Source organism: Dermacentor variabilis, chromosome 6, assembly GCF_050947875.1.
Source record: "Dermacentor variabilis isolate Ectoservices chromosome 6, ASM5094787v1, whole genome shotgun sequence".
In the NCBI taxonomy this organism is placed as follows: Eukaryota; Metazoa; Arthropoda; class Arachnida; order Ixodida; family Ixodidae; genus Dermacentor; species Dermacentor variabilis.
In genome coordinates this window covers 147,546,512-147,834,869 of record NC_134573.1, presented here as the reverse complement: position 1 = coordinate 147,834,869, position 288,358 = coordinate 147,546,512, and the positions used below count along the sequence as shown (strand labels likewise).

General features: G+C 45.7%; 9 protein-coding genes and 2 non-coding genes across 18 annotated transcripts in view; 4 read left to right on the top strand and 7 right to left on the bottom strand.

Moving 5' to 3' along the window:
* LOC142585439 (uncharacterized) overlaps positions 1 to 57,125 on the top strand; it is a 163,280-nt gene extending 106,155 nt beyond the window's left edge. The window contains exons 3-5 of the mRNA XM_075696209.1: positions 47,095 to 47,507; positions 48,353 to 48,870; positions 52,169 to 57,125. Coding sequence (XP_075552324.1) covers positions 47,095 to 47,507; positions 48,353 to 48,870; positions 52,169 to 52,574 — 1,337 coding nt within the window. The 3' untranslated portion in view covers positions 52,575 to 57,125. The remainder of the gene's footprint in view (positions 1 to 47,094; positions 47,508 to 48,352; positions 48,871 to 52,168) is intronic.
* Positions 57,126 to 75,219: 18,094 nt separating this feature from the next.
* On the bottom strand, positions 75,220 to 75,378 carry LOC142586476 (U1 spliceosomal RNA). Its single transcript, XR_012829239.1, has one exon. It is a non-coding gene; the product is annotated as a U1 spliceosomal RNA (small nuclear RNA).
* Positions 75,379 to 99,344: 23,966 nt separating this feature from the next.
* Positions 99,345 to 133,309, bottom strand: LOC142585438 (uncharacterized). 5 transcript variants are annotated; one of them, XM_075696207.1, is made up of 15 exons: positions 130,751 to 130,842; positions 130,178 to 130,236; positions 128,316 to 129,437; positions 127,897 to 127,951; positions 122,947 to 123,174; positions 122,801 to 122,821; positions 119,237 to 119,357; positions 115,030 to 115,144; positions 112,178 to 112,254; positions 110,219 to 110,321; positions 108,155 to 108,282; positions 103,270 to 103,361; positions 103,060 to 103,145; positions 101,937 to 102,117; positions 99,345 to 99,730 (listed from the first exon to the last, which is right to left on the bottom strand). In XM_075696207.1, the coding sequence occupies exons 2-15, from the start codon at positions 130,187 to 130,189 to the stop codon at positions 99,528 to 99,530; spliced, it is 2,544 nt and encodes an 847-aa protein (XP_075552322.1). In that variant the 5' UTR covers positions 130,190 to 130,236; positions 130,751 to 130,842; the 3' UTR covers positions 99,345 to 99,527. The 5 variants fall into 5 exon arrangements, with proteins under 5 accessions (XP_075552322.1, XP_075552323.1, XP_075552319.1 ...); XM_075696208.1 differs by having other exon boundaries at positions 130,178 to 130,272; positions 130,751 to 130,820; XM_075696204.1 differs by lacking the exons at positions 130,178 to 130,236; positions 130,751 to 130,842 and adding an exon at positions 133,163 to 133,309.
* Positions 133,310 to 135,663: 2,354 nt separating this feature from the next.
* Positions 135,664 to 137,793, bottom strand: LOC142585435 (3-oxoacyl-[acyl-carrier-protein] synthase, mitochondrial). Its single transcript, XM_075696198.1, has 2 exons — positions 137,642 to 137,793; positions 135,664 to 137,114 (listed from the first exon to the last, which is right to left on the bottom strand). Exons 1-2 carry the CDS (start codon positions 137,657 to 137,659, stop codon positions 135,771 to 135,773), a joined length of 1,362 nt encoding a protein of 453 aa, XP_075552313.1. The 5' UTR covers positions 137,660 to 137,793; the 3' UTR covers positions 135,664 to 135,770.
* A 705-nt stretch (positions 137,794 to 138,498) lies between these two features.
* LOC142585437 (transmembrane protein 14C) lies at positions 138,499 to 142,498 on the top strand. The gene is made up of 4 exons (XM_075696203.1): positions 138,499 to 138,719; positions 138,790 to 138,891; positions 140,440 to 140,527; positions 142,327 to 142,498. Exons 1-4 carry the CDS (start codon positions 138,644 to 138,646, stop codon positions 142,403 to 142,405), a joined length of 345 nt encoding a protein of 114 aa, XP_075552318.1. The 5' UTR covers positions 138,499 to 138,643; the 3' UTR covers positions 142,406 to 142,498.
* A 4,058-nt stretch (positions 142,499 to 146,556) lies between these two features.
* Papst2 (adenosine 3'-phospho 5'-phosphosulfate transporter 2) lies at positions 146,557 to 165,414 on the bottom strand. 3 transcript variants are annotated; one of them, XM_075696199.1, is made up of 8 exons: positions 164,683 to 165,405; positions 164,502 to 164,623; positions 164,263 to 164,417; positions 162,847 to 162,954; positions 158,301 to 158,398; positions 156,074 to 156,166; positions 149,902 to 150,083; positions 146,557 to 147,102 (listed from the first exon to the last, which is right to left on the bottom strand). In XM_075696199.1, the coding sequence occupies exons 1-8, from the start codon at positions 164,833 to 164,835 to the stop codon at positions 146,898 to 146,900; spliced, it is 1,116 nt and encodes a 371-aa protein (XP_075552314.1). In that variant the 5' UTR covers positions 164,836 to 165,405; the 3' UTR covers positions 146,557 to 146,897. The 3 variants fall into 3 exon arrangements, with proteins under 3 accessions (XP_075552314.1, XP_075552317.1, XP_075552315.1); XM_075696200.1 differs by lacking the exon at positions 146,557 to 147,102 and adding an exon at positions 147,270 to 147,616 and having other exon boundaries at positions 164,683 to 165,385; XM_075696202.1 differs by lacking the exon at positions 156,074 to 156,166 and having other exon boundaries at positions 164,683 to 165,414.
* A 1,714-nt stretch (positions 165,415 to 167,128) lies between these two features.
* On the bottom strand, positions 167,129 to 229,908 carry LOC142585433 (uncharacterized). Of its 2 annotated transcripts, none has more exons than XM_075696196.1 (16): positions 229,725 to 229,908; positions 229,248 to 229,358; positions 228,997 to 229,170; positions 227,593 to 227,696; positions 220,597 to 220,681; positions 218,619 to 218,908; positions 212,925 to 213,605; positions 204,837 to 205,039; positions 203,623 to 203,728; positions 199,773 to 199,943; positions 195,132 to 195,222; positions 185,909 to 186,944; positions 184,366 to 184,769; positions 179,031 to 179,542; positions 167,542 to 167,574; positions 167,129 to 167,458 (listed from the first exon to the last, which is right to left on the bottom strand). In XM_075696196.1, exons 2-16 carry the CDS (start codon positions 229,288 to 229,290, stop codon positions 167,402 to 167,404), a joined length of 3,990 nt encoding a protein of 1,329 aa, XP_075552311.1. In that variant the 5' UTR covers positions 229,291 to 229,358; positions 229,725 to 229,908; the 3' UTR covers positions 167,129 to 167,401. The 2 variants fall into 2 exon arrangements, with proteins under 2 accessions (XP_075552311.1, XP_075552312.1); XM_075696197.1 differs by having other exon boundaries at positions 220,597 to 220,645.
* Positions 168,263 to 168,337, top strand: TRNAL-CAG (transfer RNA leucine (anticodon CAG)). The gene has a single exon. It is a non-coding gene; the product is annotated as a tRNA-Leu (tRNA).
* A 70-nt stretch (positions 229,909 to 229,978) lies between the features above and the next one.
* Positions 229,979 to 238,946, top strand: LOC142585432 (uncharacterized). The gene is made up of 10 exons (XM_075696195.1): positions 229,979 to 230,434; positions 230,513 to 230,688; positions 230,770 to 230,805; positions 230,895 to 230,972; positions 231,054 to 231,162; positions 235,356 to 235,462; positions 236,761 to 236,874; positions 237,146 to 237,201; positions 237,550 to 237,649; positions 238,856 to 238,946. The coding sequence occupies exons 1-10, from the start codon at positions 230,320 to 230,322 to the stop codon at positions 238,922 to 238,924; spliced, it is 960 nt and encodes a 319-aa protein (XP_075552310.1). The 5' UTR covers positions 229,979 to 230,319; the 3' UTR covers positions 238,925 to 238,946.
* LOC142585431 (organic cation transporter protein-like) lies at positions 238,759 to 270,189 on the bottom strand. Its single transcript, XM_075696194.1, has 11 exons — positions 269,528 to 270,189; positions 262,879 to 263,101; positions 262,124 to 262,227; positions 261,471 to 261,625; positions 252,700 to 252,868; positions 251,726 to 251,837; positions 250,756 to 250,901; positions 244,190 to 244,404; positions 240,904 to 241,088; positions 240,123 to 240,259; positions 238,759 to 239,278 (listed from the first exon to the last, which is right to left on the bottom strand). Exons 1-11 carry the CDS (start codon positions 269,707 to 269,709, stop codon positions 239,215 to 239,217), a joined length of 1,692 nt encoding a protein of 563 aa, XP_075552309.1. The 5' UTR covers positions 269,710 to 270,189; the 3' UTR covers positions 238,759 to 239,214.
* A 6,333-nt stretch (positions 270,190 to 276,522) lies between these two features.
* Positions 276,523 to 283,709, bottom strand: LOC142585430 (putative U3 small nucleolar RNA-associated protein 11). The gene is made up of 8 exons (XM_075696193.1): positions 283,545 to 283,709; positions 283,401 to 283,462; positions 283,202 to 283,304; positions 283,014 to 283,127; positions 282,817 to 282,910; positions 282,233 to 282,360; positions 278,233 to 278,343; positions 276,523 to 276,793 (listed from the first exon to the last, which is right to left on the bottom strand). The coding sequence occupies exons 1-8, from the start codon at positions 283,602 to 283,604 to the stop codon at positions 276,704 to 276,706; spliced, it is 762 nt and encodes a 253-aa protein (XP_075552308.1). The 5' UTR covers positions 283,605 to 283,709; the 3' UTR covers positions 276,523 to 276,703.
* Between the last annotated feature and the right edge of the window lie 4,649 nt (positions 283,710 to 288,358).

Here is a 288,358-nt window from a genome sequence, read left to right as displayed (position 1 = left end):
ATTGACCACTTTCACCACTTGCGGTACCTTATTGTGCGCCCGTGAGCACGGTACGCGAGCAGTCCAACCTTGCATATACAGCAGCAGAACGCCATATCTGTAAGGGTGTTGTTGCGTTTCGCCTGCGACACGTGGTTTTGCCGGCGCGACTGCGGCGGGGCGGCAGACATTTTGGCCCGATCGTCGTCGCCGCAACACTCATCGCCAGGTGTTTCCAGGCGCGACTGCGGCGATGCGACCGCCTAGGGATCCTCCTCGCATTCCAGTCATTGTGCCCGAAACAGGCGATGCCAAAGCAGGGATCTCATTCCAGTTATTGGGCCCGAAACAGGCGATGCCAAAGCAGGGATCTCATTCCAGTTATTGGGCCCGAAACAGGCGATGCCAAAGCAGGGATCTCGTTCCAGTCATTGTGCCCGAAACAGGCGATGCCAAAGCAGGGACCATCCTCTCATTACAGTCATTGTGTCCGACCGGCAGCGCCACGACAGGGTGCTACGAGATCGTGCTCGACATGGTGCTACGGCATCGCTACGACAGTGTGCGTCACCATTAGCCCATTGTACATTCACGTGCTCGTCTTTTGAGGGGTTCCTTCTTGCCCTCAACTGCGAGAGTATAAAAACAGCTGCCCCCGGACGCCAAAAGGGAGGGCTCCGATTTCTTCTGTTGAGTGAAGTGCTCTCCCGTCTCTCTACTACGGTCAAACCTGACCGCCAACTCTTTGCGATGTTAAAATAAACAAGTTGTTTCGTTGTTACCAGTCGACTCATGCTTTGCCGGGACCTTCGGATGCTTCCAGTTGTACCCCAGGCCGCCAGGCCAACGCTACCCTTGGGGCTTGCGACCCAGGTACAACCACGGGCGTCAGCGCCGAGTTCCCAACAGATCGTACCAGCGGTCCGATCCAAACAGTGTGCGAATAGTAGTTTTTCAGATCGAATCGAACACGAATCGAATAGTGCCAAAAGTAAATCGAATCGAATATCAAATACCTTTCGGATAAATTTTGAACAATGAACGAGTGTTTTCACCGTTGTCACAAAACAATGGTCGCGTTACTACTAATAACGTTAGAAAATAACGCTATAGTCCATCCGCTCACCATCCGTCAGTGTCAACGGCTTGAGCGTGCGGTATGTGGACAGCCGCGAAAGACGATGCGGTCACTTTGTCTCCCATGGGAGTGATCTACGCTCACGTGTAGCCTACAGCAGTGGAATCGAGCGCAGAAGGAGCACTGGGCAGGCCAGCTGTACGCGAGGAAACGCGGTTGGATGCGTTTCCGGGGCTGACGTATGCGGCGCGGATGGTCGCAAGAGGCGGTCGGTTGCGTACTATAGCTCTGCGTGTATATATATACCTGCGGTGCCTGTGTATGCGCGTGTACTTGTGCACCCGGGCGCCGAAACCGCACCCTGTCGGTAGGAGGCGGCGTGCGGTGAAGCGCCCTGAAAGGGGGGCTTGGCCTTTCGGGCCTAATTAATTTGGCCCGCGCGCGCTGCTGCTGCTGAACGGAAAAACGAGGCGGCTCGATCGCCTGCATTTGTCTGCCTGCCGCTCTTACACGCTCTCTGCGCGCGTACGCACACAGCCGCGCCCGCTGGGAGATGAGTGGCTTGCGAAGCCGAGAAAAGTAACTACGAGGCCGGGCGATGTACGCGCCCCTGTTCCACCGTGGCGCGCGCCCACGTAACGGCTCTCGGCCCCTTTTTTTTTTTTTTGTGCACAAATGCTTGTAGTGGGCGCAGCGCTACGTAGGAGCCACCAAACGACGGCCGCTGTGATAACGAAGGGCGGCTTAGTGTTACGTCGGCACAAAAGCTCGCGTAATGAACCTAAACACTCGCTGATCTTTGTGGGAAATAAAAAAAAAAAGCGTTAGCCTTATAGACCCGACTCAAACGGGGTACTCCCGATCTCGATCGAGCCCGATCGAAATTCTCGATCGCGATTGGCTCCCTTTTGCAGCTTGCGCAATGGAGCCAACCGGGATTGAGAAATTCGATCGCTACGCTGTGAACCGATTTACACTCTTAAGGGTCATTAACGTGGTGCGAATAGCTCTATAACTTACACCCTTACACCCGTAAAGACGTTAAGGTGTAAGTTACAGACAGAAAACACTCGTAATGGTGTAAACCGGTTTACAGTGTATAGGGCTCGATCGCGATCGAAAGTGCCGGCCCATTGACTATTAAAGGATTTCTCCCTTGTAAAAGTGGAGTCCGAGACACTGGCCCAGGCAGTCTTTAGCATAGGGGGCCCTAAACGTACTGTTTCGCATTTTGAGGACCGTATGGACTAAATTATAAACTTCAAGAGTTGTCGCGCGCCTGCTTCGCGTTATCGGTACGAGTTTCTTTCCTCCCCCCCCCCCCCCACCCGCCCTTTTTCCTCGTCTCTCCTCCATCACTGCCTTTCCCCAGCACAGGTGTCCGTGCACTTGTTAACCTCTCTACCTTTCCCTGTCTTTTTCCTGTTTCCTCGGAACACACCCACACACACACACGCACACAAAAGTAACAGCCATTATGAGATGAAGTTTTAGCGAGTGCTTCTATAACCAATTTCTTCATTATAAAAGCAGGCTTCGTGATCGCAGCAATTGTGCCGTTCGCCTCATTTTCTGCGCCGTTGCAACACCGCTGGCTCAGCTATCTACCGCGCCCATCCGCAGCTCGCAGATGCGTTGAAAGGGCGCTCGGAAACAGCCTCTTCACCCGCGAGCCTCCTTCCGGTCTCCTGCACACTTGCGACGTGCCAACGGAGTCGCATTTCCCCCTCCTTTTCAGCCCAGATACTGCGGCTCGTTACGCTTTGTTGCAATCGAGGAAGGCTTGCAACATTCGCCACTTCGAATCGCTAGCTGCAGGTGCAAATGCGGGTGCAGGTGCTTCGAACTACTGCCCTATATCCCGTGTGGTGGCTCGCGTTTGTACAGCGGGGAAACTCGGTGAAAGTAACAGCACAGACAGCTACGAGTTTCGACGTGCACGGTTACAGAAAGGAAGCTGGACATGGTGTACGTGCGCGCGCACATACAGACAACCATTCGCGTCGTCGCTATATAGAAGCTAAGCGAAGGCTCCCCCGCACACCACGGATGCTGTGCAGAGAGTTGCGCAATCTGCGCCCGCAGCTGCGCACAAGCGGCACTTTTTTTTTTTTTTTTACTTCTCGCTTCCACGGCCGCTTTGTTGGCGCCAAGCCGAGTTTGAACAAGTTACGCAAAGGAACGGCCGTAACTTCCATAACGACCATATTAAGCATAACATCTCAAGAGTAAAGTTTAGCATAAGTAGCGCTAAACTTTTGCAGTCACACTTTGATAACCTCGTCGATGTTTAAGCTGCAAAATATTATCGAGAGCTCTTCGTGATAACTGATTAAATTCGGTCAGGTCAGTGTCGTCCTATAGAGCTTATACCATGCGACTTCACGGCGTTAGTGAACGCCGAAGTGAGGAGCTTCTGCGTTGTTGTCATGTTTTGCTCATTGGATAATTTATTATTTGCGGAGACGTCGACGGGGACACAACAGCGGCCAACATCTCTAACCTCATCAGAAGTCACTCACTCGCCGATATATTAATCATCTTCTTTATTTTAACCGGTTGTTCTAGAAGCTTCAGAGTGATTTGAAGTGCATGTTCGACGGTATTTCGAAGAATACAAACACTTAATTGAAACCCGCGCTATAGCACCGGGGCCAGTATTAACGAATATATTGGATCAAATTGCCACGCGTACGTCGAAATTACGTTTTCAGTGCCAGGCTACACAGACGCACACGTGCAGCGTGAAATTTTTCTCACTAACAAAAGCAGCCGAAACGAGTTCAACATTTTGTGACGGTGTCCAAAGAAAAAAGGATAGGCCAATTTCAGAGATTTTCGCTCGTAAGAGCTACCTCTCGTTGTCCCATTCACTTTCGCTAATCATATATTCGCCATCACCATTGGCTGGCACTTTGTTCTTGCGAACCGTTCTAACTAACGAACTGCTCTGTGAATAGGTGCTCTGATGGGGCAATCAAATGAATATAATATCTCTGCTTCACCCCTCCCCATACCGTAATAATGTAAGCTCCAGAAACGAAAGGTCCTTGATATGATGAGGAACTGGTGCTCTTACTGAAAGAATCTGCTCACAGCAGGTGGGTGGGTACCTTATTTCTCTAGCACATCTTGGGTGAACTCGGCTGACTAACATTTTTCCAGGTGATTTTTCAGCATCCACGACGTCCACGCACGGCATAGATGCCAAGCACTTCGCGTTTGGTCTGCAAGCTACGCATGCAGTGTCCGGAATCTTTAATAACGGCACGGCGGTTACACACATTGCAAAATAATTTGCCACGTTAAAAGTGATTAACGTGTAAATCGCTCTGTAAACGCACACCCTTACACCAAGAAGGGTTCAAATTATTTTGCGGTGCAGGCATACTCTGTACACCGTGTCTGAGCACAGTGGACACCGAACCTTCGCTTCCGTCTCGCAGCTTATACACATACATACGACGGTTCGCCAGCTCTTACGAATAAAGGGAGCGAAGACCCACCTGCTGTTGTGGACGTGTATTCGCTGCCTGCCGTCGTCCGTTCTCTATACTTTTTAACCACTCTCCAAGAGTAACTCACCAACGAGCTCGCGCGCTACGGTTTCCGCGAGGCAATGCGATTGCGGCGTCTCCGAAACACTTAATGCGGACGTGCGGCCAGTACTGAACAAGCAGATGGTGCGCGAACGGGCACGCGTCGTGCCAGGCGTGCGAACGTGTGCTGTTCAAAGCATTTTGCCACGTGGCGGCAGGACGCTAAACGTGTATACAACACGTGCTCCTTTCGAGAACAACACTTTTCTAGCTTCCATAGTCCGGCGGAGCTCTCGAAATGCCACCAGCCGTTGTGGTTTATGCAAGTGGGAGCCCAGTCGGTCGCGAAAGCATCAAAATGAGAGCGTTGCCCTTCTTGGAAGCTGCGGTTTGCAAAACAAAGTGCCTTGCGCTTCAGTTTGGCGGGTCGCCTTCGCATAAAGAAGCGGAGGCGCCGAAAGGAAAACACGCGTGTGTAGAAGATGAGACGAACACACAGAGTGCGCATGCGTACACGCTGTCACGTGGGAATCTTTAGTATTGCAGTAAAACACAGTGGGGTTAGTTGGTGCATAGCTTTCAAAATATGAAGCGCCAACAGTGACGGCACACTAAGAAGGAACAAAGACAGGACAAGGCGCTTCCTGTCTCAGCGCCGTGTCCAGTCTTTGTTCCTTCTTAGTGTGCTGTCACTGTTGGCGCTTCGTCTTTTGAAAGCAGCTTTAGTAACTGAGGAAAACAAGATGAAAAATGGGTTTAAGGGGGCTGGTACTCTCACCTGTAGTGACGAGGCGAACGTGAGCATCCTACATACGCGGCTTCGTGGCTTTGAGCGGTATCGCGGTTTTCAGGCCCTCCTGGAAACAAACAAAATAAGTCGTTCCTATTCGCCTGCATTCATGACTGTTGCAAGCATGAAAACTCTCGACCGTATACGAGCGACGCGTTTACGCGACTGGACGGCGCCCTGTAGCACCGGGCTGCGCTCTGATCGCTTTTGAACAAAACAATGCTCATATAACAGACTTAGACGCTCAACAAAGATGGTTGCAGTCATGAACGACCCCGAACGAAGCACAAAGAAGTTATACTTCATAGTAAAACAGAATACCAGAACGGCTTACAGACGATGTACTTTACCGGCAAGAACTACAGAGGAAAGTGCGCGGGGGGAGGGGTGTCACCCAGAATACACGCAAGATGCAAAAGTGATGTATATTCGTTTCTGTACGTATTGTTGTCTTAGTGCTTTCAAAAAATTCGTGCCCAGCTTCGACGTCTTCTTTTTTGTTCATTCGTGCTCTCTGAACGTGGCACTATAACTTGCTTCATTATCTGTTGGCTTCATGTGGTTGTCGGGCCCCTCGGTTTCCCTTCTTGTCGTTATATAAATTAGAGGGAGTACGCTACCAGCGAACACGACAGCCTTTTCAGTCGATAACCACCGAACAGTGACGTCATCGGCGTACTATACCCGCGTTTTCTGTCCACAGTAAAAAAAATAAGAGCACATGAACAGTTATGTTCTCTTCATTTAAGGCCGTGGCATTCGGTCGTAGCAGCACACCCGGACTGAGTAACTCCTGAAAGACTCCAAGTTGCACGCTATACCACCGACCGTGTACTTAGGTCTGACTCCCTCCTACAGAACCTCCCCCTCCCACTTTACTCCTATGACGACCTCGACGCAATGACAATGATCGCAACGACCCACTAATCGCACTTCCACGTATACACCATGCGGGCGTACTCCCTAATTAGCAGCGAAGGACCTAGCGCCGCGCGGTCTCATCCGGACGACGAAGAGAGTGAGCATGGTCAGGGGGGGAGAGGGGGGAAGATGTAGAGCAGCAAGGCCGCCGGCGCCACGAGCGAGTGTACGAAGCTTCAAAGGGAAGGCGACCCTCTCACATTGCGACGGGGCAAAAGGAAATATTAAAAAAAGAAAAACAGAGTGAAGAGGAGACGACGACTGGGGGGCTGCCGCTTGTCGCGTGCTGCTGCTGCCGTTGAAAAGGACCGCCCAACGAGCGTCGGAATCCGACTGCGGCGCACGGCTGTTAGGCAATGAGAGAAGGAGAAATGAAAGAGAGAGAGAAAGCGACAGTGGAGCGCGCCACAGCGGCCATCCATCACGGGCGGCCGCATGCCGCTCTATTAAAGTCGTTTCTCGTTAAAAGGAGCAGCGGCGGTTAGGGGGGCGCAGCGTCTGTGGCCGCCCCCACCACCGCCGCCGCCACACGTACTGTAACAGCGGGCCGCGCATTGTTTGTGCCCAATGTGTCTCGCCGACGACGTGTGCGCGAGCTGCCGCTTTTGCCTCCACGGCGATGCTCGGCGTGACGGCCCCGCGGTGCCCGGTATGCTCGTTGTCTGGCTGCCGCGGGGCGAAAAAGGGGTGCGCGAGGAGGCGTTGGGGAGGGGAGGACGAAGGGTTAAAGGCAAAGGACCAAAGGCGAAAGCTGAGAGCTAATTGGCGCCACGCGAATGGAGAGGCATCAGAGCGCGCAGCCTGTGCAGTACGGAAATCCCGTGACCGCGCATCAAAATTGGGCTACACACATTGTTAGGAGAAAAACGTACATTGACAGATATTTTTTTTCTTTTCTTTGGAAATTATAGAAGATTACACTAAGCGAAAAGCAAAATGCCGTCTAAGTTCACACGCGACTTATTTTTCACTGTACAAACCACTACAATGTCTTCGTATTCAACCACGTGACAATATGGTCGGTTTTACTGTCGCACTGAAAGGAATAGCTATACAGAAGTATTTGCTTTCGCACATAGCAGTGTGCAAACTTGTATAGTGTCTTTCTGAAGCATCCTCTGTCGTTTACCAGCTGGGAGCTTTAACAATTAATCACTCAATACGTCGCTTTCTTTAAATATTTCTTTTTCTTGTTGTCTCTACAGGCGGAAAAACGAAATCGACACTCAAGTCGACGCGTCAGGTACGAGTAGCGTTTTTTGCCGTAAAACGACAACGTCGACTTCTCCTTGACGCTCACACAACAGGCACTGTTTCTCCGAAGTGGCTCTGGCTATTAAAAATGGCGCCGAAAAGGACGATAGCCAAGACAAAGATTCTCGAAGTAACTATACCGCTCGACGACAAACCGAGACAGCGAACGCGATGATAACGAAGACAAACAATCAACAAACGAACGAAATCCTACGCGAACAGCCACCGTTCTTAGGCCGTTACATGAATGCGGTATAGGGCCTTCGTGCGAGCTTACGTGACGTGGCATTGAAACGTCAGCGAATTTACGCAGCCATTTTGCCGAATGAACGCGTGCGACCTTTGATAAAACAGCGCTTAACGCGACGGTTAGAAAAAAAAAGCAATATAAAAGAGGCTCACACGGGGGGCCTGTCCGAGACCGCCACCGATACGTTTAGCGGGCCACGAGAGCAGAAAGATACGACGCCGGAGCGCGTTCATACAGTACATATAGAGCGGGTCATCAATACAACCGCCGGGAGCGTGGCGGTCCTGTCGGCATAATTACAAGCTCGTGGCGAGAATTCGCTCGCGCCGACATATTTATAGTCGCGCCCCTCTCCTACAACCCCCCCCCCCCCCCCTTGCTCTGTCGCTGACAAACCTTTATAAATGACCGACCGCCGGCAAGGGGGTGGGGGGAGGCGCCTTACGCGGTTTATAAGCTCGGTATTAGAGACCAGGCACCGTTCAACTTCCGAAAGATCGCGGACCGCCGCGCCGCTACTTTAATTGCCATCCGCACTGCCTCCGCCGAGCTCACCCGCCATACAGAGCTCGAGCGTGATCCTCCGCTTAATCCAGCGCCGTGCAAGAAAAGCCAACAGGGAAACAAAAAAAAGAACAAAGAAGGGCAACCGGCGACCACGCCTTTGTTAGCACAGGCGCTGCGCTTCAGTTGATTCAATTTGAGGCAAACTGCCTTCTTTCGGATCTTTCTTCATCTCGTTTTCTTTCTCTCTTTTTCCGCCTTAAAATTATTCTTCGCAACGTTCGCCGCGGCCAGTTGGCAATTGGAGAGACCGTTTTATTGTGAAAGTGGAGACTGCTTCATTACGAGAGTAGATGCTTTTGTTGTAGAAGTTTGGACGTATAATATACATCTGCTTCCCCGATAGTTGTGTACGTATATAGCTGGGCGGCAGGGGAAAATTATAAGCAATATACTTCACGCCGACTTTTTTTGGCGAGCGTGCTTTCGGAGGACCGAAACACTCAACAAGACAAAAGGAACAATAAAGCACGCCGCTAGAATACAGCGGCGTGTGCGAATGTTTGTTTTTCAATGCATCCCGCTCACGTCTCACCATCGCCTCGTGTACGTAGGGAGCTATAAAATAAATGTCCGGCGCACTCTCTTTTCGGCTTACACAACCTCAGCGCTCATCCTTGAACAAAGAGACCTTGAACAGTAAAAGGGAAAGTTTCAGTTCGTGATTCTGACTTAGAAGTAACTCGGATCTTCTGAGGAAACTCGGCTGTTTGCCTCGTGATTGTATGCCTGCGCACAACGATTTAACATGACTTTCGGGAGCGGGCCACGAAGTGATCAGCGAAGCGTAATTCGTGTACCATATACTTACACAAATGCCGGCTTGACGGATCCTCTCCTGCTTGCATTCGTGATCGACGTGCCTTATGAATGCAATTAAGCTTGCAGCGATAGTGTAGATCTATTGATGCTCAAAAGATCTCAGACCATGCACCGTAGACCGAAAGTTAGACCACACCGCCCGCGAACACGTTGACTTCGAGTCCTGTTCTATTCTATTCTATAGATATAAGCTCCAAAGTTTTCACGATGGAAAGGGACACTGTTTCTCTATCCCCATCCGCAGCTTCCGAGTGTCAAAATTACTTCAGGATCCCTCTCCGCCCGTCCGAAAGTCAACGTGTTTGCGAACTCTGTCGCCAGTGAACTTTTGACCATGACTGTATATTATGATGCGATCTGTCTAGCCTATGGATGTTGGTGATGCCCACACATCCCGTAGGCCTCACCGTACTTGTTTCCCCATTCGCCAGGACATTCCGGCTAGCGCAAGTGGGACTGTATGAGAAACTCACTCGCTCGACTGACGTTTCTGCACTTTCAACGCACACGCCATACCGAGCACAAATCGGACCCTTGCGTATACGGCGCGAACACTATAAAGAATTTCGTCTTATAGCGGTCGCATGAACATTCAGAGAACACCTTCTCGATACGCATTCGCACCTGAAGCGAAGCTTCCTGCTCCTTCCTTATACCATTCAGTATATACGCGTACCTATACAGTACGCCCTTAATGGCGCGCCGCCGTCGTCGATCGAAGGGCCGTAAATCAAACAACTCAGCGCCGCATGGCTCCGGCGTGTAGCGCGCTCCTTAGCGCGCGCGAACGCAGACACCAAATAGAAATGAGGTGGCTGCAGCCTTGACCGATACAAAGCGCAAAGAGCCTTTACTTGCGGGTCAGGTAAGGCACGAGAGACGAAAGAGCGAAGGAAGACCTCGCTAAGAGACCACACCGAGCGAGCGAGCGAAGAGTTCGAGCGTTAGTTCGTACACATAAGAAAGGCTGCCCTTCCGAAGGCAAAGCGCGTACGAAAGCAGCAAACACAGTCTGGCACCGGCGAAGTACACACACAGAGTCTGCGGGCGCGCGTGTATACACGTAGCGCAGGTACGTACGGCCTCGCGCCCTGCAAGCGTCGAAGCTGTCGCGATCTCGACGCGGCACCACGGCGGCGCCTGCCGACCATTGACGCGCTGAATGCGATGGGAGTGGCCCCTGGGGGCTGCCGCTACGCGAGAGCGAGTCACCTCGGCGCCGAACGACCAACCAGTCTCGCTCGCAGATGCCGCGTTCCGCCGGACACGGGTAAAGCCCCTCCATACATACATGCAGGGGCTTTAGACACGGGCACCGCGGGCGCTTCGAAAGATGGGCGAAGCTGGCGTAGGAAGGCAAGCAAGCAAGCAGGCAGGAAGGCCTGTCCGTGGTGCTGGAAGGTACCTGCACTGCGAGCTTCGAATGCTCTCTGTTCAGGCTGCACATGTGGGGCACGCTTCGTTCGTGGACAAACATGACACGGAGGAAAGTAGGGGGTTGGAAGGGGAGTGAGTGAATAAGAGCTCACGAAATAGGTTCCGGACGCGTCGAAGACGCGCTCCGTTCGGAGCGCCCCTCCCGCATTCACCTCTACTGCACAGACTGTACGAGTGGGCGTAAATGTCCACACCGCGGGATGACGTGACAGACGCGCGTGCGTTTGAACTCTATATTCTGCTGCGAAAGCCCTGTATACGTGGAACGGAAACGCATGCGCACATTGCCTCTTTGTGAGTGCAATGCAGCTTTTGCAATGCAGCTTCAATTAAGCTTTTATTGTAGGTGGGTTGGGGTGGTGCCCCTCCCTGGGAGCGATGCCGTCCCGTTGCAAGATACACGTTCTGCTCCAGAGAGGCTGTTAAAGCGCACTACCGCGACAACTAACGTGCCAACAGAATATAGGCATACATGCCCTGTCGGGTTAAAGCAACCACTGCTGACTGCGTCGTAACTGTCACGCGCAACTGCATCGTGTCTCGACTCCCATCGCTTCTCATAAACGAGTGCGCTATGCAGAAGCCACGAAGGGCTTAAACGGGAGCGGTTATTCTCGCACGCGAAGCTCGTATACTATTTTTTTTTCAGCAGTGAATGAAGCTGCTCTGCAATTGAATGAAAACGTGTGCCGTAAGTTCAGAACGAAAAGACACGACAAGGCAGCATAGCAGCCGGCGGTGCACCGTGTACGCGAGTGGAAAACTACAAGGCACAATAGCTGCTCGCATCTGGCTCCACATGCGATTACTTGCACCCACGCCGCCATGCATCGACGCGGCAACACACAGCTGGTCCCGTGTAACGTTGTGCGCATTCTTCATCTGGCGCATGATTCATGTATGCCGTGGCATACATGTCGGGTTTCCTGCTGCACATGGCTTGTTCGCTTTTGGCATAGCTGGTTCGTCTGGACGCCTTACTCGGTGCCAGAACAGAGCGAGTCGAAATAAACGTTAAGTCTTTGCCAAGAGCATGCGAACTACGCTGTCTGCGACTTCCATGCTGACTACAGGCTGTTTAAAGAAGTTTTTTGTGGCATCCCAAAAGCTTTTAACGCCTTGGGGAATAAAAACATCTCTCGTGCTCGCCAACATGAGGTCTGGAGTGTCAGAAACGTGACGGGAACGTACCGCAGCACACAGCCGAACGACCCGAACGACATATATATGCTTTTAACCAAAAATTAAAAAGATAATTAAATTCTGCGGTTTTACTTGCCAAAACCACGATATGATTATGAGGCATGTCGTAGAAGGGGACTACAGATTAATTTGGACCGCCCGGAGTTCTTTAACGCGCACCCAATGTACGGTGCACGATCGTTATTGCATTTCGCCACCGTCGAAATGCGGCTGCCATAGCCGGGATTTGATCCTGCGACCTCGTGCTTAGCAGTGCAACGTCGAAACCACTTAGCAACCACTGCGGGTATGCCTTGGGCAAAGGCTGTACAAAGGCATTGGCAAAGGCTAGAGGCTAACAGCTTCGCTGTTAGCCTCTAGTTGGTCGGGATTTTTTCTTGTCCGCACGCGCAGTGCTCACACAAAAATTTGGGCCTATCCAGGAGACACTGAAGAAGCGGGAACCACACAGTGTGCTGCTTCTCCAAGAATCGTCCCAGGACGTTGTCAGGTGACACAATCACTTGACGATGACGTCATGACGTGATGTCACGCGTGACAGGACGGCGTCACCACACGACGTCATAAGGCATGATATCGTGACGTGACGATGCCGAACGTAACGTTTGAGGTTATGATGTCATCACGCGTTCTTTGGTGTGATGACGTCATCACGCGACGTTTGAGGTGATGGGTTAATGACGTTTGTCGTCATTTCAAACGTGACGTCACCACTCGGTCACCTGTGTTTTGGTACCATGGGATGTTAACGCCGGATTTTTCGCTTCATGGGCCATATAGTGATTTCGTATTTATAAAGAATGCCCTCCCCACAGCAGTTGAAGAGGCGGTTTTCCACATCCACTATCGCAGGGGCGGGATGGCGAGTCATATTATATTTTTTTCTTTGTTACTTCGCTTTTATTTTTTGCGGACGTTACGTTGAAGTCTCCTGACACAAAGAGAGAGGCCAAAGTGATCCTAAACATCATCTCTTTCTTTTTGTCTTCTTCGTCATTGTCACCCGCCGCAGTGATTCTGTGGCTGTGAAGTTCTGCTGCACTAGGACGCAGGTTGGAATACCTGCCGCGGTGGCCGCATTTCCATGAGGGCAAAATATGAGAACACTCAATCAATCAATCAATCAATCAATCAATCAATCAATCAATCAATCAATCAATCAATCAATCAATCAATCAATCAATCAATCAATCAATCAATCAATCAATCAATCAATCAATCGTCTTCCTTACCACCACCATGTCCTCCCTGTTCATATATAAGTACAGCGGCCAGCACTACCACCACCAACGATAATGACGACGGCAGGAGCTGTTCCCGACAGATATCCCGGCAGGATTCCGCATCTTAAACGTTGTTCAGTTACAAAACATAAAGGGCCGATAAGAGCGGAAATGCATTTTATTCTGCGTTTTCTTCGGGAGGCAGCCTTTCTGCAGTTTATGCGAGCCACTCCGGCGAATAATGGCACTTAACAAAAACGCCCCAGCACGAGTCGATTGTATATTCATCTAGCAGAGTTTCCATCCGTGTACATGCGCCCTTGGAAAAGGGTCTGGCGTGCGAGTCGATAACAAAAACAGTGGGAAAAAAAATCGTAGCTGCACGATTTACTCGAACATAACCTTGGGCGTATTCGGAGAGTTTAAATGAACTGCATTGTGCGCTCAAGGGCACGCAGCACCGGATGAAAACAACCTAAAGAGACCACAGGTTGCTTAACGGAAGTGCTTCATGCGAAGTCGGCAAAGCTTTGCACCTTCGTAGCGCAACACTGGCCAGAGACGATGCCTTCGGGAGTGTGAGCAACCGTATAATGCTGGCCATGGACGTGAACAATGGCGGTTCGTGGAACAGCGGGCGAGGGATATTTATGTCGTCGAATGGAAGGAACGAAAGTACAAAAATCAAAGGCACTAGAAGAAAAGAAAAGTAAAACTACAAGTACGGAAAGATGACACTTTTTGCGTCTATTTATTCTGTTTTTCTTTCCTTCCTTTTTCTTCCTATTATGTAGGGGAAAAATATGGAATCCTTCTGAAGTAAGGGGTGACGCACATGATGACATTTAGCGTATCTAACCCGCACCTGCTGTTGCCTTATCATCTGCACTCGGGAATGAATGAATGAGCGCGTGAGTGGGTGGACCAGTAAAAAAGAAAGATTTCGGTTATAATATATATGCCGAAAGCCCGCAAATTGTTACGAGCAAAATAGAAAACACACAAATGACCCGGAGACATGCGCGGAAAGTGACAGAACAAAGTATGCGTTCACAATAAACTGACAAGTCCAACGTCACTGTTGCCTCTTCCGTTTCTTCCCCGTTTATTCATTTATTTAGTTGTTTGTTTATTTGGTTATTTATTTTATTCTCTGCGCGATCTTACATTTTATAACACGACGCGACAACACGCCAAGCAACACACTCTACTGAAGAAACTTCAGCAGGAATTCGTCCGAGTACTGAGCCAGAAGGGAAAAAAATAGTAATGACCAAGCACCGTTGCATCTATGAAGTTCTAGAGGCGATGAGCGTATAAGAGTGTTACATGACGTCATTGTTACCACATTCACATCACTTCCTCTTCTCCTACCCTGGATGCGACGCCTTGAAACTTGTCCGACAGCTAGCGCCACCTATCTAACGGCTCGTGAATCGGTGCAGCCTGAATAAAATACGCAGTTCCACTTTTGCCCGCGACTCGGGTGGTCCTGCGTCCGACTGGATCCAGCAACAACACAGCACAATAGTCGTCAGATCAAGACCATAACTATATACGAGAGCGTGCAGTCACATGTAATGTTGACCCAGTAAACGATTTCCCGGTTTAGGTGCCGCATTATTCCCAATCATAGCGTTTCCCAGCACCAGCCCTGAAAGATGGTTCTAATGGCTCCCTATATACGCTTCTCGCGGCGCTTTAAACGTGTGGGAGAAAGGGAAGGAAGTCGGAGACTGCGGACGGAAACGTGCAGTAATTCAAGTAAGACGACAACGACAACAACAAAAAACAATGAAAAAGCAAAGGAGAAAGGAAAGTTCCGAATATCGTTGGAGCTATAAATATGGCGCAGTTATGGCACCCGCCGCGTTCCCGCGGGCGCGCCACACTTTGACAGCCAAGAGACAACCCTACGCGCATGACTGTGGTTTACTATACCGCGCTGCGACGCAAAATTTTTCCCGCCGCATCGACTGCGACTACTGACAGCACGCAATAAATTCGACAGTTGTTTGCTTTGCCCAGCAAGAGCTAACAAAAACAAAGAAACGCACAAAAAACGGGGCACCACAGCACGCTTACTAAATTGCGCAAGAAACGAAAAAGAAAAAAAAAAAGGGAGCGCAATGAACGGGCCACAGCTGCTCGAGGATGAGAATGCGCGGCTTGTAAAAAAAAAAAAAAAAACGACGGCGAGAGACGGCACACAATTTCCAATTACCCGCGACTAAGAGGCACCGAAAGCCATTGAGGAAGCCATAATAAAGAACGTGTCGCCCATATGCCATGCATGCGGTATACACGGTATACATACCCTTGAAGGCGAAGGAAAACGCGTTCGTCGGCGGGCAATGGCGCGTTTGGACGAACGCCAGGAAGGAGAGCGAATCCAGCTACCGCCGCCCGCCTGCCAGCGCGCATCGTCGACCCATTAGAGGATAGAGCCGTCTCTCTAGCTGCCGGCTTTCTTTTTTTCCCGCATATATAGATGGATGCCGTAAATGGCCCGGCAACAGTCGTCATTCGGGTGGCGAATGTGAGGAATGTCGGAGAGAAACACCAGCTTATATATATATATATATATATATATATATATATATATATATATATATATATATATATATATATATATATATATATATATATATATATATATATATATATATATATATATATATACACGCACACACAGATTGGGAGACATCGAGTTTAGCTGAATTGTGAGATAGCATATACGCTTCTGGAATCCAAGGCAGGTCAGTCCGTCCGTAGTTGGAGGCACGGTAATCTACAAAATATTCGGTTGCGATTTAGCGACAAATGCGTTGGAATTACGTCACATCTATTTGAGGACCCGTATCCATGATTTCAACCGCGTTCGACACATTGCAAAGTGTTGTTCGGGAGCTCATTCGACTCGCGTCCTGCCTCTTCAAGGAGCCCAGTGCAACTGGCGGTGGCGTGCACATATATATCCTCTTTCAGGCTCTCCCATCCCCTCCTTGACACTATCACGTGACCAGTTTGCCACACTGCCCACACAATTTTTCTCCTTCTTTGACACTCCTAATGCTTATAACGCATTAAAAAGGACGCCAGAACGGCAGGACTTGTGACGCCGCTACAGCTCAATTCGTGCACCGAACTTCTCGTGACGTCATGAATTTTCAGCGTCTCCTCGGCGCTAGATAAATTCCTGTTAATGAAGAAATGTTATATCGCTTTGAAAAATAAGCAATTACGAAACTAAGCGGCTTTCGAGAACTTTTCCCGCATTAAAAAAAAAAAGAAGAAGAAAGGAACGGTTCTAGCAGACCTAAATGCAGTGAAAGTCAATACGTCACGCTAACGTCACGTTCACGTCGTTTGAGCGCCACCGCGCTTTGGTAGCGAAATTTATAAAAAAGAAGTGAAGTTAGGTCTCTATTTATACTCCCCCAATTATACTTCTTTCCGCAGAGTAAATACAATAGGCTTTTTAATGAATGTTCTACCAGTATAAAAAAATATTTTGTGTTTCCCTTCAGTATCTTTTCAAATACTGAGAGCGCGGTGCTTACTGCATACCAAACAGTCTTTATTTGCATTCCACACAAGAATATCACGAACAAATGCGACCCAGCAGCACGCATATTCACTGGGTATAGTTAATGTGTTGACCACCAAAGTTTGGGTCTGAGGCTTGAGGTTAAAGAAAAGGATTTCTTTAGCTTCTGGTTGAAAGTCATTTAATTGTTTGTTTTGTAATTTCTTTCTCAATTCTTGGACTTCATTGCTATTTCACCAACACTTCTGTGTCAACCATGTAATTAGGGTTCATATGGGTTGCTTTTTATTTTTACATTATAAAATTTGTATTGGGTGCACGTTCAAGAACTCCCGGTGGTAAAAATGAATCGGGATGTCCCCCACTACGGGTTGCCTCATACTCAGGTCGTGATGTTCGCACGTGAATCTGCGGAATGTAATTTCTTTTTTTTACGTTGCAAAACTCCTGTAATGCCTGTTAATGAAAGTAATTTATCTACTTTCTGTAATGGTATGTCTCTTATATCATGCAGTTACGCAAATTAGTTTATTTATTCTTTAAAGTTTGTGCGCCATATTTATTTATTTATTTATTTATTTATTTATTTATTTATTTATTTATTTATCTGCTGTCCGCTATGGGCGGCAATAACCTAGCCAAGCTGCTGTGAGCGGGATACCTCCTCGTATCTCAATGAAAAATTAATTTGATCCGATTTGATTTCGGCACATCAACTGCAACACAGCGCTTCGCGGACGATTCCCCAACCGCACGTGCGGTCATGCCTGCCTCGAATACCAGCATTTTTTTTTTTTTTTCACTTTTACTCGCGGTGAGATTAATTTCGCCCGCCTTAGAAGCCACGGCGGCGACATTCCAAAGCTTTCTCGAAATTACGGAGACATACAGCGCAGAAACACGCCGATGTTGCCCGGAATATGATTCGCTGGCTCGACAGCGAATTCAGACATCGACCGGTGCGCGTCGGTGTTCAGCGTATGTGCCATGTTGATCTCTACGTGCGCCCAACACGACGGAGTCGTGCGCCGATCGACAATGGAGTTGCCGTCCTTGGTGAGCTGGCGTGGTGACCCAGCAGCGCGAGCATGGAGCCAATCGCGCGTTATACACAAACGAGTGTATAGATGCTACATACGTGAAAGCAAGATAAGCCAGATGGGCGTAAAACTGTCTAAGACGCACGCGGAGTGATGACACGACCGACGACTATCTATAGAAGGAGCGCGGTTCCTGTATAGGTAAACATTTTTACTCGAGATGATCAAGGTCCTCCTTAAGATTGCGTTTGCGTGCGGTGACTATTTCTAGGTGGAGCGCTAGTTCTCGGCTTTGCTGGCTTGAGATTATAGGTCCCTCAAAGTGGTGTATACGGATGCAGCGACTCGCGTGATTATGTGTTTACGACTACACAAGCGCCGGGCTCGCCTTAGCGATGCCTTTGGCAAGCTCTGCTCGTATTTGCTCCGAAGAGATTTGGAAACTTTATTGCCCGACTTATACGTCCGGCAACAGGCAGCCATGTTTTGGACGTCCTCGGCGCTATTCGCGAATTACCCTGAGAGAAACTCTAAACAGAAATCTTATTTCTTATTTATTTTTTAATGCGGAACCCTGCGAATGCTTCAGAGCTCCCTCGCGCAGCGATCGCTGTCGCGCTTAAAACATCCGTGACACTGCATGCCTGCATTTCAGGCAAGTGCTATCTATGCGGCAGTTGGTGTTGTATATACCATGGTTTTCCTAAAGCGGGTGCCTCATTTTCTTTCACACTTGACGGTGACATAGCTAGGCTTATTTCGTGCTTAGAAGGCATATTTAGTACAGCCCGCTGCACCGTTACGAGGGCAGGTGAACAAACATGCCCCTGCACATTAGCACATCCCGCATTGCATGAAGGAATGCAAAACTGATTCTATATCCAGCCTTGAGATCGTTACGGGCGAGACACATAGTGCGCTCATTGTCTACGATGTTCAGAAAACATTTATCGCCACAGTGGCATATGGTGTAGAATTTCCCATAAAAATCCCTGGTGGTATATCCCTGGCGCTGTGATCGATCAGCTTCCGCGGGAATGATGCTTAGTTCGTGGATTTGCCTGATCTTCGTGCTTGTGGCTTCATACGTTCCTGTGTTGCCATTTATTACGTTTTATCACTTCCAAATTTCCAAGCAGTCGTATGCACAGGAAGGCAATAGGCGGTGTCCAGATTCACGCCCCGGCGACGGTTGCCTCTGATTAAGAGAAACGCATCTCGAAAGCTGTGCTTTTGCAACCTGCATGCGCCAGAAGTTATTGAGCGAGCTGAAAACACGCATGGCCGCCGTGTTAACGCGAAAGCGTTAAGGGGCCCGTGTCACAGAAAATCCGGCGACGGCGTCCCTCGTCTGTGTCGTCCGTAGTTTCGGCAAAATGTCATTTTGAACGACGTATACCCAACCAGGCAGGCCCTCCATGTGGCGCAAGGAAATTACTGAACTAATTGAATTTCTCAATGTAAAATACGTCAGAAAAATCGTAAAGTGCTACTTACACGCAACCTACAGACATGATAGCGTCATATTGTAATTTGAATATACGAGAAAACATACTTCTGTTACGCGGAAACTCAAAACACAAACCCCTTCTCCGGCGTTTCTACCATTCATAGAGCGGCCATGACCACCGAGACTTGCGCGCGCCGGCGCAAGTAAATCTCAAAGATCATAAAGCGGAGCGACCCGTTCCTTGCAACACATCCAGATGGCGCTCGCCTCCACCGCATCGCGGCCCACGCATGAGGCCAGGTTCCTACCAGAAAGCTCGCTTTCGTGCATAGCATTCGCCACCACCGTCTCCCGATGAATATTATGGTCACATAAGCTGCAGTTGCCGGGAAGGCTGAGAAGCAGTCGGGGATCATTGAATGTTATCGCGTTACATTCTTAAAGGCGAAGCTCAAGCACCCTCCAATCTCTACGCACATGTATAACTCTCTCTCTCTCTCTCTCTCTCTTATTAAAAATTGTTTCACTTATAACGCAACTGACTATGATTATTTTCAAAGTCAGAAAGCTGTTTGAAGCTAGAAGAACGAAGTTTGCGCAAATCCATGTAGTGCACATCGTTTCCATGCAGGCTGCGGACCGCCATACTTGCTGTTTCCTTAGACAATAGCGCCAGAGTTCAGTTTAGTCATTTTCATAGAAAACCCTGTGGCGCATATTCAGCGTCGCACAGGCAGCATAAAACATGGGGAAAGTGGAAATTGCGTGCGATGTTTAAAATACAAACCCGCCACGACGGACCCCAGGCGTCTGTAGGCGCTCGGTACACATATGCACCTCTCCAACAGAGTCTCAAAGGCGTATCTCGAGATAACGGTGTTATGATGTTACCGGCCTTTCCTTATTTTACGAGGTGCCCCCAGCCTGCTAGTAAAGCTTCTCTCTCTCTCTCTCTCTCTCTCTCTCTCTCTCTCTCTCTCTCTCTCTCTCTCTCTCTCTCTCTCTCTCTCTCTCAGGACGGCCTTTCTATATCAAAATCAACAAATTCCTCTGGGTGCAATGACACCGAGGTACACCTACTGGCCACGCGCTACTGGGTTGTACCTACCATACCCAAATGTCAACCTAAAACCTCCTAAACAAGCGCCCCTGTGATTCCAATACATAAGGCGAAAGAGCAGCGGCGAGTACATGAGCCTGCAGTCGTCGGACCCTGTCGAGAAGTGGCCCATCGCCGGCACAAGGCGCTGATGCATACGCGAAACACCTGGCTCTCTTCGAGCACGCGTATATGCGCAATCAACAAAGGAAGATGATCGAGGCAACAGCAGCAGCGAAGGCAGCAACAACAAGAATAACAAGGCGAAGCCCGCCTACCGGCAGTGATCTTTGTTCTATCCAATGGAAATGCAAACTACACCATTCAACATCGAGGCCGCCGCTGCCGCCGCTGCCGCCGCGGTGTTTGCGCGCGGACGGAATGAAGGATGAGCAGCCGCTGCGCACGGCACCTGCTCCTGCCGCATATGCGGTTCCGGTCATCCGGAAACGCATGGCCGCAGTGGAGTGGGGGTTGCTTAAGCAGTGCGTTATCGTTGGCGCGAAGGTTAAAACGCACGCAACTTTGTTGCAGCGGTCATAAGAAACCCAATCACGAACCAAGCAAGTGGTTGCAACGTCCTTTTCTTCAACCCGTCCGTATGCACATACACGTTGGCCTAAAGCTCGCGGAACCGATGTGTTCAGTTTGAAAAGAAGTAGAAAGGCGCGCCAGATCCTCTTTACCTGTTGCCACGTACGCGTTGAAAGTTTCTCCTGGTCTCAAGACGTGTACAGAGCCGATTTTTCACTGACCGATTGCGAAACGACGACACATCGAGCGAAGCGCGAGTTTGCCACGTCGACCACGGCTGTGCTGCGGAAGTTCACTTTCACAGCGCCATTGTCTCACCATGCGCGTGAAACGATACTAACTTAGACGATTTCCGCGCTTTCTTCAGCTGTCCAATACGTGCTCAAACGCGAGGACCCTTTTTTACGCGATTAGTCGACCAACGCATACACCGCATAATATGAAAAGTATAATCATTTTAGGAAAAGTCCGCACGTGAAGAGTTTCCCTCTGAACCTGGTTGGACTTTGCCTGTCTTGTACATGGCTGCTCGGCGAAGTAGTGGGGCCTGCACGAAAAAAAACCGAACAAAAGAATCGCTAGGAAGTGCAAGGAGCAGCGCTAAGTAAACTATACGCGAAAGACGATAGGTCTGGGCACAGGACGCAAAATCAAAAGGGTTAGGCTTCGTTCCTAGCCGTGACGTCATTCGTTAATTATTTTCGTATTTAGAACGACCTTGACCATCGCCATGGAGCTGTTACGGGTTGCGGACAAACAAACAGTTTTAGTAAATATTTTCGTACAATATATAAAACAAGAAAGATGACACGGAAGTCGGCTTCTCATTACAAAGCCTCTTGTAGTGGAGAAACCAGCTTTAACGTACACATCTTGAGGCGTCACGCACGCACGCGCGGACGGGATGAGTGATACTGTGTACCACATCTGAGCTATCACTCGTGTAGCGTCACACTGTGCGTTGACCTCGCGGCTTGACTGACGGCACGGGTCGGAGATGCCAGATGCGACGAAAGAGGAAGCGCCGCACATACGGGCACTAAGCATGAGCGGCGTTTGACGCGCGTCACAGATGTCACATACAGGCTGGCTGTCGCCTGTGAAATGACTTAAACGTTGTTCATGCTATATCAGTAATCGCTCCTCATATGCTGCAACGCAGGCATGCCAAAACGCTTAAAAATTAAGTGGCTTAGCGTATACCGATCAAGTGAGATGCTATAGCTTAGCCAATGCCTCCAAGCTAACGCAGAATCTGTCCACTCGGTGCCATCACGTCACACTATAGTTGGAGGAACGTGCCAGCCCACGAGACGAAAGCGACGGTTACCGCGTTCATATCATCGTCACGCCATGCTCTGCATTCAAAACTTCGGCCCAAGATGGCGTCGCAGAGCCGAATACACGAACGCTGTGTCGCATATTTTCGATTGTCAAAAGACGCTGGCTATGAATATTTTGATTGGCGTAGGGACACTAGTGGTAGAACCATCGCTGTAACTGCGCCCCAGTAATCTCTAATGTAAAACAGCCCGTGTAGCGAAGCAGTGATAGAAAGGCGTGCTTGCGTCCGCTCTTTACACCTCCTTTGATATTTTACTGTTGCAGAAAATCTCGCCTTTCCTTCTCCTAACCCTCCCCCTAACCCTCCCCCTCCCCTCCCGATATCGAGATATTCATAGTCTAAGTCCTGCTTTCCAGTCCAGTCCACAATGTGAGTGTTATCATGCAAGCTACGGCTGTTTTCACGGCATGCCGTCGTGCGTGCTGGGAAGCAAAGCGCGCAATCAAAGCTTCATTTGAAAGGTTTTAAAAAACGGGAAATAAACAAAATGGCGTGGTTGTAGAATTCATTTCAGGGAACAGAACTGCCCGCACGCTGGAGGCAAGCAGTTTTCACGCATCTCTAGTGAGCGAAAACGGAAAGCCGCTCTTTACAGCTGGAAAACCATTATTCGTGTTCGGGCGCTCCGTATAGATTCACTCGAAATAAATGCAGCGCTGATCAAGAAGGAAAAAGTAAAGCGTCGTCTGCGTTCACTATTCTGCGCAAATCCAGCGAACTAACTTTCCACTAATCCATAACGAATCAGTGCGACAGTGTAGAAGTGCCGCCTTTCTGACTCGTCGTTTCCTTCCATATACGCCAGCATATGTGTGTGACTCGTATGCACAGGGAAGGCAGCACACCACGTTCTTGTTGGTGCGGGGCTGCCGTCTCGACCAAAACCGAAAAACAAGCTCTAAGGAAGCGAGGGAAACGGGAGAGGGTGAGCGAAAGAGAAGAAGAAGCTTGCAGCGGCTGCAGATAAGTACGCCGGAGCACTTAATTTATCGTGTCGGCGGTTTACGAGGTATTTATGTGCCCCGGTCCACTGGGATGCCTTTCGCGTCACCCTCCTTCGTGGCCTGAAGCTATTTTTTTTAAAGCGCTTGCTCACTTCTTATTCACCACCCCACAACTTCACGGTTACTCGCATAGCCTCTTAAATTCATCACAGGCCGCTCGCTCGCTCAGCTGGCCCGGCCACGCGTGTGCTTTTTGAAAGTGAAGGACAGTGCTGAAATGAGGAGAAAAAACAGCTAGCCATACGAAGACGTCAGCATCTCGTCACTGCATGTAATAACGGTGGGACGTGTTCCAAGATGGGCACGCGAGTTGTGGCTCTGGGATCCTGCCACGTCTCGGAATTCGTTGCTCTTCCCGATACAGCCCGCGATACGTGTTGGGTGTGCGTGCGCAGGCATGACAAATGACCTGGTCGGGCCAACGTCGCGGTAAGTGCGTACTATAAATCCTCACACATAACGGCAGCAAACAAAACGTCCGCCGATACGCTCGCACTGGTCTTTTCGACCGACAAAACTCAAGAGCAACAGCTAACAGCCGCGCACCAGAAAGAGAAAGCGTGCTTAAATCGCAACCACGTGGGGGCCTCCATGTCAAGCTAAATGGGACACTCATAACATCCATCCGTCCGTCCGTCCGTCCGTCCGTCCGTCCATCAGCTGTGTTCGAGGTTGAAAACACTTTCGCTGGGTACGAGGCTTGTTCCTCCAGTATTTCGCTGTGTGCGTGATACCCAGAAGAGCGCGCGCGCGATTGAGTGAGAGAAAGAGAGAAAGCTATCTCTAAGCAGACGCTCACGTGTCAGTGCTTCGTGCTGATTGCCCTCCATCATACCAGACCGCTACCTTTACCTACGGCTCCCGACTACCACGGTAGGAACCAATCGGAGCTCTCACTAAGTCCTACACCTCTGCTCTCTTCTTCGTGGCTTGCTCCGTGGGCTACAGTTTTACGACCTCACAAAGGCGAATGCCGGATCGCCACTGCCATCGCTGTCTCGGCAGCCGAGCCGGCACGCGAGATCGTCGCCGGTCGTTGGCGATTGTCGCTGTCCAGCTTGGCGCCGACCACACAGGCTCCGCGGCAGCCTCTCCCCTCCCCTCATCCCCATTGCTCTATCCACCGCCTCATTTTTATTTTTTATGTACAGCGTCGTGCTCCAGTGAAGAAGGAACCGAAGGATGCGACATTGCAGAGGTCTGGATATTGTATAGCTATTTATACGACACAAGCCACAAGACGAAGAGAAGGATAGCAGGAGGGGGGGGCGCAGGGGGGGGGATACGAAGCTACGAACCGAACGGCGACGTGGCGTCGGATGCGCGAGGGGTGGCCGTAATCGAATGGCCGCTATAAAAGCGAGCGTTTCGATTCGGTGCCAATACACAAACCATCGGCGGCGGCGGTCGCATCGGTGGCAGGTTTCCAGGGGGGTCGTCGCCGTCGACGCGGTGGGCTGTCTTCGCCCCAACGCGCCCTATCTCCAATCGCCACCGGGTCGGCAACTGCCAGTCTGTCGCGCAATGGCTGTACAGCCAGTTCCCCCGCCGACTTTCCCCCCTTCAACCTCCTCCCCCTCCCTTCCACGTCCATATACAGAAACACCGCATTCACGGAGCTGCCACTTCGCGTGTGCTTCCATCAGAAGAGTCGTCCTGCGGCCACCACCACGCGCATAAGCTTATCGCTTCTTTCCCGTGCCTGCTTCCATTTCTCCTATACATTGCCCCCCCCCCTTCTCTCTTTCTCTCTTTCGCTTTTTGGGATCCTTCCGTATAGCTTTGCAGTCGTCGCCGCCGTAGAGTTCGCCGCCGCATACGTAATCACACGTTCCGGAATGCCGTATGTTTAAATGCGCAATTAAGACGCATTTCAGTGCTGCCGCCGTCGCTATACAGCGGCGCGCGGAGTTGAGATGGAGAGGGAGCGCGCGCGCTGTGTTTCGTTCGAGGGAGAAAAAATAAAGAACAGATCGAGGCAGCGGCGAGTGCGAGACCCGTGTTTGCGCATGCTGCGCGACGAGCCGTGCATACAGTATTATACGCGTGCGCGCCTGGCGGTGCGTTTATGAGAGGGGCCCGAAGAGATGGGCATCTCGGTTCGCGGCGCGCGAGGCCAGCCGGGCACGCCGCCACTACCAACAGTCTCTTTCTCATTTGCCCCCCCCCCACCCTATCCTTTTATCCCTGTTATCATTTCTTTCTTTCTTTTTATTTCTCTTGAGAGAGAACGTTTTACCGCTGCTCTTAACCCTTTTATTCTCGTTCTTCTTGTGCCGCGATCTCTTCGATCGTTTTTCTTCCGATGCAAAGAATCCGAAAAAAAAAAAAAAGTGAAAAAAAAAGCGTTGTACTGGAATGTATGTCTGGTAGTCTCGAAACGCGTTTCCCGACTTGGGAGGAATGTGAAGAAGCTCGAGCTCTTCGATAGTGCACGCTTCCTTTCCGTACTTATACGCGTATTTCGTGTGGTTACCGGTTCCTTCTGCACTTATAGACGGTACTTTCGGCATTGGCTTTGTTCTTTCTTATTATTATTATTCTCGCCGGCTTGTGTGTAAGCGATAGAACGGAATTTCCAAGCATCATGGTTCAATCGAGCTTCATTCATCGATCCCGTCCAGTCGGACACACTTCGAAGTGCTTGAGGCAAGCACGCCTCTATAACGAACAAACGGGCTCTCAGCCAATCGAAACGTTCAAGGAAGCGCTTGGCGAATGAACAGACCCAGCACGTGGGCACTTTATCTAGGTGCAATAAAGCAGCGCCCGCTGACATTCTTATTAGAGAAACGTCTTTAATGGAGGGACGGTGTTACGAGAAAGCGCCCTGCACTTCGGCTAATGCATAAATTAAGAAACCTTCCACGTTTTATGGACATGAATGTCTCGCGTACATGGGTGAGTCAGGCTTCCAGAAGCACGAGACATGTCTGTTTCCCTGACATTCGCTGAAACTGTTATTGTTATTGCGTCCCTATTATCGTTAGTTGGCCATTGCCGCTCACAGGTAACGCTTGTCGATGTGAAGGTAATCCTACACGAACGACTTGTAGATAAATTGGCGTTTTACTTTCCTCATGTCATGGGTGTCTTATCCATAAATAGCGGAAGGAAACGCCTTCAACAGCGTAATGGTAACGATTATATGTTTGTTCATCGACAAAATTTTCCTTCCTTATTCAGGCATATATACGCTTACGACAACTGCTATACTCGACTGCCATCGATGAAGGGCACGGGGCAGCTATAGGGCTAAGGTATGTCATTCGGGCTCATATGTGCTTCAGCTCCTCCTTCGCATTAATTTTTTTATAGTCACTATAACAGAGTGCTCAGGGGTAAGCATCGACGTTTGCTCTCTCAATGGCACAAGGCATAGTATGCTTCAGTAAGCTGAAGCGCACGCTCGTTACCGGAATTGTTCGAAGGTTTGCCGCTGTCAACTCAGAATCACTTCAGGGTATTCCAGAGCTATTAGCTCTGTGGATCCTTCATATACCGGACAACCTATAGATGCGACTCGCGGCTGTAGCTCAGTGACTATGGCGTTCTGTAGTACCGCGAACGAAGTCGCGTGCTCATTTACCTGACGCCGACGATGGCAGAAGGTAAAAAAAGGCTCGTGCGCCGTGCCTTGTGTGCATGCTACTCAAGATGGTCGTCAAACCTAATCCGGAGCTCTTCGCTTCGGCGTCTGTCATATAGCCAGGTTTACAAATCATGAGTGTGCGCTGTCTTCTGTATCTCTCTCTCACTTTCTCCTTTCGCCTTTGAGTTCACAATAGACAGTCTACGTTTTAAGCGATTCTCGCAACGCAACCTCCTGTAACGTATACGTATCGCATAGAAGAAGATAACGAACTGCTTTTGTGCGAATGGTTAGCGTACTCGAACAATAAGATGATGCTCGGAGAGATCTCGCGCCTTCTGCTTTTGGTTCGGCATCACTGTGGACGTTCGTTCGGACGTTCCGTGACAAAACATTATCTGTCCCTAAAATAAACGGTGCAGATAGATTGACTACGAGCCTATACCTGTCTAAACCTGCCGGTTGGAAGCTTACAGATCGGCCTGCATGCAGCATTACTACTCATCCTCCCTCACCCCCGTCCTACCTCTGAACGCAGGTAAATTAACTATATTCAGTGTGACCAAGAATTCGACTAAACAACGCCTACGGGCAGGTAAAAGCAACATTACTAAAACAGGTCACTGACTTTTTCTAAGCACAAACTGACGTCTCGGGATTTGTACACTTGCGCAGGTGAAGAAGAAGCCTGTACATGTCTCGATATGTCAATTTGTATTCTTGTAATCGATGAGTGGCCTGCTTTGTTATGAAACTATTTAGCTACGTAACTTCTCTCAACCGCAAGAAAATTGGAACTTTCCATGACTGCGCGATAACTTTACGCTGATAGCAGACATTTGACACGTTACAAACGGACGTGACTTACGAAGGAAGTCCTTGTGATAATTTCAGCAAAACAGCTTCACAAGATCTACATTCGGAAATACCCACTAAAATTCACTTACAGGACGCCATTACGCAATTTCCACGTAGCCGAGACTCGATTACGCAGCCCCCCCCCCCCCCCAACTCAGGACCACTTCTACATATACGTATGCACATATATGCTGATAGACAGACTCGGTTAACGCCCGAAGCTAAATGTAGAGTCAAAATTACGTGTAAGCGCGTGAAGTAACACATAATTGAGCTTCTGACCCGTAACGTTGCTACATTCCTGGCAAAGGAACACCTGTCCACTGCTATAGTTGTGCTGTGCGGATACTGGCATGCAGGTCGATCAGAAAAGCGCGCTTCTTGGTGCCGACACATACTCAAATTGAAGTCGGCAGCAGGTTGTGAATACAGCAGCCACCTTTGTCCATTATTCCTCTCGTCCTGTCATGCCCTTGCCGAATGGCTGTTCGCGGCCTTTTCCATCATCTTTAAAGTCTTTTCCTTAATTACCGCCTCGTCTCTAGCTGCCACAAACCACGTGGAGGAAGATAAAAATAGAAGGGGTGGGGTTGGGGAGACTTCGAACGCGCTCCAAAGCAGCTGCTTCCGCCTAGTTGACTTGCAAGGGTTCAAGGTACAACCGTGGTTTCGAAGTGCAACCTGCAATTTTTCAGAGTCAGTCGCAAACGGGGCGGCTTTGAGCAGAAAGCGGCGCAGCTACCGGCCGTATTATATGCGCCTCAGCTAGAGCAGTGCGCGACTCGTCGTAACTGCCCGAGAAAAGTGCACGCATCCCGTCTCGTTTTCAAAGCAGCAATCATGTGGACGCCACGGGCTTCTGTCTCGAAGCTTGCATATAATCACTCGGTCGGCACCGTTCCAGCCTCCCGTTTTTCTAAAAAAAAAAAGAAACTGAGATGCTCAGTCAGAGAACGGGAGGGAAGAGACCGATGACCCACTACTTTCACAAGTGATGGTTATCTTGCTAGAGACAAAAACAACAATAACAACAAAAGTGGTTCTGCGCCGTGGCTTCAGTTTGGTTCAGGTTCTCGGCGCTGCACAATTCATTCGGACAAGCTCGATTAATAAGAATTGCAACGTTTGTTGCCAGTCATCACGTTGACGAAAAATTCATTCATCTCTGGCAAAAATTATGCGTGATTATTCGTTTGCATTCCGACCTAAAGTTTATAACGAAAGGCGGCAAAAGTCAACAGAAAGATAACATAATTTTTGTAATGAGCGTCACACGAGGAGCCACCCCCGTAGCTCAGTAATGTGCGAATTCTCCGAGATCAATTTCACTGCTGCAAATTGAGAGGTAAAAGGAACAGCAGACAGCAGGGGAGCTAATAGATTGTGTCGCGGTGGTAAACAATGTATTCTTATAGATGGTGCTTGACCGATCAATGCTAGGAGGTATCGAACAACCAGCGCCGTAACCAAAATTCGTACCGCGTGACAGGCACAACTCGTCACGACGAATGCAAAAGTATGCATTTCGGCTGGCAGGGACTGAGCATTACGTTTCAGAGAAGCCGTTGCACCCTCTCCTGCACGCCTGGGGCGAGGCTTAAACTTGAACCCCCGGTGAAACCCTATCTCCGGTCAAGATACCTGCGTGCAAGCACAGAACGAATGGGAGCAGATAAGCTGTCATGCGGCTTCCGTGTCACTCGATTCTCAAATGAGCCAGAGAAAGAGAGAGAGAGAGAAAAAAAAAAGAAAACGTCAGACATTAGTATTCCTTTTGGGTCGCTGCTGCAGAAGGAGCTGTAATTTCGTTCGACGAAGCGCGCACCCCGGGAACAAAACAAAACGCAACAAGAAGAGAGACGGACAACGCTGCGCAACGTCGTTTTTCCTCCGGGTCCTGCGCGCGGATCGGTTTCCCCGCTGCCTAATTTAAGATTTCTATCGAGTTCACTCGTGTGGTGCCCGCAGTGCAACCGCTGTGTCGACGACGTCTGGGAAGGACGCGAGAAGAAACACTGCACAGCGGCGAGCACGCGTACACACAGTGTGCGGGACCGGCTCATAAACTTGCCGCAGCGGCGCGCACTGCAGTGGCTACGCCAGAGGTCGCCGATACGAATTCCCTTTCGGCGCCACGGATTCCCCCCTCCTCCCGCGACTGCTCATTACAGAAACACGCAACGCGGGTTCAGCCGCGCAAATTGCGAGCCTTTTAAGTATCCAAATTAAATGGCGCCGCTTAGAGCGTTCGGCTGTCTGGCCCGAGAAAAGCCGACAGATCCAAGGCCGCTCTCTCCTGAGCCGTCGACTCTTCTTCCCACATATATTTTTTCTTCTTCTTCTTCTACCTCGCGCGAGCAGCCCGGCTTCCAAAAGTGAAAACACAGATGGTTTCTATATACCATCGCGTTTCGCTGCATGGTCCCAAGTTTCAAAACAAGAGCGCTTGGTGCGGAGATCTGTATGTGAGCTAGCGAAGGGAAGTGGGGAGGGGGGGGGGGGCGGGTGAGGTTGTATAGCCCCAGAAATTACTCCGGCGGCCGAAAACGCTGCATCACGCAGTGACAAATGGTTGTCCCGGCAATTCAGCAAACCGCGCGCCACTCAGACTCGTGCGTGTCTCTGTGCGTGTGCTGGCTTATTCGGAAAACGAAGTGGGGGAGGGGGCCTGCTTGGGCTGCGGCGAGTGCGAACAGAAGTGAGAGAGCTCCTCCACGCAGACAGCAGCGAAAAAACGCAAGCCCGAAAGAAAAAAAAAACGAAAAGCATCTTGCGGTGTCATTGCCGAAGGAAGAGTCCGCCATGCACTCCCTCTGCAGAGAGGCGAGCGCGCTCCGATCTCCCTGGAATGCTTCAGCGGCCGTTGCCGAACTGCGGGCTTCGAGTGAAATATGGGCAGAACCTTCCTCCTTTGCTGTTCAATTCCCCTCTCTTCCTCTCTCACATATCCTGCACGTCCGTTCTACGCAACTTCATCTCCCGGTTGGCGTAGTTGTGCAGTAACGCGAAGGCACACACACTACTGGTATACATATATGTCTCTACCGCGTACGAAAAGGACGGCGAAAGGGAGAGTAGGTTAAAGAAAAGAAGGGGAAAAAAAAACGCCAAGAGGGAACAAGGCTGCAGGTGCCGTAATCGGCCGCGATTAGCTGCGGCGGTCGCGCGTTGGCGCTGCTGTGTACACAATTAGGGGTCATCAGCAAATGATCGCCACCACGGCCTGCTGCGGCCGCCACCCTCTCTTCCCCTCACCCTATCGCGGCCTGTCCCTCTCGGGAGAGAACGCGCGTTCGAAGGTAAAAAGGGGGGCGACCGCGGGCGTGAAAAGAAAAGTGAGAGAGAGGGGAATGAAGGAAGGAGCGCGCGATGGCAGCGCGAAAAGGAGAAAAATCTCGCGGCCAGATCTCTCTGCACGCTACGAGCCACGGGCGGTATGCCGTTAAAGCATGCGTGCACACGCGCAAGGACAGCAGTGGCAGCGGTGCAGGCTCGAGCGTACTGCGCATGCGCGAACGCGCACACTACAGTGAAAGCTGGGTTGGGCATGTATTAAGGTACCCGTATGAACTTACCCAAGGTGGAGACGAATGTGCAGACACCGGCCGGCGAAGGAGAACCGCTGCGGAAAATCGGTCCAACTAAGTAATAGACTGTCATTAGTGGCTCAATTCTGGCTTTGAAAAATAGCGCAGTGGTGCCTCACCCCGTGGCAAACGGAACCGACCGACGGCGCAGGGCAACTGAATGTGCTCTGGCACAACAGGCGGGCCTCCGTGGAAGCTATAGATCGGTGTGCCTTAGGGGCCCACCAGCTGCGGAATGTATGCTGCTGCAGGATTCCGGAACTGGCCTTTCGCATCTACTTGTCGAGTCTCCCGCGAATTTTCGCAGAATGCGGGACTCGCCGCGGGACGTATGTGGAGCGTGTTGCTCGTCCCAGAGCTGAGCCGAACCACGCATGCGTACTGCATGTCCCGGCTTCGCCGCCTTGGTCGTCTTTATTTTTCTTTTTTTTTTCTTTGCGGCAGCGTGCCGATCTAAAAAAAAAAAAAACGGGGCCCGTAAAGTGAGGCACCCTTGCGTCGGTCTTTTTCTATAAATCCTTTGCTTGACGTAATCCACAATTGAGCAAACATTGGTTGCGTCCGGGGGTCGTCACTCCGATCATCCGATGCCTGCTCGCCGCATGTCGAGAAGGCCGAAACCGCCGGTGGAAAAGTTTGAATGACGCAATGACCCGTGTTATCTTCATTAGAGACAGTGTGGATAGCTTCGCTGACCTTTTTCAAGGTGTGTGCACTGCGCTCTATATATAGACGCAAAGAGAGAACGATTTTCCATATGTTCTTCCTCCAGCTGTATATCTGCTGGCAAATATTGATACAGACGAAAGGAGCCCTCTTGCCGAAAGTGAAGTGGGAAGCAGCGTCAAGTAAATTGCAGTGACAAGAAACTGCAATTCACTCCGCTGCGCAAGCTGCAGTCTCGGTTGACTAATGCGGACGCGCCACCTGGATAAAGCTTTGCTCGAAGTAGTTACTTTTGACGTTAACGTCCGCAGTAGTTGCGCCAGCGTTCTGCATAATTCGGCGGGCCCTCTGGAAAGCCTATACGCTGGAAGCGAACCCCAATGTATACAGCAGGCGCCTCCTCGATATTCAAAGATACGTAGTTGTTATGCTTCTACGTGGGAGCTAAATGACGATTACATGTATAGTCTCTATATAAGAACTACACAGGCACAATTAAAACAGAATAATAAACGCAGAGACCACATAATCTACAAACTTCGTTGACGTGCATGACAGCACGATTGTATTCAGTGGCAACGTGAAAAGACAATGTGCCTGTGAACATGTTCCCTGTGCCTGACAATGCTTGCGTCACATTTCTTTTTCTATATTTTCTTAGATGTTTTCTTACCAAGGTAGCACATACATAGCCGAAGCTAGTATGCACTAACACAGTGGCTCCTTCACAGTGTGTCACACAAAACCACGGATGTCGAGGCTCATTGAACCGACAGACAGACTCACCGACGTATCCACAAACGAACCTAGGCTAGGAAGTTCTTCGTCGATTTCACTGAGTGGAGCTCCACGCCGCCCCTCGGATGAAGCAGACACTGTGCTTCAGGAGTTGCTTAAGAAACGAACATTCGCTCTAGTTAGTACGTTTGCATTAGATGCTGAGAGTTCCTGATGACAAAGATTTTCGCTCAGGAATCGCGCTTGAGAGTCGCTGAAGCGCAGTGACCACTTCACTCGAAGATCGGCGCTTGCATCCACTTTCTCGGTGAAGCTTCACATCCGAGGAGTTTTACAGAAAGGGCAAGTAAAAAAAAAAGTCTGGAAAGAAAATTTGTACGTTAACGCAAAGCACAGTGTTTAACTTCTTGGGGATAGAGCTGGCTTCCTGCGAGGACAGAAACGTACAGGAGCATGAGGCATGCATGGGGTACAGATAATGGGGTACATTGTAATGGGTCATTGGGGTACATTGAGCCTTATGGGGTACATCGTAATGAGAGTCAAGCTATTCGCCCAGCCAGAACTACACTTTCCAGAAGTGCTATAGGTTCTGAGCTGATGGGAGCGTTAAGTGGTCAGCGGTCGAGATAAGCAAGAGACGCTTAGATTGTTGGCCTAAACAAAACCTGGAATCAAGATATGGGTCAGGGGTCTTACCGGCGTAGCTAACACTACAGGATAAAGCTCAGACAAGAAAAAATTATAGAGTAGAATATAGATAGAGGAAATTTTGAGCAGCCAGGTAGGTGTTGGTGACGATTTGTCGTCACCCCTTTTCGAAGAGACAGCCATTGCATTATCATCATCATATAGTGAAGCTGGAGCGTCGAGCACTTACAAAGGTCGCTATAAATATATATTGCCTTTCCGTTGACTCCCTGTTGTCTTCAATAGACAGTTTGTTGAAACGCTGCAGAAAAACACGCATGACTTCTGCAAGGTAGTGGACGAGCGTCCTATAGTTTGGTTGTCAGTCATCTCTCCTTGAGCGAAGCGGGGGGGGGGGGGGGAGAAATAATGAAAGCGCGAAATAAAACACACGCCGTCTGGATAATACCGTCGTTTCTCACTCATCAGCGGTATTATCTTCGACGCCGAGTCTAGAAAACTACAGATGCTGAACAACACACGAAACGACATCTGTATGTAATCGCCACGCGGCTGCGACCACGAGCCAAGAGTACAGTAAGTATACTACGATCGTCACAGGGGGGGGGGGGGGGGGGCAAATGAAAATATACACAGCCGAAGGGAGCGCTGCAGGCGACTTGCCGGTATACAAAGTGGGTTGCGCGTGCGTCTCACATTTGCGAGTGTGCCTACATCGCGAGAGTAGCTCCATTCGAGTTAGTGAATAATAAATGAAGTTCGAAAAGAAAGAGACAAAGTTCCACACGAACGCCGTTGCGGAAACCGTGCGGCGGGCGGCATGTCACAAGCTCACAAGGATGCGCCGCCAGCGTGCGGGAATGCCTTTGCGGTATACCGGACATAAGGGCTGTCCCGCCAGTGATATAGACACGAAGACGAGCTACAACGTATAAGTGAGATGTACGCAGACGTGAGTCGCCCGCGAGGTGTCTGTGAATGCGACTGCCGGGCGGCGACATACATTTCTTCGGTTTTTCTTTTTCCTCGCGGAAAGGAGACGGAAATGAAAACAGCAATAAACACGGCAATGTATATGCACAAGAAGCTGAGCCTCTGAATCAGTATTGCGGCTTCCTGTCTGAACTGACGTGGATGGACGAATTCGAGGCGCGACCGAATACCCTCCGGGGTGTGCGAGGCGACAGCTTTTTGCGACAGATCTGACGTGCCGTATCTTGTGCCTGTGCACTAAATGGCGCGACCACATGAGGCGCGTTCCCGACGTGAGGGCCACGCGCGTTCCCCGTTGGATGACGCGTCCGTTGTGCGGGCCGCGTGAGAACCGGCCGCCTGTGATCACCGCCGAAATGCGTTCCGTGCAAGCTCCCCCCAATTGAAGAGAACTGCGTAGAACGAATTTTGACCACGTATGGAGGCATTAATGTAAGGTCACCTTATATTAAACACAAAATAAACGAGTAAAAAGAAAGAAACGTGGCTTGGATTCTGGCCTCACGTCGATGTTTACAATCTTCAAGAGGCCACTTAAAACAAATAATTAAGTTCAGTACAAGATTGTGAAATCCGCGCACCCGACAATAACAGATATGTCGATTTTACGCGAACTCACACGTGGTGAATCCATGATCAAATGCTGAGCCCGGACGTGAAAAGAGTCGCGTGTAAAGTTCCGTTTAAGGGGGATCGCGCTCACTTCAGACTGCGCTGTCAATCTGAAATGACTTTGCGTATCCGTACCCTTTTCTTTTATGCGTTTCTCAGGCCGCAAGCGTGGAGTCGTAAAGCTGCCTCGAGTACCTTCGACCAAGCCGTAATGAAACTCACAACGAGTCTATAGATCTACCTTCACATCTACACTGGCAAATTACAGGAAGCCGGCGCAGCGAAGCCTTTATGCCCAAAATTCTCACAGCACCGACTCTACTCCCGCGACCCCCACTTCTCTTTGTACACATATACGCTTTCTTTTTCTCTTTCCTTTCCTCTGCCACTAAGGAGCAGTTCCCTGACAGCGACACAGACCTGGCAGAATCGTCGTTTTCCCAGAGTCCTTGCTTTCTTTTTTCTTGATGTTGTTAACACGTTTACCGCAAGTGGCGATAAGAAATGCGCGCCCGAAAGGGTGAGTGAAGTATATGTTACATTAGCGCGAACAGCGCTATATCGTTGATATATATACTGATCCCCGTCAGAAAAAAAAAAAAAACAAGAACGGGAGAAAATACGCAACAGACGGTGTAGCGCGGTCAGTCTAGCTCGCGCAAGTTTCGCAATAACAATAATAAAAGAAACATGAAAAAAAGAAGACACAACGCTGCAGTCCGCAAAGGAATTAAAGGGTCTGCTCGAGTGGGCCCACTTCCTGAATACAGAACTCGCTGCCGGCAAGCCCGACGGTTGTCACAGCACCTTCACCGCCGCCGGCGTCGGCGCTACAGCCGAGCAGCGAGAACGGAGGATATATCGTAAAAATGTGATGCGAAGCGGGGGGCCTTCTTCCTTTTGGTGGCTACCGCACAGGTGCATGGACGGCCATTCATCGGCTCCCGGATAATTACCGCAGGACGCGCCGCCGCGAGCCGAGAAAGGAGCCAAACGAAGCCAGGAAAGGAGCGGGGCGGGAGAAAGAAAGGGAGAGTGACATAACCGGCCCGAAACCGCGACTGAAGCGCTGTCTAACCACAGTAACCAAAAAAGAAGAGGAAGAAGAAAAAAGAAAACAGGGCGGACAACCGAGAGGAAAAAGAATAAATAAGAGAACGAAGAGAAGAAGAAACGGCGCCGCCGCCGCCGACGCCGTTCACTTTTCAATGCCCGCATGCTCGCATTCAAAGCGTGCACGAGCAGACCCCCGAAGCAGCAAGGGGCGGCGGCTTTTCCTTTGCCAGGGGCGCGGAGAAGCCGACCGCAGTTTGGGACACGCGCCACACACTGTCGGCCCCAACGCGGGCGCAAGCTCGTTGCGCGTGATCCTCCTCTTATTCTTCTGCGCGCCTGTGTGGTAACTTCAACGTTCGGTCCTTTTTTTTTTTTATTTATTTTCTTTTTCTCTTTAACGTTGCTCACCGCGGTCTGTTTGTCGGACTTCGTTTCGCGTCGCTTCACCGATCGCTCACTTTTATTTATTTACTTTTCTTTTTTTTTTAAATGCTGTCCCCCGGAGCTTGTGAGCCGCGCCGCGCGCGCGGACATCATAGGCGTCGGCTGCAGTCTGTGAGCGCTTCCTCTTGGTGTGACTGTCGTCCATGCCGAAGCCTAAACATGGACACCGTTGCCACCGCCTCGGTGAGTGAGATGCGTCGGTGTACAACCAGCTCGACGCCACGCTGTTTCGTCCATCTGCGTGTTGGCCAGGCGATGTGCAATATAGGCTCTAATGATAGGCACGGGTTCAGCGTGTGCTGGTTTCTTCGATCTGTCCGCAGACCTCACTTGAGTTGTAGAGATAACGAGAAAGAGAGAGAGAGAGACACACGGGGTCGGAAAGGCAAGGAGGTTAATCTATACTTTCTCGGAAGCCTTCTACACACCGGGGCATGCCCAAACCCCCTACTTCTTCACAGGATTTACCCCGAAATTCAGACAACAAATGCATGTGCACTATGCAATGACTCAGCGAATTTAGATCACATGCTCTGCCGGTGTCCCGCGTTACGCGGCGATGAAAGCAACACTTCTTCACGCTGGTATGCAGTTCTACGCAGCCCCAACCTCGGAGAACAGTTATGGGCTGTCTAACGGGCCCACGACGCGGTGGAGAGGCTCGGCCTCTCTGTCTCGACGTGGGAGCGGCCCACTGCGCGCTAACGCGCGCCCTAGAGGACCACAACAAAGTTCAACCATCCATCCATTCAGATATGTGCCGTTGGAGAATCTTTCCCTTCGTACTTTCCTACGAAAGAAAACACACTCGACAGTCTTGAGCTCAACTCGGATGTTCCCTTTCACGTCGGTCGTGATGTATGCATAGCAGGATGGGCTTTCTGGCTCGTGGAATAAGTCCTCAAACACAACTGCGGCAAAAGAAAAACGTTAGCTGAAGCTCGTGGCGATGAGTGTGGCTGCGTTAACTTTTGGTGGAACTGTCAGCTTGTCCTCCGCAGTAATGAACGATGACCCCCTGCTGGAAACGAGAACTACAAATTTTAATGTTTCGGAAGAGAACGCACGTAGACGTCTCTTTCCCTTCACCTCCAAGCCCTCCCCCCCACTCCCCGCGAAAAATGCGGGGAGGGGGGGTGAGAACAAAAAGAAAGAAAAACCGTAAATCAATTCCGGACACTGCATCGTGCTCAAGTGCTATCGCATATATACGCAGAGATGTTATACGTACTATTAGCATTTGGCCCTTCAGCGGTATAGGCACTCAGTTCACTCATTGTAAAATCTCATCATCACTCTTTGTCCTCCTCTACACCTTTCACTGCCTACGCCACTTCTTTAACTACAATGTAGTGTTGCTAAAGAGGTGAGATGTGCTCTAGCCCAACTAACCTCCCTTTCTCAGCATTGCTGATTCATTTCATGAAGGAAATAAAAGCCCCGCGCCCTTTATAAACGTTATAGCACGTAAAGCAATGGACAGTGCTAGAGCTGTCCATTACTTTCTGTTCTATAGGGTGGCCAAGCTAACGTTAGCCAAGCTGGTCAACGAAAATAAAGAAAGATTAGGAAAACATGGTGCAAGATAGACTGTACACCATAGGTCGTTATTTGTATCTTGCACCGTGTCTTCCTAATCCTTTATTTTTCTTTCGTCTAGCAACTTCGTTTACTTTAGCACGGGCAAAAGGTACAGAAGGGCGGTATAGTTCAGGAACATGATGTATGTTTCGCTTTGGAAAAATATGTTCTTGTGCACGCTGCTAGCCACCCTCCACCCCCCATGCGCAATGACTCCGAAGAATCACAACGTTGCACTCTATCCTCCCTAATAGAGCAAAAAAAAAAAAAAAAGACAGAACGAGAAGGAGGAGGAAAGAAAGTCGTATATGAGAATGTCAAAAGCTACCACTAATACCTGAACCAATAAAAAAGGTGGATTGTCCGTTATATACAGCGTCAAAACCTTGCCGCAAGCGGTGAAAACATTTCTTCGCATGGACCTTCATCTGTAATTCTTTTTACTTTAGGCTGTGCTTAAGTGTGTTAGGATACTTTCGCCCTGTGTATCTAAATTTCCTGAAGAGAACATCATTTCATGTTCGTTTTTACGCGCTTTCAAATTTCTTGAATTATCATGTAGGAAACCTTGAGAACTCTACCAAAACCGAGGGTAAGCTCCCGGTTTAATTGAGCAAAGTGTACGTGTGCGTACTGTACTATGAAACTATATATATATATATATATATATATATATATAGATATATAGATATACACACACGTCATTTTTGTTTCCGTTCGTCGCTATTCGTAGTCTCCTAGTCTAATTATGTTTATCACTGCTAAGTGGGTGCGTGTTAAACGGGCTAAAGGGCAGCGTTGATTTTTTAATTGTGTCTCATGCCGCCTGTATTCCCATTTCAGTTACTGAAACAACAAGCTGTTCGGACCGCAGTCCCAGGAAATAACCGAGTAAAGCGCTGAACTTGGTCAGATATATCGGGGGAGGGGGTGAGGGGGGGCACGAAGGTCTCGTACGCATACTAAGAGCACGCGTTGCCCCGATTTACGCGACACACTTTAATGTAACGTTAGTTAAAGCGCACTGGGCCAATGTGCGCTGCACTGTTTATAGCGGGGTGCGTAGTGCAGCGCATACTGTGACCTTTTTCTTTGTGTGTCGTATCTTTCTTCTTTTTTTACGTCCTCGGTGTTCCATTGCTCACTATTTATTTTCACTATGCGCGGCATGCATGAGTGGCAATGAGTGGAATTCCTTCATTTACACTTTCAGTGGTTTGTTCAGTATCGTTCGCGCTTAATTTTAAAGCGAACCTTTTTCTGCGCCTCTTCCACACCTCTTCGTGGGTGCTCACTGCTCGTGTCTTACCGATTATACAACAACTTGGGCCACTGGTTAAGTGAAAATGGACACCTGCCACTCGGTGTGTGTGCCCGAATCCGGGCAGACGAGTAAGTGCCACTGCGCATATGTGCCCGAATAAACGTCTTGGACCATTGGTCATTTGCAAATGGGCAGATATCTGCCGCTGGGTACGTGTCCGGATGTACACCCGCGAGAATAAGTATACGGACCGCAGTGTTGCCGGAAAAACTGAATTTCTTCGTAATTACCACGCATAAACTGAAATTGATGAGTACACTGGAAATTTCGCAATGCCAAGCTTGGACTGCAGTTCTCTATTTCAAATTGCATTCGCAGGCGAAGGAAAAAAATTGGTTTTATCGCGCAATGCGTGGTCCGTATACTTTTGCTCACGGGTGTACAACCTCGGCTACTGGGTACGTGGCCACTGGGCGTATGCCGCTGGATTTTAGCCCGAATAGACGACCTGAGAGTAGGCAACTTGGGTCATTGGGTATGTGCAGCCAGGCATATGTCCTGCTGGGTACGTACCAGAATGGACAACTTGGGTCACTGGATGGTGGGGAGCGGGCGTGTCTTGCCGCGTCGCTACGCATGGCTCAGTGTTCGAAATAGGTGGCGTGCAGTTTGATGCAGGCAAAATAGTTAGTTCACGTGAACGACTTTCGTCAGTACATGATTGTTCCATGTAGAGCGTAACTCGACGTCTGTTACATGGCGCGACGTCCCTTAACACGTGGAAGTCCAAGGTTCGATCCGAGGCATTCCGAGACGGAACGGACTCGAAATGTATTTCCCACAAAAATTACAAGAGGGAACTGTGGCGCTAGTGTCCACGTGAGTTTCGAGTATGGTGGTCCGGCCAGCTTGCGAGGGCAGTACATCCATATGCCTAAACTTCGCACTTTTGGCTATAGGCTTGTCACCTTGCAAATGGATCGCTTTCAACCAAATGCGGCACTATAGATAGAATAATTCACAGTTATTATGCACGCGTGCAGAGTCTATCTGTTCCATTTATGCTTTATCTTAAGCAAACAAAGCAAAATAATTAGAGCCACAAGAACGTTTGAAGCCACCAGCGCAATGATCAGACAAACCCATGTACTACCCATCCTACCCATGGTATACCTGAACGACCGTGGCGCCAGATTTTCCTCTGGTGGCTTTTTGCAGGAAACTCTGCGTCCGCAGCCACCGCCGACCGTTGATCAACAGACGAGACTGGGCGCGCGAGCAGGCTGCCCCCCCCCCCCCCCCCCCGCACGATAGCAACGTCAATGCCGGCATCGAACGAAATGGCGAAGTCGTTGCGACGCCTCTCTTCGCGTCTTCGCACAAAAGGAAGCGTTCCGGAGAGCGGCCGTGGACACTGGCCGTTCCTTTGTCGACTCCTCGAGTGCGGATTAGCTCCGGTCTCGCTCACGCGCGCCGCACACACTCGGCCTGGAGGCGAGCGAAGGAAGGGGACGAGCGAGATTACAACCGCGTTTACACGCACTTGGAGCTGACACACCAGGAAAGAAGGAAGACGTGAAAAGAAGAGGGGAGGGTAGGCGACTGGAAAAGGCGCGCGCAAGCATACATACACGAACCAGCGTACGGTCCTCCAACGCGGGACCTGAGGGACACGCGCGCGGAGCCGGTCTAAATCTGGGCAGCGTGCAGGAGCTCCTCGCCGCTGCAGCGCACACACACCGAGCAACTCAACGCGCGCACGCGCTCAGACACGGGCCATCTGGGTTTGCTTTCATCGGTCGGCCGCTTCGCTAGCTCGCTTTTTAATCCCCTCGCGGGACTCGACACGGTCGGAGGCGTTAATTTGCCTTCGGCCTGTGCCCCCAGTGGCGGCGAGAAAAGATCTGCCGAGAGGCTGCTGCAGCGTAAGCTCTCCCTGCTCTGCATCAAGGGGGGAGGTATGGCGGCGGCAGCCGCCAGGACAGGGCCGAGAGAGAGTTTGTTGAGCGGATTCTCCACGCTGTAGCCGCTCCAACGTCGGCGGTGGTGCGGGGGTGCGCACGCCGCCGCCGTCGAAAGAAGCCGACGGACGCGCGAACGTCATCGCCCCTGGCTGCTGCTGCTGCCGCCGCTGAGCGTTGCGATGACTCCGCTGACGCCGCTGACAGCAGCGCCGGTGCTCCCTCCTTGACAGGTCGAGTGCCGTGGGTTGGGCTTCCAGGCAGACGGCCGGGCGCCCGCCGCAGTTTGCTGTTAGCCTTGACTCTTCTTTCACGTGTGCTGCTGTCGACCTGCAACGCGCTTCTGGCGTCCGAGACTCTCCCGTGCACTTACACTTCTGCGTGTGCGCGCATGGAGTGGAGTGGACGCGTGTGTCTGCACTGACACGCCCCTGTTCGCGGGCAAGGCGCCGAGTCGTAGAGCGGCGTCAGGTCGAGGATCCAGCTCATAGACGCGCCTCTGTGCCAGGCAGTGACGGGCGAAAACCACCTTTGGATCAGAGTTGAGCGAGGAAGACTGCAGACTATCGCAGGAGGGTACCATATCACTTTCGTGCTCCGTCCTGGTTGGTATTCTTTGCGAGAGCAATTAGTAACAACCAGATCCTGAAAGCTGCTACCTTTCTTTCTTAACTTCCATAATCAGCTGCTCTTATTTGAAGTACCAGCTGCATATCAACACGGTTAGTACTCATCAGTACTAAACATGGTTAGTACGCACTGTGGTTGATGAATCAATTAGGGTGCATGATTGCATCCTGGTTACAGCGCAATTTATTGCCAGTGGTATCGTTCCAAGTTGTCACATGGCTGGTACACGGTTGTATGAATTATACAGTATGCTATCATCGTGCTGCTGCTCGATGAAAACACTTGCACCTTTCTGTCGAGCCAGCGTGGTCGTAGCATAGCACTGTTCGGAGTACTGTTCAAAATGCAGTGATGAGCTTAGGCTCTGCTAGAATGTTCCCGATTCCTTGCGTGCTGTCAGACAATTTCTTTTTTAAACGATCTTGCAGAGATCTTGCGAAAACCTTACCCTGCAGCTCGTGTCCAAGGGCATGAGACTCGTGCAATGAGCGCCATAAGTTTATTCCGTACTTACAACATATAGTCACAAACAAAATTCAAGTTCACTCACTCATTACCATGCAGAACGAAAAGTGCCAGCCCTGCTAAGCCTCATTTATGGTATTACGCAGATACCGTAGGTGTTTCGCTCAAGGTGGACACCTTTAACAAAGTGATGTAGCTGCTACTGCCACGATGCAGAAGGGGAAGTCATTAGCATTCCGCGATGCTCGGTATTCCGCCTCTGTCTCGAGAAGTCATAGAGAGCAATGATTCTCACATTCTGTCATTTAATGAGAACCAGCGTATTCAACAACATTGCCGATGTTCAGTGGGCACCAGCGAAATTCACGCCGCCCTCTAATAAGCCGCGTAACACCATCGATGCCACAGCAACTGCGCCATTGGCTCTCAGTGGTCGCTCATGGTCACGTGCGCTGCGGCCTTCAAACTTGAGATGGACGGTGTAATTCCTTTGTGCACGGGGCGAGTGGAGTGTACAACAAAGAGAAAACGAAGGCCCATTGTCTCGTCTTCTCGGGACATCTTGCGTACAACGCACCGACAGCATCACTCTGGACCAAGATCACTTCTCCGCCGTCGCCTCCGTTAAGTCTTTCTATCCGTTCGCGCAAGTGTGCCCCTGCCTCGTCTCTCACTGTTTTCTCCGGCGATTTTGGTTAAGCTTCGAGCATACAGCGTGGACCGCGCACGCAGGAGTGGCGGGCGAAGGCAGCCCTGTTTGCTGGCGGGAACGGCCACCGCGGTGCACCTTCCGTGCCGGCTGCAGACGAGACGAGAACGGCCCGGGCTACAAATCCAATCGGCAAACAGTGGTCGCCCCCCCCCCCCCTTCGCTTCACCCCCTCCCTGCCCTTCTGCTAACCCTGCACAAGCTCACTGATTTACGCTTTCGAAACGGCCAAGAGAACAAGAGGCCGCGAGGAGAGAAGGGAATACGTGCTTCTGGCGGTAGTTTCCGCCCGCGCAAAAGCGGGAGAAGAGGCCCCCGTCAGCGCGCTCCGCGGAAGCAGCGTTGTTTATTGGGTATACATTAAAAACCGTGCGTCCTACGCTCTGTTTCTCCGCGACGGAGCTAGAGGGAAGTAAAGAAGATAACTGCTGGACGCACGCTCGCTATAGCTCTCCGACGCCACGCACCTCTTCCTTTCTTTCTTTCTTACTTTCTTTCTTTCTTTCCATACGCAGCCGTAGCGTCAGCGCTCCTTGCTTCATTCAAGGAGGAGGCCACGCGCTCCAGGTAGGAGATCTGACCGCCACCAACGTTGAAAAGACCCCGAGCGAAGCCTTTTGCGGGGCGTCCGTGGCGTACAACGTATAGCACGAGCTTTTATATACGTCAGCACGACGTTTTTGATGTGTTTGCCGGGCCTCCCTCGTAGAGTGCGTAAAAAAAGAAGGCTCGGGCAAACGTATACGGGACAGCCGCCGCGCGTGCAGGCGTGCGGCTTGAGAAGGGAGGACATCGTTACGTTCTGGGGCGGGCCATCAATATTTCCTTACTCCGCGGCTCCTTGTCGGGGCAGTACAGTGTGTGAGAGCGGACGATGGCCCTGACGCGGGTGCAAAAAATACGCGCGCCTCCGTAAACATGCGCGCATTGACTTCCGTGACAGGCACGTTAGCGGGCAGAGCGTGGTGGTGGTCTTGACCGGTCTGCGTTTGCGCGCAGACGTAAATACGTCGTCGTTGACCGAGGAGGCGGAACGCGCGCGTAACTTCATTTCGGAAGAAACAACGGTCGGAATAACGATAAGTAACAGACGATCGTGGGCATGTCACATTGCCGGTAACAACCGTGACGTCAGCTCAGAGCGCAACGAACTGGTTACGTGCGGTACGGAAACCTCGTCTCCGGAAAGGGACAGCAAATGTTCTCTTCGTTGCCTTAACTCAGGCCGTACGGCTCGCTCGTGAATATCGGTTTGAAACTACGTAGCAACGAAATAGAGCGGCGTATACGTGAAGGATTCTGTAAGGCAATGCGCTCATTAATTTTTCACGCCTTTTTGTATGTGTATAGACAAGGGAAGCAGTTTTGTTCTTCTTGGTTCGACGAGCTGTTATTTATTACAAAATATATTGAGAGGGAGACAGAATGGAGGACACGCACAAGTGCTTTGTGTGTCTACTGCTTTCTGTCCCTGTCTAAAAATTTATTGCGCAAAACGCTACCTATAAGCATTCTTAAGCGGGGAAGAATGTGGAGTCGTTGGAAGCAGTCTGGGTGACTCTCCGCCATTCTATACCTCAAGTACAGATGAAAACAGAAATACAACACGTAGCAGTTTGCATTCGTGCGCAAGAAGTGGGAAGTAACCGAATTGAGGCGATAAATGGGTAAAATCAACGGAAAAAAAATTAAGGATTCACGGTAATGTCATCGCGAAGCCACCCAGCGTATCTTCTTCTGCTCATATATTAGCACGTCAAAAGTGGGTTTGTGTGACTTGCATTTTTTTGTAATTTCCCGCCAATAGACTCCGCGCGGGGGGGGGGGGGGGAGGTGTAGTCTGCGCGGTGCAGTCCTAGAAGTTACTTTTACCCCACGTGTCGTACAACTCTCAATGTGCCCACGTCCAAGTTGCAACTATACGGTCACAACTCACTCCACCACGAAACTATTTCCGTCCGCGATAAATGCAGTGCATAAGTATAGATGCGGCGCGAACGCTTCAAAGCCTTCCATTCTTTCCGCGCTGACGTCACTTTGATGCCGCGCGCACAAGTACCTTAAAATAAACGAGACCGACGAAAACGATACAAAGAAATAGGCGGGGGGGGGGGGGGGGAGGCAGCCGCTCTAACGCGTGATTTGAAACGGCGCCTGCGAACACGCAGGCTATGCAAGGTGGCTACCGCTCGTGGCTCCGCCGCGAGTGCGTGCGTTATACGCGTGCGGGAACGACACGCGCACGAACGAGCTCATAGAAATAATAATGAACGCACACGCGTACGCGCAGCGACGTACGCGAACGTACACGCACAAGCATACGCGGGCAGGCACACAACGCAGTGGCGTATGTCACCGGCGCTCCAGAGACGAGAGCGAGGCCACAGCTGCCAGGCGCTGTCGCGCAGGCAGCGTCGTCGTGTGCGACGGCTTTGCTGTTTTCTTTTTTTCGTTGCGGCACAAAAACAAATCGTGACTTGTCTCTCTACTGCCCCGGTTTCCGGCGGCACCTTCCAAATGAACACTGCCCTAATGAGGCCACGCCGACGCGCGTATTCGGCTCCCGCGACATGCACCCTTTGCCACGGTGGGGAAGACGAACGCAAATGCGGGGAGAAAAAAAGAGGGGAAGGATGGTGACGCTGAAGAGGATACATCCGTAAATGTCGGCCACGAAGCCGCCCTCGCCGCGTTTATCTTTACGAGCGCCGAGGCAACGGTGGTAAAGCGCGAACAGGGAGCGTGCGTGTTACGACGGAGTTAATTTGCACACTTGCTCGTCGCAGCGCGGGCGACGCGCGCATTGTGTATTTCATATAATTCTTTTTTTCTTTGTTTGCCCGCTCGTACCTGTGTTGTCGCGCTCTGTGCGTGCGACCTAACTGCCGATGTAAAAAAGTGCGTTAACGGAGGAGACATCGCCCTAAGTAAGGGACAGCGTTCCTATAAATTCACGCACAAGAAACTGTCCTTTCTTCGTCAGGACGCGGTATCTATCGATATAAAGTGTAGCGGTTTGGGCAAGTTGGTACATCTTTCTTTCGTATACTTAGCGAACAATAAACAGGGACACAGAGAGAGAGAGAGAGAGAAAGAGAGAGAGAGACGCGCAGAGCGTGCATGTCCCCGTCTGCCTCTTTTCTTTTTTTTTCTCTCTCCTCGTTTATCGCGCACTGCGTGTGTGAAGTTTATTGTTATATAAATACAGTGCACAGAACACGCAATCTCTATCTGATAAGAAGGCACCATACCGAAACAAGAAATACTTGACTGTACATTGTTTTAGAGGCCTGGTCGGGAGGTAAATTATGTGAGCAACTTATAGCGGTGAGCTTTTGGTTACGTTCGCCCAACTGTTGGGCCCATCAAGTTAACGAGCGTGGGTGTTGTTGCATTTCTCCTTAACGACAAAAGGGAAGTTCTTCAGCGCGGTTTCATCTCATGCATTCAGTAGCTGCCGAGGTCGCTCGACGCACACACTAGATCCACAAGCAAGCTGTGTCGAAATGTGTTTAGTGCACACTTACAGCGGGCCTGTAAGTTTGCGCCACGCCTCGCTAGGCCTGCTGAGACATCATGGTACGAGTTCATCTGCTGATAGGTGGCCCGTTCTCCTTTTGCGTCTATTGTAAAAAAAGCAGATGAAGTGTTAGTAGTGGAATCAGCGTCGCGACCTCGTATGACGTTTGGGCCGAGGTGTCTTCGTCACAACACACAAAGTGCCGCAGTGAAGCAAGCTTTACAGACAAAGACAAGCATCGGAAGGAGCACAATTTGTCAACGTTCCAGCACTGTTCCAACAAAAACGTCCGCGAGTGAGGACGCCAATGTGCGTAAAAAAGTGTACTACTAGGGTGGGGGGGAGGGAAATATTTTACAATAGTTCGTTATTATCTTCATAATAAGGAACTATTGTGAAGATTGCGCATACTACTTTGCAATTTGTGTTTCGTACTTTACGAATTTGATGTCTCTAGTGCTTATTCGATGACTACGTATTTGTAAATTGTGTGATTGTTAGCAACTTTATGCACATTTTATATAAGGAAAAAGCTGTTGCGCTGCATTAAAGTGCCTCCAGGCGCACTCAAGCTCTTTTCTATAGCATTTTGCCTGGAGCACCGCGAACTGTTGTAGGAAAAAGAAAGATGTTCTGTTCTAACAGCAACGACCTCCCCGCTTTCCTTCTCTCCCCCTCTGCGCAGACGTAGCCCACTCGACGACCAACAGCAGCAGCGGTGGTCCCCTTCACGCGCAGCCGCAGTGCCTGCCGGCCGACCTGAGCCTGCCGTCCAAGTCGCGAGCCGTGGCCCCCTCGCCCGCGGCGTTCCTCGGCTTCCGAAAGACCGCGCCGCATCACTCGACTTCGGCCATGGCCCCGGCTGCCGCCGCGGCAGCAGCCGCAGCCGCCGCCGCCGGTGGACCCTTCTGCGCCGGCGGCCCGTTCCCGCTGGGCGGTCCGCTGCCCCTGCTGCCCGGCTTCGCCATGGCGCCGTTTGCGCCCTACCCCCTGCTCTTCCTGGCCGGTGCCAGCGCTGCGGCCCACAAGGAGGCCGCCAGCTCGCAGCTGTCGCCCGCTGCGCCCACCGTGCGCGGCGCCTCGTCGGCCACGAGCACGGTACGCCTGCGCGTTGTGTGTGTGTATGCGGCGAGAAAAAAAATATTAATAGAGCCGATTTGGTATGCACCTGTACCGCTTTGCCGCTTCGGCAACCTGCCAATTATTTTTTTTTTTTAAGCGAAGCTTGCTTTGCGAACCTTCTTAGACTTTTCTGGCTGGCCGAGTGCTGGATGCACCGTGGCTGCAGGTGCTGCTGCTATCTTCCCGAGTGGCTCAAAAAAAGGGGAATTGAATTACGTGCCCGATGGTGAGCTCGAAAATTGGTCTCCGAGCACAGCATCCGCTGCTCTAACCATATTAGGCCACAATCGCACGTATATTTTTGCCGTGCCAACGCCAACTGTAGCTCTTTGAGATGACTGCCGCGTGTGTGACTTTGCGCTAGCACGGGTGCCCGAGAGAACATATATGCGCGCTCCAGTTTACCTTGCGCCAATGACGCGGGAACGAAGTGGTGCAAACTTGTAGCGTTTTATTAACCGCTTCACGAAAGCTTCGCTTCACATCAATTCCAAAGTGTGCGCTGAATGTATCTTCGCTTGACCCGTATAGTTATTGGCAGGGAATGGTTTAGTGGATGAACTTTCCTGTCTTAATGAGACTGTATGAGTACGTTGAGTATAAGTGTGCGTGTCTGTGGATGTATGTGTTGTTTGTGCTTTCGTTTGATCACCTGTGCGTGTTGTTTATTTCACCCAACACCTTGAGTAGCATGCTGGGAATCCAGCGCGGCAGGCGTCTGTGCATGCGCGCGTGTGCGTAATCTCTTCGTTGAGCTCTCGACGAAGTCTGCAGAGAGCGGAGCGATTAAAGTTCCAATTCCCACCTCTCGCCCCGCGCAGCGCACGGCGTCGTCCTCGACGTCCAACCACTCCCGACCGCGGGGCAAGTTCGACTTCTCGCGGCTCGCCGAGTCGGCCACCTCGCGCGACGGCGACGCGGACCGGTCCTCGCTCGCCGCCGACGGTCACGATCGGACGGCGCCCCGGCTCAGTCCGCACCAGCCGCCCTCGATGCCGCCCCAGCACCACCCGTCGGCCACCACGCAGCGTGGGCTCCTGGGTCCGCCGCCGTCGGCGGGCAGGCCTCCGCCGCCGGCGTTCCCGCTGCTGCCGTCCTACTACTCCCTACAGGGCGCCGTCGGACCCCTGGCGGGAGAACTGTTCGAGCGCAAGCCCGTGCGCGGCCGCGGCGGCTCGTCGAGGCCCAAGAAGGAGTTCATCTGCAAGTTCTGCCAGCGCCGCTTCACCAAGTCCTACAACCTGCTCATCCACGAGCGCACGCACACCGACGAGCGGCCGTACACGTGCGACATCTGCCACAAGGCGTTTCGCCGCCAGGACCACCTCAGGGACCACAGGTGGGTGCTTCCTGCGTTCTCTGGTTTCGCAGCTCATTTGCCTCCTAACGAAGAAAAAAATACGCGGTTTTTTCTTTTTCTTTTTGTCTGCGGAAACTAGCTAGCCAGAACTGTAATCTTGCTAAGCTGTTCTTTCTCTGAAAAATAACGGAGAGTCATAACAGACGCGGAGAAACCGGTACCACAATAACCACGCCGCCCTGTACGCATTCGGTGCCTAAAAGCGCACATACTAGAATTCTGACTGCGCATGTTGAATATAAGGCCTATACCTCATGACGGCAGCTGAACAGCGTCTTTCTGCATTGAATTTATTTCCATGCCAGTGACTTCGTGGGCGAATATGCATACACTGCCCAGACAGTGCATAACCTGCTGACCTGGCATCTCGACAGCGTCTCCTTTATCCTTCCCAATTGTGCACGTAGTTTTGACTCAAATGTTTTAGCCATCGCTACCCCAGTGGGGCGTTATGCGTGGGGCAAGTGTTATACTCAATATAGGTACATACTCAATTTGCGAGGTTTCAACAGACACGTTTCACCTTTCCAACACTATAATACGCGGCGTGCAGAACGAAAATAAACCTCTCTGCCTCTGAAGCGTTCGTTTCACAAGCAAGAAGGCAGCAGCCAAGCCAGAGACTCTAGGCAAATCTGGCGCCGTGATCGTTCAGCTACGATGTGAAAGAGAATATACATATTGATTTGCCTGACATTCGTTGTTGTGGATTCAGATGTTTCTGTGACGTTGGTTATTACGCTTTATTTTTCTAAATTTCCGAGTCACCGTATAGTTCCTTCTTTCTTAACGAGCAAAGCTATGCGTTTCTCCGCATACGCATACGAGTATAGTAATCGTTAGTTGCATTTAATACGCAATATTTATTACGCATTGATGAAGTTGGAAAGTCAAAAGGGCTTTTGAAGTCAGAAGGAGAAGGTCTGGGAAACCTATGTATACCACCGCCCATTCCACGAGTGGGGTAAACTTTTTTTCTTGCGGGTGGAGGGGGGAGGGCGCACCCGTTTCACCGGAGAGGACGAGGGGAGGAAGGGGGTAGGTGAGCTTGGAAGGCCGCATACTAAAAGAGAATTTTCGGGGGGTGGAGGTGAGGGAGGAATGAGGGGGAGCGGCGACAGAATACCGGTGTACCACCACCTGGCTACGCCACTGATTCCTACGCTAGCTGAACCGTCGCAGTTCCTGTAGATGCTAGCGCGAGTTTTCCGTCTATGAACTTTCTTATGAAACTTTATACTCAAAACCACAGAGCCTGCGACATGCGTGGTGATACGGAAGACGCTCCTTTAGACCAATCCGTTCCGCGCGGCTTTTGTATACATACGAACACTGCACGGCTGAACCTGAACCACCGATGCGCCAATATTTCGCGCGGATAGCGGCGTTCGTGCAGCTTCAACATCCACAAATCTCTCGGCTCCCGGCCGCAAAGCACGCGGACGCGTGCACGCGAAGACGGCGTCGCACGCGCGCGTAAACGGGCGTACGTGCATACATAATGCGCACGCGTTCAGCACATCATCGTTAACCTCCTTCGAGACACCTCGCGAGACGCATCGCCGCGAGGCTCGTGGGCAGACGTTATTAGAGGGGCGAGCAGATTGAATTTCAATTATCCCCCACATGGAACGCTTCGACGACGCGACACTATGCGCGCCCACCGCCGTTCACGGGACTCGTGTTATAAACAACCTGACGAGGCGTCTGCCTTTGTGGGCGGCGCTGTGTGTCTACGCGAAGCGTGTAGCTAAACTGCTTGTCTGCGCGCGCGCGTGTGTATACACAACAGCTCGCGCAAGTATACACGTCCCCGGCCATCATCGCAGTCGTTTGCGGAGGCGTGCCACATATATATTTCTTCGCTGCGTGGCAGTGCATACGCGTATATGTTATACAAAATGCTGCAGCACAGAGGCCCGCATTCTCGAGGCGTTCGTTTAAATTTCATTTTTCACGCGCGAACACCAAAGGCGCGCGTGGTCGTTTCTGCCCCTGTCCGGAGTCCACGTTTTAGAATATGCGCGATCGCTTTACACTGAAGTCAAAACACATTTTCTTTTTCTTTCTCTCTATCTCGAAACAAGCGCGCAAAGCGTTGGCGTTCGTGGCGTAGCCTAGCGGCCTCGTTGCGGCGTTATCAGGCAAAGAGTTTAAAAGGCTGCGCTGAAAGAGAAAATTACCCGAACAAGGAACGCAGCAGAGGAAAAGTTAAGCGTGCTTTGTTAAACTGCGACGCCTTTTTTCGTGTCATGACTATTAATTGTTAAGGTTCCTTAGTTAACTAACTGAGAGGCAAACCGGAAGTTGTCAGGTTGTTACTTCGTTAAGGTGTAAAGCCGGGTTGGCGTTCCAACAAGATGGTATACTTCGTGTTGAATGCAGATGTTTCCTTGGTATTTTCGATGTATACCAAGCAGCAAGCCGAGTATTACGTAATCAAACATGCTTGCATTATATGGATTCGAATACGCAATTCTGCGGCCACTTTTTTAATGGTGCCAGAAACTGCTCTGCTATTTGTTAAGCTTTATGCATCCCGTTTCTCCATGAATGCCTTACTTCCAATCTAGACATGCACGCAGTTACATAGATACTGCGCCACAATTTTGAACAAAAAGAAAAAGAATACCCGTCTTCCGAATCGTTTTATGCTTGTCACAATGACGTGGAACAGCAATTAGCTGTCATATATATAGTGCAGGACCGAAACTCCGACAGGGGCACTTCATACACGGACACAAGAATGCAGCAACCTTGCTTGTGAATTTCATGCAGCACGTCATTAGTTTTCTCCTACAGAGAACTATGTGAAGTGTGTAGATGTCCAAAATAATTAGAGTATAGTACTAATACGCGTTTATCCCTCTTCCTCAAGAATAACCTTTCGATTTTTGTGTTCTGATTAGAATTTTCCCCTTCTGCATGGTTTTGTTTGTGCACAACAGGACGCCTAAAACCGCGAAATCGTTCGTGCCCGTTGGTCGACGTGTCGGTCGCTAGCAAATCGTCATCGGCAACTTCAAAATTTTCACGATGCTTTAATAGAGTGTGTTCGTTCTTTCTACTTGTTCGTTACCACGCAGGTATCTGCTCTATACTCGTTCTTATATACCCTTTCCCTTTTAAACTATCCACTCCACTCCTCTTTCTGGGCCAGAGTACGGCCTGCAGCATATTGAAATAAATAAATGGTACGCAAGCAGGGCTCCAGCTGCCAACGATCCTCACAGTAACTCATTCTCCGCACCTTTCTCTCTCTCTCCCTTTGACTCAGGTACATCCACTCGAAGGAGAAGCCGTTCAAGTGCGGAGAGTGCGGCAAGGGCTTCTGCCAGTCGCGCACCCTGGCCGTGCACCGCATCCTGCACCTGGACGACTCGCCGCACAAGTGCCCCACGTGCGGCCGCAGCTTCAACCAGCGCTCGAACCTCAAGACGCACCTGCTCACGCACACGGACATCAAGCCGTACCACTGCCCCGCCTGCGGCAAGGTGTTCCGCCGAAACTGCGACCTGCGCCGCCACGCGCTCACACACACGCTGGGCATACCGGAGGACCCGGACCTGGAGAACTCTTGCAACGAGCCGGGCAGCTCTTCGAGCGCCATCGACATCATCGACGATGACGATGACGATGACAGCGACCACCAGCCCGCGGACATACTCGACGTAGAGAACTGATACGAGATACGCACTCGGTCGGGGAACTGTCACGTCCTGCCGGGACGTGCATGTGCTGTGAGCGCAAAAGGTTGGGAAGGGGCGAGGACGCCGTGTGTGCATTGTGACGCGGTGGATTTACCGTCAAGTGATGTGTGCTGCCCGCGTGTTCTACAACACGTGCCTGTGGTGTCGCCAGGAAGGTCGGTCGGTGTGCAAGCGAGGAGGTTAGCTTCGTTGGTTGCATTTCGTCAGAGACGCCGATCGCACAGAATTATTGCAGTTGGTATGGCTGTCCTGAAGGAGCTATAGTGTGTAGCAGAAAATTTGAGGCAGCGGTGAAAACACCGCGAATATGTAGGTTAGCCGGTGCTTGGATTTTCTTTGATCAAACCGTCTCATTTCTCCGAACGACAGTCACTGTTGCGATTATCAATTGAGCACGAATTTTTATCACAAGTTCCGCGAACTATGCCCTGCTCGAAGTTTTCTAGGAGCGTCACTACGATCAACTTCTCCAGCGACAAGATTGATCACTCGATTATGTGCTCTTCGTATTCCTGCGGTATCCACCTTCCGCAAGCACTGTGGCTTGTGCGCACCTATTCGTGACCGGCGTAGGGAAAAAAAGAAAAAAAAAGAAAAGATCACAACCCTTTCTCAACGAACGAGCCACCACTCTCTCAAATACACGGCGCCTGTCTGTGTATGACGTGGAACGATTGGCCTTTGAACGGCTCTCTCAGAAACCTCTTAAATATGTGACCGGCTTGGGTTGCTAGCCACTGATGTCACTCATCGTACAATGACCAGTCACGCTATACAGAAGTCATATTCATTAATGATATGTACCTTCGTCAATGACGAAGAGTGCGTGTTGAGAAATTCGCGATCATCCCCACCTGAATGAATCACCTGGACTTCGACGTCTGCGGACTCCTTCCGACACGTATACCACCGCTTTCCGGCCGTCCCAGCCTGCCCAATATATGTGGCTTGTGTTTCTTTTTGGAACGTTCGTGCAAGAGTGAGTGTGGGCGAAAACTTGGTGAAACACAGTGAAGTGCTGCGATACGTGCTCCATGTTGATTGGACTCATTGCGCAAGGCAGTCACCGACATCCCGATTGTGAAAAAATAGGACCCGTGAGTGGTGAACAAGTGGCTTCGGACGCTTGTCGTCCGCATTATCTGAATGATTCGCAATGTGTTATTGTATGTATTTCCCATTGCACCAATGTTTCCAAGTGGAAATAGTCTTCGAGGGAAACGTAGACCCTGTGTTTGACAATTCAGGGCTCCGTTTTCGTTGTTTGTTTTCTTAAGCTTTCCTTTATTTCCTTGCTTTGCTACGAACATACATGTGGGACTAGCCAGCGAGTCGTCAGCGACAGTGGCGTTAAGTTATTGGTTACCGTATTTATAACCTGAATCTTCCAGGCTGAATTAGTTCCCAGTGATCGCGCGGTGCTGACAGTGCAATATACCTGCGAGCGTACTGCAGGAAATTAATTGGTTACGACGTTGCCGGCTCATACGGTTACACGTTATAATACTTCGCGGTTAATGCCGTGCTGTGTGTGTTATGTGCGTTCGCTATAGGTTGCAACGGGCCGCTGAAAGTGTTGCTGGCAAATGCTATGGATGCGGAACTCTTCTCTGTACATGCCAAAGATTTCGTAGAACGAACGGTAAAAGAGAATTTCGCGGCGAAAACCCAGACTGTGATTAATCGCCCGAAATTTGCACCTGAGTAGGTATCGTATTATCTCGAACGCATGACACAATGAGGCAAGCCGGCGTAATAATGTATAGTAAACGCAGAGCGTAAAACTCTCTGGTGTGTGTGTGTGTGTGTGTGTGTGTGTGTGTGTGTGTGTGTGTGTGTGTGTGTGTGTGTGTGTGTGTGTGTGTGTGTGTGTGTGTGTGTGTGCGTGTGCGTGTGCGCGTGTGTGCGTGTTTCGAACCGTGTGTGCTGAGTAAGCCGGAGTGGGGATCCAATCTACTTAACCACCGAGTGAAGTTATGGTGCCCATTCGACGAACATAAGACACGTAAATAAAGTAAGGAATTCAGCACCAAAGCTTTTTCACTGCGTACAGATGGATCCTTCTCAAACTGTGAACAACCACCGAGGGTCAAATGTACCCCTGCCATCGCCACGTGTTCCGAATACGCGGTGAGGTATTCGGCAGCGCCTTCAGGTGAACCCAGATGTCAAAGTTCTGTGTGACCCAGATAAAAAAAAAGTCGAGCAAGCGAAATCCGCCTACGGTTACATCGGCCGCACGTGCTACGTCGATCTTTAAGCTGACGACCACATTATGCCGTCTGAGCACCCAACGGAGGTATACCAGAAAATGCACAATTGCGCACCTGAAGCAACGGAAGCTGTGACACTCGCTCATGCTTTATAAGTAGCTCAGGCGAATCACGTGACAAGCCAGTGGAAAGCAAGCAGACGCCGTCAGCTTGCTGCTCCACGTACGTGCCCCGTAGTTGTTGAAGCAAACTCGAACAATCCCTTGCAACGAGTAAAGCGACATAATATAACACTGTTTTATCATCTACACCTTCTCCGTGACTGAAATGTGGACCATCTCAAAGTAGCTTCTTTTTTTTTTTTCAATATTTTGGGAAGGTTAGTCGCGTTTGAGAGCAATTACAGCTTGCATCCTCGAGTTGTCGTGCAATTCGCGAAGTCTCATCGAAAAACATCAGGCACTCAGCGTGCATCGTTCGCCTAAGCAGGCTGACGAAAAACGCAACTCGGAAAAGAGCCGGGAGGAATGATGGTCACTTTCAACTAGTGTCAATCAGCCAGCGCATGCTTACGGCAAAAGCACCAGGAGTAAGTGTATGTGCGCGTGTGTGTGTGTGTGTGTGTGTGTGTGTGCGTGTGTGTGTGAGAGAGAGAGACATAGTGAACTGAGAAGCAGATGAAGTGTAAAGGAACATGTATTTGTCTTTCCCTTCATTTCGGAAGGTGTACCTACAGCCTCACGCAAAGGAAAAAAAAATGCAATCATGATTTGAGAAATGAGAAAAGAGGAAGTCACAATTGTGCGGGCACATTTTTTTTTTTCCTTTTTGACGACTTTCGCTTGTTTGCTTTCGCTGTTGTTAGGAAGGAGCGAACGTAAGGATGACAGCTAGCAAACCGGTAATCCTCGCGCGGGCGCTTTCTCCGCTCACCAGGCGGCGCACCTGCGCGGCGTTATAAGGTGCAAACGTCAGAGAAGCACAGCGGGGGCGGTTTTTCTCGCTCGTTGTGTACACCAAGCATAATGCATACTCGCTGCGACGACGTGGAGCACGTCGAGCCGTACGAGACGAGAAATAAGCAGAGGTGATGAGCTGGGGGAGAGAGAGACGAGCAAGACAGAACCCCACTCAGAACGCTAGTCACTTTCCATTTTCGCCGCCGTTTCTGTGATGCCTCGAGGTTGAGGAGGAGGCAGACACGGCGTTCCGCCGCGGTACCCCGAGGAGGCACCTCGGGGGATCGCGTCTCCGGGACAACCGCAAAGAGAGATTTTGTGCATAGGTCTTCGCTTCGTATTGCAATTGGAAAGAACATACCCTACGCGGCGTGACTGTCTTGTCATCACGTGTGTGTGTGTGCTGTTTTTTTCTCCCTCTTCAACCTTCTTCAGCGTGCGCGTAAGCTATAGGAGTATTCGAAGTGGCGAACGTTTCCGAATACCCTATGTGGGATACTGCCGCTGGCAACGAGGTTACGGGTTCGGTTGCCGGCGACGACGGCCGCACCTCATGTGACAGGCGTGTGCTGAGCCCCGGATGCACGTTCAAGCATACCGCACGAGTTCTCCAAACTGACTCTTGTCTACGACACGGCTATAAAGCCTCGTCCGTGGACCCTGCCAAGCCTTGGCACGTTAAAACCCGCCGAGCAGGCGTTTCAACTACTAGGCAGATTAGCTGCGTGTTTGTTAGGACAGGAACGTGGCGAGAGGTGTCGCGAACTCAAGAAAAAAAAAAAACAGTAACTTCGCTCTTCAACGATAATCTCTGACAACATCCGAAATTTTGCTCCGCCCGAGTATGGTACTTTGTCTTTCAAGAAAATTCGGGTCGCTGAAAGTTGTCCAAAATTATTCTCTTCGGTACGGAAACCGTTTCACGCTAAAGAAGTTTTGTTATTGATATAGGAGCGAATCAGTCTTGCACGAGGCGTAAGCTGTAAGGTTAGCAGGGGACTTGCAATTCGGAGAAAGGTCAATCTATTTGGAAGACGACGCTCGCGCACCTCCAAACGCCATGGCCCACAAACGTACCGATAACAGACAGACAAGGCGAGCCGAAGCGAAGTCAATGCACGATCTCTTGAGCTTGATTCTCTTATTATATTATTGCCTGTGCTCTATTATTATTATTATCATTATTATTATTTTCTTTCTCGCGCCTGTACATGTGTGCTGTTGTTCATGCCCTCATCTTCGGGTGTTTCTGTTTGTCAGCAATGACTTGTGTAAATACACGCGACTACGTTGTCTGCACATCACCTAACTTATAAGGCCAAATGTTACGCATTAAAGTGAGAACGTTACAAGCAAAACTTCTTTGTTTTGTCCAGTTGATTTGTCTTTCTTTTTCGACGTTGCCGTTGAAGTAAGAGCTCTCAAGCTATCACCAGGACGACACAGCAAGTGCAACTCGGTGATGGCTAGTCACTACAAGTCACTACAGGCTCACACGCACAAAGCGTGTGAGCGCCTGGAGTCAGCAAGTCTGCACGAGCGAAAATAATTATCAAAATTTGTAATTCGAAAGAAAACAATCGTTCCTGTTCCACATACACATAAAACAACTGCATGATGAAGGACACTTCGTGGTTTATAGTCGGCACAGAGATCCAAACGAGCATTTTACACTTAGTTTGGGGGCCGAAATGGAGTGGTGGAAAATAACTCCATGTGGATTCATCGCATTAATATTGCGGCATCACTCCAGAACTTTCTAAAGGAGAAAAATCGTCGAAACCTGGCTAAGTGCGTGTCTGGTGCACCGCTATCTACTGCCAGTATAGCCGTGCAATGCGTTAGCCTGTATGTGCCCAGTGCTCACTTTATCCCACAATTCCTCTTTTCATGCATTCACCCTTACACCCCATGTAGAGTAGCGAACCAGACAATCACATGGCTGAACACCTTTCCATTCAAACAATTTATTTTATTTTATTATATTGCTTTCTTTCTGTCTCCCTGTTTCTGTATACTCGTTTCCCTCACGTTCCCTCACAAGGGCACATTTATAGTGTCCTTTTTTGTGTATAGTGTCCCTCCCACACGCACACAGTGCTTACTCTCTCCCTTTTTCCTATTTCCCCCACCCCCAGTGTAGGGTAGCAAACCGGATGCTCTTCTGGTTGACCTCCCTGCCTTTCCTATCCTTGTTCTCTCTCTCTCTCTCTCTCTCTCTCTCTCTCTCTCTCTCTCTCTCTCTCTCTCTCTCTCTCTCTCTCTCTCTCTCTCTCTCCCTCACGCCCGTGACTTTCGGGGAAGTATGATTTTTTTTCCTGTCACAGTTGTGTATTAATAGAAGACAGAGTACAGGCGCACGCAAAGACGAAATTTATACGAAATTTACATACCGCGTCGCTTCAGCCACGTGTGCTTGCTATCCCGCAGTTCATGCATGCGCATCACCCTTTCGACGGCGGTTTATTCTCCACGTGGAGGCCCTCGCGCAAAGCGATCGGCGCAAGCGCTTCCCGCACTAAGGGGCCGATTCCACACCCAAGCCGAGCTGATCGCACGTCGTCTCGCAGACCCTCCACCGCGTGCCACGGCCGCCTGCCGCTGCGGATCAAGTGCAATGATGTCGGAGCCAGATATATTCGCGCGTGCGCATCACACAGCCGACGATACGCAGCGAGAGGTGGCGGGAGGGGAAAGGGGGGGGGGGTTGCAGGCGATGGGGTGTGGGGGGGGGGTGTTGCCCCCACAGAGCGGCGGCCGTGCACAGTCGCGCGCCCGTCACGTGCGGCGCGGCTGGGCCAGAAGGGGCAGCACGCCGCCGCACGCCTTTTTCGGCAAACCGGTGGCACGTGCGGCTAGGTCCGGCTGCAGGCTAGACGCGCCCCGGCCGACCACCGGACGCTGTGCGGGGCAGACCGACGCTTGCACGCTCGGTACGAGGGGTCCGGCGGCGGCGGCGGGAGAGGTCAACGCGCGTGCGTGCGCCTAGCACGCGAGCAAGTTGCGCGCGAGTGCTTGCATGCCGCTCAACCGAGCTCGAGGGACGGACGCGCTCACCATTCAACCAGTGCCCTTGCCCACCTCCTTCAGCACTTTCGTAGTTGTGTGCCGCGAGCGCGAGTTATAGCAACCGGAACCGGTGTGCAGAAGCCGCCGCTCTTGAACGGAGGAACGCGGCGCTGCCCGTGGCCTCCGAGAGCGTGGCACGTGCCTCGCGCCGACGGTCACGGAGGCGTTGTAATGTTCTCGCGCGCGTGCAGCACTTTCCGCGCGGCAAGGCGCGGGGTGCGCGCCTGCAAGCAGTGTAGAAAAAGCATCGTGCGCAATGAGTCGGTCTGTCAGGATGAACTAGGCGTCTGTTCGGATCTTCAAGACCTTTCGCAACGGCTTTCTCTGAGTTCATCGCCGCTTTTCGGCGCTCAACGGCTTCTCCGTACACATAGGAGACGAATGCACTTCAACTAACGACAACTGGAGGTGACGGCGCGGCAATTGATAAACACGCGTCGCATAACTGAGATTGATTAATTAGCAGGCGGAAGCAAACATTCGTATTTTTCTTGCGCCTCTTTCGGCCAAGAAAACATGATGACAACAAACACACTGACGATTCTTGCGACGGACACCATAAGGTTAAGTAAAGTACTTTTAACATATATAAGTGGTCGACAGTGGTCTAACAGAGGTTGCCTCAGCGGACTTGTCCTCGTCAGAGCGAGAACTGCGTTTCTTGACAGCGGACATTAACACCCACAGCTCCGTACACATTTGTTTCATTTTATTTTTCATTTTCTTACCTGCCGAACAGAACCAAACATAAACAGTCTGAGTGTTGGAAGCTGCAGATGCCCCACGCCGTTCGTGTATATAGGCGCCAACGATATGCCGCATCTGGATCAGGATGACATTTAAGAAAGCATACCCGTTCCGCATTGGAATGGGTGATACATATATAATGCGACTACTTGTGTGACCGAGGAGACCTTAGAACATTTCTTGTTAATTTTTTTCCCTTTACAACGTCTACCGCCATTCTCTCCGGTATGCAAGGATTAAACCGGCATGGATTCGAGACTGTTTTCAGAAGCGAAGATACTTGGCCCATAGAGGTGCGCGTCATCGGCGCGAAAAGCAACGAATTCGTTGCTACAGTATCTCAAGTCGACGGGTTTATGCGACTGCTTTTACTGTTAATCTTGTTCCATCTACGTTCCCGCTATAGGCGGCACACATTTTTGCAAACATATTCCACTTGCTTAGATGCAACAGCGTCCCCCATAATATCGCAAAAACGGCGCTCCATATACTTGAGCTTCTACTACTTTATATTAACATAATTCTACATCGGTAACGATGTTCCAGTGAAATATCCACTGTTATCCGGAACAGTATTTCCCACGCCAGTACCTACTACCTGGAGCGTTGTTTCATACTAAGTGGAGTGCAAGCTGGGACCTAAGTAGAAACGAGATTAGGAGTGTGTAGGCTTGGTGCGCACCTTCCCGTTCTTCCTCTGAATTTGCTACCCCCCCCTCCCCCAGCGCAGGGTAGCAAACCGGACGTGCGTCTGGTTAACCTCCCTGCCCTTTGCCTCGCTTCTCCCTCTTTGCTACAGCATTAACCAAGTGGTGTGGTCTTCCGAGACGCGGCACGCGAACCGAGGGCTGCAAGTCGGCGAGGGCCACTCCGGTGCATCCGTTCGCACAACCCGGATCTGGCGGGCTAAAAGCGGCGGCGGCGGTGGGGGGGGAGGCGGCCGCAAGACGCATAGCGCACACACGCCAGCGGGCGGAGCCGCCGGCGCCGCGTGAGCGCGGCGAGTAATCACACGTAGCCGGCGCATAAAAATGAGCGCCGCCGCCGCCAGCTCGCGCGCGCGCGCAATCAAAAGCAAGCAAGCGGCGGCCCGATCCCCGGCGCGGGGGTGAACTTCGGACACGGCACTGGACGATGCGCGCGCACTCGCCATTTTGTGTCCGCCGCTCTGCTCCGAAGCCTCTCCGAATGATGACTCATGGACAGGATTAAATGGAGCAAGAGGTACGAGACATACAGGCGAAGAAAAAAAGATCCGTAAAACGACATATAGAGAGCTCCGTATCGCTTCATTGTTTGCTTCTTGTCTTTTCGAGATACTCTGTAATTTCTATAGCCATAGAATAATACGGGCCCCGTCTGAGGACACAGTCAATCGTTTGCAGAGCTGGCTTGCAATCGCAGAATATCGTCCATGCGTGAGGAGGCTCCTCGGAGAGAAATCGAAGTGCTTCCCGGATAGCAACAAGTTCTGCGGCAGTTGATGTTGAGCTATGGTCTAGTTTAAACCGGCGAGCGATGATCATATGTGGAATGACGAAGGCTGCAGTGGAGCCATATGGTGTGACAGAGACATCGGTATACACATGTACAGTATCTCCGTACTCTGTAGAAATGTGCAACAGGGTGAGTTGCCTGAGGCCAATAGATGCAACGAAAGACTTTTTAGTAATTCCAGGGATCTGCAATGTAACGACAGGTTTAGGCAGAACCCACGGGAGTGTTCTCGGAATACAGTCGGGAGAGAATCTCGACGGCAAAACACTCTGATGCCGCGATATAGAAATGGCCACAATGTCACCTTTCAGTGGATACCATCACACTGTGGCGTGATAGGGAACGAACAGGCAGACGCTGAAGCGAAAACTCCTTTAGATAATGCTTGTGAAGTACGCATTCCGTTCTCACGAACAGACACAAACGCCCTACTTCGTCGCGTAAACCGCAACTCTACGTTGGAACACTGGGCCCAACCAGATCGACGACACAAGCGATTACACAAATGGGACCAAGAAATGAGATTTCGTATGCCTCACAAGTTCAATAGAAACCACACGAGCATGGTGCACCGGATTCGCCTTGGTGTCGCATTCACCAACCGTTATAGAAATATGATAGGAGCCAGTGATACTAGCCCAAACTGTGAATGCTGTGAGGTGCCAGAAACACTTGAACATATATTTTGCGTGTGTCCCGCGTACACGCAAGAACGACAGCAACTTGTCTCTTCCATAGCAAACATCCATGATAGACCGCTATCGGACGAGTTTCTTTTAGTTCCTTGGCCTAATGCAACCAGCGCAGCCCTGGTAACAAGAGCCGCTGTAGCTTTTCTCCAAGCCACTGGGCTGGACGCACGCCTTTAGAGATACCACAACTCTGTGAATTTGTATATACGAATCTCTTCCTTATACCATCATCATTCATCAGCCCTTTCCCTCCCCGTCCCTTTTCCCCAGAGTAGAGTAGCAGGCCAAAGCAAGTTATAGCTCAGGCCGACCTCTCTGCCTTTCTGTAAATAAATTTCTCTCTCTCTTGTCTTTTCTGCCTCATCTCGACTGATCGACTCGTGGTGACGCGGGATTATGTCTGAGGCGGAACAATGGCTCGCCTAGTCTGCCAAGCTAACCTCTCGTCGTAACAGCATAATCATCACCACCACGACCAACGTTTTTGTTTTTTTTTTTGTCAACAAGCACAAGTAGCCATACAGAACGCTTGGCCACGTGTGCGTGCGCGCGCGCGCGTGTGCGCGTGCGCGTGCGCGTGCGTGTGCGTGTGCGCGTGTGTGTGTGTGTGTGTGTGTGTGTGTGTGTGTGTGTGTGTGTGTGCGTGTGCGTGTGCGTGTGCGTGTGCGTGTGCGTGTGTGTGTGTGTGTGTGTGTGTGTGTGTGTGTGTGTGTGTGTGTGTGTGTGTGTGTGCGCGCGCGCCAGTGCGCTGGCGCGGATTGAATTTGGCCTTGGCACAACCTCAGGAATGACCAGGCCACCACATTTCCCAGCCGTGCCGTATGCACTGCGTTTCATTGCAGAATGCAACGCCTCACTGATTGCGTCGAAGCGCGCTGTGACGAAATTTGAACCGACTCGCGCAATCGCACTAGTCTGGTTCGAAAGCTGACGCCTCCACAGTGTATAAAACCATTCGTGCGAGACTGTCTGACATGGCAGGGAGTTAAGGAACCGCGGAGCTTCGTCCATATGGCTGCATGCTGTATGGAATATACGTATAACTGTACAGCGCCTGCCTAACGTGGTTTACCGTGAAAATGGCTATTTATTAGGCTAAAGTAAGTCCGTTAAACAAAACGGCTTTTCTGCGCGTATGTAGAAGTACTTCTGCGAGGGAGCAAAACGAAATGTGAGAAAATGTGTTGTACGAAAGGCAAACAATGATAACGAATCTACAGATAGTCACACTGCAGAAAATAGGGCACCTTGTATTATGACTATAGATGACATGCAAGTCACATTGCACAAATCAGTGGGCCTCATTCTTAAGTATAACGTGCGCCATTCGAACTTTTACGAAGCGCTGTGGCAGATACGGCACTAACAGAGTGTTATTTGCAGAATTCTGCAGGCATGTACTTGGGCGTGGACAGGAACTAAGTGTAGATAGAGACTGAGCTTGAGTGACGATGAGGGGCTGTACTGAGTACAGTGCACAGCAAAAGTGGTGTGAGAATGAAACGTCTTCTATTCTTTTGCCGTCTGTCCTACAACCTAGCTGAGCTGAAACGTTAGCAATCAACTGTGCCACATTTCCTTAAGTCTTCACGAATGTAAGGCTTGCAAAATGCGTTCCTCTGCATCAATTTTGCCCCAATTTTCGTACTACAGTGTACTATAGGAACCAAGTGATGTAATCGATACATACCACCCGATATCCTTTCCTTCTTTTTTATTTCAAGGCACTTTTTTTAAAGGCCACGTGTGAACGATGGACCCATTCCGCCTCTACAGGTGACTACTTGAAAAGGCGACCGTTACTTTCACGATAAATTGCAACGTTCGTTTATATAATTAACGAAATTTTACTCATTCTTAATAGTTCATTTTAGGCCATAAGTTGCAAATGTAGCAGTAAAGTCTGGAAGTAATACGCTTGTTTATGAGAAATTGTATTATTGCACAAATATCGATAAAAGCGTCCCCAAAATGCGCCACGGTGTATACGATAGCGTCCCCACTTAGTTTTACCCTGCCGAAGCTAGCTAGCTAGCTAGCTAGCTAGCTCACTCACTCACTCACTCACTCACTCACTCACTCACTCACTCACTCACTCACTCACTCACTCACTCACTCACTCACTCACTCACTCACTCACTCACTCACTCACTCACTCACGTCTTGCCAGTGAGCCTGTCCATCAGTAGAAGTGGCTTCACCGCAGTACTTGGGGCCAGTTTGTGAAGCACGCGCAAATATGAGCGCGGATTTCCGGCGGGACCTCCAGGCTGCGCTCCGCTTCAGCCCGCTCCGCGTGAATCGGAGGGTCCCGGCGGAGTGAACCGCCATTGCTGGGACAGGACCGCTCGTTTTCACGCGCGGGAGGAGTATGACCACGCAAATCCGGCACCTGACGCGCGCGCTGCTCGCGTCCACGGTGTGCGCGGGCACTCCCCCCTCCCGCGGCAACGACGTGCGTGATTGATGGGGAGTTAAATGTTGTGCGTCCTCGTACGCTCGGTAGGTGCGCCTGTGCGGCAAGTGCGTTCCGTGCGCGTGACGAGTGGAAGGATATCGCACAAAGGCCGAGCGAGGCCCCTTCGCGGGCGGACCCCTCTTCGACCTCGCAAGCGCACTGGAGTGAATAACACCCTGGTGCGAGCGTTGAGCGTTTCAATGGGTCTGAAAAAAGTTTTGCCCCGTAGTACGCAAGTCCGGAACGAATAAATGCTGGCGCACAAATGAAACAAAAAAAAAGGGAAAGAAAACGCCGAAACTGTTGCACGCTCTTTTGTGTTTTGCCTTTCGTATTTCGAGAAGAAGTGGCTCGGGTCCTTTAGTTAACGCCCTTTGTACGTTGAACAATGCAAATGCGAAGGTGGTGTTCAATAATTACGCTTCACCTTACAAACTCCGAGCACTGCACCGAAATCTATGGGTCGCGTCAGTCAAGAAGCAAACAGAATCAGACATGGAAGGATTAGTAGAGCACAATGGGTGATCCGTCCTCCCTTTCTTTTTAATGCGTTTATCATAGGAGTTTCAAGATAGAGATAAAAGGAAGGCAGGGATGTTAACGAGTCAAGAGTCCGGTTGGCTAACCTGCACTCGGGGAAGGGAGAGAAATAGAGAAAGAGAGGGGAGGGGGGGCGGAGAGACGTGCACGACTCGCACAAGCCATACGTTCTCAGAAAGCACAAAAAGTGCCTTCACTGCCTTCTGAGCCGACGACCTAGGAGTGTGAAGGAGGAGGAGGAAATAAAGAGAGAATGCAGGGATGTTAACTAAGTAGGAAAAAAAAGTATGTTTTTGAAGTGCGGAAAGCTGATCGCGTGGTAGACGTAGAGAAGGGGATGGGAGAGCTTAGAAGAGCGCGTATATATATATATATATATATATATATATATATATATATATATATATATATATATATATATATATATATATATATATATATATATTATGTATATGTATAGTGCAACTACCGGTGGTCTGCTCCGGACCACTGTCAGTTGCACCACATTGCACTTCGCTTTGCAATGTGGTGAACACGGTTTAAATTATAGATACGAGAGCTCAAAGAGGTGCTCCGTAATGTTAACGCATTTCTCTCGCATTTACGGCTAAATCGCCATTAACTTTTTATTTTAAATTGCGATAGCAATTATACTGGTTCCATACGGTCTCCGCCTTATGGAACCCGCACCAAACATATCGCATAAACGATTTTGAGTCAGTGCAATATCGCGCCACCCGATTCATTCACTCTCTATACTCATACGACATCAGCGTTTCCTCCTTAAAAGCCCAATCCGGGTTATCACCGCTCTCTGTTCGCCGTCGTATCGCCACCCTTTCCCTCTTGCATAACATTTTTCATTCTTTACTCAATGTAGCGCCTTACATCGTCCCCCCGACATACACACCGCACCGGCCATCCGCTTCAAGTATCCCGTTTTCGCACCAGAATTGTCACTTTTCCGCCTCTTTCTTTTTCCCCGTGCAGCCAAAGATTGGAAAGACCTTCCCAGCTCTATTGTTTCCATCACCTGCGCATCAACTTTCATTGGCAACTTAACAAATTACCTTTGTTGTTAAAACGAATGCGTCCAAATGTATCTTTATGCACAAACCACCCCTTATGTAATACACCCCCCCCCCCCCAATTGGGGTCCTTAAGGAAATAAAAATTAAATGAAATATGGACACTCCAGGAGCATTTCTGTCGTTGGCATCCCCGTGATGTTCCACATAAGGTCCAAGGGCGGTAGCATCGTCGCCGCGCGCCGTAGGCTGTATGTGTGAGTGAAGGTATGCGAGGGAGAGCCGACCATCGCGCCTCAATATCGCGCGCGCAAGGGAGGAAAGCGGCGAGGAAGCACTCCGTCTTGCGTCGCGCGCAAGGCATGGGGGGCGGGGGGGGGGGGTTTCTACACCGGCGGCTCCTGCGTATGGTACGGCCCGCGCGACCGTCCAGGCCCTATCTTGAAAACGATCTGCTATAGGTACAGAGTCTAGGTGTGCCGAGGGCTCATAGCTTTGTGTGCGCTGTGTTTTCGTCGCTTAGTTGGTGTTGAAGCGAGAGGCAGCACGAAAGTCAATTCGCTCGCTGCTGCTGCCACCCTTCCTTACTCCAGCGTTTGGACAGCGAGTTTCTGCGGTCATCGAGTGAGATGTGTTCATGTTTGCTTGTGCACGCGTGACACCATGCTTGTTAATTTAGGTAGTAAGCGAATGTTTACAAGTTTATACGGCCGATAAACTACTATCCTTACTTCGTATAGCTAAGTTTATTAAGTATGGGGTTTTACGTGCCAAAACCACTTTCTGATTATGAGGCACGCCGTAGTGGAGGACTCCGGAAATTTCGATCATCTGGGGTTCTTTAACGTGCATCTAAATCTAAGTACACGGGTGTTTTCGCCTTTCGCCCCCACCGAAATGCGGCCGCCGTGGCCGGAATTCGATCCCGCGACCTCGTGCTCAGCAGCCTAACACCACAGCCACTGAGCAATCACGGCGGGTTTCGTATAGCTGTCTACTAATTTGATATTTTAATCGATGCTTCGCCTTTCGAGCGAAACTGCTCTCCCTCTTCTTTTTTTTTTTTTTTTTTTGAACATGAAGCCGACTCTCGTAAATAACAACACGTTCTATTTCCACAGTGAACACGCTATCGCGATGCAGCGACGTCTCCTTCAATTGCCACTATATGCGCGCACTAGACACACGTCGCAGCGACTCCTATCACTCGTGACAGCGCTATCCCAATAGCCAGGTTCGGACGCCAGATTGCTTTCAAATGCAGCATGTTCGACAGTGCACTGTTAAAAAAAAAATATGTTTGCGATTCGCGTTCAGTGATTGTAAACGCAATACGTTGCGAATAAAGAAGACCAGTAAGAGTTGTATATTCTCCATTTAGTTTCTAGCTTTACTCGCTTACTAATACACAAGCATCGGCGATCCTACGGCCACTTACTTTCTCTATGTCGAATTCGCCAAGCCGTACGAAATTGTGAAAAACGTCAACCTATAGCCCTTCCGCACGAGGTTCACCCTGCAGAGAAGATACAGACGGGCAGTCAGTTCGACTGCTTTATGCCGAGTCTTTTATCAGCCGACAATTTCTAACATTTGTCACTCGTCTCGACAGATGCTCAATGGGATTTCAAACAGCGTTCGCATACAAATGTCTATGTACTCTTCAAACAGCCCACTGTAGGCGGCAGTGTAAATTCATAAGCAGACGCTGGCGGCTTCTATGCCTGCCCTTTTTTTTTTTTTTCCATTCATTTCGTTGATATGCGCACGACTGTATGTGTCGTTACAGCACCGAACATTAGACAGATATACTAACACCAGTTTAATGCATGCAGTTGTGTGCGCGGAATACAGGAAAGAGCATAGAGAGAGCCAGTTGCTATCAGTTCTGTATATGTATGGAAACAAATCGTCACACGAAACTGCATTGCGGTAGCGAGGCCGCAGGAAGCTATATCTGACTTTTCAACTTCAAAGGACCCGACCACTTGCCTGTAATGCTTCCTTCTCGCTCAATATGCCTTCTGCGTGGAAGTCCCTACACCCTACATGCGCTAATCGAAACGGCCGCTGCCACGGGCGCGCTAAAAACGACACCTTAGCAGCGCACAGCCTTTATGGTGCACCTTCGGCGGAGCCGTTTTAGCCTTGAACGATTAGTGAAAGGTGGTTTTTTTTTCTTTTTTTTTTCGAACGAACGTACACGGCAGCCCAGTCGAGTTTGAGAGAGTAATGTCTACCTGCAAAGGAAAAAGAAGGAAGGAACTACAAAACACGTACGAATACGAAAAAAAAAAGGGGGGGGGGTGAAGAGAAAAAAAAAAAAACGACGAACGACACTATAGCAGAGTGTGTGGGGCCGACCCTCCGGGGCACACATCTCTTTAAGCACGTTTGACCGAGTGCTTTGGGGCTCGCTGTGACACCTCGGCATGCGCCGGGCGAAGGTGCGATAAGCTCGGCGGCCCGAAGCTATCTGGAACATCGGACGTGCATTACCGGCGCTCGGGCGCGTCGGGAGACGCGCAAGATGCGTCACGTCGCAGTCAGATAGGAGAGGCGCGCGTCGGGAACGCATACAGCGTACAATACAGAAACCGAACCGAACGATCTTCCACTTAAGTGAAACGCATCGTTTTCTCTATTTCGTTCCACGAACGAGTCTCCACTGCAGGTTCGATGAGGTGGATACCTCGTTTGGCGAAAGAAAAAGAGGACGTGGAATCATTTTTTTCCCTTTTATTATTATTATTAGTATTCTAAAATGCGCTCAACGTGTCAAATGCCGTGCACCACAGACATTAACGGGCGACGCAGCTCGCTCGAGAATACGTTTTAATTGTTTTATGCCGTTCGGGAATCGTTAAGGTTCACGTAAATCTGGATTGTAGTGATGGTTGAATTTTGAGTGAGAATGGCAGGCTGGTGGGCGCTACGTGTTGCACTGACTCAGAGTTTCTCGTGTTAGTTGCGACCCATCTGTGGCCCATCCCGTGTCCCCTTCGGACAACGAAACTGGATAAGAAACGCCGCATTCCGAGCACGACAACAAAGTAAGCCAAATAAGCGGCATTTTCAATCATCACGCTGTTTTTGGTCCATACTAGCCATTTCAACACTAATTTTAGCAGGTGATGGGAGACGGCGAAGTTCAGCTCGTTGCTCACTGCCCTATCACTCACTGTCAGTCAATTGGCGCGTCAACAAACCAGTTGTACAAGCAATCGCTTGCGTCATCGTAATTGCTCAATTAATTTTTTGTTTCAAGCCGTCAGGAATGCTGAAATTCTTTACATTTTTGACGAAGTCATTGTAATTGTAATCAGCTATCTTTTTCTTTTAACGTGTACGTGGCTGTGCTAAACCTAAAAACTGCGCTGTGTTCGTCTCCAAGTCAACAGCACATATTCATCACGCCTATGAAGTACGCTGCAAGAAGGAAGTGGTTCATATAGGTGCAGACATTTATCCCCGAACTCGATAGCGGAGTACACATGGACATAGCCTCTCAAGCACTGCCCATGTGCCCTTCAGCAACCGCTCTCGAAAAAACAAAGCGGTCCCAATCGCGGAGGCCCAACAGCTAACGCAACACGAAAGACTGACAGAAACACGAGCTGGCTGGAACATATTACACACGTAAGGGTGTAGAACTGAATAGACCAAGAAGCCCAATAGAGACTGAAATGGAATTAAGGAATGAAGTTAGGAATAAGATCAGAACCAACCCTCTCCCCAGAAACATGCATCCAGAAGATAATATCGAAAGGAGAAACGCAAGAGCTGAAGCACTCTTGCCGGAAATAGAGCAGCAGAACCAAATGGCAGCTATAGTTGATGCTGCCTGGGTGAGAAGTAAAGAAGCATATACGGCCATTGTATCAAATTATCAAGGGAAGGTGCAAGACGCTATCACTATTTTTACTAAGGACCTCATGGTGGCGGAACAAGTGGCAATTTCTCTAGCAATCAGGAGCAATAAGTCGGCCTGCATATACAGTGATTCGAAATCCACTATAAAGTGTTTTGATAAAGGCTACGTAGCTGGAGTTGCAGCTAAGCTTTTTGAAAACATCATGATTATGAGAACTGAAATTCGATGGTTTCCTGCGCATATGGGGAAAGTGGACGAAACTCGGGTAAACCTCGATGAGGTTGCTCATGGCTTGGCACGAGGGCTTGCTAACCGTCACAGTCACAACCGAGCCGTTCACCAGCAAGCCAGGGAATCTAGAGATCATTTAATAACTTACAATGACATTACCAAACATTACTATTTAGGACGCAGGCAATTCCCATTGCCACATTCAAAACTGAACAGGGCTCAGGCACTCTCACTGCGCTTACTGCAAACAGGTACATATCCCACGCCGTACCACATTAATAAAATATATCCAGAGAGGGAGATCAAGATGGACTGCAACGACCGTAATGGCATCATTGGAATCACACATGTGCTGGCGGAGTGTCCCGCGATTCTCCCCAACCTCGTTGAAGAATGGATACAGTGAGAAAAAGAGGATTCAAAGCCCATTGTTTCAAGACCAACTAAGGGCCGTCCAGAGGTCCCATGATGTCGCTAAAGGGCTTGGCCTGACTGCCAACGTGGGAGCGGCCCGCCTTGGCTTAAAAGTCGAGCCTCCGGACCTCATTTCAATAAGAGTTTTCACCCACACACCCTGCAAGAAGGAAGCGGTTCATGTAAGTGCAGACATTTGTCCCCGCAACTCGATAGCGAAGGACACATGGGCATAGCCTCTCAAGTACTGCTCATGTGCCTTTCAGCGACAGCTCTCGAAAAAGCAAAGCGGTCGAACGGAGCATCTCTTGTTAGCAGGAACTGTACATGCGGTGTTCGTCACACCATCCAGAGCGTTTACCTTACACTCAAGGAGTGATTGCGCGCTTACTTTGAATGAAGTGTGTTTATTCCTGTATAAAGCTGACAAGGCGTGCAGCTGTGCTCACGAAGATTGCGGCAAACAACGAGGCAGATCCGCGACGTATAGAAAGCGGTATGCTTTTTTTTTATCCGGCAAGAGACATGACGTAAAGAAGCATATTTCTTATCTTCGGCAATGGGCTTTCACGCCGAAGAACTGACGACAAGACCCTTGAAGTGCACTGACGTCTCGTGGTGAGCTCGTCGGGTGAAGAAAGAGATACATGTAGATGTTTGCGCGCACGACAAACTATGATAGGCGCGACCGCTACAAGAACTCGTGTGGATGATGCCAGCTCGCGAATTTCAAATGTGTCTCATGCATGCAAGACATGCAACAATTGAGCGTGCTTACGTCAGAGGGTGCTGCGCGAGGCAATTTCTCTGTGTAGGTTTCGTCCGGTCACGAAAGTTCAGGAAGCGCAAATCAGCCTTTCTGCTTCGGGTACTTCGTTTTTTAATCGCAAAACGAAAGTGAAAAACACCAACGCCGTCTCACTTGTACTGCGCTACGAGCATTTTTTGTTAACGTGCCCGTAATACAAAGTGTACAGTGTGTATCTGTGGGTGTAGACGTATGCACAGTAACACAGCACGCCCTCTTGTACAACTGCATACTTACGTTTTCAAAGAAAAAAAATTATTTAGCCATAGAAACGCCATATTAACGCACCTAATCGTTTTGTCCTACACATCGTCCCGCTCTCATATTTATTTATTCGTCCACTTTTGTGGTGAGCTTGAATGGCTCTAATATTTATCTCTAGCATGCGTGATGTCATTGCAAGCTTTTAATGTGAACACTCTCTTTAGCAGACGCAATCACATTGCTTGAATTTGTGTTACAGCCTCTGCAAGGTGCACTTTTCCTGATGTGTCATTCAGCCATATCGGAAGGCAGCGAAGAAATGTCTCACTGGTACCCGTTACTGGGATGGTGGCCTCAACGAGAGGCGACATTGCAATCAAGATCAAGCATTCCTGTGAAGAGGAATTAGTTTCATTTTTCCAGGCTTGTGTATATTCGTGCGGAGCTAGACATCTAAATAAGCAATGCTTTTTTTTAATGATGTGGCTTTTATGGTAGGTGTCACATAAATATTTTGTTTTTTCAACTGTTCGTACACTATAATGAGCGACAGGTCAACAGCCTGATCTGTTTATACTTCAAAGCGCAAGAGCCGAGAAGCATTCCGCAAGTTTTAAAAGCTAGTCCCTTGTTTATATTCAGATGAATCATTTGCTTTTGTTCCGTCCTTCATGCTAGTTGGTGCACGATGTGAATTTATTCGCAGATGTGGGGCACGTTTCAGATATTCCGATTGCTCCTATTGTGTTTTCTGTTTAGAGCGTCGTCCAATGAAATTCGGCAAAGAAAAGCTAGGCCAACACTTATCACCCCTAACTTTCTAAGTTACGTGCATGAAATAGTTAATAATGTGATGATTGCGACGTACCGACAGCTTCGCGCCGCGTGAGTCCACGAGGGTTGCAATGTGGGCTTGTTGGTAATGCGTCTTCAAGGGGAGTACGGTAGCGCGATTCAAAGACGGAACAAAAGAAGACATAAAGGGACACACACCTTTGTGTGTGTGTGTGTGTGTCCCTTTGTGCCTTCTTTTGTCCCGTCTTTGAATCGCGCTACCGTACTCCCCTTGAAGCGTGCGTCCGAGCTTGCACACACTCATTTGTCAAAGTGACGTTTCTGGAAGTTCTCTTACACACTTGCGATTTCGCGCGCTGCGACGTGCCCGTGTAAGCTCAACACGCCTCGAGTTTTCTATTAGATACCTACAAAGTGGGTGAACTACGCCTATAGCACTAGAAAAAAAAAATAATGCGCGACCGATGGTGGGATCGAACCTTTGTCTTCCAGCACGCCAGCCCAATGTCGTTATATATGCCCCGATCTCACGCATGTTTTTCTCGTGCCATTGTTGCCCTTTGAAACAGCGGCTGCGAGCGTCACGTGACAGTTTTCTCTTCGACACGCTGTGTTGGACTGCCATGCTTTCGGTATTAACCCGTATTTTTTTTCGTCAGATGGGTATATCTACAAAATTGGTTGAGCTCCGCCTACAATGCTGCCGCAGTAAACAACTATAGTGACTTATACGTTACAATGATTTGTCTAAGAAGCGCTCGAATATTGAAGGGCCGGTTTAACACGCTATAAACGCGTGAGTGAGCTATATAATTAATTATGTATATGCGTGATTCATTTTCTTAAGAAAGTGAGAAACGCACGGATAACAAGTCGGGCCTCGCCACACTCAGCTTCTCTACATGGAACTAAACGATGCCGGTTGCGGAGCAGGGTTTACAAACAAGTGTCCGAAATGTCAGCACAAGCTAAACGTAGCTTTTGCGTGTCTACGAAACTTTCTTTGGACACTCCCGCGACAGCTTAGTGGCTATGGCGTTGCGCTGCTAAACTCGAGGTTGCGGGTTCGATCCTGGCCGCGGCGGCCGCATTTCCATGGGAGCCAAAAGCAAAAAAAAACGTTTGTGTACGTTCGATTTAGGTGCACGTTAAAGAACCTGAAGTGGTCAAAATTAATCCGTAGTGCAACACTACGGCGCGCTCCATAATCGGATCGTAGTTTTTACACTTAAAACACCGGAACGTATTATTGCATATATTTTAAATGCGAAGCATTTCTTTGTGAACATTTGCCACTTTGACAGTGTCTGTCTGCCTGTCTGTCTCGCCTACATCTTGGTTCTCACATGGTCGTTTCGTTAACTTGGTATGTGCCAAAATTGGCATAGTATGACAGAAGTGTATGATGAACATAAATGATAGGCCATGACATGAATGTAACGGCATGCGGGTCATGTAGGTCAAGAAACAGCCACCTACGTCTTGGCGTTTCGTTAACGTTAACTGGAATTGACATCTTTGTTGCAACCAGATAAATTTGTTCGCCTGAGTGTATATACCTTGTGTGGCGATATCGCGCAGCCAGCCTTGGTGCTTGGCGATTCGTGCGGCCGTTGCGCGCCACGCAGACTCTGAAAGTAACGTCGTCTGGGCATTAATTTCCGAGGCCACACCAAGCAATACTTTGTAGCACATGATGTTGTGAGCATTACAAAGTTCTCTCTCTCTCTCTCTCTCTCTCTCTCTCTCTCTCTCTCTCTCTCTCTAGTTTTTATAGTATATACATATTTCTTTGGTTCTTAGGAGCGTTTTCCTGGTCAGGTGCTGTGTCTCGCAGTTTGGAGCAAAGACGCCAACGCAGAGACAGCACACGCTTGCGTTGCCACGCGGTTTCGCCGCCGACCGCCACATGTCAATGGGCGTGAGACGGTGTCTCGTCGTCGTCGTCATCGTCGTCGTCGTCGTAATCATCATCATCATCATCATCATCATCATCATCATCATCATCATCCAATTGTTATGTCCACATCAGGACGAAGTCCTCTCCCAGCGATCGACATAAGTGACGTTAAAAGAACGCGTATACAAGCCGGAAACACGAAAAAAAAAAAAAAGAAACAATCAAGACGACCACGGGCGGCCCTTCCAACTGCTTTATTTCAGGCACCGAACCCAATAATAAACATGCACGCGAAAAGAAGAGGAAAAAGAAACTGCAATGCGAAATACGACCAGCGGCGGCGTGCTGCCAAAATTACAATTATTCCTATTACTGCCCTTACTCTCAATTACCATTATTAACATTACTCAAAAGCAATAAAGGAGTCAATTTCTTTTTTTTTGCATGCAAATGAATCTGATGATCGTGTAAAGCAAGGCCACACGAAAAATATCGTTGAGGTCAACTTTACTAGGAAAAAAGAATTCTTCACACTAACGATACTGGGCTTCACCGCGCACAAGTTATTGCATGCTCCCAACGTCAAGTACAAACGATCGTTACGATCATGCAAAGCAAGACCATGCAAAAAAAAAAAAGCCGGAATATCCCACGTACTCTGGGAATCGATGTTATGCGAAGCAGTGTGCGGGGTTCCTACCAAGTCAACGAAACGACCACGAGGACACCAAGACGTAGGCGGCTGTTTATGACCTACATGACACGCATGTCATGACGTTCGTGTCATGACCTATCATTTATGTTCGTCATACACTCTTGTCATACTAGATACCAATTGTGGTACATACCAGGTTGACGAAACGACCACGAGAGCACCAAGACGTAGGCGGCTGTTTCATGACCTACAAGACACACATGTCACGATATTCATGTCATGACCTACAATTTATGTTAGTCATACACTCTTGACAAACTATGCCAATTTTGGTACATACGAAGTTAACAAAACGATCATGAGGGCACCAAACGTACGTGGCTAGATAGATATATAATGTAAATGTTCGTCAAAAAATGCATTTTAATATGTATTTCGGAAATGTGAAGGTTACTACGAAAAAAAAAAAATGCAGAGCCACTCCACTCTGTGATGGTGAATGAGCAGCGGACAATATTTTTCGATTTTCATAAAGAGGGCTGGCGCGCACGCCTAGCCCTACTACCAAAAATTGCATGCTCCAACTACCCCGACTTGTGGAAGTGGCAAGCTTCAGGCGCAGTGCGATGGAAGAGGCCTCTGCACGAGGCCGCGGCCTCGGTGATCACCGCGGACCCAGCACCAGGTAAGCATGCAAGGACTTGAGTCGGAAAACTGCGCCATGTCTTTAACGATGCCATGTGGTACAGGTAGACAGGCCAATCGCAAGTTAAACTGGGAAAGCGACCAAGTCGCGAAAGTTCTTTAATTAAGGTGATATTTTTTTTTTACAGAATTGCTTCGCGTTCACAAACCTCTAAATTAATTTTGAATAATTTTTTTGCAGTTTGAAGTGCAGGTAAGAATATATGCGAGCAAACGTCAGAAAATGAGTGCGCGGGATTTATCTGCCATGCTAACCGTTTAGTGGCTATCGCGATGCGCTGCTAAGCTCGTGGTCCCGGCAGTTGCTGCTCTGTGCATTGAAGCACAAAAGTAACTGGAACACCAATGCACTTCAACGAACATTTTGAAGACTAGTGCCGTCCATGGCACTAGTCATATGTGGCGTAAAGCAATTAATTGAGAAGTTAATTCGCATAATTACGTTAATCATTCGATTGAACATTTTGATTTCTCGTAGCAATAATGGCCGCCTCATCGAGCAATTTAGATCAAGGGTTAGAATTGTGATATCTGACAAAGGCAATCTTCGAAAAAAAGTTTGGTGCAGCTAGAAAAAAAAAAAAGACACCCTGTGTGTGAGATATATACGTATAAGTAACTGATGGTGGCATGCTCCGGACCACGGTCAGTTACACTTCGCTCCTCAAAGAGGCAGCACGGGAGTCGAATAAGCTCCGGAACAACACTTTGCCGTCTAGTGAACGCGGTATGTACAACGTATTGTTTGGCGAGTATTCTAGCAATATCAGTCCGTCTCGTGAGGCCTTACATCTGGAAAAAAAAGTTGACAGTCACTTTAGCATACGCTAAAGAGGATGAAGGCGAAGGCCTGCGCGCTCACCAAACACTCATTAAATTACTTTGAGATTCTCATTCGAACGCGTTGCTTCCTAACACTACGTTTCTCTTTACTTGTTTTTCTCTTTACTTATGATCTTTTTCGGTCACCTAGACATCGCCACTGGCTCTGTGTGGTTAATGGTACGTTATAACGGTCGTGGTACACCATTAAGACACATACGCAAGTTTACTGATTGAATCTTGTTTTTATTTTAGCGCTTTAATCGACGAGGGTAGCTACATAGGCTTGTATATATTCTACTTTCTTGTAGCGCAGAAAGAATGAGGGACACGGGAAGGCAAATTAAACAAACACACAGAGCTAACTTTCAGCAGAAGATATGCCTGGCCACCTACGCGACTTCATGTGGCGTCTAGGGTGGCAAGTGCTTCGAACTTGTGACAGGCTAGATCGGCGGGGCGTAGTCCCATCTTCATTGTGCCCCATTTGCCCCCTTTCGAGAATCCAATAGACATGTGCTGCTGCAATGCGTTGTTGCCAGGGTATTTTGAAAGGCCGTGCATACTGGTTTCCGTGGCCTTGGAGCTAACCACTTTATTGCATCTGGTCGCTGCTCACGTGGCCGCTTTGCGCGACCTTTAATTGCTGCAGGGGCCTTACGTCTTTTTTCGTAACCGGTGCGAGGTAGTTGCCGCGGGACAGTATCGCCGCACTCTGTTTCCACTTCTGGGGAGGCTCTCCTCGGAGCTACTGTCGTTTCTGTCAGAGGAGTTGTTCTTCCTTGGGGAAGAAGAGTTCCTTCGACAGTGGTCATGCGCCGTTTCCTGTCGGTTGCTGATGGACGCATACAGCTTAATTTTCTACCAGCCTGGTTCTTGTAGCCGCGGGCCGTCAGGAGTGTTTATTGAATGTGCATAGAATGTAGGTGCCCGCGATTTCTGTGTGTGTGTGCTCTCGTATACATGATCATTCTTGTATATACACTTCTCATAGCATTACTTCAAAATTATGTAGTGTCCCTGTCACATCATCGCTGTGCAATAGCCATTGTGTACACTGTATATTTTGAACATCACTTTATATATGTGGCAGGTAGTTCATGTGTAACTGTGCCTTTCCGTGGGTCTAAGTGGTTGTATGTTAGTGAGTGAGGACTCGGACAGTATACTTTGAAAACGTGCCGTGTGCACAATGCTTCGTTTTTTTTTCTTTTTTTCTTTTTTTGGTATATGTTACCGTCCTGGTGGAATTGTGCCGCGATTGTGGCTCAGTGTTCTATCGTTTCTTGCTGAAATAAACTTTTTTGCCAAACACATTTATTTCCAGTTCTCGCAGGCGTGCTCATACTCCTCAAAACATCATAAGACACGTGACATTGCTCGACAAAGAACAAAACCGCGGGAAAACCACACGCAGACACTTTTGCGGTCACGATTATTTAGAAAGGTGTCTTTACAATGCAAACAAAGATAATCGAGTTTTTTTTTTTATTCATAAAGAAATACTGGCGCATGCGCTTGAATTTTGATGCCATAACGCCGGACGGTCAATTTTTCGAACCATGAGCCATCTAAAAATAATAGATAAATGTATAATTGGTCAAGTTAACACATGTAATCGTTACAATAGTGGGATAGTAGATTATTGGTAGCATTGGAAATGATACTTCTGACCGGGATTCGAACTACGTACCCCAGCGTGGCAAGCAGATGTATGTGTGAGCCACATTGATCGGTAGTGTTCGAAAAAAAAATAAAAAATCGTAAGCCATTCCACTCTGTAAAGGTGGATGACCAGTGAAGCTGTTCACACACGGAATTCTGTGTCACCTCTGTGCACGACACAGAGGTGACGCAGAATTTTGAACAAAGGTACGAACATATTTATTCTCCTGGTCTGGGGTCATCGTGACAATATATAGGTATACCCACACACATTTGCGTGTGACCTCTGTTATATTAACTGCGTCGTCACGTAAGACAATGAATGGCTCATACCCCCTTAAGCAGTGGCTCGATGCCACCGCAAACGCGGCCTCCCCATTACGACGACAGAAATTCTGCGCTGGAATGACTAGCGGCAACGGAGTCAGCTCTGGAAGATGACGACGAACGCCCGAGCAGTGGCACGAGAGCGTTCGAGAGGTTGCGCTGAGGGGCGCCAACTAAGACGACGCTCAAGCCACTGCTGATTATGATAATTTCTGCTTGCAGACGCCACGAGAGAGAGAGAGAGAGAGAGAGAGAGAGAGAGAGAGAGCATCTTTATTGAAAGGTCCCTGCTGGGTTCAAAAGGGGAACGGAAAGGCTGGGAGGCTATCCCCGTAAAGCTGTCGTTTCCGTCAGACGCAGAACAGGCCCTTAGCCGTAGCGGCGTCCTCCGCCAGCCGGACAGCCCAGAGCTGGTCTTCTGGGCATCTGAGCAGTACATCCTCCCACTGTTCAGGTTTCTTTTTTTTTTTAACGCGATAGCGTTAAGGAGCTCGTGTCGCAGAAAAGCCGGTGTCGTCGGCGTCGGCGTCCGCGGCGTTGGCCGTGAGCGATAAATCACGGCAGGCACTTCATAAATAAAAAGCAACTTCCAAGATGGGCTGGGTGGGAATCGAACCAGGGTCTCCGGAGTGTGAGACGGAGACGTTATTTTTTCTTTAAGCATTGTGGTTGATGCTGCGTCTGATATTGCTTGGAGCGGATCGGCATGCCACGAAACGGAGCCCTGGCTCTGAGCCGCATACAGCCTCGCTGTGAAATGAACTCGCGCACCTGCTTGTGCACTGCAAGGACTGCAAGTGTGGATCGCGGTTGTGTGTTACTATAAAGATTCTTAGCAGGAGCAACGATCAGACGGCTCGCGAACAAGCGCATTGCGCATAAAATATTAGGCGGCACATGTGTGAGTGATACGCCAATTAAGCTTTAGGGAGCTCCGAGATTTAGAGTGTTTGAGAGCTAGCTGGTTGTCCCGTCAGGTGTGAAACGTCTATGTTTATTCTTGGAGTTCGAGCGTGAAAGAAATCAGCCGGAGGCGTGAGGTGTCTCCGTGATTGTTCGTATTTCGTGTCTGTGGTACGTGTGCATCTCCCAATAATTTCTCCTTTATCGCGGTACTCTTTGAGACGCACACGCTGTCTATCTATATATACTATACGGCTAGAGATGTGCTGGTTAACGGCGCTGTTCCCTATACGAAATCACGCGATAAAAGAACAAACCTACCTAAATATCCGCACTGCAATAAATACATGTCGTCGAGTGCACCACTCCTTTAATAAGGTCAATAACTTTCTTGAAGCGTTCGGTTGTTCACTCACGTTGACAATCGTCTTCAACGGCTTCTTCACGAATATTTTTTTTTATCACCTGCGTTGCCGCAATTCCTTCTGACATCTCAGCCGGCGGTCATTTAAAAAGAATGCGATTTTATGCCCTTCTTTTCTCAGCAGAGCCTGTATTAGGGTAAGTACATACACTGCCGTAAAATTAGCCCGAGATTATAATTTGGTGTTCCCCGTGGTAAAAATATACCGAAAAAGAAACTGAAATAAAATACACGTGGATGACCTGGGCGATTACGGCAGCTGCATATAGGACGAGTAGTAGCTGGCGTCGCCTCAAATAGTTCGCCTCCAAGAGATGCGGCAGCTTCTAGGCATTCGGCGTGTGGCACGTCGCAAAGCGCCCATTCGGCGTCCGCGTTTTGTTCCCGAGGTCAACGCGAATGTGGCCGTTTCGAGCAACTAAACGAGCAACTGGTCTTTACCGTCACCATGCGCACGCGTGTTGTGGCGTCGGCGCTGCTGAGCCGATGCCCGAACCGCAACGGGCTGCTGCCCGGCACCACAGGAAATTCAATTATGGTGTGGTGTCCTTTAATGAACAGATTGCAGCGCACGGGGAAGAAGCCTTCCTCGGAAGGTGGCATGCTCACTTTTTCGAGAAGGACCCGGTAGAATTTCCGATGTTGCCATTTAATAGCGCTCCTCTCACAGTAGGAAGAGAAGAAATTCGTGGGGATAAGCTGAGGAAGTATACGGTCAGAATATTAAGGCGGCATCACGTGCGTACGCTACGCGTATAAGTATACAGGCAGTAAATTGGACAACTTTCTTGTGTTTTACACGTGTGATTGTATTTCGTATCCCCCCCCCCCGTTATTTACTTTCTGTTGAGTGTCCCAAACTTTAATGGGAACGATTGCTTGTTTCACTTATAAGCATTAGTGCGCAAGGTTTTCCCAGTTAGTCACCAGTGCTGTTTATAGTTATTATAGTATACATCAACAAACTTCCCTTAGTAGCTTCCGACACTTACGGTACTGACGCATATCTTCTTTTCGTAATGCCCAGTTGACCTGTCCAAGAGTTAACGTGCTCAACAATACATTTGTTGACACAACAGCTACCTTATCGCTCCCATTAGTTACATGCGCTCGCTCTAATCGTAGGAAGTGCTAACGGCACCTTTCCTTGCTGGTCGACTCGGATAGTTTCATGTGGCACCTCGGGTGGACGGTGTGACCCCCACTATCGACCGCCCAGGAGCGATGGGAAATGGTCCAGTCTCCAGCGTATCCGAAGTGTCCCCTTCGGGAAATTATAATCAGCATATTCTGGGGGAAATGTGCCTATTCTGGGTTGAGTGTCCCTTTATACTGTATCGTATGTAGCAATCGTCGATGTTCTTCGCTGCACTGTAATTAATGTTACACTTTATGATGCTTATGTTTTACGTAGTAAACTTTTGCAACCGATCTTCACCTACTGTGTTCCTTTTTTTTTTTTCTGCCGACATGAATATTTTTCTCCATGCTGTAGCGCTGCGTGATATGTTTTTTTTTTTAATCGCCCACCCCCAGCCCTCCCTCCCTATGTAATGCGCCCCTTGGCGCTTGGGGCCCTTAGGGCACTTAAATAAAATAAATGTGTCCTGTCTCGCTTCTTCTGGAGGGCCGTGCATGCCGGACTTCGCGGCTTTAGAATAGATGGTTTCATTTCGTCTGGCCATTGTTCGCGGCGCAGCTTCGCGTGGCTTCTCGTTGTTACAGGTGCATTCAGCCTATACCACAAACCCTGACAATTACCGCAACCAATGGCAACTGACTCGCATACGAGTCACTTTCCCACAGGCCGTCGTCGTCGTGCTTTTATGATTTTTTTTTCTTCCAATCTTAGAACGGCTGCGCTCCGAGCTTCTACCTGTTTTGTCGGAGGAGCTCTCCCCTTCCTCGGAGAAGTGTAAATACATTGAATGCACGTATTCGCGCCTCACTTTTGTGTTTTCCGTTAGGGCATGTAATGTACGCATGTGTACCTGTTTGTCGCATGTACATTTGTGTATACGTGTGCATATCTGCGAAACATCGTTTGCACATGTTCATAATCTGTCATTGCCTGTGTAAGTATATGTGTATACCTGTAAATCAAGCTTGGAACGTTACAGGATCGTAATCGTCTGTGACACAATAACCTTTCTTTTTCTTTCTTTTTTTTTCTAGACACAGCATTTCCTGCAATAAAGTTGTTTTCTTGTAGCCGATCAGGTATATCGTGGAAGATCTTTACGGCTTGGCTTGGCTTTACGATTGGCTTGGCACGACGGGCTCCATTATTGGTACTGCAATTATTGCGACAGCTCCGGGCCGTTAGTTTATCAAATGGCCATGGGCACCGGACGTATACATAGGGTGACCTCCCCCCCCTCCTTTTATATTTACTTTTTGGCTGTCCCACATACTTAACAATTGTCTGTGGCAAATAGCACAATTCTAATCCTTGAGCTAAATTACTTGACGAGGCGGTCATTACTTCTACTCGAAATCAAAATGTTTATCTGAATAATTATCATAATTCCACTAGTTCTCTTGTAACTAATTACTTTACGGCATATATATCAATCTACGAATCGTACCTAGTGAGCTTGCCAGGCATATCGACTTGGAAAGAATTCGGAGGATGACGCCGGTTTCGATATATGCGCCGTAAAACTTGCGGTAAAAATGCACTCTTGTTCACTTAGTTGTTTTTTTTTTCATAAAACGCTGTTTTGTGCATCAAATCACAACAGTAACTGGAACCAGTAATGGAACCTGTAAAGTAACAGTAAAGTTATCTTTAGCGATTCGCAAGCCGCTCTCACATTACTTCAGAACAATAAGAAAAATTCTTTGAACACTTTGCTATTGTATGAGACGCTCAAAGAACTTACAAAAGCAAGCGCAATGAACCACGTAATTGCATTGCAGTGGATGCCTGGACACTGCAATATTCCTGGTAATACTGCAGCGGACGCAGCTGCGAGTGGGGCGCACAATAACCCAAAGACAACCAATCTTCCCCTATTGCATAGTGAAGTCCGCCTGATCCTGAGACAGATTTCCTGTCGCCTCAGCAAAACTACCTGGTTTGATCAGCAAACTAAAAACTCGCGAGTTATACTTTATAGACCCATGTCTAAACTTATCAAAAAATTTGCAACATTGGTACACCGCCTGCGTCTTGGTACTGCATTTACGAAACACTTCTTGTACAGGATAAAACGTGTATCTAGTCCGCAGTGTTCTTGTGGCCATCCAGACGAAGATGTGCATCTTCTTCTACTCGAGTGCACGAAATACGATCCACAAAGAAGCAAATGTGTTGATATTAGACAGAAGACCATTCACTCTAAAAAAGATACTTGGCCCGCGGCCATCTGCCTTCAGAAAAGAGCACTTCTTGCTCTGAAAAAGTTTTTAGAGGACACCAACATTCTGGGAAAATATTAAGTTTCAGATGATCCGAATACGCTAAACGAGTAACATAAATGTTGTTAGTGGCTCACCATAACTGGTTTATGTGGTGATCGCAACTTTTACGCAATATGTATAATTCTGCTCTGTACTTGCAGTGTATTACATGTGTTGTGTGTTTTGGCAGTTCGAAATATCTGACTTTGTAATGCGTACGTGTACTGAACTCATGCACAAAACTTTGCGATTCATGTACTGTTGGACTGTATATTTTTTATTGATCCGGTGTTCTACTGAGGGTCATATTTTGTGTCGCTACTCTCCATTTTTATGCGAATTTGTTTCCTTTGCCGAGTGACAAGGAGTGGCCGGTGCCACCATAAAGGCGTCAACCTCTCCTAATATTCATTTCAATAAAAAAAGTAACTGGAACGCCAATGAATTTCGTCGGGCACTATGACAATCATTATCTCCAAACTGGTGTAGTCCTGATAATTCGTTCCAAGCGCGGCCGCCTTGCGAACTCGCCGTGTGCAATTCGTAGACTGAAATATGAGCCGCAAAGTAACTATTTAAAAAGCTAGTGAATGTGATCACATTAATTATTCAATTAAGCATTTTGATTTCTCGTAGAAGTAATGGCCACCCCATTGAGTAATTTAGCTCAAGGTCTATACAATTGTGCCATCTGCCACGGGCAATTTTTAAATATTTGGTGCAGCTAGAAAAGAAAAGAAAACACCTGGCATATCGCTGAGCTCATTCTTTTCCTTGGATCAATCATAGCCTCCTATACACTTTACATAGGAGGCTATGGAGCGATCGATCGGCCAATCAATCCGCTAAGCACAATAGGCGCGAACTATTCCGAAACTTCAGATTCGTCCAAAAAAACGCGACCAGCTCGCGTATAAAACGTCGTTCACAGAGCAGTAGTGATTGGTTTATCTTAAAGAAAGCAAGTCGGGGAATTACTGCAGACGGTGCTGCTATTGTCCAGCTACATCTGCTGCCACGTAAAAAGCCAAACACGCACAGCGTTCGCCATCTCAGGCCTTGGCCGGCTGCACCGACGCTCAACGGGCGCTTGCAAATCAATCAGCAGCGACGCGCAACAAGTCCCCGCGAGCACGGTTGATAAAACAGCGCGTTCCATTCCAATTGTGTTCATTATCTGCTGCTTCACATATATATCGTTCGCTCTCAGCCCGGTGGCACGCCAGCTCAACCACTAGTTGGGCGTGTCCGTTCGCTCTCTGTATTTTTTTTTAACTGTCCCTGTATTCTTCCTCCTCCCCGGTATATAGCCCGCACCGTGCGAACATTCGCAGCCAAGGTCCTGTCTCCGACAAGGCGTCGAACTGGCGGGCTCGTTCGTGACCTTTCCGGCCCGAGAAACGGGGGGAGCCAAGAGAGAGAGAGAGAGAGAATGAACTTTATTAATGCCCAGAGAGGCAGGCGTGAATGTCTATACGCACACGCACGCGACCACCTGTTCACGGTGCCCGCAAGCCACCGCTGCCGCAATACGCGCTCGAGCGACGGCCGCGCCGTTGACGGAATGAGCCGGTGATGCATGTGCGGCCACTATACACTGAGACTTAATGCGTTCGAGGGGGGGTCTACGCCAACGCTGAGCCACGTCAGGCTGCGTGCATTCGGGCCTGCGCAAGGGCATGAGGGCGTGGCAAGTCGCCGCGGTACAGCGCACGCGCATTCACGCGCAGGTCTGCCAGGAATCGTACACGTTGAAAATGCCGAATCGGAGCCGCGTTGCAGTTTCGGCTGTTCATTCAAGAACACGCCGAAGCATGCGGTGACCTCATCCGCACGCTCGTTTTCAGTGGCCATTAAAACCAACGGTCATTGACATCCGCGAGACCCATCGGCTCCCTTTGGTTTCAATGGTCACAGATGGCGAGCGTGTGTGACTGCCGTATCGCATAAACTGGCGCATATAAGGTTAATGTTTACTGTGTGCATCGTCATCATCATGATCATCAGCCTATGTTCATGTCCACTGCCAGGGCGAAGGCCCCTCCCAGAGATCTCCAATTACCCCTGTCTTGCACTAGCTGAATCCAGTTTGCGCCTGCGAATTTCCTAATTTCATCATACCACCTAATTTTCTGCCGTCCACGACTGCACTTCCCTTCCTTTGGCACCCATTATATTACTAATGACCTGCTATAGTTATCTGCCCTACGCATTGCAATGACCTGCCCAGGTGAATTTTTTATATTAATGTCAACTAGAATAACGGCTATTCCCTAACGCATAGTAACGGCACTGCTCTCTTCTCCTTTCTTAAAGGGGCCCTGAACCACTTTTTATCCAAGTGGAGAAAGACATTTGAAGTGAAGATAGGCTATTTCAGAACAACTTTGCCGCAAAAAGTACTTCAATGCGTCCAGCAGAAGCGGAGTTATCGGCAATCAAAAACGGCCTCAGCTGTGCTCCCCTTCCTCCTCCAATGCCTTGCACCGCGAAGGCTACGGCGGAGACGTCAACGTGACGCGCAGTTCAAATTTCCGATTTGACGCCAATGCCGCGCTAAACGTAAGCCAAACGCGGCTGTCCTCAGAGAGCCGCAGTGCGCTTAGCCACTGGACTCGTGGCGGCACCTCGCGGCGGCCGCGGTGTAGCTGAGCGCAGCGACCAATAGCAACCGCGTATTGGAGTGTGCTTTATGACGAAATAAAGCACACGGAAAAGAGCTAGGATCATGGGGTTTTTGAAACGAGAGCGTTTGAGAAAAAGGTGACTTCGCGCTCCGCTTGCGAGCTCCACGGGCCGCGTACGACAGCAGAACTTGGCTGATATATTCACAACAGCGTATGCTACCCGCGGACTGTGTTATTTCCCTAAGCCCGAGGGGTGGTTCAGGGTCCCTTTGACGTTACGCCAAACATTTCTCGTTCTATCGCTCTTTGCGCGGTCTTTAAATGGTTTTCGAGTGTCTTTCTTGACCTCGACGTTTCTGCCCCATATGTTAGCACCTCTAGAATTGGGACTCTGTGCGTAAGCGGTCTTGAAAGGTGACAATTTTCGTTACTGTAGGTCCTCTTGCTGTAGTAATATATATATGTATATGTATTTAATGCTGTCTGAAGCGACCAATACTGCCAAACCACTCGGAAACGACCAGCCGAATATTGTCGACGTCGCTTGTTGCAGCAGTGACGATAAACTAATAGGAATGTTCTTAGTGAAGTGCCGAACTACAGTTAGTTCGAGCGCTTCGCTGTCTTCACACTGGCCCTGTTCAGTCACAGACTACTCAGTCATAAAATGCCCATGGCCTCACTCACGCAGCATCCTCCCCAACCTCTCCCACAACACACGCACGCACCACTCCTCGGCATTTAAAATGTTCTATACTCTACGCGTCGTCCCAACTAAATGTTCATGTGACACGAAAATTTTGCGTATATCTGTCTCACAGGGAAACTAAAACACACGAAAACGCTTTTTAGAGCCCTTGCGTTTATAGCCATTCTTCACTACTGCAAACCATGACTGTCGTGCAGCGAAGCTTGGTAGTAATGGGTGGCATTCAGTGTTTGCGCACTAGATGGCTCATGCCATTTCCTTGCTAGGCTGCTTCCCACTTCAAAAAACCTCCTTCTTTTTCTCCCTTCCCTTTCCCCTGCCAGCATTCACAGTGCATCTGGCAGGCAATCTGAGTACACTGAACACGTATGTGTCGTTGCCGGCACTTCATCACCGGGAGGTTGGCAGCGAAGATATCGCTTGGAATGTGCAGACTCAGATTTTTCAAGGCCTTGACCTGAAAAGGCAGCGTTATCCTAACCAATAAGCTACAGCTAGTAAATACAGTCAGTGTTTATAAGTACTCCTTGACAGCTGCCCACCTGGACTTGATTTTCTGTTTGGCTATTTTCTGTGTATTGCTTTCATTTCTTAATGATATCAATGACCTACATTTGAAATAGCAACATATGCATGTAACAGGGATGTCACTTCCGACTTTCATTAAAGGTTCTCGCCCTTGCTCTCTCTTCCTCAACAAGAGGAAACGCAAGGAAAATAGAAATTTTAGTTCGTAATATTCGGCACGAGGTTTACACGAGATGAGAGACCCTCCTCACAACCGTTGGCTTCCTCGCATAGCTGTATGTGCGAAATATCGGCAATGATCATCACTGAACTCAAGCGGTAAATGCGTGTTCCTTGACGCGTATCAAGCAGTATCGTGCACTCCACATACATATTACACGAAGAAAATGACACGAACGGCTACACACGCCCCATGAACACAATGTTGATCGCCACAGTGTTGGACAAGAAGCCATACGGGAAAGTTCCCTTGCAGTTTGCGGAGTGGGTTTATCGTTAGATCACGCAGTTTATTCTTCACAGTCAAAAGAAATTTCCATTCGACTCGGCGTAGTTCGTTAATAACGCCAATAACACGAACGGCTATACACGCCACATGAACACAATGTTGATCGCCACAGTGTTGGACAAGAAGCCATACGGGAAAGTTCCCTTGCCGTTTGCGGAGTGGGTTTATCGTTAGATGACGCAGTTCATTCTTCACAGTCAAAAGAAATTTCCATTCGACTCGGCGTAGTTCGTGCTAAAACAGGACGGTGGCCAGAGCGGGGGACGCTTCAAGTCAGAGCGCTCAAATTCGCGTTCCTACAGTATATTTCGCGTTGCCAAATACGTTTGACATGAGTGCGTTTATTTTTTTTTATGCATTTAACAAGTTCCAAGTGGGAGAAATTGCGTATAGACGTCTCCGCGAATCCACGACTCCGCGTAAAAGCCAAGAAATATTTTGCCGCTGATCCGCAGAAAGTTGAGCTGTCCTGTTCAAGAAAGGGGAAAAAAGAAAACAGACAGGAAGCCCGCATTTTTCCACAGCACTCTGATACGCCACCAACAGCTCGTGTCTACGCACCCCATTTTTTATTATTTTTTTTTTCCGCGACGATGGCCAGGCTGCCACAGACTTTGTATCAGCGTGTTGGGCCGACAGCGCAGGCGCGAGCAGTATAACGCGCCAAGGCGCTTGGCCGCACAAAGAAGCAGGCCGCCCTGAGTTCAACAGTTCGCCTACTCATAACTCAACACGATAGTGCCACATAATACCCAGCGCTGCGGCTTCCTCGGCGCCCTCTCTTATACTTCGTTGCGTGCAAATGCAACAATAACAAGCACGCTCGCAGCTTCCGTTGAATAAGAGCGATGTATATTAAGAAAGTAACATTAATCACCTCGAGCCAAGACGAGACGCAAAAAATAAGAGGGGGGGGGGGGGGGTGCGACGAGCTAGAGAAGAAAGGGACAGGCCGATATCTCGCTTCGCGTTCAAAGGCGAGCAAGTTCACAGCCACGGATGCAAAATAAAGCACAAAGGCGCTTAGAAAGCCCGGGTATACACGCGTACACCCTCCCTCCCCCCCTCCCCCCCCCCAAAAAAAAAAGTGCCAAATGGCTGCGATATGCCAGCTACGCCAGACGCGTCGCTCGCCACTGGCGGTTCGCGGAAAGTAACTCGCGACCGTGTAAATAAACTTATACACTCTTCCGCCCTGTATTTTGTTTCTTCTCGCGTTCATCAGGTCCGGCGCACTGCCCCGGCGTGGATGCAGGAATGATTTAGCGCCCTGGGCGCGTACGACGCGTACACGCGTACAGCCCAGACGACAGAGGGCCGAAGTTCGGAGAGTTCGCGGCGCCGCTCAGTTCCCCCTGCCTCTTCAGTTGCGTGCAGTGTGTGCTTCAATAGATTTCAAAACTCGCACGACGATCGTGCGAGTTTTGAATGGCTGTCTTCGCGCAAACCATTATAGCTCGTTCATGAAGTTTGAGATTTTCACGTCCAAAGGTGAAAGTCGTGTTTGTCCTTTGGGAGCAAAACTTACAGTGAGACATTACAGAAGCGGCGTCAGTTTTCGTGTCATGTCGTACGTAAAGACGATGCACACGCCGCTGCGATACTTGCCCAGCAGTCGATGTTTATTTGAACCGCCTAAAATCGCCAAGACATCAAAAGACCGCAGCACGGGTGTTGCCATTAGTTAACGTAGGTCGATTATGCATTTATAGGTTACACATTCATGTATATTTGCACGTGCATTCAAACGCGAGAAGGATGCTATTGTCTGAAAAAAGTATAGCTTGGACTTCGCAGTTAAAGACGAAGGAAATTATACGTTCGGACATGAAAGTTCATGTATCCGAGGCCGGATTTCTTTTGTTGTCATAAAAGTTATACGGACATCCCCGGCAATCTTTCGCCTTCATTAATCTAATCAACTCTAATTTAATTTAATCTAACATAATCAATACTAACCACCCGGCGAAGTTGCTCAGAACAGGTCTTTTAATGACTGAATTGTTCCTCAGAATTTTCACAGCTGCAGAGTTCAAACCGTTTTCACTCACAGCGTACGCCTTTCATCTTAAATCTTCTAACGTCTAAAAAGTGCGAAACAGTATTAGTGGTCATATTTTGACCATGACGCACCGTCACTGGCGCTTCTGCGGTGCCATCACAGCCCTAGACGGCGTGTCAGAGGTTATAAGGGAGCCAGAAGTTTTCGCATGTCCTCGTATAGCTAAAACACAGACAGAAAAGTTCAAGCACAACGCTGAACATTGCTATCGCTGTCAATGCTTCGCCTCTCGTGCCGAAACTACCTTTTTTTTTTTTTTTTAGTAACATTTTATCACGACGCGACACTCGAGATATAGACAGGTTACTTTTCCCTTACGTTTCCTTTCGCGTAGTCAGAACAACTTGCAGCCAATTTGGTACGTTCTGGGTCACACGTACGGGCCCCTTTCGCCGCCAGATCCCCGCAGTGCTGCACGGAACTACCGGGAGCACCAAGCGCAAAGAGAAAGAACGCAGAAGCCTCGTTCGAGCGAAGGGGGGCCCTGCACCCGTTTAGGAGGCGAAAGAAAGAGTCGCCTACCCTTGTTCCAACGCCTACACGGTGCCAGCCGTCGCAGGAGAGGAGAGATGTTGCGTGACGAACGAGCCGCTCTTTCACGGAACGTCACGTCCGTGACAAGTGGCCCGCTCACCGAGTGGGCCGGGGCGTCGCCGAGTGCCTCCTTTGTTCTTCGTTTGCCTCCCCTTCTGTGTTGTACGCCACTGACCCTTGCGGCCGAGCGCAGCGGACGTATTGCGCACACTCCCGTCCGTTTTAGAAGCATTCGTATCAGCGTGCGTCCAGCGCGATCGAGCTGGAAACAAGAAAAGTTTCGCCCGAAGCGTCGACAGCGATAGCAAGACATTACGAGACATCAGAATATTACAAGAAGTAAAACTCGTAGCTTTGAAGGCAGTATAAATTGCAGCAAAATATTCGCTTAGTACTAAACACGCGTTGTGTCACGTGCCCAAAGAAACACACGAACAGAGTTTACCCGATTGCCGCGGTCAAGACGCTGTAGTATGGTGGCTGCAGTGCGACACTACAATGCTGCGTGAAGAGCACCGGCAGAGGGAAGCGCGCCTGCTTGTCCCTAAAGCGAACGGGATGCCTTGATGCGCGTGTTTTCCGGAAAACAAACGTTGCATGCTGCCGCTCTCTTTACCACGAGGGTCTCGTTACACAACGTTCGAGAAAGGCCGGCTCTTCGCATGCTCCGCCCAGTCATGTACTTCCCATAGCCTCCAAATGGATATGTTCAACAACAAAAATGGCAGTAACAGCATGTCCTTATTCATTGATCCGCGTCTGCTAAAGCGGCATCTCACACTTCTTTCTGCGCGCGCAAATCGAGCTACTAGAACGAGCCCACAGACTCCTCTGCCAGACCGCGATGGAAGTGTAAACGACATGTCATCTAGTATACTCTGGCGGCGCCTCCAAGACACCACAGGAGCAACGGGGAAAACCAAATTGGAGCCCGAACTGGTCCATGGGTTGGGGCAGGCTGGGCCGGAGATTGCCGTATCTCGTGTGCGAACACCCCTCGGCATGCACGCTGCGATCTCGCCGGCCACAACCCAAGGACCACTCGATCTGTGCCACCTTTGATACGCTCGCTGCCTTTCGGGTGCCTTGGAGATACTGCGCCGCCCGCTTTATTATATCACAAGGTGCTCTTCTGAGGCCCTCGTTTACAGGTATTTGTATTTTCGTGTGCTAAGTGATCTCAAGGGACAAAATCACACATTAAACGCAAACTCCTTTCAGCAGAGACGCGCGCAGAGAGAAAGAGGCGCGCCCCTCTAGAACGTAAGGAGCCGAACTATTGTGAATAGGAACCGAACTGTACCTCGCCTCCAAAACGCATGTAGGCCACGCGACTTCCAGCACTGTGCACGAGACGGTCGTTTGAGGGATCGCCAGCCGGCCATTTGTGCGCAGGCGCGAGGAAGAGCGGGCGCGAGAGAAATTGCGGGGGCTTTTGCTTCTTGAATATATATGGCTCTGCCTAGGAACTACGGAGGAGGTTTCCTAGCGCGTGTTGTATGCGTTTGGTTTGTCCCCTAGACATGCCGGCATTACGCAGTGGGGTAGAGTTTGTTGAGGCTCCCATGCTGGCTTCCCGCGCGGTGAGGCAGTGGGCACGGACGCCCCATTGTTGCGTACTCCAGGGTAGCGTACCGTACTGCTGCCGAGAAGTAGCGGCGCCTGCCTGTCGAAGCTCGACCGACATCACTTATTGGGTAGCGTAGCGTTGTCGGCGGGCTGCAGGCATCCGGTAGATCATGGCGACCAAGCAAGGGCGAGACGATTTGCTAGTGCGAAACTTACACTGTTTATTCAAAGGTAGTTGAAATAAAATAAGAAGAGCTTGAAGTATGAAGTATCAAGTATGAAGTCTCTCAAAGTACATTTCGGAGCCCCTTAAATAGGCTCTCTACAAGTTGTGGGCGGGATCTTGCTTCCGTCGAATGACACGTGACAGGCACGGAGAGAGGGCCCCCGTGGGCTCCGGCTCAGGCGGGGGGTGAAGGGGATGAGGTAAGCACACACGATGCCACGACCATGAGAGGAGGGGAAGAGGTCGCCCGTGGGCTCCGGCTCAGGCGTTAGGGTGAGTGACCTCTCCGGCGCCCGTGGGCTCCGGCTCAGGTGTAGGGTGAATGACCTCTCGCCACGTGGTGTCAGACGCCAACCCTAACACCATTTGGTGATCGATGTGCCTGAAGGTACGTCGGACAGACATTCTCACGCCTGCGGCGCTGGTTCTGAGTCAATCATGCCGGATCAAACATTCTTGCCCCTTACGGCGCTCTACCTTAAAAGAAAAAATATTTTTGGGAGGTGCAGTAGGGGCCGTAGTAGATGCTCGGGCTGCTCTTCTGGTGCAGTATCTTCGCTCTTGGCAGGCTTTTCGCATGCTGCTGACCACGACTTTTCAGGAGCATTTTGGAGAGGTCCCTTTTGAGTGAAATAAACGCACAACGCCTTAGTAACCGCGTTTGAACGCTACAACCAATGTCACGCCGTGAGGATTATTGGCTTTGTGTCTCGCCCACGTTAGGTTTAGGTCACCTTAGGGTAGGTTAGCGTAGAAGGCGTTAGCGTGGCGCGGCGTTTTCTCACAGCGGTTACGCCGTGAGGATTATTGTCTTTTCGTCTCGTCCACGTTTGGTTAGGTTAACGTTATGTTCGGTTAGCGTAAGAGGCGTCAGGGTACCGGGACGTGTTCTCATAGCGGTTGCAGAGGCGTCGAGCGTCACCGGCGGCCTTTCAGCCACTCAATTCAACCGCGGTTGCCTAAGAGCGCTCCGACGTCTAGATTTTCAATATATGAGGCCCGGCCTCTACTACGGTCCATACTGCTCCCACGGAAACATCTGTGTTGTTATTTTCAAGGTACATCACCGTAAGGCGCGAGAAAGCTATGAACCGGCACGACTAGCTTAGCACTAGCACCGCAGGTGCGAGACAGTCTGTCCTACACAGCGGTCGCCAAATGGTGCGTCAGTGCCCGCTGCCTCGTCTATTTCACCGCGCCGGCAGCCAGTGTCCGAGCGTAAACAAACTCGAATGCCGGCACGCCTAGGGACAAACGGATACAACACGCACTAAGGAACCTCCTCCGTGGTGCCTAGGCGCATATATTCGAGGAGCAAAAGCCCACAGATTTTCTTTCGCGCCCGCTCTTACTCACGCCTGCGCACAAACGTCGCGCGATCCTCAAATGACCGTCTCGTGCACTTACTTCTCGGCTCGTCCTGGAAACCAACGTTACTATAAGATTACTAGTAACGTTGCTCGAAACCGCAGCAGATCACGTGACGTCCAAAAACAATAAACCGATCAGTCCGGTTATCTGATTTTCAAATTCGAATAACCGGTGAATCGAATAACCGGATTCCCCGCAAAACCGGTTTGATGTTGCTGCATAATACACATGAAAAGAAACGCCGCGCACATGCACATTCAGCACCGCGGCGTCCAAGCACAAACGGAAAGGGCGCGAACGCGGTAGAACGCGGCGATTGAATAAAACTTTATTCGAAACGGCTCTTCGGCGATTCTGCGCTCCATCGGCAGTCGCCTTCCTGACTCCACCTATGTAAAGGGCCATGTTTGGCCTGCAAACTCTCAATTCGTTGAATAAACGTTTTTCATCCTCCTTTGGCGCTCGCTTTCCTCGCAGCTTCAAACATAATCTCGCCCATTTCACACACGGGGAATCTACGCTTACGCGTAAAAAAGACAACGGGTGTGACAACGTGCGGCTGCCGAACTCACACGTCGCGAGGAAGAGGATAAATGTATACGTTGCAATAAACGACCGAAGTTGTACGATCCCATCGGGAGAAAAGGTGCAGTGCGGTTGGCAAAGAACCGCAGCCCACCGGAACTACCGAAACAAGTGCGCGTAAATTAAAGCTTACCGGAAGGCAAGTGCACTGGGTCGAGTCCGCCGAGCAGGTTCACGTGTTGGTTCTTCAGCACGATATTGCAGCGCGAACGGACGGGACAAAAAATGAACACGAAAGCGATGTAGCCAGGCGCAGTTGCACCGACTTGTCTGATTTCGTTTTTTTTTTAACCGAAGCTCTAGATGGGCTAGGATCTGGCGGATCGCGTCCGCGCGTAGACCAACAATCTTACAGCAAGTGGGTCGATCCCGAAGACAGTGCAATACTGGGGCAACCCGCGGCGGAGGTGGTCTACTCAAAAATTAAAGTGGATGGAGGAGAATTGAGGTGGATTAAGGATGATTAGGGTGCATTAAGGTATACTATAGATGGAGGTAAACGGAGGATTAATGTGTATTAAGAAGGATGAGGGTTGATTAAGGTCTTTGTCTTGATGCTTTAATTGCTTATATAGTCATACACATATATAACTTCATCATTTTAGAAAAACAAAACAGCTTCGTTGGTCGTCCTTCTTCACAGAGTGGAAGGGCACCAAGCTTTTTTTTGAGTGAGCTAGGCAACGGGAGGGCCTTATGACGAGTTGGTTTGCGAAGGCTGGCTGCGTAACGTAACACTCCATGTCGATTTCCACGTTTCATGGTTACAGGACCTCAAATGGCATTGCCTGTTTTATCGTGACTCAAGTCATGCCGTCACGATTGGCTCTCGCCACGCGCTTTCCGCTATGCTCTGTCCCATACCCTCCAAGTGCCCGGCGGCTAAAAATTACATAGCCTATCACCCATGGTGAGGGTCTATTTCCCATAAGCGTTACATCTAAATTTATGACTAGGCTTCAAGATTGTCACGTGACGGAGCTTTTTCCCCCCTCGCTCCACGCACAGTTCGGACGCTGCGCATGCGCCATCGTACCCGGAACAGCACGGCGGCAGCGCCAACGGCAACACAATGAGCTTGTGCTAGTTGGTGGGTGATGCCCAAGCTCCCGGCTTTGTTTCTAATCCAGTAGGCCTTTTCAAGTGATCTCGTCAACGCCTGTGTGTATTGCCAAGGCTGGCGTTTGGCACCTCGTGCAGAAAGGACTTTCTCCCACCATGCCTCGTCAAAATGAAGCGCGACTTCTTTTGTTACGGTTGGCACCTCGTGCAGAAAGGACTTTCACCCACCATTCCTCGTCAAAATGAAGCGCGACTTTTGTTACGGTTGGCACCTCGTGCAGAAAGGACTTTCACCCACCATGCCTCGTCAAAATTGGAGGACGCTTAAGCTTCGCCTTCAAGAGTGGAACGCGACAGCGTTCCCGTCGACCCGCCAAGGGGTGTAAGACAATGGGCTACGGCGCAGCGACTACGCGCCCCGCATCGGACGCGGTGAGCGTCGAGCAACGCAGCGGTCGGCGCGACAACGAAATGTGCGCCTGAGCAAGCGACGCACGCCTGAGCCTTAGAAACAGCTCGTTTCTAAGGCAACACCGCGTTCACTAGAGGCGCTTTTGTACCGCTTTGAAGCAGCGAACTCGTGGCTCAGTGGTCAATAAAAAAAAAACTCGTGGCTCAGTGGTAATGTCTCCGTCTCACACTCCGGAGACCCTGGTTCGATACCCACGCAGCCCATCTTGCAAGTTGTTTTTTATTCATGAAGTGCCTGCTGGGATTTATCACTCACGGCCAACGCCGCCGACACCGGCTTTTCTGCGACACGAACTCCTTAACGCTGTCGCGTTAAAATGGAGCAACTTCTGTTACGGTTGGCACCTCGGGCAGAAAGGACTTTAACCCACCATGCCTCGTCGAAATGAAGCGTCACTTCCTGATTCACCATGGTCATCTCGAGTGTCTGCCGGTCTGGCGGAAGCCCCGCAGTATTTTCAGGCCTCTTTTGTGTGTGTGTGTACGACTTTAGAGGGACCCTTTCCTCGAACTGTCAAGCTCTACAGGGGAACTTCCGCGAATCAGCAACGCCCAAAAGAGGACAAGCGCCTGCAATTCCCGGACATGAGGCTTGGTATAACCGGAGTCGGGACGCCCTCCTCTTTGCAACAGGCTCGGTATAACCAGAGGAGGGGCCCTCTTTCCGCAAATCAGACTCTGTGCCGGTCACGTGATGTCGACGGAAGCAAGATCCCTCCCACGATTGTAGAGAGCCTATTTAAGGGGCTCCGAAATGTACTTTTTAAGATCACTTCATTCTCTTATCATATTTCATCAACCTTTGAATAAACCGTGGAAGTTTCGCACTAGAAATCGTCTCGTCCTTGCCCGGTCGCCATGGTCTACCGGATGCCTGCAGCCCGCCGACAACGCCACGCTACCCAATAATATAGTAACGTCGGTCAAGCTTCGATAGGCAGGCGTCGCTACAACTCGGCAGCAGTACGATACGCTACCCTGGAGTACGCAACAGTATGTCCACGCATCTTTCATTTTATCGTTGTTTCTTAGGCTGATCCAACGGCTCTAATCTTACTGCCATCATGCCTTCATATAAAAATAACACTAAATATGGTATTCTTAGCAATGCAATCACAGTTTACACAAATGTTTGGTTGTATGAAGTCTGCTAAAATTTCACGTAAGCCGTAAACTATGCCCGAAGTCTTAGTAAAAATTTGGAGGACGCTTGAGCTTCGCCTTTAAGAGTGGAACGCGATAGCACTAAAGGATCCCCGACTGCTTCCCGGCAACTGCAGATTATGTAAACGTAATGTTTACGGGGAACGTTGGCGGCGAACGCTATGCACGGAGAGCTTTCTGGTAGAAATGCAGCCTCTTGCATGCGCTGCGATGTGGCGGAGGCGAGCGCCATCTGGAGGTGCTGCAAGGAAGCGTGTGCGCCGCTCCATGGCCTCAGAGCGCGCAAATTTCGGACGCCGTGGCCGATCTGTGAATGGTAGGAACGCTGGAAAAGGGGATGTGTTTGTTTCCACATAACACAATTGTTTTCTTGTATATTCAAACTACAATCCGACATCATGTCTGTAAGTTGGGTGAAAGTCATACTTCATGCTTTTTCTGACGTATTTTACTTTGAGAAATTCAATTAGTTCAGTAACTTCTTTGCGCCACACGGTGGGCCTGCGTGGTTGAGCATGCATAGTTCGGTATGATTTCGCCGAAACTGTCAACGCTGTATGCGGGGCGCCAACGCCAGATTTCCTGCGACACTGGGCCCTTAACACAATCGCGTTAATACACAATTCAAGCAATGGCTACTAAAGCTATCCCGCAAGGCAGAAACTTGGTTGCTAACAAAAAAAAACTAAGCTGAAAGCACAATGGGCAATAAAAAGTAAAGCCAGTTCCACGCAGGGAAAGCTGTCAAAACAGCAAAGCTGGTGGTTGTTTTCTCAAGTTTGAACTCGTGTTTAGTGCAATTTTCATGAAAGTCTAATGTCTCGTCGTTTTGCTAGATTCGAGCTTCGGTTCCAGATTGCGCATACCCTTCAGTTGCGTCAGATTAGGATGAAACCACAGTCTATCACACACCTTGCAGCTGTGGCCGCACTCATGATAGAGGAATTATCTCTTAAACCATCCATAGGTGCCCTCCATGGGAGGAATCTCTCTGCGTCGTCTCTGCTCAGCCTCCTACCCTCAAAGATGGGCGTTAGCTTACCTCTTCTAGCGCGTGGGTTGCCTTCTTTTGAAAGTGGGGGTTGGCTTGCCTCCACCGGCGCTTGGCTCGCGCTTTCCTCCGCTGGCACTTTGCTTGTGCTTCTTGCTCTCGGAACTTGTGATTTGCGCGACGTCGGCTCTGCCGCTCATGTGCAAGCTCCCGCTGCCGCTCGCGCCGAGCGGAATCACTGTGGCGAAAGGGCGCGCGCCAGCGAAACACCTGCTCCTATACCCCTCTCCTCTCCCCTCTTTCCGGTGCACCCTCTGATTGGTCCCCTCCCACCTCGGCAAGGCCTTGCTCCTTAAAGCCCCTTATATTTCGTAAAGTAGCGACACTCTCCTCCTCCGTCTTCACTTCTCTCTCACGCTCCCTCCCACACCGTGCCTCACTGCTGGAGCGTAGCAACGGCGCCAACATGCGCTCCTCGCGACTCCGTAGACGCTTCTCGAGCAAAAATGGCGCGAATGCACGGCGCGAGGGCCCACGTGATGCTATTAGGCCAATAGCAACGCGGCGTCGGCCTCGGCCAGTGCGGGCGAGGAGGAGGCGGCATTCTTCAAAGTGTGGCACTACTTTACGAAGTTTAAGGGGCTTTATTGCTCCTACCCTCAGCGCGCCCTCTGGCGCTGAGCTCCGAAACCTGCCCCTCTGCGTGACACCGGACGGCGAAGGCTCGCCTTAGAACAGCTCTGCTGTTAAAACGATAACCACATCCAATTAGGAATCAAATGCACGTAGACCTTCCAAATCAGACTTAAGGTAAAGTGAAGTTGGACAATGATCATGCGATTCACAGAACAAATTAAATGAATAGAGAAGAGAAAAGTTTAATGCAATAACATTAGAATGGCTAAATATTAGATAGTATGCATGCAAGTACAGGGTGTGTTCAGATTGAGCAGAATAAAGATGACTGGAGATTTGTGGGAAAGATCTTTGCCTTGCAAGTGTCATTATTAAAAAAAGAAAAAAGTGCAATGATGAGGCTGCTGCTGATGATGACAACCACTAATTCTTAAAAGGCACTACAAGAACATTAAGCTGGATATCTAGAATCTCAAGATTGCCGTAAAATGACAAAGAGCTAAAATTAGCCAAGCAAGTTGCAGGAAGTCTCACACAGTAGAGGCAAGGAATCAAAATTTATGGCTCTTCACAGCGGACTGTTCCTGTGCTAAGGTTTCTGTGACATGTATTGCACGAAACAATTTTACTGCACATAATAGTGCAACGACAATTACATATAGAATTTTTCACTTTGGTTTACAAGAGTTTTCAATTCAACTTCATTGAATACTCTTTAAAAGTAACATACAAGAATTATTAAATACAGTGCAAGCTTTGACCATGTCTGCAATGCAATTCGAGTATACACACACATAATGCAATGCGTTGCTGCTCATTCAAAAGGGAATGAAAGATCAGTCAAGCTGTTCTACATTCGCTTTATGCCTCACACCATTGTGTCCTATGGAACATGGAGTAAATTTCCACAAAAGCATGACACATTTCACTGGTCTGAAAGAGAATGCACAAATCACCCAATCTATTTGAATAAGACATCAGCACATTGTGAATGCTGTTTTGCAAGCAACCGCATATGCTCTACTCAAGTACCCTCATATTACTTCACGGTATCACATAGCATACCTATATTTATTACTTTTCTTGCCCTGCATGAAAGAGAAGATGCTTATAATAGATTGTATCAGCAGCAGCAGGCACTCATTAAACTTCTGTTCATCATAATTACATAACCGTTTCCTTTTCAAGTGCTCTAAACGTTCTTGGAGTCAGGACCTATCCTAGCTATTGACTACAGCTTCACTTCTTTCATCTCTCTCCAGAGTACAAGACCACAAAACCACCTTTAGCACTTTTCACAAACAGGAATAGACACATATTGAAGGCAATTTACACCACCGAAAACAAGGTAGCCTCGCAAACCAGTCACTGTCATGTATTATATTTTATTACAAAGAAAGAAAGCGTTTCCTAACGCCACAATTAAGGAGTCCTCCCATTGCAAAAGTCAGACTGCTGCAAAGCTCCAAGTTAGCGCAAGTGAAATCCACAAGGTGTTTTATGTTTTCAACATCGCAGTGTCCCAAAACAGATTACCCTAAAGCAGTTCTACTGGTAGACAGCATTTCGCATTCGTAACACAACAGGCACTGAGGTGCAGGGAAGTATGCCTTTTTCGGTGATTACCATGTCCACAAACTGCGGTGCCGTAACGTCATACATGAGGTTAAGAAAGCTCAGTGACGGCAAGTCTTTTAGGCCATCAGTCTTAACGTTTGGTGGCAGACTCGACACAAGCTGAGAAGTTGGCCCTGCAATGAGAGAAGCAATATCACAGAGTTATACCAGCCTCACCTTCCTATAGCAGCAGCAGTTGTACTTTTTTCACTGGTTTATTAACTATTTGCAATCACGTGCTGCGCCTTCTATGACACAAAAAAAAGATCCCCTCCGGTCAGCTGTCAGGAGGCACCTGATAATGCACACCATTCTTTTGTTGTTTTTGTGGCACCACCTTTCAAGAACTTTTAAAGACAATGTCTTCCATGGCAAGTTACCACCACTTTTTAGTATGGATATGTCTGTCTCTAATGTTCGTTTCTAACCTTCTTCGCGGTCCAATCCTGCATATACTGCAGTCTAGAAATGTGATAGAACTGATGATGATGAGTGATGATAATGATGATGGTTATGATGACATCGATAATTATTGCGTTGACAATTATTATTATTATGATGATGATAATTGACAACAAAACGGAAGACTATCCAACCTTTAGTAGACGTCAATTAAATGTTGTCGCTCCAGCATGGCTCTCACAATAACGTTCACACATTTGGTTCTCACCCCCCAACTCCCCCAGGAAGACAGTCTTTCATAGACTTCAACAACCGGTTGAATCGCCTCACAACTTTTTTTCAACTATTGACATTTGCACTTCGCACTTTGTAGCGCCTGCATACAAGGCTATCACTTTCTTTAGTGCTCACTTGAAGGAGTAGGCACACGCTTTTCATCACAGAAAGCACTGAAAGAATGGCTAGGCTTTTTCCATGCGACACATTACAGAAAGAACTGACTTGAGTTTAGTAAATCTGATAATGATTTCAGTGCAGAGGGTACATAAATTAAAATTAATTTATGAATTTATTGTCTCACAGCTGCACAGTCGGCTATGAGCAATGCCATTGAGAAGGGCTATGGATTGATTTTGACCCCCTGAGGTTCCTTCACGTGTACCCAAAAAACATGGTACATGGGGGTTTTGCATTCTTCTGGTACCAGAATGCTGTCGTTGGGGCCAGGCATCAAACCCGCGACCCCGTCCTCAGCAGCAGAATGCCACTGCCACTGAGCCCCTAAAGTGGGTCCAAGGATAAATACATTCTGAGATCAGATGACCAGCAATTACGAGAGCACTCAAGAAAGCTATGATAAGGACCTTGGAGAAAATGGTTCATTGTGTTGTGGTGACCTCCCGCAACACAATAGTGGATGGATGCTACACAGTGCAAGAGCCTCAGGAATAAAGAAAATTTTCTGAAGTAAATCACTTACGATGCACTTGACCACATGAGTTTATCGTGTAGGTGGACTCGAAGTAAGTGAACCCTCATGATTGCAAAGAGTTAAATCTTGCGTACGGTGAGTATCAGCTTGTTCGCCATGTTTGCTCTAGGATGCGGATTCATTTCCATCCATTTGGCTAGCAACAACGAAACTTTCCCGTTAGAGGAATTCAAGTTCTCAGAATCAACAAGTGATCTCAAAAACAGCTATAATTTACGGTTCAAGTGGTAGCTTGCATCATCATTTGTTGTTTCGAGACATTACAGGCTGCTTAGAAATCTAGCCAAAGTAGGTGTAAGGCAAGAGCCATTGCTTTTGTGGGTAATGGCCATGTTGACGCAAATCATTTGGGCTTAGTTTGGGCAGGCCCACTATATCTGAATATGAAATGCCTGATGCAAATGCCAAACAATATTTTCGTCTTGCCCACGTGCACTGGACAGTTAATATTCTCAGGCTCCCAAAACATTTGCGTCCCCTATTCTTAAACTCTAAAATGACATCCAACTAAAAGCACCGTCCCTGCTGGAAAAATCATGCTTCCAAGTAATAATAGAAAAACATAGGTGATTGATCTACTATAGGTCAAATAATAACTCAAAAGAAAGATTCCCATTAAAGAAATGCACTGCTTCCCCTAAAGTAATATCCTGTTTGCGCATGGATGATCTCTGAGTAGTAAATGAGTCAAGCTGGTCAAAACCCTTTGTTCACTCTCAATGGGAGGAGCAACTCACTTTACACTGCAAAACAGTATGCAAAGCCAGAAATGTTAGGCCGTTTCCCTAAAAAAGTGAACACCTGCACATCTCCCAGGCATCTAATGCTGCATGTAGTAGTGTTTTGGCCTTGACCAAAACACTGCTATAAAGCAGTAACGCTAACGGTCCAACAGACCGCACAAGAAAAATTTGAATTAGTATTTTGGCGTAATTTTGCTTACTCACCCAGTTCATTGAGCGCAAAGGAGTCTGTGATAACCCTATCAGAAAACTTGTACGTTTCACAGCATACCAACACTGGTACATTCCTTGATCTTGCAACCAGTGCTATTTGAGAGGTACCAATGTGGCTCATGACATAGCCATTGGCCAAGAGGGTACTGGCCCCAAGCACCACTTTGGTCACCTGCAAGAATGTGAAAAACATGGTTAAAGACTGTTCTGGCTTTCCCAATTCCACTGCAGGCCACAAATGCTCATGACTGGTGATACTAAGGTACTAAAACACCACAAGGTGACAGGTCAGAAGCCTTATGACTAGTGCCAAGTCACTAAATCACTGCAAGGGTGCATGTCAAAAACCTTATCACTAAATCACTGAGACACCACAAGGTCACGCATTAAAGGCCTTATGACTAGTGCCAAGATATAAAAACACCACAAGGTCACATGACAAAAGCCTTATGACTAGTGCCAAGTCATAGAAATGCCATGAGGTAACAGGTCAAAAGCCTTATGACAAGCCACTAAAATATCCCAAAATTGTAGTCAAAAAAGTATTCCCATTAGTCAGTTTCAGTAAGACACAGGTGGTAAGTGGCAAGTGATATGCAGTGAGAACAGCAGCTAACAAAAATGTGCAACAGCGGCGCTGGATGCAAATACTATCTTTCCATATTGGCTTGAAAGCAAGGCAGCACATATGTTCTAGACCAATCAGTTCTGCAGCTATCCCTTTCTCTGGTTGCACTAAAACAGTGCAACAAGGGCGAAATAAAGGAATTGAGATGACACTAGATGGTGGCAGTCAACGAACAGTTTATTTGCACATGAACAACAAATTAGTAGTCTGCAGATTGATAGCCGTGACACTGAGACACCAGTATAAAGTTTTCACAGCATATTAATGGCTATGTCCAGAAATATTTCCCAATAAATTAGCACTTCGTACAAAGCTCAGTAGTTCATTCTTGAAATAATTGTGTATTTGGCCTGCATATTAGAAGAGTCAAGGCCAGAATTAGAGTGAAGGAGCTCCAGAAACACCTTATGCTGAAAGTATGCATTGAAACTGTCTACGCCGTTGACATCCTTTTGCAAACAATAAACCAGCAAAAATCAGACCTACCTCTTTCATTATGTAGGACACGGCAGTTATAAGGACATAAGTACAGCTGATCCCAACATTTGACAAGTACTCCAACATTTCTCGACCTACAGGAAAGGGAACTGTATTAGACACCGCTTCCCTAGACCCGGTACCGGAAACAACAACGTAATGGATGCAAATGCAAGAAATAAGCAATGCAACAGTTCGAAGATGATGTGGCACACTAACCTCGAAACTGCGGCCGGCTGTCAACAACGATCACTCTGAAGTTTTTCCCAGACTCGTGCGCCACCTTGAGCACACTCTTGACCAGAGATGAGCTGCAATAAAAATGTTGGCAAAAATTATAAATTCGGAAAATGTAAAGCAGCAGCGACTACATACAGCTATTACTTGCAGAATAGCCGCCGATTTACAGTGCTTGGCGATTGAAATGCGATACTCAGAGCGTGTGGCTGCGGGAACTTTTGGCAACACCAGTGGGCGCTGGGGGCATCAACCTGGTGCATTTCTGTGTTACATGAAAACGAGAGCCCTCGTGATGCATTGCGACTACATCTGGTCCCTCAGCAGTCACCCAGCCCTCACCGGTGGCACAAAAAGCACCAGCCACCACACAGTCCCAGTATCACGTTTCAATTGCTGAGCACTGCATAGCAGACTTGCCTAAATAAGAAAAGCAATGAAAATATACAACACTGCCAATATAGCCAACAAATATTACCGTACCTGCACAAGTACAACATGAGTTCTATCTTTCTTTTTTTCCCAGAATTAAAATGCCTGAGGAAACAGCTCAAACTATATTTGGGCCTTGAATATCCAACATTTATTTCCAATCTTTAGGTTCAAAATGTGGCAAGCTCAACTGTCAGGTCTCTAAGCTTTGTGGGAAAGCCAACCTCTAGCCGGCATGAGGTGCCGCTTGGTGAATTGCAAAAGAACTCAAAGCAGCCAAAAAAAAATTGAAGAAATTACATCAAAGGCTCCAACAACTACAACACCAATACTGAGTACTCAGGTGTGATGGCTCGATCCTCCATAGCAATGCTTGTCCACAGAGCCTTTGGCGCACTAACACAGCTGTGCCAGTGCAAGCACATGCAGCTGCTTGGGACAGTGCACGTGTTACTCTTAGAATGTTTTTAAGCACCATGGAATGGTCCCACGTACAATGCTGGGAACTCTATACCACATTAAATGTGACACACTGCCCATTGTGCTACATTGGAAAGGCCTGCTTTGTGTCCGCAAACATAGCCTCTACTGTGCATCATCAATTTACACTATAACGATATTATTATCTTGCCTTTGCACTCATCAAAAGCCTCTCCTTATGTTTACAGTCGATCCCATATATATCAAACTCGAATATATTGAATTATTGTTTTTATCAAACAGTTGTTAAATCCCCTTGGAAATCCCTCGCACAAGCATAGCGATGAGCTACACAAACACTGAACTCCCGTTCACCACTACATTCAGTATATTGTGCCCACCACATTGTGCCCCACCAAGCCCCTGCAAGTGCAATCACTTCTTGTGTCGATGGAAATATTTAATGCTGATAAATTTAGAACGGCACTATTTTGACAGAGGCTGTCAAACAAGGGATTGAATCTGAAGAGCAGTACAGTCGCTGACCGATAAATCAGACACCAATAATTCGGACATGGTCGGCAATTTGGACAGCCCTGCGACGCTGCCAGTGGCCCCATAGACTTAATGTGCAAAGACAACCGATATTTCGGACAGCCGACAACTCTACATTCGATTATCCAGACTCTGTCCGTGGCTGTAGCTTACGCCGACTGTGCCGGCATTATCTCCTCTGGAAACCTCGAGAAGACATCAAGTATGGCCTCAGAGATAACATGTTAGATGGTAATCTCTGAGGCGTGCCTTGGTCGCAGCACTATGCCTCAGAGATTTAACTTCAAATGCAAATCTTGGAGGTTTTGCCTGAATTGTAGGTCGCATCAACATCGCGATCATCCTATCCTATTCTGGCAACCCCGCACATGGCCTGCTCTCGCCCTTCTGTTTGTTGAGTTTGCCTTTCAGACATCGTTCCGCTATTCTGTGGTTGTTTGTTTAGTTTGCATTCCAAACAGCGCTCTGTTGGCTTCAAGAAGTCTTTCTTGTAAACTTATTGACAGTCTGTGCCAAACGGCACCAACGGTGCCCTCGCAGTCCGACTTGGAACGTGTCTCAAGTCGCAGTCCAAATGACTCCACAACTGAAGAGCCTGAACCGGCCACCTACCATAATGTGCTCAAATGCGGACGTCATTGATGACCTGCTAAGCAGCAGTGTGCTGATTTCTGCTGCCGTTACATTTGAAAACTTTGCAGACGACGACAGTGCAGTGTTGTCGTGTGCCGAACTGAATGACGACGAAATAATTGAACAAGTTCTCCCACCGTCAAACAGCAACTCTAACTCAGATGATGATGATGTGCTGTGTTCTCCAGAGCCTTCACATGCAGACTCAAGCCCTTGCAGTCCTTGCATTGGTGTACAGCGACAGCACATGCAGCAACGGATCGACCGCTTATTCCTTGCACATGGGCCTTAAAATGTAAATAAAATGACATTTTTTTGGATGCATTCATTTTTTCAGACATTCGATAGTTTGGACTTATTTAGACTCCTCGTGGAGTCCAAATTATCGGCCGTTGATTGTACATTCCATGGAGGAAAAATGAGCAAGGTGCTCTTAGTTTTGCTTGTTGATGATATGGATGGCTCATACAAACGGAGGCGGCTCTTTTTTTGGCAAGACCAGATCGCCACTCTGCTTTGAGAACATGAAATGCATCCTGGTCTGATAAATGTTCAACAAAGAAGCATGGATCACACTCAATCTTTTCACTGAGTGGCATTGGGTATGGGATGCCGAATTGGGGGTGCTATGTCACCAGGTCTGTCTTGCAGTTAAAGCTCCCTTTAAAAAGCATATGCACAAAGAGGTAGAAAAAAACACGCATGTGCACGCATAGAAACATGGTGCGGAAGCCCTCGACGATATGATTATCAATGTAAGACAAGGGCTTTCTGAGAACAGCATTCTAGGTTTTCCACGAGTGACCAAGACAAATCTGCCAAGACCCAACCTCTGCTTGAACAAATCTTTAACATTACAGGTTGAACTGAACAAAGCCACCGCACGCCACATCCGCACTTTGCGGAAAGACCATTGCGGGCAGCAATGCACGACTCATTGCTGTGTGATTCACGGGTCCACACTGAACGCGTTTCGTTCGTGCTCGCACGGTTACACGAGTGGGAATGGACTCTGATGTTCTGCAAGATGAAAGCCCCTTTCGAAACTGACAGCACGCGCATAATGTCGGCACAGTCACGGCAGTCGGAGTAGTGAGAGGCATGCAAGAAGACAAGCGCAAACTGTTTAGGGTGGTCAAGAAGCGTGGACTGGTTCCAACAGAAAATCGGTTCTGAAACCCGACAAAGCAGTCTGCCTGGTTTGTTGCCCACGCATGATGATTTGCCATTTAAAAGGCATATTGATGGTATTGTAACAGACATGCAACTGGGCCCGTTCCCACACAATTCGCAGAACAAGTGAGCCGATGGCGGCATGGCGCATATTTGCATACAGGCTAGTTTGCTTCTGCAGTGCATCTATTTCTACCTTATCTTGTATAAAAACGCACAAGCACTTCCACGCATGCGAAGTGCACCGCGGTGTCACACCGGGAAACGCAGGCTTTAAGGGTTAGCGTTGCAACATTCATGAACAAAAAAATAAGTCAACTTTTGTGCGTTCAACACAACCTGGGAGAAGCAAATCGATAAGCTACCGCTTCTCGCGATCTCTGGAAAATGTTCAAGCCGTGTGGAGACTTCAGGTAAGCTTCAGATAGGCATATTTTATACTTCGAATTATCTATATATTGAACTATTTTGCAACCCCCTTCAAGTCCAACATATCCAGGATTGACAGTATTTACGGCTTCATTATATTCCTAACACGTGTTGCACTTCACGAGGCAGACAGGAAACATCAGAATGCCAGAAAGAGGAATAACTTTTTGACCCTACCACCTTAGTGGGTAGAAAAGTGGGTACAAAATGTTTCAATACTCCAATGTTTTAATTTCAAGGGTGCACCTTAAATCAATTAACACTTTGAGTCCCAAAATTACCTGCACATTAAAACTAGATTGGAAACTGCATTTGCAGTGCTGGTAACAGCCATTAGACTAGCCTCTTTCCACTGCCACCACAAGGTGGCAACAGAACAAGTTATTACACATGTTAGTCACATGGCTAAATGCACTGCTTTCATCACAAAGCGCTCATTCAAAGTTATGTTACGTGCTAAGATAGTGTCAATGATTGCCGCATCACATTTTCAGCGTTCTGGAGATTTCCATGCATTGCAGGACTAAGCGGTTAATTTACGTGTGGGCCGTAACCTCCATCGTGAGTGCTGCAGTCATCCAAGAAATGTGGAATATCAAATGCAACGGACCACGTGGAGGTCGACAGGTTGTGATCGACAGACAGTGAAAGAAAGCTGTGCAAGAGCATTGGCGATGGAGATTACGTGTGAGCAAATCTACATTGTGTGAAGGTAAATTCTGTACGTCACTTTATTCCTCATTATTAAAATCAGGGGCATGCTACTTCTCTTGTCATAAATTCGAGTGTGCATTAGGTTTCGGTGCACATTAGTATAACAGAATCTATAAAAAGTAGATGAGCATTAGCAAACAATGTTGAGCTAGTTGGTGCTGAATGGTTTGATGATGCTGAAGATGGTGCATTTAGATGTGTGGGCACTTTAGAATCAAGTAATACGGTATACAGGAGACTGGTAAAATTTAACATTAAATTAACAGCATAGAATTAATGACACAGAAAGGTCAGCTACTTAATTCTGCAAAAGGAATGCACAGCTTGCAAGTTCATAACCACAACTAGCAGAGTACTGCCTTCAAAAAAAAATTTACCAGCTGTAAAACCTACACCCGTAAGAAATAACAATTACTTCAGCACAGAATGGCACTTATTTAAAAATCCTATCCTCAGAATAAACATGAATACGAAGGTTTCAGGAAGTGATGAAAAAGAAGACGGTGTTTACCAGCAATATGTCAAAATCACATCCTCATCCATGATCTTTTGCTGGGCCTCTACTGTGATCTGCCGCTTCGCCAGACATACTTCCTCGTACACAAACTTCCTAATCCATTCCACGAGACTCTCTTTCACCTGAAAAAACAACAACAAATGAACAAAAAGCTATAGAATATGAACGAACATCCCACATATTCACACACAAAACTTATTATTTAAGTGTCTTCTCTGCTTTGCTACGTTTTCACAGGAAACCTGAAGTCTAAACGGATTCACAGGAGATAAAGAAGCTTTCTTTTAAAGCAGCCTTCAGTTGCCTTCTTATACATTAAATTAAAATTAATTAAAAATGCATTTTAAATGTATGCATTGTGAAATGTAAAGTCAAAATTCGCCCTAAAAATTATTTAAACATCATATGCGCATGAGTACTTCCTAAATGGACTCCTTCCTGAGTAAGTGTAAACATTTGAAGCCTTTTAACAGCAGAGCTGTTCTAAGTCAAGCCTTCGCCGTCCGGCGACGTGTCACACAGGGGGGCAGGGAGCAGAGTGCGTACCAGGGGAGGGTGGGAGGATAGACAATGCCCAAGAGATGCTACAAAAGTACAGAACTGATAGCAACGTGCATTAAATTTGCAAATGCCACTCACAGTACACAATACTCTGGGATGACAATTCTCTGGGATGACAATACTCTGGGATGTGTAGTATTCAGTGTCAGAAACACAGTTTTTATCTCGGCTACTCCGCAAGAACTACAGTGGTTCTCTTGAATTTAAGAACAAGCAAGCACTTCTTTTTTAGAGCATTAACCTTGTTCGAAAAGACTCTGATGCATATAATCTTAAATTTACAAGACAGAAAGAAAGTTTGCACTTGGTTCAAATTCAGATGAGATTCAAGTCTGGCACATTCATTTCTTGACAATGTACACACAGGCTCTTTTGTATTGACTGACTCATATATACTACTGTTTATGCAAACTAAAGGACAGAACACGAGAGAGAGAAATTCGTTTGACATAAATTGTATACGATGTATTTTTGATGCACGGGAACCTTCAAATCATGACAGAATGCAATATATATAAAAAAAAGAGAACATTTACTATAAATGCCAACATGACTGCAAATTACAAGTTGAGTAAGATATGCATCTATTATCTAAACAAAAGAAAACACACTTTGTTTTTACCCGCTGTGGTTAATTACTGGCTAAGGTGTTGGGCTGCTAAGCTCGAGGTCACGGGATCAAATCCCGGCCACCGCAGCTGCATTTTGATGGGGGCGAAATGCGAAAACATGCGTGTACTTAGACTTAAGTTCACATTAAAGAACCCCAGGTGGTCCAAATTTCCGGAGTCCCCCACTAAGGCGTGCCTCATAGTCGGATCGTGGTTTTGTCATGTAAAATCTCACAATCTAATTTTAATACATTTTGCTTTCTTGAAGTCGCTAAACGCGAATGCTGAAAGTGCATGGGAATGACTCCTAAACCACTAATTTCAGTGATACAAACTCAGTAATGTCATAATTGTTTAGATATACACTTCCATCATTTTCCCATTTGATTCACTGCAGTTGAGCCTACAGCAAATTCTAACTCAGTTAAGTGAACTTGCTGAACACATTAATATTAAAGAGCACTCTGCAGCCATGTGCCAAAAGAACTTTTTGTACAGCTGCTTATGCATGACAGTGACATGAATTGATTTGTGTTCAAGCAACCTATAACATGCATATCTAGAATGAATACTCAGTGCCCTATTTTGCTCCTCAATTCACTGGAAACTGACTAATGTTTTCTTTTTTAATTTTTCAAAGCTCAGTCGCCGTGATGGAAACAATGTGTTCCCATATTATGTCTTGCTCGTTCACGCAATATACTTATTGTTCACATATCTTGTATTCCTGCAGTCCCATGAAAAAAATTTATCACCAGGGTTTTACTGGCACCAGACTGGTAGACTATTTAGGACTATCTAATAAAAGAATTTGCCATGTGTGCTTTGTTATGACAACACAAACTTGCAATTTTTTATACAGTGGTGAGAAAGCTGACCTTCTTACCTCTGCCACAGGCTCCGTATCTTGAATTTCGGAGATGCGGGCCTTCAGAAATGTCACTGCATTCAGCATACTCATGCTCAAAGGCCTGGATTTATTTAGAAACCTGCATAAAATTATTTTTGAAATATAGCTATAATACAGTATATGGTAAAACTGCAATACTGAACTGCCTTACACCTTAATAAATGAAAATACAGCCCTGAAAAAAAATAAATAAAAGGAAATTATGTGTTAATATGGCAGTGTGAACTTGGTAGAAGTTTCTGAAACTTGTCAAGTGCAGTCCTTGGCTCCATTAAAACGCAATGACGTACATTTTTCATGACAAAAGTTCCACAAGTCCAAACAGACGTTATCAAAATCTATGAGGCCACGGCAAGCTGGTGTAGCAAACTCAAGGTGGTATCACCTCGTGTTATAGCCTTTTTGCATCTTTTCTGGGTTATTAAGCATCTTCTCAAGGTAAAAGTGGCTTTTTAGTGTCGTTGGATGGTAATTTACTAATACAGGTAAATAATTTTCCTCTCTAGTGTAACTTTACAAGTGTGGCTGTTTGCTTTATCGAATTTATCCCATTTGCACTTATTTACCATCACACAAAGTCAGACATTTAGTGTTACAGACCAGTGAAACAGAACATCATTTTTTTTTTAATTGCTGTGTTATATTTATGTATATGCAATACATTTCACACTCAGCATATATCAATTGCAGAACTCACACAAAAAATTCACGCATAATGTAAAGGCCTCATACTTGACGAGCTCCAAACCAACAGCCAGTGTCAGCATGACAGCAGGTACATCGCAAAGTGATCCTTAATGTTTAAGCCCTGAAAGCATACATGACTGACAAAATAACAGCGAAATACTAAGCATACCATAAGTAAATGAACCGGGTGCCAATGTCCAACTGCACTGTTGAGTGGTACTGTGAAACTTTAATCCTTGAAGCAGAATGTTTTAGCACACAAAGCAACCATTTCATAAATACCTTTCAATCTAGAGTTGCTCTCTTTCCGTGTCATCAGTCCACACTACAACCTATATAAAAGCACATTACTGTATAAAGCAGTCCGTCGATAGCCATGCCCCGACAGATATGGCAAAAAAAATTTCTTTGCCAGCCTGACAACAGCCCAAATCCTCTTGTGTGTCTGAGTGATTTTGAAATTAGGAATGCTTATCCAGAGCACACGGAACTGTTCCGAGAAAGTGAAAGAACTGTGTTGCAGGGTTTCGTGAAGTGTTCAGGAAATCGCTCCAGCATGGTGGTCACACAAGTTCACTACCATGAATCTCCCTAGTTCCTGTCAAAAACGCTCGTTTTTCTCATTCAATGGCATTTTTGTACTCTTTGTTATCTTCCCCACTCTGGCAAGAGTTTAGAGCAGTGTTCAAGCTCCAACATTAGGATATATCACGGCACAAAGGTACATCACACGCTCTTATTCCACTGCACTGTGTACGAACTGACAAAGGATACAAGTGTACAAAGCACTTGCCAAAAACTACAACTGTAGAGGCAGTGAATGAGAGCGAGGGGAACCAAGGGGCTAAATCTGTGCTGTTCACAAGTGTATGAAACCAAGGAAAGCACAACGGAAATTACCTGTGTTTTAACTAAACACAGAAATAATTAGGAGAAAAGGAAATGAAAATGGACAAAAAGACAACATGCCGCTAGTAGGAGCCAAACCCAGATTCTCGGCATTATGTATGTAATGCTCTACAAACTGAGCTGTCGTGGTGGCCTCATCCATTTTCTTGAGTATTTGTGCGTGTGCGTGTACTAGATCTGAACATGGGAGTGATAGCACAGTGGATGTGACAGATCCTTTTAACCGCAGGCATAATGCAGTATGTGAACCTGGCCTGACCAGTTGGCAAAATATGCAAAAATCATGCTCCATGTGTAGAAAGAAATAGCACGGGAGATAACGGAAAATTGTCTATTTACTCAATATTTTTGTCCAGTCTCTCCCTAATGTCCTGGGACACTCTCTTGCTGGTGTCACAAGTGTAGTCCTCTATCAGCTGCAAAGAAATATGAAATTATGAGATAAACTATAGCATAAGATTCATCACACTTAAATAATCTTTAAGTCGATAGCCATAATGACTGACTGCTGCAAAAAGAAATTCCAGGAGACATCACTTGAATGGCCTACTGTATAACAGAAAACAAATTGAGCTACAGTTGACTTTTGTTAATTTGACCCTGACGAGACTGAACAAACTTGTTGAATTATATGGAGGGTCAAATTACACAGAAGGCAAAAAAAAAAAGACAAAAGACACTGCTGATCCATCGGCAATACTTGCCCTGATTTTAAAACACCCCCAAATTGAATGCGCGCCCATTTTTAACCGGTTCAAAGTAGAAAACTGATGTAGAAATGGCATTAAAGCTCCTAAACAAAGTAGAAATTGAATGTGCACCTAATATACTATTAGCAAAAAAACATACCATGCCTCCAATTCTGGCAATGAAAAAAAGACAACATCAGCGAACTTTCACTTTACAGAATGGAAATTGATGTACCTAATGTTTATCGTTGTGGCTTTTGGACAGCACTTTACTTACTTTACTATCAATCCCTTAACCCCTTCACTGTCGTGACCAATTCTAAAAAAAACTTTTAGAAGTGCATGAAAAATAGCCGAAAGTAATTGTGTATTATTTTCTTGTCAACGTTGCAAAGAAACTGAACCCATACACATGTGCAAAAATTGCCAAAAACTCCCAATGAGTTAACTCGTCATCGGCACCAGAGGACGCTTGTTGCGAAAGGTATCTCATCATCGGCAGTTAAGGGGTCAACTGACATAACAAAAGTGCAACATTCTTTTAGACCTGCATATTTTGCGCCAACTCTTTCTGAAAAATATGATACCAGAAATGCCCACTTTTACAGTTCTTTTTGAAAAAAATATAGCAAAAGTCAGCGTGTATCATTTATTTGTCAAAAATTACGAGAAACTGCACATCTACATATCTGCAAAAATTGCTGAAAGTCTGACGAGTTAACTTGTCATCGAGTTAAAGTCATGGCATGTCGTCCTTCATATGGTCTATAGTGCATTTGAGGGTCTGCATTTATCAAGCAACTCATGAACAATCGCAAATGAGATTATGGCCCACGCCTAGAGTAACCACTTTACTAGTTCGTCCTGCAACATCTATAACTCCCCAGAACACCAAGAACATGTGATGCAATTTGTTGCCGATAGCTGACTATGTAAAATAACTTGTGTGAGTGTGCTTTCGTAATCGAATATGAAAGCAGCGCGTTGTCGTCATGCAATGTGGGAAAACTCATTTTGTCGCCCTCCGTGATCGCCATCTTGTAATGCCAATGCTGACGACGCTGGCTAGGCTGGCTTTGATGGCTGAACGCTGCGAACACAGTTTTGCTTTCACATCAGATTGCACTGCCCAAGCAATTTACAGATAAATTTTCTTGGAAGATAAAGGCATGCTTTAGAATGGGGTAAATAATGCAATAATCCTTTGTTAGCTATCGTTTTCGCTTGAAAATATTCCTTCGGTTAGCCCAGAATAGTTGTTTTTGATAGGAGTTGACATGTGTACGACGCATTCCCTGTACCCTAAGTGCCACCAAGATAGACGCTGCCGCTAGAGGATTTGCCAAATGCGGTCACTACAGGGGTCAGGCATGCACGTGATGACCAGCCAAGTCCGAATTATCTGGCAAAGGCTAATTTCAGGATCAAAATAACGAACGTTTGGTCCCACAGGAACACATGGGCATGAGCCAGCACCTTCGGTTGGGATCAAATTAACAGAAAAATTAAATTACCCGAGGACGAATTTTAACAGAAGTCTACTGCACTAAAGTTTTGAACATGCTCCACTGCGCTGTTCGCAACACTCAGCTTCAGAGCTAAAAAAAAAATCATCAGTGTCGTGAACGCAAACTTCTTGCTACACTTATGACTTCCATGATGGTTCCACATGAGCATCACTGCATGCTCAACCCAAGCTTTTTCTAACCTTCTGAAAAAGGTGCAACGCTATTTGTAATATTATCAGACACCAACAGGGTAGGGGTATATGCAGTTCAGTGCTAAGGACAAAGAGGAAAAATAAGAGCTCCTTGCTTGCAATTTCCGTCCACTTCAGCCACACTGAGCAATACCATTTTGCCCGGACTAGTACACATAGCTGGACACTATAGACACTATGCTTGCTCACTCATAAAAACAAAACCTTTTTTTTTCTTTTTTTTCAGTGCCTCAGAAAACAGCGAAGCCTTTCTGAGCATGTTCCTCCTTTCTGAAAGCTACAGATGAGTGCATTTTCTTTTTCTCTTGCGCATGTCATTGGACAATTTGGACTTACCTGTGCCCACTCAGAATTAACGGGAGAAGGAGGGGAACTGAGGAGCTAGGTTTTGTTAATCATGACCACATAAAGCCAACAGACAATGACAGCAGACAAGATGTGGGTTTGGCTCCCATCTTTTCGTCCACTTTCATTTCCCTTACCCCCCCCCTCACTATTTTCTACATTTCAATTTCAACTACACCTAATTTCCCCAATGCTTTTTTTTTTTTTGCTTCATTGTCTGTTGGGGGGGGGGGGGGATTTCTGTGCCCACTTTGTAGCACAGACAAAACAGCAAGTTTTAAGCTAACTGAGCCAACGTGAAGCCATCATCACAATAGCCCTGCATGAAGGAGAAAGGTACAATTAAACAATCTTCGCACATAAAATACACCCCTGTCTTTCCTTTAACTTGAAACTGTACTACAGCACAGTGTGCAAAATGAAAATTGCTAGCTTACTGTTTTGAATGCTGCCAGCATGGCCACACAGCGAGCATTCGAGCCAGTGACAATGCCTTCTGCAATTTGGAGGCCCGTCCGAAACACAGCCGGGTGTACAGAGGAACCAGATAACCTGCGAACATGAGAAAGCGTGATTCGCTGACATTTTCTGTGCTAGAGGTGCGCGCAGGCTAGGCTTCATACTTGTGGGAATTCTAGTGTCCTGTGACGGTCACGTGCGCGGCAAACATCGCATCGGGCACAAGCAGGTTTGGGGAGAAGAGGAAGCCTTCTTTTCATGGGCGGCGCACCAGAATCGCAAGCGCTATCAGTGCCACCTGGCATGTCACGTGAAACTGCACCAACATGGCCCGAGCCTCTCTAGTACCCAGCAGGCGGTGAGTGCGGCCGCCACCACTTTCGTTTGCCTGCACATGGTTAGTCAACCACGCTTCTGCCATGGCAGTCGCTGCAGCCTCCCGTACCTCAGCTGATAAGTCAGAAGCCCCTCTTTACCTAGCAAATTATTCTCTTCGAGGGAACCCTCAGTGATGTAAACTGTAGCTAACTGGCCTGCTCGAAGTGTTTGTTGCAATCATAATACATGCTTTCTGAGCATAGACGTGGTTGTCGTCCATTGTTTCCTCAAGCTTGTGTCGGACTGAAATTGATGGGCAGGCGAGTGCCAACTGCAGCGAATGGTATGCCAAGGCCCAGGGCTGTCGGCCGCCCCCCTTACTCCTGCACACTTAATTAGTATCCTGCATCTGAGCACAGAAAACCTGCAATGTACAATTCTTTACCTGTGTGTTTGCAAAAACGCTTTATTTTCTGTCACCCAAGAAACACTCTCGCATTCAGCGACATGGTGAAAGAAGGTGTAACGACAGAACGAAAATGAGGCTGTACAAGTCAAACAGAAAAGGACAACAAGGTACATTACTGTGGCCTTCTAACCTTTAAAGGCCAAGTGCAACAAAATTTTTAACCATATAAAAAGACTAGTTTCATATATTGAAGGTATAGAGCAGCCTCTATGTAAAATTTTACGCTTGGAATACGCAAGAATGCAGTATCACAAAAAGATTGCAGAGAAGGCAATTTTGATGCCAAAACTAAAACCTTAAAGCAGACAGACGGCTGGGCTAGTTGGAATATTGAGATTTCGTGCATTTTCAGCACTTTAACGAAATAAAAAAAAAATTAAGCGAAAAGGAAAGATGAAAGGACAGGTAGCATCCTATGTGCCCTTTTGTCTCCTCTTCTCTTAATTTTTTCTATTTCTTTAAAGCACTGGAAATGCATGAAATGTTAAAAAAATATCGCCATTACTGATCACCAAAAATGAAGAAGAACAGGCTGGCAATGTCCATACTCAGGCAAAGATCAAGCAGCGCCTGCAGTGACAGATCAAACTTTGAGGCCACATTTTGGGACCTGTGTCGTATCAACTTGTCACCACGTGCCCATGTCGTCTGCTTAGGTGCTATTTAAAGGATGTTAGTAAAGTAACCAGACAACTGCCAGCCATGCACCTTTGCCAAGGTTGTTTCAATGGCATATAGTGCTACTCATTTGTACAACCAGTTTAGCCAAGGGAAAGTTTTGTTGCAATTGGCCTTTCCCTCTGGATTTTTAGGCATGCACTGTTTGCAACTGCAGAATGAGAAGTGTATATGTTTCGCCTTGCAGTTTGAAAGGGAGCACAAGTCATGCCAATGTAGTTTTTAATGCGATTGTCAATGAAAAAAGGTGCAGTTTCATCCACAAGATGGAGCATTGATTGTGATAGCAAATTATTAGACAGCTGTATACAATTAAGATTAGTAGTTTTATCAGTTGTAAAGCTGTTTTAACCATTCGATTACTAAATAAATTAGCAAGCATGGTGTCACGCACGCGCAGGCAAATATGAACATATCTCACTCAATAACCGCAGACACTCGCTGTGAGAATGCTGGCGCGACGAAGAGCGACAGCAGTGGCGAGCAAATCCCCTTTCATGCAGCCTCTCAGTTCAACGCACATTAGGCCTGTGAGAACACAGCGCACATGAAGCCATCAGCTATCTCAGGTCAGTTAGCCTTCGAATGCACCGACGATTACCTCCAAGATAGATGGGCACAGCTGCAGCTTTACCCTGCACCCCCCCTCCTCTTAGTACGCACATATCACCACTCCTCCCTACCTTTGCGTAAGCAAAATGTCGGCGTGCACCCTCCCCACCTTCCTCCCTTCACACGCATCCAAGCCATCATCCTTCTCGGCTCACCCTCGCACGCTTTTACTCACACCTACAGCATACAACACGCGTCTGCAATGTTTTTACACTTGAAGTTTATACAGACCACCACCACCACGACAGATATTTGCCTGGAGTGTCCATACAGTTGCTATTGCACTTAAATTCATCAATTTAAGGGTTAATACTGTTGTATGTGGACGTACGAGAAGAGCTGTGGTCCACTAACACCACCACCACCGCTCTGCCAGTCACTATCCATAATGGGACAGCTACACTTTAGCCCTGCTGAGGTTTAGTGTGCTGATCGCAAATGACATTGTTTGTACTTGTGTCGATGTACCGATTTTTTTTCTGGAGGTGACATTTTTTTATGTTGTGCTACTATCAGCATAAAATGAAACGTGAACAGCAGAAAGCATAGCTGAAGGTACAGTGGCGCTCTATCGAGTCATCACCATTAACAGACGTGCAGATCTAGTTTGACTGCACAGCAAGATTATGCTCTCCCTTTTTAGTTGCACGAACATCAAGTGACACCCTTGTTTCTTGCGCAGCACTTCCAGTTCACCTCCTAACTCGACCACGGATGAAATTCAAAATAAATCAGAATAGAAAAAAATAGCACAGTACAAAATTAATGTGTTTTATTGTAGATATCACATCAGAGTATAAGTTTAGTTACAAGTTAAACTACTGATGTGTCTGGAATAATTCGAATTAGAAATCACTGATTATCGCACACCAAAGCACAGAAACAGCCTTTAAAGACCCGCTACATGAGCACAACTTTGTCGAAATTTCTGGAAACCTGGACGTAGAAAGTGGAAGTAATGACGTCACTAATGATGTCACATACAAGAAGGTGATACGATATTTAACCGGCTAATTAATGGAAAACAGCTGCCTGGCATAGATTGAACATCTGCCTAGCAGAGCGGATGTGACATCACTCGCTCCTCTCTCGCTTCTCCTCTCCCAGCGTTCACCTGCTCACTTGCTTGCTCGCAACAGTTGCGCACGCGCACCCGTTACATGCTTTGACATCAGCATCGGAGAAGGTGCGTAAGGTACACTTCATGTGCCACTTGTTAGAGGGCTATACCCTGCCAGGTGGCGCGTCCTGTGCTTCCTCCTCGCCTTTTCTTGCATATTGTGCCAAGTCATCCGCTCGCTTAACCTAAAGAACACCAATACCAAGGTGCGAGTGCCACTAAGAGACACCCAAGTCGAAGGTCAGGGTCACCTACCAGTTTTTTGTTTCTGTTCTGGTTCTCATTTGAAAGTGAGAAAAGAAAAATCAAAGAAAACAGAAGCTAAAATATCATTATACAGAGCGAGTATTATTGCCCAGTGCAGCGAGACTGTGTCTGCTATCAGCGTGAAATGAAATGCAAACAGTGGTGTGTGTGGAACAGTTTGAGTAGTCATCATTACTGTACCGTTGTCTTTTCTCGCTTTCAAATGAACAAGACCAGACAGAAACAAAAATATCACAGTATTGGGGAGCATGATTACGCAGTGCAGTCATACCGGATGCGCACGCCTGCCAATGGTGATGACTTGACGGTAGGCACTATAGCTTCAGTTGTGCGCTCCGTTGTTCACTTTCCATTTGACTCCGATAGTATACTCCTAGTGTTAACTTAAGCTCACGGTTTCTTAATAAAGCTTCATTTGTAAGCATAGTGATCATGTGCATCTCCCTCTTGTGCTCCATCTTTTGCGCTACAGTTTAATACGGTCAACAGGACAGCTAGACATGAGTTTGGAACGACCAGCTTAGATTGTAGCCTTGTGAAGACTAGCAGGCACTCAGACCTGAATAGATATCTGTCCTATTACCCACGCAGTTCTTTCCTCTCCCACGGTTACACAACAAAAACCAGAGTCTCAACAGGAATGTGCAAAATGAAAGGTCTACCTGCTAACAACTGGGAATTTTAGTTGTCTACTTTAACATGAAAAGGAAGGGCCGCGTACCCATAAGGCTTCAGGTGGTCTACAGTTCCAGGGTTTGGATGCAGGTGAGAGAACAGCCGCAAAACTTCATGTTGTTTGCCTTCAGGTGCCGACTTTCGGACAGCCTTCTTTGTTGGAGTTTCTGCGTGATAAACACCACATTATGCGGAGTCATTCTAATGCGACGTCATAACTTAGTAAGATATTGGCTTGGCCTAGTTACTTATCATCCATACTGTGAAACAAGAGAAAGACAAGGATGAGGCAGATTACGCAAGTGCTACATAAATATATTGCGTAACACAAGAAAGCAGACAAATGCTCCAATGTCCTAGTCTTTCATGCTGTTCACAGTATGGAACACTATGACAATTCTGTGACTGCAAACCATGACTACAATATTTACCGAGATTCAGACAGATGTAAATATGTCAATGTGTCAAATGCTAAAGTACAGTCAGCCCTCCAGATTCAAATACCGGGTTCTTTCACAATATTCATGCACCTACCACTATCCAATGGCTGCAGTGTAAAAGCATTCACCACAGCAACTCGTAGAGGTCGTGTGACCAAGTTGGTCACAAATGATTGCAAATGGTTGCTTTGGTCGAATAGCAACTGTCTCAGTTCAGTTGCTCGCTGCTTGATTTTTCAGTTGCAAACCTACTAAACAAATTAGCGGCACAAAAGCCGGGCATCAGTATACACTGACACTTGTTTTACATTGCGATGGCGATGCAAGCAGGATGAGCGACATATGTATCACGACACATTTTGGGTGTGGCGACAGGCAGGTCGCATTTGCCAGTGTAAACATCAGTCGGCCCAATTCACTCCTTGGTCTGGTCGCTAGTTGCAGCTGGTCAAGCGACCTCTACCGGCAGCCGGTGTGAATGATCCCTAAACAACCTATGACCTGGCGTGACCTCGCATGAGAGATCTTTCCATACAGTGCAATCATGCAAATGAATTGCCACTGGTCCATCAACCAGTCCTATATCTATAACTGAACTGAGTGCGTTGTGCTGCAACTAAGGCAGATGCAGGCCCCTTAACACATGTACAGTGAAACAACTACATTTGCACGGACAAGGCACCGTCAGCACATATCATGGCAGCCGATATTGTTGTAGGACAGTTTTACGCCACCATCATTCCCTCTTCCTTAGCATAGCACTTTCACTTATTTGCAGACGGGCCCCCTTTTCCATGCACTTGTCCACACTCTGGCTAGATAATGAGATGGTCAGCTTTCTCACACAGCCAAGTTGCACAGCTGTTTGACTCATCACATCTTCAACCATAAAATCAGAAAAGTTAAGTCTCACATTTGTATGTTCAGTGCATTGTCTTAATATAATGTGAGGTAATTTTTCAACTTGGTAATCACACACTTCGCAGGATAGCATGCACTTGGGTCGGTTGGTGCATAACTCCATGTGCGAGAACAATGTAAAGACATGACACAGGAAGAGAAACAGATCAGCACGCTGCCCAACAACCATTAGATTTTATTGCCCGATAGATGATCTTACATGTGCACGGTCGTCCACTTCCAATTTGAACACGCCTCCGGGTGGCCGGCGAGGCTGGCGCTCCGTGGAGCGCCGCTCGTGGGCACCGGGAACTAACGCGCCGGCGCACTGGCAGCCACAGGCGTGGCCTCAGCTGCGTCATCTGCTACAGCGCGCCAGCACACCCGGCGCCCACGAGCGGTGCTCCGCGGAGCGCCAGCCTCGCCGGCCGCCCAGAGCCGTGTTCAAATTGGAAGTGGACGACCGTGTACATTGTGCACATCAGTTCCAGCAAACAACAAGCCCTGGATTCAACAAACACTTTTTTACTTACATACACCATGTATTATTGGGGGCGAGGACTTACAGAGTTGCCGTCTATCGGAAGTGCCTCCCTTGCATATAAGGGATCACGCAGCGCACTCCTCATAGGTTTCGCTTACGGCACTCAATAAAAACACCACGCGGCAGCCCTCCTGGACATTTCTGTAAGTACTCTAAAAACGAGGGAAGTTTTTTACTGTCAAAATAATAATCTTGGGCAAACTGAAAGCACAGAATCGTTTACAGACGCTATCTCTTTATCGAATATGTACAGTGAACGCCACTGCGCGTGGTTGCTGCGATGGAGTCTTCCGAGCCGGCTTCTTGCGTGAAAGGTAGGCAAACACTGAGAGCAAACTATGTGAAATATGTTCTTATATTGAGCTATCCGTATAACCAAATGGAGCATAACAGAATGAAGCCTCAATGCAGCGATCGCAAGGGTTTGCAGTGACCGACTGTGCGTCTGCATGCATTCCGCACACAATGTTTTGCTTTCGCTGTGAGCGTGTTTTCGCATCATGCTGTGAGCTTTAAGCCACAGCATACGAGCATATGATAGTACACTAGCAACCATTGTTGCGTGGATGCTATTAGAACTGTTCACAAATAATTTCATTATAGAGACTGACGCCTACAGCGAATGTGATGTGCCGTCGTGACGATTCAATCTTTTCTTTTGTCTTCTAAATTCTTCGACGTTTCAATATTATTTTTCAAGTTGTGTCGCACTGTATGTTTATCAGTCTTCTCAGCATGCGATTTGCCACTGCTTGTTTTTTGTAATCCAGTGCATTAATTCATAACACAAACATAACCAGATGCCATGCCTTTTTTTTTAATGTGCTTCTTACCACTCCCTTTCCATTTCAGTGAACTTGCCAGTATCTAGCATCAACAAGTTCATAGACTAAACTGTCATGACATTAGCCGGGCAGCGGGCACGGGCGAGCGTCCCAGTGTGTGTTTTCTGCTACATACCGAACATTGCAGTACCGGCACCACAGCAGAAATCTTCCGAGTCTGTGCTTGCTGCATACCCAAGTTGCAGCCGGTGGCTGTTTGCTGGTTTTAAGTTTCGCGAGCCAAGCTTCACGCAGCTTCTTGTCCTGCGGCTACGTGTGAATAAGGCTGACACCGGGCTCCATTGCGTACGTCTGCCACTGCGGCACCAAGCAGTAGCCTACTATGCTGCACGCCTCCAAAGGCAGCCACTACCTATTATAGTACTTTCAAATGTCGTAAAGTTGACACCCAAGGCGGGAAAGCCTCACCACTTAATCAGAACCGCGGTGCAGGTGGGACTTTAAACGTTTGTTTTCGGCTCGCTTCAGCGCTACCGAAGCAGCCAACGCAGCCACTGTGTCCACGTGATCCCTCATGCCCCATCACGCTGACGGTGGCACCAGCTTTTCCAGTGGTGGAGCTCGCCCCCAATATAGGTTGTCTTTCAAGCAAAAAAATCTAATGGTTGTTAGTATGTTGTTCTGTTGCTCTAGCTGGGTCTTGCCTTTATGCTGTTCACTCACATGGAGTTGTAGCACTTGCAATTCCAGAAGCATAATTTACTTGTATAGATACAGCATTGCCTTCAATAGTCCTAAAGAGAACAATCGTAGAGATACACTGAAATGGAAGCTTTAGTGCCACCAAAAGTGAGATAGCTGGCCCAATGTTAGCGGCAGCAACAATGACACAATGGCTCACATGCCATGGACACAAGACGAAATTTTGAACAAGAACATACCGAGTTCCCTGGTAGTACCTCCTGCAAAGAAAATATGATGACACCATAGCCACTAGACACATCGTGACATCTGGAAAAGGCAACCCTGAGTAGGCTGTGGCTGCAAAAAAAAAAAAGCAATAATAATATTAAATAAAAGCTATTACCATGTAAATGAGGGCTTTGTTCCTGTTTGTTTTCTCCATCTGCTTTCTTTGCAACTGAGTGATGTGAAGGAGCCGTGGCTGCAGCCTGCTTAGCAGTCGTGGGTGCCTGCTCTGCAGGTTTGCTGGGCTTTTCGGTTCCTCCCTGCGATTTTGCCGCCCGCTGGGCTTCTTGCAACGCTCGCCTCTGGGCTTTGAGCTCTGCCTTGTTTTTCTCTCCAGCGGCTTTGCCTGGAGGGAAGCAAATTAATTACACAAGCTTGACTACTTTGCAGAGAAACCATTTTGGAAATCACTGAAGATGACCATGGTCAAGAGCACATCTCTTGAACAGATAACCTATTCTTCAAACAAGAAGCATGTTATGTAAATGAAGTGTATCAGTTATTGGTATGGTTCAGAACTCGCGGCTGCAATCTTTTTAAAATTTCAACAGTTGTTACCAAACAAAAAACATGATTCCATATCCCACACTCCCAACAATAATCTTGTTCAACACTGAAGTTTCTTTTGTGAGCTTTCGAACCCTTAATATACTTTCCAACACACAGTTATGTAATATAAATGTAAACCAAGAGTACTGTTACGAGGATAGGGTTCAGCATCTTAAGTTGCCTCGTTTTACTATCAGCCCTTACTGTAGGGCACATTGCCACCGCTCTCCTAATGTCCTGTTACTACTGTGCTCATGTTTTTTTGTCTTTTTCTGCCTAGCTTATATGCAATTCGCAAAGCACCTGACCAGTGCTCCTCAGTAACCATTCACACAGATGTCTTACACATGCTTAATAAATGGCTGGGATATCTTCTCTCGGGACAACACACAACAATTTGTGTTCACTTCTTTTCATCACTGCGAAATTGCCACAGTTATAAAGAACGCACAAATTGAGCATGTGCATATGAAGACATTTGCAAAAAGCACACAAAGCGAAGCGAATGTACCAGAAAAAGCTGGTTGCAAATAAGGTGCAAAGTGTGACCTGCAGCCTAGTGTAAGAAATTTATTTCATCTTGCTATTCATTGCCTCAGCATCGTTGTTAGCTTATTCCGCTGCACAACACTCTCAAATCTGTCCAAAGGCATCTGTCCTGCCTCTACAATGCCAAAATCGAATAAGGAATTTCCTCAAACGTAAGTGTTTACCACATAACACTAGGAAATTCACAACTTGAAATTAACCTAGTTCTCACACTGTGTATAAAGAGCAGAAGATTAACATTGATGCTGAGAAAATATGGCAAGAAGTTTGTATCACGTGTCATGCGTTCCACATTACAGATTTGTGCCCCAGTTGAAGGGATGTTTTGATCTTCACCGAAGTCTTCCTGCATCAACCTTTTAGAGCACAATCAAAGCATGAAGTATTGTTATGATCGAACTGTCGGGTGTGAGAGGCGTTCAGGCGGGCTTCCTCATGTCGACATGATTGCCCTCTTCTCCAAATTGACTGCACACTTTTCCCCGAGCTGACACAAAAGGATACAAGGCAAACTGAAACGTCAAGAAGGCACGCTCCTGCTCTCCCAGCTGACACAATAGGGTGTAGGACAAACCAAAAGGCAACAAGGCACCCTCCCACTCTCCGAGCTGACACAAAAGGGTGTAGGGCAACCAAAAAGACAATAAGGCCCTCCCCATGCTCTCCACAAGCCGACACAAAAGGGCGAAAATCACTACAACTCCACCGGCTTCGGAAGAAGACAGCAACGAAAAAGGGACTACAAGTGGTTATTTAAGGCCAGGCTGGCCCACGTGTTAGAGAGACTGCTTGAGACTCAGATGAGAGTCACATCCGTGTACCAATGAAGTGAATACAATCTCTTCTACTTTTTTTTCATCCTCACTATGCCCAGCTTCGTCTTTGTTTCTCAATTGCTGCGGTGAATGCCCACCTCACCCATCGAGATTATATCAGTATGATTAAGCACACAAGCTGTTAAAGTCAAGTGTGCTTGAAAATGATATGTTGCAGTGCTCGATTTGAGTACGCCTGATGGTGCCCCCGCAACAGGCATGTAAAATAAGTTGCAACTACATTCTTAGCAATGTCAATGACAATCAATGCGCCATCACTCCCGTGATGACTGAATGCCCACTGGACCAGGCTGCACTCAAGTGACATTCGTATGAGTTAACAACATATGACCAGCAAATAAACTTTTAATTATGGATCAAGCAATAGCCAGCACACAGCTTTAGTCCAAAACCATGATGTTATGGTGCAATTTAACTGAATCTGGGCTTTAGGATGACATGTACATGTATTAATATTGCAATTTTAGTAGAATGCAGCGATGGAAGTGGCGTGTGGCCTTTTGTAGCAGTTTTTAGGGCTGGCAATATAGCAGCTCGAAGTAGAAATACAAGCTTGTGGAGCAGAAAAATTTGCTGTCTGGAGCAAGGAAACAATGCTTTCGAGCAGCAACTTACTGCTGTGGTGCAAAAAGGAAGGTCCACATGCAGTTAGCAGGAAAAGACTTCGTATGGGTTAGTACCACCTGAAAAACTGGATATATTATGTATTATACTAAGATGCAAGTTTTTTCTTCAACTTGCTGTACCATTTTCTTATGGTTATATAAGGAGATGAAGATAAACATAGAATTAACCTGAATTCACAGTTAATTCTGCATTTCAACAAAGAGTTAGTTCCTCCCAAGCTGTCACTGGCTTCGTTATACTTTTCATCTGCTATAAATCTCATCTGTTAAAGAGTTTTATCTGCTAAACTCATGACCACTAGTTGATATGCACAGCCAGCTAAGTGAAGGATGCTGTTTTGTTGTCCTCACAGGCATAAATCATAGATGGAATAGCATCTGCGCTGTGTACCTTGTGCATCCACGTCTACTTCCCTGTCCCGTTTTCACATTATTTTTCCATATCTGGGCTGCCTAGTCACAATAACATGTGCCATACGCAAAGGCACATGGAGCAGCTGCGCCCTCACAGTTGTGCGTGACCATAATTACATAAAAGAATTATTTCTAAGCTACACACAGCAGACGTAAAACACGAACTAAAGGCACGTACACATCACTAATGAATCACAAAGCAACCGCAAATATCTAGCACTTGTAGTAACGAGAAATCATGCGCCACAAAAGTGCACGCACAGTGACAAATAGGTGTCAATAAATGCAGAAAGGAAACTGTATTTCAGCCAACTAGCCTAAGTATCGGTCCTACTGCACTCTGTCCGTCACTGACCAATTTTTTTTACAAGCTCTGATAATTTGAACTTCACCACGGCAGTGCTGCATTCTCTCTAGACACTGGTGGATTCAGAAAGGGAGGGGAGTCCCGGGCCCTGCATGGGATATACTCACAGTGAAGTGATTAGCCAAGGCCACTTTGGAGCCACTTCTTGTAGCAGCCAAATGTGCATTTTGTAGCAGAAGACGGAGCTTTTGAAGCATCTAAATGCATACTTCCAAGTGGATAAATTGCCTTTGAGAGAAGCGAGAGAGCTTACAGAAGGAGGAAGCCCAATTTAGGAGAAAAAAGCACATTTTTACCAAGAATCTTTAAGCTCAACATAAAGTTATGGCACTAAAACATGCGAATCCCATGCATGATGAGAAAGTAATGACGACGACAGTGCAACGACGATGGCATTATGGTAATGGGATGACAACTGTATGAATATGATGGCATGACAAGAATTAGATGACAAAGCTGGGATGACAATGGTACGACCACTACAGCATCATAATGATAGTATGACCACAAACCCCTCTAATCTCTACTTTGTCTTTCCAGTTTGCAGGAGGCTGGCCGCTAAAATGGCAGGAAATGTAGAAGAGCACAGACAGATGGAAATTTGGGGAACTCAACTAAGGAAAAATGTTAGGAGTGTGCAGTACTCGCTCGCTAAGCTGCACCAGCTAAAAATGGCAATATGCAGCAGTGCAACAAAGAGAAACAAGCTAAGTAGCATGTCAAACGAGTTGCCCCATTTAACAAAATTTTCAGCCATTATGTACCCACTTGACCAAACCACAGGAAAGTTACACCACGAAAAGGCTTTGCTGTACTAGCAGAATGCTCTCCATTAGCATAATTAAGAAAGTTGGGAGCTCTCAAATCTTAGTTTTGAAAGTGCCATAACACCAACGGCCAGACCCAACACATTTCAAGCACTTAGTAGCCTTACTCTCGCACCCACATTTTACTTCCTCCACGCACACACATGACAAGTGCGTATGATCAATGATGTCGGTTGTTTGGTTAGCTGGTTTTTTAAAGTAAGAGAACACGCACTTCGGAGAAGCTTTGGAGCACATTATCGAAAATGTTGCAGGATGTAGCAGGATTGGCCTTTCGGAGCAATTGGAGCAGCAATCACACTCACTATGCTCATATACTTCAGCACTGACAAAGTTGAATGCATTTTTTCCCCCTGTTATTGCGTGTGCGTCTGCTTGAGTATTCAAAGCAGGTGCATGTCGGCACAGGCATGGCACAATACATGGAATAAACGACAATGTGTCGTAGCATTTTGCAGCATTTCCTTCACGGTGCAGTTTGGCACAATTGGCGCAGCATTTCCGTTACTAGGAATGCTAGGACACAGCCATTAACAATGATGCTCGTGACAAGGGCTCATGCCACTGTGTTCAACCAAACTGTGTGGGCTTCTTAATGGATTTTGAAGCTGTGTACACTTACATGCTGGCATAAATGTTTCTCACAATCATGCAAACTTCCTACTACCACATTTCTCCACACCAAGAAGTGTCCCATGACCGAACAACAATCAAGCATATTCTTCTGTGAACATAACATCACCAGGTGTCAGCACCAGTACTGCTGTTCGTAATTCTATCCCAGCATTTTAGTAAACCGTTAACACCAGTATGCACAAGTACAGTGAAAATATCACAGTCGTCAGGTCACCACTGTCACACTCCCTACACAGTTCATGGTTGGGACCACAGTGAATTTACTTAAGAGCTCACCTTCGGTTTTCTGAGCAGCAAGCCGGGCAGCATTTTCAGCTTCCTTTAAGTCACCAACATGAAAAAAAAAAAGAGGAAGAAGACAGTCATGAGATGGTGCCAGCCGTAATTTAGCCACTCCACAAGATAAGCTCCTACAAGTTAAATGTAGGTGTTCCAATACATGGAAAAAAGGGGCAATAGTTGTGTAAAATGTGTATAAATATAAGCAAACTGCAGTAGAAAAGAATTTACCCTATAAATTGCATTCAAAACAGTAGAAGAGCTTTATATGGAGGCTCATCAGGGTATGGGCAGTGAGTACCCTGAATAATGTGAACGCACAGGCACTATCCTTTATCCTTACAATGCACCTAACTTTCACATACTATTCTAACACATGCAAACACTCAAGGCATAAAACTTACGAAAGCAGCTCTTCTTTCCGCCTTCAGCTGTGCTTTTGTTTTCTCTCCAGTTACACCTTGTGCTTTGTCATTCGTTCCGGTGTTTTTGTTCGCCAAGCCATCATTCTCCTTTTTTGGCTGCACCAAAGATGCTTCGCTAGACTGCGAGACGACAGGTTTGGCATTTGCTTGTTTTTGAACGACCTTTGAGGACTTGTCATCTCCTTTCAAGGGATGCTTGTCACTACTGAGCACGACGTGATTGTTCACTGCTTTCACTGCACCACTGTCCTTGCTTTTCTTACCAGACTTCTTTGTGTCAGCACTATCTCCTGACGGCATGGCACCAGAGTTTTGCAACACAGCACTACAACTTATCCCACTGTCCTTCTTTCCAAAGTCAATCACACTTGTACCACATATGTCAACCACTATCTCAGGATCAGGGCCAGGTAATGGCTCCTGCAGAGCACGAACAATTTTCTCGCCAACGGTGGATTCGTCCTTAGGGTCCACAAGGGTAATGCTGATGGAGCTCTTATCCAGAGATGCCAGACTCTTCACAATGGCATCCGACAGGCTGTCCAGGTGATTCTGGGTGAGAGCATTGGTGGTGGCAGCAGGTTGTGAAGACTTTGACGAAGGTGGTGCTGGCGCCCCTGCATTCGGGCCTTCAGATGAAAACGCTTTGGCCGCTGGCTTGCTCGAGTGTGGGCAGATCAGCTCGAGGCAGGTGATCTCCTTGAGATTTCTGAGCTTGCAGCAGCCAGACTCATGGGTTTCAGCAGGTTTCTCTGGAACGGATTCTGCCACCTGCTGTTCAGACGGTTGCTTGGGCTTCTTCTTTTTCTTCTTCTTCTTCTTTTTCTGGCCTACTGATGATTGAGCAAGCTGCCCTTCTTGAGGTTGCTTTTCAGTTGGTTGCTGTGGCAACACTTTGCTGAGCACCACTTTTGCGACTGGCTGCACACTATTCTCGTTTCCTTCTACACTCTTCTTCTTGGTTACAGTTAGTTGTACTGACTGTGTTTTGGCCTGCTGTAAGCCAGGCTGGTATTTGTTGGTTTGCAAGCTCTCTTTTGAGTCTGTGCGAGATTCCTTGTGAGCTGGTTTCTTTTTCTTTTTTTGCTTTGTTCCGGAAAGCTGCAGCAAAGGATGAATATTTGTGAAGCGTGCAAATGTGTAATTGAAACATGCAGAGAGCATATGGATAATGCAAACTGAGAGTCACATTAAAGAAATGTCTGAAAAATTTTCAGGCATTTCATTACATGGAAAGACAGGTGCCTGCACCTGTGATCATGCAGGGAGCCATGCAAAAGTGACAGCACTATGACGTGACAGCACCATGACATGCCAGAACATATTGCATCATACACATATTCGTAATAGCACTCAGGCTATGAGCACTCGATTTGTGTGAACCCTGACATCAAAACAGAGCCTAACGCCCTTGAATGTTGATGAGTTTGATAAATCAAATTGAACGCCAAGAGCACCACTGAACTTGCAATTTAGAAGTTCCTTTCTCGACAGCTCGTGCGTGGAAACTAACTTTAGTAGCCAATACTAAAGTCATTACGAAGCAAGAACCTTGTATTGTCGCAAATGCACTAACCACACTGTGCACAAGTAAAATCGAGTGACGTCACATTAAACAGAAAAGATAGACTGCAATGATTACAGCAATCACTGCTACACAACAAAATGCATTTGCTGCTACTAAATATCTGCTAACAGACAAGACATGCCACCACGCGCCACATCGCAATTATATGGCTGTAGTTCGTTAGTGCAAACAAAAACATAGTGCAGCAGTACGAGTTAATTCATGCGCCAAGCATTAATATCGCAAGCACGAAAGCGTAAGAACGCTAGTTTACCGATGTGTCCATGACTGGCGAGGGGAAAGATAACCCCGACTTGTGAAGATGAAGATGGACTGTCAAAGAAGTTTCATGCCATGACGACACACAAACTGCGAAGCAATACAACACAAAGCACCCGCACCCCAGCCTAACATGAAAACTTTGTTACAAAACGTGGAGGTTTAGAAATGAAGCCAAGGGTCTCAAATCCCGAGGCAACCATATGTCAACTGCAAGTAACAAGCATTTTCGAGTTCGCGTACGCGGCATCAGGTTTCCTGAAACATGGTCTAAGCACACAACATTTTTTCCGTAACTTCACTATAACATGAAATTCAGCAAAGTTACTTCGAATACACCATAAAAATACGGCGCTGTCAGAGCTAAAGGTAATGAACTGTGCAAATAAATGTGCCACATGCGAAGTTCCAACTAAAGTGCAACCACGCCGTACGGTAGCACGTTTCCAGAACGGCGACACTGCCCCAGCGGCTAAGTAAACAAACGCAAATCTATCTCCTTTTTTATTTTTTCGCAAACTTAGACAGATAGCTCTTTAAGTTTTTGTAAGAAAATACGGGAACTTACTGACGTTACTCTTTGGGTATCTTGCAACAGGGGAGAGTGGTAACGACGGCCATCACAAAATCGCTTTTATTGGCTACGAACAATGCTTGCTTTGGCTTGTGCGTCGGCAAAGTTAGCCAGACAAAACAGTGGGCGCAGCGGAGTCGCCGAAAATCGTTCCCCAGTGAACTGGCGCAACCACGGGCGCAGCCCACCATAGAATAAATAAAGATCTGGGGGATCGTCCATGAATCGGGCGGTGAAGAACTGTTAGCACTTTTTGTTGTTATTGTTGTTGCTGAATAAATTAGGATGAAATGAAAAAAAGTATCTTGCAAATGGGATTCAAAGTGTCGACTATTGCAGGTATGAATAATCAATTATCTAGATATTTTGTGAACATTATAAGTATGTAGAAGAATTATAACATACAACTCATTCTGTCTCACGCAGAAAGATGTAAAGGGCTTCACAAACGTTCCTGTGGCTGTAACCCAGTGCGCGGTAACCCCTTGAGAGTTACAGGAAGAGTCACATTAAATAAGCATAGCTTTTGGAAGGGTTCTTCTAAAAATGAATAATAAAACGTCGGTGCATGTCAAAAAGAAGCGTTCCAGAGATTCATTCTCATTGCGCATAAAGGGTACAAAGGAGATATAGCCAGACCTGTGGAGGTAAAAGCTCAGTGGGGGACTCGGCACCGTAGTCTTGTTTAATCGTGACTTCAATTTCTCTAGAGAAGCACCATTTGTTGTTCCAAGTAAAGCTGAGATGTGGGAAGTCAGATGTTGCCAATGATGACTACGCGAACTTATTTGTAGTAGTATATTTTCTGAATTGCGCCGCAGTGATGAAAGCTGACAAAGGTAGAATGCATGGGATTATAGGACCATCGTGGGATGCTACTGCGAGTGTATGTGCATATTCGTTTAAGGCTAGACCTTTGTGGCCTGACACCCACACTAATAAACGAACGAGACGTAAGTGTCTTGGGAGAAGAGAAAGAAAAGTTTGAAATCTGACAATTTGGGTGTGGTTAGTAAAGAACACACAGACAGGCAATCAGTTAAGATTATGGCTGATGACATAGATGGTGGTAATTTACGTAAAGCTAAGACAATTGTCAATAATTCTGCCTGAAAGATAGGCGTGAAGTCAGGTAGCCGAATCGAAAAAGGCTAACTTAGATGTGGTGATATAATGCCCACGCCTGCCTTTCCTTCACAGACGGAAGCATCTGTTGCTATACCGGTCTTTGTATCCAGGTGTGCAAGGTGGTCTTCCAGAATACCATTCAGACGATGTTTATTATTGGGGAAAATATCATCAAATTCAATTTTAGCATCTGGATACGAGGAATCTAGTAAGACCATCTTGCATATGTGAACGTTTAATGGGTCCAATAGTTTATGAACAAAAACTTGAGGGCAACGTGAGCTAGATAACAACGTGATAGCAACGTGAACCCTGATAGTTAAAAAAAAATGAGCCCGCGGTTCATTAACGATAACATATTGTGATCTCTGTGGTGATGCATATATATTTAGAAAAGTTTGTACTGTTATGATATGAAATCGCATCAGAAGGCAGGCGTGCTTCTTCATATAAGATAGCGTTAGCGACAAATTTAGGAAGCCCTAGCGGCGACCTTTCTTCTCTTCTTCCATCTCTTCTTCCTACCGACGTTCCTCTCGACGTCTCTTTATTTCTTCTTTATTAATTCAAAAAATTGACCTGCGGCATAAAATGTGTAAACCATGCGGTCAAGTCCGACAGGAGTTAATGACTCCGTTTACATGCACCCAACACGAGTGGGTCGAGTAAGAAATCGGGATGACCAACCCCGACATGACCGCGTTTACACTCGCTTCTGACGATCCTGGACAACGACGCCACAAAGCATCGAGCCGAGACTCTACCGAGACAGCAACGCGTTCAAACTGCGCTGGGCTTCCAGTTGTTGCCATCTCCAACCAACGTTTATTGATAAAAGAAAAGTATCTATAAACGTTGATTTGCATCAGCTCTATTTCATGGACGTCATCGCTGCGATGAGGTAAGTACGTTGCTTTGCACAGTGCTTGTCCCGATAATATTCCCACTGCAGGCGCATAATCGCTACGTCACAGTGGTCTCGGTACCGCACAAGTCATGGCGCTGGCGGGCCCGACCCGCCTGCATGCGTCTGCGTTAACATGCACGCTGTAATTAAACGACCGGGCTGAGTCGACCCACGTCAGCCCGACTCGACCATTGAGAAAGGCATTGTGACTCGACGCTCGTTCAGGCGTACCGGCTAGCGTTTACATAAACTCGACAAGCATATTCCAACCCGAACAGCCGACTCGGCCTGCTTCTGTCGGGTTCACGTAAACGCACTGTTTGACATGCGTGCCATAACGATCCACAGAAGTGGAAAGCTTGGGCGCTTACCCACATTTTTTTGACAGGTAATGGCGCCTTGATGAGCGCAGTCAGGGACAATACCACAAGAGGTGTGCTACCTGCGAAAGCAGAAGGGACAATTAGATCGCGCCAATGGCTGACTGATGGCCAGGGGTCCATATCGCAGGGTCACTCTTTAAATGTTTACACCCTTTAGGGCTTACACAATCTTAAAACGGTTGCACCCTTTGGAATGTATATTTGTCCCACAACAATAATCGTCATCTGCGCATGGCCTTCGTTGCCTTTGTGCCATTAAACACCAATTGACTAACCAACTAACCGTCATCTGCTTTGCTTGCGTTTCCTTTCTTGAAAACTCGGCGCCCGCTACTTTCCTGTCGAGAATGCCGTGTCACACTGATAACGCGCAAGCCGTTCGTGACTGGGAAGTACCGGGCTCGCAGCGTTAACGAAAGGAAACGCGGGCAAGACCTGTACCTTTAAGGTACAGCAAGGCCCTCTGCGATTAGTCAGACATGGTTTGTACACTTCGCGCGTGGAAGCAATTGACGACCCTGTTACCGTCGCGTTCGCAATGCAGTTCACGGGAACCCAAACGGAAAAACAAAAGGACGAATAAGCGCAAATGTAGAAGAAAGGAATGGACGCAAATACCGCCGTGTTGACCTGATGGAAATCTCTGTGTTAGCTTTACAAGTGGTATCGCTACGTGCTTTTTCCTTATTCTTTGCGTGGATCAGTCAGACAGTCAGACATGGTTTGTACAATTCGCGCGTGGAAGTATATCTATGTGATGTACTACTATAATACACTCTAAAAAAGGTTTACACCCCTTAACTGGGGTGCATATTTGCCACACAACAATCGTCATCTGCCTAGCTTGCGTTTCCTTTCTTGAAAACCCCGTGCCCGCTACTTTCCTGTCGGGAATGCTATGTCATGCTGATAACGCGCATGCCGTTCGTTACTGGGAAGTACCGGGCTCGCAGCGTTAAAGAAAGGAAATGCGGACAAGACAGATGACGTTTACCGTTGTGTGGCAAGATAAGACTCAAAGGATGTAAACTTTTCTTAGAGTGTAGTCGGTATACTCAATTCCAGAATCAAGCTTCTCACTCTTATACGGCTAACACAAGTTAGTTTCGTTTATTTAACGATCGCTGTCGCAGTCACACGGGGCATGTTCGGTCGCTATCAAGCCCGATCGTGATCTAATTCATCGAATGCGATTGGCGCTCTCCTGCAGCTTGCACGAAGGAGCTAATCGCGATTCCGAAAATCCGATCGGGCTCGAAAAGCGCCCCTGCTGACTGGGGTAAAAAAATGGGGACCTTCGCCCATAGCCTCCGAGATCTGCGCGCGCCGGCTGCCATATTTCGTCCCATTGGGACCGATAGCAAGGTTCAGCGTAGCGTTGCAGAAGGCGTTCAGTTCAAAGCTGGCGTGATGACGAGCACCGCCGACTGGCCTTATGAGACCGAAGGAAAACCCATCGGAGTTCGTCAGACAACACAAAACATCCCGTGGATGCCCCGGAAAGGTTCGAACGTCCGAGCTTTTTATGGGACGTACTGAGGGCGTTCAAAGCACCATGCCCACCACAAATTCTAAACGCAATGCATTTACTGCTGGACTTGTCGCGAACCAAAATTGACATATATCCGAGAAACATTCCCAGGACGCTGCTGCCAAGTGAGTTTGTTTGGGAGCTTCATATGCTTGCCTGGACGAAATCGAGTACAGCCAAAAACTAAATGCAAACGGCACACTGCAAAATAAGTATACTATTTCGCTTTAAACACCATCATTATTATTAATAGTATTGGTCGTGGTGTCCAATGCGCGTCTTCCACCCACCGAAGGCTCCCTTGAAGTAGCAAGAGCAGCAGATCTCGAAGACTGCTATCGTAAGTTCACAGGTGGTGCTGCACCTGAGGTAGTTCGTTTGATACCGAACTGCTTTTTTAATGGTGGCAGTAAACGAAGACGCAAAAATTCTGAGAATTAGAGCACATGAAAGAGCACAAATATAAAAACGTAGCCCTGCAATATGGGTTCTCGTATAGCTGCGTCATGCATATATTAATCCAATTTGTAAATAATAAATTGTCCTCTAATTACAGTGTCACACAGTGTCTTGATTACAGTGTCTTGGAACACGCCCTGACATCATCCTAAAATGGTTCTCCAATTATGTACGGTATGTACTCAGTATCTACTTAGGACGGACAAATGGACTCGATTAGGAGGAGCCTTTCAGGATTAGTGCAGGACATCATAAGGTTGTACGAATGTCCTGATGTTGGCATCCTAGAGACTTTCTGAGGATGCCTTCGCGTTGTGTGGTTCTCTAGGCGCTGGCCTCGCATGCCCGTCGATACCGTGACAGCACGACGACGCCAGCGACGAAAGCATGCCTCGCGCTTCCGTATATTTGTTGTCGCAATAAAAATCTGCTCGCTGAACATCGACGATTTTCATAAATTGTAGAGTTCTTCGAATATTTAATTATCCGGACCAACAGATTTGTAAACATGCGTGTTTTTAATAATGCGCATTTTACAACACACTATGCGCTAGCATCAAACGTGCGAAAATTCGAAACACTAAAAATATAGTAGAATAAACGGTGTTATTGCCTGTACTCTGCTATAACAAGCGAACCGTTCGTGCCCCCAAATCCGAAAGAGTTCTTAATCGCAACCCTTCTGGTCGCGTTCTCAGTTCTCCAAGGTGCCGACTGATGAGCGATAAAGTTGAGATCGGCCCCAACATCCGGGCATTCGAGGTTTAGCGTAGGTGGAATCACTCCATCGCGAACAGCGAGTACCGTGAACGCACTCTCCGTGGCTCCGGCTGCTCCCAAGAGGTGACCCGTGGAGCCTTTGGTAGCGGACACCGCCACTTTGCTAAAGTTGTCGCCTAGCAGACGGCGGATCGCCAGCGCTTCGGCGGCATCCCCAATCGGCGTCGAGGTGGCGTGAGCGTTCACGTAACCGACCTCCTGGACGTTGACGCGAGCGTTTCTCAACGCGGACTCCATGCAGGCGAACGCGCCTGCGCCGTCGTTGGCTGCTGCCGTGATGTGAAACGCGTCCCCAGAGAGCCCGTATCCCAGAACCTCGGCGTGAATGTTTGCTCCTCTGGCAAGCGCATGTTCCAGTTCTTCCAGAATGAGAATGCTGCACCCTTCGGCTACAACAAAGCCGTCCCTGCTCTTGTCGAAAGGTCTCGACGCCGCGGCAGGGTCCTCGGCGGTGCTCAGAGCTCTCATCCTTGCAAAGGCAGCAACGCACATGGGCGACACGCTGGCCTCTGTGCCACCGCAGACCATGACGTCAGCGTATCCGCGCTGTATAAAGCTTAACGCGTCGCCTATGGCGTGCACGCCCGTCGTACACGCCGTCGCAACCGAATGATTGGGCCCTTTCAACTTGTGCTGAATGCTGACAAGCCCAGACGGCATGTTCGTGAGAATCCTCGGAACAAAAAACGGGCTAATTTTTTTGAAGCCCTGTTCTCTTAACGCCATCCCGGTGTCGACAACATATTCCAGGTCGCACATGCAATTGCCGATTGCTACTCCCGTTGTTCTGCAGTCAGTGTCCGAATCCGGGTGCCACTGGGCGTCATCTAGCGCTTCTTTGGCTGCAGCCAGAGCGTACGCAGTTGCCAATGAGATGCTCCGCAGCTCCGACTTGGAAACGAATTTATGTACGTCAAACGGTGACGGGTTTTGAGAAGCATCGGTAGGCACACGGCCTGCTGTCTTGGAGGGAATACCGTCGAACTCCTTTCCCAGCCGACTTATGCCGCTCTGCGACTGTATGAGCCGGCTCCACGACGTCTTGGCGTCAGCTCCCAAAGGCGTGACCATGCCCAGACCGGTGACGACGACTCTTCTCGGTTTGTCACAACTGCTGCTGATGCCTCTCCTTCTGAGGTCACTGACAGGCCGGCACAGCTGTCGCCATACCTGGAACAGAGCGCGAAGCATCACGTGTTCGGCCAACATAAAGCGCAAATAAGCGGATTAGGTACAGATCGCAACAATCAAACGCGAAGCCGTACGTTCGTTTCCTACACCTAAGGTCCTTCGTACATCGCGCCACTCCTCATATTTTGCAGTAAAAATTTGAAATTATCCCACGAATCGATAAACCAGTGCCCATCAAAAACATAATTTATATAACTGTACAATTAGTAAATGTTCCTGAGGTCTATACTTTACTCTTCACCGGCGCGCAATTAACTGCGGCTGCGGTGAATCGAAGTGCAGAAGCAGACAGATGATAACATGCACCCCTCAATTCACAATACACGATAATAATCACGTTCCCTATTACGGCATAAGTGTCACTTTAATGGTATTAAATTTGGAGCATCTTTTCGACTGAATTTCAGCTCCATTCAGAAAAAATAGTAAACGGCAGCAAATGTTATCACTTGGTCTACCACAACAGTGCGTATTCGTTCGGAGAATGTAAACTTCAAAGGACTTACCGGCATTTGTAGTGGCATGCTAGTTGTTTCCGCAGGAATCCCTAAAAGCTATTAAAACACCGAGGTTCCTTCGCCACGCAGAACGAACAGTTGTCCGGAGATGAGGAGCGCGAAAGCATTTGGGCCATGCCGGTTGCCAGACTGTGCAATCAAAACCGAAACTGAAATTCACACGAAAAATGTCAGTTAGCGTTCTTCACCATCAAGATATAATAAAAAACGCTTCCACCTTTAGTCTCTCTGACCGAATCAAATACGTAGTTTGAGGAATAACTAATTATGTGTCAGGTCAGACGCTACGTATGTATTTACGAACATGTAATCATCAAACATTTTACACCATATATGAAAAAGTAGTCCTTGACATATTTATCGCAAGTACAGCAGGAAATTTAAAACATTTGTGCAGCAAGGGCAGAGGGTTTTTCGTGAGTTTTGGTCTTTAGTGTAAGACACGACAGGTCAGCAAAAGTTCCTCCTGCAGGTAGCCGCGTGAATAATGTCGGGTAATTTTTGACGAAGCCTCATGACATTAACCACCGATGGATTAGCCAGAAAGCCCATTTTACCGTCATTCTAACATCAAGCTTTCGCTCGAGTTACATTCTTTATTGCACGATTCTACTAAACTCTAGCTGGAGAGCACTCTCATCCTAAGAACATTTTTATCAACCATAGTACCAACAAACGTTGGTTAAAACTACATCCGCGTTTGCTCCAGTGCAAAACGTAAAACTTAATCGCGTGGCAGAACGTGTCAAACATCTGGAGCGGTTATAAGCACTGCGAACCAAGCGCAAAATAAAAGCATTTCCGCTTTTGTTTTCTTTGTACTTATTCAGTCGCATGAAGCCAGTTAAGGCCAGGACACTGACCGAGACAATCCAGCTGCTATTTTGCGAAGTGGGCGTACGTCGTACGTCAAGTGTTGGCGCGAGGTGGGTCTTTTAAAATTCGCGCAGAAATCGTTCTTGTGTGCCGATAATCACAAGAGGAACGGTAATGGATACCGACATATGGGCTTATGGATACGCGATAATCGTGGCATTAGGAGGTGTCATAGGCTACGTGAAAGCTGGTGAGTCCGACGATTGCACCGCGCATCTTCTCGATCGTTGGTGGTATGTTTCACCGCAACTGCTTTGCAGGTAGCATCACATCCTTGGTTATGGGCTTGGCGTTCGGTGGCCTTGCACTAATAGGAGCCTACCAGACGACGCAGGACCCTCACAACTACTACTTATCCCTCGGCAAGTACTTCCTTATTCCTGAGAGGAAGCTTGTAATGGTGACCGCTGGTAATTGCAGACGACCCCCGGAATATTCTTTTTCTTCATTTCCATCAGCGCCGGAGCAAGCCTGATGCCGAGACATTACTGTTAGTAGCGTTTTTAAGGTAATTTTCGTGCTAACATACTGAAGCATAAAGTCGTACTGCTGTTCTCCCCGACGCAAGATACGGCTCACGAACGAACCCGTAGGTCGACTACCTGTGCGAAATAATATGCGGCGATATTCGCTCTGCGTAGTTCTGGATATTATTACATTTCTCCTCGAACGTTGGGCGACAGTTCGAAGCCCATTTGAATATCTTATTATTGTTTTGGGGAGTAAGAGCTCGGGAAGGCGCGCTGTGCTCTACCATTGGTCTGACCTAGCTGCCTATGAAAGTTGCTTTGCCTCTGAATATTGCCCTTCTGCTCTGGAAAGTTGTACTCTCGTCCGTGTAAGCGCTCTGTTTTATAGAAAAAAATGTCTCAGTTGGCAGCACTGAACTTTGTTAGTTGATGTTTCAACCGTTTGACAAATCAAGCTTAGAGCAGTTAACATATTGGATGCCGTGCATTTAAGAGAAAGTTCGCAAGTCAGGTAGTGGTGAAGGAGGATGCGTTAAGGAAGGCCGCGACAGTAAAAAAACAGCTCACTTCCTTTTGGCCAGTTATTGTAAATGCTAAGCTAATTGGAAAAATAAAAGATTGTGGTTTCAGGCTAAGATGTTACCTTTGGCTGTGTATTGATATCACGATGTGCCGTAAAATATGTCAAGACATTTAGGTTTTCTTGTACTGGTTATGTGGCACTTTCCAATGAATGCCTTTCACACCAATGCGCACTGAAGCGCCATGCTTCTCGTCTCAGCGGTCACGCGCGGACTTCTCAGCGGTGCCACTAGATGGCGCAGCGCGTTCAGAAAGACGCACGCGAGTGGCCGCATTCGCACGCAATGGAGCACCATGCATTATGGAGGCCACGCGCAGGCTTTACAGTGGTGGCGCCACATGGTGCCGCGTTTTTAAAGAAGCACGAAAGAATTTTGGTGCAGTACACGCCTCGTAACTAATTTCTACAACGGCAATAAGTTGTCGCTGTACTGATTCAATGCAGAACACATTACACCAGTCATTGCTAGATAGGTTCCGCTGTGTTTTTTTTTTTTTTCAATGCACATTCTGTGCACAATATTAACTCTAATGCATAGTAATAATCTTTGTGGAGCCTCTGATCTGCCATTGGAGGCTCCGCAACTCATGTTTGGTGCACCTACCTTCTTTATTTGCAACATGTAGGATACATATTCAGCTACTAGCATTAGCTATTTAGCTCTTTTGAATTTGGCATGTACTATTGCAAGTAAAAACGAGAATGAAATGCTTTTTTGTAGTTCTGCAGAGCTTCAGCACAAGGTAAATCTCCCAGATTTTCCTTTCAGCCTGTTATGCTAACTTGCATTACAAGCTGCGTTACCTCTCAGCTAGCCTTGTCATGAGCATAGGTATTTTCTTGCTCTCTGTTTGCAGCCGTGTCTGGATTGCTGGCTGGTGTGATGGGTTACAGGTTTGCTAACTCGGGAAAGGTCATGCCAGCAGGACTGGTTGCAGCTCTGAGGTCAGTGTCTTCATATTGTACACATATGTAAAATTAACATAGTTAAAACGGCGCACCTTGAGGACAGGACACAGGAAGAATGCACAGAGGACAATTGCTGACGATTCTGTGTCCCGTCCTCAAAACGCGCCATAATAATGACGTTCCAGCAATGCAATGCAAAATTGATGTAATATGAAGTGTCTTGCACGACACAACTGTTGTAGAGGTTTTGTTGTGTAGCGGCTTGATGTATAGTGGTTTTTGTACATTGTCTGCCTTTGAACTAGTGCAAAGTGTCTTGTCACGTTGTGAACGGCTTTCAAGAACTTGCTTTAGAGCCCACCTATGCAGGCACATAATGAAAGCAGCTGCTACTTCGACTAGGCTGGCACAAGGCACCTTTCAGAAAATCTCCCAGGCACTTTTTTTGCTTGAAATGAGACTCATTAGCAGGGCAAATGGCCGATGTTCCCTACTTATAATTTTTTCTATATCATTCAATTGTGGTGTCCTTGCATATTTGGACTTCTTTATTAAAGAAAAAATGTGTAAAAGACTGCCACTAGCTTCTTTCATGGTGGTGCAATTATATTTAAAGTATCAAGCCTGAGCTATGCTGCTAATATCTGAAAAGAAAATACGCATTTGTATGAATATAGTGCATAATTTTCTCTGAATTACTAGCTTTAGAAAGCAACAACTCGATGCCCCTCTCCCCCTCCTGTTTCCAAAATTTGAGCCTAGCCACCAGGCTACTGAGCTCTGTGGAAAAGCTAACCACACCATTGGAAGAAGGCTGTTAAGGAATAGTAGTATTGTGAGAAATTGGTAGATGACAGAAAGTGACCCAAAGTATACTTATTTAGGGTGTCCAGGTCCAATGGCCCGACCAGCTACAAGGATGCTTACATCCATGCAGCCTCGCTGCGCAAGCACACGCTCGCTGGCCCATCGGTGCTACCCCATTGTGTTTCGCTCCTATCGGAACACTTCAGCTTAGTGCCACCTTGCAATCGTATGTTGCACTTGAAGGCCCTATTTAGAGCCTCCGCATAAGTGTTGCATAGTCACCTTTTATCTGATGTCATAATAATCATGCTTATGTGGTTCAGCCCAAATCAAGACAGCAATGGTTTATTACTGTATAGTCCAATATTATAATATCTTGCTACCTATGTATGATAATACACCTGCAATATGTGCTAGTTCAGGAGGAACCTTCATTTCTCCATTGTTCATACATTGTTTTCTAGACCATCACATTGGTTTCCTTTAATGCCCCGTTATTGTTTCCTGGGTGTGATTTTCTGTGTAGGAAGTATAGCAAAGGCTTTGGGATATTCAGTAAGTATAGAAAAGGAAGATATTGGCTGGTCTAAATTTTAACAGCTGCTACACTTACGTACTATTCTCACAGAATGAAGCATGCCAATTTAGGCTAATACAGGTACTTTTGTTTCAGTTCGTTAAATCGACGTAACTTTGGCGCTTATGTTTAGATCACAGTTCATGCCACATTTAGTGACCAGATAAGTAGCAGTATGACATTGCACTCTGAAGTAATCATGCCTATTTGGCGTTCACATTAAATTCTCCTGTCATGGTAGTTCATTCTGCGAGTGTAGTAACATCCTTGTTCTTCTAGCTACTCAGATTCCCAGTGTGAAAAACCAGTTAGCCTGTTTCACTGTCTTGGTCAAGTGTAAGAAATATTCATTCAGAGAGGCTGACAGAATCTGTCTCTTGTGGTGAAATGTGCACTTCCCTTCTGCACACTTGTGGATTTAAACTTGCACGCTCCGCCGTTTCCATTACAGCATTGCCATGTGCTGCAGAATACTCTGCCGGGCCTTTTCGCCACCTGCTCCTCCAGCAGCACCAGTTGCAAAGCAGTGATGCCTTCGCCCCTCTTCTTTAAGTGAAAAGTTGATTGCATTGAACGGCTTCAAGATTATCCGCATTTTGTATGAAATAAAGACTCTGTCTGAAGGGCTTGTTCAGTTGCACTATACAAAATGAACGGACACTGTCTTAGAGTACTGCATGGACCCGGCCGGGTAAAGGGATTTTTGATGGGCGCGGGCCTGGGGCCTGATGCTGCAGGACTAGGCCAGGCCTGGTCACTGATAAGTCTAGGTCAGACCTTGGAACACATGCTGGTGGCCTGCATAGATCCGAGGCATTCTATGCAAAGCACATGTGACGCGTTAGAAAAGTGATCTTAATTACCTTAGCAAACAAAATGAGAGTTCCAATTTTTTCTGTCCCGATTTATTTTTGTAAAAAGTTTTCTCATTCTTTTCGTTGCTGCAAAAACAAGCTTTGCTCGCACAAAAGAAAAAAAATACAGCACTCTTGATGGGGTCTGGTTATTACTTCTTCCTGCGAGTGCATAATTTAATTGCTCTGATACAATAATTTTATTACAATTGCATCATTTTTACTATTTACCACTATTTTTATTTATTGCATCATATTGACTATTGCTTTATGGCCACCCCAGAACACACAGATAGCTTTTGCCTTAACACTCGCAGTGTTCTGCATGAGCCTTCAATTCGTGCATGAAATTTGCTTTGTCGTGGGTTCAGAGGGTTCTGTATGGCAGTACAATTCCCACCTTCATTTTTTTTTTTTGTTCAGAGTTAGAATAAGCGCATTTGAACTTTTAGCTGCTTTTGCACCTAATAAATGTTAAGCATTTTCTTTCTGCAACGGCTGTTTTATCACGATGGCAATTAGGGCTTTGAAGGAGCACTTGCGCTGCCGCCATCAACTCTCATGCGTAGCACGCACATGCTGCGATAGCGTAGAAGACGAGTCGTTCTCGCGCAGGGTATGAGACTGAGCTAGCTAGTACTCCATCTTGTTCCATGCTGTGTGACCAAATGAATCATCCTCGTGCTCCATTCAATCGGCTCTGCTAGAGCCAGGGCAGCGGTCTGGCTTCCACAGCTGTCAGAGTGTTGTATGTGCACACAGCAGCGTTCCTACTGAGAAGTTGTGTGCTTACTACATTGCGCTGCATACATTGGTCTGAGTGGAAAGAGCAGTAAATGTCACACTAAATTTAGTGCTGTCAAGTGCCAAAAATTTTCCCAGTTTTTCATCAGTCCCATCTCGTGCACCATTGAGGTGTGTAACACCATCGCAAACATTTCTCATGTGACAGCGTGCACTCTTTAAAGAAGAAAAGGTAGTTATATTCACCAACTAAATACTTGCAGGTTACTTGTCAAAACAAGCACTATCCTTTTATAGTAAATGAAAGTAGTAAAATGGTACTTACTACTTTTCACACCCTACTGAAGCTAGTAAACAGCCACAACTTACTGCTGAGCGCTAAATGAATGGCAGTAATCCTTAGTTGTGATATTCACTATATGGATAGCGCAATTACTAAGGCAACTAAAATATAATTACCAACAATACAGTGGGGCCTATTCGATTAGTGATGTTTGTGTTGTGTTAAGTCTCGTATTGTAAAAGCACACCAATATAAAACACCTGAAAAAAAAAAAACATCCTTTCGCTATATATTAATCGAATTATTACACATAATGTTTAACAGGGACATTACAACGGCTCAATACTCTGGGTAACAATGTACTACCACAACGCCATCAAGCAATGATGAACAAGAACACACACAGAACGACAACAAATGTACTACATGACATGACCTCCAAGAGCAACTTCAATACTATAAATAGCCATAGTTTAGGGGAGCAAATGCTGCAATGGTGAGCATCTATGTATTTGGATAAAAAAATCGAAGTTTTGAACCCAAATTTCTGTAGCCTACCAACTGCATATAGCATGTGTAATACGCTATTGCACATAACTTAATTCAACATAATGACTGTTACAGCAGTTTATCTAAATTTTGCGTGAGGCTGTCAGAATCACAGCATGATAGACCATGGCCAGATGAGGCTGTAGTGGCTTAGTCTAGTGACTTAGCAAAATCTACTAAGCCTTTCTGGCTAGTAATGGCAGCATTTACTGGCCCCTGGCTAGTACACAACTAGTAAGGAGGTAGTACAGTACATAGTAATCTAGCAAACGCATGCATTTATTAGATATTTAATAACATTATCTTTAAGAGTGACACGTACAGCGACAAGGCAGGGCACTGTTCATGATGTGCAGCGCTATGTCACCTCCATGTACTGTTAGAACACCACACAGCGAGATAGCGCGCAGTGCTTAACTTCGTCATCATTGCCAATGCTTTGCCTTCTGATGAAACTGACATATTTTGCAAGCGTTTAATTCTTGGGTTTACCACATAAAGTCTATACAGGAGTTCTGTACACTTGTGTACAATGTCTTGCCAGAAATTTTTAACCAAGATTTTGCTTCTATCGGTCTTTCCATGTTAGCTGTACACATGCATGCTCTGCAGGAAAACATTGTTTGCAATGTTTTTTTTTCCCCTTTTTTTTTGTCACGGATCTAGGTTTATTGTAATGTGTTAGAATGCATAGCCGAAGCAATGACAGTTTTAAAGCGTGTGTAGACTAAGTTCCTCCAGTGGGCCCAGCCTGGGCCCGTGCTTGGAGCCATAGCCCCAGGTTGGGCCTGGGGTTCATATGGTGGGGCTGAATGCAGTACTCTACACCGTCTTGCCTAAGAGAGTCATGTACTCTGTATTATTTCACCTTACACGCCACCTCTCTGGTTTCTCAAGCCCTTGGTCAGTACGTCCAAGCATCCTGGGCAGGGATATGCGTAATATTCCTTTTCACACATCAGTGGATTGCGTGGCGCCCCACTCGCGTTGTCACTGGGGTTAGCCAGTCGTAAACAGTGGACGATAAGGTAATACAACCGAGCAAAAGGAATCTTCACATTGTACTGGCCCTGGTAGGCACCACAACAGTTGTACACCGAAAGCTCCCAAGCAGGAGCTAAATCATAAACTTTATTCTCTTTCCCTCAGTGGCACACGTTTGCACTTGTAAACTGAAGCAGCAAAGTGGTTGCCCTTCTGCACCAATTCAAGTTTGCACCTCTTGCCAACCCTTACTGCAACGTGGCTAGTCCTCTAGTGCTTGAGGACGAACTTCATGGCAAACTTCATTGGAGCAGCACTGAAAAATGTTGCTAGCAAAGGTCCTGGACAGGGTGTTTTGAATCTACAACCTCCTTAATTTTCAATATTGTGCCCACACACTGTGGGTATCGGTGTAAGCAAAGTTTTCACGTCCACCACGAGCCACAGCATCTAAACCCGTTAGATGCCACATAGAAAGCTTAAAGGCCAACTGCAACAAAATTTCACTTTGCTTAAGTTTATGAGTAGCATAATAAAATGACACAAGACACCGACCACAAAAGATTTATTAAGGCTAACGTTTCAACTCCCACATGAGAGCCCTGCTCATAGAAAAATAAAAAATATTTTTACTTATTCTTTTGTGGTTGGTGCCTTGTTTTATTTCAGCATGTTCTATCCCACCCCGATGGCATGCTATCACACTCAGTTTCAAATGAGTAGTATATACCACTGAATCAATACCACTGAATATAGAGGCAGTCTTGGCAAAGCTGCAGGGTTGGCAACTGTCCAATTTTCTTTTTAGCAGCCTTGAAATAGTAAACAGGAAATGCATGCATTTGATGGTTAGCAAATATAACGTAAATCCCAGCACGTCGCCTCCAAGATTTTTCAGTTCACCACTTTTAACCGCGGGCGCCGCCTAATCTTGGACATCATGTTGAGGAACAGCTCTGGTTCCCACCATGCCGGATCATAGATCACTCTTGGTGAGTTGTAATGGTGGCATTAAATTTTTTTTTTCAGTTTCAGTATCCAAAGCTTTTAGCAAGATTGCCACAATACATTCACTAGTATTCTGAATACAAAATTTTCCACAGAGGCTCCTTTACATCTACACTTATCTGAATTTATAGGCCTGTCGTGCTGTCAAACTTGTTTGCAGTTGGCCTTTAACCTCTACACTAACTTTAGGAAAACAGAAAAGTAACCTCTGCAGTAACCCAAGCTCAAACACTGACCACAGCATCCAAATCAGCCCGACTCCACAAAGAACATGCTTTAATAAAATTAGTAAAAGAAAAGAATTATGCAGATCTAATGCACATCTTGGAATCTATGTGAAGCAAAGCTTTCATGAAACGGTTAGCCAAATACCGTAAACTTGCATATTTCATTATTGTGTACGTGGCATAAAGGACACTGGCGTGCATACATGTGCTCTCGCACACTCGTGCTATGCAATGTGACATACGCGGCGATCATTTCAAAGATCTAGTTTGTGTTGCCACGAAGTACATATTCATGCAATTGTGGCTTAATGGTTAGAGCATCTGGCTGCTGTGCTGGGGGACAGAGGTACGATATCACCCTCCGGCACGTAATTCAATTTTTTTTAAAGAGCAACCTATTTAGCAAGACAGTAACAGCAGCCATGGTCAGAAAAGTCTGGGAAGGTACGTAAAGAAAGCTTCGCGTTAAAATTTTCTTTCTTGAGTAGATCTCACCACCATGTATTCCTTCATCCAACATAGCATTCGTCAAGAGGATATGTATATGCTTGCAGTAGGTTGGGGAAAAGCCTGCGACGCTGTCAGTAAGGACTAACCATTAGTAGCAATTATCATTCCATGGCACTTCATTCAACTGTGCTAGCAAACTTGCCCAGCATGGCCTCTGGCTACAACCAAAACCTCTGCAGAGGCCACAATCCACAGCGGCCTTGGTTAATCAAAATGACTAGACACAACACACCCCTCTTATCCAAATCATCCATTTCATTAGGCTGCGCACTGTCAGACAGTGAAAGCATGTAGAGGGACAAAAGAACGACATGCAGTAAATAAAATCGTTTGCTTAATATTTGGGCTCCCGCACAGATCACGGCATTGTCAAGTGTAAAACACGAGTCCATGGGTATGTGGCTCATGCACCAGTAACTTGCACCACTTTGACTAGATATTTTGATTATCAGCTACTGCAATCACGGTCATGAAGATTGTCTCTCCCGGTTGACGAGGGGAAGTAGTGGCATTTTTGCTAGCTTTTTGCTGTATGCATGAAGGTACACTCCCAAAAGCACCAGTGCACCTGACCAGACGTACCTGTGGTATAAGCGAAATAGATGCAAAGCAGCAGTTTAGGAATTATTAGAGAAGCGAGCAAACAAAAACTAGCTTCACCACATGGTAAACAAAACAATACACAGAAGAGTTGCCCCCAAAGGCTGTTTAACTAGAGTGGTGGCAAAATGAAACACATCAAACAAAAACTACTCCAAGGGCAACTTTTCCACTGCATAGAGCTGAACCTTGATATATAGTATTGTCAAATATAAGGAAGTAAATACAAATTGTTTTTTTTCCCAATATCAGCATGTAATGAATATTGCATATAATGCAGGTATTTTCATGCTGGATGTGACTTTGTTGTAACAAGGCACGTTTATTAAAATGAATATTAGTTTATAAAGGTAGTAATTTTGTGACGAATGCAACTCAATTGTAATGAGGCTAGCATGTAACGAATGTACTATGCTTACAACTATCGGATATAGTAAATGTATTTTTTTAACAGATGAGATTTCATTGTAACGAGGCTAAGACATAACGAATGTGTGCTCATAACAGACATTGCATATAAGGAAGGCACATATTTTTGTGTCGCACGCAACTTCATTTATAACAAGATTCGACTTTCGTGGGCTATGTGCTACAACAATGGCTTCCTGTTTTGATCTTCAACACTGACACTCCAAGTCCATGGACGCTCTCTCATTCTTTCATAATCTGCGCCTGTCAACTATACCACAAGAACAAGCTTACCAACCTAAGTGAAAAAAACCTTTCCTCCTGTTATCATGATCTTCTATTAAGCTGCACTTAGCTGCCGTCTAGAAGGAAATGAGTTGGTCCCAAAATATCAGGATCAAAAAACCCCACTTTTTTTGTTGGAGGCATTCACTTGGCAAATCAGTTGTGTGGAAGCCGGCAAGGTGGAGGAAGGATCGTGAAAGGTAAAATTGTCATCCACCCAACTAGCACGAAGCTGCAAAGGAAGCCCATATAGGTTTCTCAGAAAGAAAGCTTCGCAGTCAGGAAAAGTTCGTGCTGGTTCAGAGATTGAACATGGGACTAGCACTTTTCCAGCACGGTCTCTCTGCCATTGGAACTGACCAAGAGGGTTCCTCCTGGGCCGCTATCTTGTACGTGTTCAAAAAAGCCGACCTTCAGTTTTGCCTCAAGGGATTGTCCAGGCCACGCCGATATTGTGGCCTAGGTCAATCTAGGCCAATCGCATGAGACGAAACCGAATGTCGGCTTTTCGAACGCGTACAAGATGGTGGCCCTGGTTAGCTTGGGTAAGATCAGCTCAGCTCGAGTTAGCCTTGTACCTAGCAGGCTTCTGCACAGTAGATTTGCCATATTCACTGTCCCTGTGCTTCGAGTTGTCAGTCAATTCGACCATGCTCTGCAATCTGGTAGCCTCTTGGTTACAGTGGTAGAATAGCTGCGCCAATTGTGCCAAATTGTGCCTAATGGTAGAAGTGGATTTATACTGTATTATATGCAGAGGAAAAAAACATTTATAAAAGACTAATAAATCTAGCCAGAATATCTTGTTTATGCACATTGAGCCAGCTCTGCTATATTTATTAACTATTTCAGTTAAATTCGAGACCATATCTGGTATATATATGTATGTATGCACTGCACCAAAAATGTTTGTCCTTGTGCCAAATCAGACTTCTGCCTGCCCCAAGACATGCACAAAAGAGTCATATGGCCGTCCCACCACTGTGGTTAGCTCAGATGGCGGAGCGACTGCCCCAAGAGGCGTTGGTCCCGGGTTCAATCGCTGGGCCAGGGCAAATTTTTCTTCAACTGCAAAGCTTTCATTCTGAGAAGTCTATAGGGCTTCCTCTGTAGCTTCGTGCTACAGTCGGGTGGATGATGCTTTTTCCTTTCACTTGATTAACTTCACAATTAATTAGCCCAACCACGCAGGCAATTCTGTAAACATTTATCTTCCTGTTCTAGTTACCATTTCATGCAGTCCATCAACATAGTTGTCTAATGTGCTCTAACAGTGCTGGCTTGCTGGCCTCCCTTGTCAGCAAGGTAACACCAAGGTACAAGAGTGGGTTTAAAATTTATAACTGTAAAACAGATTGGGAACCATATTTTCTACCTATACATCTCATTTTTCATTCCTTTCACCCTTCCTCATTGGCTGGGATAACTGCCACCCTGTGCGGTCAGTGGTCAATCCCAGTTATAAAGACGGCTAGCAGCATTTGAACCGCATCTGAGCCAGTAAAGAAGGGCAGCCCCTCACATGCAAGTGGTGTTTTTCAGCTTTGGGAAAGAGAGAAATTATTGCAACTCACTGGAACGAGAATGGCTTGGCAAACAGCATGAATGAGAGAATTATGGATATGGCCTTGCGGCAAGTTGTGACAACCACGGTGATAAAGGCATCGGATATGCTGATGAGCGTTAGAACCAACTGGACACCAAAATAGCCCAGGAGTGAAAATATGGCAGCATAGCCGTAAGTCTCCACCGGATTCTGTTGAGTCGGGAAAAAAAGAACAGGAATTTCACTCAATGAATACAACTTCAACGCATTAAATGCTACCAAACTTTCAGCATGCCACATTTTCCTTAGATTTAAACAATGGACAATAACCCAACAATGATGTTCGAGCCTGCACGAGGCTGCAGTCCCTCTGGGACTTTGTACTAGAAGCCGGTACTGCCCGTTGCTTGTGATCTTCCCCTTTTCTCCTATTTACCCCACTCCCCACATAGGCCTCCAAGCCAATATTTTCTATATAAAGATTTATCAATCAGTCAATCAATTATCTGCTCGTTTTATTCTTTTATTTACTGTTTTACTGGCTAGTCTTCTAGATATTGTTACCAAGAAATGAAGGAGGGAGGACATACCCTGGCAGTGGGTTCCATGTTTAAGAACTGGCACTGCCGCTGCATTCACACGTCAAGGCTTATTTCTTGTAGAAACGCTGTACTCAGCACCAGTAACACATTTGTTAGCTTCACACAGCATTTCTGCCAATTCAGCTTGACTGATCTACCTTTACATGGTACTGATAGATATTTGTGAAGTTGTAGCAGCTCTACCATAAACTACTCGCAGATAAAATAATGACACTTGGTGAGCACGAAGGTCGGGAAACAGTTATAAGATACTGTAGTATGATCCTAAAGCTGGTCTCCAAATGTGGACGTGGTGTCATTACGATTATCACATCATCATAACACAGAGCAAAATTTGCTGATGCTGTGTAGCAATCAGGCTAAGTATTATGGCTAGTTGAAGTTGGTCAAAGACAATGTCTTACTGTATGAGGTGGGGTAGGGGGGGAGGATGGGGTGGAGAGACTGCTCATGGCACTCTATTGCGTCTCCCCTCGTGTGAGGGGAGTACAAGAAATGTTGGACTGCTCCAATTTCTTTATTTCGCTATCTTCGGGATTGCTTTACATTACCCACAAGAACAGCCCACATTTTTAGACTGCATATACCCACGGGAACGGTTTTAGAGTGTGCTATCTTTGGGTTTGGCCAACATTTTTAGACTCCACTATCTCAAGGACTGGCTCACAAACAGGCTAGAAACACATACCTGATATCAAAAAGTAAGAAAAATAAGATAGACATTGTCTTCAAAATATAAACAAGAGAGCCGAATGTGTTTCTTTTAGCTACACTGGCGTGTGGCTGCCACAGCGATTGCAGGAACTAAGCAAACCAATGCCTCATGCTGTCATGGTGCATGCTACCTGCAGTGCGCAATCAGTCAGCAGCAATGCTAAGAACTCGGGGGATTATTGTGAAATCCAGAGCATGCAATAGTGACTACAGAAACACACTGCACAGTAAGAGAAGAAAGAAGGCAGGGGGTTTTGACGCAAATGTTGCCTGAGGAATCTGCTACGATATGGAAGGACGCAGGGGAAGGAGTGCCGGCTGTGGATGGAGGTCAAGGCAATGGAATATAGCCTCCGCTGCGAGGATGTCCTTGTTAAGTAGATGTAGAACAGTAATACTAACAGGGCAAATTCGACACAATGTTTTCTCCACGGTGTAAAACAGACTCTAAGATAGCAGTTTTGCTATCTTATTATAAATTAAATTATAAATAACAAATGTAAGTAGTAGGATTTATCGTCAGAAAGTGGCACAGTGAGAAAGGAAGGATGCTACAGTGGAGGGGGCTATGCCCACTATGCCCCATTTTATACATAGCAGACAACGCTACAAAGGGCCGAAAGACTTCTCTCAATGCATGCATTCACAACCAAAAGTAGTGCCTTACATACAGAAGAGATATATACTTGTGCTTCATGTAATTAGATGTAAAATTAGGTATCATACTTTTATGTTGCAAAATGTTACGCAATTATTACATGGAAGGTGGTGCAGATCTGAGCCTACTTAGCATCGAACAACCGGTATGACATGCTTCTGTGATTAGCAACTGCGGAGAACGGTTTGCAACCAAGACATAGAGCGTTGCATATGATACAGACAGCACAAGCATGCACAAATATGTGATTAGGCGTAATTTTAAGTCGACAAGTTGTAAGATTAAGCAGTTATTTCGTAGAAAGTGTTGCAGATCAAAACCAACTGCACTGCCTAACGCGCACAGTAAGACCTCAATGACTGTGCCGATTTTGCAGCATTGCCTGGTAAGCATGAAGTGGAGTATAGGTAAATTTTGACCACCTTGGAGCTCTTTATGACGTGCACTTATAGAGACAATAAAAAGAAACATTGAATCAACCTTGAATGTTAGATTACTCTTCTAGAAACCTTGCCGTACTTGTTTTAATGAAATGAGCATTATTTGCCTACTTTGAGCACTTTAAGCCTATCTAGTATCTACCTGCCGACCCTGTGACCTGAGCTTGGGCAACTAGACGTGAGCTTGTGTCCGTAATACTGCCGTGGTCATTCTGTTGTCATACCAGCTTCATCATCTGATTTTGTCATGCTGTCGTCATCACACCTCTTGCACCAGCCTAGTGGCTTAAAGGGAAGCTGAAAGGTTTTCCAGAAAATATGAGTGAACATGTGTACATAATGGTTTTCAACTCTCCGAATTCGAATATCACATCGAAATTGAGCGAAAGAAAGCGCAAATATATTTTATTTGGACGAAAAGTGCAGCAGCGGACACGCCCAGCTTGCGCGTCTCGTTTCCGCCTGTGATTGGTCGGGCGCCTCGTGACGTCAACTCTAGTGACCGACCGCTGCCGCTACACATGAAGCGTGGTGCCAGGTAGTTTGGTGCTATAATGGAAAATTAAGAGGTAATGGAAAATTTAGAGAGACTGCGTTTTTCTGAGGAGTTCGGCGTTACTCCCTACATGTACGAGCCAATTGCGAAGAGCCGGCCTCTCGAAGAAGCAAACGATGCTGGTGCGAGCAGTGCTTTCGACACGAACGAAAGCGAAGTCTTGGGATCTCCTCGTGTTGGAAATGCTCTTTGGTGAGTATGTCTTTTGCAAAGCGATCTAGTGATCTCGCCGATCTTTCGCCGATCTAGTGAGCTCGTTTCCGGTCAAACAACTGTAGTGTTGTGTTCCTGCATGCCTCCTCGTGGAACGTAAGCGGGGATGCGATCGTCGGCATTTGTGCGCTGTCCAAAGCTGTCGGCAATCTACAAAGACGGTTTAAACGCGTGAAAAGCTTCCCGGTTCATGCTGTACGTGTAGTGACCTTCATCTGTGCGCCATCCGCACACTACTCGTAACCGAAGTCGTAAAGGCGGCGAATTCCGTCGGCTACGTGAGACGGTCGGTTTCTCGCTGTGCGCGAGAGAAGGGGGGAGCGTAGCGTCCTGGCGTGCGCCGGCTTTCCAGCACATGCAAACGCACGTTGACTACCACTCTACATACACGCAGACGCACCATCAAAGGAATGCAGGGTCGATCGAAGCAGATTACGATGGCACGCACGCAGAAACAAGCACGGTCAGGCACGGTTGCGCCGGCTGCGAAGGAACAAAACACTAGAGTTGACGTCACAACACCGCGGTTTCCGGTCTCCGCTCGCATCGTCAGCGCCAGCAGCAGCGCGCGGCATTCGACGGGAGGCGGAGCTACAGCGCAATTTTAACCGACGAGTACGTCACTCCTAATTGAAAAAAAAACCCAAATTTTACCTACATGGTTTATAAGGTTCCCGCATCCGTATATGAGCGTCTTATTGAACTCGACAGACTCTTCAGCTTCCCTTTAAGTTGCCCCAATTCCTTGGACCACTAGGTATGTGCTCATGGTCGTTGCATTGTCATCATTACAACTTTGTCATATGCCCCTTGTCTTGCCATCATCATCATGTCATTGTCCTCATACACTTTTCATGCATTCGTCGTCATACCATTGCACTTATTCCATTGTCGTCACTCCAATTTTGCCGTCCGACTCTTATGTCGTTGTTGTCACACCATTGTTGCCATACCCTCACCATCATCCCATTGTCCTCACACCATTGCCATACCATCGTGGTCATACAGCCATCATCATGTATTCGTCATACCATTGTCGTGATGCCATCGTGGTCATTCTATCGTCATTCTAATTTAATCACCCAACTCTCTTCATGCCGTCATCGTCATGCAGTCGTCATTATGCTGTCTTCTTACCATCATCAGCACTTGAAGAGTGTCATCCCATCGTTGTTGTGCCACTGTCATTTAAGCATTGTCATGCAATCGTTGTGCTGTCATCGTCATGATGCCGTTGTGGCTGTTCCATCACTGTCATTTTAACTTCATCATTCGACTCTCATCATGCCATCGTCGTCGTGCTGTCTCCTTACCATTATCAACTTGAGAAGTGTAATGATATTATCATCATGCCATCATCACTTCGTCATGCCACTCCTTCATAATTCTATCGTAATCATGCTATCATCATTCAATCATGGTTATGCCACCGTTGTCGTGCATTTGCTGTCGTACCAACGTCGTCACATTATCCTACAATCTTTGTGATACAGTCGTTGTAACGACATCCTCGTCATACACTGATTGTCATCCTATTGTCTTCAATGCGTCGTCGTCATGCCATCACCGTTATACCACTGTCATCATTTCAGAATCGTGACCTTATTGTCAACATACCGCCTTCCTCATTCTATAAACGTCATTCCAGCGTCGTCACTGCATCGTCATCAAACAGTCGTCGTTGTCATTCCGTCATGCTCATGGCCGACCTCAGCAAACGAGCATCATACAAAAGTGGGCCAATACCGCAGACAATGTAAGTCGCATATAGTTGAAGCAACAAAGCAACAACATCGTCTTGCTGAAAGCATGCTTTCAGCAAAACGATGTTTCACTACACTGCTTGAATGCTAATCACAATACATTCGACAGTTATCGAGAGATGGGCTCTGCGGGAACTTTTTATGCCAGGAGATGACTTAGCAGGAAAAGTTGTGGAAGAAACAGAGCAGATTATTTTTCTACTATCAAAACTGCTCAAGATGAACAGGGGAATCTACATTTTCACCTTATACAGCACTGGCTATCTTGGAAGTCTTGCTCAGCCAGGCACTACTGCCAGCATTGAGTCAGATGACCACAAAGAGAGGATGCCACACTGCAGCAAACAGAGGTCCTAATGGCCAATATTAGGCATAGAATGAAGGCAAAAATAACTATGTTTGTGGCATCAGCCACCAAGTCATTTTCAAAGGGTATGCTCATAACATCCATCCATTGATCCAGAGTCGTATCCCCTGGTTAACCTCCTTGTCCAAAGGATACGGTTCTGTGGAAATTATTCTGTACAATTATATGTATCCACGGTAGTCCACAGGGCTTGCAAACTACCACGACGCAGCAGTGGGGGGCCACTCTGCTCAGCTTCAACCCAGATGAGCAGGTCTGGGTCACGGAACGGGCAGAGGCAGCCACCAGGAAGCAGGGGCTCCAGGCCGACTAACCCCCGTCGCCTCCCACAACTGAAGAAACCATGCACCTATGGCTTCAAATAAACATATTGTCCTCGTCCTCCTCTCTGTCTTTCCTTCGCTTTTATCTCTCTTTCTCCGTACACAGTCGTCAAAGTGGGGAGAATAAATTAGCATTAGTGAGTGCTTCTGTGGGGAAAAATTATGTGAATTGGCCAAACGGAACTTTCTTTTTCATGTTGCAATTCAACAAAATTGCCTTCTTTATTATCAACAATTCGTAGCAATTTACCAATCGTACATCGTGGGAGCTGGTACACTGCTATATCACAGTGACAGTGCTCACTGATAGGAACTCCATTCCCTGTAAAAGTGACACTTCGAAGACCTTGGAGCACTAAACGCTCGCTTTGGCATGACTTAATGCTTGCTTTTTGTGTACGTTTAAACCTAACGGCTTGAGTATGCTTGCCCACCACCCTCTTTAGAATGCAGCTGTTACGGCTCCGAAACACCATTGGGTGTTTTCGGTTCGCCCTGTACACACCAGGTTTAGGTATCAAGCGAATAAAAAACAACAACAAACAAGGGCGCAGTGTTACCCACCTGAGCCCAAAAATTGACAGCTGGGATCAAATTCTGCATTGCAGCCAAGATGAAAAACAGGGTCACCGAACCGATGGAGTACGAGAAAATCATCTGTTGCAACAGGCCAGGCGAGAGTAAGCACAAGTTTGCACAAGTTAGCAGAACTACATAAAACAGGGCAAAATAAACCATCAAAACAAATTTCACTGTGTGGTTCCACGTCCCAAAGCAGCAGTGGGTTTGTGAGAAACATTGTAGCAGAGGGCTCCAGATTAGGTTACACCACCCGTAGTTCTTTAAGGTAAACTAAATACAAATTGAATGAGCATTTTTGCCTTCTGCCCCCATCGAAATGCGGCAGCCCCCAACATTGTTCTCAACAGCAGATTTCCCTGGCCACTGAACCACTGTGACAGGGTCAGGGCAAAATATGAAAGCGCAAAAGTGTAAGCTTTTCTAAAATTACGTGTTTTATATAGTGCACATCAAACGTGGGATAAACAAACTATTATAAAGAAAACATTTTCATAAGAATTAAAATGGCTAGTAGCATGACAATAGGAAAAAAAAAATAGACACAAAGTGCACAAAGTGACTATATGTTGTGCACATAGACCGTGCACAACAAATGTTTGTGTTATAGTTATTTTTGTGTTTAAGTGTTTTGTTGAAAAAGCAAGCGGAATGACAATGCATCTTTACTGTAAGTTCGACAGCACATATTAAATTAAATTATGGGGTTTTGTGTGCCAAAGCCACAATGTAATTATGAGGCACGCTGTAGTGGGGGGACTCCGGAAATTTCGACCACCTGGGGTTCTTTAACGTGCACCGAAATATAAATACACGGCGTTTTCGCATTTCTTCTCCCCATCGAAATGCGGCCGCTGTGGCCGGGATTCAATCCCGCGACCTCGTGCTTAGCAGCCCGACACCATAGCCACTGAGCAACCGCAGCGGGTGACAGTGCGTATCACAAAACTGCTGCCATCCTCAGGATTTGTTTTTAGTGGATATGGCTTGCAAGCTTACAGGCCACAATTAATAAGTTGAAATATATGCCATAAAGTAATCAGTGAAATTGTGCTAATTATGCCTTTCGATTAATGTGCAAGTAATGTCTAACAATTCTAGATAGGTCACTATCACATACTATAATATACAAGCAGATCTAAGATCTTTATAACCTTGGGGTATTTCAGTATCCCACAGCAATTTTTGCATCAACACGAAGCAGATTGGTGCTTAGTGGCATGCATTTTTGTTTGAGCTTGTGTGTACACGCTGCCATAAAAATACACAAGCTAGAGTTAGAGCAATGAACAAACATTAAATTTCTTGTGCATATGGGCAGGCATGGGAGTGAAATACAGGAGATGTTAGTGGAGATGTACAGCAAGGATTCTATGAAGAAAACAGCAGCGTACAAATGAATCAAACAGCTTGTTGAAAGAAGGGAATAAGTTACAGGGGAAGAATTAAGGGGCGACTCAGGACAATGCACCTGCACACATACCACTGTCTGTAAAGTACTTGTTGGCGAAGAAAATACTAACTTTGTTAGATCGCCTATCGTACTCGCTAGACCTTGCAACCCCTCCCGCAAAAGACTTCTTTTGTCACCGATTATCCTAAGCCCAAAAAAAGTTTTGAAAGGAAAATGTTTTGATGACATTGGGGACATCATTATACAATGGCAACTCTGAAGGCTATTCTAGAAAGAGAGTTCCCAAACTGCTTCAAACTCAGCAGTAAGGTATAGCACATTTTCTAGAAGTATTACCACCCTCATGCGTACTTTTACTGTCGCACAAGCACTTTGATACTGCCAGCATTAGTGGAGGTGCGCCTTCAATTTATCGACAAAAAACATTAAAGCTGGGTGTTTTTGTGCTTTACACACAGTTACCCTTATACGAGCACATTGCAGAAGAGGTAAGGCATATGCAGTGACGGGCAGTGTGTGAACAAAAGGAAAGGAGAAATAGGCAAACACACAACCCAGCACGAAAGCTTTGTCATAGCTAAGTTGACGGAGGAAACAAAAACCCCAAGGAACTAACATGGACATAGAAAGCAGCACAGGCAGCAAAGTGTAGGGGATAAACTGCTGAATTAAGTTTGCACCAGTCTTTTCCGCTCTGTCGGTGAAGGTTCTGCATTGCTCGCCACTCGTCGGCTTACACACATTCGCCTGAAGCTGGCAAACAGGGAAAAAGAAACTGGCATTCTTTCAAAAACTCACAATTTCAGAGTTTGGGGTGCCGTGGGTCCTCATTGCTTTCTCTTGCACATTGCCGATGATGGCATCAAAAAGTAGAGCCATTGATATCATTGCAACTCCTGCAGCAGATACACAAAAAACAAATCGGTTCATTGATTAACATCTCACGGCAGCCATTACGTGGAAACGAGAAAGTGTCCTTTATGTAACACGGCACTTCTGAACCAGGCTGAGAGAAAGAAGAGTGTAAATCTCACGATACCTTTCCAGATTTGGGTGCAGCATGGTTAGTACTTTTCGATGTACATGTGTGCAAACAGCCACACGTGATGTATAAAATGTTTGCAAGAAGCTCATTTACATAAAGTGTACCCACTGTGTGCTGTTCTTTTATGCAGTTGGATAGCACCTTTTTACTCTGATAAAGCATTAGCAAATGATTCCATGGTTCATCTATAGTGATGAGACATAAAATTAGACATCATATTAATTATGATGATAATGAGGTTTATTTGGCAGGTGACACAATGTCTAGAGGAGCAAAGGAAACCACTAAGGGCCAGACAACCAATTTTTATGGTAACCTGTCTTTTATTTTAGTGCAACAGAAAGTTTACCAGTAAGAGTATCCAATCATACACTGTTAATGTGAAAAACGCAATGGAAAAATGTTTATCACAATTTTTCGATTTGCAGTGAGGATGTAGTCATATGCTGAAGACATACAGGAAACAGTGATACGTGAGCACGATAGCGATTATACATTGGGATTGGTGGAAAGCAGTTAAGTGTGGCGCTAGCTGTAAGAAATTAATCTTTTGTTTATCAACCCAATTTTTCTCCAGTTCATGTTTTCTGAGAAGCTGAATTATTTCTTTAATAACAGCTAAGTAGTTTCATGGTTTTATGCCCAAATGCTTTGTTCATATTCAGGGTGTCCGAACTATAATATACCAAGATTTAAAAATATTCAAATGCCACATAGCTGGACTGAACTGAGGTAATGTTGCTTGCCGTTGCTTGGAGATACTCGGATGATTTGTTGCATTCTACCTAATTACATAATTAGTCTTGATTAATTAACTTCCCAAATATTATAATTAGATTAAAAGTATCAATGAGAAAATTGCAGAGTAACATGAAAAATTCCTGATACACCTTTCTGTTGCTCAGCACATGCTGCATAAAAGTGTTTTTCTGAGCTTGAAATAAGCCTGCAAATGCACGCAAGGTACCTTGAGTGGCCAGTCGCGTGGAAATTTTCAAAAGTTTGTTAGCGTGCCCAGACCCACCAAAAAGACGCCGGACTCAAATCTTGTTGATTTGAAATAAAAGTTTACGCTCTCTCGTTAGTGTGAACTTTTTACTTTGTAAAACGTGTGCATAGAATAAAGCGAAAGTGCACATCTAATATAAACATTGCAAATTTAAATGATTAGTATGTCGCACTTGATAACAGATGCCTATATAACAGCCGCCTTATACAGTAATTTCATCGACTACATCTCAAGTACCAAGGTTTCACCGTCAGTTCATGCCACTTACTATTTTTCACAACTTTCTGCAACAATTTAAAATTAGGATTCCTATCTTAAATTGTAAACAGCATGCTCGATTCTATCACTATAAATCAGGGTCTTTTCATTTCCACCAATATCTCGTGACACGTTATAGGCTGTTGTTGATCTCTTAAAGACTAAGCATGTGAGGGCCGTACTTTGTTTTCCACAATCTTTATGAGATGCAAGCCTTGCACGGGGTGGGTCATTTCATTCTCGTTTTCCTGGCTATGCATATTCCCCGTGATCCCTTTGTACCTGGTGCACGTCTAGTCCTGATCAATGTAGCTTTTGCTGCTGCTCAGGCTCGATATGACAGCACAGTCGTGGATACCTTTGAGTGCATTGATCCTCAGTGCCATCCACAGTGCTAGATTTTTGTTTTGCAACATATCTTTTGTAATTTCCTTTTTGTAGCGAGTCCCTTGCTAGCCTAGTCGGCTATAGACCTAAATAAAGACCCATTGAAGAATAAACAATAAAAATTGGTAAGGTAGTAGTAGATATGCTTTCGACTTTAAAGCTTTCCGCAACAAGGTACAAGTACAACACACAGACTAGCTTAAATCAGGCAGGTGATGCCTTTATTTTTTGCTTTTAAATGTTCTTTGTTTTTATTTTTGTGAGCAAATTTGGAAGCGCAGTTGTTACACAAGCGCAGGCACTACTCGAAGTGTGTACAGTATAAACTACAGATGGCATGGCATATGTGATGACAGAAGTGAGCCTATGGCTTCAAGACACTTCTGGTCACATGACTTACGAAAAACCTCTTTTTACATTCTAACATCAAACAAAAGCACATGGGTAATGCCTCAAGACTAATACCTATAATTTTTCACATAACTTATGGCAAACTTTTAAAATTGTGATTATGTCCAGTGAAAATGTGTTGAAAATTTGCGGGCTTCTGTTTTAACGCACTCTTGCTACTCATCCTTGTCTTGCGAACTGAATTTAGTGGGCTATTAGTAAAGGCAAGGCGCAGAAGACCAGGACTCGGGAAGAAGAACACAAACGACAGGACCGGCGCCAAGCAAGAGTTTCACTTTAGTGGGCTATGCCAACAAGAAGAATTGAAAGCCATTCAGCGCCTGTTTGTAGACAGTGAAAAGGTTTAAAGAAACAGCCCTTTTCCACAGCTTAAACATTTATGTATGGATTCAAGCTAGGGCTCCCACATTTTAAATGTATTAGACTACCCAGTTATGACATATGATTATATTTAATTATTTATATGTTTCCATTCATTGTATAATTCAATGTGCATTGATTAGCGGCGTGCAAGTATTCAGAATTTCGAATACGAATAGTCTTTTCTATTTGATTTGTGTTCAATTTGAGAAATTACTATTTGATGTTGTTGAATATTTGTTTCGTTTTGACTACGATAAGGAAAAACAACAGTTTTTTCCAGTTTGCAGAGAAAGTGATGGATACAAGTGGAGACTTTACCGACTTATTCTGCTGCAGGAGAACTGCAGTTGCTGCACAGACGAATCAGTTCCTTAACAAACACATGGAGGAAGTCACATATGCACAATAGTTACCAGCCATTAAGTAGGCATGTCTTGCCTTATTAGGCAGCTTACGAATTTGCTGCCCCGATTTAAGCAAAGCATTTTATTATTTATCATACCTCACCACGTCTGGATTCCTTCAAATAGCATGCAGTGCTGTAGTATTGATCTAATCTCCTTCAATGCGACCTTTACACTCTACTAAAGTATCTTGTGGCATGCTGTGTTCCCTTTCTTCATTACTGTAATTATCATGGTGCACATGTTATGTTCGTACTTTTATTTGTTTCTTATTGCAAACTTTTGAATTGATGACATCCAGCTGCTTACAGCATTAGATGTATCAGATAGCATATTCGCTGCAGTATAGACTCCGCAAAACCTGTTTTCTTTTTTCTAAATTGGGTGTATTTGATGTGGTTAGAAAATTTTACAGTCTGAACACTCATAATAATCATAGATATTACAAGAATGGCTGTTCGGTATGACCTTGTTGGCTGCTCATGAGGGCATTGGCATACACATCGATTTTGCAGCACCATTCGCTGCAAATTCTTTGCCGACAACAGAGCAACTTCATAGCTATGACACACTGCAAATGACCCTTGATATTGACACGTGTACTTCTTTATCCTTGTCGGGTGACCACGTTTCACTGCCTGCCACATGTTATCGCACAGCGCATAACGCGCCTGCATGTGTAGGAAGTTTCTGGAATGTTATCGATGGTTCAATCCGCTGTCTGTGACCGAACCCTGTGTAATCTGATTGCGTGTATGCGCGACACGAATAGGAAGACCCGCGGGTCCCAGCGAGTACTCTGGAACATTTGACGACTGATGTATAAAAGCCGACGCGCTTGACCCGCGTGTCAGATTTTCGACGATTGCCGAGTGTATTCGCCGCTATCGTTCTTTGAGTGTAGCCTGTTTTTTTGAGAGCACAAGTTCGCCCAATAAAACGCTAGTTTCGTTAATCACAATTTTGCTGCCTTCTTCACCATCACTACCACGTGACAATATACAAAAATCTCCTGCAGTAATGTGCTTTCAAACCATTTTTTTTTGACAGCCCAACATTACTTATTTACATCAGGAGTGAGAATAACAAAACAGTGAAGGAACAGACGTGCATCAGAACACTACTCTCATTAGGTGGCCCTTTAGCACAGAAGAGACATACAGGCACAGACATACATAAGAATACAAAAAGACAGATGTGAAGAGTAGAGCCGGTCGTAACATATCTTGTGTCCCAAAGCGCACACAAATGTTTTTTATAGTGCTACATTTCATCACACCGTAGCAAAATGCGATCATATGCAGTGGATGCCTGTCTTTGCTATGCTAAAACTCATTAACGTTGCTTTGGTTTGCACAGCGCCTTGAAGAACTAGCACACTGCATGAAACAGATGCATAGAGCTGCATTATTCTTACGGGCACCAAATTTTTTGTGTGAACAGGATGAATAAGTGATGAATGCTTGCCTATAAATGAAAATGTTGGCGATATTTTGCTGTCAGTCAGGATAAAGGCAGCCAGTCCAATGCTCATGAGCACAGCAGCTAGCAGGTCAAGACTCCTGTACTGCTTTCCTAGGAAGAAAATGTTTATATATATATACATACATTGCTGTGGCATGCTCAAAAACTGTGTCGTGGGAAGCATCTGTCCCTTTGAAAAAGACAAGTCCACTTGTTGAAACGTTGGCTCCTGCTTTAACCCTTGTTCTCGTTTTGCTCATTGTCTTGAATTTCTACCTTCCCCATGCCCAAGGATTGGAGTTTAAATATACAGCTGAAATACAGCCTTCCTCTATACAGCTGAAATACAGCCTTCCTCTTTTTTATCATTAACAGAATTTTTAAATATCACTTGTTGCAAACACAATTCTACTTCTTGAGTGTGATTATTCCCAGAAGTGGACATTGTTTACACAAGAAATTAAAATTAATATTACAATAATGAATGTAATTCGTTAATTACATTTTAACATAATTAGCTTACAGTGCATATTGCAATTTACGAATTGCAGCTGGTGACTTCGAAAGTTATATCCACTTGGAACAAGTTCTGAGGATGACACCACTTTTGAAATATGCCTTCCCAAAGTTTGTGACAAAATGCATTGGTGTTCCAGTCATTTGTTAGCTTCTGTCATCTATGTACAAACAGGCATTTTGTTAGAATAGTGGAACAATGCATGTTTACTGCAAGTTTGACAATGCTTATCTCAAAACTCGAACTAATTTCAATATTCGTTCCAATTGAGTGTATGTTCCTTGTGGAATCACTGGCTTCAACTTGTGTACTTATTAATGTGTGCACTAATGTAACTAGCTAAAAAGGTGATTAGTGAAGTTTTGTTAATGAGTCAATTATGCATTTTCATTTCTAGTGTAAGTAATGTCAACCTCATTGAGCAAAGCTCAACGAGTAGATTTGTGTATATATGCCGCAAGGTATTTCTGCTAAAAAAAAAAAATCTGGTGAGTGTGTGTGACCACTAATATAATCTGCCCTTATAGAAAGAGCAAAGTTATTTATGGCTAACGAAAGCATGTTCCACTTTAAATGAAAAGGAAACAGAAAAGCAAATTAAAAGCAGCTATAGTAACGAAGATTGTGGCAATTATGCCACTTATGCATGTAACAGAAACACGGCAGAAACAAAGACGTCATCTGAAGGCATGCAAATTATGCAAATGATGGTCGCTGAGAAAAACAAAAACACCGCGATGCACCGTTCTCTTATTCGTGGAACGAAATTAGCATGCACCATAGCAAAGTATCGGCTGATAAATTCAGAAGCTTATAAATCCAGAAACCGGGGAGTTGCGGACATCTCAGTTTCGGTTTCGTAAGCAAGCGTCACCATCAGCCATGCGAAACTAGCATTTTACCTTGGATGAGCACGCCACCGAGCAGCACCGGGATTAGTTTGCAGCACTTAAATAGAACCTGGGTCGGGTAGTTTAGGTAACCCAGGGACGCATTAGAGAGGCCGATGGTGCCCACAGTCAGCACCGATAGTAATAGGTGAGTTCGCAGGGGCGCTCTGAAAACGGCGAAGACAGTCCCGTGAACGGCAACGCTGCGCCGAAGCGATACGGGTGAAAAAACGGTGTCGTGAATGGCTTACGTGCGGCCGCTCTCCTTCCGTACTTTCCGCTCGACGAACGAAAAAATGCTGTATAGCACGAACTGGACAAACGTCAGGTAGAAGCCGTACGGCTTGAATCCTTCGATGTGAAACATGAGCTCCTGCAGAGAGAGAAAGCGATCGACCCGGCAATCCAAGAGGCGTCGATGTGATAGCTCACCTGCGTGTATCCGTATCCCAAGAACACGGTCATGATGCCAGCCGCGCAAATGGCAAACTGGGTGCATTTGGAAAATGAGTCTAAGCCTAGGCAGCACAGTATGACATGCTTACGGGGAAACTTCACGTTCTCTGCTGTTGCAAAGGGCGCCATTTTCTAACGCGTCCGTGGCGCGCGGCGTATGTATACGTATAAATATTTAGCACGCTTCGGAGCAGTAACGGCAGTTCCTTGCACACACGAGACCGTCAAATTGGAGCTGACGCGGCTGACGCTGGTTAAATCTTGCGCTCGCGACACGGATACTGGACCAACACAGCTGCTACAACGGAAGCGGCGCGGCGCGGCGGCGCAACCGAACACATGCTTCTATTGCACGGAACGATGAAAATTAAATTGCATATGTAATTAATTATGTTGTAGTAGCCTTTAACATGTACGGCATTATTTCAGTTGTTTTCTTTGCATTACTAATCATCTTCATTTAATATTTCAATCCGAATCTTGGGCAATCCTAATGCACGGTATGAGCCATAAGTAGAGGCCAAACAAACAAGGGATAAATACCATAAGTGGCGCCACTTCTTTCCTAAAGAGCCGTCAGCCCGACCATAACCACGCGCAAATAAATATATGAAGCTATAACGGAGCACGAAATATCCGTACGGGACGTGTCCATGTACTGTACGAGTCCATGAACACACACATACCGAGTCCCTGACTGTAAGGGCTTACGTAGTAAAGTTTATGCTCTCTCTCTCTTTCATCATGCAGCTCCTAAAGTGTTCCACACAAAAAAAATTTGGAGGAAAAAAAGAAAACGGCGCTCCGCTTTTAACCCATGTACCATTCAAATTGCTCTTTGTCTTCATCCTTTCACACTGATGCAACACACCCACATACATGAAAAAACTTGCGGCATCACAGATTGCATTTTTCTATTTGTAGAGCATTATCCTCAGTTTTCAGACTTAGATAGCCCATTGTGACAGCTCTTCGCTGAAAAGAAAATGATGCCCAAAATAACATTACCATATTTGACTTACTAAATAAAGTTTATGCTGATGAGGCTGTTCATATCAGCCAGGAACAACATCACAGCTTGCAAAAAAAGGGTTAAGTGACAAAGACATACAGGAACAAGAATCCGTCGTGAAATCTTCTATCACTAGAAAATCTGTCTCTCTCTCTCTACATATATATATATATATATATATATATATGAAGTTGTATTTCAGGAGTATGGCAATGAAAACATTCTACTTAACCAGATTAACGTATAACATACTTGCACATCTCACGGCTGCATATTTCAAGGAAGGAGAAGGGCAACTGTATTTTCTTAATTGTTCTAATTATGTGTTTTCTTTGTGCTCATTTTTATGAACATGCACTTTTTATGTTGTGCAACTTGCACTTAACAATAGTGTAAATTGTTGCATTATTATCACTTCTGTAAACAAATGTTGCGAGATGAGTAGTAGTATAGAATAACATTGCTGCACTTAATATATTTTTGTCATTGCTGCTGCTTAATGTAACATAACAATAGCACGTTAATTTAATACTACTCCGCAAGTAATTTTTCTTATCTAAATACTGTTTAGTACCTTGAAAATTTGCTTAAGCTATACTTAGTAATTTTCTGCAGCCTGTGCTGTGAGATTGCCTAAGTGACTGGATTCTACAACTAATTTAATTATGGCTAGAGACCTTGTTACCAGTGTATATGATAGCGTCTGTAGTTATAATAATGAGTGCTTTTAATATAATCATTCTACAAGTGCGCAGGCAGAGCTACTTCGGCTTTTTCCACCAGCCCAATTCTCAACGACAAAGCGATTGTGCAAAGGTGTAACAGACCACACCGGTTTAGTTGCTAGAATTACGTTGAGGACCCTACAAAAAATGTCCTAACAGTGTATATGTTGGCCAGACAGGCAGCTGTATAAGTGAGTGCTTGAGAGCATGAGCGATCTTTACAGACAGAAACTTGCTCACATTTAGCACACTGCTAACACGTGCATTTGTCAACCTCTGTTCAAAGAGACTATGATATTGAAAACTAGTAAAACCACTGCACGAGAATTACCTGAAACATTTTTTATAAGATCACTTGGGCAAGAATATGTAAGTGTTACTTCTATTGCTCTGTACAACATTGAATTTTATATTTTCAGAACCATTTGTATAACTTGCTCTTTTGATCCACCTGTCATGATGGCTTCTCCGTGCGTGCTCCTTAGCTCAGTTTTCTTATAGTATATAGGCGTGCTATGTAATAAAGATGTCATTTGACAGTAGCGCCTTGTTCAGTATCCTTTCTTGTGTCGTCCTTTTTGCACTAAAATTTATTATGTATTACAACAGACCTTCCAGTCTTGCGAATGACGAGACAACAAAGCAGCCCTAGTGTGTGTACTAAATAAATGACAAGAGACAGAAGCAAAACATGTGAAACCTTGCATTTATTAATTTCAAATGACAACCTGGACACAACCCGTATGAACATGTAATGCAAGTGTCCTGTGAAAAATTATTTATATATATATATACTATATGCTAAAAACTTCCTGTTGACGAAGTTGGTCAATATATACAATGCGATAGATGTACAGATGATTCATTATGCTGAAGGATGGTTTATATACAATGACCTGTACAAGGCTAACATGCGGGTATGCAGTATACAAAAGGACATAAAAACTAGGAGCAGCAATCAGCTGTTGTGTATCTTGTCCAGAAACTTGTTCACATCCATGCTTTTCAAGTATTCCTGGAAACGAAAAAAAAAAAGACGTTTAGGTAATCAACAGAAAAGTCAAATGCACATTTAAGCAAAAGAATCTGTCTCCTTACCTCATTTCTTGCCTTTTTTGTTCTCCCCATGTTCTAAAAAAATAAAAATCGTGCATATTATTCATTTTACGTCTCCCGAAAGCACGGCACACAATATTCTAGCATCCTTTGACAATGATATACTTTTTTGTCTGCAGAAGCGAGACATTTGTACATGAACCCATATGGGTTCCTCGAAAGAAAAGCCTTGCAGTTGAGGAAAAATTAATCCTGGTCCGGGACTCGAAACCGGGACCACCGCCTTTCCGGGGCAGCCGCTCTACCATCTGAGCTAACCAGGCGGCTAGTAGATGGCAGGGCGAAGTCTAATTTATCAACGACTCGAAGCAAAGGCAAGTATTTGACGTAATAGTACTGTAGAAAGCCACAAGGCGGAGGGAAGTAATTTATAAAGGGAAAATGAGACGTCCACCCAATCGTAGCAATTGCTACAAAGGAGACCCATATGGGTTCCTCGAAAGAAAAGCCTTTCAGTTGAGGAAAAATTAATCCTGGTCCGGGACTTGAAACCGGGACCACCGCCTTTCCGGGGTAGCCGCTCTACCATCTGAGCTAACCAGGCGGCTAGCAGGTGGCAGGGCGAAGTCGAATTTATCGACAACTCGAAGCAAAGGCAAGTATTTGACGTAATAGTTCTGTGGAAAGCCACAAGGTGGAGGGAAGTAATTAATAATGCTTCGAGTTGTCGATAAATTCGACTTCGCTCTGCCATCTGCTAGCTGCCTGGTTAGCTCAGATGGTAGAGCGGCTGCCCCAGAAGAGCTGTGGCCCCGGGTTCGAGTCCCGGACCAGGACGAATTTTTTCTGAACTGCGAGGCTTTTCTTTCGAGGAACCCGTATGGGTTTCCTTTGTAGCAATTGCTACGATGGGGTGGATGTCTCATTTTCCCTTTATTAATTAACACTTTATCATAGTAGTTCTGCACTCATTAGCTCTCTAGCACTCAGGAAAAAATAGAACAAAGAGAACTGAATGAGTAGCATTGAGACAGTACCACTTCCAAAGTTTGTGACTTGCAAAATGCTTTCTGAGAAAAATGCAAAAAAAAAGAACTCATATTAGCGAAAAATATAAGTTTAAAGCTATGGAACTGTGCAGCTTTCTTCTGAAGCAGCGTTAAAGGCTCATATTTGGCAGGAAAGCAAGGATGCCCTTTCAAATGAGACAAGAGTTGGCCTGGCTCCGAACAGCGGTCTTGGAATGACAAATGGCAAAAAATGGGTCATTTCCAGCACCTTCATGGTCAAAACTGAATATTTCGTAGAATAAATAGAGTGTTTCTTTCAACGACATATCATTCCGAGCTAGTTTTTCGCAAGCAGGAGTGCCACAATATAAAGATAAGAAGAAAAAAAGAAGATATTTTTGTCTTTGCAAGTCTCACGTTCCCTGTTAAGTGCTGTGTCTGAGTTTGAGTGTCTATACACTACTTGCTGTGCCCAAGTTAAGTTGCGCAAAAAATTCTGCTCACTGCCAAGATAATGTATGATCTTGAAATCCCCATGTAATAGCCTAGTGACTGTAATGTAAACCCACTGCCAGAACAGTGCACCCTACGGACATCCACTGTGAATAGCCTAAGGATGTGGTGAATATGCCCCTCAGATGTCCTAACACAATCCTTTGGCTGTATTTTCCGTGTCCTGTGGACATCCCTTGCATTTCCGCAAGGGACATCACAGCCTACGGTGCGAGAGAGATGCAATGGACAGAGTGCCCATGCATCTAGAACAGTTAGTTAGTTAGTTAGTTAGTTAGTTAGTTAGTTAAACGGGGTTTAATGGTGCAAAAGTGGCTAAGGCTATGCTGCGCCAAACACTAGATGTTTTAAAATCCAGTTTATGAAGGAAAAGGCTTTGTTAATAATCCATATTTTATGTAAAAAGCCAGTGTCATCTAGAAATTTACGGACGTCACATAATGGCACTAGCGGATCATCACCTAAAATTAAAGCAGGGTGTAAAGGTATGCGTAGTTGATATAATTTGTGCAAAAGTGCTTGTCTGTGTGTTTCAATATGCGTACATGTCAGTAATATGTGCATAACTGTAAGTGGTTAGTGGCTTAGAAAAGATACATGCGCACATGCATGCTCGCATAAGTGCAGTATACTCAGATTAATCTAGGCCTTCCCCCAAGCACAAGTGGCCTATTAAACTAACTGAAGTTTTCAAACTAAACTGCGTCAGAAACTTTGCATGCACATGAGTTGAAGACATGATAGCTTTGAAATGTAATTCGAATTTACAAGAAAATGTAACTCTCTTGTGAAGAAACTCAAAGGCAAAGCTTTTTGGAGGACAATCCATTCATGTGTAAGCAGAAAAAGGTCCATGTGCATGAAGGGACATTTGAAAATGGACATCTGGTGGATGTGTTATTTGTCTCCGAAACGGTGTACAAGCATTGGGACATGGTTTGGGTGTCCTAGGACAAAGTGTTTTCACTGTGAGGCCATCTACACAGAAGACGGCTAAATGAAAATTTCATGGCAGCACTTATTCGCATGCGACAGGCAGCATGAGAAGGCCTAGAAGTCGGTGTTGCTCAGATGTTGCGCATCACCCAATGGCGACATAGCAAACTGGCACAAGAAAACCATGCAACTTTTGAGACCGTGAAATTCAAGAACTTCTTCTGAACCCTGATTCAGAGGACTCCAATGATAAAAATACCCACACTTAAATTTGTAGTAAAAAACTAATTGCCCAAACAAACTTATTCATTAGCATAAATAATTTTTGTTTGAATATTACAATAAAAAAAATTGTATTATGTTCAGCAACATATTGTCAATAAGTTCAATTTGAATTTAAAAGTTGGATAACATGTCCCTTTGAAATTGAACTTGATTCACCTTAGAGAAATCTCTGCCACACAGTGAGGCAGAAACATATGAAACACACATCACTGAAAGGGTTAAGGCTCCAGAATTTTGTATTTTGGAATTTTGTAAAAAAATTTAGAAAAAAGAAAGGCTTGATGCATCCTTTTGAATTTCCAGCCTTAGTTTCACTCTATGTTAGTGACATTCAGCCAAACCTTTACCAATTAACACTTGTCTTACAACTGAAAATGTGCTCATTTTCTCTGCATTACTTACGTTCATTTTTCATGAAGCCGTAGCCATAACACATACTGTGGTATATTAAACTGTAGCTTAATCATTGGTCTTTTGAACGGAAGAAAAGCATAAGTAATCACTCCACTTTGCTAACTCTTTTTTGATGTGAAAGCTCGAACAAGCAACCAGAAAAGTGCAAACAAAAACAATAATATGTTATCTTACCCGAAAAAGTCAAGAAAAAGAAACGTTATAGACATATATATATAGAATATGTGTCTTTCCCATGGCTTTCTGCCAAGTTTCAAAATTAATGCACCCCTTGCCAAGAACATGGCTCCGTCATGTGAAAAGTCACCGTTCCGTAAATATAAAGAACAGCTATGCATCAACAATTGTGTAGAAAGCCTCTGCCTCGACTCCCTGCAGCAAGCCTCTGTACTTTTTTTTAAATGCGTTTTTAGATTATTGAAGCAATGACTGTGGGGGCAGGAACATTTCTGGCATCTTGCCCCGACAGTCATTGGAAATGGACTGTGTTCTTTTGTTCAAGCCAGAACTTCACATGACTGGAAGCGTTTCTCGTAATACATTGTACATATGCCATTGAAGACACTCACGAATACAAGTTACCCGATGTGGAGGAAAATGTAGTTGTAAATGCTGCTAATGCGAAATAAGAATCGACAATGTGCACTACAAAACAGGTACCAGTGTTTTAGGTATCATTAACTGAATTCTGGTGTTTTACGTGCCGAAGCCATGGTTTGTATATGAGGCACGCCATAGTAGTGGACTCCAGATTAATTGTGACCACCTGGACATCTTTAAAGTGCCCCCAATGCACGGACATGGGTGTTCTCGCATTTTGCTCCCATCGAAATTGTTACGCCGCTCAAAGCAGTGTACCCATTGAGGGGGAAAACGGGGCAAACCAACAAAATTTGCTAAGCCTTCACCGTCGCTGTCAATTAAAGATAATGTACCCAAGTTATCCATAAGCGCACAGTTGCACTGTTTGGTGCCAGGATTGCAACAGGCACTGGAGGCCAATTTTAACAGTGACTGCTGTCGAATCTCTAATTTTTGAGACTCTAAAATGCGCCAAACATTGGCCATGCCTTTAGTTCACATATTGCATGGTGGTGTTGCTTGCAGAAGAAAGTCACTGTTTGTCAGATTAAATTGGAAGATTTCTTAGAAAATAGTAATTCTAACACCTTTTGACACGTGACAGAAACAGACGATCATAAGGTTGCATAGACAGTTTTATCTAAAATACACGTAACTGTTGGTAACAATTGAATTTCTGTGCTATCAATAACCACAAAGAAAAAAGTTCAATTAACTGTAAAGCAAGCTCGTTACTCCCAACACTAGCTACCTTGGCAATGCTATTACATGACAGAAATCCACCTTTTATAAGAATACACCCTACTGATATTCAAGCCCATGGCATAATAGGTACAGACTGACCATGAAACATAAATGCTATCGTCTTCCTTGGGAAATTTTCCGTTCAGCTGCTATCGAAGTTTTCAATTTGTATGTATGTCAGCTAGCTGCTGGTTGTGCAATTACATTTTTGGAAATCTGGAACATTTCAGTTCAGCTATGAATATTTCTGTGGTTATGCCATTTCATTGTCAGTCAATGTGTTTTCCGCTCTCTGACAAAGCAACCTTACTTAATGCAGTAAGGATTTGGTACAAGTAAGAACTGACAAACAACGGTGTTTCGGAGAGTCCGTACCAAATTTTATATGCACGTCCCCCGAGAAATTCTGGCAGCAGATACGCCCAACTTCTAGCTATTGTGGTGTCTTTGATATCGAAGGTGTACAAGTAGACGAAAAAAAAGAAGAAAAAGAAAGAAAAGAAAACTCGGATGCCTTCAATGAGCAATTTAGAGCATTTCCCCTGCTGATAACGATGTAACCACACTTTGACGCAAATTTCCCACCCATACCAGATGTTCCAATTAGTGAAGCTGAAATTTTGAATATGGTCTTAAAACTCGATGTACAGAAGTCCCCAAGGCCAGATGACATACCAAACACATTTTTTTAACAGGTACGCTGAATGGGTCTCAAAATACTTGTGTGTTCTGTTCTCTAGATCACTATCTGAGAGGCAAGTTCCGGACGACTGGGGAATCGCCAGAGTAAAACCTATCCATAAGAATGGGAGGAAAGACTGTATAAAGAACTATCGTCCGATTTCCTTAACCTGTTCTGCATGTAAACTTTTAGAACATATTATGCATAACCACATAACGCAGTTTCTTGACAAACATAACATTTTAACAAAGTATCAACATAGATTTCGACAAGGTTATTCTATATGTACCCAGCTAGCAGAAACAATACGTGACTTTGCACTTTCAATTAATAACGGAAAACAAACCGATGTAATTTTTATGGACATTAAAAAAGAGTTTGATAATAACGGAAAACAAACCGATGTAATTTTTATGGACTTTAAAAAAGCATTTGATAAAGTCTCTCATAAGAAGTTATTGCACAAATTAGGGAGAGGTACGGGGATCGATACCCTGCACCTCCACCAAAAAATGTTACAGGGTTAAAAACAGTCAGACGTGTATTTATAGAATATTTACAATAATTGTATCAGCTGACAAGATGGTAGCCAGCGCGTGAAGCCCAGAACATCGTATTCTTCCGACGATGATTAAAACATCTTCTTCGTCAGCGCGTCACAGTACTAAATGACCACCAACTTTTAAACTGGATTGCCGCATACATTAACAATCAAAAACAGTTTGTTGTCTTTAATTGAGAAACTTCAGAAGTTGTTGGTGTGGACTCAAGCGTTCCCCAGGGGTTGGTGCTTGGACCCCTTCTTTTTCTTTCGCTTATTAATGATATTGTCTGCAATATTCCTGTCAAAATACGATTGTATGCCGATGACTGCGTGGTTAACCTGGAAGTGAACAGTACAGCTGACCAATTTCGTTTAAATGACACACTCAAAAAAATTTTTCAGTGGTATGATATGTGGCAAATTTGTATTAACTATGAAAAAACAGTGTTCATGAGAGTTACGCACAAAAAAAGTCCATTAAATTTTATCTATTCTATTTTTCAAAAGCAGTGTTCTTCACAAAGTACCTCATTACAAATACCTGGGCCTCTGGATAACAAATAACTTAGACTGGACTAAACACAATGATTATGTCGTAAGAAATGCAAACTGTAAGTTGTTCTTCTTACAAAGAGCTTTAAAATTTACTACTCCTGATGTACACATGACCGCATATAAAGCGCTTATTCTCCCATCATTAGATTATGCAGCCATAATCTGGGACCCCTTCACTCGGACCAATATTAACAAGATTGAAAGCGTACAAAAAAGGGGTGTGCGATTCATATGTAAGAGCTTTGGATGTTTTTCTGTTTCTGCCCTTTTAACCAGAGCCAACTTGCCACAAGTAACCTAAAGAAACCGGTCATCTAGGCTAAAATTTATGCATCAAATTGTAAAGGGGCACTATAAATTAGACACTTCAGACGTAATAACCTTTTCATCCAGGCATGCTACTAGACAAAGACACCTATTAACAACTGCTCCGTTTCGCACACAGAACAACCCCTTTAAATACTCTTTCTTTCCGCGGACAGTAACTGAATGGAACCAGCTTACTAACACCCAAGTTCAACAGCCTTCACTTCCCTTGTTTACATTGTGTCTAACTTAGTTCAACAGCCTTCACTTCCCTTGTTTACATCGTGTCTAACTTAGTACTTACCGTATGTCTTCTATTTTAGTTTATATTAGTTTATTTTACTCTCATCTATCTATGTATTTGTTGGTTGCCTTTTTTTGTGATGTTTTTAACATTTGTACCCTCCTGCCAAAATCTCCAAAGTGGGATTGCAGTATAAATAAATAAATAAATAGATAAATAGATAAATAAATAAATAAAATAAAATAAAATAAACTCTTCCTTATGATAAACCTTCCTATATTGCTAGCTTTCTGCAGGACCCCCAGTGGTCCTCTGACCAGACTCAGAAACACAAACTAAGCCCTGTTTCGTATGCCAAGATTCTGCAATGCAAATGATTTTGGACAAGTCGAGTAGCACATGCTTTCACAAGAGGTTTGTTTTATATGTTCTACTTCGATTTTCCGATGCTACAATTGCCCCTCATCCTAGTGAAGCATGCATGACGTGTCAGCATGCACATAACACCCTGCTGCCACACTGCCGTTCTTTAGACGCAGCACTGCTTTGAAAAAAATCCACTTAAACTTAAACGCAAGACCGTAGAGATTATTGAGGACAATGGGAGCAAGCCCAAGAAAACCAAAACTGCTAGCATAAGAAAGGAACGTCTAGAAGAATTTGAACCCAGACTTGAGAAAAAGATAGAACAGTGCATGAACCAGATGGAAGAATTGATTAAGGCGGCCATGGTCAGCATAGTCGCACAACTATAACTCATACAGTAACAGCTTGAGAATATAAATTTAAGAGTAATGAGGTTAGAAGAAAAAATGGACGCTGTAGCTCTTGCAAAGAAAAAGAAACAGTCCAGGCAACTCTCAATTCTCCCTAAGTGCTCAAGCCGTCGATACTAGACCTGACGGCCTCTAAAATCATGGCATAATCATGGCCAGGCAAAATAAATATACCATATGGCAATGGAATTGCAGAAGTTACAGAAATAAAAAGGAGAATCTGTGTCAATACTTTAAAAAGAGACAAGCCAGACATAATGATTCTACAAGAAGCGAATGGTCTCGCCATACTATCAGGGTGCCAACCCATAGGCAATGCCATAGGAGAAACCAAGGCCCTTACCACTCTAGTCAGAAGAGACTATACGATTATACAACATGATACACAAGTCACAGACATAGACAACATACTTGTATCATCAAGGAAGACAAATAATAGTATATTTATTCTAAATGTATACAGCAGTCCAAAGTTCAAGAGACACAGATTGATTCAAACGCACACTCAGTGTAGTGGGTGGCCGGAAAGTGATAATGGGCGGAGACTTCAATGCCACCCACGCCACGCGGGGGTACAAGTACATCCACACCAAAGGTAAAAATCTATGGCCTGACTCCAAACAGGAAGGTCTAACCTTCGTCAAGGACCCAGAAATGCCCACAAGGCAAGGCAACAATGTCTGTGACGACTCCACACCAGACCTCACCTTCACAAACAACATACAATCAATAAGATGGCTAAATGCAGAGGAAGACCTGGATGCGACCACTCCATAATCGAAATCCAGCTCAATGGAGGCCCCGACAAACGCAGGGGTAATCAACTCAAATTAGTTGTTTGGGTGAAATTCAGGAAATTAAGGGAAGAGAGGAACATAGAAACCATTACAGAGATTGATCAGTGGACAGCCAACCTAAAGGAAGACATCTTCAAATCAACGCAGGTGATCCCGCAAAAGGCTCAGCTAGAAGCAATAGACAGCAGGCTCTCGCACATGTGGATGGCCCAACAAGGGCTGCAGAAATGATGGAAAATGCAGAAACATAACAAGAGATTAAGCAAGAAGATAGCCTTACTAAACAAAGAAATAGAACAATAAACACAACAGCTCCAAAGACAACAATGGGAGGAACTACGTATGGAGGTCGATGAGCAACTGAGGACAAGCAAGATGTGGAAGGTGCTCAAATATCTCCTTAACCTAGAGGAAAAAAAAACGGTGCACAGGCAAAACATACACAAGATCCTATACAAATATAAAGGAACAGAACAAGAATTCTTGAAAGAGGTCGCACTCAAATACATATCACAGGCATCGCCATGTATTTATCCCGAATACGAGGGAGAACAGAACTTTGACCTTGATGAAGAGCTTAGTGAAGCAGAAATAACAGCAGTCCTGCACAAATTCAACACCAAATTGGCAGTGGGCCAGGCGCCATTACAAACAAGACACTCAGATACCTGGACGAAGCGTCCATTGGCAAACTGACAGAATATGTCAACGAGTGATGGAAAGAAGGAAAGATACCGCAGCCATTGAAGATGGCACAAGTCATCCTAATACGAAAGCCTGGCAAACAACTACAACTCGGGAATCTAGGACCCGTATCGTTAGCTTCCTGTGTTGCAAACTAATGGAGCATGCCTTCCTCGCCAGACTCACAAACTAAGACAATGACCCAAAACGACGACAGCATTGCAAAGAAACTTGTCTACACAAGCACCAAGTAATAGAGGAACCAGGGAGATCAACTCGAGCCATCCTCGGGCTAGATCTCAAGAAGGAATTCACCAATGTGGCACATCAAGCCATACTGCACCAAATCAGCAACCTTGGCTAGAGTAAGCAGTTTTACAACTATATCCGAAACTTCTTAACGGACAGAGAAGAAAAAATCAAGGTAGGAGACCTAACATCCGAGAAAGTGCCTATTGGCAGTGCAAGCACACTGCAGGGATCAGTTATATTGCCTATGCTCTTTAGCTTAGCTCTAATTGGTCTTCCTAGCAAATTACAAAGAATTGAAGGCCTTAGCCACACAATCTATGCAGCCAACATCATGCTATGGATAAACAATGGCACTGATGTATCGATCGAACAAAGACCACAAGCAGCAGTTGAAACAGTAGAAAAATATCTAAAAGGCACTGGTCTAACATGCTCGGCCGAGAAACCTGAGCTGTTGCTATACAGACCAATGCTAAAGGGGAGACCTCCCAAGAACCATAACACACAAACCTACACAGACATACAACTCAAGACCCAAAATGGACAACCCATACCCAAAGTCGAGAAGATAAGGGTGTTGGGAATGATCATAGAAGTCAAAGGCACCAACAGAGAAACCATTTGCAAAATCAAAGCCAAAGTTTCTCAGACAATGCGATTGATCAAGAGAATCACCAACAGGCATGAGGGCATGAAAGAAGCAAGTGTCATGAGAATCATCCAAGTCAGATCATGTCAGATACCACAGATGGTACGCTGCAGAAAATAAGCTAGATGGCCTGATTAGGAAGATATATAAACGAGTGATTGGACTCGCGGTAAGCACGAGCACTAAGGAACTCCTCGAGGTGGGGCTACACAACATGCTAGAGAGGCTATAGACAAGCAGCGTATAGCACAATACAAATGTCTCTCCAAGACGACGGCAGGCAGACACATCCTAGATAAACTAGGCATCCGCTACCACACACAACACGGAGACAAACAGGACATACCCAAGGAAATAAGAGCCAAACTCACGGTACCCCCACTACCCAAGAATATGCATCCTGTACACCACAAGGGTATGAGAAGCAGTGCAAAGAACATGGCGAAGAACTACGGAAGAGACAAGGACCCCGTCTTTGTAGACGCTGCACGTTATAAACACATATATAGCTTTGCCGCAGCACTACATAACCACAATAGACAATGCTGCACAAGCTTGACTATAACAACGACACGCATCGAAACGGTGGAGGAAGCGGCTATAGCGTTAGCCATAGCGCAAACCAATGCATACTACATAATGAGCGATTTGCAAACGGCAGTACGCAACTTCCTGAATGGCTGGATCTCACCTGAGGCACTAAACATACTCAGAGAAGGCAAACCAACAAGGGAAGACAGATGCATCCAAATCTCATGGATACCAGCCCACACCCCCGACTCAATGGGAGAGGAGAACCCTAACGCGGCGGCACACAATCTAGCTCGAGAATTCACTTTCTAAGCTGCGACAAATATAAACCACTCAACAGGGCCCTCCAAAGTATGGGAATGGGAAGACAGAATGAACAGGTTCAACGACATCACCAACCATTACAAGATGCACAGATGCGCTTATCCACCATCTCATCCACAACTCAATAGCGCAAGCTGTCCTGTGGCGACAACTACAAACCAAATCAAACAAGAGTCTGGTACTAATGCACACGATTTACCAAAGTGTGTGGCAGCAGAGCCACGCTAGAACACATACTATGGGAATTCCAGAGACTAATACACAATAATGATAATGAGACCTACACCAACAGCCTCCGTGCGCAATGGCAAGCCATGCTGCTTAGCTCGAACCTGGAAGACCAACTCTGGGCAGTCCAGACAAAACCTCTTGGCCGTAACATCGGTGGGTGCCCCAGCTCACTAACTCGTCAAACTTGAATCGTTCCGATTTGAAATAAAGTCTCTCTCCCTCTCTCTCTCACTCACTCACTCACTCACTCATTCACTCACTCACTCACTCACTCACTCACTCACTCACTCACTCACTCACTGCTGAAACCAGCACAGGTGTTGTGCCCAACCAACTTGTCTGGCACCCTATTTCCAAAATCGCAGGCAATTTGTAATTTAGTAAACATGCTTAAAGGAAGCAAAAGAAAACCTTAAATACCACTACAGTCTGAAAATATAAGCCAATAGTACCATTATGCACTTTTACTTACGTGTGGTGTCCCTTTCCTCTTTTTCTTTGACGAACCAAGGCCAGAACTACTTTCTGTGCTGTTTCTTAACACTCGGTTCATGGCACCAGTCAGGCTAGTCCGAATAGACTCAATTGTCTTGACGAGGTGTTCGCTAGAAGCCTCGTTAGAGGCACCTTCACTAGTGTCCTGTGCACATTCGCTAGAAGCACCACCAAAGTCTAACACCCTCACGTGATTCTGCGCTGTCATGCACTTGGAGGCTACAGCGACTAGAGACTTCAACTGGGGACTTTTTTCATTTGATGCTGCTAAGGAAGCACTCAAGCGAGGTGAGACATGTGGTGGAGTCTTTGGCTTGGTAGTTGAGGGCAGCTGTCTGCAAGCATCAAGGGAGCTTGCTGCAGTTGTGGATGGCTGCGACACGGTTTCACTGCTTCGGTTTGTGATCCCTCGCTTCGATAAGTCCTTTGCATGCTTCGCACTTTTTAACCGGTTGCCCATTACAAAGCTGTGCTTGGTATTTTCCAATTCTGAAATCAGATAAGAAAACAAAAGAAAGGGACAACAGCACATGTCAGTCTTGCTCACGTGTATGACACTTCAAGAAACAAAGATCAAAGAACAAAGTGCAAGTCAATGTCAATTTTCACACTCCCCCTATGAATAAAATTTTCTTCTGCAAACTGTACTTGCAGATGTTTGCACATGTAGGAGAAATATCCACAAACGTTTTCAGACCATTTGATACCCAAAGGCGAAATCTGTGCACTTGTTACAAAAGTTGACAATGGGCGAGGTCTACTGGGTGTCTTATTTCAGCACCAACCAAATTTTTAAAAATCACTTGTGGCATCTAGCATAAATCTAGTCATTGAGATGGATTACTCACAGGCAGATGTTACTTACACTGGAAATAAAATGCATAACTGACTAAGCAACACAATTTCACTACCCAACTTTTAACTTTTATTTTAGAGCATATAGTCAATACACAAATTGAAGCCAGTGATTTCACAAAGCACATTCGTTTGGAAATAATTTGGATCTACCACCAGTCTTAAGAATAGTGAGTCATACTTGTGGTAAAACTGCACTGTTATTCAGCTTCCTTTTTTTTAACAAAATGCCTTTTCATGCACAGAAGCACAAAATTGACTGGAGCATCAATGCACTCTGTCGCAGATTTGGAAACTCATATCTCGACACACTGGTGTGTCGAGATATGGGTTTAACACTCCAAGTGGACATGACTTTCGAAGTCACCGGGTACAATTAGCGAACTGCAATATGTACCGTGAACTAAATTGTTTAAAAGTTAATTAATGAAACATTGTTAATAGGCAAATATTCATTTTAATTTCTTGTGCAAACAACGTTCACTTCTGAGTATAATCAAGCTCAAGAAGCAGAACTGTGGTGCATGCCACGAGTGATATTTGAAAATTATGTTAACAATAAAAAAAGAAAAGCACCCCGCATATTTAAATTGTAAATATTAAGTCCAGCTTTCGAGCATGCCACAACAACATATATACAAACTATTTTTCCCAAGGAAAGCAGTACAAAAGTCTTGACCTGCTAGCTGCAGTGCTCATGAGCATTGGACTGGCTGCCTTCATTTGGACTGACAGCAAAATATAGCCAACATTTTCACTTATAGGCAAGTGTACTTCACTTAGGTATTCATCTTGTTCACAAAAAAATTGAGCGCGTTAAACAATAATGCAGCTCTATGCGTCAGCTTCATGCAGTATGCTAATTTCTCATGTCGCTGTGCGAACCAAACAAATTTAGAGAGTTTTAGCATAGCGAAGACAGGCACTCACTGCATGCGATCACATTATGCTGCAGTGTGATTAACTGTAGCACTACAAAAACTATTCTTGTGCCACACAATTCTGTACTTCAGGGGGGGGGGGGGGGAAAGAAAAGTAAGGTCACTGTCCGTAGGCTAAACTGGCAGACAGAACATAGTCAATAAAATTTGTCCCCTTTGGGTCACAAGATATGTTACCACCAGCTCTGCTCCTCTCATCTATGTCTCCTTAATTCTTGTGTACGTCAATGCCAGTGCGTCTTTTCTATGCTGAAGGGTCACCTAACGAGAGAAGTGCTTTGATGCACATCGACCCTTCAATGCTTTGCGAAGGAAAATATGTTCGCCTCTAAGAGGAATCTAGATTGAAAAGTAGAATTGTGCTGCATGCCATTGCTGATTTAAAAAAAAAATGCTAACAATAAGACAAACCACACCATATTAACAGTGCCTTTGGAACATCTTGCTATATTAGTATGCATCTTTTGAGTTTGGCGCAAACTAATAAACGGCTCCAAAACTGATGTGTACAGTAAGGAATCAAACTAAAATAAATTGTAGGGTTTAACCTCATGAAATGTTACAGTGGGTAATGACTTTATGAGAGATGTTATGATCGAGGCTCCATAAAAATTTTTACCACCTAGGGTTCTTTAACATGCACTTAAATGCAAGTACACAGGCATTTCTGCCTTTTGCACACCTATATGTAGCCACCACAGCCAGAAATTAAACTCGTGACCTCATGCTTAGAAGCACAGCACCACAGTTACTGAGCCACCATGATGGGTTCCTTCAACCTCAATGGGACCCTGAAACGATTTTGACAATATTGTACAAACATAGTGAGTCTTTAGCAAAAGTCCTTCTGATCATTAAGTGATGCATTTAAGCACTCTGCATAAAGCGCGTAATTTATTATAAGGTTTTAAATATGTGTATCACTACTGATCCCAGCGGTGCCACTTCCCTAAATTTTCAGCTGCACCCTCCCAATTGATGTAGGTAGCCCAATTGATGTCAGTTGGGGGAGCTATCCGATTGGCTACCCAGGTCGCATCATTGATAATTTTTCCAAACTTATGGTGAATGAATGTTGTTTGTAATAGCTAGAATGTTGTTTCATTTGTTTCTATAAAAAATATGTAACAGGAAGAGAACAGACAACTACAATTTACCACTGCACTCAAGCACTTCCAGCACCCAGCAAGAGTCGTCTGCTTGTGTTACAATGTTCTCCATGTTGAGATGAGCAGCACAGTCAGTGTCGGTCTTGAGCTTTCTTATTTCTTCATGGATCCCCCTTGTTAAGTTGTGGGCAGCAAATCTAGCAATTGGCGACATGTCAAGCTGCAACATTGTGTTCCCATGCAAGGCAACATGCGAGCGGAGTGGCTACAGCACATCAGGCTGACAGTATCCGATTGGAACCAGCAACTATGTGTTTGCAGCCATCACTTCACTATTTGGGTAAACGCAAGCACAACAGAATTGTGCGTTCTATTGGATGAGTGGAGGCGCAAATGTGAATGGCCTGCATGGTGCAGCCACCAGGAGGCACAGGGCTAAATAAGACAAATACAGATCTAACATAGAAGTAACCAAGTGTATTCTAGTACTTTGCTGCAGAATAATTCCCTCTTGGGCGAGTTGGTGTTTACTTTCATGATCTTTGACCTCTCTGTTTTCTTTCATTTTCCAGTTCTTGTGCTACAAAGATCATTCTACCTTGCTGTTGCTGTAAACTTTCGGTAGAAGCGTAATCATGACCAGGTTGTCTATTTAAATGTTCAAAATGTTTTACGCTTGGTTACAGCAATATTACCTCTGTGTCTGGCTGGTTAAGCTCTGTGCCACTAGGTTGGCTGGAACATGCAGGCCGATCGGGCCACTCATGTACGCCTACGCTAAAGCTCCTTCATCACAGCGGTAGTAGTATAGAGGGGCTATAGAGTAGTATAGGTGGGGCTCATGACGCATACGTCACGGGCCCTGCCATTGTGATCCTAGAGGTCTGGTATGTAAGAACGCACGGAAGGAATTTCACTTGCAGAGGCTAGATGGGGCAAGTGGAGAGAGCGTCTATGTTTGCAGTGAAGCTTGCCTCCTGAAATTGTGGGTTCGCGACACTGAAATATTTCTATGCTGGCTATTAATGAGTCGATTTGAAACATTTTTGTGGCAGCATGCTCCCTAGAGGGCACATAACTTCCAGCATATAACTAAAATTAGCTAAGGGACCTGGTGAGGGGCCCTGTGAGAGACAGGAATACAGGGGTGTGGATTAGCAAGAAAATGGAGGTAGCCGATATTGTAGTTAACATTAAGTGAAAAAGATAATGGAGCTGGGCATGCAATGTAATGAATAGGGCGTATAGCCGGCGGTGTATTAAAGTTGCAGAATGGGTGCCAAGAGAACGAAAGTGTAACTGGGGATGACAGAGAAAGTAGGTCGTGTGATGAAATGAGGAAATTTGCAGGCATAAGACGGCGTCAGCTGGTGCAAAATGGAGCAAGTTGAGATCGCTGGGAGAAGCCTTCATCCTACAACGGACATAAATAGGCTGATAATGATGATGCAAACTGCTGATATTCTGGTACCACACATCTGGCCCATCAAGGTGGCACTATGCAGTTTTATTGGAACATTCGATATGTAGCAGAATTATATGCAGTCCATTACTACATTTCACACTCACAATTCGCTGTAGCAGCTTGTGCATTATGCTGTTATATGCTAAAACATTGTATTTCAAGCTCATGGCTATGGTTCATATTATGATTGTAATACAGTAGAACCTTGTTAATACGATCCTGTTGGGTAGAATTTCCAGGTGCCAATGCTTGCAATCGAAACACAAGAAAATGACCTGATAAAGCTGCGCATTTCTTTACCAGTTGATGCGTTCCTGGAAAATACAATTTTTCAGTGCCGACGTGCACTACACTGCAAAACTGTGATTATAGGATACGTTTTGTGGCTACTAAATCTCATGTAAGCAAGAAAAGGTTTGAGTAGCGCACGATCGAGGGCTGTAGCCGCCAACTGCAGCAGCTGAGGTTCTACTGTATATTACTTTAATCTCTGGATTGTCAAAGTGCCCACGCCATATTGTATTCATTTAAATACAGTACTTGCGAATGCACCGCCCATTTTTCTCATTTTGGTTTCTCTTCCACAGATGAACATGACAATGTGCTCTGCTCCTTGGTACAAAGACACCTGCCAATATGTATTGGCTTTCTCTTTCAAGCGCCCATCTTGTATTCTTTGTTCTGTCCCTTTTGCACTATCCTAGGTTATGGTGATCCTTCAATGAAACGTGTGAGGACACCCTCGCACAAAAGCAACATGTTGAAAGAGATTGAAACAAAGCAAATAAACAAGTGTGTTTCAGCAGTGCTCCCAACAGTCCATGTTATGTGAACTGCTTTCAACAGTTCAAACAAGCACCCTGACTCTACAGAACAAATAACTGGAATACAGACTACAACATAACAAGAATTAAAAAAAAAAGGCTTTGAAATGATTCTCACGTTTGAAAGCAGCTGGTGGAGAAGGCTGTGAAGGCAGGGGCTCCCTAGGCTGCAGCAAGGGCAGTCGTTTCTTCGCTACAGGCCTGCTGTTCTGTGCCACAACTGTTGTCATGCCGCCATGTGTGGTTATGAACTGGCAGTTGGAAGAAATCGGGACCGTGGTTGGCACCACAATGTTGAAAGAGCCGAGCGATGGCATTCCGCTGACCATCATGTTTGGGTAGATGATGTTTGAAATGGTTGACACTGCCCCACTGGTCAGCACTGAAGATGGTGCAAGCGCCTGCAGGTCAGAGGCGACACCATTGTTGGTGCACAGCATGACCTGGGCGCACTCCGGCATAATGACTACAGAGCTCTGGGCGTTGCTGGAAGCTGCAGGCAGCGATGGTGGTGGCACAACGCTGGGGAGAGAGTAAAAAAAATTACTGCTTAAAGGCCAACGGCATTGAAAGTTCACCTTGGCTAAACATGAGTAGTACATACTATTGAAGCAATATTGGCAAAGCTGCACAGGTAGGTAATTGTCTAATTTTCCCACATAATAGCCTTTAAATAGCACCTAAGCAGACAACTCAGGGCCCAGGGTGATTAGCAGATATGATGCCAATACCAAAAAATGGCCTCTGAAATTTTTAGGGCACCAAGGGCACCACTCAATCTTAGAGGTCATTCCCATGCAGTGCCTTGTTTCTCAATGTTTCAAGTTCTGCATCACTTCTGATGAACTGTAATGTTACTTTATTTTTCGAGTTACAGTATCACAAACAACTAGGTTTTCAAGCTTTTAATGGTGCAAACACTTGTATTCAAATGCAAAACCTTGTGCACGGAGTCTGTTCTTCGTCTATACTGTTTGCAACTTGACTGTCTATGCCATCTGATATTTCACTGCAGTTGGCCTATGAACAAACTTCCCTCCAAACTTTCAGTTGCCTGTGCCCAATCCATCTGAAATTATTTCAAATCAAGCTGCTTTGAATCAAGAGGATACAAACGATACAGCATGACCCCAAGTTTAAGTTTGTGCGCTAGGTACCAGCTTGGAAGGAGCCTCACAAGATATGTTGATTGAGGTCAATGGCCACTCCAATCCAAAAGTACTGAATGCAGAGAGATGACTTTTTCACTGTACAAAGCCAGACTTAGACATGTTATGTGCGGAAAACTGAAATTGTGAAGGAAGTGGGTTTTGACTTGATATGGTTATTGTAACTAAGAAATCAAGCGCATATAGGCAAACGAAACACTTTCCAAGCAGGTCATGTCTATAGCAAAAGCCTACCTACTAAGACATGTGCGTAAGGAGAGATCCAATAAGTCCAAAAGACCTTCATTACTTGCTTGCCACCAATGATGTACCAAGTCATTCCTAGTAGTATACAAGTCATTAACAAAATGATTTCAATAACATTCTGGACACAAGGTCTGCAGCTTCAACAAGAAACAAATTGTGGCTTTTATTGTCACTGCAGTTCACAACTCGTAAAAGCATTTCATTAGTGGATGCGAGGCATACACCACAAATCAGCTTCAAACTGACCTCTCAGTTTGGCAGAGGGCCTGTCGACGCTCTGGTGAGAGCACCGAATCAATGACATCTGCCAGCGTCATGCACTGCTTGGACCTGGGACTGTCAGATGACGCCGGTGGGTCGGGAATGGAGATGCAAGACACCGTCTGTCCATTTTCAGTGGCCTTTGAAACTAATTTTATAGTGGGCTTAAGCGGCGACAGCACAACTTTAGGCAGCAATGCTGAGGACTCCTTCATAAATGAATTTAGTGGCAAGCTCACTGGCACCCGGTAGGTTGTCACATCATGGGGTACCTTGAAAGGAGATTTGGAAGTTGGCAAGGGTGGCAAGGGCAGCTTAGAAGGCAGTTCTGCTGGACGTCTCATGGCTGGAGCTTTGTTAATACACTTGTTGACTGGTGCCACCTTGGCCATCTGTGGGGTTGTCTTAGGCTTCGCAGGAATGGCCAGTGGCACCTTGTTCTGAGTGCTTCCTACATTTCCTGTGCTTTCCATCGAGCCTGTTGTGGCTGCGGAGGGAGGAGACTGTTGTCGTCGCTTGTTCTGAGCATTAAGTCTTGGGGATCGTCTTGGTGGGGTTGCCGGGGTTGACCTGTGTGACAACACATGTGGTGACGCGTGTGGTGATGAGTGTGGTGACACTTGTGGTGATGCTTGTGGTGATACGTGTGGGGACACCTGAGGGGACACCTGTGGTGACGCCTGTGGGGACACCTCTGGGGACACGTGTGGCGACACATGTGGTGAAACGTGCGGCAACTTCTGCAGCGACTTCTGCGATGATTTCTGTGGCGACCTGTGTGGTGACCTGCGTGGTGACCTGTGTGGTGACCTGTGTGGTGACCTGTGCACGTGCCTCAGTGGCGACTTGTGCGGTGAGGTAAACAAGCTCATTAGTTGTGGTGTTGTGGGCTGTGACTGAGGTCGATGCGAGTGGCATGGTGTCCTGGGACTGCAGTTTCCTTTTCGCTGACGTGACTTTGAACAGCTCTTGGAGGGTGTGACCAGGACTCCGTGAACCTCATTTGTTGTGTCAAGCTTGTCTGCAAAAACAGAGTTAAAGAGTGAAAACACAGGAAAGCATTTGCTTAATGCTCTCATTTCGTTTATCTGGAATGCCACATTTTCGTGCCTATGTTTTTGATGTCAAACTGCTGTGGACAGAGATATCGTCAGCAAATTAAGAAACCACGGCCAGACTATTAAATAAATACATAAATGTTCTCTAACTGTATGACAGAAGACTTTGCACTGTGATTCAAAACAAGTGGCTGCATATGAAATTCCATGTCCACACTCCTTACATGTTTCCATCAAGAAGCACAAAGCAATTGAAACTGCAAGACACTTACTACTGTCGGATACAACTTTAGAAAAAAGGGGAGGCCCCGCCCAGATGACCGATGCGCGACAGCCGATTGCCTCCGCGACTAAAATAGTCCTGCTCGAAACATCGTGCTCCTGAAACGCGTAATTCTCAGTATAAATAAAGACTTTTGCATTTTGATGACTGGTTTATTAGAGCTCTCATGTGCTACAGCACATGCCAGATAGCGGCAGAAAAATAACCCCGTGCCTTTCACAACGCTGCCCGTCGTCTGCTCTTTAGCTTCATTGCAAGTGACAAAAGTAGAAAGAGCAGCTCTGCAACGCTTTTGCGCCTGTTCACTTGTACACGGCGTATCTACTACTCGTTTCTCAAGCTTAAAATGAATCAGTTGCTATTGAAAAAGTACTTATATAAAACAATGCATTTATCGCAACCATTACAAACCTGGAGCGAGAATACGGTCGAGGCAGGAAGGTGCAAAAATGCTTCATTCATCGTTTTAAATAAATACTCCTGGTTTTAAATAGCATAAAATTTATATTTTTTGGTTTTGTGTTTTCACAATTTCACAGCACGCGTTCTACAGCTTGCGCGTGCAGTGAGAACTGGTGGACAGCAATCAATCGACGGTGCCACACAACGCTCGAACACCGTCGCTAGACGCTCAGCTATCTCACTGCTGACAATAGAGAGGTTTAGCTTGTCCGGTATTCCGGTAAAACGCAGGCGGACGGGGCATTGGGGCGTTGGGGCAGCAACACGATTATGCCAGTGCCGAAAATTTACACCAGCAGCGACGAAGAATACGCTCGCTTAATGCAACATTAACTGTTTCTGTCTGTTTGAGCACTGCGCCACCAGGTGGCTGCACCATGCAGACCGCTCGACCACTCACGTTTACGCCTCCGCCCCAACACCCCGGGCGTCCGCCTGCGTTTTACCGAAATACCGGAAAAGCTAAACCTCTCTATTGATAGTTTACGCTAAGTTGACGGCGACAAATCTTTGCGTTGAAGGTTTCTTGTGCAAATAGCTTTTGTTGCGCGCACTTTTCTGATTTTTCCTGAGAATGGTTTTGCTTCAACACTTCACCCCGTCCGACGAAAAACGCAGCGACACAGTATACGACCACACCCGCCGCTACCATAGGCACCAGTCTTTGGAAAACTTTCTCACCGTAACTTCACTCGGGAGCGAAATAAAACATGGAACAAGCACGCAGGATGTGTGTTCGCAGTGGTCGCCGCGGGATCCTGTTTTCAGGCAAAGCATAGCGCAGCGCCAGCGATGCTCGCTGCAATGTTCTTTCACCGGATCACGGCTCAGAATAAATGCACGCGGCACAAATGGTGCATCGTAATCTCGCTGTAATATTTCCGGCATGATAGACCATCACAAACAGTTCTGGAATTCACTCTGACGAGGGGCTGAAGCACACAGCTGACCCGACCTCGCCCAGTTCGAAGCGCGGGCAGCCATCTTCTCCGTCGGCGGGGTCACCGGCCGTCTGGCTCATGACGTTTGTCCAGAGCGCGCGCCCATTGGTGGATGCTCGTGTGCCTCCGCCTCGGAGGAGTAAACGCCCCCTTTTTTCTAAAGTTGTATCCGACTATAGGTAGCATTTCACTGTAATAAGTGAAATGGCCAGTTATGTACCATACTTTCAGAAGTTAAGCATTAAATTTCTTTGCTGTGAAGACTACCTGCAGGTGTGGGTTTATGTATAATGCTTTTCAACGCTCCCTGCTTGAAGGCAGAATAGTTGCATGCGTGGGGACTAGCACTGGTTGCTGTGTTGGTTTTTGAGAATATATCTCGCAGGGATATTCTCAATGCATGCAGGTCAAAGCATGTAGTTCACAATCGGAACCAAATATCCGCAATGCAATGGTGCATTGTGCATTACTGAAAACACTGCTGGCAATGCCAGTGACTCCGGAGATATACTAACCTACTATCTATATCTAACACACTAACTAATAAATTGTTTGTATGTTTTGTTGAAATTCACCCCTGTGGACTATACGTCAGGTGCAGACCATAGTCAAGAAGTTGAAGGGACCCTGGAATGATTTTGTAGAAACGTACTGAGTCATTAGGGTAGATTCTTCTGATCATTAAGTTACACATTTAAGCATTCCATGTAAAGCAAATGATTTATTATAACGTTTTAAAAATGTGTATTGCTACCCATCACAGCAGCGCTGCTCCCGAGTTTTCAGCCGCCCCATCCCATGCTATGTAGCAGATGTGGGTGACGTCAGTCGGGTAAGCTATTTCATTGGCTACCCGCACTGCATCATCAGGAGTGCTTGAAACATGCCCCTGCATTAAGCTTATTTTCAACAGCATATGTACGCATAGTAATTTGCGTACTCTTAAAGACAACTACACAAATGTAATAAATCTAGATGTTTCTTCAACCAATGGCCCACTTCTGCTGAGAATGTGGATCGTCTGCTACAGCTGTGGCAATGGGGCAGCCGATGAGATGTGAAGGATTTCACACATGAAAATAGGAATAGCTATGTCTTCTTTGGTGGCAAAAACATGAATGGTACCAGCGCTATATTACGCTCACCTTGCACTGCAGGTGCACATAGAAAGCAAACTGCAGCACCTACATGCTGTAGAAAACGTGAGCGCTGCACGTTAATGTCAACACCAACCTCCTTCGTTAACACAGAGGTCGCCCACAGTTTCGAAAGAAAGGTGCTTTCAGGTTCTGCATTTGTCAGAGCCAAGTTTTGTATATAATTTGCCCAGAAGGATAGCAGAATAATATTTCAACAAGCCGAGCTCTGGCAATAAAGTGTTGCGAAAGGAAACTGAATGTGCTTTACAACGTTTTAAAACATCTGTAAGAAAGCCGCTACCTTGAGTTAGACATTGGTGTAGCGGTATTGTCTCTGCCTTCCCTGCAAAAAGTGTGGGTTCGATTCCCAATGGATGTACAATCAAATCTCAATATAAAAAAATCATGTGGGGCTGCCGAAAATCACTCGTTATTCTGAAAGTTCGTTATAGTGAAAGCTCCAAATTTAACCATTCCGTCTATTAACCCATCAGTTCATAAGTTGTCACCGTTTGATCTAACGCCACTGAAAACGTCACTGTTGGCTCTTGGCTGGCACTTTCGCCATTTTCCACAGATTCCGCTGCCACCAGACCACTGAGGCACCGTATGATAAGAGTGATGCGTGCAAAGCAGATGCTGATGCTGAGAAAACTACTGACAAAAAGGAAGCTCCATGTCGCCTATAAAGCGCAATGTTTCTTGCTGTATGTTTGTTTTTCACATTCCTTGTCGTGGACACCAGAACTGTCTCACTCGAGGTGGACACCTGAACTATTCCAAAGCGCAAGTACACGTAAATGACACCATCCAAAAAGTGCAAAGTGCAACTGTGTGGCATCCCTGCGAGCACAGAGGTACATTTCTCTGCAAGCATAGCTAGTATGGCCACAGAAAGAGGGGCGAAAGAGATGCGCCTCCATTGCTAGGCGACACTTGCCTGGGTGGAGCATAGACTCGCGAAACCCGATGTGTCGTTGCCTCCGCAATATATTAAAAAATTTCTCTCCCACATTTTTTGATCGAGTGCTGTCTCAGGTTTTCCACTCCTGTGAGCCACGGCGTCCGCTTTCTGCACCTTATCGTCTGCTAGCCTACTGTTTTGGCTGCCATGAAGGGTATATGGAAATCTAAGAATCCTCAGACTTCTGAATACAGCAGAACCTCGTTCATAAGTTATAGGGGGGGGGAGCCCCAAGAAATAACATAATGACCGGGAAAACATACGAACTGAAGTAAGTAAAAAAATTTGGTAGACTGAACTATTGCTGACATCTACGTAATGCGAAGCATTGTACGGATCGTTGCGGCACGAGAGGCGAACGTGCGTGGAGCTGGTGGTGTTTCGGCGGCCTGACACATTTTGTTGTTTTCCTACTGCGTGGTGTTTTAAGAGGGCAACGGGAAACCAAAGCGAAATCGAGCTGGTGGGCGACGCTGGATGCCGGCGAAGCGAACCGTGATGCCTGCATCGATAGCCTGCGGTAGTGCGTTTGGATTATCGCCTACTAAAAGCATGCAGTACGCTATCAATGGCACTACGCACCATGAGCTGTAAAACAAGTAGGTGAAGATGCTTATCCCAATAGGTTTGGTGCCAATAGCTGAGAATTGCGGCTTGCGACGGCCCATGCAGAGATATGCTGGTAACGGAATAAGAAACTGCACGCAGTCTGTTTTCATGTGAGACAGGTGGCTATATACCGTTCTCGATCGTGAGCGCTTTGTGTCTCTTCTTCACACGGGATCTAGCGGCCGGAAAACGTATACGAATGCACTCTGCAGCAGGGAACGGCAGGGTGTTTCAGTTATCGCCTATTAAAAGCGTGTGCTACGTCTTTGACGGCACCACGCACTGTGAAAAAAATAGGCGAAGATGCTTATCACAATAGGATCGGCAGTGATAGCTGTGAATGCTACGTGCGATGGCCACGGAGATTTGCCGTGAGATGGGTGGACAAGTACTGTGGTCGAGCTGCCATGGCGGGAAGCTATATACTGTTCTCGATCGCGTGTGCCTCGCACACTTCTTGTTTACATAGAACCTAGCGGCAGCTAAATGTATCATACACATATATGAACTGGTAAAAAATGAGCGTAACTTTATTGGGTCATATTTTGTGTTCTCGATTTCGAATGTTGGCTCCAGGAAAGCGTACATAACTGGAATGTATCAATGAGGTTCTACTGTATTAGTTTGCAGTACTGAGGCATTGTTAACATGACACAGAAACTGAATAACAATCGTTTTTCTGAAAAGTTCGGTATTCTGAAATTTGTAGTACTGAAATATTTTTACATTGAAACCATAAGAAGTCAGCAGAAAATTTCTGAAAGATTATTTGATCTGTAAAGTTTGTTAATGTAGTGTTTGTAGTAACAAGTTTTCATTGTGCTTCGTTTTCTTTTTTTACATTCTAGAGTAGTGAAAGCGTATTAAATAGCCCATTTCCCCCATTAACAAGTTAACAGCAGTGCTTTCTTTTCCATATTGACAGCAAAGATATCCTGTGAGCGCAATATACAGAGACAATCGAAAATGTACGTATCAAATATTTTCATGTTATGAGGCGATCGTCAAAGCATAATAATACAGGAAACAGCTACTTTGTAACTTGTACATTGTGTATATGCTCGCAGAAATGTGGCAAATGCCCGTGGTGGCATCTCTCTCTTATGGCTTCATGTGGTATCAAAAAAATAATAAGCCAGCAAATATTGTGTGGAGTGCTGCAGCATCTGCATCCACAATGTGCAGTTTGGCTTTAAATATCGCTTCATGTAGCCTAGGCTTAACAATAAAAACAGCGTAGGAGAGAGACGTGGAAACATGCTCGGTTCAAATCAACCGGATGTAGACAGCACTTGCGTCACCGCTTGGAAGAGGCGGGATATAGCAATGGCTGTACGGTGTAAAAGTTGAAGGGGAACGTCATGACTTGAGGGGAGGGTAATGCTTAACCACTTGTACCTGTGTTATTATAGGGCGCTTACACAAAATTTTTGTGAGAACGCATTCCTTGAGAGATACCCTCTGCGTCTAGAGACTGTTGAAGTAATTTGGGCAGGGTGCAAAGGCATATTCATTGCTTGATCCTATGTGTCCTGTGGATGTACTGGGTTCATTGCAACATTTACGATTGAATGATTGATTGCATTGACTAACTGGGCTGCCTGTTTGACTGCATGATAGGGTTTAACTTCCCGGACTGACAAAGGGACTTTGAGGAACAGTGTGGTGAATGGCTCTGCATCAATTTAGGCCATGTGATGTTTAATGTGCACCCAAAGCACAGTGCATGAGGACTGCAGCTGATGTCACTGCAAATTAAACCAATGACCTCGTGCTCAGCACCTGAATGCCATACCCACTCAATCACAGTGGTAAAGGAACAGGCTTCTCGAAGGAGTACTAACCCAAAACACTTGCCTCATTTTCATTTTTTTTTATTGGGCAGCTGTCAACCCAATCATACTATGGAGCCTCACTTCCTCGAGAGTGCACCATATAATTAATTATATTACCTTTCGTTGCGACCAGTCCAAAATCTGCTCCAAGCGCAGCATAGCTTCAGATGCAAAAAGGAGGCTATTTACGTGAACCAAACCTGATGTGGACTACTGAACACCACAGATGCCTATGCAAACACTATACTGTTCCACTGAAACCTGAGTCCATTGAGCACTCGAAGGAAACTGGGTTTCCAAGAGAAAAGTGCAATTAGAAGGGCCAATCGGGCGGCTTTTGGCAACATGTTCGCCGTATGGTCTTCAAGCACTGCACTTGGCTGACTGGTGCACTTGAGTTCGTGATAGGTACCCTTGTGACCTCCACCTCTGCTTTCGGTGATGTGAACAGTCTCCTCTCCCACAACTGAATCCATGACGTACTTGGCAAACATTGCGAATACAGCTCGACCACTTTTAATGTAACCGCTCATAGTGCAGGACGAGATATAATGCGGTCTCTTCGTACTCCCGTTTATCTTCCCATAGAACTCAATATATACACATACTGCTTATAGTGTAGTTGCGCAATGAAATACCAGTCAGATGCGGTTGCGTCAAATCATGCAGACAAGTGAGGAGACGAGCACACTTCTCAACGAGATGTGCCAGCCGAGGGGAGAGTGATGAGGGCGACGCGGAGAAAGAGGAGGAGATAGAGAGCGAGCGACCATACACGGAATGGTGGGGGTCTAAAAAAAAAATAGGCAGCACCATGCTGGCTCAGCGTGCGGAGGTTGCCTAGGTGACAGAGAATCCTTTTGCTCTGGCCGCTTGTCTGCACCGAACGCGTGCGTATTGTTGCTCTTTGGCTCATCAACTTGTGCGCAGAAAGTAAATGCAGTCGCCAACTGACCTTTTTGGACACTGACAGGGTTGCAAAAATGGCTGAATTTTTGGGCAAACTGAGAAAATTAATTTTGATGGTAACATGCATTTGTTGTTTTTCACAACTCGAGCACCGGGAGAAAAATTGGTCAAAGCCGAGAATGCGTTTCGTGTTTGCCCATCGCAATGCACATCATCGCCAAGTTAAGGTATCACGCATGTGACTTTAACTCTGCGACGTCAGTTTAACTGTGTTCTGCAAATTCGTTAGTATCAGTTCAGAACGTTGTCCACACGCGAGCTTTTGACGTTTTTACCAGTGCGTGCACATACAGCATTTTGCTATATGCATTCGTGGTAGCTGCCTGCTGATCGTCTATGAACCCCACTTCATGTGCGCTGCCATCAGTGCAGCCTGTGCACATGATCTTGTGGCAGATCGACGAGTATTTGTCTATGGGTACACACATACCTCCACGGTGAGCTTCTTGTGGCGGCATGCTGCCCAACGTTTCCGTCGACTAGGCCTAACAAGCACCATCTCGTAGGGATTTGGCTGCCAAGTTGTGGTTTGGTGCTGAAATGTGTCACAGCAGCTCCGTGGAACTAGGAAATGGATTAACGACCTCACCAACGAAAGCAAGCGCCCATCCCGGTCCTAAGCTTCGTTTCCTGGACACATGTGGCTGTTTGGGCTATGTGTTTTCCACATGCTTCAACCACTGAAACATGTTGTGGTTATAGTACAGCACCACTTATAGTGCGGAAATTCATGAGTTCGGCGACCTACATTATAAGTGGTCTATGCTGTAGGTCATACGAGAGGTAGAACTATCAATTATTTTCGGTGTTCTCGAGAAATTAAAGCTTCATATCGTAATTATGGAGTCAACAGCCACCTAAACAGAAGAAGCAGGATGAAATGGTCATGTTAGTGGTCCTTCAAGAGTTGTTTGTTAGTGGATTGCAACAATAAACACATTGGCGTACCACATATCTGTGCCAGAGCTGCTTCAAAGACAGGGTCATTCTCTGTCTTGTGCAGTATGTCCTTGATTAGAGAGTCCGGCATGGTCGAGTCCTGAAAAATGCCATATAAGCTGTAGAATGACAAGGCACTGGTGCGTGTGTGTCAGGTCAGAGAAATAAGCAAAACTAAGGTTTGCACATCTTCAGCTGGGTGACGTACAATCTTTCAAAAACTGGTTTCCTTAATCCAAAAAATACAAGCTATACATTGAACCTCAATACAGTCGACTTGTGTTAATTTGACTCTGGTGGGATCAAATAAAATTGATCGAATTATCTGACAGGTCTAATTAAATAGGATGCAGAAAAAATGCCAAAATGCACCACTAATTCATTTGGAAGTATTTGCCCGATTCTAACAGACTCCAGAATCAAAAGCGCCCCCAGTTTTGATGGGTCCCAAGCAATAAACTAACGTAGAAATTACATTAAAGCGTCTAAACAGGGCAGAAACATAACATACACCGGATTCTTTAGCAATAAAAATTGTTGCACAATGGCAATCAGTTTCCAAAAGTCAGCTTTGCCACACGTTATTTTTAAATTCAGCTTTACTGCAGTACATGCGTGTTATGCGGCAAAGCATACGAATGTTGTGAAGGCAGTTTAGGTATTGGAGGGTTTAGAATTTTGGGGGCCCCAAAGATGTAGCATCGAAGCCGCTGTGCATGCACGAGACGCAAACAGCGTTTGGGTTTTGCGTCAGGAACGCTACTTCACTGATTTAGCGGGAGCTCCAAGAGCTTTGCATCAACACACATGGCGGCACCCAATGAAGAGACGACTCTAACCTAGCACCAAACTGGGCTCGACTCGCGGTAATGCGTGAAGTTCGCAAGCTAGGAGAAGTGATTGCGGTTATTGCTTTCTCTCAACTAGCGTGTGATATGAAGATTGATTCATTAGACGCCGCTGATTCCGAATTCGGTTGTCGATTTCATGGCTCGCAGGCCTAACACGGCTTAACTTGGCTGGCGAATGCACGTAAAGTTGGTTACTCAAAACTAAGCGCAGTCGATTGCTTGCTGCTAATATAGTGACCTCTAAATTGTAATTAAATGCAGAAACACAAATGTCAAAATTGCTATTCTTATCATAAAATGGTACATTTAATCTAATTATTTATAATACATTGTCTTTGATGCCGTAATCGCACTGCAAGCGCAAGACGCCATCCACAAACACAAAGCCCTATTCTAAAGCTCTTCACTCCTGCGTGCCCTAACACTAACACCTGCAAAGCTCTTTGAGGCGCCAAACTTTTGGGGCCCCTATTCTAAATCTCTTTATTGCGTATTTTGTGTTTTGTACATTCAGCCCGATTGTTCTTGGAAAAAAAAAAAGGAAAGAAAATGTATGAAATCTAAGAAATTTAGAGGTTATGTTAGAGTCGGGTAAATGTCGTAATCAGACATTGCGAGCTACAGTTACTGCTTGAAAACCTTCCTAAGGTGGATTGAAAGCGGGCATTTTCGATGGTCATAATGTGCATTCAATGAATTCACTGTCCCCTCAGCTCTGCTGAGACTGACACTGCCCACTAAAGGGTTCACTATTGGGGTCACCATAGGGGTCAGGCGCACGCATGCTGACTGGCAAAGATCAAATTATCCGATGCAGGCCAATTTCAGTATCGAAATAAAAAAAGTTTAGGCCCATAGAAATGCATGAGTGACGGCCGGGACGTTCGGTCAGTATTGAATTAACCAAAATATCGAATTATCCAAAGTCGAATTAGCAGAAGTCTGCTGTAGGTCTTTTAATCTATTAATCATGTATTAATCATGTATATTAATCATGTAAAGCTACATGTGGCATTGTACATGCACGGCTACCTCAATTTCTGTGCCTGTCACTTATTGACTTTGATAGTAAGGCCTAACAGTAAGGCAGTAAGGCTGACCATTAGTTTATAAACAGGTAATGTTACTTTCAGCGCTATGGCTTTCCTTTATGTCTTCAATAGAGGTATGAAGGAGTGTGTATACAAGAAAACTGTTCCATGAATGTATGTATAAGCAGTCGTAAGAGAGTCCCAGTTTGGGCCTTCCCTTTTCGAATGCATGTGGAACAATGAAACACTTTCACTTGACAACTGCTGGACTGATTTCAATGAAATATATTGCAGATGAAAGAAAATGCCATATTCTAGACAGTTTGGAATAGATTTTAGATCTAGGGGCTCAACATTTATTTTTAATTGTTTAACCTTATTGATGCATAACTGCGGCAAGAGCAAGCACAGCATCAAGGGGAGACACTGCTCTTTGGAGCCAAAAATTGGCCCAAATATCTTTTTGCATTCCTTTGAACCAGGATGGTGATGAGCATTTATCTTTGCTTGATTGGATTCCTGTATCATACTTGACATGATTTAGCCTTTGATATGATTACTATGGACATGTCACGAAATGATTTTTCTTGTTTTCTCAAAAGAGCCTTTCTGATGGTGTCACATTTTTGGAATGATGATCTCTCTGGTTCTACTATTCCTATCGCAATAATAATTTTCTGGCAGAAAGGTAGACAAAGAGTGCAGTAGACCTATAATATGAGCAAACATTATTACAGAAATTTTCAAAAAGTAACAATTTGTCCTGGGCGTTCTTAATATGGGTTCTTAATTTTAAAAAAATTGACATGCTATAACTTTGGCTTAAGTCAGTCTAGATAGAGCATTCATTCTTATAGCAATGCAAACTCTGGTAATTCAACATCATTTTTTGTTTGTGTGTGACTCTATTACACCATATATATAGTTTAAATAGCTCATCTCAAAGCTAGTTACACAAAAAACTGAATGTATATCTTAAGTTAGCACAGTGACATAGATAAACTCAGCAAGTTTCATCAAAATCTACCCAGAAATAAAAATTTTTTGAAGTGCTTTTCTGAAATGATTTTTTGGAAGGGACCACAAATAACTTCCAAATAATTGGATAGCTTGGAAAAATGAACTGAAGTGGTAAAATAATTGTCACTGCCTTTTACGATACCAGTAGCAATGAAAATTTATTTAGTTAATTTTGCTCTGTGTTGTGCTTCGTTTAAATAACATCTACTTGAAACAGCATGAAGATCAAGGTCCTAGGACATTTTACATCCATCCATTGCACAGCCCAAAGTGCGTCGCATGTCGTCACAAAGTGCAGGTATGCACAAGTGACTGCACAATGCTGTCAATTTAGGCTGTGTTATGCGAATCCAGTTTGAAGTTTTTGCCTACGCGCATGTTTATATTAGGCACAATCTTGCTAGGTGTTTGCCCACAGACCCTATCAGCACTTCTACAGCAGCCAGTTTAGCTAATGCGCATGATCTCATACCCAACTGCTGAAGAGGCCTACTGATATGAACATATTGACAGCAAAAATGCCACTACAGCTTGCCACCCACCAACTTGTTAGGTGGTGATAAACTTTTGTTACGGCCATTTGGCCTATGCTCTTAGACATAACCAGCACTGCTTCATCAGGATCCAGTGACAAAAGTTCCCAGTTTGGTGCACAGATGATGAAAATCTCATGGTAGCAGTCATGCAGCATTTTGAGAGCCATGAAACTGCTTCGTGAACATGAGTATGCGTATGGGCAACCTGAATGACCCCAACTGGCTCACAACCAGTATGTTTGTGACGTGCACGCAGATCATTTCTCAATTGAATGAGCCAAACAGCATGCAAAATTTTGGTCGCCATTGTACATTGGTTCTTGAATGTGGCAGTGCTGGATGATCAAGCAGGTCAGAAAAATTTGTTGGCAATTGTATATCAAAGTGCTGCAATGCACTACACCAAAATGCATTAGAGCCTTAAGAGGAAGCTTTAGCTCGGGCCCAGCTCCGACGCGGCCTATTCAAATACATGTAAAATGCAAAAATGTTTTTCTGAGATAACTCCTGGACCGATTTCAACGAAACTTGTTGCATTTGAGAGAGAAAGATAAATTCTAGTGACTGTTGGAAGCGGAATTCAGATTTAGGGCTTGAATTTTGTTTTAAAAATTTTCAAATATTTGACCGTTTGAAAGAAATAGAAGCACGAAGTTTACAAATTCATAGCTCTGCATCAAGAACTGATATCGGGGTTCTGTAAATGGCATCCGTTAGATCATTCAAAGCGAACAAATTCTATGTGTGATTTTACATCTTACGTGAATTTGCCACGTTGGCTACAAGGGTTCTGCATAAGCTGTATTTTCATATTACCAAATTTTTTGACATTCATGTGTGACATATCAATTTTGTCCGCTTTAGATGTAATATTAGATGCAATCCACAGAATTGTATTACCTCTTTTCGTTATTGAGTTACAGAGTTGTAAACTTGATAGTTTCGTTTTCTGAAAATTTTCGATATTTGCCAATTTTTAATAAAAAATTGACGACCTAACTCAAAAATTCTAAAGGGACAGTCACTAGATCTTAAGTATTTCTTTTAAATGCAACAAACCTCGTCAAATTTGGTGCAGCGGATGGCATGAAAAACGAATTCTCCTTTCACATGTATTTAGATAGGACCACCTGAGCTAAAGCTTCCTCTTAATGGCCATTGCCATAGCATCACATCCACAACGGGCAATTGAACCTAGTGCTACTAAATCACCTGTGAGGTCAGCATGTCTCCAGTGTCAACAGGACCTTCTTCAGGGATGGGCTCTAATCGGGAATCTGTTCCTTCACTGTAGGTACCGTCTGGGCCAACCACAGCCTGGTTTATGTTCTCTGCCAACTTTGTTACGAATGGGAAGTTGTGCACCAACTCATCAAGCAGGGCCTGCACAAATAAGGAGAGGAAAGGTTGCTGTATTTCACACATATAATGCACACTTTCATGCAAACCATGGCTTTCATAACAAACCTTTGAAAAGATGTGAGGGTGAGGAATTTTCGAAATAAAAACTTTACACCTGCAGACCATGCAAACTGAATAAACAGCTCTTAAACCATGACAAATTCACCCTGGCATAGTTGTCAGCAGAGAGCACAGAAACAATCCGCCTCTTTCATGTTCCTGTGATGCCCCTCTGACGCACACCGCTGGAAACGTTTTGGAAGGGTGTCGTGAATTTTGCCGGTTGATTTGTGTACCTGCGCCCATGTTGAGTGCGCGTCATTTGTACATTTCGTGTATCGCAATTAATTATTAGTGGTTTCTCCGGGGTAGCATGTCGTTCACCCATCGAGTATAGTGGGTGAATAGGCCCGAGTGCGCTGTTGTGGTAACAACGTGGCCGATAAAGGCACGCGTAGTTCCGTCTGCCGACGCAGCTGCCTTGAGTTCGTTGTCGCTGATGTCTGCGATTGTACATCCACCCAGTGTTACCCCGCCTTAAAAGAGTACACGAACTCAGGCACGCGCTCCACCACCAGCAACAGTGGGCTGACGCTGCAAGAAGACTGCGTCAGCAACGTGTTTTTTGAAGTGTCGCTGAAGTGTAACACAGGGGTTTATAGATAAATTTGACAGCCGTCAATGCAAGGCGGCAACTACGTGGTTCAAGGTGCAGCCCAGACCAAGCCCTGGCCCTTTCCTGTTTCAAAGTGGAGTTGCAGTCTTATGCACGTTTTCGGCACCGCACTGACGTCGAGATACCAGTAGAGTTTCAACGCAGTACATGACACGAGCGTTTGCAACAGCACGCATCCAAGCACTTAATTTTTTTCTGGGGTACATTCCCCCGATATCTGGCCGCGCACGCGTCCCTTCCAAAACGTTTCGCGACTAATCCGCTAGGGCAGGGCACATGCGCCGTCCCGCCATGAAAAAGGTGGATTTAGTTGACACGTTCAGTGATCACCACATTCACTCATCTTTGAAGCTCAGTGTCTTCCAAAATGGATTATGTGCGGCCAGTAGAATTTCCTTTTTCTTTCTCTTTGGCTTCCCTGCAAATTATCAATAACAAAAGTTCACCTTGGTGCATTTTTAGCACAATCCACAGAACACATAAAGCTGCTTTCCCTTTCTGATTAGGCTTCACTGAAATGTGGAAATAATCGCCATGAAGCTGCAGTGCGAGCCGAAATTCATGCACACCCTGTACTTCTACTTTCCACTTACTGTTTTTGAAGCTCGCGTATGGCCTATATACGCAAAAATATGATATTGCAGCGACTATCCGTCCCTTCTTTCTCCACGCTTCTCAGAAAGCCAGTGTCCCTCGCCTTGGGAGTCATTACCCCCTGCTCTTTCTTGCAATCGAGGCAACTCCCACAGCCACTTGGCAAACCTGCTTTTATGCTTTTACTCTTGTATAAAAGCCAGTTGACTCTCCGTTCTCAAGCTGTGAAAATGTATATTACTTGTCTCTGCTAAACTGAGCTCCCAACAGTATTATATGTCTCCGATTTCTCAGCCTGGACTGCCCAGTACTGCCCACACCAATGCTCAGCAGTTGACTACAGTGTCTCAGCTAGTCCTGGCAAACCCCACATCAAATTGAGGAGGCCTACATGCACCACATCGCAAACACTACTCTATACAAGATGGAGGTTTAGAGGAATATGGAGGCATGAAGTGATAAGGAGTGGCCGAACAAGGAACGTCGCTGGAGCCAACGTTTCAACAAGTGGACTTGCCAGGTCAGCAACTGTTTCCTCCAGCAGCGCTCATGTATGTGTGGCCCAGTACTACCCGCCGCAATGGTCCCGTCACAAAAAGACAATGAGGACACGCCCCGCAAGCTGACGGTGCACGAGCAGTGGAATCGGCGAAATCAGGCTTCCGCCTGAGTGAGTGAGTTCGGCTAAAAATATAATTTGTGAACATCAGGTGCCAGCATTTGTCTGGTTTTTCTTAACCCACAAATTGTTGGCTCCAGACTTTGCGTCATCGCTCTCAGCTCCGGGTACCTCAGCCACTTCATTGGGCCCACTGCGCTAGGAACTTGAGCCTCACTGTCTTTGTAGTCCGCCTTGTATCCAGCCCGTCATGGCCTCAGATCCTCCCGATCAAGTACTGCAGTCAACGCCACTACCCCGCGATCCTGAGGTCTCCGCTCTCAAGCTCCCAGAGTTCTGGTTGTCGGACTCGAAACTTTGGTTCCTTACTAGTGATTCCTTGTTTCGTTGCCACTGCCTCAGTTCGCAGTTGACCATGTTCGAACACGCTGTTGAAGTGCTTCCACCTACTACTGCTGCGATTGATCGCGATGTTCTACGCTCCCCGCCTTGGACTCAAACTTCCCCTATGACCACCTTAAGGCGATGCTCATCCAGTGCACCACTGAAATGGAGCGACATCGATTACAGCAACTTCTTGCATTGGAGGAGCCCGGCAACCAAGAACCTACCCACTTATTGCGTCGCAGGCAAGCCTTGGCTAGAGACCTGGCTCCTTCAACCCACAGCGCACTTCTCCAGGAACGTTTCCCGCAGCGCCTTCCACCGCAGGTGCGCATGATCCTAACTACGTCTTCATCCTCGACCGAGCTGGAATTTCTGGCTCAGTTAGCTGACAAAATTATGGATGTTGGTTTTCCCTTCGTGGCCACAGTTCATCACCTTCCTGACCCTTCGTCCCGTGGTGCAGCCACTAGCGACAGCTATGCACATCTCCTCGAAGATAATGAGGAGCTTACACGGCAAGTAGCGCGAGTGACAGCTGAGGTCGCTGCCATCCGAACACGCCAGCCACGCTCTTTGTCACGACCTCACCGCCCCAGCCCTGGTCACTCTGGGCGCCGTTCTCCTCCTCCCATTACGCTTTGCTGGTACCACCATTGCTATGGCTCTCGACAAACCAGTGCCATCAGCCCTGCTCCTACGCGGGAAACAGTTGGGCTGAACACTGATGGTGACGGCTGTTCTCTACCCCATATCCAGTCGCCTTTATCACGTCACCGACCATGTCAAAGTTCGCTATCTCGTTGACACTGGCGCCAAGATTTGAGTCCTTTCTCCTACGTTGGCTGAGCACCGCAATCCTCCTGACTCGCCTCTTCTCACCGTGGTCAACGGATCGACCATTCAGATCTATGGCCAAAAGTCGGTGACTCATGACATGGGCCTCAAGCTTTTCTAAATGTCGAATTTTATCACACTATTCAATGCAACATTTCATTCTCTCCCCCCTCCACTAATGAGGGCAGTGGAGAGTTAGCTACTCGTGAATAAATACTGCCAAAGAAAGGAGTTGCTGCCCTGACGAAGAAAAGTCGAAACATTGGCTCCAGCGAAATTCCTTGTTCAACTACTGTAAAAACGCTACTCTATGTAGCACAAAGGCAATCACAGAACCTCATCTTGGAAAGGCAGCGCTAGCAGATGGTACCACAAGAAAGACAGAAGGCAGACGAGGTGCTGATGTCTTTTTGCCTTTCCATCTTGTAGTCCAGTCTGTTAGCGCTGCCTTTCAAGGTGATGAATCATCAACTCACCCAAATAATGCTTTGGCTGAGTCATAGAACCACTTATAAATGTTACAGAATTCGTGCATTGGTAGAGTGCCCTACCGAAAACTCTCTAGACTCTTCGGACAAAGAGGTGGCATTCCCAGAGTCTGTGGTGTGCTTGCAAGATGGAGATGCACCAACCAAAAGTCGCCGCCTTGGGATGAGGCTGCAAAGGGGCAACAGAAAGAGAAAGAAATAAAACCACAAGGAGAAGGCATAGGTTAGCAAGGCTGTTAAAATTCTCAATGCAATGCATTGGTCAGCCTTTGTTTTCATCGGTGTAAATTAGTACAAAAGATGGAGACAGACAACAATAATAGAAAACAAAAAAAGAGGTCAACTGGATACAATCTGATCCGAGCAAACGTTTGACCAAAGCAAAACATATTGAAGGAACAGCATAAAAGACAGAGGCAACCTATTTGCAACAAGGTATACACGTATAACCGCAGCTAAACTGCTCCGGACGTTTATCACATCATTTAACATTGTAATTGCAAGAAAATCTACAATATTCCATACATTTATTTTAACTTTTTCTAAAAGCACAACTTCATTTTTCTAAAGAGAGAGAGAGAGATGCATTAGTAAAACTATGAAAGCCCCAACTGTTTTAAATTAGAACGACTGAAAGCTGAGCAAGTTAGTAAGGATTCATAATAAAGGTACCCCGAACCACCCCTTAGGCCTAGAGAAAAAAATGTGTTCCAGTGATGCCATACACTGCTGTGAACATCTCTGCCAAATTTTGTAGTTGTGCGCAATGCACCAAGCTCACAAGCAGAGTGCAAAGTAACCTTTTCTTTTCAAACAGAGACCTTCTCACCAATTTTGGGGCTGCTGGTGACTGCCCTTTGACGCCACCAACAGGTTTCCATAAAGCACTGCCATTGGCCGATGTTGAAATGAAGCAAGCAGCATGTTTGGATTAGAGTGCTTCTTCCTACTGTTATAGCATATATTAATTGAAGCAGTCAACTAAACAGGCTGAAACAAGTGAAAATCTGTGTTTTGAATTTCCATAAGAATTATGCACTTCCAAAAGAAGCCGACTAGGTTTCTGCTCATGCTTGGCTGCACCTAACTATGTAGGTATAAAACATTGGCCAAACTGCTCATCAGTGTCATAGCCGTCGGGTCTACTAGTGCTTCTAGTGCGTAGTACAACTCATGACTGGATGACAAAGGGACTTCCCTTTCATAACGCTTCCCTCACAAAGTGGGCTTCTGCGGAACTGATTCATCAACAGAATACACAGAACAGAAGTGCGAACCTTTTCCGTCGAGGCGAGTAAAAGCGCTCAGGGTCAAAACGAATCGCTTTCACGGGTGTTGTCAGTGAGGGTTGCAGCGATCTCTCCTGAGCCAAGATGGCACGTGGTGAATCTGGGTCTGGAAAGCGGGTTGGCAGCGGAGGCACTCCAGTATTTTCCGGCGTCTCAAAAGCGGTCGGGCTTTGGCGTGCCGGTGGATGATCCTGCAGGTATTACATTTTTTTTATACAGACAAGTTAGAAGGAGGCTGTGACATTAGCAACATACTGCAAAATAAAATAATCCATGAGTACCGATCACAAGTGACCATCTAGCTTAAGTTTTGCACACTCATTGAGGAAGCTGCGATGGTTAACACCAGCAAGCGCAGGACTCACAAACCCAGGGGCTATATTCCCGAGTGATCACTTCTTGGGGATACTGTCAGTCTCGCAAAATTTCGCATGACTCGGTACTGGGAGTGTCGAAGTAAACAGCCAACAGTGCTCCTGGCAATGTGCAAAGATAGCAAGGTTAGCACAGCGCCAGGAACGCTAACACATCTGATGCAGAGGTGTGCGAAATCTCGAGAAAGTAATCACTTGAGAACATAGCTCCTGAAGTATGGATAACAGTGCAAAAAGGCTAAGGGTTGGCGCTTTCACCGTAGGAAGAAGGGAACCTTCATTCCAAAATACAAAGGTATGCATGGTAGTGATGCAAAACTATCAGTAAATTGACTATCGATAGTACCGATATTTTGTTCAAACTATCAATAAAAGACTATCGATAGTATTACTATATTTAAACTATCGATAGTATTATCGATAGTACTATCAATAGTACCATTGGTAGTATTACTACCAATAATACTATCAACAGTGCTGTGAATAATTATGCTCTTGTTGGCTGACGATATTGCCAAAACATATGTGATAGCCTACTATGAGCAATACAGAGTTCGTTTAATTTATGAGCAATTTTTTGGCAAATGGGATGAATTATTTCCGCAGTGAAAATGCCGGAATATGTCCATCAATAAATTCATGCTCGAAAGTAAGCAGTTGCACCTAACCAACAAACATAGTTCTTGATATTCGTACTTTTAAATCACCATATGCAATATAAATTTGAAGCCACACAGTTCTGCCACATGTAACAACTTCCTTTCTGCTACAGCTGAACAGTTCAACTTGGTTATCACGTGTCATGTTGTCATGTTATCAGCAATGTCAAGATCACCAGTGCTGTGTTGCTGCCCGTCAGGAAAGTAAGAAAAATGCGAGCATGCCTTCCGTATAATGCTGCATTGTTACAGGTAAGCATGGCTTTGTGAAATCATTGCATGACGTTGAAGGCTAAAATGGTTCGCAATGGTTTTACTTTCGACCGTCGTCTACATGGATTTCAATTCAGAAAGCTGAACCCCAGTCCGATTTACGTGTGGCCATCACTTCAGTCGAGCAAGCGACGTCTTTGTATGTGCGTATGTACATTCGTGAGCGGATTTGTTTAGAGCGCTGGAGTGGTGTGCTGCGGATCAAATCGTAGTGAGCAAGTGCTGGGTCAAGGGCAACGTGCTCATTCCTTGCTTTTATGTTTATGCAGCTTCAATTCAGTTCAAGCACTAACTTTGAAGCCCAGCAAAGCATATGCGCTGAAGCAATAATTCCACTCGAATTCAGCTCAGAAGCAGGTGCGCCAAACGGTGCTTCTATGGTCGCTGTTGCCAGCACAACAAGGGCATTTGCGACACGAACACTTTATCCAGCAAATGTATGCAGGGTGCATCTACAGAGCTCAGTGACGGGTAGACTGTAATAACAAAAAGTCCTGTCATAGTTACCACCCCCACCATATACCATGCACTTGGGGAACCAAGTTTATGCAGCAATGAGTTTGTATGGCTGATTTTATACTATTGATAGTACTATTGAAATTACTATTAATAGTGCTATCGACAGCTTTTTTAACCATCAATAGCTCGATAGTGACTCAATTACCGATCGTATTGATAGTACTATCGACAGTTCTGCATCGCTAGTGCATGACCTTACACTTGCATAAAAGTAAAAATGTTCTTTTTCACCTTATACACTCAGTTTGTGGGTACAGCTGTTGCAAGTATGTACACCACCTTCTTTCTGTGTAGTCATGGTATAAGAGAGGATGAGCTTTCAGGAAGCCGAGTACTGTGTCCTTCGATTACATATGGATGACCTAACTTGTAATCATGATTGAACCTGTCTTCAAATCTCGATAAGGATTTTCATTAAGGACGTCAACACAACTATGGACTAACACAAAACTTAATATAACATCCAGAGTGTGCCCTGACAATATACAGGGTGTCCAAACTAATTTTAGATAAGTTTAAAATATTTGTGGGTGCTTTATGTGGCCCAAGTGAACGATATAACTAACCAAGCGGGTTGCAACCCTAACGAGCGGGCCAACTGCCTGGTGCGTGAATTCACGAACCGTGGCCAAGCTAACAGTCCTGCTCTCCCACAGGATTGCCCCTTCAAAGATCCTTTTACCACCTATCACGAAATTACGTTGCATTACAGACAAAGCAGGAGGAAATTGCCTCCCCCCAGCCCAAAACTGAACAGGGCTCAGGACGTTACTTTCAAGCTTTTACAGACGAGATCCTACCTCACACCGAGAGCGCTGAGTTGGATAGACCCCAACTACCTGCAGTCGTGCTCCAAATGCGGTCATGCATGCTACTCCTTCGACCACACGCTCTGGCTGTGCCCGTACAACGCGGGCTCCGACCTTCAATACAAGTCCAAGCGAGACGCCTTGCTGAAGAGCTCGTATTTCACGCACCAACTACAGGCCGTGCAGAGGGCCCGCGACATCGCAGAGAGTCACCACCTCCCTGTCCCATCGTGGACGGAGCCACAAACTTGATTGGGGAGCCTTTGGCTCCCCCCAATCAAGTTCCTCGGGACACTCCAATAAAGCTCTTGTCACTGTCACTGCTATGAAAGGAAACGTCTAATGCAAGTTGTCAACAGCTCTAGGGAGCCCAAACACAGAAATCTTGCATTGCATTTAGTCACATAATTAGCCAACATAAGTTAATCAACTCTGCAAGTCTTAAAGTTAGAGAAAAACTTCCCATTAAGAAATTGTAGTGTGTTCTAGAAAACAACCAATTCACCAGCGTTTGAACTCCTACCTCTTACACAATATTTTTTTTCTGCATAATTAAGAAAACCCACAAAATATGCAAAGAACCAATGTGACTGCCTGCTTGTGAATTGCCTGCACTGCTCTCAATAGCATTGCATATGAAGAAATGGCACCTTTAAGTTATGAACTGCCACCAAAAGGTGACAGGACGGTGAAAATTTAATCTACTGATCGCTACTATGAACAGTCTGGTCTGTCGCTTTTTGCAGTGCAACCGAGATCAATCGATGAAATTAATTTCAAAGCCAATGCCTATATGTGGAAAGTTTTCATTTTTATGGGTAGGTGGGGACCAGCTTTTCTAACCATGTAATGTATGTATGTATGTATGTATGTATGTATGTATGTATGTATGTATGTATGTATGTATGTATGTATGTATGTATGTATGTATGTATGTATGTATGTATGTATGTATGTATGTATGTATGTATGTATGTATGTATGTATGTATGTATGTATGTATGTATGTATGTATGTATGTATGTATGTATGTATGTATGTATGTATGTATGTATGTATGTATGTATGTATGTATGTATGTATGTATGTATGTATGTATGTATGTATGTATGTATGTATGTATGTATGTATGTATGTATGTATGTATGTATGTATGTATGTATGTATGTATGTATGTATGTATGTATGTATGTATGTATGTATGTATGTATGTATGTATGTATGTATGTATGTGTGTGTAAATCAAGGAAAAGTTCTGTAGGTCCGGTGCATAGGTGGTTGAAGAAACGAAGGGGCGCACTTATGAAAATGGCATGTTTAAAGTTTTAACATTTCGGCCGTGGCATGGCCTCCATCAGAATATTCTGACGAAGGCCGTGCCACAAAGAATTGTTCACTGAAGTGATGGCCTTATATGAAAATTTACTAGACCTCATAGTAAAGGACAGTTCAATTTCACAGCCCAAGTCCTCTCGTACCACCAAGAATCTGGAATCTCTTGGTGGCATAATCTTCCTTTGTGTAATTGTCATATACTTCGCTATCACTAATATACTGCTTCGCCTTTCCAGCAAAACTGCAGCCTCTGTCTCGCTCTTCTTTTTTTTTTTCTTTTGCTGCAAGTCCGAGTATAAGCGCTGCTGCGCATGAGTGTTGTTGATTCCGATTTGGAGTGAATGTGGCTTAGGCCACAGTGTTATACAGTGTGCCCCAACTATCATGCACAAAGAATTTAAAAAATAGCAGTTGCAATACTTAAAAAGACAAAAAACAAGAAAAACCCTAATGCATATTATTTGCAGTACGGTGGAGTAGCCACCAGTAATTCTTTCTGCACTGAGATTAAATTCGGTAATTGCAATTATTTATCTAACTCGAGAAGTTCTGTCCTGATTATGAAAGTGTCAATGAGGTATTTGTAGGCAGCCCCGAACGAGACCTAAATGTGGTGTTTTCAGCGACGTACTAATTGCGTGCAATTTTTTACGACTGGGGAAGAAACCTCACGAAATATGAAAAATACCATGTGATTGCGCTCCCACCCGCATCATAAAGCAGCACCCTCAAATAAGCTGATTGAAAGCAACTGTATTGCCTGTCACAAACCCGAAGAGACAGTGCATCACTTATGGAAGGAGCACCAACAGCAGGTTTCGTGGCTTTGCAGCTATTCCTTGCTCTCATTTCTACGTCACACTTATTGGTCTCTCAAGGCCAACTGATTATATTGATAACAAAACCCCCTTGATAATGCAGTCTAAGTGCCGATCTGACCAAAAGCAATGTAGAAAGCATAGAAAGTTTCACAATCCCGGCTTTGCTCGCACCACTGATGTGGTGCGAGCAAATATCAAGAACTAAGTTTGTTGGTAAGGTGCAACTGCTTACTTTTGAGAGTGAATTTATTTATTGACATATTCCGTCATTTTCACAGCAGAAATAATTTATTTCATTTGCCAAAAAATTGCTCATAAATAAAACGAACTCAGTATTGCTCATAGAAGGCTATTACAAATGTTTTGGCAATATCGTCAGCCAACAAGAGCATAATTATTCACAGCACTATCGATGGTATTATTGGTAGTAATGCAACCAATGGTACTATTGATAGTACTATCGATAATACTATAGATAGTTTAACGGTACGCGCAGCTATTTTTCGCACCAGAAACTTGCTTCGGACCAAAGCCGAATTAAAGTTAAGATATTATTTTTTATGAGAGTGTATATGTGCTGCAAAAACAGGTTCATGGCAAAAAATAAAAGCAAAATAAACAAACCAGGAAGCAACCCATGAGTTGAGAAAAGGGAAAACCGATGCGTTTAAGAAGGTAAATAACCACTTCTAATTTAGCGTAATTGGAAAACGCGATGTCTGCACAGAATACAAACAAAAAAATACATCAGATTTCAGTGTTCCCTTATTATCTATGAATTCGTAGGCGCCATTGAACACCAGCTGTTGCCTAGAGGACGTGTTCAAATAGGTCTCCTTCTGCAGCTACCTAGTACTGAGTCCGCTTTATCACATCTTCAGTGGCTTTCTTGATGACCGACGCTCGAATTATATGGCAGACATCCGTTATATTTGTCTTGAGCTAATTTGATGTCCGTCTCGATCATGCAAGTACGATCTTTCACATAACCCCAAAGAAAGAAATCGAGTGGAGAGAGGTCAGGTGACCTAGCAGGCCAATTTACAGGCCCGTGCCTTCCAATCTATTGCGCATGAAAAGTCGCATCTAGCCAGTTTCATGTTCTGCTGCTGCTGTGTGCTGGTGCTCCATCTTGCTGATAACGCAGAAGTGGAAGACGTGACAGCAGGACTTTGCTGAGAAACTCATCTACCACTCCCTTCAAGGACTTTGTCCACATAACGCTGTCCAGTATGATCAAAGATGGGACTAATTATAGCACTGGTGTAAATTCCGCACCATACAATCAACGACCACTGCTACTGGTGCCGATTGCATTTTATCCAGTGTGGATAGGAGTCACTCCAATAGCGTGCATTATGCAAACTTACCTGGGCGTTTCTGCGAAAATTGGCCTCATCTGTGCACACGATGCTCAGAAAGTTCGGTGACTCATCGGCTTTTGTGAGGACCCAATTCGAAAAAGCTAGACGATTCTATAGGTCCCTATCTTCGAAGCACTGGTGCTGGTTAAGGTGGTACGGGTTAAAGGCCGTCAATTACAATCCTCCGAACTGTTGACCTGGAAATTCGTACCTGGGCAGCCACGTCCCACACGCTAGCATGAGGGTTTGCGGCCATAAATGCTAGAACATCCGTGCGTAGGCTAGGACTCAAAGATGGAGTCCTCCGCCGCAATTGAGTCTGCCGGTTTGTCTCAGGTTTTCATAGTTTCTGATGATAGTCGACGCGTTTGGTCTACCACCACACTTCCCTAACTGATATATATTTACGGCCTTCCTTTTGTTGCCATTTGCAGCTCCCAAGGCAAGGATCATGCTTACCTTCAGCTCATTAGAGAGACATGGTGACTGGGATGAAACAAAACGCACCTTTAAACCTTTGCACTGACGTAGTCAATTCACTTTTGTGGTAATACGTATTGTGGCAAAAAAAAAAAGAAAAAAGGAAACGAGAATACCATTCGTGCATTTTACCTACACTAAGACAACAGCTATCACAGCTCATTTCCAACTAACACCAAACACAATGTGTTACTTCAGTCGGTGTTCGGAAGATAAGGAACTAGCTCGATCACAATGTTTTTCTTTATTTCCTTTATTTTGTTCTGGCTAACTCGGAAGGAGCCTGTTCGAGGGCACACCTTTTTGATGGGGTAGGAGTGCAGTCACATGATATTTTCTATATTTTGAGGGGTTTATTTATCAGTCAGGAAAATTAGTACGCAATTTGTAGGTCACTGAAGACATGGCATTAAGATGTCCTCTAGTTGTGCCTAGAAATACTTTATTTACACTTTGATAATTATGATAGTATGTCTTGAGTTAGATAGTTATTTACAGTTACCTAATTAAATCTCAACAACGAAAAAAATTGCTGGCAGCTACTCCACTGTAGTAGAACCAATATGCACTATGTTTTCTTCGATTAACGCATTGCTCTTTTTTTTAAATCATGGCGCATGATAGTTAATTGGGACACTCTGTATATATTTATGACCTCTGCATGCAAGTGACACTGTTTCTATCCCTAATAAATGTTGTAAATTATTAGAAGTGTTTTTTTTAATGAGCCATAAGCTTTGCTTACTGGAAAGAGAAGTGATACTGAGACACATATCATTCACGTGCATTTCGCAAGTTGTTGACAAAAGACTCTGCCGAAGGGGTCACTGAAGTCTACAGGTTTTTTTCAGCGCAAAAAAAAAAAAAAAAAAAAAACATGCCACTTGCTGAAGACTCTGAAAACCCATAGTCGGCACCTATGCCAACGCCTGTGTCAATGCTCTGTCACTTTCTTAGCTGCAGCACTGGATAAAAAGCACTGTTCATAATGCATGGCTCACTTGAAAGCACTGTGAATGTGCCATGGAAATGCGTGGTAACGAGATTTTCCTATTTAGCGGGCTTTCTTTAAGACATGGAAAAATATGACTATGCAATAGATTGGAAGTTTAATACTGCTGAATTGTACATTTCCTAGAAAGCTGTACAACTTTCTCCTAGGATGTTCTAGCTAACTTTTGCAGACTTGCAAAATTAAATAAATAATCTTGGTTAGTTAACTAAACAAATCACAAAAAATTTTGACCCCCCTGCCCCATAAAGCCGTGAACAACATGCTTTTAGTCATTCCCTCCTGTAGCGCAACCAAATATTCTTAAACAACGACTAAAGTTAGCTCTATATACAGTGGTTGCAGCTCATCTATGGGTACTAATAGAAAAAGAATGAAGTCACCAACTTATCAATGCTTAGCGAAACTGGAGGCATAAAGCAAGTCTCACCGGCGTCTGCTGCATTGAAGTTGCTGCCAGCTTTGGAGATGATGCAGCAGATGTCGATGTTGAAGCAAGTGCAGACGAAGCTGCAACCGCACAAGCTGTTGACACAGCACAGGCCGATCCTGCTGCAGCTGTACTTGGTTCTTCATATGCCGGAGAAGGCCCTCGCGAACTTCCGTCGACATCAATTTCCTCACTGACTTCCGTCTGGGTTTCTACTGCAGCATCCGAAACTTCAAAACCTTCGCTCGCAGGTTCGGCACTGAGCATAGGCTCATCTGCTGCTGGGGCGTCACATGGATCGTCGTGATGGCCATTGTCTTTGTCAGCTGCATAATATGAAGAATCTGAGCCAGGTTTGTGCCTCTGACTGTCCTCCCTCCCTGCTGCGCTGGGAGTTGTGTTAGCAGAGGGACTTAACTGCCTTGTATCCAATGAATGGCTCTCGCTCACTTCTCGTGGCCGTTTTCGAAGATCAATGCCAGTGTCCCTCACAGGCTCCTCATCACTTATGTAGGGGTGCCTAGGATACAGCGGTCTTGGAAAAGGGTTCATGTAAGCAAGAAAACGGTCATCATATGCTGCGAGCTGTGAAGTGGCGATGTGTTCCGGTGGCTGAGGGTAGCAACACCCTAATGCTGTGGACTTGACAGCATTGGAACGATGACAACTAAGAGATGCCATCTGAAATAATAAAATAAAGGTGGGGGGAGGGGGAAGAAGAAACGAGCACGACTTTAAGAAATTTATAAAGTGAGGCACCAAACGAAGCAGCTTCATCAGTTGAAAAGTACACATCTTGAAGTCCACCAGCACATACATAATATGACAACAGAAAAAGCAGATAAAGAAAGTGGGGTAGCGTGTATCAGTCAAGCCACACTAATTTTACACAAAAAGGAGTTCACCTACCTTGATAATTAGCAATTGCCTATGTTTTGCTTGTACAGTAACTTCCTTTAATTTGAGTCCAGTCAATTCATTTTTTTTTGTTAATTTGATCGCAACCAGAAGTCCTGGCCAGCACCCATGCATTTCTATGGGCCTAAACAGTTGTTATTCCGATCCTAAAGTTGATATTCACTGGATAACTTGAAATTGACCAGTCAACGCACATGCGCCTAATTCCTATGGTAACCCCAATAACGACCTCTTTAGTGGCAGCATCTGTCTTGGCAGAGCTTACAGGACACTGAATGCGTTGAACCTGTCATCTCCCGTCGACACCTATTTTCGATCCACCCTAGGAAGGTTTTCAAGCAATAAGGGTAGTTCACAATGTCTGATTACGGTATTTACTCAATTCCAATGGGTGCCTTTTGCTTCCCAAGAAGATTGGGCCAGAACTTGCCTGTGCAGTGAAATGGTTTATGAAACCAAAATCGCCTTTGTGGCATTTGTACGCTTTACTGCATAACATGGCTGAGTCGCGGCGAAACTGACTTTAAAAACCGTGCAACAATGGTGACCTTGGGAAACCGACCACCATTCTAAAGAAAGTCGGGTGTGCATTAGATTTCTACTTTGGTTAGGAGCTCTATGTAACTTTTACATCAGTTTTCTACTTTGCACAAATAGAAAGTGGGCGTGCGTTTGGGTCACAGGCGTGTTAAACTCAAGCAAATACTGCCAAATGAATCAATGCTATGTTTTCACATTTTTTCTGAATCTTGTTTTATTTGACCTGCCGAATGATTTGGCCAATTTCGTTGGTCCCATCAGGGTCAAATTAATGGAAGTCGACTGTATTGTAAGGTACATAGAGTCACGGGTGATTCTGATGATATAACCTGTTTTTTCTATGCTCTGCTGCATGTGCGTGAGAACATGTGTAACTACTTATATAGTGCAAGTGAAGCACTACGCTAACTATGCTAACACATGTGCTAACTTCAACTAATTATTTATTAGAAACAGGGCACGATAGATATACACACACAAATGACACTCAAGTGACTTTGGGCTAGTGAACCCTTAGGAAAGATAACTCTTTTTTTGACACAGATATGGAAGGCATGTACACATAGAAAGAGGTCCAAGATTATCCATTTTTACAGATTGAAATATCAGTCTAGTTAGGGCATCTTTATTTCTTGTCAGAACAATGCAGCTCTGAAGAAGCAGACGTCACCCACAAGTGCTGCAGTGGGTGTCGCCAATGCTAGCCAACTATTTCGACCATTTTTAATCTTGTTATGTTCTCTAAGCCTCTCAATTTCGCTTAGACAGTTACCTGTCTGCCCTATGTAGTATTTGCCACAGGCGAGGGGGATTCGATAAACTATGCTCTCTGTACAGGCCACCTATCTAGTTTTGTGCCGCTTGTTGCACCCTTGCCTCCTGCTATCACAAGGGTTGCTAATTTTGCAGAGACTCGACAATTTGCAAGGGGTGGAAAACAGTACTCTTATACTTGCATGTTCTGCTACCTTCTTTAAGCTGTGTAAAATTTTGTGCAAGTATGGCACAACAGCAATTTGATCTCGAACCCTAGGAGTGTTCACAGCATTAGACAGTTTTAGTTTAGCGTACGCAACTATAGCGTACGCTATACGCTATAACATGGAGTACGCTAAGCAGCGCACGTTTTCTACAATTTTAGTTGACCGGCGATATCTTCGGATCTCAGAGGCCATATGCCATCGTTTCGGCTATTTCGCGCCTGTAGCGATAGGTGGTGCTGACATCTCGAATGTTTCTTTCGTTAGGCTTCGACTCGTTCGAAATGAGAAGCAACCTCGAAAACACCACGAGGTTATCCATAATACTCTGTCATCGAAGCGGCCTGAGACTAAGCGAAAGCCGTTGACACAGTCATTTGCTACGAACGAAATGCATTTTACAAAAGCAACGCCAAATTCAACTCGAAGCGGGCAGCCAGGACCGCCGCCATCTTTCCCGTAAACTCCGCAAACCACGCAAAAACGCTAACGCTAACTCGTTACTACCCGCTATACCCGCTATTTCGTTTAGCATTCAGCGCATGTGCAGTGACGACCCGCTATTTTTTAGCGTACGCAATGGTATAGCGTACGCTATACCAAAACTGTCTATTAGCATGGTCACGCAAGCGCGACTGCTTTAACAAACATTCGGGTACAGAAACTTGGATGCGCATAAGCTAACCTGCATCTAAGCAGCATTGCAGCATGTGTGGGTGTCGTCCGCTGTTTCAGAGTTGCACTATTCTGACAAGAAATAAAGATGCTCTCGCTAGACTGATAGTTGAATCCACAAAAATTGACAATCTCGGACCTCTCTGTGTGGGAATCCCTTCCACATCTCTGTCAGAAAAAAAGTTATCTTTTTTTAATGTTCACTAGTCCGTGCATGGCTTCTAAGCCATCTGAGTGTCACTTATGCGAGCATATATACTACTCGTGCCTTGTAGCTAATAAATCATTTGTTGAAATTAGCGCATGTGCTGTACCCTCCATCTGTCCCCTGTTTTTTGCACTTCACTTGCGGTATGTCGTACCAACAAGGCCGAATTTCTAGCATTCGCATATTTATATAGCCTTTGTGTCTAATAAGAATTTTCAGCTATAAATGAAGCATTGTCCTGTTTATTTTTCCATTATCTTTTTGTGTGCGTGCTGGTGTGCGACACCATCTCTTCAGCAGCATTTCTGCACTGTGATAAGAAAGCATGCTTGGCACCACCACTCGCAGATGCCACTGTCTTGTGCTAGTCATGTGAAAGATAGCGTGCTTGGCATTGTGCTAAGTATACTAAAGCTTGCGAACATGGATGTGTGTTGTGCGAGTCCGACGTAAGATAGCGTACTTGACAATGTACCAGGAGTGCTATCGTTCGCAGACACTGATGACTCTTGCACTATAGACCGTTTTTTTCATGGGCGCCACCATATTGTTGCACAGTGGCACCATCTATGGGCAGTCGGCATGCTGGCTTGAGCGAGCGCTCTGTTTTGCACGGCAGGTATACGCTCGGCGGTAGTTTCTGGCATTTCTTTTCGTGCTTGTGCGATTCATTTAGTATGGCGTGCGTCTTCTACGTGGTAAACGGTTCTGTGAGAAGTGCTCGAGTGGTTCAAGTCGGTATGGCCAAAGTTTCTACTGGCGTTGAAGCGGATGGAGCATGCAGCGCAATGTGTGCGCGAATATCTGAGCCTATACAATCAACCTCGGAGGTGAACTCTGCATTTCTGAATGTTATTCACTAATGTGACCTTATTGCAGTATTATCCTCTAGTTCTAAGCTGTGGTTTAGGAGCAATGAAACATACGCGACGATCATAACAGCATGGATACCGTTCTGCTACGATAGGAGCTGTGCTGTTATACTTTGACACATGTTCAAACTGTTAGCTGCAGATTACATTGTGTTAATACTTGGTTCAGTGGATGAGGTTTCCACCCATGAATAAAATAGTTTTGGTTAGTAAAAATGGCATACCTTACAGCGTGGACTATACTTGTTCAGTAAAGCGACCGTTTACGAGCTGCGCGAGTGTCCTAAGCAGTGGTAGGTTCTGAATTACAGATATCTTTGTTCTATATAGCGCATGGTACAAGCATACGGCACCAACGTTTATAGATCTATAAACATTGCGAAGCATGACTATGCGAGCTCGTATTGCGGCGTTAGCCCATTTTCTTTTTCTTTTTCGAGAAAGAGGATAACCGATTTTTTTTTTGGTTGTGTTCGTTCCGTTCCATACGACCCGCTCACACATATTACGGAAATTTTGTCCTCAAAAATAGTCATTGCATTCTTTTTATGCGATCCCTCTCATATATTATGGCTTTACAGGACAAAAAGGCAATGCCGGAGCACATATAGCTTATATTTGTTTCACCGACCGCAGTGGTCGCTGTACTGAGCAGCGCCATCAGCCTCATGCAGGAGGCTGGCGCAGACATATAGTGATTTCAAGCCTACTAGACTTGAAATGCGTCAGAAGGATGCCGGTGTATCACAAATATTTGATAGCGCCTGCAGCTTAGATGTTTTAGGGTTGCCTTAGGTTGGCCGTACATGAGCATGCGCTCTTATGTTTTACTCCCTACGCCAAGCGATCAGACAGTGAGCTGATTTACCATTTCATGCTGGTAATACAGAAGCACCGGTTCCCTTCGTTGAATTAAAACCGATATAAGCAGAATGGTTCGCAACACATACACACACCGCAGCTGATAATTCACGTCACATGTTTGCGCCTCCAAGAGATATTTCCTCATACTATGCATCGGTGAAATGCACAGAAAGGCTTCCCTGACGATTTTATATCAACGGACATAGCGTAAATTTCACAGAGTACGATCTAAAACATCTCGAAATCATTCCGCAGCAGGCGACAGCAATACTTTCAAGCAGCACCTGGCCGGATCGCCCAAGCCAGAGAGGAGGAAAGGCTCGCCGCGCGCCCTTTCCTCCTCGCCCGATGAGAAGGTCTATAGTCGCACGAAATTGAAGGTGTTTCAGAAAGTGACGATCCAAGCATACAGCACACCTTTCTTGGCCACCTGTAGAATATAGTCATTCATTTTTACACAAACTGAGTATTTCGGACTCCCTAAGATTCTGATGTTTTGGTCGTACCTGTTGAGCTCAAGTTATCAGCCGGTGACTGTACTTGAAAATTTGCCACCATCTGCTTTCTCTTCAGCTTACACTTTTTAAAGCATTGGTCACGATTATGAAAAAGATGAGAAAACAAAAGAGCTGCGCACCCCCAGGTCCTTCTCGGGAGGCTCGAATCTTGCTAGGCTATCGGTAAGTTGCTTCGTTGGCGACTTGTGTTTCAGCACGCTGGAAATAGATGGCGGTAACAGAGGCAAAGGCGGGATGTGCGTGTGAACATGGTAGCTCATTGTGTTCCCACTGGGATGTGGATGCAGCCGTTCCTGTTGAGGTGAGGATGAGCGATGCAGCGGCGGATATCCGCTTGATGTAGTCAACCCTAATGGCTGGGCTGACTGCTGGTCCGTACGGTATGGCTGTTGTGGCAACGTGGCTCCACCTGCATGATTGGCAAACTATGTACACTCTCTCTTCGAAGCTTTGCTTCTGCTCGCAAGACAATAACCGATGCAAGTGAAGTTCAAAGATTTATCTGTTACAGCCCCCATGAGAGGTTATTTCCCCATCCTTTTCATGAGGTCTTTAACCTTTAGGTGCCGAATCACTAGTGCATGGCTGAAAAAACTCAATTTCTTTAATATGAACTTGACCTAGGACAAACATATGTGATGAATACCAAAGACACACTTCCCGCTTGTATGGGTGAAATTTTATTTCTCGATTCTTATTGAAATTATGTTAATTTTCACAAATCCCCACACACTTGTTTCTAACACAGTTAAAAAAGAAACAGCGTTATATTCACGCAAATACTGTAGCAGTAGCTTTAAAGGGGACGTGAACCACTTATTATCAAAGTCAAGAAATACATTTGAAGTTAAAATAGGCTGTTTCAGAAATACTTCGCTGCAAAAAGTACTTCAAGGCATTCAGCAAAAGCGGAGTTATTGGCAGTCAAACATACTGTTCATAGTGCCTCCACTCCTTCTTTAGCGTCTTGCACTGCGAACGCTACGTCGAAGTGGGATGTGCCCATAACACTCCACTTGCTGAATGTCGCTGTGGCACGCAGCTCAATTTTGATTTTGTATGCCCACGTATGTGCCACTACTTCCAATTTTGTCGCCTACGACACGTCAAATGCAGTTCTCAGCTAGCCACAGTGTGCTTAGCCAGTGGACTCATGGTGGCACACTGCGACAGCCGCAACATGTACGCAACATAGAAGACCACAGCCACACGCAACTCTAGTGCGTATGTGCAGCGTTTGCTTTGTGCACAACAGGGTAGCTAATGTGTGCTCGTGCTCATATGCTCCAGTCTGGCTGCGCTACGTGGTGTGGACCACTTTGTCCTGCACCAGCTTGACCGACGTATAGTAGCCCCATCCAACTTGCACATTTTGAAACTCCATCAATAGCTCAATACGAAGCGAAGCCTCAAGAGGTGTCTAACCAGGAGCGGCCAGGAGTGAGCGCATGCTGGCAAGCGTGCATGTACTCCAACTTTAAGTTTCGCATGGTTCGAGGCAAGTGGGGTGTTCAAAACTAGTCGAAATTAGCAGGACCTGACAGCTGCAACACCAATAAACAGGAGGGCCAAAGTTTAAACAATTTCTACAATGCCGTGGCAAAGCGTGAGCAGACGAAAGTCAGCCTCTTCTAGAAGTACGCAATTATTATGGAAATTCGAAAGCAGATTTTCACTTACTTCAGCCTGTTTATTAAACCGTATCAATAAAAAATACACAGTAACAGTAGGAACAAGTGCAATGATCCAAACACCCTTCTTGATTGATGTTAGTTATTGGCCAATAGCAGCCACGTATGAGAATCTGCTATATTACTATGAAATAAAGCATTCAGAAAAGAGTGACAAGCTGGCTTTGTTCAAAAAAGAATGTTTGAGAAAAAAGTGACTTCATGCTCTGCTTGCAAGCTCCCCGTGCCGCGCACAACTAGACAACTTAGCTGAGATGTTCACAGCAGCATATGCTATCTGTGGACTATGTTTTTTCACCAAGCCCAAGGGTGGATCAGAAAAACTCCTTTAAAGAACTATGGTGCAAAAGAAAACTGCATCAAGCAGGTTCTTAAGCTAAAGAAAAAAAAAACACAATGTACTCACTATTGCTTGAATGGGCTTCGTTTCCATTTGTAGGCGAAGCAGCAGCTGCCTGTGGAAGAGGCAGGAGGATGCCAGAGCTATTTCGCTGAAAATTTTGTTTTCACAATGACGTTTGATTATTCCTTATTGTATTAAAATAAATCTAAGCATGTTACACAACTGGCGGCTAAACCTTAAAGGGCCCCTCACCAGGTCTGGCTATTTTGAGCTGAGAAGCGCGAAGCATGCATTCCATGGTAACGATTGTGTCTGCAAAATATTACATCGCTACATACTGTGAAAAGATCTGAAATTTCAAATCGAACGCCGTTTTCCCCTCTCCCTGCAGCCACCGCGCTCCAAGCCACAGGATGATGTACATGTGCTAGTACGCCTATGTACACGTGTTCACACTAAGACGTTGCTCGTTGTGACACGTGACTTCGAGAATTATTCAAGCCAACATCTGTTATTTGTGTAATATTATGCTTGAATAGACTAATTAAAACTTAGAGAAATACTAAAACACACAAACCGAATGTCTGCATGTTTTTGTCTTCCTTAGCACCACAGGAAGAGAGACGTACTTCCGTTTCATCTGCTTGTTCCCACGTCGTGCAGTTGCGCGCGCAGACACGGAAACTGCCATTTTCTATCGTGTTCCAGCACGGGAAGATGCTCTGTGATATACTTGTGGCTGCCTCAGTATTCGTGTAGCAATGACTTATAGTGCTAGTCATGTGTCCTCGTGCACAGCGTGCGAAATCATGCGCTGCGCGAAACGAGACAATCACAACATTTCGCGCGCGATGCCCTCAGTGGAAGTGTGCCGCGCCACAAAAAAGCTAGGAGAAAAAAAAAAAAAAATGAAGGCGGGGCCCGTGACGTATGCCCCACACGATCCTCGAGGTCTGGTATGGAAAAATGCAGGGAAGGAATTTCGCTTGCGGAGGCTAGATGGGGCAAGTGGAGAGAGTGCCTCATTGGCAGTGGAGCTTGCTTCCTGAAATCATGGGTTTGTTGCACTGAAATAATTCTATCTCGGCTATTAATGAGCCGATTTGAAAAAATGTTTGCAGCAGAACACTCCCCAGAGGACATGTAACACCTTCCAGCATATAACCAAATTTTCCTATGGCGCCTGGTGAGGGACCCTACAAGGCTGTTTCACTTGCTGTGACTAAAATGAGAAAACCCAGTGCAGTCTCACATTTTTGGTAATGTTCTCAATTAAAGGGGGCTCCGCAGCTCTCCCAGGAAAGCTTATTTGGCAGCACTGATAGCAGCATCATGATGCAGCAATTTCATGCACTTCGTGTGACAGATGTGATGTCGAAGAGTGGCACTATGATCATTGGTTTAAAATGTAATATGCTAAACAGCACATTACATTTGCACGCTATTACGAGTACTGCGAAAAGAACTATAGCATTACGTTTTACTACCATTTTAATTATTTCCTAATTATCAGACAAAGTGTTAGAGTGACGGGAACGACACATAAACATGCTGAGCACATGGTGTACCAACAGCCACCTAACGAAAGCTGTTGTAACCATTGCAGTGATGCCATGGCCTTCGGGAGTGGACTGCAAGCAGCCCGATCGTGGAGGCATGGGAAGGCCATCAACCAGCTGAGCAGGCTTGGCAACCATGGCGTGCCACCTTCCGCTAATTTCCTGCTGCTACTGGCCCAATGATGTCACGAGAGAGTGAAATGTGGCAGCTAGAGCCACAAAAATTTGAGTTGAGGGTAACTCTAAATTTGCTTGCATTTTGAAATTTCTCTAACCAATAACTTGGGTTTGTGTGTATTATCATAATTCCCTTTTGCCCCTTGTTCTTTGACATGCTAAAGATAGATCTAGAACAACCATGGTGGACTTAAAAGATGTATTGCAGAGCCCGTTTAATGCTTTTGTGTGTTCTTAAGACGGTGTGACTTTAGAAATAGCAGGGCCAAACCTTGCTGCTTGTGAGGAACTGGTGGCTTACAAACTCTGCTGAAATAGTGGACATAAATCTCATCAAGCTTACATTTAACAAAAGTACATATTTTGTCATATGAAACATTTTTTTTTTAATTGGGTAGACTATATCAGGAATGCGGCAGCAGTGGGGTATGGAAATGTATTATGCGTGCTGTATGGGCAGTGTATGGGCGTATTGAGTACAGGAATGACGAAATTAAATGCACAAGTTAAATTTACTTATGAATTAGAAAGCATAGATGCCTATCTTATGTTACAGCTAGAGGGCATGTCCAAGTTTAATTTTGCAGTCATGCTCTCTCCCTATTCGTAGACAGCCCATTTGTTTTTCAGAGGGTGTTTGGGCACCAGGGTAAAGAAATGACCCCCCCACCCCCCACCCTACTTGTGGCACCCGAGACTGCCTTGAGCTGCTTGAGCCCGCTGCACTCATAGATGGTTGGGGCTCATGCTCTTGCTTCAATCTCCTGCACTTCCTACAGAGACAGACACATCCCACCCAAAATTTTGTTCTGGTTGGCCTTTAACCCTTCCAGTGTCAGGTTTTTTAACATCCCTCGTTTCTTTTCTGGCAAAGGAACATGGTGGGACAGAAACGTTGAAATGTATCGGTACATCAGTGACGCTGAAATGGTTAAGCAAGGAAAGGGGCTGAACATGCACTTATGCTGGCAACATTCGGCAAAATAAAGGATGACAGCAGTGATTCCCTTATGTCCAGAGCTTGCCACCAGTTTCACTAGTACATGACGTGCCGTCATGAGCTAAAGAAGTCTTGCAGTTTTGGCACACACACACAGTTTGATGACCTTGAGCAATAAGTGCTCTTGTACAGTGTACTTTTAATAAAACTACAAATTTCAAGAAAAGAGTTAACTGTTGGCATATGTAACGCTTATAATGTTCAAGTGTGTGTGCTGCATTGTGTTATGAAATAATTGCATACAGATGCCTGCATACGTGCAACCCTAAATGTACAATAATAATAATATTTGGGGTTTTACGTGCCAAAACCACTTTCTGATTATGAGGCACGCCGTAGTGGAGGACTCCGGAAATTTTGACCACCTGGGGTTCTTTAACGTGCACCTAAATCTAAGCACACGGGTGTTTTCTCATTTCGCCCCCATCGAAGTGCGGCCGCCGTGGCCGGGATTCGATCCCGCGACCTCGTGCTCAGCAGCCCAACACCATAGCCACTGAGCAACCACGGCGGGTTCCCTAAATGTACAGGCTGAAGAGAATCATACAAAGAACTTTCAGTTCCAAGTTAAACCTGTTGCAACCATAGAGTTTCTATTTATAACACCTAGAAGGAAATTGGTGCCACCGTCTATGGGGCTTTCCTGAAGGGCGATGTGCCATCATGTGAACGACAGCATACCATATTTACTCGATTCTAAGCACCCCCTTTTTTCACGATTGCGATGCCCCTAGCGAGGGGGTGTGTTAGGGTTGGCGTCTGACACCACGTGGCGACAGGCCATTCACCCTACCCCCTGAGCCGGAGCCCACGTGCACCGGAGAGGTCATTCACCCTACGCCTGAGCCGGAGCCCACGTGCACCGGAGAGGTCATTCACCCGACCTTCTCCCCGAATTCGTCGATGAGAGGATCGACCTCTCCTTCCCGTGCTTGGTATTGCAGGAGGAGGGGCCTTCTCTACGTGCCTGTCACGTGTCATTCGACGGAAGCAAGATCCCACCCACAACTTGTAGAGAGCCTATTTAAGGGGCTCCGAAATGTACTTTGAGAGACTTCATACTTGAGACTTCATACTTCATGCTTTTCTTATTTTCTTTCAACTACCTTTGAATAAACAGTGCAAGTTTCGCACTAGCAAATTGTCTCGCCCTGCTTGGTCGCCATGATCTACCGGATGCCTGCAGCCCGCCGACAACGCCACGCTACCCAATAAGTAATGTCGGTCGAGCTTCGATAGGCAGGCGTCGCTACTTCTCGGCAGCAGTATGGTACGCTACCCTGGAGTACGCAACAGGGGTGCTTAGATTCGAAAAATCTAGAATTACCTCCCTCCCTCTTTACGCTGTGACATCAGACGACACAGGTGCGAGAAATAACATAAACAATGGCACCAGTCCAGCTGTACGGTGTGCTCGCGCCGCGGACGCCATTCCACCTTGGGACTCCGACAGCTCCGGCTCGATTACAGAGTGAGCAAGCGGGCTTGGCGGCCTTGGCTACGCGCTCTTCTAACAAATGGGGGGGTGCTTAGATTCGCATGCAAACCTATTTCCCATTTTTTTTGCGAAAATAAAGGGGGGCAGCTTAGAATCGGGGGGTGCTTAGAATTGCGAAAATACGGTATGTGTCTGCAAGGCTTGTGTTGGCTTTTGTTGCAAGAGGCTTCATCTAAAACATAGATATGGCTACACAAATAATGTGTTCATGAAGTAAAATCTTCATAAAAAGTTTTCGTTCACCCATTTCATTCACTCACTTGAACAACATGCACATCAGTGGCTGAGTCAGCTACAGATCTGGTTAAATAGCAACGAACTTGACTTAAATATAAAGAAAATGCAATATATTATTTTCCGCCCCAAAAATAAGCCCTTGAATTATCACGTACAACTACAGATTTATAATACCAATCGATTACCAACAAATTCTTGCCACTTCCTGGACATCTGTTTCAAATATGATTAACATGGACGGATTACATGGATCAGGTTCGTCTGAAAGCATCTAGGTCTATTGGTTTGCTGCAACGAGTAAAATATCGTCTACCTCTGCATATCAGAAAGCAGATTTATTTTTCCGTAGTTCACTCCTATTTTATGTACTGTGAGCTAGTTTGGGGCACATGTAACAAATCAGATTAAGACCGCCTTTTCCTGCTTCAGTTCAGGGCGTTGAAGACGGTACTTCATTCCGCACCTATTACCAAAGAATCCCTGTACGACGCAGTTAAGGTACTGCCGTACTATCAACTTTAATAGAGTTTCTCGTTGGCTGTACCTATTTTTCATAACATTAACCCTTTGATGGTCAATGATGTAAATATACGGCGCCGCGAACAAGTCCGAAAATGGTCAATGCCATATATTTACGGCGCCGTCTGTACGTTTAAAAAGCACGCCAATTTCCAAACTTTTTCTTTTCTGTCATGTGCTGCCATTATGTGGGGATACAGGGAATTTCTTTCACGCGCCTCCCTCTCCCAGTTTTCGTTGCATGGTTTGTTTTAGCGCTAGTTTGCTCCTGCGCATCTATATACTACCCCTCGCGCATTGGCGTGTGTGCGGGCGGGCGGCCGTTTGGATTTTGTTTCGCGGGTGGTATCGGTTTTTTGTGCTTGCAAAAGTGATGGCTATCTCATTCCTAATCGCTCAAAGGGTGACCGCTTGTTTCTCACTCGTTGAGTGCTCACAGGGGTGCGCATAGGAAGGATGCCGCCGTGCATGTGTTTCCGTTTCTTTTCTTTTTTTTAAGACTTGCGAAAACTAAATGCCCTAGCTGGTTGGCGATAAGATGAAGATTAGCGGAAGTTTGTCACACATGTTGCTTTTTTTGATGGGCACACAACCAAACAGTTTTCTTGAGTGCGTGCACCTACACAGTTTGATTACGCTATGGACGTACTATTAGTGTAAGAGCAGGAGAGGCTTGCGAAATATTCTCGTGTGTGGATTTTCAAAGCCTTGAACTATGTGCATAAAAATGCATTAAATTTTTAATTCTGATAATTTTATTTCCTTTTTTATTGTTGTTATTCATGAATGAAGAGTGCATATATACCAACGCAAAATATTTTTTCTCACTTTACGGTCACCCTAGAAAAATTACGGTAATGTTTTTTCGAAATAAGTCCCTAAGAAGAATTGGAATCTGCAATAAAAAAAATCGACCCTCAAAGGGTTAAGCATTTTACATTCTTCTCCACTAAGTACTTAAACAGGAACCTTACCCATAACTTGCGCACTGTATCTATGGTTTGGTCGAAGTCACGCACAAATTATGGTACTCAGATGATAGACAACCAAATAGTTACAGTCTGTAACACATATCCTTTAATGATCAACTGCATAAAGGATTGAAAAACCCTTTCTCAATATAAGAAAAGAATGAAATTGATGCTTTCTTCTCCTGCCTCTTTTGCTTAGAATTGTACCTTTCTTTTGTCTTGAGCAAGTGCAACTTGAATGATTTTCGACATCATTGTTTCCATGAGTTGCAATGATGCAATCAATGTATAATGTCAAATCACAGGATAATTTGTCATATGTAAAACAGCATGTATTGCTGAATTTTCACTGATTGCTTTGATCTCTCAATGTAGTGCAGTATTTTGTCATGTCGGCCTGCTGTCACGATGTGTGATCCAGAGGTGAAGGCCCTGTCATGAGGCATCATAGCCTCCTTTTGCTGCGCCTCGTGGACATCCTGTACCATCTACGTACGTCCAAATAAACTGAATTGAATATTACATCTTCCAATGAAGCTTGCTCCCCTACAATGCATAACCAAGCCGGGAAAAGCAACAACAGATGACAAACTGTTCCAAAGCGAACGTGAATGTTGTTGGCTGTCTTCCAACTTTAACGGCCCACTGATACTTCTTACGTTTCATATAATTGTACACCCAATAACAAGTTCTCAGAGATAAACAAAACATGTTTTTGTCTAGTAATAAAGCTAAAACAGCTTTTTAGATGCTGCTTTAGTGTAAAATAAATCACTATGAGAGACAGAACGGTGCTTGCCAGGCAGCGACTTCAAGGTGTCCTGGCTCTCCGAGGACAATGCCAATCCGAAGCCAAAATATAGCGGCATTCTCATGCATGCGACAGCGCAGCAGCGCTAGATTTCTCTCTAGGTAATATAGTGAGGAACTCTATGGTTGCAGCGTTGCTTGCGATTTACAATTAGGAAAGACTCACCCATTGATATAATAGTACAAAAGAGACATGGTCACTACAACTGTCCACAACAATATGTACAAAGCATACAAAGCATGGATCTGATTTTCATGAAGTAAAAGGTATATAAAAAACACACTCACATTGCTTTCTGTTTGTGTAGACTGCAAACATGCTAAAACATCATTCAATTGGGCTGATAAATTTTGAAGGTTTGGCACAAGCTCCATTGAGGAGGCGCTTGCACCTGAAAGTAGATTTCACCGAGAGAGAGAGGGAGAGAGAGTGAAAGGAACAACATTAAAAGCTGCACATGCATGATTGAACCACAAATGCTGTTATTAAAATCAGTAATGCATCAAGCTGCTGATAGGTGATAGTCATCAGCAATCCATAGCAATTCCTTGATAAAAGGAATAACTACTTTCAGCACAAAAAGCCTGCAGTACTGTTCTGCTGCACAGTTGATGTGTCAGGGCTAGTTCTTTTAAGAGTTTGACAAGCAATCTTTCACTATTACAAGTTCGGCGCAATTCACCTGCCACTGGTTTGTAAGCCATATGCATGCATTAACTCATAATGCTCTGCATTTCACAAGCCAGCAATGGTCCTACTCCCCAAGTGCTCTGCAAAAACACTGAAATTTCTATTGCAGTGCAACTAGAACATCTTTACTCACTCCTCCTGAATTTGATTAGCTGATACCAGTACATACAAATATTTCCTGCCATGACAGCAACATACAGCAAAGACAGTTCCAAAATGGCAGGAAAAACAAAATGCGAACTGAATCAAGTGAAGGCATGTCAACAACACAGAGCAATGAACTAAAGCACTGAAGTTACGGATGTACCATTCCTTATTGCCCCTAATGATAAGATTGCATTGGCCTATCATTGAGAGGCAAAGTGGCGACGTTAAGGTTAAGGTAATGATAAAGTGTATGCAATGCCATGTGAATATGAAACTATGTGTCAGTGCACCATCTGTCAGCTTAATGACATAGATGTTTTTACAGGCGAATTATTTATCAATGTTCCTTTTGCATGGAAATTACATGGGACTACTATTATCACTTCAAATTTCCCCCGCCCTCCTTTCTTCTGATGGAGGCATAATGCAAGAACACTCGCACAGAGCGTTAGATGCACATAAAGTAACTGCAGATGGTGAAAATTACTGTAAAGCCCAGTCTCTCAAAGCTGCCATGTTGATTTAAGATGTTAAAAACCATGAATCAATTACCACACTTTCTTTTTTCAACAGATAAGAGATGCCAGTGGCTAGTTTGCCCTTCGACTGCAGTTCGGTAAGGGCAGTTTTACTGTCAATGCAGAAATGAATGCTACTCTGCTATTGCTACGTACATGCCAAGTGCAATAATATGCCTGTGGGGAAGTTCACAACGGGCAATTCTAACTATGAATACTACAGAAAACTGTAGTTCAAAAATAAGGCAATTGAGCATTTACTTTGTGTCAATGAAGATTTGCATAAAGAAATGCAAGCATAATGATAGAAAACGATGTGCAAGTCCACCAGCATACCATGGGTTTGTGTAATTTGAAAGCCAGCATCAAGAAGTTGCATAAGGTTCTTGCCACCGATGCTGGTCGGGTACTCCCTGCCTCTCCGCACATATTCCGCGTATTCCTTTAGGTCAGGGCTTTCTCTCAAAAAGGTCTCCCAAGTGGCGTGACACCCTGTAGATTTCAGGTAACCTAAGAACATAAAAAATGGAAAGGGAACTGCTATAGCCCGCACTCTTGAACGAGGTCTGCGAGAGAACGCTACCCACCAAGAACCAAGCGGGCGATTTCAGATGGCATCAAGTAGTCCATGGTGATTGGTGTTATCGTGCGTGAATCCCGCAAACTCGACAACAGAAGCTGATCAGAACTTAGACGCCCTGATGAGGACAAGAAATAACAGTAATTAAAACATACGTTCACATGGTACAAAACTAGAGGTATTGAAATGCAATAAAATAGACAACACTGAGCACATGTCACGAAGGCACGCTCAGTGCACCTAGGATCAAGGCTGGTCGCATTGTACAATGTACAACCTCCTTATGTATACACGCTGCTGCAGCGTGTGCACGTCCTTAATGTCCGTTAGTATTAACAATTTCTGTTGCAACAGCATCACAAGCGTTAGTAGACGACGAAGAGTCAACAAAACGGGTGTTCCCGCCTCAAGTCAGCATATGACATGCGTAATTGCGACAATGCTGAGAACTTCGTAAGTCATTCGGAAGAAATCGTGACTTAACTGTAGAACTTGTTCGTTGTAACATTAAAATTGAGACTCTGTGCTCATTCCATTTCGGCAAATTGATGGTCACCGTCGACGCAAAACCTTTAAAACTCGCATGTTTCACAAAACACCAACCGAAAGCACAGCACAGCGGGCTGACTGCTAAGCCAAGCGGCTGGAAACGCGCGTAAAAGCACGAACGGATGTCCCCAATCCACTCCGTGAGCCAAAAGCCAAATAAAGCGGCTTTCGGTGTACCCCCCTCTAGCGGTGTTTACAGTAAACACAGGTAAACGACCACCATCGCAGTTTTTACCTGTTCCGAGCAAATTTCGAGGAAAGGGTACCCGCCCTGCATAGTTCAGGACAGAGTTTGGGAAGGATTACGGTACGCGCGGTGGTCGCTACGTCGCATTTGACGCTAACCAACGTCTCTCTGATGGTCGCCAAAACAGCTGGAAACGCAGTGCGGTGAATGAAAGCATAAGTTGTGAGAACCGCGCTACTATCCAAAACATCATCTTGCTGCTATTGCCGAGATCATCGCGCGCCTTGCGATGTTAATCGACGGTTCGTGTCCTGTGCGCGCTTAAAGAGAGGCAACGCGCGCAATGATCCAGCAAGAGAGGTACGCTACGACCAATCGCCACGGCTACTCCGTGCGGTACTCCCCGTTCAACCCGACCATCTTCGCCTGCGCGACAGCGCAGAACTACGGCATTCAAGGTAGAGTGACACCGTCACTTCCCGCAGTGCGCCTGCTTTTTGCACAAAATTTAAACGATTTACTTTTCCTTTTGTAAGGACGGGGAACTCTCTTTATCCTCGATTATGTGCCGGGAACGCCGATTCGGTTGGTGAAAGCTTTCGAATGGCCCTACGGCCTCTACGACGTTACCTGGAGCGAGCTGGAGGAGGACGTTGTCATCGGAGCTGGCGCCGACGGGAACATAATATTCATCGCATTGAACCGCGCTAATGTGAGGGCACTACTTTATTATTTGAGAGGTCCAGTGTGAGGCTGGTGTCCGCATATAATATAAAGAAAACCTGCCTTACAGGTACCGCGGCTAATACTGAAAGGGCACACCAAAGAAGTAAGTGAAAATTGCCGTCTTTCCTGCATTTCTGTCTTCGCTTGTGCACTAAGCTCAATATTGAACACCTCGCGATATTTCCTCTGTAGGTATATTCCATTGACTGGAGCCAAACACGTCAAGAACAACTTCTCTTGTCAGGTTCCTGGGATCATCTTGTCAAAGTGGTAAATATTTAATACAAACCTTCTGGCTCGATCACTGCAACGGGAATAGATCGGTGCTTACGTTAAATTTTAATCCTGCAGTGGGACCCGGAAGCGGGCAACCTCCTGTCAACTTTCACTGGTCACACAAACAAAGTCTATGCAGTTGCTTGGTCTCCACGCATTCCAGGACTGTTTGCTTCCGTTGCGGGTAAGCTGCCTTTCTGAAAAGCTGCTCTATTAAGGTAACAGAATTAACCTTAACACTGTGAGGACTAGTCATCCCAGCTTTAATCCTTAATTGTCTCTTCTAGAGAGCAGAAGAGTAAAAAAAAGAAAAATGACTCTTTATGAAATATCGTAACATCAGCCTTCTTTCAGGCAGGAAAATACTTGTGCACAAACGGCTTGTGCAGTGCATATGCTGGCGCCATGTAGGGAGCCAAATGTGGGAGAACACACTAAAGCTGATGGAAAAATCTCCCACAACCTGATTCATGACGCCATCCCACATTAGTTCCTGGCATTTATTTTTATCCGCCCTCGTGAGAACTCTAATTGTCCATACTGATCATATTTCCACGGGTACACAAGGTGCAATAGTACAACATCCTCTAGCTGAGCAATAGCAAAACAATTGATTTGCAAAGATGAAAAAGTTGGCTGCCCAGGAAAGCCCTCTTTCAAACAAAAAAATTTATTCACAGTAGCACCCCTGCATTCCTTTCAAAATTGAAAGGAAGAATGCCATCTGGCCTCTCTATATGTGGATTCCTTTTCTCAGTGAAAATATCAATGAACCCTGCCTCTTTGGAGGCCACCCAGAAAGCTCATCCTGATAGACCCCCCACTAAAAATAACTAAATAAAGAAAAGTGCTTCTAGCTACGAAATACAAACCAGCCATTCTATATTCAGCTTTCCTCAATCACTTGGGCACTCTATGCTCGAGGTAAAAATGTAGTCGAAATGAAGCCTCGCAGGGCTGCCAATATGCAACCCAGAATTCTGCGAGAAACTCTAGCAGAAGATACCAAATTAATTTTGACCCTATGGGGTCAAAATTAATTAAAATTAATTAAAATTAATTAATGTGTACTCGAAGCACTGTGCACAAGCATTTTTGCGTTCTGAAAGCTTCGACAGGGGCTAGTTGGTATGGTATGACTATTTGTATCGTTGTTTACACAGCTAAGGTGGCACATTTGGGGACATGTAAAAGCGAAATGGACACATGTCCATTTCAAGTTTCTGTGTCCCTGTGTGTGCCACTTTAGCAACACAACCATCCATATATATTTTTGCATTCCATGTGCCATCAGAATATGGCCACTGCGGCTGGTATTCAAACCCACAACCTCGTGGCTGCCTGGACATAGCAGCGTTGCTAGTAATGGCCTCGCCGATGAAGCCACCCATGTAGGAGCCCGACCAGTTCCGATCCCTTTATCCAGAACTGACACTGCAAGAAAGCATTCCATGGGCTAAAACTATGACACCCAAATATTGCTCTTCTCCCAACCTCCTGAGGTCATCTTCATAACTTGATCCATCCCTAAAGCTACAACTGCCATCAGAAGTTTCCCATTCTGAGGCAACATTGCTGTGTGGGCTCTTGGGCCTGCTCATTCTGCATTGGAATGGGGGATATGCCCATGGAACTACATCGATCTGCCTATGGTATGGTGGTCTCGCCCGTGTTCTTGGGACAAAGGAATGACAACGCAGTAATGCAAACACTCACAAGGGCATTTATTGCACCTTTCATACTATAATGCCTGCTAGCCTAATTGTTATCCACAAAACATGTCGATGGGTGCGTGACAAATCAAGGAAGTCCGACTCACTGCAGCCAGATAGCGAGTGAATATGTTTGCCCCCGTGCTAGACACCAACATCTATTCGCGTGTACAGTCACGTGAATGGTGGCACGTTTTAACAATCGTGTTCGTCGATTCCAGTGTCCTGCGAAGCGGGTTAGCATGCGCGCGGAAGGTCTGCGCAGCTCGCCGACCCCAAGCCCAAGAAGAAGAGCCTGCTCTCTGCCGTGCCCGTCCAACCACGCCATTAGGTGGCATTAGCAGTGCAACACTTGCGCCATCTCTCGTAATATGCTGCAACCACACCGAATGCCGCTCCCGCTTAGTTAAGGGAAGAAGCCAGATTCCAGGAGATGTGAGAGCCATGCAGGGAAAGCAACATCAGGGGATGCGTGATAATCAAGCATCCCCACAATGGATATGCTCTTGTGGAACTACAAAAATCATTGAACACATTTTGTGCCTCTGTCCCCGGCTTGATGTTGTGCATGAACCTCTCCTGACAGCATTGAATTAGCTGGACTGTAGACCATTTTCGGATGTGAAGATCCCTGGACCTTGGGCGTATGCACTGATATAGCCCAGAAAGCCATGGAAGCATTAATGCAGTATCTCAAGTCAGCAGGTCTTGGCGACCATTTGTAGACTCTGTGCGCGCCTTCAAATGTGCATGAAACTGTGCTCTCTCACTCTCCTTTTTCTTTTCATCCCTGCATCCCCTTCCCCCAGCGCAGCAAACCGGACGTGCATCTGGTTAACCTCTCTGCCTTTCCTTTGTTGTGTTTCTCTACCTCTCTCTTTCTCTCGTGCTATGCAGCAGAATGCAATAGCCACTGACCCACTGCAGTGGGTGTACCCCACTTGCAGAATATTTTGAATCGTTGATTCACAGTTAGCTGGCACAACCATATGGGTGCAAACTCCTTGGAAGGCTGATTATTTATATGATGAGAAGTTGTCCAGTCTGTTTGCAAAGATGCTGCTGGCGTAATCCTTTAATAAAGGAATGTAGTTTTATCATTTTCCTAGTTCTTGACAAGTCTCTCTAGGCTCCCTTGTTATTCCCACAAAGTAAGTTCACTTTACATTGCTTCGTTTCAGGTACTATATGTCTTTAGACACAATGATTTGAAATGGAATTGCAGGCCCCTCTTGGCCCTATTTTGTCCATTGTTAGATGAAAAGGTGCAGTTGAGAAGGTAGTATAACAGCCTGCTGTAGCTCAAAACTCGTCATCCTTTTAGAGATGACTGGCCTCTTCATCCTCAGTTGTATTGGTTTGCAGCACTACCCTTGGCACTATAAATGTCAAATGTTTGTTGAATTTAATTGACGTCGCTGTACTTCACCTTATTCACATCAATTAACAATAATTACTATTAACATCGTTATACCATTTACCATCTTCATTACTACTGAGGTCATACAAGATGCTGATGATGTCACCTCCTCCCCTTTGGCTACACCGTCACATGCCCTATGATGCATGCACTAGGCCACACATTTACTCAGCCAGAACCGCACAGCTGCTGTGGCGTCGCGGAAGTGTTATCGTCTTGCACCCTGGATGCTCAGGTTCGATTCCCACCCAGACTGAAATTTACCAAGTTTGCTTTTCAAAGGCATTAATGTACTTTGTTTACAGGGACTTCGCCAAGAAATGCGACGTCAATCAAAGCATTCTCTTTTAATGTTTTAATGTCTTTGTACTGTTGGCCAGTTTTGGTACCATTACTTGATTACACCAGATTTTCTGCCTCATGGGACTTGTAATGCTTTTGCATTAATAAACATGGGTGTTCTAGTTCGTAAGCGGTTCCTTATGTGTATGGTAGGCTCTGCTAAAACCAAACTCTAAGGGAACTTAAATTTTGTTTCATCTTGATTTATGACTATTCTAAGACCACAATGTACTACTAAAACGACAGGCATTGTAACATATTCTTAAGGAGTCCTATTCTACATTTGTGAAAATTTTTTGAGTAAAATATAAGTGTGCATGTGAATGCTGCTGAAAATTTGCATATAAGCTAGTCTACCATTGCCGATACGGCAACATTATAATCCTTGCGACATTATGAATGTCTCGCTCCTTCTCTTGCAAGGTGGTATGCACTGCGTTATGAAAACTAGCACCTCATTCATCTTATAGTTGCAAAATTACTGTGTGATCAGGGACCATCGGCATGCAGTACAGCTGAAGGGGCATTTTAGTCAATTCCATTTGTCCGAACATTCATAAGAAAATTGGTTTGATTACTTGAATGATGTTTTCATAGAAGAGTAGGAAACCAGTCAAATAGTGGTTGCACACCTCAGTTTGAAAGTTTTATTCATATTTGTTCGTAGTCCACTGTGCTTCATCCTGTAATTAGCTACACCACTGTGCAACTCGGTAGGGGCAGGGAACGGTTTTGCAGCACTGCAGAGATCTCAAAATATATTTCGACTTTCACAGTTGAGCATTTGGCCCGTATGACAGTTGCTTTACATAGCAAAATGAATGTAATGAGCTATACAGGTTTCAAGATTCCAGTTACCAACAACTTGCTTGCTATTCTGACATTCTCCTCTCGTGCATGCAGGAGATGGATCACTCTGCTTGTGGAATCTCCAGCAGCCTGCGCCACTGGCTGCCATACCGGCGCACAGTTGTGAAATACTCAGTTGTGATTGGTCCAAGTATGAACAGGTAGTCTGGAAAGATACCTTATCTGTTTCAAGCTTGTTTTGTCTTATAATATTGCAGTATTCAAATGGAGTTTAATAAAAGTTGTGCGCTTCCTAACAGCACATTCATTTGCTTCACGTTTCTCTAGCAACCATGAGTTGTAAGGTGACGTGCTTGTGTGGATTCCGAATTTGCATAGCACTAGTAAACATGTTCTATTATGCTGGTCTTGAAAGGCAGGGTCAGAACACTAGAGACAGAACAAAGTACTAGTTGAAACCTGGCTTAATTTTGTATGCAAGCAATATTAAGAAAACTAATTCACTCCCACTTTTTTTGTGTGCAGTTTCTTACCGAGCAAGTTCATATAAATAAACGTACTGCTGCTGTCAACTGTTTTTCCTTTCATGTTGGAAGACTACGTGGCATTGGCGCACAATTTACTTTTCGCAGTGTGCAGTTTGTGCTGCAATGCATTCCGCTGTTTTTCCTTTTGGACTAGGGTATACTTTGTTCTGCTTCATGGTTATGACCACGGCACGTCATGGCAGCTGGTAGCATTGTCAATTCTGAGAAATCTTTCAAGATGACATACAGATAAATTGAAAGCCTAACAGTAGGTCTGACACTTTTCCCGAATGAAGGGACGCTAAAGCGAAACAATAAATCAGTTTAGACTAATGAAGCATTGTTTGAGAACCCTGCAGGCAGTCATTTCAAAAAAATAGTTTGGTTATTAGATGAGAAAATGAAGGTACAAGTACGAGTATTTCAATTTCACGCCGAAACCCCAGCGCTGGTACGTCAGCGTGACGTCGGGGAATCCAAACTATGTTTTCGCATTTGGGCCGCTTTGGCTGAATAAAGGTTCCCGAAACTTGCCATATTTAATATTTGGTTCCTTTAGAACACATTGTAGTCAATCTGTACCGCTATATATAATTAATAGGCCCTAGAAGATGCCTTCAAAATCTAAGACGTCACAGCCCCCAGGTGTGGTAACTTGAGTAGGTGTCGCCACCCGTATTTCGTTCTTGCGCTTTTTCTGGCTTACCAAATGTCTTATCGTTGCAAGAGTGGCGTTTTTGGTGTTGTAGAATGGCAATTTACTGATGCAGAACAAATAATTTTTCACTTTAGTGTCCCTTTAAGCACCAGTACGATTGAGTTCCAAGTACGATGGCTACAGCAAGTAGGCAATGGTTCCAACTTTGGATTTGTGGTTGTGTTGTTTGCTTGACAACGCACATCCTGTTGTGGCAAGCTGAACATAAAGTGCCGTTTGTATACCCAATTTCTCTCCACACTTTTATCAACAGCACATCCTGGCAACAGGTGGCATTGACAACTTGATCCGGGGTTGGGACTTGCGGAATGCAGCCAGACCATTATTCGAGCTTCGTGGCCATGGCTATGCTGTTCGGAAAGTGAAGGTACGACACCAAACTTCAAAGTACTCCACAGTTTTTAAAGCAGTAGGTATCTCGTACTTGCAGCAAGCTTATATATGAGCCTGTGAAGTTTTGTAGAAGTTTGCAGAAAAATGGGCGAAATGACCTGGCTGCTCTATCAATGTGTAAACATGCCCATTCATCCTGAACTGCATCTTTTTTTAATGAATATTGATAGGCATTCTTCTGAACAATGAGTTTTTCTGCACCCCATAGTATGTACTTCTGGTCACAAAAAGTGCATGCGTTGCAGTTTTCGCCGCACAGTGGGTCGATCTTGGCTTCAGCTTCATACGACTTTTCAACCAGGTAAGCTCGAAATTTGGCCATTGCAGCTTCACATCACTGCTGGGTTAAAACAAAAAGGCTGCTCTCTGAATATACGCCTTGCTTTGGAACATAGCAAAGACGTGCGAATTCTTTTTTTGCCCTTTGCAATTAGCTACTTTGTGTATTTACGGACAAAAGCTGCTCCATGAATAGTGTTTGCTGACCTTTCAATAAATGCCTTTTGTTACACTGCCAAGATCTCCAAAGGCTTCAGTCTCCTTTTGGTTGCAGTGATTGTCTTTTTGTTTCGGCACACAGCTGAGATGTGCAACTTGTTTCAGAGTGCTTGTACAAAAGTGTGAACTTGCTGTAAATTCATATTGCCAGACTTTGGGATTGGAAGGAGTCCAATGAAGCCCTTCTTATTCTGAAGAACCACAAGGAGTTCACATATGGATTGGACTTCAATCTTCATGTACAAAACCAGGTAGCTTGTGCTTTTCATTTCATGTATTGGGCAATTTTACCAATTCCAAGGCATTGCGAACCGACTAATAGATTGCCATGCACCATTCGTTTTGAACTAATTTCTTGTCTCGAAGAATAATGTGGCTCTGCACTTACGTAGACTTGCGAGGTGTTCAGCAAACTCAAAAGTAACACCCATAAAGGCTTGTGTTTGCTTAATCTTTTTAAAGTGCACCAAAATTTAGCAAAAGCATGCGAACCACTAGTGTAGACACTGAGTAGCGTGTTTTTTAACCTCACGATTTCAAATGTGCTTTGACTGCTTACAGTAACTGTATATGGGTAGCAGCGATTAGTCACTGAATCTTTTCTACCTTTCCATCGTGTTCAGAATATCGCAATCTCTCCACATTTCAAACATCATTTGAGTCATCTGAAATGGCTTAGTTGGCAAAATTCTAATGCTTGAAAACAACATAACCCATAATAACAAAAATCCGTATACTAACCACAAGTTCTACAACAGTTCAATGTTTGCAGCGTCAGACTTTCCTCTGCTAAATAAGAAGGAAGCATTGCACTTCCAACCGAATGTTAGGCGGTTCAAGACAAGTAGTAGGTCTGCTCGATTGGCCTGCACCACTCTGAACCAAGGCAGAGCGAGAGAATTTAAGAAATTGTGCACCTCGACATCAGTGATGCAGGCACGGTGCAACACTCGAATGCCGAGCTGATGCAGTAATGCTTCGCACCTGCACCATAAGTAGAGCTCGCAGAAAAATCGTGAACCAACCCTGCACCTATTGAAACTGGAGGGTGCCATTGTTGCACCAATGAAATGAATGGCAGCGTGCTTTGTGAATTGGTTGAACTGACCTGTTATGGCACATTTAGAAGCATACATGATTTACCCATGTCATTCACTCTAAAGAGTTTATTTCTCTTTATATTCAGAACAGTCTTGACGATTTGAATTTCTAAAGCTGAGAATGGAAATATGAAATAGCATCTTCATTCCAATAGAATAATGTAAGTTTACTGCCAAATGTTGACATGTTGTTAGTATTTGACAAGCATGCACAAATTACGAAGTAACACACGTCCTGATGAGTTCAACACACTCTCATAGGCAGTTACATGGCAATTGTTTATTAGCATTCTCATTATGGTCATACTGGACAAGGAATGTTCATATCACGCAGTAATCGTGTCCATCCTTTTATAGATAGCCGACTGCAGCTGGGACCAGACCATCTGCATCTCTCAACTTCCCGACAGTCACAAACCCCAGTGAAGAGAAAAAAAAAAAAAAAGAACACACCTGGTGTCAGAACAAGTCAATGAATAAACTATGGTACAGTATTAAATAAACTACCATGTCATACATGCTGCTGCTCTCTCAGCATGCCGATACGAATTTTGGGTATACTGTAGCTGCACACCCAAGAATGAAGAAACAAAACATGTCAAATGTTGCGAGCGTTTCCTTGTCACTGGCAAAAAGAGATCGTTTAAATTATGTCTTGTATAATGACAATTTTCGCAGCAGAATATTGAAATCGCAGAAAAAAAAGGATGAAGTGATCAGTCATAGGACGAATGGTCGATGAGAGATGTCCTTTCTTCTTCTGTGCTAAAATAGTAAGGTCTGAAAAAGGTAAAAAAAAAAGAGGTACAAGGTGAGAAGCAGTGTACAGGCACCTGCTCAAACCACCCTATATTGGCTGCACAGTTGTACCAGCAAAGAAAACGACCTTGCTTGGAGCATATTAGATGTGTGCCTACGATTTGCAAAAATATGACACCACAAACTATTTGCACCACTGTTATGACAATCATTTGATCCTTCCACTTCATAAAATTTAATACTGAAGAACTATTCTGAAACTTCTTGGCCAGAAATGTAAAACATCCAAGTTCATGAACGCTCTGCAGCGAAAAAAATCTTGTGGCAAAAGTGACTGGAAAACTGGCTGCCATTATGAAACAACATTTCTTGCTAAAATAGCGGGTGTGCGTTAGATTTCTACTTTGTTTAGGAGCTTTAATATAATGTCTATGCTATTCTACTTTAGACATACAGAAAGTGGGAGCGCGTTTGATTTCGGGGCTTTCTAAATGAATCGGGAGCGTGTTCTGGCATTTTTTTCTGCATCTTCTTTAATTCGATCAATTTTGTTGGTCTTGTCAGAGTTGAAATAACGGAAGTCAACTGCATAACTGGCCTGATGACACTGGCACAACAGCGAAACTATGACGACGGGCAGCTGACAACACATCACCTGTACATGGTTCGCGCAGCTGTCACAGTACTTTTGGGTAGCAAAACACTAGTTGACGCTGTTCGTGGCCTATGGCAGCAAGTCATCTAAAGCCAAGGATTACTATGTAATAGCTCTACAGCTGTAGATGTTACAAGTGCAGGCCAACACCGTTTCATTACAACAGCACATGCTGTAATTCCGGTCCGAAGTGGACGTTGTTATACTCACGTGCCAAGGTTCTCTGCCTCCTGTATGGTTTCTGGGAGCCTCATGCCACTGGTTTCAGGTAGAGCCAAGGTGAAGATGCCCGCCACAAGAGACAGGGCTCCCAGAACTATCATGGGCATCATCGGGTGCAGCTTACCCTAACAAGAGTAACAGTAGTTTTGTTGCAGGCATAGGAGATTCTTTGTTACATGATAATGGGTGGGCTTTATGTACCTGCAGCAGCGAACGTTATGGTGCAAGGGTAATGTCTGCCAATTACACCGAATATTCTGGGTAGTATTTTTTCTTTTTTTCACAGTGATACTTCACAGGCTTCTACTGGAGCAATGTGTGAAGGAAAGCTTAGTGGAAACGGTATTCTTGAGCAATCATATACGTTGACGCGTCTGGTGCCTAGTCGCAAAATCTCATGAAACGGATTGCTTGAGAATATTACCCCAGTAAAACACCATAACATACAAGTATCGTTTGCATCATAGAAGAAGCAATGCAAGGTTGCTAATACTAGCACTCAAAATGGGGTTGCAATAAGGAAGCCCGACACCTCTTTGTCTAATTTTCCACAGTGTAGAAGTGTGCATCTGTTACACATAAATATTTATCACTACCCAAGGTGTATGCTTGCTCGAATTGTCATGCGTGGTTCTCTGCTTACTGTCTGTATTTAGGATGGCATTTACATGGATGCACTTTTTTCTGCATTACAGAAAATTTCACTATTGCTGATTTAAGAATTGGCTGTCTTTTTCTTTTTAATCATTAGGGACAGTAATGTGCTCACCAGGTCAGATGCAATGAATGGAGATGCAACAGTGCCAAAGCGAGCACTCATACTTCCAATTCCGATGGCTGTATTACGATGAGAAGTGGGGAAGACCTCGGCTGAATACAGGTAGATGACCGCAAAGGACGCTGTGATGCAACACTTCCCGACAGTGACCAGTGTAGTGGACAGCCACGGCACATCTGGTTGATAAACAAGAGCAATAATGAGCAGATTTACAGCACTGATCTCAATATTCATAAACGGTCCTTAACTCTTGATCTTTTTGCTCCACACCATCAAGCATAGGACAGTACAGACTGGAGTAGATCCTTATAATTTATAATGCTCTACTGGACGAGCAAGAAAGATAAGGGGAATCGAGGGGCTGAATTTCTTTGTTAATTACAGCTGCATAGATCGAGCAGACAAGCCAGTTGAAAGCATAGAGGTAATTAACTGTTTTTATTTGATTGAAATGTAGAAATGAGTACAAAAAAAATTGACTCGTCATCCTGGCTCTCCAAAACTGGATGTCCAGCGAAGCTGTTGAACATCACTACTACAACTGCTGAGGGGGGTATGCCGTGAATTATTGCTTTAGAGTAATGGTAGTGACAGTCGCATTGTGGTCACTGTGGCACACCATAATAGGTTGCACGACCATTTTCGCTACATTCGTGGCCAAGACCAAACACCATCTGCACATAGCGTGGTTGGTTGATTGGCGTCGTCACATCATGAGAGTTCAGAGTTGTCCCTGGCAGACAACAGAAAGCAGTCCTTATCAGGTTTCGCAGTGTCAACATTGGAGTCGCCAACATTAAAGCCTCCTGAGCAGCAAGAACAATTGGGTCCTCCCTGGCTTGGCGCTTGCACTGAGCCTCTCGGGAACGCATTTTGGCAGCATGCTGCCACTGGTCGTATTGCCATTTCTTTTCCCTTTGCCACTCCTTGTATTCACACTGCTCCTCGGGAGTCCTACCCATAGCAGTGCTGCAACAACAGTGAAATCAGTAGCTAGGCTGGTCCTGTTATATAGGGAAGGGTAGCGATGCCACTCCTCACGTTGCAAGCTGCCGTCGCTGCACCAGCTTGTGCAGCAGTAATCTTTACCGAGAAACATATGCGTGGAGCACTACATGTTTTGCATTGTTAGCAGGAGTGCCTTATCATCAATTACGTGGTTTGGATGCTTGTTCTTCATTGAAACCAATGCTGTGCTGTACGTTGTATGCATGATACCAAAGAATGTATACACTTTGTGCTTCAACTGTGTAAAGTATTTTAGCGTGAGGGTGTCGCCGTGAAAAATCCTGACCAACTAGAGGTTAACAGCTTCGCTGTAAAAGAAGATTGCCGCAGGTGGAAGCCAAACACACATTTTCCACACTGCATGTGCGATGCTCCACCATTGAGCTGTTATGGCAGCTGTCCTCGTGCACACTTTCTTGGATATTTGTGTTTATGCATGTGATTTAGCCATGGAAGTGTTGGCCAGTGCCACTTAAAAAGAAACGAATGTCCACTCTAGTGCCTTGAAGCAGATGCCAAACGTGCCCAATAATGAAATTTAAGCTTGAAAATCACTGAGGAGTGTTCTTGAATAGTAGTAGTGTCTACTTCAGCCATTTGGTGGTGCCACTCCATGCCTCCTGGATTCGAGGTAGAGTGTCGCATTCAGAAATGTTTAGAAATACAGAGGTGATAGTCCTTCAGTATTTTTAGTGCTTTGAGGATATCAAACGACAAGAGCACCATATGGGAGTAACTATTTAACGAATTTACATAAAGCTGTACCACTGTAGCCTCCTAAGGCCCGAAGTACGTTTTGTGTCCCGGATTTTTTCCATATTTAGAGATTACGCTATTTTGACTGCTAGAAAAAAAAACATAAAACAACATTTTGTAGCATTTTGAGACCTTGGTAGTGAGCATGGCAATGTCCAATACATTGGACATTACTGATATTGAAAGAACGCTATTGCACTCGGCACCCAGATATTAGTTTCTACATGCTCCTTCAATCATAGCAAACACTAAGAAATGCTTGAAAACACATTGGTGCTTACATAAGTACCCATAAACACTTGCTTCTGCGATGAGTGCTGTAGTAACGGCTTACTCTTTGGTGGAGCTCCTATTTTGTCATTTTAAAAGTTCCTGCTTTGGCAGGAAAGAAGCACACATGCATCGTAGCCCCCAGATGGTAGCATGTTCCAGAACAAACCAAAAGACAGCTTTTTGTTGGTCATCAGTGTTTCTCTGGCTGCTGCGCCAGGCTTTCTGACGTCCAATATATTGGACAAATGCTCTATTGCTGGGCCTCAGGAGGGGTAAAGAACCGCTAGTGTATATGAAATTGATAACGCAAGGTTAAGCTTTAGACAGTGGTAGCTGTGGAAAAAAACGGTGCTTTCTTCACAGAAAGTTACAAGGTGAAAAAAGTGCAATGAGTGGGAGAGCCTTCAGCTTCTACATGCTAGTGTAAGATAGCATAGGAAGTATGCAGGGCAGTATTTTGGGTCTTGAGGCAGCTCACTAGCTCACAGAAATGTGAAGCTATGCAAACTTATTATGCAACATGTCTATCCTACCTCATTTCTTAAACTACAACAGTTCATGTGTCAGAGTGTACAATGCTGTAGGACTCTAAAAGCGTAGGTTGTTTATTTTTGCATTGCTATTGCAAACAAATAAAATGCAAGCAAGTTTAGGCTAACTAGAATGCATTATTTAATATGTTTGCCATTTACGTGATGCAGCGCAATTTAAGCTTGTATGCTAAAGCTTCAGCACGTAGGCTTAAGTTAGGAGCCCGCACAATCTTAGCAATATGTACAACTTAGCAATATAGGTCACAATCTCAGCAATATATACGTCGTAGTGGGAAAGTGCACTTTCAAATTATTACTTATTTGAGATGTCCTGCTTTGCAATTTTGTAGTGATCATGGTAAAGCTCCTCCGTTACGTAAACAGCCTTTGCCATCCAAGGTATCTGTGATAAGGGGATGGCTGTTCCGTTGTGCAAACTGGAAGGTTACACAGATGGTGCAGTTGTTGTGGCCAGCTTTGCCAAGTATAAAGTTCGGACACAAGAGTGACTTCTTAGACTGTTTACTGTTAATAAGCTGCCATGGTCTTCCATCTAAGTCTGCTTCCTCTCCGCTCATCCCGATCCGTCATCTTCGTCGGCAGCTTTACGACGATCGCTACAACTTTTTGTTTGCATTTTATTCGCCCACGATAGTATCGTTTGTTCGACAGCTTGAATGCCCAAGGGTGAAAAGTAGTGACTGCACCTTCTGGGATAAAGGGCACGATGACACAGAAGAGTCCAGCCAGCAACAGAAAGGTGGAGAGCACAATGCGCCGGCCACACCATTGCAGCGCCACAATAGCCAGCAGCACCCCTGGAATCTCGATCAGTGCCAAGAGCCCAAAGCTGTGGAATGTTGTGCCCCCAAGCGTGTCCGCACTGAGGCTTAGGCCATAGTAGACCATGGCATTTACTAACCTGAAAAATTTGAGAAGATACAGGACTGGCTGATGGGCAATTTCACGCCTGTGGTAATGCAGGTGAGGGGACACGAAATTACATAGATGCTTTACATAACCTGCACACTAGGTTCAGTTAGATTTGTGGAGTTTGCCTAAATGGCATTTCACCAATCCTGAAAAATCTAACTAATGGTAGTTTACTAAAGAATCGTGGTGCAGGCCTCTTTCATTTAACCTAATATTGCCGCTGCGGCATAACTGCGCACTGCCTTTAATAATGTGAACTGGCTGCCTTTGTAGTTAAGGTTTTCCAAAACAGGCACCAGGTGGCAGTTTCAAGGTAATATTCAAAAATCCCAGAGTGATTTTAATGGAAATGAATGCGGCATCTGTTTTGCAAACATCGCAACTAATTTGCAGTAAGCTAGGAGGACACACTAACTTTAAAACAAGTATATGCAGTTTAAAGACAGTAAGAAATAATGTGTTACTGAAGCTGAACTTTGCAACCAAAATTAACGTACTTCGATCTAGCATTGGTCTACCAAAGCAACAAGCCTTATAAACAATTTGTTGCAACATCCAAGCAGGGAAACAGCTAGTGCTGTTAACAGCGGCATCAGAATTTCACTTCAGGAGTCCGTTCATAATTGTCTTTACCCCCCCCCCCCTCCCCAGCGTAATCCATTCCACTAGAAAACGGCAAGAGGATCAAACCCTGAAAACACACACATGATTACAGATGTGCTAGAATGCTCTGTCCATGTGTTTCACATCACATACATTTTTTTTCCTGTTTACCAGAGCAGAGCTATAGTAATTGCAGACGAGTTATCATCATCATCATCAGCCTGGTTACGCCCACTGCAGGGCAAAGGCCTCTCCCATACTTCTCCAACTACCCCGGTCATGTACTGATTGTGGCCATGTTGTCCCTGCAAACTTCTTATTCTCATCCACCCACCTAACTTTCTGCCTTCCTCTGCTACACTTGCCTTCCCTTGAAATCCAGTCCGTAACCCTTAATGACCATCCTCCTCATTACATGTCCTGCCCATGCCCCCCATTTCTTTTTCTTGATTTCAACTCTGATGTTATTAACTTGCGTTTGTTCCCTCACACAATCTGCTCTTTTCTTATCCCTTAACGTTACATCCATCATTCTTCTTTCCATAGCTCGTTGCGTCGTCCTCAATTTAAGTAGAACCCTTTTCATAAGCCTCCAGGTTTCTGCCCCGTACGTTATTACTGTTAGTACAAGTTTTCACCTCTGTCTAAATGTCAACAATGGTGCTTGGTAGATCTCTCTCCACCTTTTGCTCTTGGCATAACTGTATATTGATCTTCGTTGTCATAGGCAGAAAGTTTTCATCTTTACAAGAGGGCGGGGGGCGAACCGGCTTTCTGAACACCATATATTTCTTGCGCTTGAACAAATTTCATGTAACCTTGAAGAATTGTTCACTAAATGAAGGCCTTATGTGAGAATTTACAAGACCTCATAGCAGGAGACAGTTCAGTTTCACAGCCCGATTCCTCTCCCATCACCAAGAATCTGATGTCTCTCGGTGGTGTAATCTTCCTTAGTGTAACCGTCGTATACTTTGCTAACATTAATACTGCTTTGCTTTTCCAGCGAAACTGCGGCCTCTCTGTCTTCTTTTCTTTCTTTTTTTCTGCGAGTCCGAGTATAAGCGCTCCTGTGTATAACGGCTGTTGATTCTGATTTCGAGTGAATCTGGCTTGGCTTCATTTCTCTTACTGAGTGAATTATACAGGGTGCCCCAACTATCATGCACCAAGACTTAAAAAAAAAGAGCAGTTGTGTTACTTGAAGAAAACCTAAGGCTTATTCTTTCCAGTACAGTGGAGTAGCCACCAGTAAATTTTTTCGTTCCTGGAATTTGACAATTGCAATAAATTATCTAATTTGAGAAGTACTGTCCTAATTATCGAAGTGTCAATGAGGCATCTGTAGGCACCCCCAGGTACACCCAAATGACATCTAACTGCTCTGTTTTCAGTGACGTACTAATTGCGTGCAATTTTTTCTGACTAGCAAACAAACGTCACGAAATATGAAAAACACCATGTCACTGCGTTCCCACCTGCATTATAAAGCAGTGCCCTCAAATAAGCTGATTGAAAGCAACTGCATTGCCTGTCGCAAACCCTGACAGACGGCTCAGCACCTTGATAATGGTACGGAAGGAGCATGGTACGGAAGGAGCACCAACAGCAGGTTTCGCGGCCTTGCAGCTATTCCTTCCTCTCTACATCACACTTATTATCCTTCTCTCAAGGCCGACTGATCACATTGATAACAAAAGCCCCTTGATAACACGGCCAAAGCGCCACTCTGACCACACTCGAAACGCAAGCAATGTAATAGGCATAAGGTTTCAAAATCCCGGCTTTGCTTACACTGCATCAACAGAGTGCGCGCACATCTTTATTTCGTGCCATAAGCTTGCTTCGGACCAAGGCCAAATTAAAGTGACTGTTTTAGTTTTTACGAGAGTGCATACGGTGCTGCAAAAATAGGTTCATGGCATCAAATAAAAGCGATATAAACAGACTGGGAAGCGACCGTGTTGAGAAAAGGTAAAATCGATGCGTTCAAGAAAGTAAGTAATCACTTCCAAATTAGCCGAATTGGCAGCCTGCACAAAAAACAAAAAAAAAATATACATCAGATTTCAGTGTGCCCTTATAATCTATGAATTCCTAAGTGCTGTTGAAGACCAGCTGCTGCCGAGAGGACGTGTTCGAATAGGTCTCCTTCTACAGCTACACAGTAAGTCTGCTTTATCACATCTTCAGTGGCTTTCTTGATGACCAATGCTCGAATTCTACGGCAGACATCAGTTACCCTTGTCGAGCTAATCTGACGTCTGTCTCTATCATGTAAGCACGATCTTTCACATAACTCCAAAGAAAGAAATTTAGTGGAACGAGGTCAGGTGACCTGGCCAGCCAATTTACAGGCCTGTGCCTTCCAATCTAATGCGCATGAAGAGTCGCATCCAGTCAGTTTCGTGTTCTGCTGCTGCTGTGTGCTGGTGCTCCATCTTGCTGATACCACAGAAGTGGAAAACGTGACAGCGGGACTATCACGTGGTATTCGCCATATTTTGCAGCGTATATTTATCAGTTGGACAAAAATTAGTACGCATTTAGCATGTCACTGACAATACCGCAGTTAGATGTCCCTTGGTTGTGCCAACGAGTGCCTCATTGACACTTTGATAATTGTGATAGTATGTCTCAAGTTACATAATTATGATTACCTCATTAAATCTCAGTAACTGGCAGCTACTCCTCTGTACTGGAAGCAATGGGGACTAGGTTTTCTTCAAATAACAGACACGCTTTACTTTTTAAATCTTGGTGCATTATAGTTAATTGGAACACCCTGTATATAGTTATGACCTCTGCACGCAAGTGACGTTGTTTCCATCCCTAATAAATGTTGTAAATTATTAAAAGTGTTTTTTTTAATGACTCTTTAACTTTTCTTACTGGAAAGAGAAGCAATATACTGAGACGCATATCATCCACGTGCATTTCACACGCCATTGATAAAAGACTCTGCCGAAGGGGTCAAAAAGTCTACAGGTTTTTCTCAGGGTGAGGTAGGCTCGCAAAGCATTTTGAAGCGAGATGAACTTACAGCAACCTGTTCATTCTCTTGGCATAAGCTAGCCATACCTTTAGAAATAATTGTTAATTGGCTACCTCCTTTTCTTTAATATAATAAACTTTGTTCTGTGTATATATTTAAATATATTGTGTATGTGCATAGTGTTTACAGTGGAAATTGTGTGTCTGTGTGTGAATTTTTTTTAACCCTTTCCTCTCTTGTCTTTCTAACCACTATCTCCCAACCCCAGTGTAGGGTAGCAAACTGGAGACTAATATCCGGTTAACCTCCCCTGCCTTTCCTATTCATCTCTCGCTCTCTAAAACAATGTTGAAGTGAGAAAATGCAGATGACGCAGCCACCGCTGGTACTTATGATGTGCTTGTTCACCTATTGTCAGGATTTACAGAAATAAAGCAAAGTATGAATTAAAATCCATGTAAGTCCGCGCCAAGAATGATGCAGTAAGCTATTAGTTGCAACAAAATTTTAAGTGAAAAGGTCGAGGCATGTCAAAAGAAACCTCAGATGATGTGGGTGACAAAACTCTGGTAATGACATGTTAGGGGGGGGGGGGGGTGTAGGCTTCGGCATTTCTTGGAGGGGGGGGCTCAGCCCTCTACCCCCTCAGAAAACTCTGGAAGGGGGTCGGGCCCCGGAGCCCCCTATACTTGGCTCCTATCTATGATCATTGTATCTAGCTGCAAATATAATTTTTAAGTTTCATACATGTCCAAAATATATTCACCTGTTCATATACTATTAGGAAACCAAATAATTTACTGCAGGAATGTGCATTAGGGATCTACAACATGTAACTGAAGTAAGAATTTGCAAAAGTATGATTATCAAATTCACAATTTGCAATAATATTGCCCCGGAAAGCCTGTCAGAGAAGAGCTGCCTTAAAGCAAGGGTAAGTATTTCTGCATTGGTGGCAGCCAACTGCTAATGCATCCAAGTCTGCAAACTCCATTCCTGTGCTGCCATTGCAGGGATCCATCTTTTATATATGCTTATTTGGCTTCATGAACCCAGTGACTATTGCCTTTGCTATCACTGCTTATCATAACAAATTATCGGGTGTCCTGCAGCTGGGCATATAGCTGCAATTAGCACTTTTTTATTGAAGTTTTGCTGAGTAAGCGGACCTCAGGAGAGAAAAAATAGTGCATTAAAGTTAACGTAGTGTCCAAAGTTAAGCCCCTTGTATGCGTAAAGCTTGAAATGTGTTTTAGCTGCCAGAACTAGTGCTGTGTGAACTCCCGATATAAAGCAAATGCAGAGGAAGAGCCCAGCCTACCCTCTTCTCTCGTCTGTTCATTTCTGATCTGTCACGCATGCAATTTTTCAAATGCACATAATAATGTCATAGTAATAGTGCAGAATACCAAACTGAAACGTTTATCCAGGAGAAAACACAAATTTTGCCATTGCTGATCATCAAAAAAAGCAGCTGTGAGAGAGACTTCCCCAAGTGGCTCCATTTGCTCGGTATTTTACACTAAGCTTACGTTTTGATGTCTTGAATAGATTTTCTTTTGGTTTCTTCCGTGTCATGGACAGACAGTCATGAGTTGCGACATTTGTTAGTTAACCAATATAAACAAATTGCCTGAAGATATTGCTAGCCATATTATTCAGTTCTTAAAGCAGTTCGAAATGAAGTTCCACTCAACACTCAATCATTAGCAAATCGGGTGGTTCCATAGGCATGACCAAGGGCTATATTTTGTAATGATTCATTTCATTATTCTTCTTGCATTCTATTATTCGTGTGGGCAGTGCTCAAACGCTCCACATAGAAAAAATAAAAAATTAAATTCTGGGATTTTATGTGCCAAAACCACAATTTGATTATGAGGCATGCCGATGTGGGGACTCCGAAAATTTAGACCGCCAAGGGTTCTTTAATGTGCACCTAAATCTAACTACACTTTCGCATTTCGCTTCCATCGAAATGCGGCCGCGGTGGCCGGGATTCGATCCCGTGGCCTTGTGCTTAGCAGCCTAGCACCATAGCCACTAAGCAATTATGATGGGTTGCTTCGCGTTGAGTGGCTGATCTTAGTAATAACAGTGTCCGATCTCTGTTTGAGCCAGTGAGGAAAGATTGCATTATGAACTTGATAATGGATAATTAGATGGATTCTGAGAAAACACGACCCCAGAGCCATGGCCAGAGTCCCAACCCAAACCAGAGTCATAGGCACGAAGGTGTCTATGACTTTGGTGCCTATGTGTGCATGTACATGTGCATGTGCATGTACGTGTGCACACATATGCTCCACGAATAAGAAAGCACCACACTTGAAGAGGTTATCCGGTTTGTACACACCGAAGTTGACTTCCAAGTCCTTCCTGAAACCGCAGTTTAAGAACTAAGCCAGTTAATTCTAGTTGACAACACTACAGTTCACTTGTGTCTTCTTGATATGAGCAACAGTCGAACTTCTTACCTCAGCATGTTATTCACCTAAGTGCAGACTTGGCCAAAATTATATCCCTGGGCTTGACGTTTACCACAACTTGAAATTTCACTTGTGCTGTACTTGCCAAGTACATTATTAATTCGAATGTTCTGGGTGTTATGCGGTGAAAGCATCTTTTGTCCTAGTCTCGTCTTCTTTTTTAAAACTTTATTACCTACCTCCTCCACAAGCTGTAATGCAAGTGTAAGCATTCTACCTAGATCGTTGGTAGAAAGCACCGATGTTGACTCACCAGTTTAAGCTCACATTGAGAGTTCTGCAGCAAAGCCGCGCGGTTCTGAAGAGATCGACCAGTGATGAAGATGATGAATCTTTAGTCTGTGCCGTGCTGTGGCTGCAAGGGTCTGTGCAGGACTCGTTGCAAGCATGGCCACATCCCTGTAATTCAAGTCAAAGTTATATTACATAAGCTTTCACACTTTCTTTAGCAAAGAAAGAGAAAAGCAGAACCAATATGGTGCACACGGGCATGCTTTGCAAGAGGTGCGATGCTTACAATTACAAGCCTTGGATAGTGTACATTATCATCTGCATTTTGACCTTTTCTTTGTAGACTTTTCAAAGCTTCGATCATGCCATAGTCTGGAAAACACCTCAATATCGCACCTACTGTTTGTTCGCAATGCAGAGCAGCGTCAGCGCTGAGTTTACTAGATTGGGGTAGCGGGCAGTGGAATCCTGCCAGTAGGTCAGCACATGAGTGCTTTTCTCGGGCCTTTGTTCTCCCTATGGTTCTAGCAGATATTCTTTAAACTCATCCTTTAAAAAGTGCACTTTGTGGTAAACTTCTGGGAGAAATCAGGTTTAACCTAATCGTCATAAACCTCAATTGGGGTGCAAATGTAGGGTTTTATCTGAAAACAAAGGACTGTAATCATGTCATTGTGTATCTTTTGTACTTTCTTTCGTGGTCTTTCCTCCTGGCGAACTTTTTCCTTTGGTATACCATTCAATATTCTCTTCCTTAGCCTTTCGTGTTCAACATAATTCTCAACTTTTTCTTTGTTAAGGGTTGAAACATATGGTAAAATAATGTCATTTCTTTTGGATTTTTTTATATCCACATCAACCAACGAGCACACAGGTAGCTGCCAGTAAAGGGGATCTGCAAACTGTGCACATTAAACGGGTAATGTTATGTGGGGTCTAACAGCAGGCACTGTCGCTAATTAACTGTATAGGCAGCCTGCTACTCCACTTACCAAGCTGGCAACAGGAGACCTGCGATTCCATCTGGCTGCTCGATTTATAATACCAATTGCTTCAGCTTCCTTTTTGTTGTGCATACACCAGGCTAAGCTCTCTGGTAGAAGCCTGTAAAAATAAACAAGCAAACAAACAAATAAATAAGTAAATAAATCATGTGAATCCCATGCACTGTGGGAATCGGTGCGAGTGAAGCTTAAGTGAGTCAGTAAGACAACATTGCTCTGTTACCCTTGCTCTGTTATGGCGCCTATAAAAGAGTACAATTTAACATTTATAATCTAATGCCACTTTTTTTCTTGCCCACAACTTTAAAATACCTGCCTTTAATTCTCCCATGTTCAATTTTATGCACATTAATTAAGTTGCTCTTAATGTATATGTTGTACTTGTTTTAGATGTGCTGAAATTATACCATCTTGCGAGACAGTATTCATGTTGGCTACTGAGCAGTTACCAACATTTAGAAATGCTTCATTTATGAACTAGGCTTTTGTAAAATTTGCAAGACAAACTGATCAATACAGCTCAAACCTTACAGTCCACTACCATGGCATGATCTGCAGGAACAAAAGAAAAAAATATTTCTGGAGCTTTACATACCAAAGCCACGATATGATTATGAGGCGCGCTGTAAGGAACGGCGCAATGGCACTCGACAAGGCGTGCCCTCATCCTCGCATATATAAAAGGATGAGCGCAATCCTAGTGGCACCTGCAGCAACTATCCCGGCTAAAAACAAGAGTGCATAATTTTACACTTGTAGAGCCGAGCAAAATGTGCAGCATGATGATGGCAGATGATGTGTAATGATGACAATGCTTCACATGCTATAGTGGAGTGATTCGAATTAATTTTGATCACCCGGGGTTTTTCAACAAGCACCTAAATCTAAGTACAAAATCGCTTTCACATTTTTCATCTACTATCTATCTGCAGGAACGGTTCGATTATGATTCTGGGTAGTACCAGTAGTAGGGCAATAGCAGGATTGTGGGTGCAGCTAGAGCCATGGAGAGACGCCTCCAGTCGGGCAGCATGTAGGCAGCCGCAGCAAGCAGGATCTCGCCCAGAGGGAAGGCTAACTGGAAGAGCAGCACACTGATCAGCCGCCGTGAAGGGCCCACCAACTCCACAGCTGCACAAGAATGGCAATGCCCACGCTGTTGTCAAGGGCTTACCTTGTAGGCCAAATGGAAGGTTCAGGCAGAGGAGAAAGTAAAGAAGCACTTTATTCTGAAACTATGTTTCATGCTTGCTGCCAACTGGGGTACGCATTGTATTCAATGGCCAGGATTTATTGTAGTAAAAAGCACCACAATAGCTTGTTGGGGAAACTCCTCTAGGGAGAATATAGGAGATGACAGGAGATGCTGAGGATATTGTGGCACTATAATGGGCTACGACAGCATAGTGAGGTGAATCCTGAGGAGGGGTTATGTATTGAAGTTTGTAAATTACTGTATCTAGTTGTTTATGGCTCACACTTTCTTTTCCTGAATTGTTACACGATTAAATCTTACACGAGTCAAGATAGTATTTACATGCATATATATTAACATTTTTTTTAAAAGGTTAAGCTTTACATGACTCATGTTTATGGCTTCTTGCTCATGCGAGTGGTACATATTGAAACATTCTTTCCCAAATTATTGCTCTCAAAGTTGGGGTGCAGGCCTTGCACGAATAAGTGCAACACACACTTCAGATTAGGCAAGCTGGTTCCGTCCACTTTGCACATTCAAAGAAGGGACGAGTTCAGGTTTTGAGGACGTTTGTCACTTATGGGAGTTGATAATATAGGGAGGCTTAATTGAGGGCTTCTGGCACTTGCATCCTCGTTACAGGTGAGCCATACAACTAACGCTACATCAGCAAAAAGCAGGTTCAGTTACACTACAAATGGCACCCAATAAATGCTGTAACTACTCCTAATCAATTCATTACCACAGGTGGCACATGCTTTCAGGCCTGTTTCACTGTATTTTTCCAGGATACAACCGGATTTCATCCTGTAGTATGGTCAAGGAACATGGCTACACTATGGCTGCTGGATATGGCAATAGTGTACGTTCACACTTATCAATAAAAGGAATTATGTGCACTTTCATGCTACAACCTCCTGACAATGTCTGCTTCTTAAAGGGCCCCTCACCAGGTCTGGCCATATTGAGCTGACATGCACGCTAACGATCATGTCCACTAAGTATTGCATCGCTACATGCTGTGGAAAGAGCTTCAATTTAAAACCGAGCACCATCTGCCACTCTTCTCACGGGCACCGCGCTCCAAGCCAGAGGGATGACGTATATGCGCAAGTGCGCCTACGTACATGTCTGTGCTGTGACATGTCGCTCATGGTGACACGTGACTTCGAAAATTATTTAAGGCAACATCTGTTATGGCAACATAACAGATGTTATGGTCTCCTTCTGGAAATTAATTTCAATCTGATACGTCTTGCAAACTCACCGGCTACAATTCGTAAATTGCAATATATGCCATAGGGTAATTGAAAAGTTAATTAGGTAATATTTGTTAATTAGTTTAGTGTGTTTCGATTTCTCATGCTAGTAATGTCCGCCACTTTGAATAATCCAGCTCAAATACTAAAATTATGCTACCTGCCATCAGTGCTTTTTAATAATTACGTAAAACTTAAAAATTATCAACTCATATATTGTCTACGCTATCGAAGACTGTGTTCTTGGTAGAAAATGAGAACACAATTGCTAGTACTTAATATACAAAACACAGTTCTACCGTTAAATACAAATACAGCTGCAGTGTACTGATGATGTTACTGCATTTAAAGAAAAATTTACAAGGACAACTGCACAGGATAAACTAAAAAAAAAAAGCCTTAATATAGCAATTCATTCACAATCCAGCAAATATATTTCAAAAGTGTTCCTCCTATCTTTCGCATTCATTATTGCTATTGCACTGTTATAACTGTTTGCCCTCTTTTTCTTTTTTTCTGAACATTAATTTGCAAAGGCCTGCAAGGAATTAACTGCACTTTGCTAACAGCCAATGACGTGGTTTTCACTTCTGCCACACATCCTATGATCAAGAGTTTGATCAGCTACGTCCTTTTCACACAGAGCGTGAATGCAGCTGCACAGTCTGCGTTATTCGTAAGTTAAACATACTAGCACTTCATACATTCTTGTGTTCAGAAAGTGAAAAGCAATACAGGCACAACCTTTAATTTTCTGAGCTTGGCCGCGATTGAACTAGCGGGTTTTGGCGTACCGCACTTGCGCCCTCGCCACGACGGAAAAGTGCAATAGTCGTTAACTGAGCTGGTTGGAATTGAGACAAAGATATGCATGTTCCAGCAAGTAAGGAAAAATGGAAAGGAGCGCAGGGGAAAAAAAGAAAGACGACAGGATGGCATTGGTGGTCCAGCCAGTTTAGGATTTGGAGCAATTTATGGAGCAGGAAAAATGTTTTGGAGCAGTTTAGGAGCAGCACCACCAGCATTTCGGACAGTTTCGAAGCATAAAAATTTGTCTTTTTGGAACATTCGTAGTAGTGAAGCTTATTACTGTGCAATGAGTAAGTGCTGCTCAAGAGTTAAGCAAGACACAAAGCTAACAGTGACCAATTAAGCTTGCCTTCCCACAGTCAGTATACCATGCACGGTATACGGCAAACATTTTTATTTGGGTAGACAAGGAACTTAATTTTGTAAACAATTAAATAACATTTTGAAGCATAACGAGAACAAAGATAGGCGCCTAGGCGCAAGACAGACATAAAATTACAAATGAGCTAGAACAATTTGCACCGCCAGGCACAAGACAAAAAGTGACGGCAAATATCTTATGTGCAATGAGAGATTTGCTTTGATATGCTTTACCACGCAAGGCAAAATGTGCATTACGCCCAATAACAATGCTAGAAGCTCGACATGGGACTATGCATCTATGAACTGCGCCAACTTGAGATGCCTCCGTACGGTGTGTCGTAAAGATGGCGATGGCGGTCGAGAACAGCTTCCCGTGTGTCGCGTGGTCTCTGCGAAAAATTCGGCGTAAAACCATAATTTTTGTCGCCGCCACCCGACCGACCTTTCGAAGCACTACCTTTTACTGCCCCCAAGGGCTCAAATTGCCACAGACACGTCCGAAATAGCTTTGAAGGCCGGCCAGCACAATTATTTGGCGTATCGGTGCTCGTACTGTGACAGCAGACGGCGGATGCCCGCGTGTATAATTGAGGAATACATACTTGCGTCCCGTGACAATTGCTCCTTACTACTCTTGGTATGCTTCGCTGCCTAACACTGCCATATTGAGGCGAAGCTGACTTCCGGGGACCGGTATTGTGTAACGCGTCGTGCTTTCCGAGCTTTGAAGCCATTGCCAAAGATTAGAAAGGCGGAGTTGGCGCCATTGCTAACAGCGGCGAATTGTTTTAATGAAAAAATACGGCACCGAACAGGAAGAAGTTTATTAGCGAACGTCAAAGTAGCTAAGCCTAGCGTTGCCGCGGTGGTGGCTACGGCTATCAGCGGATCTGCGTGCGAGAGCGCCTGTTCAAGGCGGCGAGATATCAAAATGCCGGCGGTGGTGGCTTCGATCAATGCAGTTTGGGCCTGCAGTCATGGTAAAGAAAAAAAAAGTCCGGAAAATCGGACAGCGAAGGCTATTTGCATCCGAAATTTCAGACGTTCTTACTGTGGCGGTGCCGCGAAGGCGTCCGAATTATCGGGCACGTCCGAAAAATTGGGAGCCCGAAAAACTGGTCGTTGACTGTAGTTGCATAACCCCACTGAAAACATTTCATTGCCGTGAAAACGCGGTAATACTGCACTTTTGCCCAGTTGGCGCAAATTGCACTTGAGTAGGCGCAGCTATGAGCGGGCAAGTTGAATTGTAAACAAAATGGCGCAGTTGGACCGCCACTGGGATAGGTAGCATGCTGGGCTAATGGGAGCTGCCAGTAGCTGTCCTTGAAGTATATTATATCTGCAAAACGATATATAAAAACGGAAAGAAATGTGAATCGGCGCATCCAAGCAGCGTATTCACAGCCCTTTCACTGCAGAGTGAGTACCTCTGCATGCTTCGGCGGTAACGCTCTGACCGCCGAAAAAGTCGTAAATATTTATGGGAGATTATCAGGCAGCGCTTTTTTTTCTTCGTGTAGATAAAATTATTCCTAGTTGATTACCAATGCTCGCGCCGCATTTGCACAACGCATCACGTGAAAGCAAGCTTGTACGAATATTCGAAACTTTCGAATCGAATAGTCTCTATTCGTAAATGCGATTCGAATACTTGTCGAGTATTTCAAAATGTCGACTGCGCCGAGATAAACGTAAAATCGGAGCAAAAGTACGGTAAGTTTTCACCCCCGCGGGCATAGTATAGACATGAAACATCAGAACTTGTGTAGTGCAGCAGGCTACGTTGCTTGGATAGCCCCACTTTACAGTATGTACAGCGATCATTCGCACACTTTGAAGAGGCCTGTGCGTGCGAAGGAACTACTGGTTTGTTCCTAATGCTCCATTTGTGCTTTTAATAAAGAACGCTTCATAGCTTACTATGTAATGACAGCAACTTGCTAACTTTATTATAAGAGTATACTGGGAGGGTGGGTGAACATGATTTTATAACAGGGCGTTTTTTTTTTTAATGCACCAAGTTTTTTAAAATTGCCTGTGGCTAATAGCACGATTCTAATCCTTGGGTAACAGAATGGGTACCAAGGGAAGCGCAGTAGAGGACGGCAGAAGACTAGATGGAGTGACGAAATTAGGAAATTTGCTGGTGCTATTTGGAGTCGGTTGGCGCAGGACAGGGGTAATTGGAGATCGCAGGGAGAGGCCTTCGTCCTGCAGTGGACATGAATAGGATGATGTTGATGATGATGATGATGAATTATTGATCTAAATTTTACCCGATCAGGCAGACATTACTTCTATGAGAAATCACAACACTTTATTAAAGAATTAGCATAACTGAGTTAATAAGCTTTTTGGTTATTAACATTACGGCCTCTATTTCAATCTACGAATTATAGCTGGTGAGTTCGCGAGGCGTATTCACTTGGAACGAATTCTCAGGACTGCACCAGTTTCGCGATATTAATTTTAAAGTGTCCGACGAAATGCATTGGTGTTCCAGTTGCTTTTGTGCTTGAATGAATAAAACAGCGTTTTATTAAAAAAAAAAAAGTAACTGGAACGCCAATGCATTTTGTCGGACGCTTCGAAAATTAATATCTAACTGGTGCAGTCCTGAGAATTCGTTCCAAGTGAATACGCCTCGCGAACTCACCAGCTATAATTCGTAGATTGAAATAGAGGCCGCAATGTTAATAATGAAGTTAACGTAATTATGGCTAATTATTTAATAAAGTATTTAGATTTCTCTTGGAAGTAATGGCTGCCTGATCGGGTAACTTAGATCAAGGATTAGAATCGTGATATTTGCCACAGGCAATTTTTTAAAAATTTGGTGCAGCTAGAAAAAAAGAAAACACCCTGTATTATTCGCACGATTCCAAAGCTCACTATTTTTGAATAAAAGGCGCGTTCAAATTTGCATGCGCGTTACAATTGTAACTAACTCAACTCAAAATCAAAAATGAAACAGATTCTTAATGCAAGGTAGCTAGCCACACAGCCATGGAATAGGTCATCTAAGAAAGCGGCCCTCGAGACATCGGAAGGTGGATCCATGATGCGTGGAATGCCCTGCCGCAGGCGATGGTTGCGCGAGCCTCCAGAAGTGGGGCATCTCTAATGCCATTAGATATGGAAATGAAGATGACTTTCCGTGGTGGGTAGACAGCGAAAAGAAGTGTCGCCTGACTCCGATAGCCACTAGCCGCTCCATGATATAGTGTGTAAGCGCGACTGAACGAAGACGTGGAAAGAAATAGATACACGAGACAGCGCGTTCAGTAGAACGACAGAAAGCTGAGCTAGTTGGTAAGGATTCATTATGCAAAAATAGAAGTGAGGCGTGCAGACAGGACACAAGTGTAGAGAAGTAGACAACACGTTCAACAAGTAGACGCGTTCAGTAGCACTTACATACACTATCATGGATTTAAACGGACACTAAAGATTAATATTAAGTCAACGTGGACTGTTGAAATACCATCCTAGAAACCTATAAACGCTTGTTTCATGCGAAGGAGAGACTTACTTTAAGAGAAAATGCGTTTTGAAGCGTCCGCGTACCTCTAGCGCAGTTCAAATCGCCCGCCCTCCGATCGAGGAGTGGTGACGTCATGTCGCAACGTCATAGTGACGTTGCGCCGTCGGTAATGGCGCCCGCAGGCGGCGCTACGGCTTTTCTGCGCAAAACGCAAACGCGCGGCCAGAAACAGAGCCAAGACAGAGCCGACAGCAGCGCGAAAGCGGAACTATATGGTGGCTAGCGGAAGGGAAAGCGCGCGACGATAAGCTGGTTCTTTATTTTATGACGCCAACTTTGACGCTCGTTGACAATGACGCATTGGCTCGCGATGCTGGGCTTGACTTCAGCGATTTAAGCACTGATGAACGTGACCTGCTGCTGAGGGCTCGCGTTGCCGGCGTCGTTGCGCACTACTACGATGGCAACTATATGTCATGGCTGTACATATTCACACATTTGTAGCTTTTCCTTCGTGAAAACCAAATGCCGCACTCACCGTCTTCGACCTGCAGTTGTTCTTGCGCTTCGGAGAATGCAGGCAAGACCGACGGAACAGCGCTACGGGCAAGCATTGCTTTGAAAGGCACTCCACACGACTTCAGTTAAGTCGGCGTTGAACTCGCAATCCTCTGGACGAAAGTGCAGCGAACACACTATGCGATTTTTCGGCTCTTTCCCAACGCGCTGTGGCAGAGGTACGGCACTTAACCACTTCGAACGGAGAGGCTCACTCGTTGGGACACAGTGATAAGTAACGTTGGATTCGCCGCTGCAACTGCCCTTGGCCAAGTTCCGCGGACCGTTCGCGCATCCCACGACATCACATGGACGTGGCATTCTCGCTGCTTGTTCCAAATGCAAGTTTCACGAGTCAGCAGAACCAGCGCAGCACGACGCGATAACGAAACAACTGAAACTCCAAAGTGCGCACGGCGCATAGTCGAGCGCGCAGAGTCGAGCGAAAACGAAGCTTTTCGATCACCCATACTACTGAAGGGTGACGCCAAAATGTTATTTTTTTAGAATTGAACAGAAGTAGACAAGTAGCATTTTCTTCCGTCTCATAGCCTAATGAAATGACCTTTTTAATACGAGTAGTTGAGTACTAGTGACATAAATTATGAGGAGGAGTGCCTTCGTCATCGGGCTGTACTGGAATGTCGCTGGGGGGTCTGAAATCGTGTCATGCATTTACCTCAATTTCTCGGTTACTAAAGCTCTGTTCGCGATTATATTGACGCCTTAGACGTTCTAGAGCATTGCTTTATAGCTTTAACTTGACTTCATAGTAACCTTTAGTGTCCCTTTAAACCAACTAGCCCGCCAACGTGTTTTAACGAACTTCATCTTTAGCCGCTAATATTCAGCTGTATGCGTGTCTGTGTGTCTTTGTATGTTCGATAATATCGTTTCAACAGAGTACGCGTGAACTCATTTTTCGTTACTTGATGAGCGCGATAGAATCGGCACCAAGTTATTATTATTATATCTTTAGATATTTGGGCGGTAATATAACAGCGCTTTACTATCTGTGGCGCGGTAGAATCGTGCAAATACGGCATTTGCGATAACGCGGCTATTAATTATTAGAACAAGATGTTCGATTCGATTCGCTTCTGGCACTATTCGATTCGTATTCGGTCTCAAAAATCACTATTCGCCCACCCCTACGTGAAAGCGAGGCCCTACCCTAAGGTGGCTTCACAACATCGACAGTATGTTTGCCGTGAAGCCAGCTTGCCGTCAGCAACGAGGCGTACAGCGAAAAACGAGCTGCGTAAGACAGTTTCCTGCTGTTGCTGGCGAACAAAGGGTCACGGTTAGTTTGAAGAGACACTAAACGATAAATTTTGATAGGCTGGCGCGTTCTTCTGCAGTAACGATTAGGTAAAAACTTGTAAGTAGATAAGATGCGACATTCCCCCTTACGGGAACATACGGTGAGCTATAATATATATATATATATATATATATATATATATATATATATATATATATATATATATATATATATATATATATGTACACGCACACGCGATATTTTTGAGTCGTGGAATTCTCGAAATTGAATGGCCGCGACACAGTAGTGTATTACAGAAGTTGTTTTTGTCCTCAAATTGTGAGTCGATACTGTACGCAAGCAAAAATATATGCTGAAATTGTCGACGATGATTATCAATGTAAGCGAATAATCCGGAAGAACGAACGAACGAACGAGCGAGCGAGCGAGCTCAAGGGTGAGCGAACCTTGCCAAGCGCTCCACAAAGCTCACTCGCGACAGTGCCCTCTCCTCGCAACTCGGCAGCGGGAGAGAAGAGCGCCCCCTTTCTTCGGCGCCTTCACCCGACCACCGAATGCCACGAAGTTCGACCACTGACCGCCAACCGGGAATGCGCGCGAAAGGGGCAAGAAAAGCTATTCGTTTTCAAAATTAAAAATTAAGTTCGCTTACACTGATATCAGTGTAATGCTCGTCGCAATGTTGCAACGTGCGTTACCCAGAACTGTCATGCGTCGGTACCGTAATATTGTAAACGTACGAGAATATTATATGTATATATATACTTTCTTACCTAGGACGAAGGACGTTTGGTAAAGGGCGGTAGCTCCCATGGCCGTGATTATGCGCGTCACCGTGAACTGCACGTAATTGCTGGTGAACACTGTGGCCCACGAGGCGAACATGAACACAGGCGGGATGAACAGGAAGCAGATCCGGCGGCCGTACCTGCGAACCCGGGCGCCGATGACTACTGTTACGACTTGGGCACGTGTATAGTTTTTGCCAACCGTTACACACAGCCGCGCTGCGCCCTCCGCTGGGACCCTTGATTGTGGAACTTTATTTTTTCTAAACAATAGTTAGAGCATAAATGGCAATTAAGTGTTGCAGCAGTTGGTAGAATTTGGCCTAATTTATATCAAATATCTTTATTTAAATCGACTTTTCCGTTAACGCTTGCGTTGAGGCTAGTTGGAATGACGTAATTAGAAAAAAGTGCTGCATAAGTGAAGACACACACGAAGCGTGAACAGACGAAGCGCTCCGTTGTCTGTGCGCGTGTTCAAGCTGTGTGTGCGTGTTTTAACTTCTGCAGCGCTGTTTTCGAATTAGGCTTATATGTTGCCTAATGAAAGGTCTTGTGTTCCGTTTGTGCGCTTGAACTTGAAGAACCATAGTTACCAAAAAAAAAAAAAGAGGGGGGGGGGACGCGCTCGCACTTACCTGTCAGAGAGATGGCCAAACAGCACCGATGCAACCATGACGCCCACCATGAACAGTGATTGCGATGTGCTGACTAGCCAAGCATCCTTGCAGACCAGGTTGAACTGAAATGTAGCGAGGGAAAACACGGCGCAACCGTACAGCACGCGCTTCAAAAGGTGCACAAACACACACATAATTAAGGGGCAAGCGGTAGAAAAATGTCCCATATCTGATCGGCGTGCTGGGCGGATCGGTATGAAAGGAAGCAGCTGGCAATTCCTTTCGATACTCAAGTACAACAATACGAAGCCTTCAAATACCAGAACCATATGTGTGTAGCAGCTCTCGCAAACTTGATAAAGTCGAAGTTTCGTTTCTGAAGTAACCGTTGCTTTAATACCGCGTGGTGAATCTTCAAGCAACGATCGACGACGAGCTGACTCGTTACTGCGAGCTGCTTCTTCCGATACAATCTACTATAACGTTCTGAGCAGCTTAGTCCATAAAGCTATGGGCCCTGCATCGTGCGGTACGCGGTACTCCCGCACTCAGTCCCTGGACAATTAAATGCACTACCAAGAATTTTCCAGACTAGCGAAATTCGTCGTCAAGTTCGCTGAACTGCAAAGTTTGCACCGCTACGAACTTCAGTAAAACTGAGTGACTTCCGTGTGTAGAATACATATGTCGGTTTGATGAAGGTAGAATTTTAATTCACGGTGCACTCACGGTTGTAAACTGCACAGGTACGTGGAAAAAAAAGGCGTGCGCACCTCGGTGACTATGGTGCTGTCAAACTCGACGTTCGAATAGATCCAGCGGTCGCAACGCTGCGACGTGTTGAGGAAGTCCTCGGGCGTGCAGCCTTCCGGCGCCGAGCTGTTGCGGTCGTAGCGGTAGCACTGCACCTCGTCCATGCTGTGATCGGGGATGGCGTACGTCGCCCACGGCTCGTGGAACGTCGTGCCATTGACATCGCAGCCGTCGATGAAGCATCTTGGCGCAAAATGGGTTAAAAAAGAAGGCAGATGGGGGATTAGACGAATTTTATGTCGATACCGTTGAAGAATAGCACGTGCACTGTTATGACGAATATGCGTTTCCAAGCTGGCACCAAAATGCGAAATTTGGGTGCCATATACCGCAGCGTCGGTGAATGTAAGAATGTAAAGACGAATACGTATATAGTATATCATTGTTAAAGTGCCGCAGTAAATGACAGGAAATATCTCGGTAACTCTGTTTCCAAGGCATTTAACCGTCAAAATCAAGACAGGCCGTACAACTCTACACACAGCACACTGGAGCCAATCAAATCAAGGTTCTTCTTTTTTTTTTTTTTTGCTCATTGGGTATTTGCGACTCTCTCCTTCCCTCCCTTGTTCATGGCGATAGAAACGTCTTGGCGGAACGACGCCGATGGTTTGTGAAAAAAACGATAAAATCATAACCGTTAAAGTGACGACTGCTTTTTACAGTGCATGCACTGCATTGTCGGTGCATTTCCGGCGTACACTAAACTTATTAATTGGTGCTGCGACGCCACTGTAGCTTCGTACGGCGGCGATAACGCTACATACGACGGTAAAAGTAGGATACGCGAAGTATTTGCATTGTTCAGTGGTCGCACGGAGCACGTCTGGGTCGTTAGGTTACAGCGCGGTCACGGTGCAGTGTGAAATTGTAGCGCCGACGCCGGCTTGCAACGCCGTGGCACTTCGAGCACTTACGCGTACCACGTGTCTCAGGCTTAAAGTTAACCGCACTCTGTAGCGACTAAGTATTCGATAATAATGCAGCTCCCAGTTCTATAAGACAATGCAAACGATCAAGGCAATACGATCCGATTATGAGGCGCGCCGTTGTGGGTGATTCAGGATTAGTTTTGATCATCTAAGCACACGAGCCCTTGCGTTCTTTTTTTTCTCCTTCCCTTTCGTCCCCATGTAAATGCTGCCGCAGCGATCGAACTCGGCACCTTGATCTTTGCAGTGCGACGTCATAGCCACTAATTAATAAGCTACCGCGGCGGGATGTGGGGCTGTCATATGTGTACGCAGCGAATACGACATCGATGCGCGATACTTGTCAGGGAAAGAATGACGATGATAGGTGCACATGTACGCATAGACAAATGCGACAAATATCTAGATAATTAGAATTCTGACGAGGAGGAGGAGGTAAACTTTATTGCTCTAGAAAGAGTAATTCAGCGGTCAGGCCGGATGTCTTCATCTTCTATTGGTTGATGACGATCTCCGGCCTACGTGTTTGGCGCCCCTATTCCAGGGCACCACTTAGCGTGGCTGCTCGTCGGGCATGATCCACCAGCCTCCGTTGGAGGCTAGGGTCGCCACTGGAGAGCACGCTCTCCCACTGCTCCGCACTCCGATTTTCTATTTTGTGGAATGCCTTATTCGTATTGCACACCCATGTGATGTGATAAAGTGTGGGTATTGCGCCACACCACGGGCCTGTCCCTGTATTGACTTGGGAACATTTTGCATAGTATATGTAAATTGGGGAAAGTTCCTGTCTGCAGCTTTCGCCAGTAAACTGCCTGCTGTTGAGTGAGTGTATTGTGGGGCGGGGGATATCTGATCCTCGTCCCTCTATGGTAATTTAGTATGTCAGAGTACGTTCGGATCACTGTCATGAAATGCTCAGGATCTCTGTTTGGGTCCGCTCGGTTTGTATGCTCGCGAGCGATCCTCTATCAACCCTTTGGTTGCCCTCAGTCTCAGTGTGCCCCGGAACCCAAAAGATGGTGTGTCTAATGTGTTTATTCTGTTGGCCAGCGCGGAGGAAGATTTGGAGTGCTTTTTGACCGATTCTGCCGTTAATGTAGTTTCGGCATGCTTCCTTGGAGTCTGTTAGTGGAGTCTGTGTAGTCTGTCTTGGATTCTGAACCTTTTGTGGCATACAGACATGCATAAACGAAAAAAGGAAACCGAGGGCCCGATTTCTATTAGTGATATCACAAGAAGCCAACAAACAAAGACACCAAGGACAGCATAAGCGAAATTACATGTAGGTACTTATTAAATGAATAAATAAATTATCAATAAACGGAAATTAAAGTGAATGAAAAAAATATCATGAGCCATTCCACTCTGTGAAGGCGGTTGACCAGCGAAGCTGTTTAGCACACGACACGGAGGTGACACACAATTTTGAACAAAGGTACGAACTCATTTACTGTATTGATGGGTTGTCATTATTTCACTCGCAACTGCAATCACATTCTTTGATAGCGTCAAACCGATGCACGTACGCCACTGGGTGGTCGGTTGGGCCAGATCGATGTGACATCGCAAGATGTATGTGTGCAACACGGAACGCGTAAACCGCTCCCTTTTCGGTACCGGCACATCCCGATTGAAATCACCGACAATGACAACAGGGGTAGTGTCATCGCAGCTAATTCACGCAAAGTGAGTAGCCGTGCATCTTACGGGACTATGAGTCATTGCACTTTTTGCTTGCTCACGGGGGTATGAGCCATTGATGATGACAGTTTTCGACATGCTGTTTTTTATGCTGTATGCGCGTGATTGGAAAGAGTTCACGTGCTGTTCGCTTCACTTTGCTGAGCGCTTGTAGCCTCTGCCTTACGGGGCTATGGGCCGTTGATGATGATAGTTTTTGTTTGCGGAGAACAAAAATGCACGGAACCCTGGCCATATACAGCTTCGCTGTAAAAACAACTGGCTGCAGGTGGGGGCACGAACGTACGTCTTCGCATTTACACGTGCGATGCTCTTACGAATTGAGCTACCGCGGCGCCGTTTTCCCAACCACTTTCTGGGGCATTTACGTTTATCTACTAGAACTAAACCTTGGAGTGTTAGCCAGCACCACACCTCACGGCCTGGAACATCCGCCGCCTTCGAGAAGTAATCCCTCTCAAGTTGTACAGCCGCCCTGATTTTTAATAATATAGCGCGAGCGTCGACTGAACTGCTGGTGAGCGCCTTATAACGGCGATAAGCGTGCAACAAGAGCGTGCAACAAGGCGAGTGCAACAAGGCAACAAGGCTCGTGCGCGAACTCTCGCCTTGTTGCACGCTTATCGCCGTTATAAGGCGCTCACCAGCAGTTCAGTCGACGCTCGCGCTATATTATTAAAAATCAGGGCGGCTGTACATCCATACTTTGCGGGAACGAAGCTGTTCCGGTACTCTTTTCCCTCGTTCAGTCAGCGATTGGAACTCTACCGTATATCAAATCCCGGCCGCGGCGGCCGCATTTCGATGTGGGCGAAATGCGAGAACGCCTGTGTACCGTGCATTGGCGCACATTAATGAACCCGAGTTGGTCAAAATTAAACCCCAGACTGTCCCACTACGGCGGGCCTCGTAATCAGGTCGTGGTTTTGGCACGCAAAATCCCAGAAATTGTTAACTCTGCTGGAGAGTGCACTGTGGAGGCCATCTCCGAGGAGTGACCCCTGAATTATATGTTGACGCTTCTGAAGATTGTATAATAACGCCTTATAACCCTCCACGGCTTGGGCAGCTCTTGCTGCCTGCTGTCTATGTAAACAAATAAACAAAAATAAACGAACAAACTAACTTTTCGGTCAACTACGTGCAAATGAAGTGCTGAAAAGATTATTTAACCAGATTAAACTGTAACGCTGCTCCTTATAGGCAATGAAGCGACACGGACATTAGCCGGCGCACCAAGGTGACGCCACGGCAGACGGGCTAAATGTTCTGCGCTATCAGGGTAAGATTATCTACAAAGCCAAGAAAGCGCAAATACGGCGACGGTCTGACCCTTCCTTTCTCGCACTAAACAACTAAGCGCGGCAAAGGCCGCCGATACCCAAATCTCGAGCGCCTTTCGAAGTGCCACCCGGAGAAATCCGGCAATAAAGTACCTCGCAGAAGTACCCCGAGACCCTCAGACACGAGACGATGCTCAAGGCGACACGCCTGGAGATGTATTCGAGACTGCCGACAAGGTTCGCATGCGATAAAACAACGCCGGAAACAGATAAACAGGCACGGGAAACCGAATTTCGTGGCGCACGCAGTGTAGTGACACAGCAAAAGTGTTTCCGAGTTTGTGAACGCGGCATACGACAGTTTCCGTATAACGAAGCAACCGCGTGAAATATTGCAAAAGAAGTGAAATGTGTGGCAAGTTTGATGCACTTAGAATTCCGCAATTGCAACGTGTGCGTAATTAAATAGAATATGAGCAGTTGAATTAGTGGGACCGATATTGGAAGCTTACTGATTACGATTTGTCGTGTCCGCCTATTCACGCAATCTGGCTAAGCTGCGGAATGATGCGCTACGCGCTCCACGCGTGCTTTTCATCTATGTGTATTAGCGATATTAAACAGCAATTGTTGCGAGTGACGCTTATGCGCATCCTTCTGTTCAATCTTAGTTTGTTACCGCTTTGTTTCCAAGATGCGTGGGATAGTATACGATATATCCATCGCTTGTTTAAACCAACGATTTCTGTCGTGCAGTTCTGTGCGGTTCGTGGAAAATGCGTGAAACTACGGGCTGCGAACCCTCTGAATGGATCCGGGATCTAACCGCGTGCGCATAACTATATGTGTACATTAAGATGAATCTTAATTAAGATGAACCTAAGGAGTTTCTATCTAAATAGAGTAAAACCTCGTTACAACGAAGTGACAGAGGGAGCCGAACATTACTTCGTTAAAATGGAATTACTATAGAGATTGGTGGGAGTGAATTGAAAAAAAGAGACCACAAAAAAAAAAAAAAAAAAAGAGAGAGAGACGGGGTAAAAGACAGAAGCAGTGTACACGCAGCAAATAATTTACTCGATAATTAGTTTTGGGCGCTGAGGAATGCTGCTGAGGAAAATTTGACGAACGCAGGAGTAAATGAGCTACTTTGTGTTCTTTAACGCGAACAATACGAAATTCCGGTGATACCGTTAGCTCTCCAAGGAGGGAAAGTGTGGGGTATCACAACACTTGTGCGGCTCTGCGGTGTACGCCAGGTTATTTCGTTTTCCCGAAGACGACAGGTAAGCAATGTTCTGCTCGGCAAGCGTTTGAGTCTCGTTATTCGGGAATTTCCTTGCAGTCGCGGAAACCATAAACGAACCGGAGTAGCTTGGTGCCTCTGTCTGGTGACCGTACATTACGTTCGACGAGTCTGCGTTAACTTTGTTCTTGCTTGGCGTTTCAATAATTTTGCCCACTTACGCTGACATGCGCGATCGTAAAAAGAAAGAAAGAAAGAAAGAAAGAAAGAAAGAAAGAAAGAAAGAAAGAAAGAAAGAAAGAAAGAAAGAAAGAAAGAAAGAAAGAACTAGTTTGTAGACAAACGTGTAGTGATAAATTATTGCTATGTCTCAAGGCATGCGATGAGCTTGCAACGATTATCTATCCGATCACCAGTTTTGCATTAGAGTGCTTTATGAAATTTGGTTCCTAACAGACAGCAAATCCCACGCACTGTGGGAATCGATGTAAGCGAAGCTGTTCGCTTCGATTGACGATAATCAGCGGCGATGTTGACGGAGAATGTTTCAATTTCTTCGACGTCTATAGCCCAACACGAGAGTGGCGAGTAGATGTTAAACGTTACCTCACGTGCTCCACTGTCGTTTTTCTGCGTAGTACAAAGAACAAAAAGTGTGTGTGTGTGTGTGTGGGGGGGGGGGGTGATTGCTGGAGGTGTTATGCGCCATGCTTCATAATCTCCGAGAAGGTTGATCATTCTCATTGCCTCATATGGCACACCACATCGTGGCAGGAGTACTAAAGTTTAATTGAATTATGGCGCTGCACGTGCCAAAACCACAATCGAATTACGAGTCACGCCGTAGTGGCCGACTCCGGATGAATTTTCCTCTGTGGCGTTCTTTAATGTGTCCCTAAATATAAGTGCACGAGCGTTTTGACGCGAGCTTTCTTTGCCTCTCCCTTCGGTTTCCCACTGCTGCTGCTGCTGTCTGGCACACCGCGTCGGCGGGTGGTTCAGAGCGTGCTGCAATTCGACGCGGTGCAAAGGTACAAACGAGATTCTTGCATCGCATTTCCTCTCTGCTGCGCTCCTGTCATGTATTCACACGCTCTGAACCACCCCCCTATGCGGTGTGCCACACAGCAGCATCACCAGCAGCAGCAGCAGCAATGGGAAACTTGAAGGAAGAGAAAGGTTCGCTTTAAAAAGCCACCCGAAAATGACGCAAGAGGACCGGCCTGCAGACGTTGAAAGCCGTATCACCAATGCAGGGACCAGGTTATCCGCAGCACACATTCGAATCCGGCAAAATCGAACTACATTGGCGAACTACTGCGCGACTCCTGATGCTTTCTCGCACAGGTGATTGAATCGTCATCTCTGCAGGCTTATCAATAAAACGCAATCAAATGTCCAGCTATCGCACGTGCTAATACCACGCGCGACACCGACATACCTGTGCTCGGGTGTGGCCGCCAGGAAGACGTGCGCCAGCTGATGCGCGCCGCTCAGTATGGGCGGCAGGCAGGCCAGTATCTGCACGTACAGCTGGAACCGGCCGTACTCGCCGATGTGGTCCAGGACCTTGTCGAAATCCATGACGAGACAACGCGAGGGGGCAGGAGAGCGAGACAGCATGCAGAAGCGTCTACAGAACAGCGGGGCTGGAGGGCCAGACCGGCAGCAAAAGGCGAAATCCTGAGCTGTTCACTTGTTTCTTTTGTCTCTTCGCCTTTTTGTTTTCCCACGGCGTCACGTTCCCTGCAGAGCAGCCCGTCGGCGCGCCGGCAGGCGGAATAGTTGCCGAGGTGCAGTCGGCGTTAGCGTGGTGTCCCTTTCACTGCTGCTGTTACGAGGCGCTGGTTCGGGGGAGCAGATACACTGTGGTGTTACAGTTGCGCCACGATAGCCCACGAGCAAGCAGCAGAGCTCGCGGTAAACCGAACGCAGGGCCACGAGACTCGCCGCTCGAGTAGCCTTTCCCGGTCGCGCGCTTTGCCGGCACTGGTGGCGCAGACACGGGCCAACGCTGGCTGCTGCAGCTGAGCGAAGAGCACGGCTGGCACGGCCCGGATGGATGAGCTTATCTATCCCGTCTCGCGGGCATCTGCCGACGCCGGCTGTCGATGAAAGAAGCCGGCGTCGGTGCGCTCAGAAGAAGATTGGCTGTATAGGTATACATCGTGCTACCGTGGGTCTTTTTCCGAAGCGTGGGCCGTCGACGCCGACTGAAGTGACCGTCAGACCCTGAGAAACGGGAGCTATAGTTTAAATTCTGTGGTTTTTGGTGCCAAAGAGCCAAGATACGATTTTGAGGCACGCGACACAGCGGAGGGCCACGGATCGATTTTGATCACCCGGGGCTCTTTAACGTGCACTCAATGTGTGGTACACACGATCGTTTAATTTCTTTTTTTCTTCTGCATTCCGCCCCCATTGGAATGCGGCCGCCTGGATCGAACCTGCGTCCTCGTGCTCTGCAGCCGCGCAGCGCCATGTAGCCATTGAGCTACCGCGGCGGGTCGCCTACTTTAATACATATACTATATAAGAAATACAGCGAACTGGCTGTGACTGTATATACCACTATGGTTGTTAGGTTAGACTAGGTTAAGAAGAAACTCCTTCGGTCGTCATATATATATATATATATTAAAAGGCGATAATTCTGAGAAGAAATGCTCCTCTGAGATGCAAATGGCTGGGAAAAAAACATTGAGTTTCCAGTTCCCAAGCAAGTAGCCATACCCCTTAACAGGAATATTTTGCCAGGTTCAACATGCATAAACTTGTTTTCATTCATGCCCACTTCAATGCGGCGACGAAGATATTCACAAGAAACATCACTATGATACGGACACAAAATGCGTAGTGCGATAGCTATCTGTTTTACGTGCTACTGCTTAGAACATTTACATTGTGTTTGTAGAAAATTTAATATGTTCCGACGTCACGTTGACTGCGCGGCACGTCCGTTTCTAATCAAGCAAATAAAATGCATCAACGACAGCTTGCTCCCACTATTCTTTACCTCTACAGCATGCAAAATCACCCTGCTTCAAATATTTGCAGTGAATAATGTGAAACCTAGTTTAATATATATATATATATATATATATATATATATATATATATATATATATATATATATATATATATATATATATATATATAACTTAATCTTTTTTTTTCAGGCGATTCTAAGTTCCCACACGTTTGCCATATCTACCTCTAAGTATAGGAAAGGGACAGGATAAAAAAAAGTTTTAGTATGAGCGGGAAGAAAGCAACAATTAAAAGAGGAGAAACAAAAAAAAAAAAAAGAAGGCGCAGTTTCGACCATATGGCGAAGCGTCGATTGCGATAGCAAATTAGTAGACAGTTACACGAAGTAAGGATATTAGCTTTATCGGCCGTATGATCTTGGAAACATTCGCTTACTAACTGAATTAATAAGCATCGTTTCAGCGCGCACAGGCGAACATGAACCCATCAAACTAGACGACTGCGGCCCCTCGCTGTCATATACGCTCGCGCGCGGCACCAGCAGCGAGCGAAGGGAATTTACTGCCGCCTATCGCCTCCAAAGCAAACAGCGGCGAGAAAACAGCACGCACAAAGGTATGAGCCGTCCGCAGATCGCATTCAAGATACGGCGCGCGCGGCGGCTCAAAGTAAGCATTGCTGGCGGAGTAGAAGCCCCCCCCCCCCACCCCTCCCTCCCGCGCTGCCTGCCCACTTCTGTTTCACGCGCGGCACTGGGCCTCGATCGTCAGTTGCCCTCCCGGTCGTGAAATGCGCAGTTGCTGCCGAAGCCCAACACCGCCCTCCCCCATCCTACCACGGCCTTTCGCGCGATGGAAGATGGCGCGTTTGCTCTCCGCCTTCTTCCCTCGCGCGCGCCAGACTGAGCCGCGATTGTAGGCTCAGTCTGGACATGGAGATTCACTGGACATTCACTCGCACATGGAGCATACGGAGCGCGGCGACGGTGTTATCGCCATTGGACTTTGTACGGAACACCACGGCGACGACAAAAATGCGCCTGGGGTGTCCATGTAATTTCCATCGCAATAAAAATAGGCGATGAGAAGGCAAGATAACGAAGGAATGTGAAACCTCACATAGCGTTCATGGTTCGCTCGAGTGACTGCAATGCGATAGCGTTATGAAGTTCTTAACATTCGTCGATTTCTTCTCAACCACGCGAATACTACTCCTACCTCACTGTCGTATATTGCGGCAACCGACACACAGCAGAGAAACACCTTGCCTTTTGTTTGCAGCTGTAAACATGACATGTGAATACCACACATATCGCTATAAAACTGGCTACACAATAATCGTACCTATCGATATATGTGCCACGCACACATATATATATGTCTATGCAAACCATAGCTATCGATTACTTACAACCACCTCCACACGCCAGCTTCTCCTGTTACGTGCCTCTCTAGGTCAAACCACTCTGCTGTTACTCCTTTCCCGCTCCACTGCTCTCACCCTGCCAGTTTCTACTACGAGGACATACCTCCCCTACGTTGCTGAAGGCCAAGTTTTGATCTGGGACATACCTCCCCTACGTTGCTGAAAGCCAAGTTTTGATCTGAATAATGCTAGGTAATGTATATTGGACTGGTGTATGGAATCCGAATTTCACAGTGCATTCAGCGTCGGGTGGCTGACAAATATTATGGATCAGCCCACCGACGCTGAGTACCGCCTCCAATGCCACAGTGACACGAGCTACAGCTGCAAGTGCCAACCATAGACTCTCCCGCTACGAAGCAACGTTGCTGTACCGCTCATGGCTTCATGGGGTGGCATTAAAGAACGATGAACCTTGCCATACTGAAATTAGCGATAATCCGACGAGTGACTCCCATAGGCTTGAAGAAACCATCGCTCGAGCACCTGTTGTGCTGTTCCCGGGAGGGGGGGGGGGGGGTCATCGAACACCAGTTTCTCCAGCCAGATTAAAGAGTCGCAGTTTCGGTCGACATGCGAAGCGTTGATAGCGATAGCAAATTATTAGACAGCTATACGAAGTAACGTTAGTCGTTCCATGAGTTGCATAAACTGCGGTAAACATTCGCTTGCTAACTAAACAAGCACGTCATGCGAGCGTGGGCAAACACGGACACATCTCACTTGATGACCGCGAACATTCGCCACCAGAACGCCGCCATGATGAAGAGCGGCAGTGACAGCGAGCGAATTCCCCTTCGTGCTGCCTCTCGCTTCAATGCGAACTAGGCGCGTGGGAACACAGTGCACACGAAGCCATCAGCTATATCGGGTCGGTTAGACTTCGACCCCAGCGCAGATTGCTTCAAATATAGGACGCATGCGGTTGCGCTCAGCCGCCGCAGTTGGAGTAGAAGAGGAGATGCGCACTCATCACGGCGATGCTGACGGCGGAAATTTGTCTGGAGTGTCCATATAACTGCTATCGCAATGAAACGGCTGCACTCCAGACCGTTTTTCTAGACTGAAATACTGGAATCGCAACCATATCCGTCACTGGTGAAAAAAAAAAAAAAAGAAAAACTCGCATTAGTGCAGTTTTTCGGAGTGCACCGGCCTGAGCGACTGTCGTTTTCGATACCGTGCTTCTCCAGACGTGCGCGCAGTGCTCCCTCTCTCCCTCTTTTTAGTCACCCTTTCCTTTGCCCCAGTGTAGGGTTACGAACCTGACGCTCGCCTGGTTTACCTCCCTACGTTTCTTGTCCTTTCTCTCTCTCCCTTCAGGTTCGGCTGGCTCACCCCGCCGAGGTCTTGAATACCTAAGTAGCCGAAGGCATGTGCTAATCTGTATAAGGCTGTTACATTTGAAATGGATAAAGAAATTACGATTTGCCGGGCGCCAGTTTTGAACAACATATATTTATTGCAAGCATTATGAAAGGTGTATAATTCTCAGGAGCGAGAGAGAGAGAGAGAGAGAGAGACAGAAAGCTATGAACAGGAAAAATGCAAAAAGGGCTCACTTAAAACAAAGTTTGTTAATTATCCCTACGACTGCTTCACTATGCATATGTATTAAGCGACTGATTCCGCACAGATTCTGTAGGTATCTCAACCTCATCTATTCAGAAATTATTAAAGCTATTTGTTAGTATGTCGCCTTAGTTCATTCTGCCAACAATCTTTAGCTTAATACTTAAAGGTTCATCACACCACTGGTGGCGCATCTAGTTTTTCTGCCTTGCAGACAGCAAGCCAGTATTATACAGTATCTCTACAGTCTTGGTATGCCAAGCACGAAGTCCAACTTTTCAGTCTGAAGTGCTGCCAGGCTGAGCGTGGCTGAAGAATCCTAAAATCTGCCAGTGTTTAATTTCTCACCTATGGGCAAAATGATGCATTTCCAAAAAAAATTTAATTCTGTGCTTTTACGTGACAAAACCATGATCTGATTATGAGGCATGTCGCTGTGGGACACTCTGGATTAATTATGACCCTCCGAGGTTCTTTAATGTGTACTTAAATATAAGTACACAATCATTTTTGCATTTTGTCCCCATCAAAATGCAGCCAGGATCAAACTCGCTACTTCGAGCCCAGCTGTGCAACGCCACAGCCAATAAGCTACCGCGGCGGGTAGTGATACATTTTATTTTTACTGCAGTCAACTTTGTTCGTTTTGAATATCTTTTGCAAATAGTATCGCGTCTACTAATCCTGAGAAAAAGTGCTTTGCACTTGAGAGAATGCAGTGTACTGCTTTAGTTTGGGCCTTGGTCACATCTATTTGCCGCACTTGCACAAGTGTAGCACAATCAAGAGAGAATTATAATGCGGACACCTTTTAAACATGCTAGAAAAAAGAAATCCATACTTACTGCTATAAGGCACTGCGCCAACACAGTTTGTGCAAGTAGAAGCAGCAAGTTTATCTCCACAGTGTGCCTGTACTCATTCACTCTATCGGTTGCCACCGCTTAGCTAATGTGTGCAAGTGCAATTTCGCACCTCTGCCAGTCATAAGTTGCGCAGCATCACCTGTCACATCAGGCGTGTGACAAAGCCCTCTAGCAAGTTGACATACAAGGCTCAGAGATGGCTTTTTTGCATAAGTTAGGCGCTTGGTGGTCATGCATAGTGCATAAAAGCAAGAGCGCATGAATAAAGTTGCAGCTGCACAGTTTCTAACATAATGCAACATGGATGTACATTTAAACAGAAAATCATATTGAATAAAGCCTTCCATTACGAATGTGTGCGTTTCTTTTTGTCCGGTTTAATTTAGTTTACATTGAAATATGCAGTGTCATATTTAAATGTAAGGCAGTTGAGGGAACACTGGTTGCGCCATCTTTGGTGTTGTCTTCCTTTTCCTGCATTGTCCGCGTTTCTGTGTTTATCATTTGCATCATGTTTGTGAAAACTCAAATATGTTTGCGCTGACGAAGAATGCAGTTTTCTGATGTGGGGATGATGGAGGGATTGCTCTCCCAGAAGTAAAGCACCATCCTTAGACAAATATAAACAGAACAAAACGTAGACATAGGTTACTTTCACAGTCTTGTGGCATTTACGCGCGAGCCTATGCTGCATTGAATACAAAGCTATGCCATGTGTACTGATAATCACTAGGTTACAAACAAATGCAATGAGCCTGCAAAACTGCTCTGTCTACTTTTCATGCCATTAATCAGCTATGTCAGACAAGCGTGCTTATCCGGTGTTCACATGAACTCAAGTGCACTGCTCTCTGGCTAGAGGCAAGTGATGTTATTATGCCGTGTTGATTGTGCATACACTATATGATGAGCCAACCTTTGGAGCTGGCAGTTTTAGGTAACCTGTAAACATCTTCGACGTGATGTCCGCGACTGTTTCAGCCACATGAAATTTGCCTTCACAAGCGCTCATTGTCTTACACTCCTCAACTTTTCAGAACCGAGCGCAGTGGCATGTCATTCCATTATGCCCCTTGTGGCAATTCATCAGCTATTTTGTCATTTCTCACTTTCAACACTTGCTCAAGGGGCATTTCTCAAACAACTCCTCACTCCAGGAATTGCCGAGGAAGAGTAATGCTAAGCACAGTGGCTAGTTCACTTGAGAGGCAACACTTGGTGATGGCGAGGCACATCTGTAAATGCAAGTCACTCTACTCGGTGTGTGCACATTATTCTAGGTGATGGTAATTTTCACTTGTCAGCCATATGCAAGTTTCAGAGGCTACAGAGCTAGCAGGCAGGGTAAGAGTAACTGTACCATCGCATTTTATTCTTCAAACATTCGCTGCGCTGAAGTGAACAAGATAATTGAATGTTTACAATGCAATAATGCCCAGTTTTATGAGTACACACTTTTGACACGGTGTTGAGCTACATCTCCTCATTCACATCTAAATCATGCAAGAAAGATTTGAAAGTTGACTCGTACTAATTCAATATTTTTTCTCCCTCACATTTCTACATGCAAGAAAGGTCACAGTGAAACAAAAATATTTTTATTTCATCGCAGAAATAACTGTACACGCACACCCTGCAGTCAGTTGAAGGGCTGTAAAACCGCAGGAAAGTGAGAATTCGGCTTTGCCCATGCCATCCACTTTCCTTGCCTTTTCTTGTGTGGGTGCATTATGCTATGCAGAATGCAATGTGGTACTGGGCTCTCATCGCTTTCTTTCCTTTTTCCACAAGTAGACTGGTGCAGAGTCCTTTGTACCTTCCCTGACTTTTTTCACAGGTGGATTCTTTTTGTCCTGTGAACAGCAACAATAGTAAGCTTGTAAGTAGGGTTTGGCATTTTTTATTTAGATGAATAACAAAAAATTCATTCAGTTAGTAAGAATTTTATTATTCGCTTTTAGCTGAAAATGGTCAGTCAAAGCCAATTTACAAGATTACAATCAGTGTGCAGTTGTTAGTCTACACACTTCAATGCAAGGAGCCTGGCGAGGTTAAGATCAGGCATCTGCAACCATTACATCTATTTACAATTTACATCTATTTTGCCTGCTGCTGCGACAACAATGAGGAGTGAGGAGAAAGGGTTTTTGCAGAGGGAGCAGAGGAGCGCTGTGGCTACTGAGGTGGATGAATTAGGAAAGTGCACTGATTGTAATGTGATGGTGTACCTAACCAATCGTTTTTACGTGTGCTATTTGTTGCAACTTTGTAACTGCATATTGTTACAAATGAAGTCTCATTCTATTTGTGTTACAATATAAAACGGAGATACTCTTTTAATTCCTGTGCAGTCATATCACCGTTGGGTGTTGTGCCTTTGGGAGAGTGTTTCTTGAAAACTTTGCCATTCTGTGTGTTAGATGCAACTAACAGTGGTGAGCTGCAGAATCTGCAGTCATACAGCATATTTCAGTGTCAACAAAATCACTGAACTAGATATCAAATGGAAAAAGAAAGAGAACTTTCGTGCGGAAAAAAGAAGCCTACCGTATTTTGAGAAAACAAAAACCTAGAACGCTCAATCCTAATCACAAGCCAGTGCACTTGCTCCAGGGCATGAAGTGGAACGTAACGCAAGAGCACAACAGCGTGACTGCTCCTGTTAAAACCTGATGTGCTCCAAGGTTGTGTTCATGCGGGCTGGCTTGTACATGGTCTATTAGGAAAAATGTTGTGAAAACAGTGCACAACAGGTGTCACTGTATTAGATTCTTGCACTGCACAACCTCTTTGCACAGTTTTTCCTAATAAGCTGGATGAGCTGGCATAAGTTGGGGTTTGCTTTATTTTCAGCTCCACAAACCGTGCAAAGAGCAGTGGATCAGTGCTCAGATTTACATCAAATTTAGTTTCCAGGTCCTTGATTGATTGGTTTATGAGATGTAAAAGAGTTGTCACAGTGAATGCTCCAGATCAATTTTGAGTGCCAGGGTTTTTTTTTATTGTGCACCTAAATACAAATACATAAGCTCTTTTGCTCTCCGCCCATAATGAAAAGTGGCTCCCATGACCAAGCCTGATTATTTCTGTCGCTTCTAAACAAAAGGGTAAACTACAGAACTGTGTGCTTGTGCAGACTTCAGCAACCATCAAAAGTTTAGAATTAAGTTGGCATGTCCAATACTGTTGTAAATGCCAGAGAGTGTTGGTTGTGACCAGATGAAACGCCTTTGAGTGGAAACACAAATGAGAATAAATGTGCAGGGTGACGATAATGTTATGAAAAACTTACGAGAAGCTTCTTCTTCAAGACCATTTTCTGCTCAACCACTGTGAGCTCTTTCTGCCTCTCCAGTCGCTTGGTCAACTCTCGGTAGCTTTTCTTCATTTCATGTGTTGCTTCCTGAAAACAAGAGAACAGCCAATTAACATAAGATGCTGACTGTTAATTTGCAAGAAGAGAAATGAAAGATAAAACAATGATTGAATGTTAAGGCTTTCAAATCTCGAAGTTACACAGTGGAGGGTTTCAGATTAACTTTAACCTCTTGGAGTTTATTAGCATGAACCTAAATGTATGCAGGTCAGCAATGTTGCAATCTGCTCCAGTCAGAACATAGTAGCATCAGGAATGGTTGACGCTTATTTGGCTACCATGGCGGAATGATGAAACTTCAGAGGAATGGTATCTCACTAAAATAGAGCAGATGCCACCTAAACTAAGTTAAGAAGAGTGGTAGGTGTTGGGGGCACATGCACTTTATGTTCTCAATTTTGTAGGCTTCCTGAACTATGATTACTCATTCAACATGGTGAAACCTCTCTATGACACCTTTATCAGCAGTTTTTTATTGCAGCTTCTTATTTCTCAAACGAAATCTATGAGGCATATTAAGGCAGAGAATAAACCACGAAAGCATTTCATTGTCAGCTAACACATTGCCTGTTTTCAGTGCAAGCCTCTTTTATCAAATCTGAAGGCCTTTTGTGACCTGCCACTAAAAGTAGTTCCTCTTAGTAACCAAAGGTGCATCAGTGAACTTGTACAGGACAATGGAGTTGTGTTGTCAACAAGAGTGGTGTAGACAGTATCGCAGAACAAAGAGCGCCTGAAGGTGGCAAAAGCACAACACGAATACAGGCCACATGAGCAGGAACTGCTATTTAAGAGCCAGACTTCAATATGTAGAGTAGCGCTTGATGATATCACATACAATTCGAAGAATCGCCACTACAGCACACTGTGTAGGAAGTATTACATGGTGCCACAAATAGAGTTGTTGAGAAGGCACTAATTATCTGAATCTGAATATTATTCGGAGAAAAAAAAATGCAAATCTGTTGCTTCACTATTTTTCTCCAAGCACAAATTGACTTCTGCTGAATTGGAAGGACTTAGAATATTTCTGAGCCTAGTGCCTACTTTGGCCACAACTACAAGTTAATGCCCTACAAATATCTGATCTTTCTGTCTCAGTTGCCAGTAGTCAATCAGCTGCCTGACCGTCATGATGTGCGCGGGTGCGATGCTTGTCAACACCATGAAGACAATGACGATTCAGAAAGCTGGCAAGTGTGTAGCAATACAAATTTGTCGAGGACGAGGTTGGCAGGAAGCTCTAGCATGAGGTACGAGGCATGAGTGGAAGAAAAAGAAGCGAAGAGCATTTGGAGAGACGCCGGCAAATGTGGAAGAAATGGCAGGAGAAGGAAGATGGCGTCCGAGATGCAGGGATAGCAGCCACTCGAACTCTTGGCCTGTGGTTGCAACAGGCTCCCACCTGGACGCAGGTGCCTCATCTAGTCCTTCCTGAAGCCTGCGACTGGTGAATGCCATAAGGGCACTCAGCCCAGGCCTGGCCAGTGTCTCCAATACCCCAGACAAGCTCCAGCCAGTGAATGTTGACAGGACACCCGGCCACTGTGTCGCTGACAATGTGCCAGGCTCCATCCCCTAGATGTGCTCATATCTGCTCTTCACACGTTAACCGCATCATGCCAACTTGTGAACGCTCTTCGTGCACCTTGAACAATTGCATGAACTTCAGCCTTCTTTCTTGTGTGTGTATTGGTTGCCCTGTGTGCTTTAAATATAGTTTGTTTTGTGTGTGGCTTACAGGCGGCTTCATCATTTCCAATGACATTTATCATTGTGCCTTTTATTTAAGCAAACTGAACACAAAGCTACATAGCTTCGTGACACTGACACAACATTTTCGATACTGTATACTTTTGGCAGCACTACCTACTGGTACATTGAGTAACCAAGGTAAGAAAATAAAGACAAGAGAAGATAACCATAGTTACTTCAGCATTTAACCATATCAATCTACCATTGGTAAAAAATAAATGCTTCATAGTGTTGGCAAATAATACAGCTCATCCGTGTTAGGCAAAGGACTAATGGCAACCGCACGACAGCATTTATCTCTCTAAAAATTTGCAAGACCTTTAATAAAGTGGAGCATGTTTCAGGGGTACAAGGGATTCCAAAACGAAATGCATCTATAAGAATCCAGTATCAGACCCTGCAACTCTTCAGGAGAGCTTTTGCCTCCATAAAGCTAGTGCACTGCAATGCACAACAATATATGAGCATGGATGCATAGCAGAACAATGCTGCAAGCTTCCTTTATGACTGTAAAGCTGTAGTGGCTTCAGGAAGAATGTGTCACCCTGAAATCGTGAACTAATGGCACATTCAGTTGGTTTCTACTCTGCTTTGGCTCACTTTGCAGTGCCTTCTAAAGAGTGGAGCAAGAGAATGCTTGCCCAAGCCGTATGTTCAGCAGCTGTTGGATCTCAAGCACTCTACCAGTTCATGAGTGGCAGCACCTCTGAGCATGAGCAAATGGCTAGACGTTTATTTCTGTAGCAATGTATCCGCAAGCATGGTCAAGGAGTTCCTAACAAGCGCTTTTTCGCGAGAGGGTTATCTTGAGGAGGTAGTCTCTGACAACGGGCCACAGTTCACTTTGGGTGAGTTTGCTGAATTCCTTCAAGAGCAAGCCATCCGCTTGTCTCACTCCTCAGTTTATTACCCACAGGCCAACAGACAAACAGACCGTTTTAGTCGAACACTGAAAAACTCTATCCAAGTTTCTCTCCTGGAGCGGCGACCACTCCATCAAGCAGTTACGGAATATCTGGGCGTCTATAGATGCACTTCACAGGACACGACTGGCATTACTCCAGTGGTCTTACTGCATGGCAGAATGTCCCAAACAAGGCTGGATGTGGTCGGCTTTTCAGCACCAGCCTTTACTAAAGATCCAGCTAAGGAGCTATCACAATAACGCCAAAGAGTCAAGCAGCAAGCAATATGTGGACAGGAGAAGAGCTGCCAAGGAAACGACGATAACTGTAGGCGATTTCGTTCGATTTCGATCCTTTGAAGCTGTCTGTCTGCTTCAAAGGAGAGTTGGCAATTTTGCCACCAACTGAAGTCATGAAGAAGCAAGGGTCTTCCTCCTTCCGGTTAAAAAATGGCAGGACCAGGAACACAGCAAAACTTGCCAAGGTTCTGCAGAGGCGCAAGCTGCACCACCATGAATGTCTAACTCAGTTGCTGCCACTTCCTGTTGAGCCTGCTGCACCAGCTCCTGCTCTGGTGGTGCAAATGCTGCCTCATTCTGCTATGCTGGCACCTACTGTGGTTGTGCAAATGCCGCTGCATTCTGCTGCACCAACTCTTGCTGTTACGGTGCAAACACCACTTCCTCCTGCAGCCGTGGTGCCCCCGACTTCCATCGGTGGGCTGCAGTCGCAGCCTTCTGTGGCCATGCTGCACCAGACTTCTTCTGGTGAACAACAGTCAAAGCCTCTGGCGGTAAAGCCTGCCGCCACTCGAGCAGCCAGCCGCCTGGCCACAACGAGAACGCGGACGACCTGTTTGGTTGAAGGACTTTGTGCCGAAGTAGTGCATGCACAGCATATGTTTTAAGTGAACTGTGCATGTTCCCTCGTATACTAACTCCTGTTAACATCACTAACATTTTAAATAAGGAAGGGAGTATGTTGTGATTTAAGTTCACTTTCAGTTTTGCTTTTGTTTCTTTCCCCCGAGAGGAGGCATTGTTCCAGCTGTATATATATTTGTGTACTTCCGTATAAAGTGGTAGTAGTAGTCCAAGTATCGGACTGTTCAGACACTCTTCAATTATAACAAACGTGTCCCGTGTGCTCAGTTTCAACCAGCTAGATATAGTGCGCGCCACCAGAGCACTCGAAAGCGAACAACTGAGTGTACAATAACAGTGTGTGGCTTTAATTGCCATGTAGTTCCCACTTGCCTTGATCACATCCTCTGGAATATCAGCAATGGATTCCTTGAGAAGAGTTTCAAGTTTGGGTCGGTTGAAGGCCCGGCCCAACAGAGATGGGTGAGTTTCCAGCTTCTTGGCAAAATCAAAGGTCTGAGCTACAAAGCATTAAACAAAGGTCAAATATGTTGGTTGCAAGTGCTGCATCGAACATCTAAGCTGTCAGATCATGCTATGTGCATATTATGTTGCATAACTAGAATGTCTCATGACACGTCATACGCTGGCCCCCTTCGAAAATGTTTTATCATTTCAATGGCTTGCTCCGAAGGCTGTAGCACACAAATCCACAGTGCTAAGTTTTTTTTAAAAAAACAGAACGCTTAGAACGCTTAAAACGCAAGGCAACAAATCTGGCCATTACGAGGACAAAATGCAACAACATTTGTACTGGCTAGCTACTTGCATGTTTATTCTATTGTGGTACTTTTGAGGAGCGAATAATTCACCAGTGTGCAAGGCTAATACGAAAAATAAGCCAGCGGTATATGCATATGGGCCTTGACAAGCAGCCTTACAGAATTTACACAATAAAATATAACAGACTGCTATACCTTCTTTTCTGGAGTCCACGAAAAATGTGTGAGTTTTCACTCGCCCACTGCTATCATCGAGAAGGTGGAGGTTTGCTTGAAGTCTCTCTATTTTCTGAATAGAAGAAATGAACGAGGAGACAAATTACTGAAGTGACTACCGCAGAGAAAGCACGAGAAACACAAACTAACACGGCAGGAATCCCTAACTTTGATACCTTTGCTTCGGACACACGCTTTGCGGTGACGTAGTTCACATCTTGTGTCTGCATAAGCTTGAGCTGTGCTGGTGTGAACTCTTGACCTTTCACTTTGTCGTGGTGTTCGCCTCCCTGAAATGTAAACAAGAGGTCGCAGTATGCACCACGACAGGGATGATTGCGCATTGTCTTGTGCGCGAGCTTACATCGAGCTTGGCGTTGACCATATGAAAGTAAAATTCATCCGGATTTCTAGTGAGTGCTCGCTGGCGTAATCGCTTTAGTCTTTTTTGTTTATTCTGGTAGTCCCTGTGAACGAGGAAGATTAACATGTGTAGTTGCAAGTATACAGCACGCTGTGCAGAAGCGACAATAATGACGGCCGCATATGAATCATAAGATTACCTTGCTCTGAGCTTGTAGTCCTTTTTTTTCTCTAGTACACCCAGGTGACGCCTGGCCTCGGGCTGAAAGGCAGAAGAATTATACAGCGCTCGGTACCCAAGTTACACATACCCGTCACGTGGATCGAGAAGTGAGCGGACTAACCTGCTGTCGCTCTTTGTGTATTCTCTGGCCAGCCTTCGCTGCTTTCGCGAACGAGGACATCCTTACAGGCGTCGATCAAGCGACAAAATCACGTCAGTAAAGCACAGCTGCTACAAGCACACAATCCCGGTGGAAAATGTGACGCTGTAGGCTGCCATGCTTTCATTGCGATGACGATGAGGATGACAGAATAGCACAGCTAAAACCGAAACCGGAACTTGATATTTTTTTGGCCGAACAACCAGAACCTTGGAAAAAGGGGTTCTGGTACAACGTTTAAAGAATTAAAGGTGCCCTGAACCACTTTTTACCGAAGTGGAGAAAGACATTTGAAGTGAAGATAGGCTATTTCAGAACCACTTTGCCGCAAAAAGTACTTCGATGCGTTCAGTAGAAGCGGAGTGATCGGCAATCAAACACGGCCTCAGCTGTGCTTTCCTTCCTCCTCCAATGCCTTGCACTGCGAAGGCTACGGCGGAGACGTCACCGTGGCGCGCAGTTCAAATTTCCGATTTCGTGCCTATGCCGCGCTAAACGTAAGCCAAACGCGGCTATCCTCAGAGAGCCGCAGTGCGCTTAGCCACCAAAGTTACTGATGCTTAGCCACTGGACTCGTGGCGGCACCTCGCGGCGGCCGCGGTGTAGCTGAGCGCAGCGACCAATAGCAGCCGCGTATTAAAGTGTCCTTTATGACGAAATAAAGCACACAGAAAAGAGTGAGGATCATGGAAGTTTTTGAAACGAGAGCGTTTGAGAAAAGGGTGACTTCTCGCTCCGCTTGCGAGCTCCACGGACCGCGTACGACAGCAGAACTTGGCTGATATGTTCACAATAGCGTATGCTACCAGTTGACTATGTTATTTCACCAAGCCCGAGTGGTGGTTCAGGGCCCCTTTAAGCGATTCGCAGGCATTGTGATCTTACCGATTTATTTCTAACCGAGTCTGTGGAAGTACTACCAGTGCAGAGGCCTTGCATGAAAGTACTGCGCGCGTTGTCGTTTTGCGCAACGCGTTATCTCAACGGCCACGAATTCGTCCAGTTTTCATCCACTACGAAGATTGGGGAGCTTCCTGAATAATTAAGGCATATTCTAAGTAAAAACCATAACAACAACGGCCTCGCTTTTATAATGACTACTTTTGGCTCACAAGTACTGACTGACTTTGTATTCATGGACACAGGAGTAAGTTTGAGGTGGCTAAATAAACGGAAGCGTGGCATCAAGCATTTTCGCAACATTCTCTTGAAAAAATCGTTGTCACTGTATGATGTTTTTCGCCAAGCCAAAGCGTGCATCATAATCAACGGCTCCCCGTGGAATAGGGACAAAACATTTTTTTGCTCCCCTAACACAAGAATTACTCAAATTAATCTATCCGAACGAAATTGTTAAAAAATTACATTATGGAGTTTTAGGTGCCAAAACCACAATCTGATTATGAGGCACGCCGTAGTGGGGGACTCCGGAAAATTGGACAACCTGGGGTTCCTTAAAGTGCACCTAAATCTAACTACACGGGTGTTTTCGCATTTCGCCCCCATCGAAATGCGGCCGCGGTGGCCGGGATTCGATCCCGCGACATCGGGCTTAGGAGCCCAACACCATAGCCACTAAGCAATCACGGCTGGTACGTGAGTGAGTGAGTGAGTGAGTGAGTGAGTGAGTGAGTGAGTGAGTGAGTGAGTGAGTGAGTGAGTGAGTGAGTGAGTGAGTTAACATTATTGAAGGTCCGGATAGGACGCGAACTCGTCGCGCACCCGGCTAGTTCCACGTCGGGACCGGCAGGGTCTAGCCCACCGGCCCGGCCGCGGGCACGCCGGACAGCCAGGATTTGTTTGTCTAGAGCGGGGTTATGCAGAAGCGAGTCCCACTCCTCCGTGCTGAACTTGGGGTATCTCGACCCGCACTCCCAGATAATGTGTCCAACAGTGGAGGTGTACCCGCAGGACGGGCAGGCGTCGCCGCCATGTACGTCGGGGTAAACTTCGTGTAGAACGGCCAGACACGGATATGTGCCGATCTGTAACAGTCTAAGAGAAACGGTTTGCGCCCTATTCAACTTGAGGTGAGGGGGCGGAAAGACCCTTCTAAACGAGTACAAGAATTCCATAACCTCGTTGCGAGTAGCGGGATCGTTCCTGTGGCCGTAGGGGGGAGGAGAGTTACAGAGGATGCGCGGTCGGTGAGTTCGCGCGCAGCCTCCTGAGCAGACTCATTGAGGTTCGGGGGAGCACCCTCAACCGGCCCTACGTGAGCGGGAAACCATTGAATCGAATGATGCGTGAGAGCAAACGGACTCGAGACGTTAAGAAGACGAGCAGCTTGCTCGGCGATGTAATCCTTCTGAAAAGCCCTAACTGCCGTTTTGGAATCGCTATAGATCTCGGATCCACGACCGTCTAGCAGGGCGAGGGAAATGGCGGCTTGCTCGGCGACTTCGGGTCTGAAGTGCGAATCGAGGCGCGATTGGAAATTTTGCCGCTGGAGTTGACCATGACGACGGCAAAAGTTTTCCCGTCGCTGTAGTCCGCGGCGTCGACGAGTCGGGTCCGAACCAAATTGTTAGGTTACGTTGTACGAAATATGGAACCTTTCCTACTTTTATGTAGGCCATCCCGATGCGGAATGCACAGCCGAAAACGTGACAAAAATCCATGTTTTGCAACTTCAGGATTATTTTCCTCCGACATTTCGCTGTTGTGTGCCAAAATATTTTAGTCAGTTATTTTGACGCAAGACTACAATGTAGTTAAGAAAACAACAGTGGATAAATGTGAAAGTGTTGTATCGGCCGCTGTGTCATACTGCGGGCTACACACTGCGCAAGCGTGAAGTTTTCTTTCTACCTCGCTATGCCCCCTTTCCATTCCCTTTCCCTCTCCTGGATTACTATATAACCACCTTACTGTTGACAACAAAGGTTGGTTTTTACCTGTCTCGTTTCCAGGCGTGCACGTACGTTCCGTTCCTGCCATGGTCTATCGGCCGCGGCTATGTTACAGAAGGGATAAAAAAAAAAAAAAAAGACTCAAGGCAGATTTTTTTTGCCTCCATTATAAGTACATCAAAAATGAGGTTGTGGACTACAGAGGAGAGTGGACAGTAAAGAACAATCTAAGTTAGCGAGACGAACTGTCCACTTTTTCCCCAATGATAGGCTTCATTTTTAAAAAAATTCTTCTTGGTGCATCATGTATTGTGCATCATGTATAAAGGGTACATAAAACTCAAATAACACTCAGCCAGTCAAAAAAAGTTTTTTTTTTTGCAGAATATATTTTGCGAAAGTATTTCTTTAGACGTAAATGCCCACACCATAAGAAAGGTCCAGCTGCTGCGTTTTGACGTGGATCGAACTACCCGAAGCCCCCCCCCCCCCCCCCCCCCCCGTTTTTTTTTTTTTGTTTTGCGCTACGTACAGGTCCTGGGTCAAATCCTCGAACTATTAGGATATATACTGGCACGCGATAGAACATCTTAAATGCTTTACTGTATAGTAGTTGTTTTTACAAACCACTCTCGATGTCGGTAACCATGAATATTGTTGCGTAGGCAGAAACGTGCGCCGAACTCTCTTTTGCATTTTTTTTTTATGCGCAACGTCATCATGCCTACACTAGTAGAATAAACTTTACTGCATGTCATGACAGCCCAATAATGTCGGTGACGCCTGCTCCGTTTGTGTTTTGAGTTTGAGTGCTTCACACTGTCAAGTGAAAATATCTTATGCTTCCTCACGTTTACCGTTAGCTAAATTCACTCCTTTGTTAGCGGCAAAAGGGATGGTACAAATCGAAAATATGTGTGTCGGTACTTTTCTCAGGTGGGGCCATAGGTTGTGGGGTAGGGGTGGATAGGAGATATCCGGATGCATTGGGGTAACTAGGGGGGGGGGGAGGTTAGAGGTCGACCCCCCCCATGTTTTCTGCCGACCCCCCTCCCCCCTTTCCCACGGAACAGAAATATAGGAATGTTAGGGGCCCCCGCACCGTTCAACAACACGGTGAATGTTGAAAAGTGCGGCAGTGACTATAACGGAAAATAATTTTGAGAAGGGGAGTGGGATGATGGATACGAGGAGGAGGAGGGGCGCGCGTAATAGGCATCAAGGACCAAGTTGATAGATAATTATGGACATAGGAAGAGCGTTTCGTCACTGTCCGATCGCTCAACATCAGACGGCCGTGGCCAACAACCCAGCTGAGGCTCACCTACCCCGTCCTAACACGTGCTGATTAATTGCTGCGGAGAGCCCATCCTAACTAAACGTCTCGGCAGTTTTCAGAATAGACGGGCGTCAGGTGACACACCACTTCCAAATCTCACGGAGCTACTGGCCCTTAAAGTACTGCGTTCTACTGACGCCGTAATTTTAGGAAAGGCTTCTAAACAGGAAGCAGTCCTGCTTCGGACTGTCTGCCTCATCAATTTCCGGGTGTGGTCAAATAACAATATGCGTCGCGTGATGACTACAATACCACGATCGCAAGTTACTTCCAAACAACTCTTTAAATAAGTCGGACAGCAGGTCATCGAAAGTGAGTGAAACTTGCATCATATGATACTATCGAAGTACTAGCGCAGAGCTTCATTCCCGTATTTTTAAATCTAGAATAATATAGCATGACCACAACGCGCAAAGCGCGATTTAGTGATAGACGACTTAAAAAAATAGTGCCCACCCTCTTCCGTACGTAGCCGTGGCCGCACCACTCACTAAAAGATTTGACTGGAGAACAACGGTTATGTCCATTGTATACTTGGGATGCAGCTAGTCTGGCCTGCAAACAAGCAGTGATGTCTTGGTTTT

Excerpts from the sequence above, each read along its gene's own strand:
- LOC142585438 (XM_075696204.1), bottom strand. The coding sequence starts at position 133,294 with ATGGACCCCTGGCCATCAGTCAGCCATTGGCGCGATCTAATTGTCCCT. Across the intron at positions 119,358-122,800 it reads AGGTACTACCAGGGAACTCG|AAACTCCAACAAAGAAGGCT; the intron begins GTATGTTCTTGT and ends TTTATCACGCAG. Across the intron at positions 103,362-108,154 it reads GTGATTTTGACATATTGCTG|CTCATCTCTGGTCAAGAGTG; the intron begins GTAAACACCGTC and ends TTTTTATTGCAG.
- LOC142585437 (XM_075696203.1), top strand. The coding sequence starts at position 138,644 with ATGGATACCGACATATGGGCTTATGGATACGCGATAATCGTGGCATTA. Across the intron at positions 138,892-140,439 it reads CAACTACTACTTATCCCTCG|CCGTGTCTGGATTGCTGGCT; the intron begins GCAAGTACTTCC and ends CTCTGTTTGCAG. Across the intron at positions 140,528-142,326 it reads GGACTGGTTGCAGCTCTGAG|CATTGCCATGTGCTGCAGAA; the intron begins GTCAGTGTCTTC and ends TTTCCATTACAG.
- Papst2 (XM_075696199.1), bottom strand. The coding sequence starts at position 164,835 with ATGGCGCCCTTTGCAACAGCAGAGAACGTGAAGTTTCCCCGTAAGCAT. Across the intron at positions 150,084-156,073 it reads CTGTCAATTTTTGGGCTCAG|AATCCGGTGGAGACTTACGG; the intron begins GTGGGTAACACT and ends CCGACTCAACAG. Across the intron at positions 147,103-149,901 it reads GCCAAGCCATTCTCGTTCCA|CGTCGCAGGCTTTTCCCCAA; the intron begins GTGAGTTGCAAT and ends CCTTACTGACAG.
- LOC142585433 (XM_075696196.1), bottom strand. The coding sequence starts at position 229,290 with ATGGACTACTTGATGCCATCTGAAATCGCCCGCTTGGTTCTTG. Across the intron at positions 203,729-204,836 it reads TACTCGCCTCGACGGAAAAG|CCTCATCCCAAGGCGGCGAC; the intron begins GTTCGCACTTCT and ends GCCCCTTTGCAG. Across the intron at positions 195,223-199,772 it reads GAGACATGCTGACCTCACAG|GACTCGACCATGCCGGACTC; the intron begins GTGATTTAGTAG and ends GGCATTTTTCAG.
- LOC142585432 (XM_075696195.1), top strand. The coding sequence starts at position 230,320 with ATGATCCAGCAAGAGAGGTACGCTACGACCAATCGCCACGGCTACTCC. Across the intron at positions 230,689-230,769 it reads TCGCATTGAACCGCGCTAAT|GTACCGCGGCTAATACTGAA; the intron begins GTGAGGGCACTA and ends CCTGCCTTACAG. Across the intron at positions 237,202-237,549 it reads TCATACGACTTTTCAACCAG|ACTTTGGGATTGGAAGGAGT; the intron begins GTAAGCTCGAAA and ends TCATATTGCCAG.
- LOC142585431 (XM_075696194.1), bottom strand. The coding sequence starts at position 269,709 with ATGCTGTCTCGCTCTCCTGCCCCCTCGCGTTGTCTCGTCATGGATTTC. Across the intron at positions 250,902-251,725 it reads GGTCTCCTGTTGCCAGCTTG|GGATGTGGCCATGCTTGCAA; the intron begins GTAAGTGGAGTA and ends CTTGAATTACAG. Across the intron at positions 244,405-250,755 it reads CTCAATGTGAGCTTAAACTG|GTTAGTAAATGCCATGGTCT; the intron begins GTGAGTCAACAT and ends CAAATTTTTCAG.
- LOC142585430 (XM_075696193.1), bottom strand. The coding sequence starts at position 283,604 with ATGTCCTCGTTCGCGAAAGCAGCGAAGGCTGGCCAGAGAATACACAAA. Across the intron at positions 283,463-283,544 it reads TACACAAAGAGCGACAGCAG|CCCGAGGCCAGGCGTCACCT; the intron begins GTTAGTCCGCTC and ends TCTGCCTTTCAG. Across the intron at positions 282,911-283,013 it reads AGCGTGTGTCCGAAGCAAAG|AAAATAGAGAGACTTCAAGC; the intron begins GTATCAAAGTTA and ends TCTTCTATTCAG.